At 43.4% G+C, this 288358-nt stretch overlaps 1 protein-coding gene and 1 non-coding gene across 13 annotated transcripts; one reads left to right on the top strand and one right to left on the bottom strand.

The window, feature by feature from the left end:
• Positions 1-13419: 13419 nt before the first annotated feature.
• On the top strand, positions 13420-212395 carry LOC137356372 (doublecortin domain-containing protein 2). 12 transcript variants are annotated; one of them, XM_068022287.1, is made up of 15 exons: positions 13420-13517; positions 17238-17357; positions 29322-29611; positions 32440-32488; positions 49020-49096; positions 62484-62615; positions 80837-80983; positions 132315-132369; positions 168859-168924; positions 171310-171493; positions 174866-174969; positions 181279-181746; positions 198060-198129; positions 198820-198882; positions 211613-212395. In XM_068022287.1, exons 2-14 carry the CDS (start codon positions 17343-17345, stop codon positions 198840-198842), a joined length of 1680 nt encoding a protein of 559 aa, XP_067878388.1. In that variant the 5' UTR covers positions 13420-13517; positions 17238-17342; the 3' UTR covers positions 198843-198882; positions 211613-212395. The 12 variants fall into 12 exon arrangements, 11 of the variants coding, with proteins under 11 accessions (XP_067878388.1, XP_067878364.1, XP_067878417.1 ...); XM_068022273.1 differs by lacking the exon at positions 13420-13517 and adding an exon at positions 13804-14214; XM_068022266.1 differs by lacking the exon at positions 13420-13517 and adding an exon at positions 14558-15118.
• Positions 212396-233941: 21546 nt separating this feature from the next.
• On the bottom strand, positions 233942-234046 carry LOC137368122 (U6 spliceosomal RNA). Its single transcript, XR_010974351.1, has one exon. It is a non-coding gene; the product is annotated as a U6 spliceosomal RNA (small nuclear RNA).
• Between the last annotated feature and the right edge of the window lie 54312 nt (positions 234047-288358).

Genomic DNA, 288358 nt, shown 5'->3' on the forward strand with positions numbered 1-288358 from the left:
TTGCCTCAAACTTTTCCACTTTATATTTCTTCTGCTCTTTTCTGTCTCTATTTGCATGTATCATGTATGCATGCTAGCACGGGCACGTTGTGTATCCATAGGCATCAGCCAAATTACAGTTTAAGTTCAAGTTTAATAAATTTCAACTTTTCTTCTTTAAACCTAAGAAAACCTGTTTGTGCTGGTTTCTTTGCCTTATAATTGGAAAGCAGTGAACAAGGATTCACCAAGGGGGAGATAAAAACACGGCGTGTTTAAAATTAAACTCTATATGGTAAGACCAGGTGAAAGCTGAAAGGGAACCCTGGACCTCTTTCTAACCTGGTTGTAACACCATGTATCTCATTGCTTTTTGTGTGACCTTGCCGAGTGTAAATGGGTGGATCATGCATGGCAACCTTTACCTATTTTACCCCCCTCCTCCAACCCTAGACCCCTTTCTCACCTGGTCGTAACAGAAATTTGGCTGCTAGCGTCCGGAATTGACCCACAGACAAACAAGAGAAATTGGAAGTGGGAAGCCAAATCGTTCCCAAGCAAAAAAAAGCATGTTTTCAATACAGGTTTTCTTGTGGTTGTGTGTGATTGAATACTAACATGTCTGCAACTGAAGTGAGCGGCTCTCCAAGCCAGGATGAAGTAACTTGGGATAAGTTAAAAGCACTGTCTATGGAGGAGTTGAGGAGAATGGATGAGCAGTGTGGGATCACTGTGCGTGGCAAGGCTAGGAAGTCTGAACTCCTGAGGCTAGTGGCCAACCATTTTTCCTTGAATCTGAAGAAGCAGAAACATGGTTAAAAGCAGACTCTGACAGGGTATTGTTAGCAAAGATACAATTGGATCAGAGGAAACTTGAATTTGAGGAACGGAAGAAGGAGAAAGAGAAAGAGACAGCCATCCAGAAGGACCGTGAAGAGAAAGAAAGAGCCCTCCAGAAGGAATGTGAAGAAAAAGAGAGGAGAAAGAGAAAGAAAAACAGGAGAAGGAATAACAGAAAGGAGAGAGAGAGAGAAAAAGAATATTCCAGAAAGAAAGTGAAGTGGCTTGAGTTTACTCGGGCATGGCAGAGTAATCCGAGTGAAAGCATGGCCAATATGGAGGAGCGTAATTCAGGGCTGGGTACAAAATTGTTCAAACTAGCTCAACTTATTCCAAAATTCAATGAGGAAGAAGTGGAGTCATTTTTTGTGTCCTTTGAGAAACTGGCAAGGCAGCTAAAATGGCCAGCTGAGACCTAGCCTTTTTTTATTACAAAGCAAGCTAACTGGAAAAGCCCATGAGGTTTATTCCCTGTTGCCAGATGAGAGTTCATCAATTTATGAACTGACCAAAAATGCTATCCTTGGGGCATATGAATTAGTACCTGAAGCCTATCGTCAAAAGTTTAGAACCCTCAAGAAGCAAGCTAATCAAACTTATCTGGAGTTTGAAAGAAGTAAACATCTGGCTTTTGACCAGTGGCTGAGGGGTCTTAAAGTACAGCTCAGCTACGAGAATCTCAGAGAAGTAATTCTGTTAGAGGAATTTAAACACTCTCTCCCACTCTCCATAAAGACCCATGTAGAGGAGCAGTGGGTCCAGAGAATCTGGCAAGTGGCCGTTCTGGCCGATGAGTTTTCTTTAATTTATAAGTCGGTTTCCCAGGGGAGAACCTTTCTTAATCACCCCCACAAATCCGAAAAGGACAAAGGGTGGGAAGGTAATAGAAGCCCATGCAGTCCTGGGAGAGAAAGAAAAGCAGGAGACACAGGGGGCCCTCCTCTAGCCAAAAAGGATGGTGCTGTGAGCAAGAGTGAGACCCGGAGACCTGTGTGCTTCCATTGTAATAAAGCAGGGAATTTAAAAGCTGACTGCTGGAAACTAAAGGGAAAACCTATAGGGTTAATCAGGGCACACCCACTCAGTGAAGACAGGACCCTGATGGAAAGCACAGCAGAACAAGCTGTGGCTTTAACTGCAGTAAGAGTGAGACCCAGGAAGCTTATGGCTGCAAGTGCAGGAAAATTTAATAGGATTCCTGAGGGTTATTAAGGTTTTGTGTCTGAAGGGAAAGTAACCCCATATCCCTTGACTGGGCCAAGCAAGCCCATAGTGATTCTCAGGGACACAGGGGCCACTAGATCCCTACTGGGAAAAGGCCTGACCTTTCCCCCAGGGAGTGCAATAAACACAAGAATGGTGGTGAATGGGATTGGAGGGCAGTGTATGCCTGTACCTGTACACCAAGTGCAGCTAGAGTGCAACCTAGTTTTGGGACCGGTGACCATAGGGATTGTCTCTAGTTTGCCTGTGGATGGGGTTGACCTGCTCCTAGGTAATGATCTGGTGGGGGTGAAAGTGGTAGCCCCCCCAGTAGTGAAAGAAAGACCGCAGGAGGTCAGAGAGACAGAGCAGTGGCGGGAGACGGCCCCCTGAATGTGTAGTGGGTCAGGCCATGATCAAACCAGCTCCCCCCAGAGGAGACTGAATTGACACTGCAAGCAGATGACCATGAGCTCTGCCTGTCCGAGACTTTCTTTGAAAAGTTAGGACGCCCAGGGAATGAATTAAATGGATTTCCCTAGCTGAGGCTCAGCAAGCCGACCCAGTATTGCAAGAGTTTGCACAGGCTGCCCAGTCTGAAAATGAAGCAGAGGGAGTCCTTGATTGCTACTATTTAAATAATGAGGTACTGATGAGGAAATGGAGTTCTCCTCACAGACCTGAGAGCAAGGAGTGGACAGTGGTTCACCAGTTAGTGGTGCCGCAGAGGTACCAGAGAGAAATATTAAGAAGGGCCAATGAGACTACAGTGGCTGTACATGCCGGTATACGAAAGACCAAAGCCTGCATAAGGCAACAGTTTGATTAACCAAAACTCCACAAAGATTTGGTGGAGTACTGCAAGAGTTGCCACATATGCCAGGTTGTGGGAAACCCCAACCTACAGTGAAACCTGCACCCCTAAGTCCTGTACCGGTGTTAGGAGGACTCTCTACCAGAGGGCTGATGAACTGTGAGGGACCCCCACCAAGAACAAAAGGGGACAGGCAGGTACACGGCTGGCAAAAGGTTAGACAGGGAAGGGGAAAAAGTGACCAAGAGGGCAGGTTAAAGGAAGTCCGGGAGGAATCCCGGATGCAAACCCCTACTGTCCGGTCAGCTAACCCTGAAAAATTTGAAACGTTAGACCCCACATCATCCTACGTAAATGCAGACTCCAGAAACAAACCACCAGAGTTGCCATCAGCATTTACAGGAACTTGCAGAGACAAAGAAAGACCTCTAGGGGGCAGAGAAACTGGGAGGATGGTGCCTCACCTAGTCGAAGGGCCGCAGGGGAGTGCAGTAGAGTCTGCAGGCAGCAGTGTCCCAGAGAACAATGGGGAGATCAGCAAAGAATCCTCCGCCACAGTCAAAGAAAAAGGGAAGCACCCATCCCCTGAAGTCAAAAAGCCTTTGCATGACTCAGCAATGCACTGAAAGAGAGCTCAGGATAGACCCACCCACTACTGATTCTCTTGTCAAAAATTCCAATTTAGGGCTAATTAAATCTAACACCTTGGCAGACCTCAACAGGAACAAAGACCCTAGGCAGTCATGGCAATGGGTAAACTGAAGAAAAATGTCCTCAAAGAAGCGCATGTTTACTGGAATACCAAAAAGGGGGCAATTAAAGCAGCACTGCCACCAAGAAAAGACAGGCAATTTTAAAAGCTTTAGGATTATGAATGAATGGAAATGGATGAGAGAAATGCATGATTTTTTCTGTATCTTTTATATTTTCTCTTGACCCTTTTAATGAAATGAGCTTTTCTCAAATCGCATTTCTTTCCCCTGGATTTCAAGGTGTCATGCAGGCTCCCACCTGCCAAGAATGAGGCACATTAATTTTGCCATATGGACATTAAATCTCAAATTGTTGCTGGGAAGAAAAGAAGGCCTGTTACAAGGCGTTGCCAGGCCCCTGGCTGGAAAGACATTTTTGCATAATCACAGATAGTGCTTGGAACAAAGAAACTATCCCTTGCTCCAATACAATCCACAAACAGACATGGTCAAACCAGTTAGTCACATGACTAACCTGCTTGGGAGTCTGGGTTTTTTTCTGAATTGTACAGTTTGAACTCAGAGGCTGCAGAAAGCTGTTTGCTCCTGGATTGAAAATACCTCTCCTGGATGGCTTGCCACAGCCTCTCCTGTCTGCTCCCATCTCTTTCTCACAGAACTCCAAAACCCATTGAAGACACATGAACCCCAAGAGAGAAAAGTCTCCTACAGTGAACAAGGTTTAAGAAGAATACTGGGTCTCAATGAAAAGCAAGATCTACCTACAATCAAGGACTCTACAGCGAGCTCATAGAACCGTAACAAAAACTCTTCAGATATTGCCTCAAACTTTTCCACTTTATTTTCCTTCTGCTCTTTTCTGTCTCTATTTGCATGTGCTTTTCGCATATGCATGCTAGCATGGGCACATCGTGTATCCGTAGGCGTGAACCGAATTAGAGTTTAAGTTCAAGTTTAATAAATTTCAACTTTTCTTCTTTAAACCTAAGAAAACTTGTTTGTGCTGGCTTCTTTGCCTTATAATTGGAATGCGGTGAACAAGGAAATGCTTTGGGACATCCTGAGGTAACAAAAGGTGCAATAGAAATGTAAGTTCTTTTGTCTTACGCATTTAAATTATAGGTCATTAAGTTATAAACTATGCAAGAGAGCTTGTGGAGAAGATCAAGGGTAACCTAATAGTTTGTTCTGGGAGAAATTTGCTAGTGTTTACTATGTCTTAATTATTTACATGATGCAAGATATATACTACAGCTCTTCAAGACATTGGCGACCAACTCTGTGAATTCAAATGATAGACTGTTTAAGATTAAATGTTGCACACAGACTATTTGAATTCAGTGAGGGAATTTGAAGCACTCACTATGAGGACTGCATTATTGTAGTTCGTTATGCTTACCTAGAATACAACTGGATTAGCATTCATTACATTCAAAACACTCACATACCAAAGATTCTGAGAGACTTTTTCTTGTTTGCAAACCTATTAGTAAACTTGCATGCTTAACTCTTTTTGTGTAACAAGAGATATTAAGGCCAGTTGGTGATGTGCATATGCGTATATAACTATGCTTTCCTACATAGCTCACTGCCTATCACCGGAGTGAGTTTCAAACCCTTATATGTAGTAGTCGGTGGACAACATCACACATTGGGGGAAATTTTATGCTCTCCCCCACGTCAGGTTTGGAGGCCAGTAGGTCATATTATCAGGTGGGTGGGGGAGACCCTGTCACCTTCCCGCCTCCACCCAAATTAAGTCCAGGGCGGGAAGGCCTGTGAATGGCCTTCCCACCCCACTGCCTATTGAGGCCCTTAAGTGAGCAATTAATGCCCAATTAAGGGCCTCATCCTGCCACTGCCGGAATTAACCCAGTGGCGAGCGGATATGTCGCTGCACAGGGAGCACGCTGAGCAAACCTGCACGTGTTGCTTGCCAGCTCTGGGGGTCTGGGGGTGGAGGTCCCTCATTAAAAGGCACAGTGCCTGAATGAGGGACCCGGCATTGGGAAGGGGGGGTGCCCACTGAGAACCACTCCCCTGACCTTGCTGCCAACCTCCTTACACCCCACTCCCCAGTGACTCCCATCCTGCAAAACCCCCCCACTTGACTTACCTGTGGCCTGAATCCAGGGCCTCGGGTGAGCCCAGTGCCAGCAGCAGCCACTTCCACGGCGTTGGCGTGGCTCAGTTAAAGAGCTTCTGGCCTCTGATTGGCCGGCAGCTCTTGAAAAGGCGGGACTGCCGTCGCCAGGGTCCTTGATCTTGGGGAAGGCCCACTGCTGTCCACTTAATTGCCTAATTGGCATTTGATTTGGCGGGCCTTCCCCAGTGCAGGTGACACGGGGTTCTCGTGATGTTTTTCCTCGGGTCAAGACCCCTACTGCTAAGACAAAGTCCCGGCCCTAATCTTTATTACGATTGGTCAATGAACTGTCCAATTTGCAATTTGTTGATTGCCACTTGTCCTTCAGATTGGAAATTTATCTCTGCTTGGAAAAAATGGTTGTCACAGAAAACAGCATCACATTTAGCAACACTCAGCAGGTCATTCGGAACAGAGTTAGGCTGTTCAGCATGTTGATCCTCTTCTGCCATTCAATTAGGTCATGGCTGATCTGTATATTAACTCCCTTTATTCGCCATGATTCCATAACTCTTATTACCCTTGCCTAACAAAAATCTATCAATCACAGTTTGAACTATACAATATACCTATATACAATCAACATTGAGTTCAACAATTTTAGATTATAAGCTTTGTCCCCATTTTGTTTCATGTTTCTTTGCTGTTTTTTAAAAATCTTGTTTCTTTCTGATTTCCTTTACTTTGCATTCAGATGGTAGCTATCCTGCCATTCACGCCTCCGCTAGACACATCTTTTGTTTCTTTACTTGTCCCATTACCACTCCCTTTGGCTTTGCACCATGAAACCTATTGTCATTTAATCTCTCCTGTCCTGCATCCTAGCACAGATCTTTCCTTTTGTTCTTCTTTCCACCCTCCCCCCTTTTACTTGCTCAAAACCTATTACATTTCTAACTTTCCCCAGTTCTGATGAAAGGTCACCAACCTGAAACATTAGCTCTGTTTGTCTCTCCACAGATGCTGCCTTACCTGCTGAGGATTTCCAGCATTCTCTGTTTTTATTTTCGATTTCCAGCAGTATTTTGCTATTGTATTATAGCACAATGCTTGCACTTCTGACATGGTTGTGTAATGAATATGTATAGTCTATGGGAAATCTGTTGTCATCTGATATCCCAGTGTAACTTCTGTTATGATCAAGGTTGGAGGAGTGCACTGCTTATTCTAGTTCCACTTCTCCACAGGTCACAACATAGATTTAAATATTTTCCCACTTACCGATACGACCAATCATAGACTCTATTTTTATCCCAGAATAAAAGGTTTCTTTAATAAACAACAAAATTATCAGTTTATTATAAAACAAATCTTAACCAGTAATGAAGTGAAGCATAAACACACAGATTGAAATATTAAAGTTCCCTTTTTACCTTAGCCCCTCAAACACGCATACACACATACATACATCGATTAACTGGAAAAATAAAAGGGATTTTGGTTTTAGAGCCCTCTTACAAAAAAAAAAGACAAAAAAATCCTTAGGCTGAATACTTGCTCATTCTTGAAGAAAAAAAGAGAAGATATAGAAAGATGTCCTTTGTTTTGGTTTGATGTCCCAAATGTTTATAGACGGCTGTCACTGCGATTTTCCTAGAACAGTTTTTTCCAGGCGACCTTGAAGATCAGTTTGGGTAGGCTTTCCAAGAGATGCAGCTACAGAGGCTTCAGATAGGCTTTACAGCAGAAATATGGCAACGGGGGTTTTATTTCCCATACATTTGATACACAGGGTTTCTTCAAATACAGGAAGAAAGAGGAGACTGACACACTAGATATGCAAGGTTTCTTTCCAACAGAGAAAGAAAGAGAGAGAAAAAGAGATGAGCTGGGATTTATCTTGGCAGGCAAAAAACAACTGTCTTTTGTAACAATTCAAAGTGAAACCAAAAACATTCCAGAAGTCAAGCCTCCTGACTTCTATAAATCTTGACCTGTCACTTCTTTGTAACCATCCCCCCAAGTCAAAACAATAAGCTCCCTGCTGGTATTTTATCTGAAAACAGGTGCCTTCCAGTAAGGGCATGCTTACACGCCAAGGCCAGGAATCTTCTGGTGACTTTGTAAAAAAACACAAAGTTGAGCATCTCTTCAAAAGAGGTGGGGGAGTGGCATTGCTAATCAGGGATAGTATCACAGCTGCAGAAAGGGAGGTCATCGAGGAGGGTTTGTCTACTGAGTCATTATGGGTGGAAGTCAGAAACAGGAAAGGAGCAGTCACTTTATTGGGAGTTTTCTATAGACCCCCCAATAGCAACAGAGACACGGAGGAACAGATTGGGAGGCAGATTTTGGAAAGGTGCAGAAGTAACAGGGTAGTTGTCATGGGTGACTTCAACTTCCCTAATATTGATTGGTACCTCCTTAGTGCAAATCGTTTGGATGGAGCAGTTTTTGTCAGGTGTGTCCAGGAAGGTTTCCTGACTCAATATGTAGATAGGCCGACTAGGGGGGAGGCTATTTTGGATTTGGTGCTTGGCAACGAACCAGGCCAGGTGGCAGATCTCTCGGTGGGAGAGCATTTCGGTGATAGTGATCACAACTCCCTGACCTTTACTATAGTCATGGAGAGGGACAGGAGCAGACGGGATGGGAAAATATTTAATTGGGGGAGGGGAAATTACAATTCTATTAGGCAGGAACTGGGGAGCATAAATTGGGAACAGATGTTCTCAGGGAAATGCACGACAGAAATGTGGAGGTTGTTTAGGGCGCACTTTCTGCGACTGCTGGATAGGTTTGTCCCAATGAGGCAAGGAAGGGATGGTAGGGTGAAGGAACCTTGGATGACAAGAGATGTGGAACAGCTAGTCAAGAGGAAGAAGGAAGCTTACTTAAGGTTGAGGAAGCAAGGATCAGACAGGGCTCTAGAGGGTTACAAGGTAGCCAGGAAGGAACTGAAGAATGGACTTCGGAGAGCTAGAAGGGGACATGAAAAAGTCTTGGTGGGTAGGATTAAGGAAAATCCCAAGGCGTTCCACACTTCTGTGAGGAACAAGAGGATGGCCAGAGCGAGGGTAGGGCCGATCAGGGATAGTGGAGGAAACTTGTGCCTGGAGTCGGAGGAGGTAGGGGAGGTCCTAAATGAATACTTTGCTTCAGTATTCACTAATGAGAGGGACCTGGTTGTTTGTGAGGACAGCGTGAAACAGGCTGATATGCTCGAACAGGTTGATGTTAAGAGGGAGGATGTGCTGGAAATTTTGAAAGACATGAGGACAGATAAGTCCCCGGGGCCAGACGGGATATACCCAAGGATATTATGGGAAGCGAGGGAAGAGATTGCCCCGCCTTTGGCGATGATCTTTGCGTCCTCACTGTCCACTGGAGTAGTACCGGATGATTGGAGGGTGGCAAATGTTGTTCCCTTGTTCAAGAAAGAGAATAGGGATAACTCTGGGAATTATAGACCAGTCAGTCTTACGTCGGTAGTGGGCAAATTATTGGAGAGGATTCTGAGAGACAGGATTTATGATTATTTGGAAAAGCATAGTTTGATTAGAGACAGTGAGCATGGCTTTGTGAGGGGCAGGTCATGCCTCACAAGCCTTATTGAATTCTTTGAAGATGTGACAAAACACGTTGATGAAGGAAGAGCAGTGGATGTGGTGTATATGGATTTTAGCAAGGCGTTTGATAAGGTTCCCCATGGTAGGCTCATTCAGAAAGTAAGGAGGCATGGGATACAGGGAAAGTTGGCTGTCTGGATACAGAATTGGCTGGCCCATAGAAGACAGAGGGTGGTAGTAGATGGAAAGTATTCAGCCTGGAGCTCGGTGACCAGTGGCGTTCCGCAGGGATCTGTTCTGGGACCTCTGCTCTTTGTGATTTTTATAAATGACTTGGATGAGGAAGTGGAAGGCTAGGTTAGCAAGTTTGCCGATGACACAAAGGTTGCTGGAGTTGTGGATAGTGTGGAAGGCTGTTGTAGGTTGCAACGGGACATTGACAGGATGCAGAGCTGGGCTGAGAAGTGGCAGATGGAGTTCAACCCGGAAAAGTGTGAAGTGATTCATTTTGGAAGGTCGAATTTGAATGCAGAATACAGGCTTAAAGACAGGATTCTTGGTAGTGTGGAGGAACAGAGGGATCTTGGGGACCATGTCCATAGATCGCTCAAAGTTGCCACCCAAGTTGATAGGGTTGTTAAGAAGGCGTATGGGGTGTTGGCTTTCATTAACAGAGGGATTGAGTTTAAGAGCCACGAGGTTATGCTGCAGCTCTATAAAGCCCTGGTTTGACCACACTTAGAATATTGTGTTCAGTTCTGGTCGCCCCATTATAGGAAGGATGTGGAAGCTTTAGAGAGGGTGCAGAGGAGATTTACCAGGATGCTGCCTGGACTGGAGGGCATGTCTTACGAAGAAAGGTTGAGGGAGCTAGGGCTTTTCTCATTGGAGCGAAGAAGGATGAGAGGTGACTTGATAGAGGGGTACAAGATGATGAGAGGCATAGATAGAGTGGATAGTTAGAGACTTTTTCCCAGGGTGGAAAGGGCTATCACCAGGGGGCATAATTTTAAGGTGTTTGGAGGAAGGTTTCGGGGGGATGTCAGAGGTAGGTTCTTTACACAGAGAGTGGTGGGTGCGTGGAATGCACTGCCAGCGGTGGTAGTAGAAGCAGATACATTAGGGACATTAAAGCGACTCTTGGATAGGTACATGGATGATAGTAGTATGAAGGGTATGTAGGTAGTTTGATCCTAGAGTAGGTTAAAGGTTCGGCACAACATCGTGGGCCGAAGGGTCTGTACTGTGCTGTACTGTTCTATGTTCTATGTTCTAAGTGTCCAGATGAATCAATGTCCATAATTCAACTATTTTACAAAAAATAGAAGCACTCTCGTAACACTTCTCCAAGTCTTTTTTTGATTCCAAAAAGTATGAGGTTCAATTTTGTAAGATGCTTGTCCTTGGTTACAGTTTTCTCTAGCTGAATACAGTTAAGTCCCCCCAATATGGAAATGGTGAAAAATTGCTTTCTATATAAAATGAAGCACACATTTCCTATATTACATCTTTCCCCCCCAAAAAAACCTAGTAAATACATTTTTAGCAAATTCCTGTGTGCAATATTTTAAAAAAGCTATTAAATTTGTTTATTTTAAACTGCCTTGTTAAAATAGAGCACACATGAATTTGACATCAATCAATTAATTATTGGGCTAAAATTGCTTACACGGGAATTTCAAGTCTGTAGTGAGTTCTTGATTTCAGCTAAGTTGTCAAAAGAAAGTAGCAAGCAGAGGTAAAGCACTTCTTCAAAGATCAATAATTGAGCTATCCAGGGAAAGTTCAGTGCATCACTTACTAATTGGTTATGGAATTTGTGTCTGAGGTTGAGATTAAGAAGCATTGTTGGAGTGGTCTAAAGTCAGTTTTACCCTTCATCTAACTAGTATTATATCTGTTCTGAGTGTTGATACAAAGTGCAAAAATGCCAATGTATCCAATTCCACAAAAGTTCATAATCACTACATCCGCATTAAAGTGAACAACGAAAAGGCAAAGAAAACGTGAGAGTCTGTAAGAAAGACAGGGAATGAAAACACTCAGAATGCACGTGTGTGTGTTTGTCTATCACTACTGAGAACTCAACAAGGTGGTTCATAATCTTTACTGACATCTATCCCAACATGTCACCTGCCAGCACAAGCATTACATCTGAATAATTAAATTCTTTCAATCAGGATCTCTAGGTGTGAAATGAAGCATCGGATACAGTTGCATGTGTGATGAGCCCTTTCACGAGGCTTCTGAAAATATCTTGTATCTTGTTCAACAGCAGAATTACGTATTGCAAAAGGTTGGCTACTAATCTTTGTAATGGAACAACTGTAATTTTTTCCTGATCAGTCATGTAACTGTGTGGGTAGAAGTTCTGGAATATTAATGATTATTTTCTGGTGGTTTGAAAACAACTTTTTCCCAGAGGTGACTACACCACTTATTCAAGGACAGATCAAATATTTCTTTCACCCTAGTGGGAGTGTTTAACTGTTGGTGCCGAGCAACAATCAGTCAGGTAGAATAGGTTGATAACTCTTGAGTTCCAGTTGTAATTTTTTAAATGTGTCTGGATCCCCTAGGTACAGACGCTGTGGAAACTATATATATAAATAACAACAGTAAACATGAATCATTTTAGCAGGAGTTAGTGCAATTGGAAATAATAAAAGTGGGCATGATTTTATTTCAAAAGAAAATAAGCGAAAAGACTACAATTTTATGTTACTTTATTTCTTCTAGTGCACCGCAATCCTAAGCTGAGAAGGGAGTCAAGCAATATCTCTTATGTTTCCTGACTGTCATTCATATTTATTTTTTATGAGTGTGTTTGGGAGACTCTTTGAACATCTCACTCATACTTCCACAGGATGCAAGAGAAAGCCGGTCACTCGATACATGACTCACTTCTCACCTCTAGTCTCCCCTCACAGCTTTCCTTGTGCCTATGTATCAATATTGCTGTGGTCAGTGCCCTTCTGATTTCTATTCTCTCTTGCTTCTTCTTTGCTATTCTACACACTTCTTTCCTCCCTGTTTCCTGGCTGTGTTGTAATTGAGACTGACTGCACTGGATGATGCCAGGGATGTGAAACTTACAGTTCTGAGGAGATTCTTGAGATTTAAAATAATAAAGTGTTTTGATTGAGTGTATCAGAAAACAATTTCTTCCAGTTGGAGAATCATTGTTTTGAGGGTCATCAATTGAAAACTGTTGCTGGCACTGAGCAGCGAGATTATGGCAGATGGAGTTCAATGTTCCTACTGGAAGAAATTCCTTTATGCATGAGTTGAAGCAGGGAATAGTTGAGACAGAATATTGCACTCTTTAAGGGGAAATTGGATAAATATTTGAAGCAGAGGAAGCCATAAGACTATTGGGAGCGCATGGGAGGGAATGCAATCAGTTTTGGATTGTTCCAGCAAAGATGTGGCACAGACATGATGAGCCAAATGGCTATGTTCTATGCTGTAAACTTCTATGGTTCTCTTATTGTAACTCATTCTTTTCCAGGGCTCCAAAATTGTGAAGCACTTTACTTTCCTCAGCCATTTGTTGTTTGTACAATATATAGACTTTTCTATATTCCTACAACCTGATTGACCTGTTCTTTCCTATGCTTTTTAACTTTGGTGATATTTTGCACTATGGGACTTGTCCTTTAATGCAGTTTCTCATTAAAAATGGCCTCTGGCACTCACACTCTAACGTCAGAATATATTGAACGAGAAAAGGCCATTCAGTCCATCACACACACTGCTTCTGCAGACCCTGGATAATCTACTCCAATATGGACTCTACTCCAATTGAATACCCGTAGGAAAAGTTCTGAAAATTTTTTCCTGACTCCCAAAGGTAAACAAGCAAAACTCTAGGATATCAGAGCATTTCCACATCTCTCGTAACTGTGAGATGTTAAAGGAACAATTCTTTTGTGAAGGTTAAAAGACTGCACTCTCAGATATCAGAAAACTCATTAAAAGTTATAAAATATTTACAAATTAATATAAAAAAAACCAGAATCTCTTACCTTCCTTGTTTAAAACATTATCCTTCCTGCCACCATTCCAAAAATAGAATTATGCATAAACTTGAGACAGTGTATGAGTTACTAAGCAACAATGGCTAATGGTTTAGAAATTCATGCTGCACATTTCTTCTTTGACAGTGTCCCCTCCAAAACATGTCTCAGTGATTTCAGACCTTCTGATATCAGTGAATCGATACCTTGGTCTGTCAGACGTGACGTAATGATAAGAAACCTGTGTACTGTATCCAAGATTAACAGCAACATTCGTGGCCTTGAGCATGTGAAGTAGGTATTATTCATTTAAGAGCTTCTGAATAGAGCTTTTGCAGTGAAGATGGCCTGTTCTCTGACTGTACAGATGTGGACCAAACCGTTCTTTATTTATAATTGTTATCTGCTTCAGGAGAGTCTTTTTCAAACAGGTTTCAGTGGCAAAAATGTGGTGACTAAATTTGATAAAAAGCAAGATTAATGATTTGCCAATTATGCCCATGTAAGGCATGTAGTAGACTTTGTAACATGTCTTGCAAGATAGTTAAAGGCGCCTGCAGTACTCTGCTCACACTAGCTTTGTAGCTCTCACAAGCCATTTATGTTTAAAGCAGTTCATTTGTAGTTAAATCATGTCAATGTTGCATTCTTATAATGTTGGTTCTCTCCTTCAAAGAACAGGAGTTGAGAATAAAATGTTGTACTAGTATTACATTGCTCTAAAGGTGGTCATACTTTTGAAGTGGAGATTAATTTCAACAATGCTTTGTGCAATGATGTTCCTGGCCTTTGGTCTTTGCTCCTGACTTTCCAGTCAACCACAGAACCAGAAGCCTAGGCTGAACAGTGAATATTGAAAGCAAGCATTTCTGACAGAAAGTGCTGGAAATACTCAGAAGATCTCAGCATTTCTAAAATTGACCACTATTTTGAAAACCTGAAATCTTCCTCTGAGATGGTGCTAGGAAGAACTATTTCGGGGACAGAGTGGGTAAGAATTTTGTTTTATTAATTTTCAGGATGTGGGCATTGCTGGTAAGGCTGGCATTTATTGTCCATCTTGTCCCCTTGAGAAGGTGGTGATGGGCTGCCTCCATGAACTGCTGCAGTCTGATTGTTAAAGGTGCTCCCACAGTTCTGTTAGGTCGGGAATTCCAGGATTTTGACCCCGCAAAGATGAAGTGACCTGCATTCCCATGCACCTGTTACCCTTATCGTTCTAGGTGGTAAGGTCGCAGATTTTGGACGTTATGTCACCAACGTGTATTACAAGGGTTCCACTGATGGTACTATTCAAAGTGCTAACCCAATATTTTCTTGGGTTAATTCCTGAAAAGTGTTTTGAAGAGTCTCAAATCATTTTGGGGACAGGGAGTGAATAAGGTGAGCAAGTGACAAGGGAATAATAACAGAAAGACAAACTGAGTCTGAGTGAGAGTGAATAATGGAAAGGGAAACCAGAGAGGAAGAATGAGAGGAGACAGGGAGTTGAGAGCTGGAGACAAGGACTGAAAGACTGAGAGAGGCAGGGAAAGGGAGAGTGCTTATAGGAATGAGGGTGAGAGCAAAAACTATTGGAAAGAATGCAACGGTGAGAAAAATCCAGTGACTTTAAGATGAGTGAGATCTCATTAGACAATCCATTGAAACGGTTTAGTTTTGCCTTTGTCTGTGGGAAACATTTTAAAACAGCCAATGGTAGGAAGGAAAGTCGGAGCCTTTGCATTGATTGCCCAAGGCCAGTACTTCGTGTGGGCCGAAATCAATCAACAGGGGAATGGATGCTGGTGACAGCAACTGACTTTCAACACTGAGCGGCTGCAACAGTCGAGAGTGGTGCTAAGGACAGCGAGAGAAGCGGTTCACAGACATTCACTGCCCTTCAGACGGCTAGAGTAAGTGAACTCAGCAGTACCCTTTGCTTCATTACTTTCCCACCTCTTATGTCACATCTCTCCCCCTCTCTTTTACTCTCACTTCTGTTGTTCAAAGGGTAGGACCTTGTGTCAATGAAACCTGAATTCCCCATACTTTCCGCATTTGTATTCGCCCGTGTTTCAACAAACCTACAGACACTCTGTTACCCACCACTCATTTCAGCGTGTGCTGAGAAGAAAACCCCATCGTATGGAACGGCAATTAAAAGCCATCCTCAAGGTACAGGATTATATATTTTTCAAAGCTGATCTAACCCATCAGAATGTGTGAAGCACTGTTAAATCTACGGCAGTTCCTGAATACCACCAAATTTCCCGTAAGTACAAGGAAGTCCCAATTGGTGTAACGTTTGCCCAGAGCCAGTACTTCGTGTGGGCCGAATGTATGTTTAACACCTGCTGAGGTCAAAAGTGAAACTGAGCATCTTGAAGTTATTTTAAGCAGAAGAAAACGATGGAACGCTACCTTGTGATGTAATTTTACGGTGAGGTTACACAGGTGAATCTGTAGAGGAAATTGGATGCTGCACTATGCCTAACAATTAGTGCAGTTACTAATCTTGGTTATTATCTCATGATTCTAAGGTTAGCAATTAATTCTCATTTTGTTGTTACTTAATTCAACTAATTGGACAATTCATTTTTTACCAGAAAAATTAACTTCAAAAATTAGGGGGGAAATAAGAAGACTTGTTTCATGCAACAAATTATTATGATCTGGAATGAACTGCCTAAAAAAGTGGTGGAAGCAGATTCAATATTAACTTTCAAATGGGAGTTGGAAAGGAGAAATTTGCATGGCTGTGGGCAAGGAGCCGGGCAGCGGGAATAATTGGTTAGCTCTTTCAAAGAACTGGTTCAGACATGATGGGCTGAATGGCCCCCTTTGTGTCCTATATGATTCTAGTAAATTATCAGGAGTAAACTGTAATCCAATTAAGGAATTGGGATAATGTCATAAAATACATGAACACATGATTTATGTATAAACAACAGAAGCCTTAAAACCCAGACTAGATCCAAGATAGGTTTAAAGGATAATTTAATATATATATTTCAGACAAATAAAGCTCACGGTCTGTTTAATGCACTGTTGTCTTTATCAAAGTAATGCCACATGATGTAAAACCTTTGGGATGTCGAACTCACAAAATGGAGCAGAGTTGGGGGTAATTTTCGCTGCACACAAGTGAATTGCTTCACTTTAAACTCTTGTTTGTGCTCTTTTAATTCTGTTATTCATCAGTTTCTTGCATTAATGGCTGTGTTAAAATTGTGCAGACAAGACTATAACGTCAAGATGGATAGAAAACATTGAACTTCCAACTTAATTAATTCATTCATTATACAACATTAAATATCTGCTACAGATATTAATTTTTATTTCAACTGGTATATCTCCAAGTTTATAACAAGGATAGTTTGAATCATAAAATCTTATTGCAGAGAAGGAGGCCATCCAGTTGTTGGATAGATTATCCAGTAATGAAGTCCAACTAAATAATGCCTCAGTGATGAAGTTCTGTATACAGGTAAAATATCATGTTCAGCAGAGTAAATATCACTACAAGCAATACTGAGCAGATAATTCATTAAGGATGAGGCCATCCAGGAGTGGCCAAGTTCAGTTTCATGAGCCTTTATTGTATATTTTCAGTGGAATAGAAAAATAAATTAGTTGGGTGGACTTCTTTTGCCTTATGGCAGGTTTCTTGACCTGTAGTGAGGGATGGTTTGTGTGTATGATGGAATAATTTGTATTGAGTGCTGTTGTAACTTGAGATTTGAGTGACAGTGACCATTGGTTTCTATTTCACTTCTTGCTGTTATCATCAATAGGTAAAAAATTGCTTACCTTTAATGCAATAGTTTGAGGTTCAAAATTATAATCCCTAATAACGTTCCCTCTGGTTTCAGTTGAGACTTTTAGTTCTCCAATCAAGTTCAGTGGGAAATAAAACAAATATTTAAATGATTAGCGACTCAGTGTGTGACCTACAACAAGTAAATCTTTGAATAAACCAAACATTACAATTTTTTTAAAAGGTTTTTTTTTTCTTTTTTTTCCCTCTTGTAGGTGTCTCCCTGTTCAAAACAGCTTACTGTGGCTGAGGGCTATCAGAGAGGATCAGCTTCTGAGTCATTGCCAATTTTGTTCTGAAATTGGTCATCCCCCAGGTGTATGAGAGTAACTCAGGTAGGTCTGTCCTAGATCTTCTCTGCCTCCCCATGCAGATACAGCTCAGACTAGAACCTTGTTCCAGCACTCCATGCCATATCAACAAGCAATTTCTATGTCGGTTTCGAAAAGTAAGAATGCAGTTCCATGGTCATAATGATAGCACAGTGCATTGAGATCCCATGTACAGCATTGAATGGTAGGATGTGACTTAGTACCCATGATTCATTGTGTGGTGGTCCTTTTGTGGGGAATTGCTAAGCAGAGGTCAGGTGCTTTCCCACAAAAATGAAAACAAAATCAGGATTAGCAGAAACAAAGTAACATTGGTAAGAAAAATAGGATTTTTGATTGAACTGTTTCCACACCAAACATGTGGTTCCGACAGTAATCCACATTCCACAGGCAGGAGTCCACACATCTCTTTATACCCTATGCGAGTCCTGCCATTGCAGGGTAAATGCCCTAAATTCCCTATTGCTTGAAACTGGAGCAGTAATCACCTGGTTTAGTCTTATGCACTTCTTAGCACTCTTAATGGAGTGCCATTAGCAGAGGTCTGGGAATAGGTGTAAGGCCTCTCCTCTCGCTTAAGGAAGATGTACAATGTGGGGAGACTTTAGGTGAAAAGAAAATCAAAAATAACTTAAATATTAAAATAAACTGAGCAGAAAGTAATCATGCAGTCAAATTGTTTTGCTGTTGCATCATAAATTTAATTTGTAAAACAATGTGAAAAAAACTCTAATCATGAAATGATTTTAGCATCCAGCTAATCCATACACTGCTGTCCGTTTTGCCTGCTCCTAACCCACACCAAGTCCTGTTCACCCTTCGCCTCTCTGCTCACTGATCTACATCGGCTCCCGGTCCAGCAACGTCTCAGATTTAAAATTCGTACCCTTGTTTCAAAGTTCATGGCTTCACCCTTCCTATCTCTGTAACCTCCTCTAGCACATAATCCTTTGAGAACTCTGTGTTCCTCCAATTCTGGTCTCTTGTACATCCCCAATTGTCCTTACCTCACGTGGCAGCTGCACGTTCAGCTATCTAGGTCCTAAGCTATGGAAATTCCTAAAACTCTCTGCTTCTCTATCTCAGACCTGTCCTTAATGACTGCAAAATTATTAGAACGAAAAGTTGACAAGTCTCCGGGTCCTGATGGACTTCATCCTAGGGTCTGCAAAGAACTGGCTGCTGAGACAGTAAATGCATTGGTTTTAATTTTCCAAAATTCCCTCTATTCAAGAAAGGAGGGAAACAGGAAGCAGGAAACTACAGGCCAATTAGCTTAACATTTGTACAGGGAAAATGTTGGAATCTTATTATTAAGGAGGTTATAGTGGGGCACTTAGAAAATCTCAATGTAATAAGGCAGAGTCACCATGGTTTTAAAAGAGGGAAATTATGTTTGACTAATTTATTGGAGTTCTTTGAGGAAGTAATAAACAATGTGGATAAAGGGGAACCTGTGATCTGCTATAATTAGATTTCCAAAAGGCATTTGACAAGGTGCCACATCAAAGGTTACTAAGCAAAATAAGAGCTCCTGGCATTGGGGTAACATATTAACATGGATAGAGGATTGGTTAGCTAAAAGGAAACAGAGAGTAGGCATAAATGGGTCATTTTCAGGTTGGCAAGATGTGACGAGTGGAATGCCACAGAGATCAGTGTTGGGATTTCAACAATTTACAATTTGTATCAATGACGGTGGCCACTCTGCGCCATTGTTTGTTTGTGTGAGTGAAGAAGCAATGTCATTCCAGTCACCCTTTGGGCTGAATTTACACCCCCCCCCCCCCCAGCGGTTCTGATGGTGGTATGGGGGCGGCGTAAAATTGAGCGGGAGGCTCTGGGAGGCCTTCCCGCCCTGCTTCGCCCACTTAATGGCCACTTAAGGGCCTTTGCCCTCCTCCACAGGTATTTTACCTGTGGCAAGCGGGCATGCTGGGGCCGTGAAAGGCAGCCCAGCGATTGTTGCCGGCCTTTCTGTGCGCCGGGGGATGCCATGGCAGTCGGGCACAGGGTGCCCGATTGAGGGCCGCCCCCACCTCCCAACCCACCCCCAGGACCCAAGACATCCCCCCCCCCCAAATGACTACCCTTGCCTTGCCACCATGACCGATCACCCCCCTGGTAAGGCAAGCCCAACCTACCTGGTCTCCTGGCTCCATGTTGTCGGCTGGGCTGCAGTCCCAGCAGTGGCTACCGCTCCTGGTGGTGCTGCTGGAACTAAGAGCTGCTGGCCCACTGATTGGCTGGCAGCTCACTGAGGCGGGACCTCCTCCCTCAAGTAGGTGGAAGTCCCGCCTTGGGACAATGCGGCGCAGTGGCGCAGTGGTTAGCACCGCAGCCTCACAGCTCCAGGGACCCGGGTTCGATTCCGGGTACTGCCTGTGTGGAGTTTGCAAGTTCTCCCTGTGTCTGCGTGGGTTTTCTCCGGGTGCTCCGGTTTCCTCCCACAAGCCAAAAGACTTGCAGATTGATAGGTAAATTGGCCATTATAAATTGTCACTAGTATAGGTAGGTGGTAGGGAAATGTAGAGACAGGTGGGGATGTTTGGTAGGAAGATGGGATTAGTGTAGAATTAGTATAAATGGGTGGTTGATGTTCGGCACAGACTCGGTGGGCCGAAGGGCCTGTTTCAGTGCTGTATCTCTAATCTAATCTAATCTAATTAAAGCCCAGGGACCCGTAAAATGTGGGTCGGATCCCTGGGCTAGGCAGAAGTGGGTTTACCACCGACTTTTACATCGGCGGTGAAGTCCTCTCCACCCACAGTATGATCCAGCCCTTTGTGTGGGAAGGGTGCCAGAAACAGTAGGCATGTAAAGGTTATCTGGCTGGTGGGGTAATTGATGCAGCTGTTAGAATCTTGATGTGGTCATGCTGTGCCACTCTCAGTGGGAGCTAAGACATGTAATGCCATGCCACGCCACGCCACATAGTTGATGCATGAAAGCACCTGATGTACCAGTCAATATCAATGGCTGCCTTGTTAGGAACCTTTGAAGAAGTGAAGGAACCAAGTTTAATTGTAACTTGGAGATGGGTATGGTTCATCCAATATTATTTGATCCACTTCTAGTGAGGATCCATATGCACCACAGGTGAAACCAGCAGACAGGTGCAGCCCACACAGAAGCCCCTGGTCGTGAGCAGCAGCTGCCCCCAAGGACAGCTCGCCACTACAGATCTCTGCACATCTACAGGTCCTACATGACATACTTGCAGATGTCTGAGTGCCAGTGTCAGAGGCGACTGCAGATGGCGGGAGAGGCGGTGACACATCTCTGTGCCCTGCTCAATGATGACCTGCAGTCCATGGGCTTCGGGGGACATCCTATGCCTGTGGCCCTCAAAGTCACAGCGGCTTTTTACCTTTATGCCTCTGCATCATTTCAGGGGCCTATCGGAGACCTTTGTGGCGTCATTCAGTCAACAGTGCACCGCTGCACCAGGGAGGTCACCAATGCCCTGTATTGGAGAACCGTGACTATGTCCACTTCAGGATGGACCCTGATAACCAGGCCTAGAGAGCCATCAGTTTTGGCTCCATCGTGGGATTTCCAAAGGTGCAAGGGGTCATAGACTGCACCTGTGTGGCCATCAAGGCTCCTGCTGGGTGACCAGCTGCGTAAGTAAACCGTAAGGGCTTCCACTCGCTTGACGTACAGTTAGTATGCGATCACCATAAACGCTTTATGCAAATCTGTGCCCGCTTTCCAGGCAACTGTCATGATGCCTTCATATGGTGCCAGTTCTAGCTGGTGCTGCTACACACTGAACTGACTCAGATGGAGGGCTGCCTTCTTGGAGACAAGGGCTATCCCTTGCAGACTGATGCAGAGAGATACAATGCCTACCACGGAGCTACAACAGCCACCATTGAGCAGGCGATCGGCATGCTGAAAATGCACTTCCACTGCCTGTAAGATCAGGTGGTGCCCTGCAGTATGAGCCGGAAAGGGTAACTTGTTTCGTTGCTGTCTGCTGTGCTCTGCACAAATATGCACTCAGCAGGGGGGAGGTCTTGTAAGATGAGGACAGATGGAAGCAGGACGCCTCCTCGGATGATGTGAATGCTGAGGACTTACAGCAGAAAAGGCACATGGGAGGACAGAAAGCATCCAGGCGCCGCATGCAATGCCTTATTGATTAAAGGTTCTCCACACCATAGGAACCACCATGGGCTCTGCACACCCTTGTTCATCTGTTGTCCAGCAGTCCGCATCTGCAACATCTTTGCGTCCACCATTACTGGCAAGAGCATACTGAGCCATTGTTCTTCTTACTGCATCTGTGGAGTAATACTGACATGGCAATGATGTTATTCCAAATATTGGCACTTCTGATAGGCCTTTGAGGTAATGGGAGATACATGCTGGCACACTTCATTCACATGGTCAAAGCAACACACGTTAGTGAAGAAGATTTAATGATTGAACTTTTCACAGTGTTGTGTCACCCGTGCAGACTAATTTGTGTCAAGGTGGCTTTTAGAAATGCTTGTGGGTGCTCCTTCGCGGTGCCACTTCTGTGCTAGCAGCCTGACAGGAAGGAGGCTGTTGATCAGATTGCCCTTTGGCTCTTGATGACTTTGGTGGTCGTCCTCTGTGCCATCCCCCTTCCACCTCCCTTCAATTATGCAGAGATGTGCCCCCAGTAATACCATCTCCTCTCCCACCTCCCTTTAAGTCTGCAGAGATGTGCCCCAGAAATCCCATCCCCCCTCCCACCTCCCTTCAAGTATGCAGAGTGGAGACCCTGGTATACAGAGACTTACCTGCACTGTCTACAATTGCTCCCTCTTCTGCTGTCCCACCAGCTTCTCTCACTCGTGAACAGCTGCCCGTTCAGCGAAAAATGCAGAACTGAGGAACGACGAGCAGTGGGGATGCATAACCAGGCAAGGTAAGTAGCGCTTAGCATATTTAAATTGGGATGCCACCACCGAGCGGCGGGGGGGGGGGGGTGGTGGGGGGGGAGCGCGGGTACACCGAGGTCTCGTTGCCGCCGGAAAAGTGGGGTGGGATATACCCAGCATCGAGGGTCGTGGTAGACCTCACCCGCTGGAATATTCCTGCCCCTCCCGCCACGACCCTCGATGTCGGAGGGCTGGCAAAATTCAGCCCATGGGCAAAAATTTGGCAAATGGAGTATAATATGGGAAAATGTGAACTTATCCACTTTGGCAGGAAGAATAGTAAAGCAGAATATTATTTGAATGGAGAGAGATTACAGACTTCTGAGATACAAAGGGATCTGGGTGTCTTGGTACATAATCACAAAAGGTTGGTATGCAGATACAGCAAATGATTAGGAAGGCAAATGGAATGTTGTTGTTTATTGCAAGGGGAATGAAATATAAAATTGGGATGTTTTGCTACAGCTGTGTAGGGTATTGGTGAGACCACATCTGGAGTACTGAGTACAGTTTAGGTCTCCTTATTTAAGAATGGATATAAATGAATTAGAGGCAATTCAGAGAAGGTTCACTCAACTGATACCTGGGATGGGGGGATTATCTTATGAAGAAAGATTGGACAAGTTGGGTCTGTATCAATTGGAGTTTAGAAGAATGAGAGCTGATCTTATTGAAACATATAAGATCGTGAGGGGACTTGATAGGGTGGATGCTGAAAGAATGTTTGCCCTTGTGAGAAAGATTAGAATCAGGGGACATAGTTTCAAAATAAGGGGTTACCCATTGAGGATGGAGATGAGGAGAATTTTTTTCTCTCCGAGGGCTGTGAGTCTTTGGAACTCTCTTTCCCACAGAGCAGTAGAGGCAGGGTCATTGAATATTTTTAAAGCTGTGGCAGATAAATTCTTGATTAACAAGGCAGTCAAAGGGTATTGGGGGTAGGCGGGAAAGTGGAGTTGAGGCGACGATCAGATCAGCCATGATCTTATTAAATGGCGGAGCAGGCTTGAAGGTGTCGAATGGCCGACTCCTGCTCCTAATTCATATGTCCATATGCTCGTACAAAAAATAATTGTAGCAATAATTGTATGGTTACAGAATTGTATAAATATAAAATTCCCCAGAGCAATTGTTAACACAAACTGGAATGATCCTGCCTGACATTGAGATTAATTACTCTGTGTCTGTGTGGTAGGCTGTACCCTCCCATGGTCATTTATTGCTGTCAGCAAGTTAAATCAATGAATTAATATGTTTTCAATAATGTTAAACAGCTTAACCAGTTGGAAATTGACCCTTGTAAGTTACTCCATAGCAGTAGCATGCAATAACATTGTGCATAATGGTATATATGACTGAGATAACAAGGAAGTCATATTTTGTAGAGCAGAAGGTCAGACATACTATGGAGCTGATGAGGAGGCAGGCCTCAATATTTGGAATCACCAATGAATTGATCAAACCTCAAAGCCTGTAGATATTGGAAAAGATGTGGTAAAGCAGTTCAGTGAAGCCTGGTAAACTACTAAAGGTAAGATTGCATTGAACATGAAGCTTGCAGAGGCTGAGGTGATGGACTTCAGAACTTGAGACACTCAATTCCTGTCAAAGAGATAGCTTTAGAACTTACTTCCATGGAGCGCTTATTGGGAGGAGATGCAGATGGTGGTGATTCCATTAAGTGATTTTTTGTTTGAGGCCATCAAGGTGAGGAATGTTAGATTTGTAGAATGGATCTCTTTTGGAACACATTCTCATCAATCATTCGGTTATATAGAATACAGATCATGTGCTCTGGCCAACAATGTGTCTTAGATCTGGTGTGGCACACTCTGCTCTACCAATGTAAACTCTTTTTCAATTCCCTCACCAGTGATTCTCTGGCTTATCTGTATGAGATATCAATTTAATGTTAATTATTGCTGAATTTGGGTCTGTGGGTCTACTACCTTGAAGGACAAGGGCAGCAGATGCATGGGAACATCAACAATGGCAAGTTACCCTCCAAGCCACACACCATCCTAACTTGGAACTGTATCACCGTTCCTTCACTGTCGCTGGGTCAAAATCCTGGAACTCCCTTCCTAACAGCACTGTGGGTGTACCTGCCCCACATGGACTGCAGCGGTTCAAGAAGGTAGCTCACAACCACCTTCTTAAGGGCAATTAGGGATAGGCAATAAATGCTGGCCTAGCTGAGGTAAAATAGCAAGTAACTAATTCACTGCACCATCTAGTTCACCCAGGTAAGTTATTTTCTGACTATGTCGTGTTTCATTCATCGTTTAGGATGTCAACCACATGCAATTTATTTATACTAAATATAATATCTTTTCTGGCATTTCCCCTAAATTAGTGTAAGCCTCAGGTGAAGCAGAGTCAGAAGGTCGGGATAACTGGACCAGTGAACAAATGCCAGTCTCTTTTTTATGGTTATACATTCTGTCCATATTTTGATTATAATATTTACATTTTATGTTATTATGTATATACAACAAAGCTTATAGCAATTTGGGAAGCAGAGAAGGAGAGTTGATTTTGAGCATGTGTACATTTTTGGAGTGCAGGCTGAGAAACTGAAAGATGCAAAAACCAAGGTGCTACAATGTTGCCACCAGTTACAGGGATAATTATAGAGCAATATATTTACATAGACAGTTGTCATTATAAATGTAGACACAGGCGATTATAATGGTGAGTACAAGAAGTACTCAGAAACATATATAACATTATAAATAAATGGCAGTAACACATTATATACAAGGTCTGAATTTACAAAGTCACTTGCCCAACCAGGGCTCTCACATATTGAGATGATGATTTTGTAAATTTCTCCAACAGTAACAGCTCAGAATTTGCAGTAAAGTAACAGGGAGGCCATCAGTGTTCACTAGTACTAAAGAGTAAGTTGGACAGCAATTTTCAGTGTCGAGTTAAATGCGGAAATCAGGAAGTTGCTGTGTGAGTTACCCTGCTGTTCCAGAAACTTTGTTATCATTGTATCTCGCCAAGAGATTCATCATTGAAATACATGGAATGGCATGTAGTTGCTGTTACTTACATGATAGATAATCATTAAACACACCAGTGATTTTTAGTGGTGTGCTATGTCTCAATAACTGCCAAACAACCTCTTAGCACTGAAAATTAACTTTTACAAGTGTGGAGTCTCATTTCTTCAGATTTTAATTATCGTTGGAGATTTTTAAACAATATGAAAATTAAACATTTAAAATGCTTTTTTTCTGTCTTTTTTATATTATCTTTTAATCCTTCTCTTTATTTCACTTTCTGTACATGTTTTTTTTTAAAATTACCTATTCCAGCTTACACTTTCTGGTTCATCCTCTATGGCCTTGATAATAACAGGAAGATGGGGACAGAGTAGAGATGGGGGAGGCAGAGTGCTGGTTGGGAAACCCGGAAGAATGGGTTTCCCTCAGGTCCAACAGAATTTAATGGCATGGCCTGATTATCATATTTTGGGCTGATTTTGTGGCTCTGGCAGGGCTCCCAGCATCAGGCCGAAAGGGCGGGGACAACCCCACCTCGGCCTTTCTGAGTGCTCATGATGCGATCTTGCGTTGTTCTGGCACTTAAGTGGCTGGCGCCAGGATCCCTGTCTCTTTAAAGATGGGGATCCCGCCTCCAAGAGCTGTCGGCCAATCACAGGGCCATCGGCTCGGCAGTATCGGCAGTGTTGGCCACTGCTGCTACTATACAGACCTTGGACCCAGGCCCAGCAATGGAACTCCAGACCTTAGGTAAGTGAGGTGGGGTCGCGAGGCTAGTGCAGAAGTCTCTGGCGAGGGGGGTGGGAGGATGGGTGTGTAGTGCAGGGGGAGGGGGATCCAGGGAGGTGGAGTTTTTCCTGGCGGGGGTCCTCCATGGGCCACAGATTGTCCACAGAGGAGGAAGCCCCCTTCCCCAAGCCTGCAGGGAGGGCACCTTGTATTACTGGGTGACCGCGCCATGTGGCGGATGCCCCCCTCCACCCAGCCACTGGTTAAATCCCAGTGGCAGGGGGAAGAGGCTGTTAATAGGCCACTTAAGGGCCTCAATTGGCCTTTGGGTGGTAAGGTCATCATTGGTCTATCCCACCCTCCAAAAAATTGCTTGGCGATGAGGAGGTGATGGGCCCTCTGTCCCCGGCCACCTGTTACAATTCTATAGGTCCCCGCCTCCGACCCCGCCTTGGGGGGGGGCCATAAAATCTCTGTTTCCTGGCCATGGTCAGCCAGATTGAGAGGCTGATCGGCTGTCAGGTGAGTTGGTAAGTGGAGATCAGGGTTGGGGGAGACATCGATGGGGGGCAGGGTTTTGGAGAGATCAGGGAGGAGGGGAGAAGATCACGGGGGGCCATGGAGGATATCAGGAAGGCATCAGATCACAGGGAGCATGGGAGATTCTATTGCTGGAGAAGTTGACAGGTTTGCTTGGGCGTTGGTGGGAAGCACTCCTATTCCTCCTGGCCCAGATGCAGGGCTGGAAAAGCACTTATCTGCTCCATGCAGTAGTTCACACCTTCGTTTAATTGCCAGATTTCCTGAGGCCTAGAATACCCGGCCAGCCAAAATTACAGCTGGAAGAGAGAAAAAATCTGAGGCATGCAGTCTCATTAAAATATTTAAATGAACAATCACCTTCTGAGAGCAGGTTGGTTGCCTACGCTCACCCCCCCACCACCCCCCCCTGCACCTCCCCTCCCACCCACCACTGTCATGCCTCTGTTAAAACTGGAAGTGGGTGGGTTTGAGGCAGGTTGGTTTCGGATTTGAGATTTTTTAACATTTTTGCTTCCCATCTGACCCAAACCCACCTGTTTTAGCGGGTTAAAATTTCACTCTCCACGTGTCTTGGTAAGGATTCTTCAATCTGATTGATTAAAGAGACACACATCTGTTCACACAGGTCCTCAATCCCCTGTAGAGAATGTCACATTGTTTTGTCTTGCTAAAAGCCAGAAGCTCCAGTGCCAAAGCCCATAGAAAGACAGTGAGCTAGTGTAAGTGTAATGAAAGGTGAGAACTATTCATTCGCTGCTGACAAGAAACTCTGGCCCATTACCTTTCCTCTTTTATCTTCATTTCATAGTTTATTTGTGAGTAAATATAATGTAACTCAGCAGCCCTTTTATAAAAAATACCCTTGAGATGATCTTGAGTCCAGAATCGTATATTCAGAAATGTCATATTCATATATCTACAGAGATGATTCATTCATAACCCAAACCTTGGCTGAAGTTTCAGGAGGAGATGCCATTGTCTTGTCTGATTTGACGAAGACAAAAGACGAAGAAATTTTGAGATGGATACACTGAGACTGTAAATCCTTTTCAACAGACAAGGGGTATATATATTGGACAGCAAAGAGAAAGCCAAGAGAATATCACCTGTTCCACATCGTTCACAAGATCACCTTATAAAAGAAGTCAGGCACTTGAAAAATCATGCTCATTAGGGTTCGGGTCAGAAGTTGCTTTCCATCATTACGTAGGGATGTCACATTCTTATAGTTCAAATTGGCTGAGAAAAGTTATCTCAGCAGGTGGACTGTCTCCTCAAACTGCTGAGCACATTGCCCACCACTGGCCTCTCTCCAACACACAGTCCAGGTATGTTGTCAGCCAGAAATCCTTAGTATCCTTGAATGGCCAGCTTAGGAAGATAAAAATAGACAGTAATGTGTTTAAACATGATATCAGCTCGTGATTTTCAAATTTATGGCATCATCTAAACCCTTTGATGTATTCCATCCATTCTTGAATTGTTGCAGCCTTGTAACATGCTCCTAATTATCTATTAGCCTATATGTTAATTAAGAATGATATTATTCCAGCAGCTCATACTTCAGATTGAATTTTTGGAGTGAAGGAATTCTTTGTTCATATATACTGGAGCTTCAGCTGATGATTATTTTATGTTGCAGCTTGATTAACTAATTCCATATCTGAAAAAGAAACCTTATATAGATTTCATTAGGCCATCTATTTATATGGAAATGTGTGGTTTTAAATGTATAATTTTCAAAACTTACCTACATATTTTGTCACAATACAGTCACATTTCTATCACTTCAAATTCAACTTCTACAATTCTCTCTGGCCTTTCTAGTTCTTTTCCTGTATAATATCTAATTCTTCCAAAGATCTGCTGTTTGCACCTGAACCCATCCATAGCACTACTCCCCTTATACATCTACCCTCACTGAACTCCAGGGCTTCCCACTCTCCAATCCTTTGTTTATAAATCCTCCTATGACCCTACCTTACTTTACCTCCATGACCTTCTCCAGCCCTATGGGCCAGTATGTGTCCTCTATTCTTTTGACTCTAATCTCCTGTACATCCCTGCTCTACACATACCCCTACCATCGGACCTTGACCCGACAATCTGGAACTCTCTGCTTAAAATCCTCTGTCATGCTACCTTTATCTCAACCTGTAGAGCTCTCCTCAAAAATAACCTTTTCCACTATGCCCTCAGCCACTTCCTTCGGCTGTCTTACAGTGTTCGCTATGTTAAAGACACTATACAGATGCAAGTTGTTGTAATGTGATAGCTATATTACTAATGCACATGTGTGCAAACAACTAACTAAAATATGCAGAGTATGTGGAGATTGTGTTTATTAGCATTTCTGGAAAGTGGTTTTACTTGCTCATTATGGCATTTTATATTTAGTACTACAGTAACCATTCAAGTGCATTAGTTTGAATTGATATCTGATGTACAAACATTAACCTGATCTAATGTGGCCTGGAACTTTTTCTTAAGCTAAGGTGTTTGGTGTTGTCGTATTCCAAGGTTATAAATTTTCCTCCCAAGTCAGAAAAACTAATCTTTTTGGTTCAGTGACTGCTGCCTTCAGTTGTCATAGTGAGGTTAAAACTAAGGTAGCAGACAAGCAAGCTGACTGGCTCCATGTTTCACACAACTTGACTGTGGGACTTTATGGAGAAGAAAAAGTCCATACTAAACTCAGTGACTGTAAATGAAAGTGACTGCAGACATTTCTAGCATAATTGTTATGATTGTTATTATTATTAAAGGGCATGGCCACATCATCAAGAGGAGTTCCCCCGCAGCCACCAGCAGCTAAGAGTGTAATAGTTTACCGAAATGGAGATCCGTTCTTCACTGGCAGAAGGTTTCTCATCAACAAACAAGTCTCCACCTTTGACACTTTCCTTAACCAGGTAACCAAAGGCATTAACGCACCTTTTGGGGCTGTCAGGAACATCTACACCCCTAAGGAGGGACACAGAGTCTTTGACCTGGATGAACTGGAGAATGGAGCCAGCTATGTAGCGGCAGGAGTGGAAAAGTTTAAAACCTTGGAGTGAGTACTATCTTGTAACATTGATAATGTTGTGGTGTAGTGAGCTACATAGCAGTGACAAGCTTAATTAGTATAAGCTTGATAGTCCTAATTCCATTATATCATTGTGTTTGACAAACTTATCATTGGCAAGGATGTTGAACAGTTTCTGTGCACTTTTTAAACCAATTTCTATCCTTTTTTGATGCAATAACGGAGATTATTTGCTAATGTACTGACATTCTGTAGACTACCTGTTGGGTAATGTAATAAGTTCATTGAGAAAGAACCAATATATGCTCAAATAAGAACTTATTCCTAAGTTCATAAACAAATATATTAATAAATTCTGTTGGTATGTATGAGGGTGGCAATTTGTTAACCACAAATATCTCTAAATTTACATTTTTAATATTAACAACAAATACCACCCCTGCATTATCAGGATTATAAAGACAGCACAAATGACCATTTCATAAACAGCAGGGTAAGCTTCAATTATAACCCTGCTCTCCCTGTGAGCATAGTGAATCTGGCAGATTAAAATGGTGGTTAGGCGTTACCCACTACATTCCTGACACGTTCGCATTTACAGACACTTTACCGCTGCTGATTCAGGATTGTGGAGATGGCGCTGCTGAAAGCCAGCTGATGCTTCATCTATATTTAAATATTGGGATACGATAATGTGACTTGGTCCCCGACAGGATTTTAACTCTGAATCGTCACTGCAATGTTCAGTGCTGGAGCTGCCAGTGAAATATCCAATGCCTGTGCAACTGATCAGACCATGAACGGTGCACACTCTGACCAGTTTCAATCTAAAATAATGATAGGTGCCCTACAACTCTTTGCATATGAAAGGGGGCTTACCATCTGAAACAGGCAGGCTTAGTGTTCAGCCTCTTTCAAAATTGTGCTGGCCGCTTAGGGCTACCAATGCCATTTTGAGGCTGTTACTGACTTGTTAATGTCAAACGCAACAAGTTAAGATCATCTCTATGTAGTTTGATGGTACACTTTAGGTTTTAAATTGGATTTGCCTTAGGTCTCTACCAGTTGATAGGTGCAATGACAGACTGGTAGCATTGCAATTTGCTAACAACATTTTAAGAACATAAGAACATAATAACTAGGAGCAGGAGTAGGCTATACAGCCCTTTAAGCCTGTTTACCATTCAATAAGACCATGCTGAACTTCTACAGCAACTCCACTGTCCCACCCTAGCTGTTGAAACATTAATTTTATCAGAATATAAGCTGCAAATATCTCCCTTTCCCAATAACACAAATTCAGTGTTTAAAACCACCTCCAATGATGAGAATTATTAAACCCTTTCACCGAAGACATCAGGGAAGGGATTTCTGAACTTTTATGATACCAGTTCTTTTCATTCCAATTAACCTATAGATCAAAGTGCTTTAGAAATATTTGACATTTACAAACTTAAGCAAGTTAGTAAAAGAATAATTATGACACAGAGGTGTTTGTGACTGACTGAGCAAACAGCGTTGTATTTTCTCTGTTCAATACTTACGTCAGAGATGCCTATGGAAGATCATTTATGTTTACTCTCCTGACCTTGTATATCCAAATACACATTATGGGGTAATCTGCTTTGAGCACAATTGGTGGTCTGGCTGCAATTTGCATTCAAAATTATGTTAGTTTTCTGAATTCACTTTTTGCTCAAGATTCTGCTCAAACTCATTTACATATCCCGAAATGTAAAATCTTCCATGAACCAGTGCAATTGGGCTGTGTCTTAGAATGTATTTTTTAAAAATTGCATTAAAAATATTCTTTGATATACTTAAGAGGAAACTTGGTGCAGTTTCATTAATACTGCTGAAAATGGGTTCATCACAAAATATAATATTTTTAATCCTTGTCTAGTCCACTACCTGTGAGTAGCCCGATGTTAAATAACTGAAAATGACTTTGAAAACGATAGAAAATTATCTATCTGTTTCATTAATGAATAGTAGTTAGTTTTGTTGGTAAATTAAATATTTTTTATAAAAATGGCTTAATTTTAAGAGTCCCCTCGGAATGCCTGCAAACGGGCACAATTAGCGGAAACACCCAATGGTGATTAATTCGATCTGGGGACTTGGCCAGCTTTGTGGGAGGGTTCAGCTTCCAATGCAATGTTTTTTAAACAAGCATAAATTATCAATTTGCTTTGTAAGTATTTGCTCTTGAAATTCCTCAATCTTTTGCGCTGGTTCGGTTGATTTTGGGCGAATTGTGCTGGAAATACCAGTGCAATCTAATGAAAACTCCACTCTTATATCTTATTATCAGGTAAATTGCATTCTGCAAAGTACTGAAATATTGCTTTCTTTCACCAGCTTTAAAACAAATACATTCATAACTCTATTTTACCAATACAATTCTTACTAAGGTCGGTCGCCTGCTAAAATACACTATCTTTTTCGAGAGAAGAGCTTTTATGGTGGTTGGGTTTGGGCAGGAGATTTAAGGGAAATACACTACCCCTTGTTTTGTTTGTCAAAATAGAATGTATTTGAGTGCTTGTGTTGGATGGGGTTCTTTGGAAATACATTGTGACATGGGTCTGGTAATGTGAATGTAAATAGCATAATAAAAAGGGACAAAACTGAGGTCATTGGGAAAATGAAATAATGATCATTTACCTGTTTAGGGGCAGAAATGCTATAAGCAAAAATTCCAAGTAAATATTATCGAAAGGATAATGTCTCTTTCCACAATAATGCTTAAAAATAACCAATATTTGTAAAATTGGTTCAGAACTGCTTTTGGTTTAAAACTTGATATAATCTGCCATGCTGTTTAATCTTAACAAAATATTATTTTTCCTCAGTTATTTGCAAATTACAACAAAGAAGCCACAAAAAAAGATAAATGAAATGGTGAGTTTCTGCATGTGTGGTGTTTATTTGTTACAGCATTTTCAGCTTTGGTTTCAGCTTATATCATTTACTATCTTTGTTTCCATTGCAGTAATTGAAAGCCTTTTATTAAACAATATGCCACCTTGGTACTAACTGTACAGGCAAAGGCCAGTTGCATGACACATTTAGTGTTGATGCAAAATGGCCTTGGCTTCACATTGATTAAAAACTGCATAGTGTAGTGTGGTTGTGAACTTGTTGAATTAGATAAATATTGGCAGTGTGTGAGGACACCTCCAGGAGTTAGAATCACACTGTTTCAACTTGACACTCACAGCAATAGAACCATTATTGATTTAAAAGGGTAGATCTGCATCTTTACTGCCTGGTCGCAAAGCATTGCCTGGATCGTATGCACAGATGAAAAATGGGCAGGAAGGAATGCGTGCCTATAGCAGAATCCATCCAGTTTTCTTCCGTTTAAGATGAAAATCTACCACAAAAATGATTTGAAAACTTCATTTTTAATCTTCTGTCTCTGAGCTTTAATTGATTGTCCTGCTGTCTCTATTCTAACTTTAACATTTTAAAACAAGAAAGATTTGCACTTATATAGTGCCTTTCATAAAGTCTGGACATTCCAAAGTGCTTTATAGTGAGTTACGTACTTTTTTGAAGTGTGGTCACTGTAGTAATGTAAGAAAAGTGGCAGCCAATTTGCGCACAGCAAACTCCCACAAGCAGTAATGTGATAATGGCCAGATAATCTTTTAGTGATGTTGGTTGATGGATAAATATTGTTCAGGTCACTGGAGAGAACTCCCCTTCTCTTCTTCAAACTAGTGCTGAAACATGTTTGACGACCACCTGTGAGGACCTGCGTGTCCTTAGTTTAATATCGCATTCGAAAGGTGGCACCTCTGACAGTGCAGCACTCCCTCAGTACTGCAATGGAGTATCAGCCTTTTTTGTTTGTGCTGAAGTCTCTGGGGTGGGACCTGATTCTCAACCTCTGATTCAGAGGTCAGAGTGCTACCACTGACTCACACCTGACACTCATTTGGATGCTGGTGAATAGAGGTCTGAAAATGTGTGTTACTCTCACCCACTCTGGTCGCTCGCCATGGTTCAGTTCCTATCTTGTCCTCCTCATGTCCAAGAGGCAGATTTGAATGTATATGGTGTACAACTGATTTTGCCATTCATGCCCACATCTGGCTGGACCACATCAAGCACTATTGGGTCCTGCTCTTCTCTGTCAAAGCTGTTCATTATTCCAGCATCATCCTGGAATGCAAAGATAACTCCTGGCTTCTTTTCTTCACTGTCAACCATCTCCTTATACCCCTCTTTCTTGCCCGCCATCCTTACTTCCAACAACTTGTGCGAGGAGCTTGTGGATTTCTTTGTCAATAGGATTGAGTCCATCCATTCATCTGCCTCTACCGCATCCCCATTTCCCCTTGCCAATCTGGCCCAACATACCCTGCGGTTCCTCCCTGCCCTATCTCTAAACCCATACCTTTCTCCAGTTCCTCTCCAATCTCCGCTCATGCCGTCTTTGAGTTCACCTTGTCCATGAGATCCATCTCCTGCTTTCTCGAATTTATTCCCACTAAACTGCTGACAACGCAACTTCCCTTCCTGCCCCCTGGCTGATGTTATAAATGGTTCCATCTTCTTATGTACTATCCCCACTTACTTTCAAAGCTGCCATCATCACCCTCTCCTCAAAAGATCCACCCTCAATCCTCTACCCTTTCCAACTGATGTCCCATCTCCTATCTCCTTTTCCACTCCAAAGTCCTTGAATGTATTGTCTCCTCCCTAATTATTGTCCGTCTTCTCCGCAATTCCATATTTCAACGTTTAAGTCAGGTTTCTGCCCTTGCAACTACATTGATCACACAGCTCTAACCAATATTACAAATGGCATCCTTTGTGCCCTATGGCCACAGTGCACTATCCCTTCTCATCTTTCTCAATTCTCTGCAGCCTTTGGCACAACCAACCACATCATCCTCCTTCAATACCTCTGCTCCACTGCCCACCTATCTGCTTAATGGTAGCCAGAGAATCTCCTGCAGTGGCTTCTCTCTCTGCCCCATTCCATTTCCTCAGGAGTCCTCCAAGGATTTATCTTTGGCTCCTTCCTCTTTCTCATCTGCAATGTTGTACATCAGTAATATCATCCAAAGACATGGCATCAGGTTCCACATATATGCTGGTGGCACTCAGCTCAACATCTCCACCATCTTTCTTGACCCCTCCAATGACTTTGTGTTGTCAGACTGCTTTTCTGACATTCAATCCTGAATAAGTCACAATTCCCTCCAATTAAACATTGGGAAGACTGAAGCTGTTTGGGTAGAAATTGCCTGAAACTCATTTATCTCTGCAGTATTTTGCCACTGATTCCATCCCCCTCATCACCAGCCTTAGTCCAAACCCAACTGCAAACTTGACCAAGAGTTGAACTTCCAACATAATATCCTGGTACCACCAAGACCACCGACTTTCAACTCTGTAACTTTCCCCACCTCCACCTCGCCCCAGTCCAGCTGCTGTTAAAACCCTCATCCGTACTTTTGCAAGCTCTTGACCTGACTATTCCAGTGCTCTCTTGGCCAGCCTCCATCCTCCATAAACTTGAGCTCATTCAAAACGCTGCTGCCCATATCCTAAACTGGAACAAGTCCCATGTATCCATCACCCTTGTGTTTGTTCATTTACATTGGCTCCTTCTGAACCAACACTTCAAAATTGAAATTCTGATGCTCATATTCAAATCTCTTCATGGCCTTACCCCTCTCTATCTCTGTAACCTCCTCCAGCTTTACAAAAATCTGAGAACACTGCATTCCTCCAACTCTGGTCTCTTACACAATCCCTTCACCTCACCATTGGCAGATGTATCTTCAACTATCTAGGCCCTAAGCTCTGGAATTTACTACCTAAATCTTTCCATCTCTTCACCTCTCTCTCTACTTTTAGGTGCCTCCTTAATACCTACCTCTTTGGTCAAGTTTTAAATTACCCCTCCTAATATCTCCTTCTTTGGCTCAGTGTCAAATCTTTTGTATGATTATGCTACTGTGAATTGCCTTGGGCTGTTTTCCTAAATTGAGTGCTAAATAAATGCAAATTGTTGTTGTGTAAGTCAATTTAGGCTTGCCAGCTCCATGTGGCTTCAAGCAGGTAATGAATAGTCTGAAACTGGTACTTGCAGTAGAACAAACATCATTTATAATAAACAAGTGATTTGTTATCATTCAAATGTGCTCAGAAACTGATGTTATCTCTGCCTCCAGGCCTTTTATGTAAATTTGTGGTCCTTCAGCAGAAAATCATTTTACGAGTATCAGAATCATAGAATGATGCAGCAGAGGAGGCCATTCGGCCCATTGTGTCTATGTTAGTTCTTTGAAAGAGCTACTCAATTAGTCCCACTCCCCTGCTCATTCTCCATAGCCCTGCAATTTTTTTCTTTTCCAAGTATTTATCCAATTGCCTTTTGAAATTTACTAATGAATCTGTTTCCACTACCCTTTCAGGCAGTGCATTCTAGATTATAACAACTCACTGAGTTTCAAAAAAAAGTCTCCTCTTCACCTCCCTGGTTCTTTTACCAATTACTTTCAAATATGAGACCTCTTCTTACCAACCCTCCTGCCAGTAGAAATGGTTTCTCACTAATTACTCTATCAAAGCCCCACATCTCTGGTAAATGTCCCCTTAACCCTGGGATTTCATGCTTTATCAAATCATTTGCTCTACCAATAAACCACCAGAACTTTGGAAAAGTCTCCAGTTTCACAACTCTCGAGTGTGTTAAACTCCACCAGTATAGATGTGGGGGCCTGGTGAATCTCTGATCTTGGCTGAATTGTCATTAGGGGGTCCTGACTGGCTATTAACCACTTTTCCAAAGGAATATTGGGTGCCAAGTCATATTAGAAGGGGCTTGGGAGTAGATTACTTATCCATGTTTTTGATTGGAAAATGATATTTAATTTGGGAGAGATATTTTAATAAGAGACTCAATAAAGCGATATACTACAGTGGGAGTAGGAAACAATTTTGATGGGATAAAGAAGGTTTCAAGAAAGCCCAGGAGAAAGTCAATTTGAGGTCCATAGATGTTATCACAATAGTGGGCTGGATTTTACGTCGGGTGGACGGGAGCTGGCCACTGACGTAAATGTTGGTGGCGACCCCACCCGCCTAGCCTGGGGATCCGTCCCACATTTTATGGGTCCCCGGGCTTTAATTGTTCCGTGGTGGGACTTCCACCCGCTTGAGGGAAGAAGACCCGCCTCATTGAGCTGTCGGCCAATCATCGGGCTGGCAGTTCTTAGTCTCAGCATTGCCACCGGGAGTGGTGGCCACTGCTGGGACTGCAGCCCAGCTGAGGGCATGGAGCCAGGACTGCAGGTAAGTTAGGGTTGCCTCGCTGGGGATAATTGGTCGCGCCCTGGCGAGTCATGGGTGGTCGTTTTGGGGGAATGGAGGCATCCGGGTCCTGGGGGTGGTTGAGGAAGCGGGGGCAGCACTCAATAGGGCACCCTGTGCCCGATTGTCAGGCCCCACCCCCCCCCACCCCTCTTCCCACCCCGGTGCGCTGAGAGGCCGCCAGGTTTCACTGGCCGGCCTTTCACGTCTCCCGGACGCCCGCCTGCCGCAGGTAAAATCCCCGTGGAGGCGGGTGAAGGCCCTTAACTGGCCATTAAGTGGCCACTTAAGGGCCTTGATTGGCCTGGGATGGGTGGCCCGTTCCTGGCCCACGTAAAGTGGGGCGGGAGCGGGACGGGAAGGCCTCCCGGAGTCTTCCGCTCAATTTTACGCCACCCACCACCCCCTCCTCCACCCCCCGGCAACCATCCGGCTTGCTGGGGTGGCATAAAATTCCTGTCAATGTGTCAGTGCCTAATAATGAGCTATTTAAACAGAAAGCCATGGGCAGCCTATAAATTGAAGTTTTTTTTCAAAAGAAATTCATGGTGATTGCCAATGCTGGAGGCAGTGTGAAGTAAACAGAAGGTGAAAATGTGAAACAAATTATCAAAGTGTCCTTGATCCTTTTGACCCCTTTTGGCACTTGTGCAACCCTGCTTTGGGAAACATATACTCAGACAAGAGAGATGGGGCCCCAACTTCATTGGGGGCTTTACATGCCGCTTGTAATTTTGGTGGGAGATCGACTCAGATCCCATGTAATTGGCTTAAAGTTCCATTTTTCCCCAAGTTTTGCTGGGAGTTCTACTTACTGGAGTTACGGTGGGACAGCTACCCTTTGGAATTTCAGAGTCATGGTGCCTTTCAAGTCAGTCACACTAAACATTTCTTGTTAATGTGATTTTGGCTTGCAAATGGTATGGAATAATTGGGTATGAGCTCATTTTAAACTTCCCCCGACTCCGCTCTCCAACATTCCCCCTTTTTATTTAACTGGACTCATATGCTTCTAGTCCCTGTTGGAGGACCTAAAGAAAGAGGTGTTTGGTTTCTGTTTCTCTGAACTCTGTTCTGGGGACCCACAAGAGGTTAAGTCCTTGGTGCTGTGAAAGGTATAGAGGTCAACCCATTTATATTACCTCCTGTGCTCGATAATGGGACTATTGTTCACATTGCCACCAATGGGAGACTATCAATATACAAAAGCCTTTCTATAATGTCTGTAAAGACTTGGAGGTCAGGATATTGGCCCGATATATATATACTTCCAATGCATGGTCTATAGCATACCTGTGTAAATCAGCTTGTTTCCTTTTCAAAATTTTTTTTTCTGTTCTGACCATATCCATTTACAATCAACAATTGCACTGTCTAGAAATGGATTAATGTTTAGGTTCAGTTTCCATCACTGTTTCAAAGTTTAGATTATTATTCACTTTGCAGTAACCCTTCAGCCCAGAGAGGTGAGCTGTGCTTAACTGCACAATTATATTGATAAAATGTGCTGAGTAACAGCACAGCACAGACTGAATAGTCATTATAGTATAGTCTTGATTATTTCCCCAGATTTAGAGAATAATCCAACAATAAATTCAAATACTGCAACCCCATATGGTATGTGTTATCGTTCTTGGTGAGCGAATTCATTTAATTTAATTCATTCTGTCGCAGCTCGTTACATGTTATCTTTTATTTTAATCTTTTGCTGCAAATGGAAACATTAATAATTGATTCTGCTCCCTGCTATCTCATTTAATCACTTTCATACCTAAAAGATACCATGTATTGATTGCAGTGTAATGATTAACTGGCACTGGCCAGAGAATAACAGGCACAATTGTTCAGGCCTTTTCAGTGGCTAGTTTTGAAAGTGGTAGCACATTGCTGTAAAAGCGGCTTCTCCTCACGTCTATTTTGCATAATTATTTTTAATAAGGCACTTCCTCTGTGCTTTGATATTGGTGACCTTTCACTGATAGTTTAATTACATTGTGAGCTTAGTTCAGTGTCATTGTAGAAAAGCTATGGATTACAATGGCAATTGGCTTCAGAGACTTCCAGAATTGGGGAAAATATGGCTGAAGATGCTATTATTGAAGGTGAAGGGAGAGTGGGAGAGAATGCAAGGGAAACCAGAATAAGATGAGCAAAGGTGACATGTTGGCACATTGGGTTAGAGGACATTGCTGACAAGGAAGGGGTGAGACCCACGACAGGATTTTGTATATGAGGACATGGATTTAGAATTCAAAGCATTGGGCATTGGAGATTGGCGAGGACAAAGGTGACAAGTGGAGTGGTTCTTAGTGTCAGACAAGATGTGGGTAGCAGAACTTGGAACAAACTGGACGTTGTATAGGATCAAACTTGAAGTTGGTGGGGGAAGAATTGGAGAAGTTAAGAGGACAAGAAATAAGACGGACAAGAAAGAGTGGCATGCCATGGTTACAGCCACAAATTAAAGTGAACCATATTTCTTGATAACTCATTAGTAAATGGGTGCTCATTGGTGAGAGTTCTTTTTTCAGAAGAATGCTGTCATAAAAAAGCATGAGTAACAGTGTTTTTTTTTCTGTGTTTACCAAACATTAAAAAATTATGCAATTGTTATTGAACCACATTGTGCTGGAGATACATTACTGGCAATGAAATATGGTTCTCCTGGTAGATCTCATTATATGGTGATCTGACAGCACCTGCTGTGCCTCCACAGGCAGTGCTTCCATTTTAAATAGAATAGAATTGCATTCAATATAAATTTGGGTGCTGCTCCTCTAGCTAGACACATCCAGGTAGGTAACATAATGCTATGTGTAGCAGGGCTAAACCTGCTTCTATGTAACAGTTGTAGCTGATGTGGCTCACCAGAAATCCATGGTAATCACAATGTCCCGATGTCATGATGCATATCAAAGCCAAAAAAGGTACTTTTTTTAGTTGTTCATTGGATGTGGGCATTGCTGGCAAAACCAGCATTTATTGCACATCCCTAATTACCGTTGAGAAGGAAGTGTTGAGCAGTCATCTTGAACCACTGCAGTCCATGTGGTGTAGGTACACCCACAGTACTGTTAGGGAGCGAGTTCCAGGATTTTGACCTCGCAACAGTGAAGGAACGGTGATATAGTTCCACATCAGGATGGTGTGTGTCTTAGAGGGGAACTTGCAGGTGATGGTGTTCTCATGCATTTGCTGCCCTTGTCCTTCTAGGTAGTAGAGGTCGTGGGTATGGCAGGTACTGTCGAAGGAGCCTTAGTGCGTTGCTTCAGTACATCGTGTATATGGTACACACTGCTGCCGCTGTACGTCGTTGGTGGAGGGAGTGAATGTTTGTGGATGGGGTGACAATCAAGCGGGCTGCTTTGCCCTGGCTGGTGTCGAGCTTCTTGAGTGTTGTTGGAGCTGCACCCATCCAGGCAAGTGGAGAGAATTCCTTGTGCCTTGTAGATGGTGGGCAGGCATTGGAGAGTCTGGAGGTAATTTACTTGCTGCAGGATTCCCAGCTTCTAACCTGCTGTTGTAGTCACAGTATTTATGGGCAGAATTTTGCCAGTGAGCTGGAGGCAGGTTCAGAGCAGACGTGCTGGTGATTTTACACAGGAGGATGTCATGCCGGTCGTCCAACGTGTTGCTGCCTCTGCACAATTTTTCTGGAGATGTCTTCTCAGGGAGGATGGCCACCCACCTGGTAGCAGCAGGCAGGCAATTAAGGCCATTAAGCGGCATCAGAGCGATCTTGTGAGACAGCTTTACAATTTTGTCAGGGGCTCATGGGTTCCACGCTGTGTCAGCATCTTGTTCAAGCAGATGAGGCGGCAGCACAGCGGGAAGCCTTTGACTAAAGTGGCAGACATTAAATCCTCTGCATAAAAGGGGGAATCAGCAAACAGAGCTCATGCATAGCCACTGACTTGCCGTAATGGAAGCAGAGCTCTAGGATTGGGGGTGTTGAATGGGAGGATGGGTCTTGGAGAGCAGCTCATTCTGGGTCACTGCAAGGTGCAAGGGAAATTTGGCAACTAAGGTCCTAATGTTTGAGGCTGTATCTGACATGGGGGCCACCTGCTCAGAGGGGAGGAGCAGAGGCACTAGCAACACAAGCAGCCACCTGATGCACAGGGACACTGGGGTGCTGGTCAAGGGGCAGGAGGGGCAAGAAGGCGATACGAGGCATCAACTGTACCGACAAAGGTTCAGCTTCCTTAACATGTCTGAGCAGCAGTGCTGCTGACTTCTGTGCCTCTTGAGGCGGGTTGTGGCTGATCTGTGCACTCTACTGGATGAGGACCTTAGGCCACAAGGAATGGGTGAACACCCACTGCCCCAGCTGTCAAGGTACAGTCGCCTTGAATTTTATCGTGTCTCACCCATTTTCAGGGGTTGGCTATGGACCTGTGGGGGATTTTGCATGGGGTCATGCACAGCAGCAACACTCAGATGATGGATGCCTTGTATGAGAGGGCATTGGACTTCATTATCTTTGCCACAGATGCGGCCAGTCAGGCACAGAAAGCTGTGGGATTTGTCTCCATGGCAGTATTCCCTCAGGTGCAAGGCGTGATTGACTGTATCCAGTTGGCCTTTGAGGCCTCTGTGGTGCAGCCCAGTGTTTTTATCAATAGGAGATAAATAAGCTTGCTGGGCTACAGGGATCCAGTGGGTGATTGGGACTGTAGAGAGCCAGCATGGACTCGATGGGCCAAATGGCCTCCTTCTGTGCCGTAAATGACTCTATGGTTCCACTCATTCCATGTTCAGCTGGTGTGCGACTATTGTATTGTATATCCTTCAGATATGCACTAGGTTTCCTCGAAACTGTCATGATTCATTTGTCCTCAGGTAGCTGCAGTTGGCCCAGCAATTCACGCCACCAAACAGCCTCCTTGGATGGCTTCTGGCTGACAAGAGATATCCTTTGAATTGATGGCTGATGATACCTGTGTGTAACCCCAAAATGGAGGGGCATGAGCAATACAACCACTGCCATCTCAGCATAAGGGCCACCACTGAGCAGGTCATCAGCCCCCTGAAGATATGGATCTGCTGCCTTGATCGGTTGGGGGGGGGTGGCACCATCCAGTATGCTCTAAAAGGGTGTCACCCATTGTGGTGATCTGTTGTGCTCTGCACAACATGGCCCTGCAGAGTGGGTGGCATTTGAGGAGGACCATGTGGAAGAGCGCTCTGGAGGAGGAGGAGATTTATGGAACCATAAGGTTGCACTGCAAGGCCATCCAGAGTCATGTGGAGGCGGCAACACACTGACCAGGATGGCAGGGAAGCCTGCAAAACCCTGATCCAGGGAATGCTTCCCCTGAGCTGGCAGATTGTGCATTGGACTCTTCCCATGCATACAGCTATCCCATCATTTGCACCCACAATTAATATTTCAAAGCCACAGTCTTCTCCTAGTGTCCAGTAGTCATTAAGCAGTTCTTCTCCAATGGCCACCTGGTGGCCCCATCCACTCACAGTTTTCTCGCTCGGGCACCACCTTATGCTGCTGTTGCTATGTCCCAATAATAATGAAATGACACATATAAGGGTCCAAAACTACCTGTTTCATTCCACAGACATACGTGTATTGACATAAGCATTACGATTTGCACTCTAGCGAACCCCAAAGTAATGCTAATGCCACATCTCTGCCCTCTTATGAGAGGCCCTATGGTGTGCTCCCCTTGTGACTGAAGCAGATGTGGAGGCAGGCTGCTCGAGTGTGCATACCAGTGGCTGAGATGCCTGTGGTACTGCTCCTCGGGCACTGCCACAGGCTGCATTTGTGCAGGGGCGGTGTCAGTCATGGGAGCTTGAGACATCACATGTGTCTCTGTCAGACAGACTGAGGGGGTGGCATCAGAAGATGGGGTCCCTTTAGGAATGGCACCATTGACATCAGCCCTGTCTCCCTCAGCCCTTTTATCGCCTATCTGCACTTCTGCACTGACCAGGAGCGGGAGAGCAACTGGCTGCCCTTTCATGCAGTCAATGCTGCAGAATGTTTCATACATTATGTTCATGCCAGTCCACTGCTCCTGCGCTGAACCCGTGTCCCGCTCACCATACTGTGGCTGCTGACCTCTCACGCAACCTCCAGACACGCCTACTAAATCTGGTTGGCAGGGCTCCTGCTGCTCTTAAGAAATAAAACGTTCCTACGGGTTCTCCCCTCCTCTATCAGAACCTCCAGGCATGCGTTGCTGGATCGTGGAACTGCCCTTCCACAACTGCCTGCCAATTTGCTGCTCTCTACTCTTGTACACTCTGGGCTGAACTTAATGGGCCCCCCAGAGACTGCTTCTGAGGCAGAGAGGGGCCCATGGAATTGTAGCGGGAGCAGGGGCTTGAGGGCCCACTGCTTTCCCGTCACACTGGAATTTAGTCAAGGACAGGATAAGCCAATGATGGCCTTTGCACTCAGAAGCCAGTTGAGGCCCTTAAGTGGCCTATTACCAGCTACTTGAGGGCCTCTTCCTGCTGTTGCTGGGATTTAACCAGGGGTGGTGGGGAGGGGAAACCTCCGCCATGTGGGGAGGTCGCCCAGTGAAATGAAGCGGCCTCCCTGCAGGCTTGGGGTGGGGACCCTCCTCTGTGGGCAATCTATGGCCCACAGAGGGGCCCCTGTCAGGAAACACTCCACCTACATGAACATCCCTCCCACTGCACTAAACGCCCACCGTCTGCCACCCCTCGCTGAGGCCTGCTGGTCAGCAACCCTGCCTCACTTACCTTGGGTCTGGGGCTTCAATGCTGGGCCTGGTCCAAGGCATCGTAGTACCGGCGGTGGCCACCACTCCTGGTATCGCAGCTGATACTACTGAGCTGCCGGCCCACTGATAGGCTGGCAGCTCTTGGAGGCAGGATGGGTCTTTAAAGGGATGGGGATCCCGGCGCCAGGCAAATAAGTGCCCGAGTGGCGTTAAATCACGATGAAAGGGCTCCGAAAAGCCAAGACAGGATTTTGTAATGATACAGTCTGCCTGCAGCTGCACTGGTGGCTGACAGGTGACCTTTAAATGTGGCCTTCCACCTCTAGCTCCTGCCTCCTGAGCGCATCTGACATCCCTAAATGATAAAATGCTGACTGATGCATGCAGCAACCTCAAGCAGGGTCGGGACCCGGAAATGGTCCCGATGTCAGGTTCACAACACTGCCTGTAAAGTCCAGCCCCATTGGTCAATGGTGACCCCATCATAATGATGTTGATGGTGGCGTATGGTAATCCCATTGAATGTCAAGGTGAGGTGGTTAGGAAAGCAAAATATTGTAGATGCTGGAAATCAGAAATAAAAACTGAAAATGCTGGAAATACTCAGCAGGTCTGGCAGCATCTGTGGAGAGAGAAACAGTTAACGTTTCAGGTCAATGACCTTTCATCGGAGGTGTTTAAACTCTCTCTTGTTGGAAATGGTCATTGCTTGGCACTTGTGTGACATGAATGTTACTTGCCACTTATCAGTCCAAGTCTGAAATAAAAACAGAAAATGCTGGAAATACTCAGCAGATCTGGCAGCATCTGTGGAGAGAGATACAGAGTTAACTTTTCAGGTCTGTGACCTTCAGATCTGCTGAGTACTTACAGCACCTTCTCTTTTTATTTCAGATTTCCAGCATCTGCAGTATTTTATCTTTATTTCAGCCCAAGCTTGGTTGTTGTCCAGCTGTTGCTCCATATGGGCAAGTACTGCTTCAGTATCTGAGGAGTTGCGAGTGGAACTAACACTGTGCAATCATCAGTGAGCATCCTCTTATGAAGGAGGGAAGGTCATTGATAAAGCAGCTGAAGATGGCTGGACCTGGGATACTACCCTGAGGAATTCCTACAGATTCTGCAGACTCCTGCAGACAATCTTTATGGATCTGGGTCCATCCTCTTTACTACTTATCAACACTAGTAGAATAAACCTTTGTGGCTCGGTGAAGATGGCCACACTCACAGAGTGATCCAATTCAGAGTCCTACTAGACACATGCAATGTATTGCAAAATATAATGCTGTGTGCAAAGGCCTGGATAATGGCCTCTAGGAACTATATCCTGCATGGTATGACTGAGGTGACATTGCTTAATGACATTGCTTAATACATCCCTCATATATAACAATAACATAAGAGCTTGTTGTTGTGTATCAATTGTTCCACTGCTCCCATTGTCGGATGGATCAAGAACCAGAGGACACCGATTTCAGGTGGTTGGGACAAAAAGCAAAGGCGACATGAGGAGAAATGTTTTTATGCAGTGAGTGATTAGAATCTGGAATACACTGCCTGAGAGTGTGGTGGAAACAGGTCCAATTGAGGCATTCAAAAGAAAATTGGATAATTATATGAAGAGAAAAAATTTGCAGGGCTATGGGGAAAAGGCAGGGGAATGGGACTAGGTGAGTTGCTCTTGCAGAGAGCCAGCAGGGACATGATGGGCTGAATGGCCTCTTTCTGCGCTGTAATCATTCTATGAATTTAGAAAAATGTCATGCCCCCTTTGGATAATACAAAAGAAATCTTTGTCATTCCTTAAAGTTGCTGGAGGTATTAATTTTACTACATCAGCTCTTGCCTAACCCTACCTAATTCATGTGCCAGTATGTCCACCATTTAAAGTTGGTGGGATGAATTCCTGTTAGCATCTAATTCACCATCTACCAGAAGGTTTGTGCTCATTTTACAAACTCTAGGAACCCTAATTAGATCCACTGTGAGAAAGGAATAATGAACAAAGCAGTGAATGAATCATCGTTCCAGTACTACCCTCGAATATACTGAGAACAACTCGGGATGGTGAAGTCTTTGTACTGCTGTGTAATATTTTCTTTTTGGAAAAATCACAGAAGAACTTGTCCAACCAGTTTCTAATGGCGCTCTAATGAACTCAGTACATGACACATCACTTGTTCAATATTTTAGATGGCATTATTAATTTTGACCGTTTCTGCTCATACACTGCAACATTGATGAAATATAGAGCTACTCTCCTGGGCCAAAACATTTCTTTTTGTCATTTTAAAACCTTATCTACTAGCAGATTAAGCTCTGCTGCTGCTAAAAAAAAATGCTTTCCTTTTCCTGGCTATTCTAGCAATAATTACAACTGGGGACAATCTTATATATATTTGTTAAGGCAAACCAAGTTTAAGAAGAAGAATAGTAGATCGATAAACCTTTGTAAGGAATATTAAATTAAAAGATACTGGACAGATCTTCAATCTCTTCATCTTAAATCCTCTTCAAAGGACCCTCTGCCAATTCAAGGTCCATGCCTAGAAATGATCAAATGCTGACAGCTTGGCTTGCTTACATGGTCGTATAAACATTAAACTAAGGCCTTGTCTGCCCTTTTAGGTGGACATTAAAGATCCCATGGCACATTTTTGAAGAAGAGCAAGGAAGTTTTTCCCAGTGTCCTGGCCAACATTTATCCCTCAGCCAACATCACGAAAGCATATTACCTGCCTGTTATTTCATTGATATTTGTGGGAGCTTGCTATGTGCAAATTGGCTGATGTGTTTCCTACATTCCAATAGTGACTACACTTCAAAAGTACCTCAATGGCTATAAGGCAGTTTGGAGCTTCCTGAGATTGTGAAAGACGCTATATAAATGCAAATTCTTTGTTTCTTTCTTTTTGCAGTACAGCTTGCTGTTTAGGCATGTGCTATAATACTGAGAGGTGCTCATCTCTTGTTGAATCGTCAAAGAGAAACTCAGACAACAAGATCACAAAATAACATTTCTTTATTAACACATTTATGATAAGTAAATTAACATAATTTTAATACAGCATTAATGTACATACAACAACTTATATTTATTTAGCATATTTAAAATGATAAAATGTCTCAAGGTGCTTTACAGGAGGATTATAAAACGAGGTACGACACCGAGCCACAAAAGGAAATATTAGGTCAGATGACCAAAAGCTTGGTCAAAGAGGTAGGTTTTAAGGAATGTCTTAAAGGAGGAAAGTGAGGTGGAGCGGCAGAGGGGTGTAGGGAGGGTATGAGGGTATTCCAAAGCTTGGGGCCTAGACAAATGAAGGCACAGCCATCAATGGTAGAGCGATTAAAATCAGAGATGCACAAGAGGCCAGAATTAGAGGAGCGCAGATATCTTGGAGGGTTGTGGGGCTGGAGGAGATTACAGAGATATAGGGAGGGGTGAAGCGATGAAAGGATTTGAAAACAAGAATGAGAATTTTAAAATCAATATGTTGCTTGACTGGGATCCAATGTAGGTCAGTGAGCACAGGGGAATGGGACTTGGTGCGAGTTAAGAAATGGACAGCACAGTTTTGGATGCCCTCAAGTTTATGCAGAGTAGAATGTGGGAGGCCAGCCAGGAGTGCATTGGGATAGTCAAGTCCAGAGGTTAGAAAGGCATGAATGAGGGTTTCAGCAGCAGATGAGCTGAGACAGGGGCAAAGTTGGGCGACGTTACGGAGGTGGAAATAGGCAGTCTTAGTGATGGCGCCAATATGAGGTTGGAAGCTCATCTCAGGGTCAAATGTGACACTAAGGTAGCAAACTGACTGGCTTCATCTCAGAATGTTGCCAGGAAGAGGGATGGAGTGGGTAGCTAGGGAATGGAGTTTGGAGCGGGGACCAAAAATAATGGCTTCAGTCTTCCCAATATTTAATTGGGAAGCAAGGTAATTAAACCGATATGATGAACTGTTAGAATTAATAACCCTAAAGCATGGATATGCTATTGTCCCTAAGGCGTGGATTTGCTGTTCTTCCTGAACACTGAGGAACCTCTTTCCACATTCAGTACACTATATAGCTTCACTTGATTTATTCGTTGTTGCTGACAGGACTAATGAGGCCCTAGAGTTACACACCACCTTACTAAACAGCACAGTTTTGGAAAGTGTGAATTACAGTTCAGCTATGGAGAATGTTCAGTCTCAGTATCAGAGCCTATTTGCAAGGAATGCAATCAGTTTCAATCAGTCAGGCATACATCTGTTGTAAGCTGAAGGATCTATCTCGACCACTGTGCAGCTCCTGCCCTTAAATGCTCTGGATTTTGTCAATATTCTGGAATCACCCAGGTAGCTTTGTGCCAAAGATTAAACCCATAGGAACAAACTCCAAGCCTTGTACCAGGCTGTTAACATTCTGCCTAGTGGATCCATGGTTATATGTGGCATTGTATGTTCTAACCTCAATTTTGTATCAGGCAAACAAGCAATCATAATACTTATTAAGTAGATCAGTGGTAATAATTAACTGTTTAGTTTTGGTGCAAGCATGAATTCAGATGGTGGATACAATATCAAGATGCTTTTCTGTTTATATCCTGGTAATGTTGAGATACCTGAGCTAATTGTAAGATCAGCAAGAATATTTAATGCATTTGTCTGTCCTACAATGGAGATACCCTGTTTGTCATTTCTGGAGCTCTTTTATTATGGTGGACAACCTATAACCTGGTAGAGTATCCTAGACTTGTTGAAGATGCATCTGCTGTGTTAGTGTCACTTCTGACATGCTACAAGACTCTCTATTTGTGTGTTTTGTTTTATGTTGCTGCCGCAAATTCTACAGTACCACAAGTCAAATCTTTGACAGCTCATTTTTAAATCATTAAGGGAACAAACCTATCAGATTTCCAATTGGGTCTAATTTAATGGTTATATTTAGTGCCTTGGCAGTAAAATCTTCTAATTTACCATCAAAAACAGTAGTGAGGTAAGATGGCAAATTTCAAAATTTAGAGCACGAACATTTGGGTGGCAAATGAACAGACTTCCAGAAAAAAAATCCTTAATGCCCGCACATCAGGATATTCAGCTGCCTTAGTTTTGTTAACACACAGTGACTGCTGGCTTTGTCATGAACATTGCTTTATAAGATAAGAGGATTTTTTAAACAAGACCGAAGATTTACAGGAGATCATGTCTTTTTGTGTGACAGGGAGAGATGGAAATGAATACATTCTCTTTTACTGTAATCTTGTATCTGTAGTATTTTGGAGGCACTGGCATAAATTTGAAGAAAATTAGACTAACTGCTGGAGCTCAAGTTAACATATTAATACAGTTTTCTCTAGTAGGACACTATAAAGCGTGTTAGCCTTGTGCTTTTTTTTCCAGATTCGACCAGTTGTTCACAGCCGAATTATTGTTTCTGCACGATGGAGAAAGTACAACTATGAACCATGTACCATCAAGTCAGTATGTTTTTATTTTAGAATACTTACCCTTTTCTATACAAAGTAAAGGGTTCTTGGTGAGGCTCAGGTAACTTAAGTGGGTTTTTTCTCAGCTTACAGATTTGACACACACTCTGTGTTGGAATACTTCAGTGAGAGAAAACACTGCTTTTTAAAAAGATTCACCTTTTGATCAAAAGGCGAGATGACAGATGTGGTGTGGAGCATCTTAGGCCTGGAAATCCAACACAGTTGTCAATACTCAGTCGTGTGAATTCATAAATATTTTAATGATGCAACATCAAAGAAAAACGGCAGCTGTGTTTTACTGAAACAAGTGATTTCCTGTTTACAAAGCTGCTTAATGGATCAATTTATTTTAATTTGTGTTCTGCCTGCAGTTTCTTTTGTTTTGTTTGACTGATTTAAAAAAAAGATGGATATATATCCCCTAGGTGTAAACCAAATTAATTGTGAAATCTATTTTATCATAGATACGTTAGACATGAACTGCTATAACATATGATTAAATCTCCAGCGTCCTGTGTACCTTATAATGCACAAGTCACACCATATCTTATGTTACCTCAATCTAGAGTCAGTGGGCAAGCTTGTGAATGTAGATAAACTTTAATTATAAATGTGTGCAGTAGTTACAAAAACATCAGGTAATTCTGTTTTAGGGTGATAGTGTAAAACAGACAATATTGGATCACTTGGCTGTTATACATCTATCCCAACTTTCCGAATGAAAATCAGGAGAGATGTATACTGGGCGGCTGATCTAATATTGGTCCTTTTACAATATCGACCAAAGACAGAATTACCCCTACTGTGTGCAGATGCACAGTCCATTTGTTTACTCAGTTGAACAGTGGACAGAACATATGGTGGGCATAACAGAGTCAAAGCAATCATTGGAAATGGTTAATGATTAATGGGGTTGGCAAAGAGGTTAGCTATGAGCCTGCTCCTGTTAATATTGGGATGGCTAAATCTGGTAGTAGCACCTATGGCTGGTTTGGTTAAAATCAGCATAAATTCTGCATGTGCAACTTGGCTGATGTTTAGGTTAAATAGAGATTAGATTCTGGCCCATTTTGGCTTCCATTTGAACTTGCTTTAATAACATGAACAGGAAAATTGAAGCTAATTACAACCTGTGTGGACTTTCATTACAACAATCTCTTTGGAGGGTATATGAAAAAAAAAGCTTATAAAGGAAATCTGAATCCATGTGGCTCCCTGGGTGGCAGGTGCTGATTGGAAAATTGGGCATCCAACCTCATGTATTGATTTGCCAATGTGCGATGTTGGAGGGTTTAAATGAGGTGGTGCTACAGGTACATGCAAGCTCCATTTAAATGATTCACTGAGGCAAATGAGGACTTCACAATGTTTGGCAAGGCTTTTGCCCCAGCATGCACTTCAACCAGTATAAATTGGGCACAAGTTAGCTAAATAGGCCTGGATTGCTTTGGCTTGCATCTGCCAGCAAGACAGTGGTGTTTGCTTCAGTTAATGTTGTAGTTTAGCTTTCTGGCTGTCAGAATTTCTCTACTGTATTGAACATTTTGTATACTTTTATTTGCTTCCATACATCAGCCTATTTGCTGCAATCTTCAGTTTACGAAGCCCCACTTTTGTGAACTCTTGTCAATTATTACTACAGTACAAGTTGAATCTTACAGAACTGAGCTGTAGCCATAGTACTGCTTGAATTAGATGAGTAAGACCAAATTGTGAGGGGGACAACATTTTCAGGCAGTATGTTCACTGCTGTTGATACCTAAAGACTCATATTTACAGACCATGCTACTTCAACCTGGGGTATGTGAGAGGAAAGATCTATCTTCACCACCTCCAGTTCACTATGGATGCACTGGACAAGCAATACCACCTGCTGTTAATTTATTAACGACAACCTTAAGGATTCGAACAGTCCTCCTTAATGCTAGGCAATAATGTTAGTTTCTGCTTGTTAAGACTTTGCAAAGGCCATTAGTCAAGGACAATTAAAAGGCAGGTATGATCAGCCGTTAATGAGCTAAACACTCAAACCACCCTATGGCATAGTGAGATCATACAATGCATTCCACAGTACTAGCACACCACCCTAAGCTTCTATGCAATAGGATCCTTGTAGACCACACAGGGACATCTGTCAGATAAGGCAGTTTACAGTCTATACCTGTATAAAGCAAATGATTAATGCTGTTTTTGCTGGGTGAAACACCTTTGTCACTTTCCCAATGGAAAGGAGGTGATTGGCGAGGGGACATAACCTTTACCACTTGGCAGGCTTTGCAAGAATTCAGGGCAGTATTGGATGAAACTCACGTGGGCACCAGCGCTCCACATGTCAAGTCAAATTCATACACAAATAGGAAGGTGTAACCACTCCAAAAATGAACAGGTTGTTTCCGATGGTAGAAATCTGACCCTGCACCTTTATGTCTATTGTATGAGGAACAGTTATGATGTTTTAATTCTGCAGACTTTTATGGTGCTTGCACCATCTGAAGGTCACAAGAGAGTAAATGGATTGATGTTGGAAGACAACAGTTACCCTTTGAAGCCAGGGCTAGTGACTCCGATTAAGATCTCTCCATTCAGCAGGCTGACTTTTGTGCCCTCAGCGGGGCTTCTGGTGCCGGGCCAAAAAGGAGGGGGGATTCCTGCCTCGGCCAGCTGGAGCGCCTTCCCCCCCACCCCCTACCCCCTACCCCCTGGCCTCTGGAGTGATTCTACACCACCAGGCCTATTAACAACCCGGGCCAGGATCCATGTCCTTTTAAACATGGGGATCCTGCCTCCAGGACTCAGTAGTATCAGCAGCACCACTGGCAGTGGTGGTCACTGGCGGTAGTGCAAGAGACTATGGACGCAGGCCCAGTGCGGAAGCCCTGGACCCAAGGTAGGTGAGGCGGGGTCGCTGGGACCAGACTGGCAGGCCCCAGCGAGCAGTGGGGTGGTGGGGAAGGGGGGGTGCAGGGAAAGTGGCTATTTAGTGCAGGGGGAGGGGGTTAACAAATGTGGTGTTTTTCCCAGCGGGGGCCCTCTGTGAGTAATCTGTGGCCCATGGAGAGGGCTCCCCTCCAGTCCGCAGGGAAGTCGCCTCATTTTACAAGGTAGACATCCTGTGTGGCGGTGGCCTTCCCGCATGGCAGAGGCCACCTCCCCCGCCCCCCCACTCCAGTGGCAGGAAGAGCCCCTTAAGTGTCCATTAATAGGTCACTTCAGGGCCTCAATTTACCTCTGGTAGGAAAGCCATCTTTGGCCTGTCCCGCCCTGACAAAATTGAGCTGTGACTAGGAGACGTTGGGCCCTTGGCCCCCGCCATCACAATTCTATGAGCACCCCATCTCCTAATCCACCTCGTGGGGCCCATAAAATTTAGCCCAACAGACAGTACAGATACAATAAGACCCATTTGACCAGTCATAGTACTGTCAGACACACTATAGGGATGCTAAAACGATAATTCAGTTATTCAGACTGTTCAAATACGGTGCTGCTCTACATCCAGTCAAATCGTCATTTGCTGTATACTGCATAATTCCCCAATACAATGAGGAATGACCATGAAACAGGATGAGGAGGAATTACATTGGACTGCAGGTCCACAGGAGGAGGAAGAGGAGGACACCAGCATGGAGGGAGATGATGTAAAGCAGAAATATTGGTACAGAATTCTGTAATTGAGCACTACTTCCAGTAATTGGTACATTCTGCCACTGACTTACTAACAGACTCCTTCTCCAAATTTAGTACACCTTTCAGGATTTCCATTCTTTCAAAAAATAGTGTATTCATGAAAGGTTAGGAATAAGGCTTACTTTTATCTGTTAAGGCTTTGCTAAAGACATTGTTGGATGATAAATGAGAAACAAACATTTTAATGTAGTAAGAACTCCAGTTAGTGAGGTTTACATTCATACCACTATATGACACAGTACTATCACAGCACCCCATGGTACAATACTATCATACCAGGACTACAGTCAGAGGCCTTGATTAATAATCCAGAGAATAAGAGTTCAACTCCCAGTATGGCAGCTTGAGAATTTGAATTCTCAAAGCTGGCTTACTGATATCTTTAGGGAAGGAAACCTGCTGTCCTTACCTGGTCTGGGGTATATCAATGTGGTTGACTCTCAATTGTGCTTTGAAGTAGCCTAACGAACCACTCAATTGTATCAAGTTGCTACAATGCAGCAGTTTGAGACGATAACTACAATAGCAGCTAGGGTTGACCATTAAATAGCAGCCTTGCCAGCAATGCTCATATCTGACAAATGAATACCATCATATATGGTATATATGATGTGGAAGCTGAGAGCGAGAACAAACAGAGTTGTTATCTCTGGGTTGTTGCCCGTGCCACGTGATAGTGAAGCGAGGAATAGGGAGAGAGAGGAGTTGAACACGTGGCTGCAGGGATGGTGCAGGAGGGAGGGTTTTGGTTTCCTGGATAATTGGGGCTCTTTCTGGGGTAGGTGGGACCTCTACAAACAGGATGGTCTTCACCTGAACCAGAGGGGTACCAATATCCTGGGGGGGAGATTTGCTAGTGCTCTTCGGGGGGGTTTAAACTAATTCAGCAGGGGAATGGGAACCTAAAATGTAGTGCCAGTGTACAGGATGTTGAGAGTAGTGAGGTCAGGGATAAGGTTACAAGGACGCAAGAGGGCACTGGCAAGCAAGAACCTGGTTTAAAGTGTGTCTACTTCAACGCCAGGAACATCCGGAATAAGGTGGGTGAGCTTGCAGCATGGGTTGGTACCTGGGATCTCTATGTCGTAGCCATTTCGGAGACATGGGTAGAGCAGGGGCAGGAATGGATGTTGCAGGTTCCGGGATTTAGATGTTTCAGTAAGAACAGAGAAGATGGTAAAAGAGGGTGGGGGTGTGGCATTGTTAATCAAGGAGAGTATTACAGCGACAGAAAGGACGTTTGAGGACTCGTCTACTGAGGTAGTATGGGCCGAGGTTAGAAACAGGAGAGGTGAGGTCACCCTGTTGGGAGTCTTTTATAGACCTCCGAATAGTTCCAGAGATGTAGAGGAAAGGATAGCGAAGATGATTCTCGACAGGGGCGAGAGTAACAGGGTAGTTGTTATGGGGGACTTTAACTTTCCAAATATCGACTGGAAATACTATAGTTTGAGTACTTTAGATGGGTCAGTTTTTGTCCAGTGTGTGCAGGAGGGTTTTCTGACACAGTATGTAGACAGGCCAACCAAGGGCGATGCCACATTGGATTTGGTACTGGGTAATGAACCCGGCCAGGTGTTAGATTTAGATGTAGGTGAGCACTTTGGTGATAGTGATCACAATTCGGTTAGGTTTACCTTAGCGATGGGCAGGGACAGGCATATAACTCAGGGTAAAAATTATAGCTGGGGGAAAGGAAATTATGATGCGATTAGGCAAGATTTAGGATGCGTAGGATGGGGAAGGAAACTGCAGGGGATGGGAACAATCGAAATGTGGAGCTTATTCAAGGAGCAGCTACTGCATGTCCTTGATAAGTATGTACCTGTCAGGCAGGGAGGAAGTTGTCGAGCGAGGGAGCCGTGGTTTACGAAAGAAGTTGAAGCGCTTGTCAAGAGAAAGAAGAAGGCTTATGTTAGGATGAGACGTGAAGGCTCAGTTAGGGCGCTTGAGAGTTACAAGCTAGCCAGGAAGGATCTAAAGGGAGAGCTAAGAAGAGCAAGGAGAGGACACGAGAAGTCATTGGCGGATAGGATCAGGGAAAACCCTAAGGCTTTCTATAGGTATATCAGGAATAAAAGAATGACTAGAGTTAGATTAGGGCCAATCAAGGATAGTAGTGGGAAGTTGTGTGTGGAATCAGAGGAGGTAGGGGAAGTGTTAAATGAATATTTTGCGTCAGTATTTACAGTAGAGAAAGAAAATGTTGTCGAGGAGAATACTGAGATTCAGGCTACTAGGCTAGATGGGATTGAGGTTCACAAGGAGGAGGTGTTATCAATTTTGGAAAGTGTGAAAATAGATAAGTCCCCTGGGCCAGATGGGATTTATCCTAGGATTCTCTGGGAAGCTAGGGAGGAGATTGCAGAGCCTTTGTCCTTGATCTTTATGTCGTCATTGTCGACAGGAATAGTGCCGGAAGACTGGAGGATAGCAAATGTTGTCCCCTTGTTCAAGAAGGGGAGTAGAGACAGCCCTGGTAATTATAGACCTGTGAGCCTTACTTCGGTTGTGGGTAAAATGTTGGAAAAGGTTATAAGAAACAGGATTTATAATCATCTTGAAAAGAATAAGTTCATTATCGATAGTCAGCACGGTTTTGTGACGGGTAGGTCGTGCCTCACAAACCTTATTGAGTTTTTCGAGAAGGTGACCAAACAGGTGGATGAGGGTAAAGCAGTGGATGTGGTGTATATGGATTTCAGTAAGATGTTTGATAAGGTTCCCCATGGTAGGCTATTGCAGAAAATACGGAAGTATGGAGTTGAAGGTGATTTAGAGCTTTGGATCAGAAATTGGCTAGCTGAAAGAAGACAGAGGGTGGTGGTTGATGGCAAATGTTCATCCTGGAGTTTAGTTACTAGTGGTGTACCGCAAGGATCTGTTTTGGGGCCACTGCTGTTTGTCATTTTTATAAATTACCTGGAAGAGGGTGCAGAAGGGTGGGTTAGTAAATTTGCGGATGACACTAAGGTCGGTGGAGTTGTGGATAGTGCCGAAGGATGTTGTAGGGTTCAGAGGGACATAGATAGGCTGCAGAGCTGGGCTGAGAGATGGCAAATGGAGTTTAATGCGGAAAAGTGCGAGGTGATTCACTTTGGAAGGAGTAACAGGAATGCAGAGTACTGGGATAATGGGAAGATTCTTGGTAGTGTAGATGAACAGAGAGATTTTGGTGTCCAGGTGCATAAATCCCTGAAGGTTGCTACCCAGGTTAATAGGGCTGTTAAGAAGGCATATGGTGTGTTAGCTTTTATTAGTAGGGGGATCGAGTTTCGGAGCCACGAGGTCATGCTGCAGCTGTACAAAACTCTGGTGAGACCGCACCTGGAGTATTGCGTGCAGTTCTGGTCACCGCATTACAGGAAGGATGTGGAAGCTATGGAAAGGGTGCAGAGGAGATTTACTAGGATGTTGCCTGGTATGGAGGGAAGGTCTTACGAGGAAAGGCTGAGGGACTTGAGGTTGTTTTCGTTGGAGAGAAGGAGGAGGAGAGGTGACTTAATAGAGACATATAAGATAATCAGAGGGTTAGATAGGGTGGATAGTGAGAGTCTTTTTCCTCGGATGGTGATGGCAAACACGAGGGGACATAGCTTTAAGTTGAGGGGTGAAAGATATAGGACAGATGTCAGAGGTAGTTTCTTTACTCAGAGAGTCGTAGGGGCGTGGAACGCCCTGCCTGCAACAGTAGTAGACTCGCCAACTTTAAGGGCATTTAAGTGGTCATTGGATCGACATATGGATGAAAATGGAATAGTGTAGGTCAGATGGTTTCACAGGTCGGCGCAACATCGAGGGCTGAAAGGCCTGTACTGCGCTGTAATGTTCTAATTCTAATATCGATCATACAACCTGTGGCATTGAACAATCATGCTAATCAATGATACAATACTATCATAAAGCACAGTACTATCGTATCACAATTACCACAGTACTATCATACATACCAAGGGGATCATGCTATCATATTACACTATGGTACAATACTATCATACAAACCATGGTGTAGTGCTATCATATCACCCAATGGTATCAAATAACTCTCCATCACCTCCTTATCATTCAGATATGTACCATTGTAGCTATGAGCTCAGAACCCTGATATTACTAAGAAATATCACAGATTTTAATATTTTGGTATGAAAACGTGCTATGCTGAATGATGATTTTTAATTCATCGGTTGGAAACCTAAATTAAATTTTTAAAAAGAAAGCTGCAAACCTCAATTCAACCTTTAAAAAGAAAGCAGCTAAGATGGCCACTGCAATTTGCATTGAAATTCCTCACATTCCAGGGAATCGAAGTGGAGATGCATGTCTGAATATCCCTCATCCAGAACAATGGCTTGAGCAGTTGAGAGCTACCTTGTATTGCCTATGTTAGCAAGACATTCAAAGCCATCTTGGAACATTAACAAAAGTGGAGATGAACCTCAAGGGGGTCATCATTGAAACAATAAGACCTTGAGAGAGATTGGAATTCTTAGACTCGGATCTCATTGCAGTACAAAAGAGAATACATTGGGATAATCATGTGACAGTCTCTCCATCTCTGTGAAAGTTTGGAGTTTCTTTTGGACACATCAGACAAGCATCTGAGCTAACCAGTGCAGGAACCCAGTGGGGCTGTCTCTCTCTTTCTCCAGGTAACACTGTAAGTTCGAACCCTGTCTGTGGGCTGCAAAACATCCAAGTCTCTCATTGCTGCAGACAGAGACTCTGGGGAGAAAGCTCAGTGATGTCTCTGTCTGCAAGAAAACCCTGAACCAGGTGATAACCTCTACCAGCCAGAAACTTCAGGACTACGAATTCCGCCAGAAGACAACTGAATTACCAGACACCACAGATTGTGCATTCTTTTATTTGTGTGTGTGTGTGTGTGATTCTCATATGCGTGTGTGTATGTGTATGTGTGAAAGTTTCAGCGGAGTTTATTGTTTTTACTTAGATCAGGTTTTGATTTTAAGTACAATAAATTAACCTCTTGTTTAAACTCAAGAAAACCTGTCCGATTGGTTCTTTTATGTTCAGAGGACCCAGAAGGGTTAAACACTTACTGAATTGGTAAGCACATTCACTGTTTAAAAGAAATAAACCCTGTTGTGGTCAAATAAGTAGAGGAATAAGAGGGGAGCCTTTTGACCCTTCCTCACTTGGTCATAACAATTTTGATAAAAGAAATTGAGGGATGAAAGGTTTTCATTTCCCAAATGTGTTTTATAGGTTTTAAGTGATTGAGTTGTGGTACCGATGTCTTGATAGTTATCAAATGGACCTGAGTGAAACGTTATTACTGACTGGTGATAAAGAAATTAGTCCTGCTGATTGTGTGTCAGATTACAAATGTGTTGCTAAATGTTATATGTATGGCAAATTATGTCTGGCAATATTCTTGTTTGCTCAAATAATGCTAGGCTTTTGTTACAGAGAGAGTATCAACATTTAGCATAGATTTAACTCTTTGAGGGCTGAGGAATTTATTTACTTAATTTTTCTCTCCTCTACTGAATGCCCCTGGAATACAATTCCAAACGTTGTAGGAAATAACCTTTCTTATGTTTAGACTTAGTGAAAGGAATGCAATACAGCTTAGCCTGAGCATGTCTTCATCTTATATCCACATATAAGCATTTTTCTAGCAGGGATTACTGGATAGTGATCTGGCCTTCCCCCACCCACCACCCCCTCCCCCCTCCCCACACTGCTACCTTCCCCCTACGGCCAATTGTAATATGCGCAATGCTACCTTGGCTGACATCAGCTAACTAAGTGCAGGCCAGAGATAAATCTGGCACATCCTTGATCTGTGTGGCTATTGCACATGTGTTTATCCACTCAGCTATTAAACAGAAGGTTTTTTTTAGTCTTTGAGAATATCTGTATAAAATAATTTAAATCATGTGAGTTTTAAAAAAAAATACACAATGATAGTAACAAGATCCCTGTCTATTTATAAGCCATAAGGCTTTGTTTCACAAGAATATTCCACTGGGTGGTGCCAGCGATCTGCTTATTGTGAGGTTTAAAATGAAACGAAGGGGCAGAACCTGAACAAAGATGTCCTGCAATGTCCTCTTGCCCTGCCAGTGGGATCTGAAAGATATGTACAGGCATGCACAGTGTATTGGAGTCCTGGACACACCTTGGTACCAGATTGGTTTCCTCAGATGAACCATTGAACCCAGCTTCCATTTTCTGGTGCTTCAGGTGGACATTAAAGATCTGGTGGCACTATTTGGAGAAAAGCAGGGAGTACTCCTGGTGTCCTGAATAGTTGTCTCAATTGAATTTGCAAATTGTGGAAAAGCATTTCATGATCTATTAACCACGTGTGTATAAAAACTGCTACCTCATTCTTCTAGTGATAAGTCCAAACCTATGCCCCTTGTTTTTGATCAACCACTGGAAACACTCCTTCACTTTCCCTCTCAAAATCTTAATTTTGAAAACCTACAGTAGATTCCCCATTAGCCTTCTCCTTTCCAATGAGGAAGTCCCTTTTTTCGGAAAATCTTACATTCCTGGTATCATTCTGTACCCTTTCCATGGCTCTAATATTATTATTATGATGCACACAATACTCCAGCTATGGCCTAACTGATTACTTGCCTGAATTCAACATAATTTCCTTTCTTTTAGATCCTATGCTTAAAACCCAGAACCAAGTGTTTGAATCCTGACTGTAAGCCACTGCTTTAAGCAGTACTTACACGGTAGTAGACTTTGCGTCATGTTGTGCCTGAGTGACTCACTGTGTGAGAGTGAGTGCGTATGAGTACTGGGAGAAAGAATAAAAGATAAGAATGGTACTAGCCCTGAACTGGGGCAAGGGCTTCATTTTCAACCTGCCCTGACTTCCTGTGGCCTACCCTGTGATTTGGAAAGTGCTCTCTTCAAGGGCTTGAAATAGCTTTCCTCCCATTTGGGTTTTTTCACCCCATATTATGTGCTACCTTGTGTTGCAGGGTAATGTTAAGATACTGAAAATTTGAAGAGCATATTCAGTGAGACCCAAATGCCCATCCTGCATGTGTATGTTTAGGTGTAAATGAACGTACAATGCATTGTGCACCTAGTTATTTTTGGCAGGATGTTTTCTGGCCTACATTTAAAGATACAAGTGTGACAATGGTTCTAATATGAAGTTGTATATAGAAAGTGTGCGTGCTGTAGCATGGGCTTTGGAAGAGCTGTAAGGCTGCCAGCGTGCTGAGCATGTGGCTGCAATTAAGATGGTGCAGATTGAGAGGAAATACTTTTTCCATCTACTTGGTATAGGGAAATGGTGCGTAGTCTTACCCTGGCAGATTTTATCTGATGAACTTCCATCTGATGCCCACTTGGGATCTCTACGTGTCGGACACAAGTTATGCCACCGCCTCCCACACTGTCTGCACTGCTGTTTTTTTGGGGAGAATATCCCAGAGTTCAAAATATTTTTCTTAATCAACACTTCCTTGAAGCTACACAAGTTGCATCCATAAAATGTGGGGTTGCCACTTGCCACTGTTTCATTGCTGGAGGAAATTTTCAAACTTTTACTGGCTGTTGCAGGTTCTTTTAAGAGCTGTAACAGCACCAGAAATTCTACTTCTCCTCCATACTCCCCCACCCACCACCCCCCCTGTCCCTCACCAAGGAAGCTCCCAGCAGGAGGGCCAATCCAGAATGGGAACTCACCATGAACACTAAATTAGGGCTGATCTTGAATTATCCAGTGAGCTCAGGCCACACATGTCCACAGGTTATTGTCATTTTTTTTTTAAATGACAGCAATGGAATGGTTAACCTATTGATACTTAAGTGCAATGTCAAAATCTTGATAATCAAACAGCAATATCAGTACAGACTAGGAGAAATAAGCTTTGCAGCAACAAAGCAGTAAATCAATAGAACTCTGAAATTACACCACCAGATGTCACTAGATTCTGGAATATAATGTAAAAATGATAACCCAATTTGTAACTTAGATTTTGGGATATTATCACAAATAATGCTGCTACTTGTGCTATTAAAGCACCTCACATGAATAAATGCTTCAAAAAAGCTCAGTTCAGTTACATGACAACAGCTTATCTTCAAAAGAAAATTTATCTTACACTTTTAACAGACCCCATAGCAAAACTCAATTCTGATGAAGTCCAATATACAAAGTCAGTGAGAGGCCCTGTGTCTGGTTCCACGTTATGGTTGTTTCCATTAATGAGTTCCCTCAGCAGGGTGCAATCCTCAGACTGGCAGTAGGTGCACATTTCAATGAGTGTGTTATGAAGTTTCCTTGTGAGTCAGACTGTGTAAAATAATTAGGATATGTGAATAAACAAAGTGGGAAAATAAGCCAATTAGACCCTACTGCAACATTCCCAAGCTAAAGTGCTGGAGGTCCAGTTTCGACCCAACTCCAGGGTCCGATGAAGGGCAGTGCACCTTGTGAACAGGATAAATGCAAACTCGGGAGCACTGAAGGGTCACCCTGCTTCTTGCTGGATGCTCAAAAAAGGCATGATCAGTCATGTAAAGGCCATGAAATTCTAAGGATTATAGGACTGGAAAAAGCTTTTAGCTAGATTCAGGCAGTAAATTGGACTGCACTGAGATACCTGCTAAAATCGGCTGGAGATTCGCAGCAGCTGTTTTCATCTGTCACAGCATTTGTCAGAAAGTTAGAGGTAATTGGAAACCCATTTTATCCTGGATTCCATTGAAAGATGTCAATGAAAATTGATTGTTGACCTGGTATTGCAGATTGCATTGAAAGTACTCTCTCAATAGTAATGTTCCTCTTTAATAGGAAAGAGTCTGTTTATGAAGAAGTTTGGCAAACCATTTTTTTCTGTGTTTGCCAAACTGTGCTGGATTAGTGCCTATATAACAACAATCACTACACTTCAAAGTAGTTAATTGGATGTGAAGCCCCTTGAAGAGTTTCTGTGAGACATGATAAAGTGCTACATAAATTCATGCCTTTCTTTCTTTGGAGCATGCTGAAATAAGTCACATGTGATATCATTGTAAACAAAACAAATGGTAGTTGTTCATCTGCTTTTCATACCCAAACTTCTAGGATGGGTGTCTAGAACTTTTGTGTTTTTTTTGGGGGGGCAGAAGATGTGTGGAGCCTCAGGGCTTGAACGTGGAATGGGAACCATCTCTACTGGGGTTGGACACCTTGACTGTAAATCAAGTAATAGTGAGTTGGCAGCCCATTATACATCACTCCTGATTTTTATTTCTATTTCCATTGATCTATCCCCTTGAAAGCTGCCATGTGTCTCAAATGTATCTTTCATTTCTTTGCTTTTTCTCATTATGCCTCCTTTTGTCTCCTGCTAATATCACTGCAGTTTAATCATCTCTTCCAGCCAAGCACTTCCGAGGTCTTTCATTTTTCCTTTCTTGTAATTTTCTCTTTTTCTCCCCCCCGCCCCTCCACCTTTCCCTTGTGCTGTTCCTTTTTAAAATTTTGTTCACCTGTAATATCTTCTGGTCCTGAGGAAAGGTCTGAAATGTTGACCAACTCTTCTTTTTCCAATGATGCCACCTGACTATATGTCCCTCCTTCTGATATTCTCCTCACTTGTAATGAGTTTTTTTTTTGGATGTAAGATTTACTTTTAAAATGTGGGAAAAATTAATTCATGGACTAACGAGAGCTTACATCTAATTTTATATCCCTCCCCATCAGCATCTTTACCAATGGAGACCTGCTGGTCCCCCCAGTGAGATTACTTCTACCAAAATATACCATTCAAGACTGGAATCGTGTCCTCGCCTTGATCACAGAGAAAGTTCACTTGCGCACTGGAGCTGTTCAAAGGTAGACTTTTACTTTCATTAATTAGTCAAGCTATGAGAATGTTATATACCACTGTTTTTCTCATGTCGCTAGTGTTCTATGCCATTGCTGGAGATTCTAAAAGTTACAGTGGGTAAAAAATACAGATGTAGTTGCCATGTCATTTCATACAGTTCACCAGCTATGTAGCGTTATTTGGGAATATGGTCACACAAATCAAAATTAACTAAACTAGTGTGAGGAAAGTATGATGGCAAAAATGAGAAGGACTGGATGTTAGCTAAAATTATTTTATTTTCAACTAAACTAAACTTAGGACTTGATTTCTTGTAAAGCTTAAAACCAAAATAAGACTCAAATAGGATTAAGAGATAAAACTAAGGTTAAAATTATTTGTAGTACTTGGATCTGTAATTTTCAGGTCAGATTCTGGAAATTGAAATAAGCGAATAAAATCATTCAAGACCTGCTTTATTATTTCTCAACATTATTTCTGGCCTTGTGAGCTGTGTGAGAAGTGAAAATTATGATTTTTTGGAAACATAAATTCCAGGGAGCAGAACATGAAAAGACTGGAATGAAAGTGCAGAAAGCAAGTGCTGAACCTTTGACTAACATTTCTTCTAAGATTAAAACTGTCATGATGAAAATTTGGGAAGAATAGCAGTAGACTAAAATTAGAAGCAAATTTCTTCAAAAAAGACTAAATGAAAGAAGACTAAAGAGGAGACTAAAATGAACTTTTCATCTTGAAGGAAAACAACATTGTGTGAGACTAAAACAAGAAGTGCTGGAAAGACTCAACAGGTCTGGCAGCATCTGTGGAATCAGTTAACATTTCAGGTCTGTGACCTTTCATCAGAACTGAGAAAAGTTAGTAATGTAACTAGTTTTGAGAGTGAGAAAGGGGGGGGGGGGGGCAAGGTGGGAAGAAGAACAAAAGGGAAGGTATGTGATAGGGTGGAGGGCAGGAAAGATTAAATGATAAAAGGTTTCATGGTGCGAGGCCAAAGGGAGTGGTAATGGGACAAGTACAGAAACAAAAGATGTGTCTAGAGGAAATGTGAATGGCAGGATCCTGAATAGCTGCTGTCCAAAAGCAGAGTCAAGGATAGTAGAGAAATGAGAGGAAAAAAAAAGCAAAGAAAAACAAAACAAAATGGGGGCACAATGTTTTTTTTTCACCCTCTCGTTTCTCTCTTATCCTTGACTCTGATTTAAGCTAGACACTTCAGTAAATTTGCCATTTAAATTGAATGTGTTAAAGGGCTATGTTTCCTTGTATTTTGCCTCCACAGGCATTTTCCAAAAGCCTTTATTGTTTTGTGGACAAACTATCTCCTCCAGCTCCAATTGGGATCACTGGGTTACCAATGAGATCAGTAACTCTTCCTAGTTTAATTTTATTAGCATTACCGCTTTAAACCGGCCATCACGTATTGTGGGCAAATCGTGCTCGTAAGACTGCCCTGGTGTTACTGGGGGGAATTGTGTCTCTGATGCCAATTGAGCCACTGAGCCTTTCCAGCACTTGCTGCTTTCAAGCATTCAGTTTTATTCCCTTTTAGGCAGTTAATATATAGTCTTCCATCTATGATTGTGAATACGACTGAAGGTTGTTAATTGGAATGCCATAGTAAAAATTATATTGTCTCTTTTATCACACTGCTCCCATTAAGTAAAATCTTCCTACTGAGCTAAATACACTGTAATTAGGAAGTTGAGAAAATCCCTCTGTCTCTTTTCCAGCACAATCTCATTAACTATCATTGACAATCCACTTTGGCAGACTATAAAAGTTAAAAGGCAAAATGCTCATTTGAATGGACCTCGTTTGCTGACCTCCATTGAAATCTGTTACTAAGTCAATCTACACGTTTACTCATCCACTAACAATATATTTTTTAGGATTGTCCTAGCTTCACACCCGAGATCAGACACCCAATTTTACCCTGTGATGTCCTGATTTATCTCTGTATATAATAGGATCATAGAATTTTACAACACTGAATGGAGCCTTTCAGCCCATCACATCTGTACCATGGCCAGAATTTTACGCCCTTCCCGGGTGCGGGCTGGAGGCTGAGGTTGGGTGTAAAATCGAGTGGGAGGCGGGGAGTGCTGTTCCTGTTGCCATTTTACCAGCAGCAGGGGAGTTGACAAATGGCTTGCTCACCCCAGGCCAAATGCAGGCCCTTAAGTGGCAATTAATTGCCACTTATGGGCTTCCTCGCATCACCACTGGTATTTTCGGGGCCGTCATCCATGCTGTGCCTTACCCTGGGTGCAGTTCCAGCAGTGGCCACAGCCCCTGCTGGCACTGCTGGGACTAAAGAGCTGCTGGCCCACTGATTGGCCGGCAGCTCTTGGAGGCGGGACCTCCTGCCTCAGAGGGGTGGAAGTCCCACCCGAGGCCAATTAAAGGCCTGGACCAGGTAAAATCATGGCATGGCTTCCAGGCATAGCAGAGCCGGGCTCACCACCGACTTTTTCTGCCAGTGGGCGGGGCCTCCGGCTTGATGTAAAATTCCAGCCCACTTGTCTGAAAGGGCCTTCTAATTAGTCTCATTCTCCTGCCCTTTCCCATAGCCTTATATTTTTTATTTTTTTAAAAGAGGAACAAATGCCTCTGAGTCAAATTATGGAAGTAATTGAGGCTCCACTCTCTCATGGTGTTTCTAAATGAATGGAGCTTCACTTTAGTGATCTGTGGCATTGTGAGCATGTGTCCGCGTGCCTTGTAATTAATGGGCAGCCATCCGTTGTCCTCTGTGTATTCAACTCCCATCACCTAACAATTACCTGCGTGCAATCTGCAATATCCTCACGTAAAATGTCAGCAGACAATCCTGGAAAAGACAGGTTTGAATTTCAGATGGACCCTTCATCAGAACTGATACTTCAGGACCGACCTTTTTATGGTACCAGGAAAAACAAAGAGCAAGTGGGAAAACCACAGTAGTGGTCAAGGATACAGAACTGTTAACTAACAATTTAAGCTATCCTTCGATTGCAGTACTGAGTTACATTGTCAGAGCTAACTTCTTTCAGCTGGGATGTAAACAGGATGTAGGAATTATTTGCGGGAACAAGAAAAGCTATTAACTTGTCTGATACTTTACCATGGAGCACTGTGTTCTCCTCATACCCCTCAATCCTTTCTATTTCCTGAAGCAGATCATAACAGTGGCCCAAAGTGTTTTTGTGGAGCCAAGAGGAACATTCCTTTTCATTCTGGCTCCACCAAAATAAAATGTGGGAAAAGTATTGAGTGAAGTATTGAGTGAGCAGCACCAAGCCACATAGCAGACTGTGTGCTCTGCATGCTGAGTGGTGTGCGCTCCATCCATGTGTCTCTTAACATTGCATTTGGGGTCCAACTTACATCATGGAACTCCAATTTGCATAATAAAGAAGCTGATCACATGAAACAGGCGGGCACTCTGGTCATTTGTGAGATGGCTCCTTTAAAAATTGTGGCCAGAACATCCGTAAGTCGACCAATCCCATTTTGAGGCAATTATCGCTAACACCGATTTTGGTTAATTAAAATCGGCTCCCACAATTCAGTAATTTTATTTTTTGTGAAGTTTCTTTAAAATTGTTAGATCATCCATCTGCTGTTAGAGTAAGATACTGCACTAATAGGAATTGAAGAGGGAGTGTGATTCTCAAGTTTCAGGAAGTTTGGTCCATTTTTCCACTGAAAGGATTTCGAAAAAGTTATTTATAATGTTGTAATTTAAATGGATAGTGTATTATTGCCAGTAAAAGAAAAGTGACGGTGTTTAAGTTGCTATTGAGCTAGTCTAGGTGCTGTTTACTCATAGATCATTATAAATAATAGCAATTTGGTGGCTTGTCACATGCAACCATTCTAACTGTTAAAAGTCAGGAAATAAAGAATGTTGGATTCCTAAGAAGCAGTCTCGCTGTGGCTGAGGCAGAAAGGCCTCAGAAGAGGCAGGCTCAAAAAATTAGAATACAGTGAAGATTAGGTTAAGTAAGATGGTCCACTGAAGTAGGATAGGATGATTGTTAGATAATTTCACAAGGATGCGTTTTACTGGTTGAATCTGATCATAGCTGTAACTCTGTACACTTTACTGTGGAATAAAACAGCTTAACAATTTGAAAGAAGGCTAGTCTCTCTTGGTGTTAACTTGGTCTTTGAGGCAATAAACAAGTAAGAAATATGGACATCTGGTTATTTCACAAGGGGTTAGAATTGTTACTCCCCTGTGACCTGCTATTGTACCTGTTTATATAGGGCACCGTGAGCCAATACCATAAAAGGAAGATGCTCAAAGCACTTATGGGACACACTGAAAATATCCACAGCAGGCTCGAATTTTTGACACTGTCCATTATTGAAAATGTCTTAATATTGATGTTTAATTAATACTAGCTGATCTTATTGGCTCTGTATCCATTCGAGTTTAGAAGAATGAGAGGTGATCTTATTCAAACATATAAGATCCTGAGGGGTCTTAACAGGGTAGATGCTGAAAGGAAGTTTCCCCTTGTGGGAGAGACTAGAACTAGGTGACACAGTTTAAAAATAAGAGGTCACCCATTTAAAATGGAGATGAGGAGAAATTTTTTCTGTCAGAGGGCTGTGAGTCTTTGGAACTCTCTTCCCCAGAGAGTTGTGGAGGCAGGGTCATTGAATATTTTTAAGGCAGTGGCAGATAACTTCTTGGCTAACAAGGGAGTAAAAGGGTATCGGGGGTAGGCAGGAAAGTGGAGTTGAGGCCACAATCAGATCAGCCATGATCTAATTAAATGGTGGAACAGGCTTGAAGGGGCTGAGTGGCCAACTCCTGCTCCTAATTCGTATGTTTGTATGTTTTATTCCATTCATCACTTGACTGACTTACTCAATTATTATCTTTGCCTTTTTTAATAAGTCTGAACTAAATGTGGGAGACAAAGTTTGTAATTGGGAAGATTGATACACCCTGTGAATGGCCAGTCTAGCTGCCTATCATAAATAGTCCCACTCCAAAATGTATTGTTTGACTTAAACGCAGTTGGTGGTGTTTATAATAGGATAAAAATTAGTGGTGCCTATACTAGGATACTTTTACATTTTATTCCTGTTTGTAAGTCTGATCCCTGTATAATTTGAACAGAAGGTGGCTGCAGTCAAGGAATTGTGGTTCACCAGTATGTTCTGGGAATTGTAGTGCAGCTAGCAATGATCCTGACTGGTAGCTGTAGTCTTGCCATTAGCTTGAGCTTCCCTGTTTACTGAGCCTGAGCAGGGAAATATTATTGTGCAGATTTCAAGCACATAAAAGGTAGTTCTGTGAATGAGTTTATTGATTTTGTTGTGAATTATTTAACTTTTTATTTGTTTATTATGTTAGGCTACTGAGAAACCAAGATGGTGACTGAAACCTCTTGTAAGACCTCACTCCTGGAGTCAACAGGTTTATGATTCTTTTACTTGAGATTTATGAGAAAGTATACCAAACACACAAATTCTATCTCTAAGATTTTACTGTGTCTTCAAATCACCTCTTCCAGGCTGCAGCAATGAGGTTCCTTTAACAACCACTTTTTATACCTTTTTTTCAGTAGCAGACAGGATGTTACACACACAGGACCTCACTCTCCAGTAAAAGTCTTTTGTAGTATAAACAATCCAATGGAGCATCATGTTCTTTGTTTGAACCATGGAGTTAAAGCCTTCCCTGATTTGTCCATCCTCCACGAGCATCTAGAGTTTTCACACATACCTTCTGTATTTGATCAACCAAGCTTTTACATTATCTTTTCCTTATCTTATCCGAGGCTGTTTACCACAACTCGCTCGGATGATCTCCCCCAATTTGAAAACTAACTTACCGAGCTTCCTTTTCTGTATTGCTTGCTTTGAGCATAAGTGGTAACAGAGGAATGTCTCCTGATATGATCAGACTATTGAAACCAGACTAAGGTTCTACACACTAATTAACTGTGCATTCAATTGATGAAGAAAGGGCAGTGGATGTTATCTATATGGACTTCAGTAAAGCCTTTGACAAGGTCCCTCATGGCAGACTGATACAAAAGGTGAAGTCACACAGGATCAGAGGTGAGCTGGCAAGATGGATAGAGAACTGGCTCGGTCATAGAAGACAGAGGGTAGCAGTGGAAGGGTGCTTTTCTGAATGGAGGGCTGTGACTAGTGATGTTCCACAGGGATCAGTGCTGGGACCTTTGCTGTTTGGAGTATATATAAATGATTTGGAGGAAAATGTAGCTGGTCTGATTAGTAAGTTTGCGGACGACACAAAGGTTGGTGGAGTTGTGGATAGTGATGAGGATTGTCAGAGGATGCAGCAGGATATAGATCAGTTGGAGACTTGGGCAGAGAAATGGCAGATGGAGTTTAATCCAGACAAATGTGAGGTAATGCATTTTGGAAGATCTAATGCAGGTGGGACGTATACAGTAAATGGCAGAACCCTGAGGAGTATTGACAGGCAGAGAGATCTGGGCGTACAGGTCCACAGGTCCCTGAAAGTGGCAAAGTAGGTGGATAAGGTAGTCAAGAAGGCATACGGCATGCTTGCCTTCATTGGTCGGGGCATAGAGTATAAAAATTGGCAAGTCATACTGCAGCTGTACAGAACTTTAGTTAGGCCACACTTGGAATATTGCGTGCAATTCTGGTTGCCACACTACCAGAAGGACTTGGAGGCTTTGGTGAGGGTACAGAAGAGGTTTACCAGGATGTTGCCTGGTCTGGAGGGCATTAGCTATGAGGAGAGGTTGGATAAACTCGGATCGTTTTCACTGGAATGACAGAGGTGGCGGGGCGACATGATAGACTTTTACAAAGTTATGAGCGGCATGGACAGAGTGGATAGTCAGAAGCTTTTTCCCAGGGTGGAAGAGTCAGTTACTAGGGGACATAGGTTTAAGGTGCGAGGGGCAAAGTTTAGAGGGGATGTGCGAGGCAAGTTCTATACACAGAGGGTGGTGAGTGCCTGGAACTTGCTGCCGGGGGAGGTGGTGGAAGCAGGTACGATAGCGACGTTTAAGAGGCATCTTGACAAATACATGAATAGGATGGGAATAGAGGGATATGGACCCCGGAAGTGCAGAAGGTGTTAGTTGAGGCAGGCATCAAGATCGGCGCAGGCTTGGAGGGCCGAATGGCCTGTTCCTGTGCTGTACAGTTCTTAGTTCTTTGTTCTTTTTTGTTCCACCAAGCTTAATGAGGGAATATAGCTTTGAAGTATGTTTGTCTCTCGTGTTTAGCTCTCTTTTACTACAGTGGGCTTTGAAAGCGGTGTTTCCAGTCACAGTCCAGTGGTTCTTGTTTATCTGTGAAAAAGCAGGCTGCAGCTTTCAGCAGGTTATTTCAAAATGTCTCTATTGGCCTTGCAAAACATGCTGGTTAAATTTGGTTAGTTTTTAAGTTTTTGATCGAATTGCGGTAAGCCTGTATTCTTACACTCTTTAAAACAACATTTTGAACAGTTTTATTGGTTGTTATTCTTCTGCTTACTGGACAATTTAGATACTTTACATTGCTGGCTTTCTTGCTTGTGATATTTGCTACCTACTGCTGGTTCATTGTCATCTTAGCAATAATAGATGTTTTAATGTTTTGGTTAATAATCAGTTGGTATGGTTTGTTGCTTTTTCATGACTATTGTACTTGAGCCAACTGGGATATCAAGTGTTTCACTTTTGAAGTGATGGGCACTTTTATAGAATCATAGAAATTTACGACACAGAAGAAGGCATTTGGCCCATCGTGTCTATGCTGGTCAAATAAGAGCTTTCTGGTTTAATCCCACTTCCAGCTCTTTGTCTGTAGCTTTGTAGGTTACAGCAGTTCATGTGCATATCCAAGTACTTTTTAAATGCGATGAGGGTTTTTTTGCCTCTATCATCCTTTCAGTCAGTGGGTTCCAGACCCTCACCACCCTCTGGGCAGAAAATCCTTTCCTATTTCTCATGCTATTTAAAGCTAGTCTAATGATGGCCATGAAACCATTGTCGATTGTTGTAAAATCCCATCTGGTTCACTAATGTCCTTTAGGGAAGGAAATCTGCCGTCCTTACCTGGTCTGGCCTATATGTGACTCCAGATCCACAGCAATGTGGTTGACTCTTACATGCCCTCGAAATGGCCTAGCAAGCCACTCAGTTCAAGGGCAATTAGGGATGGGCAATAAATGCTGGCTTGCCCTGCGACGCCCACATCCCATGAAAGAATAAAAAAAAGTTAGATTTTTTAATTATATAGGTTTGTGGATCCTTTATTTTCTAAATGAATCAAAGGTGGAAATTCAAACAAGCCTTCTGACAATCCACTAAAATATTTTTACCATTGTGCACACAGAGGGCTGGATTTTATGGGCCCCCCTGAGGCGGGGTCAGAGGCGGGGGGGGTCCCATAGAATCACGACAGTTGGGGGCGGCGGGTGGCGAAGGGCCCGTCACCGCTCCGTCACCAAGCAATTTTGCTGGGGGAGGGATAGGTCAACGATAGCCTTCTCGTTCAGCGGCCAGTTGAGGCCCTTGTAACCTATTAACAGCCACTTAAGGGCCTCTTCCTGCCACTGCTGGGATCTTACCAGTGGCAGGGGGTGCCTCTGCATGCGGGGAGGGAGCCTTGTAAAACAAGACACACTCCCTGCAGGCTTGGGGGGTAGTCCCTCCTCCGTGGGCTACCTGTGGCCCACGGAGGACCCCCACCAGAAAAACCAACACTTCCATGGACCACCCTCTCCCTGGACTTCATGCCCACCCTCTCACCAACCCCTTCACTGGAACCTTCTAGACTGGCCCCGGCGACCCCGCCTCACTTACCTGAGGTCTGGGGTTCCAGCGCTGGGCCTGGGTCTGAGGCCTCTGGTAGTATTGGCAGTAGCCACCGCACCCGGTGGTGCTGCTGTTGCTGCTGAGCTGCCGGCCCTCTGATTGGCCGGCAGCTCTTGGAGGTGGGATCCCTGTCTTTAAAGGGACAGAGATCACGGCGTTGGAAACTTTACCTCTGGAACAATGGAGGATCGCGCTGGTGGGGGAGAGGGGCATGAAAAGGCTGAGGCAGGGTTCCCCCTGCCTTTTCAGCCCGACGCTAGGAGCCCCGCGGCCTACACAGAATCTCGGCAAGGAGGTGCAGAGATTAAAGGACTGTCTAGTGATAAAGTCTACAGTCTCCACATCCTCTGATTACCTCTGGTGTTCCCCAAGGATGTATCCTTGGCCCCCTCCTATTTCCCATCTACTTGCTACCCCTTGGCAACATCATCCGAAAACTTAGGGTTTGTTTTCACATGTACACTGACGACCCTCAGCTCTACCTCACCACCACTTCTCGCGACTCCTTTACTGTTGCTAAATTATCAGACTGCTTATTGGACATCCAGTACTAGATAAGCATAAATTTCCTCCAATTAAACTCGACCCCTCTTCCTGGCAACAGTCTGAGATTAAGCCAGTCTGTTTGCAACTTTGGTGTCACATTTGATCCTGAGATGAGCTTCTGACCTCATATTTGTGCCATCATTAAGACCACCTATTTCCACCTCTATAGCATGGCCTGACTTCGCCCCTGCCTCAGCTCATGTGCTGCTGAAACCTTCGTTACCTCCAGACTTGACTATTCCACTGCAGTCTGGGCTGGTCTCCCACATTCTACCCTCCATAAACTTGAGGTCATCCAAAACTCTGCTGCCCATATCTTAACTCGCACCAAGTCCTGTTCTCCTATCACCCCTGTGCTCGCTGACCTACATTGGCTCCCAGTCAAGCTACGTCTTGATTTTAAAATTCTCATCCTTGTTTTCAAATCCCTCTATGGTCTTGCCCCTCCTTATCTCTGTAATTTCCTCCAGCCCCACAATCTTCTAAGATATCTGCATTCCTCTAATTCTGGCCTCATGCGTATCCCTGATTTTAATCACTCTACCATTGGTGGCCATGCCTTCAGTTGCCTAGGCCCCAAGCTCTGGAATACCCTCCCCACACCTTTCTGCCTCTCCACCTTGCTTTCGTCCTTTAAGACTTTCCTTAAAACCTACCTCTATGACCAAGCTTTTTAGTCATCAGATCCAATATCTTCTTTTGTGGCTCAGTGTTGTACTTTGTTTTGTAATGCTCCTGTGAAGCGCCTTGGGACATTTTATTACGTTAAAGGTGCACTATAAATATAAGTTATTATCTTAAATAAATTATTCAAATATAGGAAATTGGGGAACAGCCTAAATGAATCAAATACATTGAACTTACACATTATGATAAACTCTATAGCTGTACTATATACATTTTCCATAACGTTTGGGGTTGAAATCACATTGAATGAGACTAATAACAAATATGTTAATATACTTATAAGAAAACTCTCTATGCACTATTTTAACAAGTCATCAACCTTTTAAAAAAAGTAAACACATGAGAAAAGCAAAAAAGGAATTTCACATCAATGGGTAAATGTTTACTAATAGTGTTATACAGTAGTAATTCAATTTAATTTCTGAAGGCATAATATATATTTGGTTGATTTATGATTTAAAATACATAAACACAAGTTGGCATACTGAATGAAAACTTCCTGTAATTCAATACACATCGAATCATAGAAGGCTTGCAGCACTGAAAGAAGCCTTTCCGCCCATCGTGTCCCTGCCAGCTCACTGCAAGAGTAACGCAGTTAGTCACATGCCCTTGCCCTTTCCCTGTGGCCTGCAATTTTTTTTTTCTCTTGAGGTGCTTATCCAATTACCTTTTGAAAGGTATAACTGAATTTGCCTCCATGACACTACCAAGCAATGCATTACAGATCCTAACTAGTCGCTGCATAAGAAAGTTTTTCCTCATGTCACCATTGTGTTTTTTGCCAATCACCTTAAATTGGTGTCCTCTGGTTATCGACCCTTCCACCAATGGGAACAGCTTCTCCCTATCTACTCTGTCCAGACCCCTCATGATTCTGAACACCTCTATCAAATCTCCTCTCAACCTTCTCTTCTCTAAGAAGAACAACCCCAGCTTCTACAATAATAAATGAAAACAAGAAATGCTGGAACCACTCAGCTGGTCTGGCAGCATCTGTGGAAACAGAAGCAGAGTTAACGTTTCGGGTCAGTGACCCTTCATCCAGCTTCTACAATCTACCCACGTAACTGAAATCCCTTATCCCTGGAACTGTTCTCGTAAATCTTTTCAGCACCCTCTTTAAAGCCTTCACATCTGGAGCCCAGAATTGGACAAAATACTCTAGTTTAGGCTGAACCAGTGTTTTTGAAAGATTTATCACAATTTTCTTGCTTGTGTACTCTATGCCTTTATTTATAAAGCCCTGGATCCTGTATGCATTTTTAACCACTTTCTCAACCTACCCTGCCACTTCAACAGTTTGTGCAGATATACCCCTGGTCTCTCTGTTCCCGCACCCCTTTTAGGCTTGTACCCTTTATTTTATATTGCCTCTCCTTGTTTTTCCTACCAAAATGTATCACTTCACACTTCTGTGCATTAAATTTCATCTGCCACGTGAACGCCCATTGTGCCAGCCTGTCTATGTCCTCTTGAAGTCTTTCACTACCCTCCTCACAGTTCACAATATTTCCAGGTTTTTTGTCATCTGCAAATTTTGAAATTGTGTCCTGTCTAATATATAATATATATTAATGACCCAAGTCTAGGTCATTAATGTATATCGAGAAAAGCAGTGGTCCTAACACAGACCCCTGGGGAACCTCACTATACACCTTCCTCCCATCTGATGAACAACTCTCTGATATCTGTCACTCAGCCAATTTCGTATCCATGCTGCTATGGTCCCTTTTATTCCCTGGGCTTTAACTTTGCTGACAAGCCTGTTATATAGGGCTTTATAAAATGCCTTTTGGAAGTCCATGTACGCCACATCAACTGCATTACCCTCATCAGCCCTCTCTGTTATCTCATCAAAAAACTCAAGCAAGTTAGTTAAACATAATTTGCCCTTAACAAATCCATGCTGGCTTTCCTTAATTAATCACATTTGTCCAATTGACTGTTAATTTCGTCCTGGATTATCGTTTCTGAAAGCTTCCCCACCACTGAGGCTAAACTGAGTGGCCTGTAGTTGTTGGGTTTATCCTTACAGCCTTTTTTGAACAAGGATGCACCATTTGCAATTCTGCAGTCCTCTGGCACCACCCTCATATCTAAGGAGAATAGATAGATTTGGCCAGGACCTCCGCAATTTCCAACCTAACTTCCTTCAACATCATCGTATGCATGTCATCCAGTCCTGGTGATTTATCAACTTTAAGTATAATCAACCTTTCTAATATCGCTTTATCAATTTCTAGCCCATCCAGTGTCTCAGCTACCTCCTCGTTCAGTATAACTTGGGCAGCATTTTCCTTGATAAAGACAGATGGAAAGCATTCATTTAGTACCCCAGCCATGCCTTTTGCCTCCATGCGTAAATCCCCTTTTTGGTCCCTAATCAGCACCATCCCTCCTCTTACCAGCCTACAGAAAACTTTTGGATTCCCTTTTATGTTAGCTGCAATTCTCTTTTCATGCCCTCTCTTTGCCTCTTTTTATGACCAGGTGAGAAAGGTGTCCAGGGGTCTGTTACTATCTTCACCTGGTCTTATTGTAACAAGATTTGATTTTAAACACACTGTGCTTTGAGCTCCCCCTTTGTGAATCCTTGTTCACAGTTTTCCAATTATAAGGCAAAGAAATTAGCACAAACAGGCCTTCTTCGGTTTAAAGAAGAAAAGTGAAATTTATTAAACTTACTTAAACTCCAATACAGTTGATACCTACGGATATATGACGCGCCCACGCTAGCATGCACACGTGATGCACACAAGTAAATAGAGACAGAAAAGAGAAGAAAGATAAAATGGAGAGGTGTGAAGCAATTTTAGAAGAGTTTCTTGTTTACTGTGCTGTGTTTCCAACTCACTGTAGAGTCCTTGATTGTAGACAACTCTTATTTTTTGTTGGGGCCCAGTATTCTTCTTAAACCTTGTTCACTGTAGGAGACTTTTCTTTCTTAGTGTTCATATGTCTTCAATGGTTTCTGAAGCTGGTGAGAGCTAGATGAGAGCAGTCAGGAGAGGGGTGTTCTCCATCCAGGAGCTAGCAGCCTTCTGATTTTCAAACACTCTGTGGCAAGTTCAAAATTCAAACAACACCAACAGTCAGCCAACCACGTGATCAAACTGGTTCAACCACATCTGTTTGTGTATTCGGCCATCTTAGCAATTTACCTGGAATGCTAGCCTTTCCACCTTCAACATCTGGTAATCAAAAGTCCATTGTGGATTAAATTGGAGCAGGGAATAGCCCCTTTGTTCTTTGAAGTACTGTCTGTGGATATGCTAATGTCTTTCTCCAGCCAAAGTTTCCAATTGTGTTTTGAAAGCAAGTTCTTTCTTCACCATCAGCAGTTTAAAAATCAATGTTCATGTGGCAAGATGAATTTTCCTTATTCTTGGCAGGTGGGGTAGCTGCAATACTCTTTTCATGCTCTCTCTTTGCCTCCCTTATTTCCTTTTACACTTCCCCTCTGAATTTTCTATATTTAGCCTGGTTCTCACTCCTATTATCAACCTGACATCTGTCATACACACCCTTTTTCTGCTTCATCTTACTCTTTATCTCTTTCATTATCCAGGGAGCTCTGGCTTTGCATGCTGTATATTTTCCCCTCTTGGGAATGTGCCTCAACTGTACATTCCAAACCATCTCCTCTTTAAAGGCAACCCATTGTACCAGTTTCCTGCCAATCTTTGATTGCAATTTACCTGGGCCAGATCTATTATCAACCCACTGAAATTAGTCCTTGCTCCAATTAAATATTTTTACTCTCGATTGCTCCTTGTCCTTTTCCATAGCTAATCTGAACCTTATGATACTATGATAACTGTTCCCGAAATGATCCCCGTACTGACACTTGATCCACTTGACCCACCTCATTCACCACAACCAGAACCAGCAATGCCTCCTTCTTCATTTGTCTTGAAACATCCTGATCCAGAAAATTCTCCTGAACACTTCAGAACCTCTTCTCCCTCTCTGCCTTTTACACTGTTACTATCCCAGTTTATATTCGGATAATTAAAGTTCCCCATTATCACTATCCTATAATTTTTGCACCTCTCTGTAATCTCCCAACAAATTTGTTCCTCTATATCTTTTCCACTAGTTGGTGACCAAGAGAATATACTCAATAGTGTAATGGTACCTCTATTATTTCTTAACTAACCAAATAGATTCTGTCCTTGATCCCTCTTGGATATCCTCACTCTCCAGCACCGTAATCCACTCCTTAATCCATACTGCCACCTCTCCTTTCTTTCCCTATTGTCATGCCAGGCTCCCACCTGCCAAGAATGAGGCACACTAATTTTGTCAGAAAACATTGATTTTAAACTGTTACTGGAGTGAAGAAGACTTGTTAAACAAATCAGCCGTCACTGGAAAAGATATTTGCATATTAACAGACAGTGTTTGGAAGGACAAAGCAGCCATTCCCTGACATTCAACCCACAATGGACTTTAGATCACCGGACGTTGAAGGTGGGGGAGCTTGCATTCCAGGTTGACTGCTAAGATGGCCGAATATACAAACGGATATGATCAAACCAGCTAGTCATATGAGTAACCTGCTGGGCAACTTGAGTTTTTTGAATTTGTACAAACAGTTTGGGCAGAGAAAGCCGTTTGCTCCGGGACTGAGAAGATCTCTCCTGTCTGCTCCTATCTCTTTCTCACAAGCCTCTGAATCCACTGAAGACACATGAACCCCAAAAGAGAAAAGTCTCCTACAGTGAACAAGGATTAAGAGGAATACTGAGCCCCAACCCAAAGCAAGATCTACCTCCAATCAAGGACTCTACAGTGAGCTCGAAGAACCGTAACAACAACTCTTCAGATATTGCTTCAAACCTTTCCACTTTATTTTTTTTCTGCCCTTTTCTATCTCTGTTTCCATGTTTGTATTGCGTATGCATGCTGGTTTGGGGCGTGGTGTGTATCTGTAGGCGTTAACCGAATTAGAGTTTAAGTTTAATGAATTTCAACTTTTCTTCTTTAAACCTGAGAAAGCCTGTTTGTCCTGGTTTCTTTGCCTTATAATTGGAAAGCGGTGAACAAAGATTCACCAAGGGGGAGCTAAAAACATGGTGTGTTTAAAATTAAACCCTGTTATGGTAAGACCAGGTGAATGCTGAGAGGGAACCCTAGAAACCTTTCTCACCTGGTCGTAACACTATCTATCCTTCAAACCTTGTATGCAGGAATATTTAGTACCTAGTGCTGTCCTTTTTTTTTGTGCCAAGTCTCTATTATCACCATGACATCATATTCCTATGTGGCTATCTGCGCCTGCTGCTCACCAACCTTATTTACCATGCATCGTGCCTTTACATACATGCACTGCAAACTTAATTTAGACCTTAATGCATTCCTTCTTGCTTTGATCCCACTCAATGCCTTACTATTTCTTACTGTAGTGCTACCTGTCTTTTCCAATTCTTTGCACACCTTGTTTATCCTTCCGAATGCCATATCCTGGTTCCCACCCACCTTCTAAGTTAGTTTAAACCATTCCCAAAAGCACTAGAAAACCACCCTGTGAGGACATTTGTCCTGGTTCTGTTCAAAGGAGAAGAACTGACGTCTTCTGATGATGAATAAATGTTTTTATATGCTAGATTGGTCAACACAGTAACACATAATAGGTATTTATTTCTGAGTAAACTGTTCAAGTTTACAAACACTTCTTCCAAACTATATGGAATGGTTTATCGATGCAGACTGTGCTACCTGTGTGTTGTGAGATAGGAACAGAAAATGGTGGAAGTCAGAACTCATTAAGTCAGGCAGCATTTTTTATTCATTCATGGGATGTGGGCGTTGCTGGCTAGGCCAGCATTTATTGCCCATCCCTAATTGCCCTCGAGAAGGTGGGGGTGAGCTGCTGCCTTGAATCGCTGCAGTCCATGAGCAGTCCAGCATCTGTGGAGAGAGCACACCTGATGCCTGACCTGTTGAGTATTTCCAGAAATTTTCCTGCTTCTATTTCAAATTTCCAGCACCCACAGTTTCTTTGCTTTGTTTCTGTGTTTTGTGCAATCTTTTATTCAGACACTGACATGTGGAATAATGAGTAAATGAGTTTTAATGATGCCAAGACAAGGGGATTTAGTTCCCCCACGCGGTCCACTCAAACGGAGCCGCCGCGATATTCAGCGTGACAACTCATTTAAATGGTCGGGGTGAACCGTGCCCCCCCCCCCCAATGACATGGAGGGGGCGGGAGGTCCGTCCCCAGCAACGGTGTCAGGCGCCACTGTGCAGGCGCTGAGGCCATTTTTAAAGGGCTTTGAGCCCTACAATACAATTTCAATTTTTAAAGGTATATGCATTTAAAATTTATTTAGAAAAATTAAATAAATGTTTCTAGCCCCCTCCCACCCCCAATAACCACACAGTTCATTCTTTGCCCTCTCCCGCTCCCCACAAATACTTACCTTGTGTACCTGACCTTCCCCTCCTGAAGGTCCTAGACTTCTAACTTCAACACCTTCCCACCATCCCCTCCACCAATCATATTAGTTTTATGCCGCTCCCCCCCACCCCCTAACACTGAAATACTTGCCTGCTCCCCCCTCCCCACCAGAGTCCTGCATCAGATCTCTGAATGGAGATCCGAAGGCACTGAAGTGCGAGCCGCTGCCACCAATATGACGCTGGAACAGGCAGCTGGAGCGGGTGCGTATTTAATTCATTAATTTGCATTTTTTTGATTATGTAAATACTGTACCTGTCGCCAAACAGTGGGTGGGCCACCATGAGGCCTTGCCGCCGCTGTCGGGGCTGTGACGGGCATCTCCCGGAGACATTTTCCTGCACCCCCCGCCCCCTGTTACGACCCCCGACATCAGTGGATGGCTGTAAAATCCAGCCCAAGATCATTACACCCCCCCTGTGCAGTACCAAGCTTGTCTGCTCCGAACCCCTTGCTATTTGGCAGAGGCAGCCACTCTGCTTTCAAGGGAATCTGAATTAACCCCAATGGATTCGCTTGAAAGAATAACATTACAATCCAACAGTGGATGAGGGGCCGGGGCAAGAGACTTTCCATGATCTGTCAATAATTAGGAAATTTTTTTTTTCTATCTGCTAATAATGTTGCTTTGTTGGGAAATAATTTTAATGTTTCAGTGTTCATGAAGGCGAGCAGTACAATGCCAGCCAATTCCCAGAGGAGTGAGCCTGACAAGTTCCTTATTTGAGCTTTGCCCCTTTTGGGTTGTCCTGTTAGTTTATGGAGAATGTAGTACAGAAATGAGAAATACACAGCAGGTTAATTAGCACCTGAAGCAGCAAGGTAAGTTAATACTTCGGCTGTAATCCTTCATCATAAACTACTAAAGGAGTCTGCTGATGGGTCCCATCAGATTTATTAACCTGTCTATTTCTCTTTCAGATGCTTATGACCTGCTAAGCAATTTTTCTTTAGCATTTTTTATTTCAATTTCTAGTGTTTTCTTTTACCTCACTAGATAATGCATTGAAACTGCCCAAGTGCTTTTCACATGGGGCCTTTGCAACCCATCAACATCTCTGAAGAACGAAAGTAAAAATGTAGAATATGATTGGTGTTATAGGAAATGGAATTATAACAATGGTACAGTCAGAGGTGGTGTGCAAAAACTGCATTATTGGATCAATTGGGCCAAATTCCTGGTTGGATTTCACATGGAGAATGCTCAATTCTGGGTGCAAAGGAAAGGAAATTGGGACGGAGACCCACAATACTGGGTCTCCGCCTCCTTTATGTTGTACTGGAACTTTCAGGGTTTGTCTTGAAGGGAATGGAAAATCAGGTGAGCTCTGCCTGAATGGTGCCCAGGTCCCAGGAGGGCAACAGGATCTTTGACCACAAGATAACTTGCATCTATTCTATTCTGTTTGATTTAAGAGTACTTGATCATGAGAATAGGTACAAATTCCTGGAGTTTATACTGGGGTGGTGTGTGTTGGGGGGTGGGGGGGGGGGGGTTCCAGCAGAACCTTGAAAAAACAGCATAAAGTTCTAAACAGGTTACAACAACTGGGTGAATCACAGCAATTTTCTGCCAATTTTTTTTACATTCTCCATCTCCTTGACTTAATACCTTTCCTCGATGTACAAAAAGTTAATCATTCAATAATAGTAACTTTAAAAATGTGGTTGAAATAAAGACAGTAAAACTCTACTTTTTATATATATTCAGACTCTGCACACTGGATGGAAGACTCTTGTTAGGTGCTGCGGAATTAGACAATAACCAGTATTATGTGGCCGTGGGATCAGAGAAATTCAAGAAGCTGCCCTATTATCAAGCCCTATCGAAGAAAATTACAGGTCGAGAGACTCAAGGGTAAGTTCTAAATATTGGAGCATTAGTTCTGTGATGTCTGAGCATATAAATTTGTATTTAAAATTTTGCTAAGTGAGTAGTGTTATTAATTTCTCTTATTCGTTCCCGGGATGTGGGCGTCACTGGCTATGCCAGCATTTATTGCCCATCCCTAATTGCCCTTGAGAAGGTGGTGGTGAGCTGCCTTCTTGAACTGCTGCAGTCCATGTGGGGTAGGTACACCCACAGCGCTGTTAGGGAGGGAGTTCCAGGATTTTGACCCAGCGACAGTGAAGGAACAGCAATATAGTTCCAAGTCAGATGGTGTGTGACTTGGAAGGGAACTTGCAGGTGGTGTTCCCATGCATCTGCTGCCCTTGTCCTTCGAGGTGGTAATGCGCAAATTGTATTGTTCAAAGTGAAATTACCTGTTGCTCATAGGTTGGGTGTAAGATTCTTCAGGAGTGAGATATTGGATTTTAATATTTTTAAAGTAAATGCCAGATCTCTAAGATCATATCTGTTGACTAGAACTGCTGAGCATGCCCTGAAAAGAATATTTTTATCACTTATTTTTTACTGCAGGCAGTATATCAACATCTCAGTGTGATAAAGTTGTGATATTGTTGTAACTGCAGTGTGTTGGACTGTAATCTCTTGGTATAAGGCAGACTGTGAGATTTACGTGAGGTAGGGGGCATTCATGCTGTGGGCTCAATTTTACCAGCCCGGGTAGTGGGTGCAGAGGCGTGGGGGACTGGTAAAATGCTGGGGAGCTGCATTGCGATGACTTCCCGATGCAGTCCCGCCGCTGGGGAAGTTTCCCAGCGACAGGAATGGCAGCGGCTTGGCCGCTTGCCGAATGGAGGTGGGCATCCAATTTGAATGATTAATGGCCCAATTAGAGGCGATTTCCCTGGGCGGCTGGAATTTTGTTAGTAGCAGAGTGTCCCCCCCTCCCCCTGCCAGATGGGAGAGACCGCCAATGGCATGGAGGCGGCCATCCAGTGCCTTCCCAGGGGGGTGGTATCATCAGAGCTGGAGGCTGCATGGCACAGAAAGGGGGCTGGTGGCAGCAAATAATGACCCCATGGCCCCAATGCTGCCGCTGGAGTTGTTTCTTCTCTGTTCTGCAGGCCCTGCCTGCTTGGCCCACATAAAAATATTTTTAATGCTCACCCTTCCGAAGGTGCCTCAACATGTGGCGCCCTCACGTTCTCCTGGCTGCCTCAGCCACAATCACCTTTCTCAGTGGCACTGCCAAGGCTCCAGAGCTGCCGGATCTCTGATTGGGCCGGCAGTGCGGAATGCCGCCCTCCGTCCTTAATTGGCTGCCTTCCCCGCCTATCGGCTCTTAATTGCCTCCTCCTGGCAATATCATGGGAGAAGTCCTGCCTCCCGCCCGAGAGTGCCAGCCATCCGAAAACCTTCCGGATGACAGGATCCCCACACTGCTTCAGCAAAATCTTGTCTTATTGAGCTATCTTACACTTACTTCACCTGGCATTAATGGGGTGTTCATGACCTCAAAATGTGGCTAATAGCCATACTGCCAATTAGAGTCAGAGAGTCATAGAGTCATTTACAGCACAGGAGGCGGCCATTCGGCCCATCGAGCCCATGCCGGTTCTCCATGGAGCTATTCAGTCAGTCCCGCTCTCCCGCTTGATCCTGGTAGCCCTGCAAGCTTATTTCCTTCAAGATCCCATCCAATTTCCTTTGGAAGTCATCGATTGCCTCCGCCTCCACGGCCCTCATGGGCAGTGAGTTCCAGGTTCTTACCACCCGCTGTGTAAAAAGGTACCTTTTCATAGTCTCCCTGCAGCTCTTGCCCTAGTCCTTGTACCGTTAGTTAATGGGAACAGTTTTTCATTATCTAAGCCTGTCATAATCTTGTACATTTCTATTAAATCTCCCCTCAATCTCCTTTGTTCTAAGGAGAACAAACCCAGCTTTTCCAAACTAAACTCGTAACTAAAATCCCCCATCCCTGGAATCATTCTGACACTGACAATGTGACCCGTTCTCTACACTTAGTTATGCCCATATGACCCTGGTGTATTTTCTCCAAGATGCCTACTCTGAGTGACTCTGGAATCACCAATCCCTGGTCATATACCGTTTTGCCAGAGGTTTAACACCATCCTAAGTGTCTGCCTGTTTCAGGCAGTAGAGCCTTTTATTATGTAAATCGGGGTCCCATGACGTAAATAGGACTCTGATTGCCATTTTAAATGATAACTGGTCAGAGCTGGAATCTCTAATCCATGGGCAATGGAGCCCAAATGGCCGAGAAAAGGTAAGCTTGGCACTTATTTTTGTGGAGCCAGGGAGAGTCGGAATGCTGTTCTGAGCACTGCAAAAATAATCTGGACTGCTGTTGCCCTGAAAGATGCTCCCACCCGCTCTGTGATCACAATGCTCCCTCTGCATCGAACTTCCCTCTGATGGCTGCCGGGGCAGTTTTGTTATTGGTAGTCGTCAAACTGGTGGGGCTGCATCGAGACACCAGTTTGTTGCCAGCAGCTTGCCTGCCTAAATGAAGTGGAGGCGTCTGTGCTTCAAGTGCAGGTGGCTGGCTGGTCAACTGCCTAAAGGTCAAAATCAACCCCAATAATGTAGCGGCAGTGTAAATGCAGCAGATTCAAGCCTGAGGTAGGCTGTCCTGCTTGCCCTCTGGACATCAACAGGTTCTTGTCTTATCTCAGCATATGTCACAGCAGAAAATGCTCAACTTCAAACTTTGATACTGTTATGAGTAGGTGAGAAAGGTATCTAGGGGTCTGTTACTATCTTCACCTGGTCTTATTGTAACAGGGTTTAATTTTGAACACACTGTTTTTTGAGCTCCCCCCTTTTTGTGAATCCTTGTTCACAATTACAAGACAAAGAAACCAATTCACAAGGTCTTCTGAGGTTTAAAGAACAACGATGAAATTTTATTAAAACTTAAACTCTAATATGGTTCACGTCTACGGATATACGACGCGCCCACGCTAGCATGCACACATGATAAATGCATGCAAATAGGGACAGAAAGCAGGAGAGCAAAATATAGTAGAGAGGGGTTGGAGGCACTATCAGAAGAGTTTCTTGTTTACTGTGCTTCGAGCTCACTTGATTGTAGGTAGTCTTGCTGTTTGTTGGGGCCCAGTATTGTTCTTAAACCTTGTTCACGTAGGATACTTTTCTCTCGTTGAGGTTCACGAGTTTTCATAAGATTCAGTTCCGTGGGAAAGAGATGGAGGCCGGCAGGACTGGAGAGGAAGTTCCGTTCCAATCGGGAGCACACAGCTTTCTGATTTCAAATTCCCTGTTGGAAGTTCAAACTCAAAACCTCCAACAGTCAGTCAGTCAGTCATGTGACAAAAATTGGTCTGGCCACTTCTTCTGTGCATTGGGGAAGCAACGACTGGGTTTCCATTGTTCCAACACTGTTGGTTACTATGCAAATGTCTTTCCAGTCAGCGGCTTGCAGTTTTAAGTTTTAATGTTCGTGTGGCGAAATCATGTGTGCCTCAATCTTGGCAGGTGGGGAGTTTGCCTGACAATGCCAATAGGAAATGCAGGTTATCACTTTAAGCAGCTACACCAGTATGTTTCTGCTCCTGCCCAGAAAATTCTGGCCCCTGCACTAGTAGTGACTGACCTAAATAATGCTGGGAGTGCAGCACTGTTTTTATATGAGGGAACAGTGGAAAACCCAGGAGCTCCCTCTGTATGGCAGGAGTCCAAAATGTGCCAGGCAAAACGTATCGGTTCGCCACTAATCTCAGAGAAGAATTTCAGCCTCTCAGTTCCTTCAACCATGTGGCAGGGCATTGTGAATGGAAGCAGGAAATGGGAATGGGGGCAAGTTGTAAGATGGGATTCCTTAGTCTCTGAACAAGCACCTGCAGGTTGAGTAGGAGAAGAGACATGGACACACATTAGGTGTGCCTGAACACTTAGATTGAGAACTTGATGCTGTTTGGGTCCCAGTCAATTCTTGACAAATAGTGCTGGCCATTTATCCTGCAGACCACATGTGGGCCTTATTCCAAGGTGGGCTAGCTGGTTGGCACAGACCTGAAACGTCAACTCTGTTTCTCTCTCCATAGATGCTGCCAGACCTACTGAGTATTTTCAGCATTATCTGTTTTTATTTCAGATTTCCAGCATCCACAGTATTTTGCTTTTATATATTAGGTAGTTGGCATCCCAGTCTCTACATTAAATTAAAAGCCTGTGAACTGCCATTTATATCCGTATGTATACAAATAGACGGAATAAGCTTTAAACAGTGCTAGGGTGAGTAGTTGCACTGGATAACTTGTTTCTTCAAGGCTGTCTATAGTCTGACCCCAGCTCCTAGTGAAGCTACATTGTGTCTTCTACGGGTGTGACTTCTCCTTTTAATATAAACATGAGAGAACAAGTTGGTGTGTATGTCTCCATTAATGCTAATCTAGAATCAGTGACAAGCAGACATGCAAAAAGCCCTGGAGTGGCTTTCCCTCTGCTTTTCCGTCAGAACCTCCTCATAGGATGGCAGAGATTGAGTACTCAGAAGAGGAGAATGGGTGGGGTCAGGGGTGAATGGGGGAGGTGGGAGAGAGAGAGAAACAGTTTCAGGTTGTGCACTCGCACTGCACCATCCCTTGTAGATTTCTGATATTTTCTGAATGAGACACAAATGCCTCTCTTGCAAAGATGATACTGTTAAGTTTACAGGTTTTGTGTCATTTGATCTCCTGCCACTTTTGAAATGATTCCATTTCTCAGCCTAGGGCTTGCTTAATCTCATATCTCTCCCTGAGGAAAAGAAAAAAAGTGATATTACCCTTCCTTTCACGATCACAGTAGTATTTCCTGTCTGTCCTGGAATGACATTAGGGCTAGTTATGGCAAGCCTGTGGTCTGGATGCCTCACTCTGATGGCTGAGGTAAAAGAAGATGATGGGCTGAATTTTACTGACTCCCTTGTCGTTGGGGGTTGTGGTGGGAGAGCGCCATGAAAATGCCTCCGGGAGAGGCCCGCCTCTTTCTGCCCTCATCCTCACTACCCCTTTCATTCTCATCTGTCCCTATTATCTGACATACCTGTACTAGCTTATCCTCCTCCCTGTCATAGTATTGCTTTAACATATTGATATGACACAGCCGATTCTTTTTCTGGCGATCTGGGGTGACGATCAAAAAATTTATCTTGCCAACCCTTTTGTCCTGCTAAAGGAATGTCATGCGCTAACCTTAATAATTCCCAGCGATATTTAGGTGCTCTATGAGGTGGTCTCCATTTCCTCATCAGAACCCTGTCTTCAACATAATAACCTTCTGGAACTCCTTTTGCCTCAGCTTCTATCACAGCCAACTGTGCTATTCTATGTAACTCTGGATCAGCTTGTTGTGCTTTGATTAAAGAAGATTTGTTAAACATCTCATTTGGATTATCTAAATCCCCAAGGAGAGTTTGAGATACTTGGCTATCTGTCTGTGTTGCCAATTTTACCTCCGACAATGGAACCTGTTTAGCCATTGCTTGGGTTACTACCCACGCAGGAAACAATCCTGGAATTTGTTCCTGTAATTGTTCTGTTTCTTTAACTTCACGGTTTCTCTGTGACTACAGGAGAAACTGATACTTCTGCTCCGACCAAATCATTCACTAGGGGTAGGTCAATTCCCTCTACCAGCAAACTTTGGACAACTCCGATGGTTACCATCCCAGACATTAGGTCACACTCTAGGTGCAGTCTATACAAAGGTAAAGGTATATACTCCCTGCCAATACCATTCACTAAAACTTTATTATTATACCTTTCCCTAGCAAAAGAATTTGGGTTGCTCCTGTATCCCTAAACATAATGTTGCCTGCCTCACTTGAGGGATATGGAGTTGCTTTTCCTTTTGACAATAATCCTCTATAACTATCAGCTATATTATTCTCAACCCCTATACTCACTTTGGTTTTTGTATCTGGTTTTACAGCTACCATCAACACTACAGTATGGTCTGCAGTACACTCAGTCAGAGCCCCTTTCTCTGCATTAGCTTTATCTACCCCAACAAGTCCCAGGGGTTTACCTCGCAACTTCCAGCATTCTGAACAAAGATGTCCCATCTTGTGGCAATGATAACACTTCAGCCTGTGGACCTCACTTCTACCCTCAGAACCTTCCTCTCTGGCCTGAGGAGGGGATCCTGGGCTGTTCCCAGCTGTTCCTTCTTGTCCCCAGCTACTTGCTTTCCTTTCAATTTCCCACCTTCTATCTTTCTCTGGTTTGTGGGGGTGACAGACAAACGGTTTTGGCTTATGCACAAGCTCAAAATCATCAGCTTTTTCTGCTGCTTGCCTGGCTTTTGAAACCTTCTGGTTCTCTACATGAGTTCTCACTACTGGAGGGATTGAAGTTTTTAAACTCTTCCCAGAGAATCAATTCTCTAAGGTTCTCATATATGGCTTCCATCTTTACTGCCCGTATTCAATAATCAAAATTAATTTGCTTTACCCTCTAAAATTCTACTTAAGTCTGCCCAGCCAATCTCCGGAGGTTCTGAAACGTTTGTTGGTAAGCTTCAGGGATTAACTCATATGCAGTGAGAATAGCCTTTTTTGCCATCTCATAATCTGCAGAAGCCTCTTCAGAAAGCATGGCATAAACTTCATGAGCTCTGCCCATCAACCTGCTTTGCATAAGCAGTGTCCAGCTTTCCTTTGGCCATTTCATTTGTGTTACAACCAGGTGAGAAAGGGGGTCTAGGGTTCCCTCTCAGCCTTCACCTGGTCTTACTGTAACAGGATTTAATTTTAAACGCACCATTTTTTTAAACTCCCCCTTAGTAACTCCTTGTTCAATCACTTCCAATTATAAGGCAAAGAAACCAGCCAAACAGGTTTTCTTAGGTTTAAAGAAAAAGGTTGAACTTTATTAAACTTAACGTCAATTCGGTTAATGCCTAAGGATACGTGGTATGCCCACGCTAGCATACATATGCAATACACACTTGCAGATAGAGACAGGAAAGAGCAGAAGACATAAAGTGGAAAAGTTTGAGGCAATATCTGAAGATGTTACTTCTGAAGAGGCTACTGTTCTTCGAACTCGCTGTAAAGTCTTTGATTGTAGATAGGTCTTGCTTTTCATTGAGGCCCAGTATTCTTCTTAAACCTTGTTTGATGTAGGAGACTTTTCTCTCTTGAAGTTCATGTGTCCTCAGTGAGTCCAGAGGCTTGTGAGAAAGAGATGGGAGCATACAGGAAAGGTCTTCTCACTCCAGTTGCAAACAGTCTTTCTGAGTTCAAAAACTCTGTGGCTTGTTCAAAAAACCCTGGACCAGCCAGTTAGTCATGTGACCATCTGGTTTAACCAGTCCTGGCTTTTGTGGATTATATCATCTTAGCAGTCGCTGGAATGCTCTTCCTTACACCTTCAATGTCTGGTGATCAAAATCCATTGTGGGTTGCATGTGTCAGGGAATGGTCCTTTGTCTCCACAAGCACCGTCGGTCAGTAGGCAAATGTTTTTCAGCTAAGTGTCTGGCAGCCCTAGTAACAGGCCTTCTCTTCTTCCCAGCAACAGTTTAAAATCAATGTTTATATGACAAAATTAATATGACACATTCTTGACAGGTGGGGGTCTGCATGACATTTGTTTGGACATTTTTTCAAAGGAAATGAAAAATGCCTCTATGTCCCTTTCCTCAAACATAGGGAGAGCTTGCATAAATGTAAACAGCTTTTTGCTGGGCCCAGGACTGGATTCAGTTTCTTCCTGACCAGAACTTTCCCTGGAGTCAAAACTACCCTTGTGTCTTAGTTCCATCTCTCTTAATTTGAATTCCATTTCTTCTCTTTCTTTCTGAAATGCTCTCTCCTTCTCCCTTCCCTCTTTTTCCATTTCAAGTTTTTTCAATTCTTTTTCAGTCTCAAGTTGTTTCATTTGTAACTGAAGTTTAGCTAATTCTACTGCATCACTCTCTCACTTACTATCTTCTTCTTCCATTTTCAGATGTTGGGCTATTACATCAATTATTTCTGCTTTTGAGCACCTGATTTCAATTCTAACCCCAATTGTGCTGCCAAATCTTTAGTTTAACTTGGTTAAAGTTTTCAAGTCACTGAGGGACACATTCTCCTTTCCCAGAAAAGCTGCAGCAACTGTTAATGCCATACCAGTGTTGTAGACTTTACCCTATTACACAAGAAACTCGGTTCCTTTATTTTTTCTCTTTCAATTATTACTCCCCTCACAATTAACATTATTAGCATTGTATTTTGATGCTGCAAGAGCCCCCAATTAATATGTTACTACCAAAGTGGGAGAAATGCACTGTTAATTCAGTTCCACTACTCCATATGTCATAGCATATCAAATAAAGTTCCCACCTACTGAATTAGACACACTATTTGTACCCCAAAATAAAGAACACCAAACCAGGTTTCTTTAAACAACAATATTAACTATTTATTTAGAAAAGAAATAATAAGTCTTAACTACTAATGAGACAAACCTCTGTATATGCAAAGCTCCGTAGTTCCTCTGCCCTCATGCAAACACGCATACATTGAAAAAATTACAGTTAACAGGGGAAAAAGGATTTTGGTTTCCAGCTGTTTCTTGGGAATAGAAAGATTAATAAAAATAAATCAGTTCATCACTTTCTGGTAGGAATCTTCGGTTGAGTGAGGTGTCCCAGAGTCAAATATTCAGATGCCACTCAAAGTCTTTCCAGGCGAGCCTGATGAATAGTCTTTGATGGGTAGGTGTTCAAGGCAATTTGATTACAGGAGGCATCACTAGGTCTTTCAGCAGGGGTGCAGCAACTGGTCTGCTCAGGACTCACAGCAGCAACACAGCAGTAGAAGCTTTCAGTAGGTTCCAGGATTTCCCAAAACACAGGAGACAACAGGTATCACACTGGATGCAGGAATTCTTCAGAGACAGGAGGCAATAGGAATCTGCCACCTTTCAAATGCAAGATTTCTTTTCAAGAGATGCAAGTTTCCTTTACAAAGAGAGGTCTTTTTCTTTAGTGTCCAGGCAGGTTAGGTCTAAGTTCTTTGTCCAACTCACTGGTTTTTAAAAGTCCAAAGTGAAAGCAAAAAGCCTTCCTGAGCTGATCACATGACCAGACAGAGTGTCTCCCCTGTCATTCAAAGTGCTGCTCTTATGAGGTCAAAACCCCTTGCTGTTTCCTTGAAATTGCTTGCTTATCCTATTCTTGCATGCAAAGTCAACAACAGATAATTCCAGCTATTTGCAGGTGTCCAAATCCACTGAAAATCCATTTTCAGTTTTTAAAACACACAGAAGTCTAAGCTTTTAATACAAAAATAAAACCTCTTGTAACACTATTGTTTTAAAAATTTAAATTAAATGTAAGGACTGGAAACCCTTTAAAAATGGCACTGGTGCCTGCACAGTGGCACCAGACGCCGTTGCCGGGGACGAAGCGTCCGCCCCTTCCACGTCATCTGGGGCGGGGGAGGGGGGTTGCAGGCTATCCCAGCCATGTAAATGAGCCACTGTGTTTAATATTGCGGTGGCTCTATGGAGTAAAGCCTGCGCATGCAGGCCACCATTTTTTTATGGCAACATAAAATTCGGGCCGATGTCTCATGCTGTACTACAAATCAATTAGACTGAACATGCTGATAAAGAGATGTAATCTATCTTATCTTATGTTATCATAATGAATTTCTGTCAGTCTACCTCTGGTCTCCTGTTATAGCTTTGGTGTAAGCCTGGTGGAAACCCCAGAGAAGCATTGTAAACAGCTGCAAATGGCCATTCTCTGGGGTTTCCGCTCTCTCTTGTCAAAGTTGCAGCAGGAGACTGGTTGTAGTCTTGTGCAGTTTCATGGCTGGTATGCCTAGTATATATTTCATAGTTACATGGAATTACATCGTGTCCAAAGCACAGAAACAGGCCATTTGACATAACTGATCTATGTCAGCATTTATCCTGCACACAAGCTTCCTCTCCCCACCCCCACTCTTCATATAACCTAGGGTTGTCCACCTTTTTGCATGGGGGGGTGGGCACATTACAACTTTTCTCTTTCCTAGGGGGCCAGCGAGACAATTTCGGAAAGATAAAGGCATTAAAAATTTATCTTACTATTAATCAAAACAACAACAAATGTGCATTTTTGTGAAGAAGCTTTAAATGAGAAGATAAATTTATTGACTTACTTTCTCGTCACTATGTTGGCTATTGATTTAGAGAGATACCTGGCAATTTTTGCTTGCACAAGTAGTCAATGTTTGCCTGCACACTTCTTGTAGCGATGCGGAGTATTACGGATAGATGTCCATCTGTCAGGAATGATCTTGATCACTGTCTCTCCCTGTCTGTCTCGCTCTCTCCCTGTGTCCCCCCTTTCTGTGTCCCCCATGTCATCTTTGCTCTCTGTGTTGCCCCCTCTCTCTGTGCCCCTCGTCCCCCCTCTTTCTCACCCTGTCCCCCTCTCTCTCTCTGCCCCCTTCTCTTTGTCTGTCCCCATCCCCTCTCTCTTTGTACCCCCCTCTCTTTCACCCCACCTTCTCTCCTCTCTCCCCTCACCCCCCCCTCTGTCCCCTCTCTCTCTGTCTCTCTCTGTCTCTCTCCCTTCTCTCTCTCTGTCTCTCTCCCTTCTCTCTCTCTGTCTCTCTCCCTTCTCTCTCTCTGTCTCTCTCTCTCTCTCTCTCCCCCTGCCTCTCTCTCTCTCTCTCTCCCCCTGCCTCTCTCTCTCTCTCTCTCCCCCTGCCTCTCTCTCTCTCTCTCCCCCTGCCTCTCTCTCTCTCTCTCCCCCTGCCTCTCTCTCTCTCTGACAGTTGCGGAGAGCAGGAACACTCAGCAGAGCGGCTTTGTGGTTGCTCAGATTTTTTAAAAATCGCAAGTCAGTTTCATAGCTGACAGGTGCTGACAGTGGTAACAGCGGTTTCTGAACTTTGGACAGCTTCGGGGTTTTCTGGCAGGCTTTTAAATCAGAATCGGAATCCACCGGAAAACCCCGAATCTGTCTGAATTTCAGAAACCGCAGTTCCCACTCGCAGTATCTGTCAGCTGTGAAACTGACTTGCAATGTTTTGAAAAGCCAGTTTGGGAGAAGAAATCTCTGAAATTATCAGTTACAGACCCCTGGTGAGGATAAGGAATGGCCCAACACAGTTTACCTCCGCGGGCCAGATTGAAACATTTGGCGGGCTGGATCCTGGCCCGAGGGCCATATGTTGGACAACCCTGATGTAACCCTAGTAATTTGAGCTCTGATAAACGATGCATCTTGGAGCCAGCATTCAAATATCTTGTATATTAACTTTGGCATGTGGCTATATGTTCCATTGAAAACTTTAATGTAAATAATGCTGTTATAGTAAAACTCCATGATAGTACCTGCAGTCCTGATGCCAGTAGATGGTATTGTGGTAGGAATTTTTATTTGCTTTTCACAGATTTGCCCAGCCTGGTGTTTCACGTGGCAGCTGATATTAAGATATATATGTAGAGTTGCCAGTTCTGGTTGGATTTATACCAGGAGGTTTCATCACATGAATTACCCCCTCTGACTGCCCAGCCCAGTCATACTTCCAATTTTTCATCTTCAGTATTTATATCACTACTAAATAAAAGTGTTCAAGAAAATAAGAAGTCCCTATGATTTTTCTCCCACATTGCTTACAGCAGTGTCCAGATATTAATCTTTAATTCCTGAAGACTACAGATGGTTAACAACTGTGGCAAATTTATGGTTAGTTTCTGTTAGTTTTCTGGAAATGTTATTTTTACAGGTTTTGTGATCTTTAATTTTAAATTGGTAAGAACTAGTAAGGTTTTCTTTCACAGTTAAAAAATCGTTTTGTAGGAGTATGACTGGTTCTTGTTGCTTAGAGCACAGATGTTGGAACAACACTGACATTCAACACTCTCGGGTGTAATAGTCTCAACATAGATCTTCACAAGTGCCTTCATGACAAAAATACAGTATTTACTCTTATTCAATGCCCGGTATGAATGCTGGACCAAATATCTAGGACTGTTCCTTGAAGAACTTTTTGCTGTCATGCACATCAGGCTTGATGGTATCGTGGCCAGCCTTCCAGTCAGCAGGGCAAATTCCTCCAAGTTTGTCAGTGAATAGGTGAACCTTCACGAGCCTGAGAGTGTCGTCTAGAGAATGGGCAAGCGGAACACCATTGATTATTGTTGTGGTATTGAAGCCTGGCTACCCAACCTGAACCCGACTAGACCCGACGACATGTGTAGGGTTCGGGTCGGGTCTATATTCCGAGTCCAGCTTTCGGGCTCGGGTTGGCTCGGGCAGGACGGTGCTGCTTCCGGGAAGTCACGGGATCAGGCTTACCCATGATTCCCCACAACTCCATCTGCAGGAACAGTCTGCTGCCGGAACGGATGAAGGATATTTGTGTCAGGTTGGGCGCGAAAAATAAATTAAACGAACTGGGCCTGGGTCGGGTTCGGGTTGGCTGTAGTCGGGTCGGGCCTGGGTCGGGTTTTAATTTTATACCCGAGCCAGGCTTTATGTGGTATTGCTTTAAGTGTTGCAGTATTGCTTTAAGGGGTATCTGAAATGGTCGATCATCAGCAGACAGGATTTATTTTCTTCGTTGATGGGATGTGGCGTCGCTGGCTAGGCCAGCGTTTATTGCCCATCCCGAATTGTCCTTGAGAAGGGTGTGATGTATAGACCTATGTGAGCCCTAAGTACTTGCTGGAAGCAGTCACAGGAATAAGACATGAGAAATCACCTTCCCAGTATTGCTGTAAATAAGTTGGTATCTTCAATAAAAGAACCCACCGTTTAGATTCACCGATCTCGTGTCCATGTGATTCACAAAATGTAACAGTTATAATATTATGCGTGATGCCTTTATAATGTTTATTTATTTATTTCTCTATAATTTTATTACATTAAACAAAACTTACCATTCTCCTCTCAATGGGTTGGATTTTACCAAGTCCACGATGTTGGGCCCTGTAGCAGGATGGGCCAGAATATGGGTCTGGCAGCGGCCCGCGACGGAAGCTGAGCCCAGGAAGGCCCAGCTCGATTTTCCCTGCGGCGGCAAGGCTCTGTGGCGCCCCCTGGCTGCTGGGCGACGGGAACAGCATTTCAATACTTAAATGAATAACATGAATAAATTTAAATAAACTTACCTGAAATCTTACGGGCTCGCTGCGATCTTTGGCGTGGCAGCCGGCAATCTCGCGCTTTCAATTCCCCATGTGGGGGAAGCCGGTGTGCCACTGGTGGGGAGGAGCGAGGAATTAAGATTTTCAGTGCAAGGGGCACAGGGTCAAATAAACGTAATAGATCTAGGGGATGTTGGAAAGAGGTGAACTTTCAACTTTGTGCAGTTTGCTGGGGAAAGGTCAGGTTTTAAAGGTAAGTGTCTTGGTGGGGAAGGGCAAATAGTTCATGCCATTGTTATTGGGGGTGGGAAAGGGGCATTAGAAATTTATTGGATAAATTTTAGGGGGATACTGCTTTAAAAATTCAAATTGACCGGCAGGGTTAGCTGCCCTTTAAAAATGGTGCCAGCACCTGTGCACAGGTTGCTGGCACCATTGACGGGGACGGACAGACCGCTCCTTCCATGTAATTTGAGGGGGGCCGGCCATCCCGGCTATTTAAATGAGCCGCTGCACGGGAGATTGTGGCAGCTCTTTGACATGTGACTCGCGCGTGCCTGCTGCCATTTTTTCTGCTCGCCGCCAATCAAAATCCAGCCCAATTTGTGTGGCTTCAATTTTTAAGAAGCTTTTCTAGCTCTTCAATTCTGTATTTTTGTGGAAATCCGATATTTTTTAAGTATTTATTTGCAGCTAAAAATATTCAGATTCATCAATAATAAACCTTTTTTATTTTTACATTTTTTTGTGGCAAGAATTGCAGCGGATGCTAGTATGCATTTCTGATGGGTAGAAGTTGGCAGGAAAAAAGACTGAGGCGCAAGGGGAGAGCCAACTGTGTAACAGCCCCGACAAACAAATTTCTCTGCAGCACCTGTGGAAGAGCCTGTCACTCTAGAATTGGCCTTTATAGCCACTCCAGGCGCTGCTTCACAAACCACTGACCACCTCCAGGCGCTTACCCATTGTCTCTCGAGATATGGAGGCCAACGAAGAAGACTAGATAAATGAAAACTAAAGTTAGTACAAACATATTAATATTTCCACAACTGCCCTTTTTGGGGGGAAATTATTTTGCATTCATTTTATGGCTATTATTGCAGACTGTTCACTTTTTAAAATTTAGTCTTATTATCAATGTTTTTAAACATTTTTGTTTGATGTCCAGAGCTCATTATAATGAGCTTCTAAGGTGAGAAATTCATCTTGGTAGATTTTTTCCAATATTTAAAGTCTAATGTTGTGAAATCCCAATGTGCTTTCAGTGGCTGGGCAGATCCCATTGTGTTTGCAATTGTTGGGCAGATCCCACTGTGTTTGCAGTGGCTGGTGTCACGCCCATGCAATCCGAACTTATGAACTATAAAATGAACTAATGAAGTAAACCTGAAATGGACACCTTTCATATAAACAAAATGAAGTAAGAGGTCAGATGACCTTTCCTTTCCTGCCAATACACATAGAACTACAAGAATCCTGAGCTATTTTTCATGTTTGGACGTCTTGGATGAGTCATTAAAATACAAATGACCTTTCTGGAAGCATCACTGAGAAATCATTAAAATGCAAATGAACCTTTCTGTGGTCATGACTGCTTCTTTCCAACTGATTGGGTTAACAATACTGTCGTTGACTTTTGACTCCAAACTCAAATTCCAAAGAATGGATGTGACAAGCCCTACTTTATCACAGTGAGATGAGGATGAATGACACCTGGACTCCATTGTCTAACAATTTCCTCAGCGTCAGAAACCATTAAAAGGACAATGGAAAGAGAATCTATGGTCACATAACAGAAACTAGGGGCTGAATTTTACGAGTGTGTGTGGTTCGTGGAGGTGCACTCTAAAAACGGTGAGCATCTCGCGCAGATGCACCATCCCTGAGACCCCGCGATACGTGCAATGGCTCATTTAAATGGAGGGGGCGGAGCAGCCGCCCCAGATGACATAAGGGGGCAGCTGCCGCTTCCCCGGCAACAGCGTCCGGTGCCACCGTGCAGGTGCCGCCACCATTTTTAAAGGGCTGTGAGCCCTTCAGTAGCCTTTTAATATTTAAAGGTCCCCAGTTCCGGGATGTAACCATACAATGTCATGTCAGATTGAAATCACTTCTCCCACCACCCCCAATGGGTAAATTAAACATTAATAACACTCTTCCCTCATAAGAAACCTTTAATAGTATTTTAAACTTTCCCCCCCCCAAAATGAGTTCCCTTTGACCCTCAACTCTTTCGCACCATTCCATTAGCCAGTAAAGATGGTTTTCCCCACTCCTTCACCCCTCCCGCCCTGAAGGTTCTATTGCTCTCCCCTCCCCACTAAGTTCTTGCCCGGAACTCCGTGTGGAGTCCCGAAGACACACGGAGCACGAACGGCGGCCGTAATATCAGCATGGGATGGCCACCGCCTGCAGGTAAGTTTATTTACAACTCATTTGGTATGGTTTGCTTATGTATAAGAAGGGCCTGCCGTCTGGCAGCAGGGGGTCCGCAACAAGGGCCCCCCATCGCCGATAATGTGTCGAGCCCTTCTTGACGTCGCGTGTCAAGGCGGGCCTCTCCCTGCAGGATTTTACCAGCCCTGCGCCGCGTCCTGCAGCATTGAGGGGCCGGTAAATTTCAGCCCTAGGTTTCTGATGATGAATTTTTATAAAGGTATATTCTGGGCAGCCAAAGGAGATCCATCTATGCCATGAAAGAGAAAGGACCCTGCCTAAGATTACCAGTTTTGAATTACATGTAGGCAGAGATGGGAATTGGCCTTGATCTCCCTACCTAAGAAATCGTAGTAGGACTTTGACATTGAGCTTTGGCTGGGCGATAACAAGTATAGTCTGCAACAGCGCATCCGTCTTTCTGCACATCCCAAGTCGTTCTTCAGTGTACAAGGGAAAAGATTACAGGCCGGTACCGTTTCAAATCTTCACCCTGGGGAAAAGCAAGTTTAACAGAGAACTCTTTATAAATCATCAGACCTAATGCATGTTGTCTTTATAATTGCTATCTTTTCTGGAGTGCGTGTATCTGTCTGAGTGTGCGAGTGGGTGTTGCATACATTTTTAGTGTTGTATAATAAACATTTATCTTTTTAAACTTAGAAGAAAGCTTGTCATTTGTTTGTTCTTGATAATGAAAGCACTCAGGGGTAAAAAAAACTTTAAAAAACCCACTGTTATCAGTCAGTCGAGAGGTAAAAACAGGGGGAACCATCCCTGTCATCTCTCACCTGTCAGTAACACTGGGCAGATCCCATTCTGTTTGCATTTGCATTTGCTGAGCAGAGTGCATTGTGCTACCAGTTGTTGAGCAGATCCCATTGTGCTTGCAGTTGCTGAGCAGAAATAATCATGTTTGTATTTGATGAGCAGATCTAATCATTTTTGAAGTAGCTGGGCAGATCCCATTGTGTTTGAAGTAGCTGGGCAGATCCCATTGTGTTTGAAGTGGCTGGGCAGCTCCCATTGTTTTTGCAGTGGCTGGGCAGATCCCATTCTGTTTGCATTTGCTGAGCAGATCCCATTGTGTTGCCAGTTGTTTGGCAGATCCCATTGTGATTACAGTTGCTGAGCAGGTTCCATCATGTTTGCACACTGGGAGCTTGCACTAATTATCTAATTGGGAACTGACTTTAGACAATTTGTCAGTGCTGGCCTTGTATAGCTCAGGTGAGTGCAAAACCTGAACATAATGTTCCAGTTGCCTCCATAGACAGCATGGAGCATCTATCTATTGCTAGTTTATACATTTTTGGTTCCTCCAAACCTTTTCTCAATGGAGCAAATATTTTGTTTAACAAAAGGGTTATTCACTAAAATAAAGAGAGAAATTACATTTATATAGTGTCTTATTATGTAGTCCAGGATGTTCATACAATGAATAATATTTGCAGTACTCTTATTGTTGCTAAGTCGGTGAACATTGCAGCCATTTTGTGAACAGCAAGATGACACAAACAGAATTAAGATAACTAAATGATCTATATATTTTTTGGTGGTATTATTTGAGGGCAGAATGAGCAGGACATTGAAAGAATTCTCTGCTCATCTTCAAAAAGAGTCTTTAAGAATCACCTTACTGGTAAACACAACCTTGACTTAACCTCTTATCCACAGGACAAGTTTCCAACATTGCAGCACTCCCTCAGTACTGCACTGACATGTCAGCCTATATTATCTGTTCAAATGGAGCTTGAACTTACAATCATTTGTCTCAGAAATGGAAGTTCCACCAACTGAGCTAAGCTGACAAAGCAGAACATAAATGGGACACTGACACTGTGCCATCTTGAGTGCATAAACGATATTTAACTATGTCTTAAAGACTTTTTTGTTGAAGGTAGTGTAATCACTTGCGACTCAAGGCACCCAACGTTAGCATCATTCCAGGTTAAGTAGAAAGTTAGAATTAAACTAAAGCTCTCTTTACTCTCTACCAATAATATACCTCAGCCCAACCTTCAAAGAGTTCAACCTACTTTACTGCATCATTGTGATGTAGATAGCAAGATCTGTAACTCACAGGCAGAGAATGATCCAAATGACTTATAGGAAGGCTGAATTAAGTTGTGGTAACTTACTCATTTTTGTTGCTAATTTACATTTCAAGCTATTAAATGATTATGCAATTTAAATCAATAAAACATTTGTGAGGAATTGTGTGTTAATACAATCATCATTAAGATGGGAAAATTCTTAAGCATGTATTACATTGCATTATTGACTGCATTGTCATGTGTTATAAAGACACTTGGATGTGAATTGCAATTATCAAAGAGACAGTGACTAATGATATAATTAATACAACATTAATAGGCGTTCCTAAATAGAAACAATTATAATGTTCTTTAGCAAAATATGTGGACATGTTTATATATTTCAGATAAATGTAAACTCACTAGGCTACATTATGTTTGTTCTGTTGGAAGTGGTTTTTATTCAAATTGAAACAGAGAAGAACAATCCTACAGTTTTGTGCCTCTACTTTGATTGTTGTGAATCTATCTGATGCAATATCCAGTGCAAATTTATTAGAAACAAAACTTACACAACTGTTCTGCTTGCTATAATCATCCCATGTCTCTTCAGTGGAAAAGCTAAGGAAACCCCCGGTATTATAACCATCTCTAACAATATTAACAATGGTACACCTTACTAGTTGAAAGCAGTTGTCCTTCAGAAATCTGGCCAGTGTCACCCTTCACCAGCAGCTCATCCTATACATGTGCTTCATTTTTCTTACCCACCAATCTGTCAGTGTCAGCTTGATTTGGTTGATGGCACTCTTAGAGGTTTACAGATTCAAGTTTCATTCCAGGATTTGAGCACATTATCTATTCTGCTACTCCAGTGAAGTACTGGGAAGTGATGCATTGTCAGCTATGCCATCCCTTCAGAAGAGTCATTTAATCCATGCAGCACCAGCCTGTTCCTTTAGTTCGTATTGGATGTTTATGATGCTATCCTACTGTTCACAGAAATGGAGTCAGTCCTGTTGGTATCCTGCAAACATTCCACCCTCAATCAGCATCAACAAGAAAATCATCACTTGTTAATTATGCCATTGCTATTTGTGGGATGGTGCTGTGTGCAAAGTGTTTAACTACATTATCGTCACTCCATTTCAAAGTAATTCATAAACACATAAGAATGCATAGGACTTTCTGGTCTGTTTCTGGTCCTTAAAATCCAAGGCTGTTCTAGCAGACACTTGCCATATCTTTGGATCTTTGGCAGGAGTCTGCCTGAAATTAAGCTGGGAATTGGATTGGCCAGGTTGTCGTCTTGGGCCCAGATTTTCAGATGGTCTTGGGTGGGAGGAGCATCTGCCCAACTCTTACAAGGCCATCATCCTAAAGGGGGCAGGCACTTTCAACATGGAGTTCTGGGGCAGGAGTGCTTGGTCAGACCAGGAAAATGGGTTGACTAACTGACAGCTGTGGGTCCCACCTGGGCATGGACTCCTGAACATATGGCAACAATTTAAACCCCCTTTTTTTTTTAAAGTGTTCTGATTACTATGCATGCTATGCGAGTTTTTGAGGGCCAACATCTTTTTTGACCTGAGCAGCTATGTGACATTCTTTCTAATTTCATTCACATATGCCTTAGTTGTGTGCCTAGTAGAATGGACCTCCACCACTTTCAAGCTAATTAGGGAACCTTCTGGGACCAGCAATGGAAGTACCTGTGGGCACGATCCTGGTGTAGGTGCTGGTAGTGCTGGCTTGTAGATTTTGGAACACTGGTGGCGAGTAATTTGATCCATTTGCAGCACTTTGGAACCTTTCTGAGAGATTTCTTTTTCTTTCCTTAACCTGATTAAGGCTGGCAAATTCTCTTGCCAAATGAGTTTTGCTGAACACAAAAAGCTGTGAAAGATTATGTTTGCAAAGCATACTATTTAGACTGCTCTTCAATAACCCAGAAATCTGAGTGACAAATAATATTGGGTTACTGAGGGGCTACCATGTCTCTTAGACCTTTCGATGCTCAACTTGAAGACTTGGGTTATTCAACTACGTTAACACTTCCACCTTCCTTTGGGAATATTTATCAGCTCCAGTTGATTGAGGATAGCAGGTAAATATGGCTAGACTTATATTGTTTCTACTGAGCAAACCTCTTAGCTGTGAGCTATAGACAATCACTGACAGCATTGTGGCATTGTCAGCTGGTTAGATTATCCTATAGTATGAAAGGGGGAGGGGGAACATTGAAAAAAAAACAATGTCCCGCAGTCCAAGCAGTCTAATAAACTGTTTCAATATATGGATTACGAGTTCAAGGACCAGAGTTTTGCGTAACTCTAACTCATCTATCTCAGTTAGGTGAGCACAATCTTAACCATTTACCGTCACTGATGCTCAGAGAACTGTGTTATTGTCTGGTGTTAGCATTCCCAGCTTCCTTTTGGAGAGCTTATCAACTTCAGCTGATTCAGGATGCTATGTATATGTGGCTAGATTTCAATTGTTTCTACAAAACAAATGTTCTATCTGGTGGGACCAGATACACATTTGTGGCCTGACTGAGAATAAGCAAAAATCACAGCTGACAAATCAGGTTCAGGCTTTTATTTATTGGGTTGTGGGGGGTGGGTGGCGGGTGGGGGTGTGGGGAGAGGGGAAATCATTGACAAATGAGAAGGTTTCCTGACAGGAGAGAAGCCAGTACTACTGATATATGATCAGACCTCTTGACACAGTTGGAGCTAGGGTCATTAATACAACAAGATTCCTGCCAAGAGCAGATTCAGGAACCTTAATACATTACTGTTTCTTGCCAGAAGAACTGAGGCACAACAAGGTTTTTTTTTTATCCAGAGCAGTGATACAAGTCCTCTTGACAGGAATGCAGCCAGAGCATGATCTATTACTAGCTCATGTGCCAGGAGCACCAATATATGATGTGGTCACTGAGCAGGAATGCAGCCAAGTGCATGGGTTCATTGTAAGGTCTGTTGCCAGGACTGGAGTGAGCCAGTGGCACTGATACCTGATGAACTCTTGTGAGAAGTGATGCCAAGAGTACTGATACATGACAAGGCCTTCTGTTCAGATGAGAACCAGGAGCACTGATGCATAAATAGGCCTCTTGCCAGGATGGAATCAGAAGCACTGACATATGACAAGACTTTTTGCTGTGAATGGATTGAGCCAGAGCATCGATACATAATAAGGCCTCCTTGCCAGGAGTAGATTGAGTCAGGAGCACAGATACATCATTAGGCCTCCTGTCAGGATTGGAGCCAGGAGTGAAAGAGTGTGACGGTCTTTTGTCAGAAACAGATTGAATCTCATGCACTTGTACGTGACAATGCCTTTTGCCAGGATGGGATTGTGCTGGAGGGAGTGATACATGATGATCCCAACAGATGTACGACAAGGACCACTGATGCATGAAGGCCAGAAAACTGGTAAATGAAAAGGCCTCCAAACAGGAACAGTTTCAGAGCATTGATAGACAAATTTGAGATAACAACAGGAAGAATTAAAGGGGAGGTTAGAAAAAGTTTCTGTATATGGCAGGTGATTAGAATGTGGAATTCTCTGCCACAAAATGTTGTTGAAGTAGAGTTCATAACTACTTTAATAGGATAAAAGCAAAATACTGCAGTTACAGGAAGTCTGAGATGAAAACAGAAAACGCTGGAAATACTCAGCAGGACAGGAGGCGTACATGGAGAGAGAAACAGAGTTAACCTCTCAGGTTGATGATCTTTCTTCAAAATTGTATTAAGTTAGAGAAGTAACAGGTTTAATGCAAATAAGGGGAAAGGGAAGATCTGTGATAGGATGGAGACAGGAGAGATTAAATGGCAAAAGAAATGATAGTGCAATGCAAAAGGAGATGGTAATGAGACAAGTAAAGAACCAAAAGATGATCTAAAGGAAGTGTAAATGGGAATAGCAGAATCCTTATCACCAGCAGCCAAAATAATGTGAGCAATGATTAGGATCTGAAATTGTTGAAATCAATGTTGAGTCCTTGCAATCTCACCCAGTGCCATGTTTTCACTCTGGCTTCTGACCTTCCTCTCTCTGCTCCTGAGCAATCAGTCCTCAGCAAAGGCCTCAGCTTTTATTCCCTTATGCTCCCACCTCAATGAATTTCAAGCTTGGCAAGACACTGAGACTTTCCATCGCCTACGCCTCTGCGCCCACTTCATTGGCCAGGAGTCTTCCCCCGCACAGTGGATCCTTTCTCACATCTTTAGAGTTCTTGTTCCACCTGGATTCCTTGCTCTGCCCTCTTACCATCTCCAGATCTTGTTATTGGGACCTGCTGGCGTGACATCTGCTGTATCAATTTTTCCACTCTGCTCAGTCACTCTAACTTACCTCCCTCTGAACTTGCAGCTTACTGTTCTCTTAGGTTCAACCCTAACATTGTCATTAAACTTGCTGACAAGGGTGTGCTGTTGTTGTTTGGTGAACTCATCTCTACCTTGTGGAATGGCAAATCTCTGGCATCTCCTCCTACCTCCACTGGACCGTGATCCCACCACTGAATATTGTTACGACCGACCGCTCCAGTCAAAGCCCCCAATCAAAATATACAATTCTGATTGTGATGGGAGAAACACACTGATAATTCAATTCCGTCACTCCACAGATCGTCTAACATATAATTTAAAACTTTTCAAATTAAAGAAAGGCCCAGCCAAATTGTACTATCTATTAATCCCCGAATGAGGCTAACCGAGCCAGGTGTCTTTAAATCAACAAATTAACTCTTTAATTAGAAGAACTAAATTCTTAAACACTATGACGATATAACCAACATTTAAAATAGAAAAAAATAGAGTCCTTGAAAATTTATAGTCCAATGTTGCTTGAAGTTCTCACAGCCGTCCAATGGGGAAATAATAGAACAGTCTGTAGTCTAATTCTAGCAGTAAGTGATGCTTTCCTTCCTTCAGCGAATTTCAACAAGTAACGACTTGTAAACACTTTTTAAATGAATAAATCTGACTCTAGAGCTTTTGAGGGATAAAAGATTGTCACAGTCTAACTTCCCTTTCTTCAGTTTAAATTACCAGAGATCTCTGTTTTTGCTTGACTTTTTTTAGAATTTTGAAAGATAATAATTAAACAGACTAAAATCCTATTCCTTCAGTTTAAATGGCTGAGAGCCCTTTTTTCAGGTGCTAAACATCACAGCTGTCTGTCTCTGTGTTTCCTCTGTTATAACAAACTGTCTTCGACTAAAAAGCCAGTTCAAAATTGAATTGTAAAAATGTATCACATGGTGCTCACACCCAGTGGCTGTATCTATGGTAACGAGAATGCACCTTCCTATAACTCCTGAGGCTTGCTGGTTCTTAAAGCAATACTGATTCTTTGCAAGCCTTAAAGGCAACCTGCATATTCCCAGAGGAAAGTAACTACACAACCATGACAATATCAACCCATCTTTTCCTAGATTGTCATTGACCTAATTTCCTCTGGAGATCTTCTGTCCACAGCCTCCATCCTTATAGTCCACCAACGCTGCACAGCCAATTTATACCTCCTTCCACAAACAGGACTGCCCTGCTATAGCCGTCGTTTCAGACTATTATTAACTCTATCTTGACTCTATTTTTTCTCCTTTTGTCCAGTCTCTTCCCACCTACATCCATGACTGTTCAGATGCCCTCTGCTACTTTAACAATTTCTAGTTTCTTGTTCCTAACCATCTCCTTTTCATCATGGATGCCCAATTTCTCTATGTCTCCATTCCTGACCAGGACCATCGGAAGAGAAAAAAAATTCCAGGGCTATGGCGAAAGAGCGGAGGAGTAGGACTAGTTGAGTTGATCTTGTAAGAGCTGGCATGGACACAATGGGCTGAATGGCCTCCTTCTGTCCTGTAACCATTCTATGATTCTATGTAGGAAAATGCCTTTTCAATAAAATGCGAGAAGCAGTATATAAGAGATTTGATAAAAGTTCAAGCCTGAGAACTGAAGCAGTGAAATTATGACATTTTGACAAAATGTTCATGTTTTTTATTAATAAATTGATCAAAAATGTAATTGAAACTGGAACCTTAAAGATCAATATGGTTCAGGACCAGAGCGCTTGGTGTTTTTGGCCATCACACCAGTGAGAGCTGAGACTTTCAATCTTATTAATACCTATATCTCAATTTTAGCTGGCCAATCTAATTGGTGAATGTACTATGGTTAGCAATAAACTGTACCTCAAATAGATCCCAGGTTTGATTCCTGACCTGTGCTTAGTTAATTGATTCAAGGAAGGGCATATTAGTGGTGTTACCATTTGTTAAATTTCTTCTGGGTTTTCTCTCTCTCACTTTCTCTGTGGCTTTTCCACTATGGAGGTTGGTGATTAATGTACTCCACACTTTCTAGTCTCTTCACAAGCTGATTGAAGCACTGCTTTGGCAATCTACCCAAGTAAACACATTTTCCCAGTTGCTGTTTGACAATGTTGTTCATTCTAATGTCAATTTTTGGGATGCCTTTTTTGTGATTACTGCTGACTTGTGTAAGGGCACTTACCTTTTCCCCAAAGTTGGCCGCGCCTCCCTTGAGCTACCTGGGATAGCTGGTTGGCCAGGGTTAAACTTTAAAACAGGTTACATGTGACGCTCTTAGCCTCTTTATAATATTTAAATGGCCAACCCATCTCCTGGGAGTAGGTTAACGGCTTGATCCGTGCCCGCCTCCATTAAACATGGAAGTGGGTCCGTTGGAGGCAAGTTGGGGTTGTATTTGAAATTTAAAAGTACTTTACACCTGAACCGAATCCACCTGTTTTTGGGGGTTAAAATTACCCCCGATGATATAGACAAATTACAACAGAGCACAGAATGCTATCCAATATATGGAACTGTTTGAGATTCTGTTATTTTCCAACTCCTTCCAACAAACCCTTGAAGTGAGACAGTCTTTTCCTGGAATACTTACAGACTTCTACACCACCCAAATATATATCAGTCAAATTCCAAAATTGCCAACTGAGGGATTCTTGTGTTATAAGGATACTTTACCATTAGAAATTAAAGCAGTTTTTTTTTTAAAGCTATCTTTAACAGCAAACATACATAGTAATGAACTAAAATTGACAGAAATGACGATGTGGTTGGCTGTAGCAACAATAATGTGAGGGAAGTCAAGCACTCGGCTATGTTTTTGGGAGCTTGGTGTCATTGGATACAACAGTTGTAAACAACATTCAAATCTTACCAAGCTTTCTTAAGCTGCTGGCTATGACAGGATGAAGACTTTCACACTGATGAGTGCAATTTGTTAATTTTCAAACAGAAATGATTGCTATTAATTAGAGTATATTGTTGTATGTTTGGTTTGTCCGCTGCCACCTTAATATACTTAGTTAGTCTAGTTTAGAGAGATTACTGAGTTTTCAGTACTTTGAACATTAACTCTTTACAACGTTCTATGTTCAGCTTCACACCAGTCTGTGTGACTTCTCTGAAGCCACTCTGCATCTTCCTCCAGTCTCTCTCACATTTGATCTCTTACATCATCATGGTGGGAAGTATTCCTTACTCTGTCTCATTAATTAACCCTTTCAGACCCTTAGACTCTTTGATGTGTGAGAGGTCTGTCTGCCTAATGCTGCTGGTGTATTAAAATCAACCATGCAGATCTCCCAGCTTGTGACACGATGGAGTTGATAATGTGATATTTGCCACTTTCAGTGCTGCTTTCTTTGGGTACAGGCCATCTGTCATATCAGGTGTTGAAACCTGTTAAGCGCTGTTGTGGGATGACTCAATCACCACTCGAGGAGACTCGGGTACAGGTTTTGGTCATTTATTCAAGCATATGCAAGGAGAGACCACCCCGGGCAGTCCGAGATAGTGCTCTGATTTCACACACTAAGATACAAACTTGTATACTGTTCTTGTCACACAATATGGTCAAACAATGGATGATTGATCATGCACTCTAATGAATACACCATTCTAGTCTTATCAGTCTTATCAGCCTGAGTCCATTATCGCTTTGTTTCACATTAGTCAAGCATTCCATAGTTTGTTGATTGTGCGGCCTGGACCGATCCCAGCTCCAACCTTCACTCCCTAATCCTGCCTTTTGCTCCAGCAGCATGTCTGTTTCTTTTCTCATCCTGACTTAATTATATTCTGCTGAGTTGCCTTTCTAATACATTGCTTATTTCTACTTAACCCCTTCATGCGCCCACTATGCTTAGTGTGGTGCAATGGTGACACACCTATGCTGTCGAGTGCCTGTGTATCAGTTGTGTATTAGGTTCATTAAGACCATAAAAAAAATGCCAATGATATCCTTATTCTATAATTCAGTTTCAATACCCATTGATGCTCAGTGGCAATATAAGAGGGGCATTGAATATTCGGCCCCTTCAGCCATGTTAGTACCTGTTCCTTAAAGAGGGGATTGCTCGATAATTGTGTCATATTGACCTAGGTTGATGCAACAATTTCATTAATTAATTCAGAGTGTCATTGGATTTTATGACCAGAGTTGATCACAACCTCCTAAAATCGCACTTCTTTTGACATCTGTGGTTGTTAGCCAAGGGAACTGTAACTGAGCTTTGCCTGATAGGAACATAGGAGCAAGAGTAGGCCATTCAGCCCATCAAGCCTGCTCCACCATTCAATACGATCACGGCTGATCATCCACTTCAATGTCTTTTTCCCACACTATCCCCATATCGTTTTATGTCACTGGTATTTAGAAATCTGTCAATCTCTACATTAAACATACTCAATGACTGAGCTTCAACAGCCCTCTGGGGTAGAGAATTCCAAAGATTCACAACCCTCTGAGTAAAGAAATTTCTCCTCATCTCTGTCCTTAGTGGCTTCCCCCTTATTTTGAAATTGTGTCCCCTGGTTCTAGACTCCACAACCAGAGGAAACATCTTACCTGCATCTGCCCAGTCTATCCCTTTAAGTATTTTGTAGGTTTCAATGAGATCACCTCTCATTCTTCGAAACTCTAGAGAATACAGGCCCAGTTTCCCCAATCTCTTCATAGGACCGTCCTGCCATCACGGAAACAAGTCTGGTGAACCTTTGTTGCACTCTCTCCATGGCAATAATATCCTTCATAAGGTCAGGGGACCAAAACTGCACACAGTACTCCAGGTGCGGTCTAACCAAGGTTCTATACAATTGAAGCAAGACTTCACTACTCCTGTACTCAAATCCTCTTGTGATAAAGGCTAACATACCATTAGTCTTCCTATTTGCTTGCTGCACCTGCATGTTAGCTTTCAGTGACTTATTGATGAGGACTCCCAGGACCCTTTGCACATCTACACTTTCTAATCTTTTACCATTTAAGGAATACGCTGCACATCTATTCCTTCAACCAAAGTGGATAACTTCACATTTTTCCACATTATATTCCATCTGCCATGTTCTTGCCCACTCACTAAGTCTTTCCAAATCCCCTTGAAGCTGCTTTGTATCTTCTTCACAACACACATTCCCACCTAGTTTTGTGTCATCCGCGAACTTGGAAATAGTACATTTGGTCCCTACGTCCAAATCATTGATATATATTGTGAACAGCTGGGGCCCAAGTCCTGATCCTGTGGTACCCCACTAGTCACAGCCTGCCAATGCGAGAATGATCCGTTTATTCCTACTCTCTGTTTTCGGCCTGTTAACCAATTCTTAATCCATGCCAGTATATTACCTCCTATTCCATGTGCTATTTATAGGTCCAAATATTCTGAGCTTTTCCCACCCATTTTCATTAATTTCTGTGTGTGGAAAACATAGTGATGAGCTACTGTGCTGGACTCCTGGCCTTTGTGTCCACTTTTGGATTTCCCCTTTGAAGTGATGGCAAGTACATTCAAATTAACTGTTTATGGTAGGTTGATGCCTTAGCAGAGTGAATGACTGCACTGATTGGGCCATTTAAATGGAAAAAAATGTCCAAAAAACATTTTCTCCCTTAATTCAGCATCACGAGAGTCACGGTGACTTTCCTTCCCGCATAAACGCAAGGCAGAGCAAACATCTGCACACCTCTCCAATACCCTTGACAAATAAAACATTACTTGCATTGTTTCCAGCTGTACATCAAAATCCAGCAATACAACTGAATTTCTTCTCAACAACATTAAGTTACCTTATACAAAAATAACTGTCAGGGCAGATTACAGTTATTTTGACTTTTATAACCTTTATAGTGTTGTGCACATGTGTTTGCTTCTTTTTAAAGAGAGTGTATGTTGTGATTATTCTTTGTAACTGCATTGCTTGTTTTAAGTGTTTCCCCATTGGGAGGAGAATGTAAGGTGAATGGCTGTTGACTATCACTGTCTTTCTGTATGGAGGGAGACAGTGCACCACTCCTTGTGCAGGGTATTGATGTAGTGGTTATATGGGCCTATGTGTTGTATACCACATCCAGGGTGGCTGGATGCAGCAAATGTGGCTTTTCTTGCAAAGGCAACAGTATCCACCCATGTAACATCCAGCCATCCCCTGCTGCTGGGCATTCTCTCAGCATGACCAGAGATCTGTACGAGTGTAGACCTCTGAACAGCTAGGAGGATCCCTAATATAATGACTGCAGAGAAGACCCCAGGTCTCTGATGCCTTAATCATAGCACTTGTCAAGGAAGCTATAGATGAGTTAGTACCTCAACCAAGAAGGGGCAGGGGTTCGCTGTGCTTCAGATAAACACACTCGCTATGGTGGTCTGCAGCTTGGACACACCCCTTAATGACTGCATAAACTGATGATGCTGAGCTGTCAAACTGCATTTGTAAGCAAGTCCTGTGAGTCTTGATTTCAGCAGCTACTGAAGTTCTTGGGTAAAGCCTCCAGTCAGAAGACTGTTGCAACTCAAATTCCACTTGTATTTGTTCTTTCTCCCTTGTGCTTTATGCTTCCCTTCGACTACTGTCTAAATGACTCCTCTCCTGGATGGTACTTGCCACCGTAGGAGTTAGTAATGAGAAGAGAGTGCTGAACAAAATATGTGACAGCCATTCGCTGGTTCATTCCTCAGGGCAATGCCTTGACCAATCAGTCAAGCTGTCTGATTTAAATTTCAAACAAAGCTTGGCAGTTAACTGTCAGTCACCTTAAACTGCTGCATTCTCCATGGCAATGCCTCTACCAATCAGAGTTCACTTGCCAACAGATCAGCACTCTCTTGTTATGCAGTGTAAGTTGTTGTTTTCCCTTACATTGGTTATTCTTGTGGATTGTCCTGATGAGTGCAAGACGAAAAGCTTCAACAACATGTCTCTATTTTCAACAATACTCAAGTTTTGTACTACTGAATATATATATATATATATATATATATATATATATATTTTTTTTTCTTTGTACGTGGGTGATGCTGGCAAGGCCAATTTATTGCCTATCCCTCATTGCCCTGTCAAGGTGAAAATAAATATACAGGGCATGGTGTTGGTGCTGTTGTTGTTTATACTTCCTAGAACTGACTCCCCCCTGCAAGCTTGGGTGGAGTCAATGACGGACACCTGGGTCTGGCACTTCTTGGCCCTTACACTGAGTTGTGCCACCCTGTGGATTTTTGGCATCTTTGAAAGGCTCTCCTGTTAGACACAGGATGCGGTTGTGATGTGGAATTGGTGGGGAGCTGGGTGGAGGGACACCGTTTCAAGTTAAAGGTGTCAAAGGAAAATAGCAAAATTTGCCGACATTTTTTTAACAAGAGGGTGCTAGAATTATGGTCCAGATTGCCAGCAGAGGTGTTGGAATGGAACGCTACAGGCAAAACAGGCCTTGAATTCCTATTAGGAAAAAGAATAGAAGGTTATTATTGCCTGTAGTGTTGTTGTGTTTTGAAATTGCAATTGCATTGTGCATTGTGTACTCTAGAGGCTGCTGTAGAACACACATGCCAGCAAAGAGAAAATGAAACTAAACACAGAATAAAAAAGAAGCCTTTAAGTTCAGTAGTCTGCAGTCTTTGTCGCTCTGTCTTGGCCTCATATCCTATACTAAACTCAGCTAAACCAAACTCCAGTCCTGAGGACATCACAATGGTGACAAAATAAAAAGGAAAGGATGAAAAAAAATGGAAATTGCTTTCAAGTATGAAAATTTTGGAAGGTTTTTGTCTACCTTTACAGACATCATTTTAACTTGGAGTCTGTGTTAGTGACACACAGGAAGCTTGTACAGTGTATATTCATACACTGATCTCTCCAAAATAACCATCCAATCAAGAAATGAATATCAGATCATTGCAGAGGAGTTTCCTCTGAAAGGAGCACAATCCCGGATCCTTTATCACTGCATTGCTGATCAATATGGCGTTGTCTATGCCCAACCTATCACCATTTGATGTGCATTCTGAGCCATCATCCATATTGCCACACTGGTAAAAGTGGATGTGACATCTTGAAGGCGCAATGGCCTAAATGCATGTCTATAATGTCTCAGAGAATGTAACCTCACCTTGAACAGAGACAAGTGCTTGTTCAATGAAAGCAGAATTGAATTCTTCAGTCATGTGTTCAGTGGTGAAGGAATATCACCAGATCCAAGGAGAATTGAAGCCATTGCAAATGCTGCAGATCCTACAAATGTGCAAGAAGTCCGGAGTCTGCTAGGACTTGTCACATACTGTAATAATTTCATTCCTGACCTCGCCACACTATCTGTCCCTCTACGCGATCTGACAAAAAAAACACCATTTGGGAATGGACCAAATCACACACAAACAGGGGGTACACGAGATCAGACGACATCTGTCAGCAAGTTGCACAAATGCCTATTTCGACCTTGAGAAAACCACCCAGCTAGTCATGGATGCAAGCCTAGTTGGCTTTGGTGCAGTTCTCATACCGAAAGACAAGACAGGTAACCCAACTATCATTGTGATGGCAAGCAGTTTGCTAAAACCCATAGAGCAATGCTATTCGCAAACAGAGAAAGAAGTGCCCTCAATCACATGGGGTATCTTACACTTTCATCTCTACCTATATGGAAGCGAATTTAAAGTAATAACAGATAACAATCCACATAGCGAACCACCCACTCGAATAGAACGTTGGATACTCAAACTACAAGAGTGCAAGTTCCAGGTTGAGTATTAGCCAGGCAAACTCAACCCAGCGGATTACCTTTCATGACATCTGTTGCCGATAGTGGGTCCTACTAGTCGTGAGGAAAAGGTTGCTGAACAACATCTCAACTACATAAGCATAAATGCAGTGCCAAAGCCACTAAAACTAGCTGACATCAAAATAGCAACAAAACAAGATGAGGCTTTGCAATTATGTATGGAGGCTATAGAATCACAAAACTGGAAAGACGTGATTGAGAAAGCGTCAATAAACAAAATCGCTCACACGCTACAAGGTCTTTACAATGTTCAAAATGAGCTCACTGTAACAACCACATCTGATCTTGTATTATGCAACAAATGTATTGCCATTCCACACTCATTGGGGGAATGTGCTGTCGATATAGCACATGAAGGACACCAGGGAATAGTCAAGACCAAACAACTTCTTAGGGAAAAGGTATGGTTCCCAGGAATTGACCACATGGTAGAGCACAAAATCAATCAGTGTTTGCCATGTCAAGCAACCACAATGTCAAATCTGGATTGAAGTTAGCGTTGACTTCACAGATTTTCCCACAGGTGAACACCTGCTTGTTGTCACTGATGACTACAGCAGATTCCCAATCATTCAATTAGTTATGTCAACTTCAACAAAAGCACTCATCCCAAAGCTTGACCAGATTTTTGCATTGTTTGGAATCCCTCAAACGGTAAGAAGTGCCAATGGACCCCCATTCAACAGCGATGAGTTCAATAAATTCACGAACTACCTAGGGTTCACTCATAGGAAAATCATACCCCATTAGCCAAGAGCTAATGGAGAAGTCGAAAGATTTATGACAACCTTGAAAAAAGCGATACGTCCAGCTACAGCTGAGAACAAGTCGTGGAAGCAAGAGCTATATCAGTTTCTTCATAATTATAGAGCAACTCCTCACTCGACTATTGGAAAACCTCCAGCTACACTTAACTTTGCATATCACACGTGCACATGTTTACCTGAGCTACGCTGCGGAGCTGATGATCAACATGTATGCGAACGCAATCGAGAACAGAAGGATCGAATGAAAGTAAATGCAGAGCAAGATATGAAATTAAGAGCCAAGTCCCTTAAGCCAGGAGCTAAAGTACTTGTGAAATGTGATGGTTATATTGGAAAACAAACAACCTCCTATGACATCCAACCATTTGTTGTGACCAACACAAAAGGATCAATGATCACTGCTAAGCGCAATTCACAAGTCATCACAAGAAATGCATCATTCTTCAAAGCACTGAAAACACCACTCAAAAGCATTAAATCCAACTCCCACATTGACACCTCAGATGAAGAACATGAGTTAAATGAGACTACATCTGATGTCAGACGATATTCTACTCATGAGAGAAAATGCCTGTAGTATAAGGGTCTGAAAGGGTTAATGTTTGTGTCAGTGAGAGTAACCCCGACCACTGTAGTTTTGACGATGTAATAGTCACATGGACAGTAGGCTTGGAAGGAGCTAGAAGCACCATGAAAAGTACTAGCTAGAGATCCTAACGGAAACTGTAAATAGAATGTAAACATAAAGAGTTGATGTTCAGCCAGCCAAAGACTCCAAGACCTTTGTGAAGAACACTATAACCACGCTACCAACAACATACAGCATAGTGACAGTGGTATGCAACATGGTGAACAGTGGTGGGTGCCATACAACATGGTGAACAGCGGTGGGTGCCGTACAACATGGTATACAGTAATTACATACATTGCAATGGTGAACACACCCAGAAGATTTGAGAAGCCTAATCTGGCACAGTAGCACTGAAAGACTGTAGATCTCGTGGAGAGGCTGTGCAGAGCTCCAAAGCTGCTCCGTAGACGACAAAAAGACGGAGAGTCAGTGAGTCAGCCACACAGGCATTCAGACTGCACCACAGAAGCATGGTGGCCTGTGAGAACAAACTGGGTCCAGCGATGGGGCTGTGAGTCATAATACCGAGCAACGGTTGGGGATCGGGGGAAAAATCTTTTAGAAAAAGTGCATATTATAAGATCATAAGAACTAGGAGCAGGAGTAGGCCGTCCGGCCCCTCGAGCCTGCTCCGCCATTCAATAAGATCATGGCTGATCTTTTCGTGGACTCAGATCCACTTACCCGCGCTCTCACCGTATCCCTTAATTCCTTTATTGTTCAAAAAGATATCTACCTTAGCTTTAAAAACGTTTACTGAAGAAGCGTCAGCTACTTCACTGGGCAAGGAATTCCATAGATTAACAACCCTCTGGGTGAAGAAGTTCCTTCTTAATTCAGTCCTAAATCTGCTCCCTCTAATCTTGAGGCTATGCCCTCTTGTCCTAGCTTCACCTGCCAGTGGAAACATCCTCTCTACTTGTATCTTATCTATTCCCTTCATAATTTTATATGTTTCTATAAGATCCCCCCTCATTCTTCTGAATTCCAATGAATATAATCCCAATCTACTCAGTCTCTCCTCATAAGCCAACCCCCTCAACTCCGGAATCAACCTAGTGAACCTCCTCTGCACCCTCTCCAGTGCCAGTATATCCTTTCTCAAGTAAGGAGACCAAAACTGCACACAGTACTCCAGGTGCGGCCTCACCAGTACCTTATACAGCTGCAACATAACCTCTCTGCTTTTAAACTCAATCCCTTTAGCAATGAAGGACAAAATTCCATTTGCCTTCCTAATTACTTGCTGTACCTGCAGACCAACCTTCTGCGATTCATGCACAAGGACACCCAGGTCCCTCTGCATAGCAGCATGCTGCAACTTTTTACCATTCAAGTAATAATCCTTTTTACTGTTACTCCTACCGAGATGAATGACTTCACATTTATTAACATTGTATTCCATCTGCCAGACCTTTGCCCACTCACTCAATGTATTTATGTTCCTCTGCAAAGTTTCACAGTCATCTGCACACTTTGCTCTGCCACTCATCTTAGTGTCATCTGCAAACTTTGACAACCTACACGTGGTCCCCATCTCCAAATCATCTATATAAATTGTAAATAATTGCAGTCCCAACACCGATCCCTGAGGCATACCACTAGTGACTGATTTCCAACCAGAATAGCACTCATTTATCCCCACTCTCTGCTTCCTGTTAGTCAACCAATCCTCTAACCATGCTAATACTTTACCCCTAACGCCATGCATCCTTATCTTATGCAGCAGCCTCTTGTGTGGCACCTTGTCGAAGGCCTTTTGGAAATCTAGGTACACCACATCCACTGGCTCCCCATTGTCCACCTTGCTCGTAATGACAAATCTTTTGGAATTCTATGATGACAAGCATGACCTGCCCTTCATGAACCCATGCTGCATCTGCCCAACGGGACAATTTCTATCGAGATGCCCTGCTATTTCTTCCTTGATAATAGACTCAAGCATCTTCCCCACTACAGAGGTTAAGCTAACCGGTCTATAATTCCCCATCTTTTGTCTACCTCCCTTTTTAAACAGTGGCGTCACATCTGCTGTTTTCCAATCTGCTGGGCCTACCCCAGAGTCCAGTGAATTTTGGAAAATTACCACCAGTGCACCTGCTATTTCTCCCGCCATCTCTTTTAGTACCCTGGGATGCATTCCATCAGGGCCAGGAGACTTATCAATCCTTAGCTCCATTAGCTTGCCCAACACTATCTCTTCCGTAATAATGATTGTTTCCAGGTCCTCACCTACGTTCGTCTCTTTGTCAATTGCTGGCATGTTATTAATGTCCTCCACTGTGAAGACCGATACAAAATACCTGTTCAATGCCTCGGCCATTTCATCATATCCCATAACTAAATTCCCCTTCTCATCCTCTAAAGGACCAACGTTTACTTTAGCCACTCTTTTTCGTTTTATATATTTATAGAAACTTTTGCTATCTGTCTTTATATTCTGTGCTAGTTTTTTCTCATGTTCTATCTTACTTTTCTTTATAGCTCTTTTTGTGGCTTTCTGTTGACCTTTAAAGTTTTCCCAATCTTCTAGTTTCATGCTGTTTTTGGCCACTTTGTATGCCTTCTCTTTCAATTTGATAGCCTCCCTTATTTCCTTAGACACCCATGGCAGATTACCCCTTTTCTTCCACTCCTTCCTTTTCACTGGAATATACTTTTGCTGAGCACTTTGAAAAATTGCTTTGAAAGTCCTCCACTGCTCGTCAACTGTCCCATCATTAAATCTTTGTTTCCAGTCTACTTTAGCCAAGTCCTCCCTCATTCTATTGTAGTCCCCCTTGTTCAAGCGCAGGACCCTGGTATTGGATTTTATCTTCACACTCTCCATCTGTATTCTAAATTCAACCATACTGTGATCACTCCTTCCAAGAGGATCCCTAACTATGAGGTCATTAATTATTCCTGTCTCATTACACAGGACTAGATCTAGGATAGCTTGCTCCCTCGTCGGTTCCATTACATACTGTTCAAGAAAACTATCACGGATACACTCAACGAACTCCTCCTCAAGGCTACCCTGACTGAGCTGGTTCGACCAATCTACATGTAGATTAAAATCCCCCATGATATTATTTAACGCTGCACTGGGCAGGTGAGACGGGAAGATGGAAAAAAAAGAGTCGATCCCTTGTGAAGGCAAGTCCGGAATCGGCGGCCATTATTAGAGCGCACAGCAGCAGGAAAGCACAGGAACACCCAAAAATAGTAGGAAACCTCAGGAAAGCACAGAAACACCCAAAAAGAGCAGGAAACCTCCAAGAACAGCAGGAACACCTCCATTAAGGCAACTATTTTTTTTTAAAATAAGAAAGGGATACCCAAAAGTGTTTAGCACACGATGGATTCAAAATATACAATATTAAAAGCTTCCAGAATTCAGAAGGGCCTAATCAGATACACAATTGGTCAATCTGGACAAAAAGATTTTTAAGATTTTAAATAGCTTAACAGTAACATACCAAATCTGAAACAGAGCAAGTAAGTGCTTTGCTGCTTCCATGGGTGAAATAGCTGATGCTGCGATTGCAAGATAAAGCATCAATGAAGCTTCAGATAAATTTGATGAGGTATTACAAGCTTTTGATAAATATTTTCAGTGAAGAAGCAATAAGATCCTAGAAAGGGCAAAGTTTGATAAAAAGGATCCACAAGATAGGTGAATCTGTAGATGCTTTCATTAATGGTTTGTTCAGATTGGCTGAGGGCTGTGAGTACAGAGAATTGAAGTCTGAGTTGATCAGGAAGCGTATAGTAGTTGAATAGCTGTTGAGTCCTTATCAGACCTCTTGCAGTCCAAAGATGACCTCACACTCGAGAAAGCGATTCTGAAGGTGCGCCAGGCAGAAGATCAAAGACAAAACAGAGCCATTCTGTGGCCGGAAGAGAAGCCTTGTATCGGGGAAAAATCCGGTGACATCTAGTTCCTGAAGCCCAGGATGGTAAAGCAATTCCCAGATAAGAAGGTACACACAGGTGAGAGGGTGCAAGACAGGAAACTGTGCCAGCGCTGTGGAGCCAAAAAGACCCACAGACGTGATCAGTGTGCTGCTGGTAAAGCAGAATGCTTTAATTGCAAAAAGACAGGCCATTTTGGAAAGATGTGCCAGAGTAAGACCTCTTCCCTCAACTATATTAAGGGCGGCACAGTGGTGCAGTGGTTAGCACCGCAGCCTCACAGCTCCAGCGACCCGGGTTCAATTCTGGGTACTGCCTGTGTGGAGTTTGCAAGTTCTCCCTGTGTCTGCGTGGATTTCCTCCGGGTGCTCCGGTTTCCTGCCACATGCCAAAGACTTGCAGGTTAATAGGTAAATTGGCCAGTAGCAATTGCCCCTCATATAGGTAGGTGGTAGGGAAATATAGGGACAGGTGGGGATGTGGTAGGAATATGGAATTAGTGTAGGATTAGTATAAATGGGTGGTTGATGGTCGGCACAGACTCGGTGGGCCGAAGGGCCTGTTTCAGTGCTGTATCTCTAAACTAAACTAAACTAAACTATACAAAACAAAAAACCTTCACTCATAGAGCAGTGAATGAGGTGGAACAACTTCCAGTCGGAGATAAACCAGGAGACTTCCTAGGGGAAATTAAGGACCCTAATCAAGGACTCTGAACGGCAGACATCAATGTCAATGGACATATTACTCATTTCAAATTGAACACAGGTGCAAATGTCACAGTTCTGTCAGACCAAGCACCATTGTAGACGCGATATTGCTTACAACCAGCAGATACAGAGTTGTATAGTCCAGGAGGGATCCAACTGAAGGTGACGGGAAATCTTCAAGCAACTCTCCAATATAAAGGAAGACACATTATGGAAACTTGATACGTTTTGAAAAAACAAGAATTTTCCTTGTTCAGGAGAAAAGCTTGCTTAGACCTACATTTACTCAAAAAGGAGGATGAAGTCAAACAACCAGAGCCAAGCAGTCGCTTTCAAGCAGACTGGTAGACGCGGGCACGATAGCGTCTTTTAAGATGTATCTAGACAGATACATGAATGGGCAGGAAGTAAAGAGATACAGACCCTTAGAAAATAGGCGACAGGTTTAGATAGAGGATTTGGATCGGCGTAGGCTTGGAGGGCCGAAGGGCCTGTTCCTGTGCTGTAATTTTCTTTGTTCTTTGTTCTTTGCTTTCGGGTCTAGGAAGGCTGAAGACGAAGTATAGAATTACGCTAAAAGATGACACTGGTATGTACCTTTACACCCAGAAAGATACCACATCAGTTGATGAACCAAGTACAAAATCGGCTGGAAGAGATGACTAGAATGGGAGTCACTTCTCCTGTCACAAAACCAACAGAGTGGCATTCGCCTATGGTTCCAGTTCCAAAACCAAGTGACACTCTTTTTGTAGCTGTGTGCATTTAACGCAGCTTAACAAAGCCGTGAAAAGGGGAATTCATCCTAAGTTGTCGGTAGATGACAGCATGGCAAAGCTATCCAGAAGCATAATGCTCACTAAACTCAATGCGAACAGTGGCTTTTGGCAGGTTCCTTTGGAACAGCAGTCAAGATTACTCACAACATTTGTGACTCCATTCGGACAATTTTGCTTCAATCGTTTACCATTCGGTATAATATCCGCACCTGAAATGTTCAAAGGACCATGTCCAATATTCTGCAAGGCCTAAAAGGGAGGATTTGTCACATGGGTGACATCCTGGTCCATGGGGAATCGGCGAAGAACATGACCAGAGAGTAAAGGAGTTCTACATTTTCTTCAAGAAGAAGCGCTGACATTTAATGATAAGTGTGAATTCTCGAAAATGTTTATTTGTTTCTTGGGTCATATTCTGAGTAGCAAAGGTGTAATGGCTCCTGCAAAAGATGAGAGCCATTAGTGAATTTCCACCCCCAACTTCAGTCCAGCATCTCCAAAGACTCCAAGGAATGGTGAATCAGTTGGCAAATTTTTTACCCAAAACAGAATCATTAAGACAACTCTTGAAGAAAGATCAAGCCTGATGTTGGAACAAACATCAAGAGCAGGTATTTTGAAAAGTTAAGGAGATGCTAGTTTCACCAGAGATATTGGCACAATACGACCCTTCATTACCAAATATAATTGCAGCAGACGCCTCATCTACAGGGTTGGGGGCAGTCCTCTTTCAAGAACAGCCTATTGGATGTTGAAGACCAATCTATCATGCATCAAGAGTTTTGTCCGAGACAGAGACAAGGTATGCTGTCATTGAAACAGAAGCACTCACAGTCACGTGGGCTTGTGAGAAGTTTTCAGATTACATTATTGGCCTGAAAGTGGTTTTTGAAACCAAATCCTTGGTTTTCTTACTGGAGGAGAAGAAAATTGCAAGGATGCTTCGAAGAATTCAGAGATTCCAATTGAGGTTGATGAGATATACTTATGCGATGATATGTTCAGGGGAAGATGCAAACGTCTGCTGATGCATTATTGAGAGCAACTGTTGACGATCCTACACAACAGGATGTTAACTTTGCTAAAGAGATAGAATCATATTCACAGTGCACAGCGCCGCAATGGCCAGCGAGTACACAGAAACTTCAAGAAATTCGGCATGTTTAAAAGTGGGATGAGGAATGTATTTGGTTACACCAGTATTGTACAAAAGGTTAGCCACAGGGACATCTTAGTGGGAAAGTAATGAAAATTTTCTTAATATTCAGGAGACACTTCACAATAGTAGACGATTTGCTGGTGTATAATGACAAACTGATTATTTTGATTTCTCTTCGATCGGATAGCTTGGCAAGAATTCATCAAGGCCACCTGGGAATTACAAAATGCAGAGCACGAGCTCAATCATTTGTTTGGTGGCCAGGAATCTTTGAAGACATCGAGGCTATGATCTTGAATTGCCAGAGATGTGCAATACACAGACCAGACCAGAGGGAACCTCTGATAACTACACAATTTTCAAGTACTGAACAACAACAGAATCTGTTATTAGAGCTTCACAGGAGATGCATGGCATTCCTGATGAGGCTCTGTCAGACAACGGACCACTGTTTGCAAATGAATACTTCACACAATTTGAGAGGAAGTGGGGATTTGAACATCTCACAAGTTCCCCTTCTTTACCCTCAATCGAATAGTGAAACGGAGAGAGAAGTACGAACTATTAAATCGTTGTCGAAGAAGAACGATTATCTTCCAACTACACTATTGAATTATTGATCTACTCCATTGTTATGTGGACTTTCACCTTTCAGAGCTGTTGATGGGCAGGAAGCTAAAGACTCAACTTCCTATTCTACCCAGAAGACTACTTCCGGGGCTGGACGCACAAGACTACGAAAAAGTTCAGGACAGAGAGAAGTCTTACAGGAACCAACAAGATCACAATTATAATAAGCAGTTTTGTACCAGAAACCTACCAAGTTTAAAGGAGGGTGAGTAGGTATGGATAGGAGATCTCGGATATAAAGGTAGAGTCATCCAGAGAGATGAAGTTTATCTGCGATCTTAAGTAGTACACACTTCCGAGGGTACCATACGCCGAAATAGGAGAAACCTTATCCCTATTCCTCAAACACAACAACCAGTCATATATCTGGAGGAACCAGATGATGATCAAGAGACCCAGAGACAACAGGATACTATACATATTGGTAAAGGCCAGCCAAGTTGCCAAGAAAGACTTTCAATAATATCATAGTCATTTACGGCACAGAAGTCTGACAAGAATACGATCAGGGAGAGTTGTGAAGCCTTCTGAACGATTGAACCTGTGACTTGGGGGAGATGGGGTAGTATGGAAAGCCAAAATGAATGTAGATATAAATAAAAATATATAAAGATGATGGTCACAGTGGCAGTAGGCTTGGAAGAAGGTAGAAGCACCATGAGAAGTGCTAGCTAGGGATCCTCATGGAGAGTGCGAATAGAATGTAAATATTAGTAAAGAGTTGATGTTCAGCCAAAGACTCTGAGACCTTTGTGAAGAGCACTATAACTACGCTAACAACATACAAAATAGTGACTGCGATATTCAACAACTTCAGCGACTATGTTATTGAAGTGAATTAATTATGTTTAAATTTATCGTTTACATTTTTAGAAATAAACCACTGCAACATGCTATGTCTCTCATTTACTGAGAAGAGAAGGGATGTAGTTTTGTAATGTTTTGAAATTGCACTTGCATTGTGTACTCTGAAGGCTGCTGTAGAACACACATCCCAGCAAAGGGAAAGTGAAACTAAACACAGAATAAAGAAGAAGCCTTTATATTCAGCAGCCTGCAGTCTTTGTCTCTCTGTCTTTGCTTCATATCCTATACTAAACTCGGTTAAACCTCACTCCAGTCCTGAGGACATCACAACCCTAAATCATAATTAAGAAACTGAAGGGAGGTTTGAAATGTTTGGTGAAATAGACTGATAACATTTTGCCCGCCCAATACATTGTCATGTTTAGGACAGCACAGTGGCGCAGTGGTTAGCACTGCAGCCTCACAGCTCCAGGGACCCGGGTTCGATTCTGGGTACTGCCTGTGTGGAGTTTGCAAGTTCTCCCTGTGTCTGCGTGGGTTTTCTCCGGGTGCTCCGGTTTCCTCCCACAAGCCAAAAGACTTGCAGGTTGATAGGTAAATTGGCCATTATAAATTGTCACTAGCATAGGTAGGTGGTAGGGAAATATAGGGACAGGTGGGGATGTTTGGTAGGAATATGGGATTAGTGTAGGATTAGTATAAATGGGTGGTTGATGGTCGGCACAGACTCGGTGGGCCGAAGGGCCTGTTTCAGTGCTGTATCTCTAATCTAATCTAATCTAATCTTACTACGAGTGGGTTGTCAGTCTGCTGTATATGCTCCTTTTGTGATAATGCTTCCGACTTAAACTGAAGTGTTGTTCAGGTGCTTTGTCAGGCAGCACTATAAAATCAAGCAGACCGTGAACAGAACTTATGTTGGAAATCTTTGCAGTCAGGACTGCATCACTGGTGTATCTTAGGTTGGTTATCAGTTTCCCTTCACCTTGATCGGGGAGCTCCACATCACCTGGAGTCTCTCTAAAAGTGAATTCAGAATAAATGTTTAAGAGATTGAGTTGGAGGCGGAGGGGTGGAGAAATAGGCCGTAACGTGTACAATCCCTGCTGTAAAGTATTCATTTATGAAGACAGCATCAAGCTTTGCCCCTCAACGGTTGATTAACCTCCCAACATTCATTCCCTCGGGTCACACAGGAACAACAATTACTTAGGAAAGGTAGCTGAGTGATGTTGATACAAGTGAGACTATATACATTCATGTGTGGCCACTTGCACTCAGTGGTGGCTCAGTGGCACTTTTGATACGGAGTCAGAGGTTGTGGGTTTAAGCCCCAATCCAGAGACTTGTTCATAAAATCTAAGCTGACACAAAGAGACTGCTGCACTGTTGGATGTGCTGTCTTTTGGATGCGACATTAGACCAAAGCCCCGTCTGCCCTCTCAGGTGGACATACACAGTCCCATGGCATGATTTTAAAGAAGATCAACATCACTCAGCTATCTCTCCTAAGTCATTGTTAGTCTGTGACCCTAGGTAATGAATGTTGGGAGGTTAATCAACCCCTTCTTCTTTGGCCTCCTTGTCTCAAGAGACAATGGGTAAGCGCCTGGAGGTGGTCAGTGGTTTGTGGAGCAGCGCCTGGAGTGGCTATAAAGGCCAATTCTAGAGTGACAGACTCTTCCACAGGTGCTGCAGAAAAATTTGTTTGTCGGGGCTGTTACACAGTTGGCTCTCCCCTTGCGCTTCTGTCTTTTTTCCTGCCAACTGCTAAGTCTCTTCGACTCGCCACACTTTAGCCCCGCCTTTATGGCTGCCCGCCAGCTCTGGCGATCGCTGGCAACTGTCTCCCACGACTTGTGATCAATGTCACAGGACTTCATGTCGCATTTGCAGACATCTTTAAAGCGGAGACATGGACGGCCGGTGGGTCTGATACCAGTGGCGAGCTCGCTGTACAATGTGTCCTTGGGGATCCTGCCATCTTCCATGCGGCTCACATGGCCAAGCCATCTCAATCGCCGCTGACTCAGTAGTGTGTATAAGCTGGGGATGTTGGCCGCCTCGAGGACTTCTGTGTTGGAGATACGGTCCTGCCATCTGATGCCAAGTATTCTCCGGAGGCAGTGAAGATGGAATGAATTGAGACGTCGCTCTTGGCTGACATACGTTGTCCAGGCCTCGCTGCCATAGAGCAAGGTACTGAGGACACAGGCTTGATACACTCGGACTTTTATGTTCCGTGTCAGTGCACCATTTTCCCACACTCTCTTGGCCAGTCTGGACATAGCAGTGGAAGCCTTTCCCATGCGCTTGTTGATTTCTGCATCTAGAGACAGGTTACTGGTGATAGTTGAGCCTAGGTAGGTGAACTCTTGAACCACTTCCAGAGCATGGTCGCCGATATTGAGGGATGGAGCATTTCTGACGTCCTGTCCCATGATGTTCGTTTTCTTGAGGCTGATGATAAGGCCAAATTCATTGCAGGCAGCCGCAAACCTGTCGATGAGACGCTGCAGACACTCTTCAGTGTAAGATGTTAAAACAGCATCATCAGCAAAGAGGAGTTCCCTGATGAGGACTTTCCATACTTGGTCTTCGCTCTTAGACGGGCAAGGTTGAACAACCTGCCCCCTGATCTTGTGTAGAGGAAAATTCCTTCTTCTGAAGACTTGAATGCTTGTGAGAGCAGCAGGGAGAAGAAAATCCCAAACAGTGTGGGTACGAGAACACAGCCCTGTTTCACATCACTCAGGACAGGAAAGGGGTCTGATGAGGCACCGCTATGCTGAATTGTGCCTTTCATATTGTCATGGAATGAGGTGATGATACTTAGTAGCTTTGGTGGACATCCGATCTTTTCTAGTAGGCTGAAGAGACCACGTCTGCTGACGAGGTCAAAGGCTTTGGTGAGATCAATGAAAGCAATGTAGAGGGGCATCTGTTGTTCGCGGCATTTCTCCTGTATCTGACAAAGGGAGAACAGCATGTCAACGGCCGATCTCTCTGCACGAAAGCCTCACTGTGCCTCAGGGTAGATGCGCTCGTCCAGCTTCTGGAGCCTGTTTAAAGTGACTCGAGCAAAGACTTTCCCCACTCTGCTGAGCAGGGAGATTCCACGGTAGTTGTTGCAGTCACCGCGGTCACCTTTGTTTTTATAGAGGGTGATGATATTGGCATCGCGTATGTCTTGAGGTACTGCTCCCTCTTCCCAGCACAGGCAAAGCAGTTCATGTAGTGCTGAGAGCATAGCAGGCTTGGCAGTCTTGATTATTGCAGGGGTAATGCCGTCCTTCCCAGGGGCTTTTCCGCTGGCTAGAGAGTCAATGGCATCACTGAGTTCCGATTTTGTTGGCTATACGTCCAGCTCATCCATGACTGGTAGAGGCTGGGCTGCATTGAGGGCAGTCTCAGTGACAGCTTTCTCCCTGGAGTACAGTTCTAGGTAGTGCTCAACCCAGCGGTCCATTTGCTTGCATTAGTCAGTGATTGTGTCCCCTGATTTAGATTTGAGGGGGGCGATCTTCTTGATCGTTGGCCCAAAAGCTCTCTTAATACCATCATACATTCCTCTGATGTTTCTGGTGTCTGAGGCCAGCTGAATATGACTGCATAGGTGTTGCCATTAGTCATTTGCGCAGCGCCTGGCTGTTCTTTGTGCAGTGCTTCTGGCTGCTTTAAGTGCTACGGATGTTAACTCGCTGGGGGCTTTCTTGTAGTTCAACAGTGCAATGTGCTTAGCGGCTATGACAGGTTCCAGCTCCTCAAAATGAGATTGAAACCAGTCTGCATTCCTCTTCACATGTTTGCCATAGGTGGTCAAAGCTGACTCATAGATGGCGTCTCTGATGTGGGCCCACTTGGTCTCAGCATCCCCTGTGGGAGTGTTTTAAAGGGCTTTTACAAGTGAATTTAGAAATTTTTGTAACAGCTGTGGATGAGAAATTCTGCTCGTGTTGATGCGCGGGTGGCCCTTCTGCTTGGAGTGATGCAGCTTCTTTGGTTTGAGTCTAACCTTGCTACACACCAGGGAGTGGTTGGTGTCGCAGTCCGCACTGTGGAAGCTGCGTGTGATATGAACACTGTTTAAGGAGGCTCGCCTTGTGATGAGGTCCAGCTGGTGCCAATGAAGCGATCTTGGGTGCCTCTATGAAACCTGGTGACAGGGTTTAGTGTGAAAGAACAAGTTGGTGATGCAGAGGTTATGATAGGTACACAACTCAAGCAGTCTCTGCCCATTCTCATTCATCCTTCCAACACCATAGCGCCCAAGGCAGGAGGGCCATGAGTCATGGTCAGCCCCAACCCTGGCATTAAAGTCCCCCAGCAGCAACAGGTGTTCGGTGTTGGGGATGCTACTAATGATATTATGGAGTTCCTCGTCGAACTGGTCTTTAGCTTCAGGTGGGGAGCAGAGTGTTGGAGCATAGATGCTGAGTTGGTGTACTGGACCAGAGGCGGTGAGCAGTCGGATGGACAGTATGCGTTCCGAGCCATTTGAGGGAGGCTCTATCATGCTGAGCAAGGAGTTTCTGATGGCGAAGCCCACTCCATGCTGTCTTGGTTCTTCAGGATACCTACCCTGCCAGAAGAAGGTGTAGTCTTGCTCTGTTAGAGATCCACTCGCAGGGAGGCGTGTCTCCTGAAGGGCTGCAATGTCTACATTGAGTCTACTGAGCTAGTTGTTAATGATGGTGGTCTTCCGAGAATCGTTGATTTGTGTAAGGTCTTCCGACAGGCCAGGACACATAGTTCTGACATTCCATCTTGCAAAACGAAGGGCTGGTACCTTCTTTCCTTTTTTCGTGTTGTTTGGTGCAGTGTTACAGTCCACTTTTCGAGCAATGGCCCTGAGCTCCAAGCACCCATTGAAGCAGGTGGACTGTGGCGGGACAGAACCTTATTGACCGGGGGCTGCCTGGTTTGAGGCGGGCGGTAGCTGTCCAGTGAGGTGCGATGACCTCTCCCACCGACAAAGGCAACCCGTGGCACCCAATCTCTACACCAATTGAGCTGGACTTATAAGCGTAACTACTGCCTTCCGTGTTGTTTCGGTCGCTGTGAGGCGACTATGGAGTGACCTCTCCATGGCGCATGCCTGGGCGAATGTATGGAGGTTGAGAGTTGCCCAAGCGTAAAAACCCCCCTCTCATCCTTTCTGGTGGGGTCCAAAGGAGTGCAGAGCACGACGTTTGGCACCGGTATGGCTGCAGGAACTGCCGGAAACATGCCAAAGGTGACACATGACCGCCTATGGGGTTCCGCTCCGGATTTTCTGTTAGGGTTTGCTCCCTTAGCCTTGGTCTCTCCCGAGACGCCCACAAGGCAGTGGGGTTGTTAGGGCCCCTACATAGGGGTAGGAGGATGCCGGTGGGAGGAGGGGGTGCGAGGGGGAGGGGTGGAGGGAAGGGGGTGTGAGGGGGAGCTGGGAAGGGGGCTGTAAGGGGGTAGGGGGGTGCAGGGGGAAGATGGTGCGAGGTGGGAGCTGGGAAGGGGTTGCTTGGGGGGAGGGGGGTGCGGCGGGGGGTGAGCTGGGAGAGTGGAGCTGGGAAGGGGAAGAGGGGGGAAGGAAAGGGGGTGCAGGTAATAAACCGTTTCATCAGTTCCCACCATCGATGCCAGAAAAGCTCACGCACGTCCTCCGGGAGGTGAGCGACAGCCTCGGGCGCCGGTACCAGCAGGAATTCGCCGACATTGCGCTGCAGATGCTCTCCGAGCCATCTCCCGCGGGCGCTTTGAAGTTGTGGCCGAGGAGCCATTCGTGGCTTTTTTCGTGTTTGGGGCACCTTTTTCTCAAGGCTTCCCCTCTGTGATAGTCTTATTACCCTAGGGTCCCGCTGCTCCTTCTTCTCTACAATGGACTTACCGCACGCTGTGGCCGCGGACACTCTGGACGTTTAATGGTTAATCAACCATTGAGGGGCAAAGCTTGATGCTGTCTTCATACATGAAAACTTTTCAGCAGGGCTAGTAGACACTACAGCCTATTTCTCCACCCCTCCCCCTGCAACGCAATTTCTTAAACATATATTCTGAATATATTCTCTCCAGTGTCTGGCCAATATTTATCCATCAACCAACATCACTAAATTAGATTATATAGTTATCACATTGCTGTTTGTGGGATCTTGCTGTGTGTTAAATTGCTGCATTTCCTGCACTACAACAGTAGCGAACAATTCAAGTATTCCATTGGCTGTAGGATGTCCTGAGGGTATGAAAGGCACTACATAAATCAAAATCTTTCTTTCAGGTGAGATGATGTGAAGGGTGCGCATTAAAAAGTGTAGATTTCATTCCATGTTGTTTTGAAAACTAAAGAAATGAATCTTTAATATCTTAGCCAATTATCTGTTTAAAGAAAAATCCTTATCAATTTTGTCCCATGAGTGTAAATGATAATTTCACTGTGAAATTATGTGATAATTCAGTGCAATTAATTATCACTTGAGAATTCAATTCCACTATCCACATTTATATACTGTTCAGTTTCATTTGATATGCTATATATAAAATTTGTATTCTGCCCTTTCTGCTGGCTGGCTCAGCAGTTATGGTCAGTGTTGGCAAATAGAGAGTGAAAATCAGAGAAGTTTAACATTTTTTTAGGAAGGCATAATTATTTGTAACCACAGTTAGATATATTTTAGTGCATTTTGTGAAGTGTGCTCGATTGAAATTATTAAAGTTAAAATGAATAATAGCAAACTGTCTTTAAGCTATATTCTCTTTCATCTTGTATGTAGGAAGAAAACTTGCTCATGTGGGAGAAAAAAATCAGTTCACCCTTTCTCGTGCAAAATTAACTATTGATTTTGTCCTCTAAGTGTGAATGACAATTTCACTGCCCAGTGATGTGATAATTTAACAAAGTTAATGATCAGTTAAGAGTTCAATTACACTGTGCATTTAAAATCCAAAAGTGAATCATCTGTGAAATAAATACTTGACTGAAAGATATGAAAGCATCTGTGCTGGTACATTGCTTTTATATGTCTGTGGCCTAATTCAGCTCAAAAGCTCAGTGCTATATAATGCGGCAAAATTAACTGACCTCACATTCAGTTTGAGTTAACAGTATCCCAAGTGGAGGAAGGGTAAGAGTTTTTCTCCGATTGCTGCATATTAGTGACTTTATGCGTCTGATTTTAAATCCGCATAAGTGGGTGGGTTTTGAATGAGTTAAATCTCACCATATTAGTTTGATAGGAAGATTTTGAGATGAATTTTCCTGCATCCACCCTCTGTACCAGCAACAGACGGATGCACTGTGCATGAAGTATGCTGGACCTGTCCAAATTCAGCTGTGGCCAACATTGGTGCTTCTGGCCATCAACATGGCCTAGTTGCATGTGCAGAATATGTCTACTCCCCATCAGGGTCTTGCGCTGGCCAATGGGGAAGGTTGAAGAAGCGCAGCTACAGGCCTGAGAGCTGTAGTCAGAAGGCGCCAAGGCCAAACATTTGATAGATACCAAAAGAAGCAAATTGCACTGAACTTTGGTGTCCTCTTTACTTGCTGCTGGGTCCCCTTAGACTCACGGATCCATTACCAGCTTCTTGGGGTGTTCCTACAGCTGCTTCTCTTCAGGTCACAATGTTGGAGAGAGACGATTTTCAACTGCTAGCTGCCCATTTCTCACCTGAGAAATGGGTGGCCAGCAATTGAAAAATTGAGAGCAATGGTGCACCTCAGCTGTCATTTTAATGCCTTATTCCCACAAGGTGCAACCTTTAGGCATGCCTGCAAATGGTGACCAGTTCATGTGCCTGAAACAGGTGGGAGGCTGCATAAAAAATGCAAATTAGGGTCCTAGGCTAGTTGAGGGGCTTTGATTGCAATTTTCAGGCACAAATGACTGGAGCATGCTTATATATACCAAGTGTTGAACGGCTTAACAGGTGGTTCATAAAGGGATCACTGGAAGCCCCTCAGATAATACCTCAGGAAACTTCTAATTTTTACTTAGGTGGGCCCAGGGGAACAGGAACACAGGAACAGGAGTAGGCCATTCAGCCTCTGGAGCCTGCCCCACCATTCAATATGTCATGGCTGATCATCCACTTCAATGCCTTTTTCCCACACTATCCCCATATCCTCTTATGTCATTTGTATTTAGAAATCTGTCAATCTCTGTTTTAAACATACTCAAGACTGAGCTTCCACAGCCCTCTGGGGTAGAGAATTCCAAAGATTCACAACCCTGTGAGTAAAGAAATTTCTCATCTCTGTCCTAAGTGGCTTACCCCTTATTTTGAAATTGTGCCCCCGAGTTCTAGACTCCCCAACCAGGGGAAACATCTTACCTGCATCTACCTGGTTTATTCCTTTAAGTATTTTGTAGGTTTCAATGAGGTCACCTCTCATTCTTCGAAACTCTAGAGAATACAAGCCCAGTTTCCCCAATCTCTCTTCATAGGACAGTCCCGCCATCCCAGGAACAAGTCTGGTGAACCTTTGTCGCACTCCCTCTATGGCAATAATATCCTTCCTAAGGTGAAGGGACCAAAACTGCACACAGTACTCCAGGTGCAGTCCAACCAAGGTTCTATAGAATTGAAGCAAGACTTCACTACTCCTGTACTCAAATCCTCTTGTGATAAAGGCTATTGACAAGGACACCCAGGTCCTTTTGCATTTCTACACTTTCTAATCTCTTACCATTTAAGAACTACTCTGCGCATCCTTTCCTCCTAACAAAGTGGATAACCTGACATTTTTCCACTTTATATTCCATCTGCCATGTTCTTGCCCACTCACTAAGTCTGTCCAAATCTCCTTGAAGCCACTTTGCATCTTCCTCACAACACACAGTCCACCTAGTTTTGTGTCATCTGCAAACTTGGAAATATTACATTTGGTCCCCACATCCAAATCATTGATGTATATTGTGAACAGTTGGGGCTCAAAGTCTGATCCCTGCGGCCCCACTAGTCACAGCCTGCCAACGCGAGGATGACCCATTTATTCCTACTGTCTGCTTTCTGCCTGTTAACCAATCCTTAATCCATGCCAATATGTTACCTCCTATCCCATGTGCTTGAATTTTGCTAACCAACCTCCTGTGGGGGACTTTATCAAAAGCCTTCTGAAAATTCAAGCATACCACGTCCACCAACTCCCCTTTATCAATTCTGTTAGTAACATCCTCAAAAAACTCCAGCAGGTTCGTCAAACATGATTTGTCATTTACGAATCCGTGTTGACAATGCCCAATCAGATCATTATTATCCAAATGTCCATTTATCACATCCTTTAGAATAGATTCTAGCATTTTCCCAACAACTGATGTTTTCTCTCTCCCTTCTTAAATAGTGGGGTGACATTTGCAACGTTCCAATCTGCAGGAACTACTCCAGAATCTATAGAATTTTGGAAGATGATCACTAATGCATCCACTAGCTCCATAGCCGCCCCTTTAAACACTCTGAGATGTAGAATATCAGGTCCTGGGGACTTATCAACCTTCAGCCCCATTAATTTCTCCAATGCAACCTTCTTACTAATACTAATTTCTTTCAATTTCTTATTCCCCCTAATCCCTTGGATCTCTAACTCTGGGAGATTTATTTCTTCCTCAGTGAAGACAGATTGTTCCTCTTGGACCCCCCCTAAACATTCAGCCCATTGCCGGCTTGTTTGAGATTCCACCAAATTTCCACCAAACTCGACCTGCCTCCCTCCCCCCCCCACCCCCCTACCCCATGCCCAAGGCCCAACCTGCCAGCCAGATCAGCATGTGAACCGAGCCTCAAAATAGGTTGGGCCTCACACTGGCATGAATGGACAATGGAGCAGCCATCTAGTCAGTTGTATGCCTGTTGGGTGTCTTCAAAACCACTCCTAGAAAATTGAGATGAGAGATTGTTCTCTCCTTCTTCATTGTACCACAAGGTGGGCCTCCACCTATCACAGTTGCATGCACCACTCCACCTCTTTGGGGAGCCTTGGAAATCTCAGAACAGCATAAAAGGGCAAAAGTATGTTAATTTGCATTCCTTTCCTCTTCTTTCCTGGCCTTTGTGCCTGGGAGTTAGATGTTTTCTGGAGCAAAAGTCAGGAAAATCCATCTGTTTGTTATTTTCAGGGTAACTATAGAAGTGTTCTAAAATAATCTGTTCATGATTTTCTATTGTGCTGAGCTTCTTGAGACATAGGAACCAGCAGAAACCTTCTCCCTTAGTCTGCAGTCAAGGCTGGTATTAGAACAGTAGCCACCCTAAAAGAAAGCATGCATGGGCTCGCTCTTAATGCTCCAGTAGAATTATGCATGCTTGTCCAGTGAAAATCCTGAATCAGCTGTGGGTATTTACTGCCCAAATTCATTAGCAATTGCTTCTGTCAGTCCAATTATCTTCATTTAATTTGTCAATTTTTTCTAAGCTTGAGGATCTCTAAATGTAGCAAGCTGATTTTGGAGTTATTATGGATTTAATGTCAAATTCCTTTAGAGATCCTCTTTAAAAAAAAGTTGTTCTCAGAATATGGGGATTGCTGGCAAGGCAAGAATTTATTGCCCGTCACTTGTTGCCCTAAGAACTTGATGGTGGACCTCCTTGTTAACCTGCTGCAGTCCAGGTAGTGAAGTGATCGAAATTCCTGGCTCTCATGGCAAGTGGAGAACACAACAACTTTCTTTGGTATAGCACCTTTAATTTAGAGAAATGTGTGAACATGCTTCACAGAGGAAGAAAGGAACAGAAGACGAGCCTTTGTGGGAGAGCTAGGAGAGGTGATTGAGAGCTTAGTCAAGGAGAAGTGCTCACACATAGTGACTCTGCAATCTACTAAAAAGAAAATGAGATAATACTTTGATCCAAACCAGGGTGGTTCCTCTTTTCTCTATGTAAACGATTAAAGCTACCTGGAAATCTGACATTGTTTGTTTAATTGTGGTGAAACACAGTTATTACTTGAGTACCTTTCTAGGCAAGTTCTTGTTAATTTATTTTATATTTTTACAACTGAATAAGGGACCTGTGTTCTTGCAAAGCATTTATAATGTTCGTTACATAAAGCTATCATTTTGCTAGTTCTCTTCAATTTATTTTGACCAGCATGGCATTTATATGTTGCTTGTTTGATATTTATCAAATGTAATGACTTTCAAAATGTTATAGAGCAAAGGGGAAGAATTTGAAATGGTTCCCAGATTAATAAATGAGCTAGCTACGGGATATGGGAATGAAATAAGTGGCAAGACAATGGAAGCTGACCTCAGGTTTATGATGGTGGTTACAGACATGTGTGCATTTTGTTACAGATTTCACTCCGATCTGCTTCCTCCAATCAGAAGAGGTCGAAAGGTCAGGGGAAAGGTATGGTTTTACATTTATTTCCCCTGTTCTTTTATAATTGAATTCATTATACTGTTATGCTGGAACTTGCTGCAATAACTCAATTGCATAAATCTCTATCATCTCTATAGCATTTTAAAGTGAGATAGGTCAGAAGAGTTAACACAGTCATACATCCTTCAAATATTTCACAATTGACAAAGCACTGATTCTTTGCGGATTTTTAAAAAACTCTCATGCATTAGCAAGATGTTGGTAATGTTTAACTTGTAAAAGAAGTAGTTTTGAAATTTAGTACAACTGTAAATGTAGACGGCCCCATAATATTATTTAGTGTGCTTCCTTTTAAGATATAACTGACCAACTCATCACTACTTGGGTTGGATGCTATTTGTTTAAAATGATCTCACTGAGTTGGGAAAATAAAACAAATTAAGTGCACTCCAGATTGAACTCTCCTCTAATTATGTATTGTCAAAGTAGTCCAGCTGGGGATTGTGAAAGAAAATAAATGAAGTATGTTCTAAACTGCGCCTTCGTTAAACTACTTGTTATGTAAGTGTGGTAAGATGTGAATCAGTCTGACCGAGAAGCATGACAAAAGCACACATCCGACTGTCTTTATTTTGCAGTTCTTTTGAATCATGGATTTTGCATGGCCCCTGATAGGCATGAATTGAATGGAATGTGTTGCATAGCCAGAAAATGCTCTCAATAAGTAATCAATTAACTGTAATCATAGATTTAATTGCAAATCTTATGTACTGAATACGTGTGCATTCTTGATATACCTTCAGAACTGTCTTTCAGATCTTTGGGACCTGGCCTAGCCTGTTCCCTTCAGAGTCTTCCACTGTGCCACTCAAGTCCCTAATGGCACCTCATACAGGATCAAAACTGATTTGTATATCAAAACTATGTACATTCTGGATGAGATCTCACTGGAGGCAATTTTGACTTTGGCTGATAAGTGTAAAATGGACAATGTTGAATCAGCTGTGCATTATATATCTCTCACAATTTTTATTTCTATTGACTTTCGAAATGCAAATCAGGAGAGATGTATAACGGGCGGCTGATCCAATACTGTCTAATTTAAACTATTGCACAAAGTCAAAATTATTCCCAGTGATGAATATAATTATTTAATTATATAGAGTTACATAGAATTTTAGAGCACAGAAATAGGCCATTTGGTCCAACATGTCTATGCCAGTGTTAATGCTCCAAATGAACCTTCTCCCACCTTAATTCATCTCACATTATCAACATGTCATTCTATTCCTTTCTCCCACATGCATTTATCTAACTTTCCCTGAAATGCATCTATGCTATTCAATTCAACCACTCCATGTGGTAGCAGATTCCACATTCTAATAGCTCTTTGAGCAAAGAAATTTATTCTGAATACTTAATGGATTTATTAGTGACTGTTTTATATTTATGGCCCCTAGTTTTGGAATCTCTTACAAGTGGAAACATCTTCTCTATGTCTACCCTTTTGAACTCCTTCATAAATGTTAAAGACCTCTATCAGGTCACCTCTCAGTCTTCTCATTTCTAGGGAAATAAGGCTCGGCCTGTTCAGTCTTTCCTGATACTTGTACCCTCTTAGTTCTTGTATCAACCTTGTATATCTTGTTTGCACTTTCCCCAGCCTTTTTGTAATATGGAGATTGAAAAAAAACCTACACACGAACAGGGCCAATACAAAGTATTCTTGCCTTTTCCTAACATCATGTACATGCATTTAATGAAGGATTAGGAACCTGCTTATTATATAGACGTGTGTTTTGCAATAAAACACAAAAATACAACACTCCCACCCAAATGAGCAGACCACCTCCAGTTTACAAATTAAGTAGAGTAATTGAATAGTTGAAAGAATATAGAAACAGTGCCAAAGCAATGAACCTCAGCAAATTAGCTGGCACATTAGCGGGCTATCATATCTATAATATGTAGAGATAATGAGGGTGGCTATCTGCAGGGCTTCTCTCTCTGTAATTTAAGAGGCAGAAATCATGGAAATATGGCATAAATGGTGTTTATGCTACTTTCACAACATTTCTGCGGCTCTTCTGCCAAAGTGGCGGCAATGAGATAGAAATTGAAAGTCGATGTGATACAAAGTATCTGTTTTATTCCCTTATGCTAATTACCTCTTTTTTTATGTCGATCTCAATTCTTTATTTAAACCAGCAGGTTCCCAACCAATAACACTGCAGCATTAAGTGCCTTCCAGGCCAACAGTCATAATGACTGCTGTGAGGTGAAGGGGCCCTGCCAGAGCTTTAGCTTATAGCGCCAACAATAACACCCCGCTAGCCATGACTTAGCTAGACATGAGGTGGCACCTTCGAAAGCTGCCAAACTGCCCACAGCTGAATTCAGTTTTTTTAACAAAGGCCCAACTGCTTTAAGGCTGCTTTCAGGTACAAGATTTAGCATTAGGTTGGGTGCTTGAAGCTGACTGGGCATGACTAGGATTACAGCATCTACTCTGACAGTAGTCTGTGGATTTAGTTATCTAAGTGAGTGACCGTCAGCAATACAGGTAAACAAGCACAATAAATGCAATGAGTAAAGCTAGGGAAATGTTAAGCATGGTAGGTATTGAGGTTAGGCAGGTGTATGGAGTGGACACAAATGGGTACATCTATTTCCCCTTGGGGTGACAAATTAACTATCAAAGTGCAACAGCTGATTTGCTTGTCTGCCTGCTGGGCGTCAACCTGTTGCATCATCATGGTGTGCCGTGCTGTGTGGTGGAAATTCTCGGTTTTGCCATAGTTTTTGACAGATCAGGAATACCTATCTGTGTAATTGGCAGTCCCTTCGCAGAGTGAGGCAGCAATGTCTGGTTGGAGTTGGACTTCAGACTGACAGTGAGATGCCTGTGAGAGAGTGGAGAGCAGGTTTGTAAATAAGGGGATGGAAACAAGGAGAGAGTGGGTCTATGATGGGAAGAGGGTGACTTTGTGAAGTGGGAAATTAATCTGAGGAGGGAGGTCTGTGTAATGTGATAGGAGCAAAGTGCATCTGAAAGGTGAGTCACTGAATACCTCTTGTCATTTATTTTTCCTCAGGGGGCTTTTTAACCCCATATGTCTGGCAGGAAATTTTGAGAGGGGAACCATTAAAATTGAGGGGGTACAGTTGCTCCATGTTTACCCGCCTCCCCTCCCCCATCTTATTGATAGGAATGGACAATAAATGCTGGCTTTGATAGCGATGCCCAGATCCCATGAACAAACAAAAAAATCCTGAAATCAGGCACGGGAAGGGCAGCTGTCACAGAATAGTAGAAACCAATTTGAATAGTGAAACCACATCCCAATGATATTGGGATGCGCATGGTATTTTCACTATGGACTTGACTAAGGGTCACATGGTTTCAAACCTGCAGTTACCAGGCCGGATGTGGCAAAGGTAAATTTTTTTTTACTTTTCAAAGTGGTCCATTTGACACAACAAGGAAACTCTGGAATAAAAACAAGAACTGCTGGAAGCACTCAGCAGGTCTGGCAGCATCTGTGGAAAGAGAAGCAGAGTTAACGTTTAGGGTCAGTGACCCTTCTTCAGAACTCAAGGAAACTCTGGTCTCCCCTGTCCCGGCTTTCCGCCACATTGCCTGATCAGGGAGTTTCCTGATTTCCTGCTCCATATTCATGAGTTGACTTGGTAGGGAACTGTTTCCGTGGGTTCCTACCAGCGACCTGAAACCCTGCCAATCTTGACTCCTGCCTGCCTCCCTCAAGTGACATGAGTCCCACAGCCTCGGGAGTCAGTTTCAAAACGTGCAGGTGAGGCTTGTGAGTTAATACCTCTTGGGACTCATGCTCCATAGGGTCTGAGGGTTCGCCGCCTGCTTTGAACCCAGCACACCAAATTCCTGTCCTGAGGTAAAATCAGGGCTTTATCATTTATTGCTGGATTAAAAATATATCATTTGTTAAATAAAAAGCATTGCAAAATTAACAATGTAAAATTTTAAAAATTCAGCATTTTATGAATGAGCATGTCCCCGGATGGCCTTCACAGGCCAATGCACACAAAAGGCACGGAAGCAACATTTAGCAAGATGGTGTGTGATTTTAAATGTTCTGCCTGCACTGCTAAGCAGTGACATTCATGAAGAATAAAAGAATATGTAACTTGCCCACCTATTCAAAAATATGAAGTTTATTTTTACCAGTAATCATAGGTTAGTAAATGGAAAAAAAGTGGAAAAAACTGGATCCTTTCCAGGTTATTGATGATTTAGAAATTTCCTTAGAATTAAATCAAAAGGTTTGCATGGATCAGTAACTTTAGTTGGCAGGTATGATATTTTAATGGGATTTCTGATAATCATTTTGTTCCTTTGGTGCTGTGCCAGTCTGGTGCATTGGTAGCACTCTTGCTTCTGACTCAGAAGGTTGTGGGGTCAAGTCCTGCTCAAGAAACTTGAGGTAGTGCTGCTTTGTTGGAGGTGCTGTCTTTTGGAATGTATGTTAAACTGAGGTTCCACCTAGGTGGATGTAAAAGATTACATGGCATTATTTGGAAAAGGAAAGGGAAATTCTTCTGGTGGCCTGGCCTACATTTATCCTCAATTGGCACTTCCACAAAACCGTTAAATTGGCCATTTGCCTCGTTGCAGATTGTGGAATTTTGCTGTGCACAGATTGGCTACCACGTTTGCCTACAAAATAACAGTTGCCACACTTTAAAAGCAACTTGTCAAATTGCTCAGGGACATCCTGCGGGTGTGAAAGGTGCTATATAAATGTATGTCCTTTCTTTCTACATACAGAGTAGTATAAAATGTTTTCACTCACTGGCAGGGATGGACAGGATATAGGAAATTAGAAGGTTCTGAATGGGGATGGGTAGTTGGATCATGAAGGTTGGGGAGTCAATGGGTGTGAGGGCTGAAGGGAAGCATGAATGGTTGAGTGAGGGGATTGGAAATGGACCACGGGGGGCTACATTTTCTCATAATACCTATTGAAATGCAGCCTGAAGATGTTGGTACTTCCTTTTCCTGCCACAACATTACATACAACTTACCATGCCCCATTGGAAAGCAAATATCTAATGAAGGAGAAGGACGCAACAGAAAAGAAGGTACACTGGAGGGAGGGGGTGGGGGTGTGGTGGGGAGTGCAAGACGCTATGAAACCCTGCCAGCACTGTGGCGCCAGAAAGACCCACAGGCGTGAACAGTGCCCTACAAACAAAACAGAATGCTTCCATTGTAATGGGCCATTTTGGAAAGATTTGCCAAAATAAAATCTCTACTCTCACAGGTTCAAAAGAAAAAGTCTTCAAGCACAGAGCTGTTAATGAGGTTGAACAATCTCTATCAGGAGAGAAATCAGAAAACTTCCTTGGTGAGATCGATGACCCTAATTAGGCATTCTGATCTGCAGATATATATGTCAACAGGCATATCACCAATTTTAAACTGGACACTGCAGCAAGTGTAACAGTTTTATCAGACAATGAACCATGGTTATCAACACATTACCTGCAACCAACAGAAACTCAGTTACATGGCCCAGGGATGTAATAGGTATTGTGAAGAATTTTTCTTTCGAACCTATGGGAGTAGAGATTTTACTTTGGCACATCTTCCCAAAATGGCCTACTTTCTTACAGTGGAAGCATTCTGCTTTGTTTACAGGACACTTTTCGCGCCTGCGGGTCTTTTTTTTGTCACACTGCGTTGGCAGGTTTTCATGGCCTCTTGCACTTCCCCTCACAGTGTATCTTCTTTTTTGGTGCTTCTTTTACAGCCCTTTGCTTAAGGGATTGAACTGAAAGTCAAGGGGAAGCTACAGGCAACGTTCCAGTACAAGGGAAAAGATATTGGAAGCACTGTATGTTCTACGGAATCAGGAATTTTCTCATTTAAGTAGTACCTTCATCTTATAAGAAAAGTGGAAGAAGTTAAGCAACAAGAATCCAGGAGACACTTCCAAAAAGACTTTCCAAAATTATTTATTGGTCTAGGAAGACTGAAGACTGAATACAGCATTATGTTGAGAAAAGACACTAAACCTGTATGTCTTTTCACGCCTAGAAAGATACCACACCCATTAATGAAACAAATCCAACATCAGCTAGAAGAGATGACCAGGATGGGAGTCATTTCTCCTGTCACTGAACCTACAGAGTGATGTTTGGGAATGGTTCCAGTTCCTAAACCTAACGGTACTCTTCACACTCAACTTAATAAGGCAGTGGCAAAAGAAATTCATCTGATGTCCTCAGTAGACGAAAGCTTGACAAAGTTATCTAAAAGTACCATGTTCACAAAGTTTGACATGATTAGTGGCTTTTGGCAAGTTCCGTTGGATAAGATGCCAAGGTTATTGACAACTCTCATTACTTTGTTGAGAAGATTTTGTTGTAATCAGTTACCATTCGGTATATCACTACCAGAAATATTCCAGAGAACTACGTCGTACATTCTAAAGGGCCTTAAAGGAGTAATATGCCATATGGATGACATCTTAGTCCACGGGGAATCCGTCGAAGAACGTGACCTGAGTGGGAGAGTGGTTTTGAATCACCTATCTGAAGAAGGCCTGACACTTAATAAAAAGTTTGAATTGTTGAAAACGTCTCTTCATTTCATAGGACACATTGTCAATTGCAACGGCATAATGGCAGACCCACAAAAGACGAGAGCCATTAGTGAATTCCCCCTTCCTACTTCTATCCAAGATCTTCAACGATTCCTTGGGATGGTTAATCAATTGGCAACATTTTTACCCAATCAGTCGCCAGTTACTGAAACAGGAGCAAGCATTTCAAAGGATCAAGGAGTTGCTGATTTCTCCAGATATCTTAGCACATTATAATCCTTCACTATCGACCACAATTGCAGCAGATGCCTAACCTACAGGGTTGGGGCAGTCCTTTTTCAAGAACAACCAGATGAAAGTCACAGACTGGTTTATTGTGTGTCACGAGCTATGGCTGAGACTTAGACAAGGTACGCCGTCATAGAGAAAAAAAGCTCTTGCAGTCACATGGGCTTGTGAGAAGTTCTCAGATTATATATTCTCGGTTTAAAGGTTTTCATAGAGACAGACCACAAACCCCTAGTTTCCTTACTTGATGAAAAGGAACTTTCTAAAATGCCTCAGAGAATGCAGAGATTCTGGTTGAGGCTAATGAGGTTCACATACGAAATGGTATATCTACAGGGTAAGCTGCAAATGACAGCAGATGCATTGTCCAGAGCTACTGTTGACCATCCTACACAACAGGATGTTAACTTTATTAATAACCTTGAGTCATATTCTCAGTTCACTGCATCACAATGGCCGGCAAGTTCAAAAAAGCTCCAAGAAGTTCATCGTGCTCAGATGTAAGATGAAAAATGCATGTACATCTGCCAATATTGCAAGCAAGGCTGGCTGCAGCAGTGTCCCAGTGGTAAGAGGATGAAAATCTTTTTCGAACACAGAAGGCACTTTATGATTGTGGATGATTTGCTGGTATCTGATGAGAAATTGGTGATTCCACACTCACTCTGGGTAGACATCTTGGCAAAAATACACCAGGGCCACATGGGTATAACAAAATACAGAGCACGGATTCAGTCATCCGTGAGTTGGCTGGGAATATCGACTAATTGCCAGGTATGCGCAGTGCACAGACAGGATCAGAGGGAACCCCTCATCTCGACCCAATTCCCAACCAGAACGTAGGAACGTCTGGGGTGGATCTATTCATGTTTAATGCAAAATCCTACCTGATTGTTATCAACTATTTTTGAAGGTGGATTGAAGTCAAATGTTTGTACACAATGACTACTGAGATATTCATTCGAGCTTTATCGGAGATCTTTGCAACACATGGTATACCTGACCAGATAGTTTCCAATAATGGACCATAATTTGCAAACAACTACTTTATGCACTTTATGGGAAACTGTGGATTTGTACATCTTACAAGTTCCCCTAAATATCCACAATCTAACGGAGAAGCTGAGCAAGGAGTCAGAACTATTAAAGCGCTGTTAAAGAAAAATGAACATTTTCAAACAGCACTCCTAAACTAAAAATCTATGTCATTGCTATGTGGATTAGCACCATCAGAACAGTTGATGGGAAGGAAGCTTAGAACACAACTTCCAATTCTACCCAAAAAATTACTTCCAAGGCTCGAAGTCCAGGATTATCAAAGAGATCAAGACAGAGAAAAGTCTTGCTGAATGCAGCAAGCTTATAATTATAATAGGAAATATTGTACCAGGCACCTACCTAAGTTGGGGGAAGGAGAAAAGGTATGAGTACGAGACCAAAGCCGGGAAGGAGTAATGATCCGGAGAGACATACCTCAGAAGGTATTATAAGAAGAAACAGGAGAAATCTTATTTCTATTCATCAAACATGTCAATCAGTCATACATTTGTATGAAACAGATGTTGAACCTAAAATTCAGAAAGTACCAGTTACTACAAACCTCAATGAAGGCCATCCAAGTCAAGAAACAAGAGTTCAGAGAAAGACTACTGATCTTCGGAGACTGACAACAACACGATCAGGGAGAGTTGTGATGCCTTCTGATACATTGCATTTGTGATGTCAGAGACTTGGGGGGGAAGACTGGGTAGTATGTAAAAATAAAAAAAAACACAATGTATAAATATATATATATATGGATAAAGACTTGGGGGGATATGCAGTATAAGGGTTTGAAAGGGTTAATTTTTGCGCCAGTGTGAGGAATGCCTCCCACCATGATAATGTAGGAGGGAGAAACATCGTGGCTTCAGAGAAGTCATAGAGGCTTATGTGAAGCTATGCATAATTTGTTATGACTGAGGCGGGAGGAGTGCACTATTTATTCTAGTCCCACTTCTCCACAGGCCACAACATATATTTACATTTTCCCATGTACCGATACAGTCAATCATATACTCCCAGAATAAAACACTCTAATAGGTTCCTTTAATGAGCAACAAAATTATCAGTTTATTATAAAACAAGTCTTAACCAGTGATGAAGTAAAGCATAACCACACAGATTGAAATTTTAAAGTTCCCTTTATTACCTTAGCCCCTCATACTCACATACACATACACCAGTTAGCCGGAAAAATAAAAGGGATTTTTGTTCAGAGCTCTGTTACAGACAAAAAATCATTTGGGCTGAACACTTGGTCATTCTTGAAGAAAACAGGAGATGAGATATGTTGTGTTCCAAAACTGGCATACAGTCTGGCCTCCAACTACATGTAGATGGGTCTTTTAGAACTGTTCTTTTCAGGCAGCATTGAGAATTAATTTAGCAGGCTTTTCTTTTTTTTTAGAGATACAGCACTGAAACAGGCCCTTCAGCCCACTGAGTCTGTGCTGACCAAGAACCACCCATTTATACTAACCCTACAGTAATCCCATATTCCCTACCACCTACCTACACTAGGGGCAATTTACAAAGGCCAATTTACTTATCACCTGCAAGTCTTTGGTGGTGGGAGGAAACAGGAGCATCCGGCGAAAACCCACGTGGTCACAGGGAGAACTTGCAAACTCCGCACAGGCAGTACCCAGAATTGAGCCCAGGTCCCTGGAGCTGTGAGGCTGCGGTGCTAACCACTGTGCCACTGTGCCGCCCTTCTTCAAAGACAGGAAACAAGATGAGTTGACACAGTGGAACTTTTCAAGGTCTTTTAGAGAGTTCCTGGAAAGTTGAGCTGTGTTGTCATCTTCTGTCCTTCCTTGAGAATTTTCTTCTTCTTCTGTAGGCTTTTTAAAGAGATCGAGCAGGCTGGGCTGAGCTGGGGTTCTGTCCTGTCAAGAGGCTCATGACTGACACTTCTCTGCACACATCTACCCCAGTTACCAGGGTTTCTGTCTATTTTTAATTTGAGTCATGTGACAACCAGTAAACATTGTTGCCAAACCAGTTCTTTCATTGTCCTCTTGATGACCCTCTTGAAAATAAAACTGGTCAAACATTTCTTCAGTTTGACTATGAGTTCCTCAAAAATTATTTTAACAAATACAGAATCACTTTCATAACAAGTTAACATGTAATAAATGAGTTAATGTTAAAATTACTGAAGATTCCGTAATCTCTCCTAGTTAGACTAACCAAATGTACAAACGGTGGCAGACTAACCAAATATGCAACACCCGTCTTCAAAGGGACGGGGATCCCGGCACGGGACACTTTGTCTTGAAAACACCGGAGGATTGCTCCGGGTAGAGGGTGGGGGTGGGGCGGGGGCACAGGTGCCATGAAAAGGCAGAGGCAGGCTTTCCCCTACCTTTTTGGCCCAGCGCCAGGTGCCTCACCTCCAACACAAAATCCAGCCCCAAGTGTCTGTGCAGGAGCACTTAGATAAGAGTGTTCATCATATCATAAGGTTTAGATCAGTAATGGAGAAGAGTAAGAAAAAAATCTAAAGTAGAGCTTCTAAATTGGAAGAGGGCTAACTTAATGGGATGAGAAGAGATCTAGCCAGGGTAAAATGGAACCAAAATTTGATGGGAAAATCTGTAATGGAATAATGGGTGATCTTTAAGGAAGAGATGTTTCAGATACAGGCTAGGTACATTCCAATGAGAGGAAAAGGAAATGGAACCAAAGCAAGGGCTCTTTGGATGACAAAGGGGATAGAGAATATGATGAAATGAAAAAAGAGAGTGTATGATGCATGTCAGGATAATTGTTCAAGCAAGAACCAGGTTAAATACAATAAGTAGAGAGGGGAAGTGAAGAGAAAAATAAGACTGGCAAAGAGAAAATATGAGAACAGTTAACATAAAAGAGAACCCAAAAGTCTACTGGCATGTAAATGGTAAACAGGTACCAAGAGGTGGGGTGGGAGCTGTTGGGGGCAAAGAGGGTGATATACGCTTCGAGGTACAGGGGAAGGCTAAAATACTTAACGAGTATTTGTACTGGTGTTTACTAAGGAAGGGGATGCTGACAAATTATCTGTAGAAACAGAGATCATAGAGGTAATGGATGGGGCAAAAATTGATAGGTAGGATGTACTGGACAGGCTGGCTATGCTTAGATTGGATAGGTCCCCTGGTCCAGATGGCTTGCATTCCAGGCTGCTAAAGGAAGTGGGGGTGAAGATAGTGGAAAGGCATGCCATAATTTTCCAATCTTCCCTTGATATGGGGGAGGTGCCAGTGGATTGGAAAGTGGCAAATGTGACAACCTTATTCAAGAAAAGGTGTAAGGACATTCCGAGGAACTAGAGGCAAGTCAATTTAACATCAGTCGTGGATAAGGTTTCAGAAACAGACCACGTGGGTTTTCGCCGGGTGCTCCGGTTTCCTCCCACAGCCAAAGACTTGCAGGTGATAGGTAAATTGGCTGTTGTAAATTGCACCTAGTGGTGGTAGGGAATATGGGATTACTGTAGGGTTAGTATAAATGGCTGGTTGTTGGTCAGCACAGACTTGGTGGGCCTGTTTCAGTGCTGTATCTCTAAATAAAATAAAATAATAGATTTTTTTGATGAAGTAACAGAGAAGGTTGATGAAGGGAATGTGGTGGATCTTGTCTGTATGGATTTTAAGAAAGCTTTTGACAAAGTAGCACATAAATGGCTGTTTAACAAAACTGAAGCTCATGGAATAAGACGGTCAGAGTCAGCTTGGATAAAGATTCGGCTGAAGGACAGAAAACAGTGAGTTGTGGTAAATGGTTATTTTTCAGATTGGAGGATGGTAGACAGTGGTGTTCCCCAAAGGACAGTGCTGGGATCACTACTTTTTTGATATATATAAATGGATATTGGAATGGACAATACAATTTAAAAATTTGCTGATGATACCAAACTTGGAATTGTGGCAATGGTATGAATCGCCTGCAACAAGACATAGATAGGCTAGCAGAATGTGCAGACAAGTGGCAGATGGAATTTAATACAGAGAAGTATGAGGTGATGCATTTTGACAGAAAGGATAGGGAGAGGCAATATACACTTAATGACACAGTTCTAAAGAGTGTACAGGGACAGGGGTATCTGGAGGTTCATGTGCATAGATCTTTGAAGGTGGCAGGACATATCAGGAAATTAGTTAGCAAAGCATATGTGATCTTGGGCTACATAAATAGACACTGTGAGTACAAAAGCAGGGAAGTTATGCTGAAACTTTATAAAGCTCTGGTTAGGGCACAACTACAGAATTGTGCCCAGTCACTACACTTTAGGAAGGATCTAAAGGTCCTTGAGAGGGTGTAGAGGAGATATATCAGAATCAAGAAATTTAGCCACAAGCTTAGTTGGAGAAGCTGGTGATAGAGGTGTTTTTGACAGATTTAGATAAGGTAGACAAAAAAAGCTGCTCCCATTAGCTGGTGGTACAAGGACTAGGGGACACAAATTGAAGGTTTTGGATAAGAGATGAAGGGGGGATGTGAGTAAGAACTTTATTATGTAATGAATGATAATGACCTGGAACACACTGCCTACGAGGACGGTGGAAGCAGAGACAATGATTTCAAAAGGAAATTAGATAGAAACTTGAGGGAAATAAACTTACAGGGCTACAGGGATGGAGCTGGGAAATGGGATGGACAGTATTGCTCTACAGAGAGTTGGCAACGACTCGATGGGCCGAATTCTGTGCTGTAATGTCTTGATGACTTTATGACTGTTCCAATTATCTCAGCTCTCTAAATCCCCTCCTCCACCTGAAGCCTACTTGATTCCTCCTATGCAACATCATCAGTGATTGATGAGTAATATATTCAACTTTTTCTGTTATAAATTTCTTTGTCCACATATATAATGGAAATTGCCTATGCAAGCTTGTTATGCTTTGAATATATGGCAGTGGACAGAGGAATTTATAATAAAAATGTTGACAGCAAGTATGTGCAGATTTATTATTTTTAATCTCAAATCAAATATTGCAGAAAAATACAGTCAGAATGTATGACATTAAATATGTCTGCATGTCCTACTACAATTATCTATGTCCTTTTGCTTTATTTCACCTGAAGACTAAACTTGGAATGAGCTCCCTATGTGCAGGAGATCAGCTGTATCCCTTTGTATTCTTCCTTTTTAAATTGGACTTCAATTCCATCTTAATCAACATTATCTGCCCTGAATTTCCTTGTTGTCTTCAGTGCTCAAACTATTATGCTGTTAGTATGCCAAAAGTATGGAGGAAATTTGCATATATGCCATTATTGCTGTAAATGTAAATTTCCTCGATTTCTTTTTTGACTGTGAGAGTCTGATGCCTGCCAAAACCCCTAATGCACTCAATTGCATTGCTGCACTGTTTAAGTACATGGAAGTTTCCTTCGTTTATGCCACTCTTGCAATAGGTGTGACTTTACACCACTGCCCCTCACCCCCCTCCCCCCAATCCCCCCAAAATAGCCTAATAGCTCTCTTGGTGTTTCAATTTAATGTAAATGAAGAGTTGGTGACTTGAAGAGGGGACCCGATTCATTTACAAATACTGGTTTCTTAACCCCTTCATTCACATTTTTAAAAATCACTGACACCTGCACTTCTTTTCAACGTAGTGCTTTCCTCTCTTCTGAGAAAAACATTTTGGAACCCGTGACTGTCCCCACGTGCAAACCCACAATCAGATCAATGTCACACATGGGATGGCCTTCCCCATGGACATATCACTGTTCCCTTATAATGTGGCAGGAATCACAGCAGTAGCATGCTGAGTTCAGCAGAAACTATCTGGGGATGCTGCTGCCAAGGATAGATAATAGTCACATCTGCTAATTATTGCAGATTTTCGGACAAGTACCCATGAATTCTGGGTCCCACAACTCTGTCGCCATTGTCTACTTTCTTCTTCATCTCCATGGGAAATATGGTGCATCCTCCCCATCTCCCACTCCTCTTGTTCCCCTGTGCTCCCCTGGTGGTAATTTCTCATTCATCATCTAAATCCCCTTGGGTGACAATTCCTGAGCTGGTATGAGAGAGGAAGCCAGTGTCATGGCTGGTAATCTGGGGGACTGCTCTGGGCCAGAGATGGACAGGTTGAGATGGCTTTGCTTTTGCTGTTGCCATGGTTTTTTGCCCACCTCCGCAGCACCCTATGGTGGATGTGCAGAAAAGCATGCCAATTTTGAGAAGGAATGAGCCTGAGCCCCTCGGGATGAAGGAAACCAAGGAATGGGTAATTATATGTATCTATATGTAGTCAGGGCTGGTAGGGTGACAAAGTAGATGCTGAGTTACCTGGCCCTAGTGACATGACCCTGACATCCGCTGCTTGCACCGTTGTGGCAGAGTGTGTCCCCATGAGGGTCATGGCCTTCTTCTCACAGGGTGGTGGTGGGGGTTGAGAGGATGCAGCATTGAGATGTTAGCCCCCTTTCTCCAGTGACCAGCTTCTATCGAGAGTTGTGCAGCAGTTTCTCCTGCTACGACATAAGTAAATAAAGGGAGAGCTGGCAATGGAGTAGTGTGCAGTGAGTGTGATGGGAGAGGTGAAATGAAAGATGTGCGGGTGTGAAGATGTCAGAGTGGAGGAAATTGTCTTGGAGGATGGGAGCAGTTTGTGTGTATTGTGTAGGCGTGTGGAATAGTGCAGGCTAGGGAGTTAGTCAAGGGCAGTCTGAAGGGTTAGTCGTGTGAGTTGTTTTAAGAGGGTGAAGAGTATGATGGTTCGGCAAGGAAGAAAGTAAAGCGACACTGAGTTCCTTACCTCGCCAGATCTGGTGATTTTCTTTTTCCCCCCTGCACTGCTCTACTCTCCTGGAACTGGCTAACAGGATCAGTGTCACCTCCCTCCAGGCAGCATGGCTTGCTGCTGTGCCAAGCTTGCACAAACATAATGCGAGGAGTCTGTGTTTCTTCTCCTTCACCTCTTGCAAGAGAACAACAAGGTCCTCTTCAGAAAAGTTCACCATTCTCCTTCCACCTCTTCTGTGTTGCTATCCACTGGGCACTGGTGCTGCCTGCAATGTCATGCCGCTGCCAACATCGAATAAAGATGCAAGTTAGAAATGCTGTGGAGAGATTTGAGCAGAACTGAGAACCCATTTGCTTTAATTATATCTGCCAGTCTCCTCGAGTTGAGCTGAAGACAGGAGTCTGCAGAGTGCTGTTAAACAGTTACATTACCATTGCACTCAAGTTTCCTGCAGGTTCAGCTACTTACATTCATTTTCTGAGTGTATTGACAATGTTCCCTATGCGATCATTTTTGGGCATGTTCTAATTTCTAGGCCATGGTGTCAGTTTCTACATGCTCATTAACAATATCGAGCTCTAGATTTTCACCACCTTTCTTGATCCCTCTACCACTTCTGTGCTGTCGGAGCTGCTTGTATGACATTCAGTTTTGGATGCGTCATAATTTTCTCCAGTTAAAGTTTGGGAAGCTCAAAGCCATTAGCTTCAGTTTCAGCCACAAACTCAGTATCATTGCTATTGATTTCATTCCTCTCCCTGGCCGCTGTCACAGTTTGGACCAGACTCTGCAACCTTGCTGCTCTACTTGACTCTGAGCTGAGTTTCCAGCCGTATATCCTCTTCATCAGAAAAATCACCTATTTCCACCTCTGCAACATTGCTCTCCTCCACCCCGAGAGCCCATTTGCTGTTGAAACCCTCATCCATGCTTTTGTCACCTTCAGATCCACTATTCCGATGTTCTCCTGGACAGCTTCCCATTGTCCACCCTCCACAAACTTCACCTTATACAAAACTCTGTATAATAATACAATACGAATATCCCATCTCACACCACATCCCGATCACTCACCACTCTTGGATTTGTTTGCCTACATTGGCTCCCAGTCCTCCAATTTAAAATTCTGATTCTCCTGTTTAAATTCCATCATGGCCTTCCCCCGCCCAATATCTGTAACCACCTGCAGCTCCATGAACTCTGCATTCCTCCAACTCTGGTCATTTGTACATCCTCTCTCTCTTCACCCCATCGTTGAGAGTTGGGCCTTCAAAAGTCTAGACCCTACACTCTGGAATTCCCTCCCTAAACCACTATGTCTCTCCACCTCCCTCTCCTCCTTTCAGCTTTTCCTTAATAACCTTTGACCAAGCTGTTGTTCACCCCTCCTAATAGTTCCTCCTTGGCTCAGTTTCTGTTTTGCTCTGATTACACTGCTGTGAAGGGCCTTGAGATGTTTTCAACAATAAAGATGTTTTATAAATGTAATTTGTTATTTTGTCTTCTTGCTGAGAAGACCACATTAATAATTGCTGAGAATGGCTGACTCTGGATGTTGCATCTTTACTAACTAAATATGATTGAAAAATATATTCTGCTAAAAAAAAAACACTAATGAGACATCATGGATAATTAAAGATACATGGGAAAAACTGAGGGTAAAGGAAGAGGTGTGCATTAAGTACATGGATAGCAGGGAAGAGCATGGCAAGGGAGAAAAAATTAAAAAAAGGAAGACAAAGAGGTATTATGAAATTACATTATCAAGAAACATAAAACAACATAGTAAAATATTCTACAGGTACATAAATGGAAAAGGAAAGTCAGGGTGGGAATAGGCCGACTAAGGGAGGGTCAAGATAAGATCATGGGTAGCGATAAATAGCAGAAATATTACATTTAAATATTAAAAATTAAACATTTACAACTGCATCATATTAATACCTTAGTTTACTAGATTGATACCTGGAATGAGTGGGTTGTTTTATGAGGAACGGTTGGACAGATTGGGCTTATTTTCACTGGAATTTAGAAGAGTGAGGGGAGACTTGATTGAAGTATTTAAGACCCTGAACAGTCTTGATAAGGTGGCTGTGGAAAGGATGTTTCCTCTTGTGGGGTGACTCCAGAACTAGGGGGCACTGTTTTAAAATTGGGAGTCACCCTTTTAGGACAGAAATGAGGAGAATTTTTTCTCTCAGAGGGTTGTGTGACTTTGGAACTCTCTGCCTCAGAAGGTGGTGGAGGCGGGGTCATTGAATATTTTTAAGGCAGAGGTAGATAGATTCTTGTTTGGCAAGGGAATCAAAGGTTATCGGGGGTAGATGGTAGTGTGGAATTCAAGACACAAACAGATCAGCCATGATCTTATTGAATGGTGGAGCAGGCTAGAGGGGCCGAATTGCCTACTTCTGCTCCTAATTCGTATGTTCATATTACATAATTATGTTGCAGGGAAATGGATTATGTGGACATGACATTTGAGATTCAAAATTATACAGCCACATTTCAAATAATGAGGAGAAATATTAAATAAACTAATCTAACTCAAAGGGATAATGCCCATGGTCCAGACAGATGATACAAATGCATTTTAAAAGAATCCTGGGAAGAGACAGTAGAGGCACTATAGCACATAGTTAATAATTCATTAGAAAAAGGTATACTGCCAGAGGACTAGTGGATGGCTAATATTATACCTATATGTAAGACGGGCGACAGAACATGTCCAGGGAAATATAGACCAATCAGCTTAACATTGATGTTGGCAAGATAATGGAATCCCGACTGAAGGAGAAAACGTTTGAACTTGGACTTTTGAAACCAAAAGTAAAACAATAGATGGTCAGGATGGATTTCAAAAGGGAGAGTCTTGCTTGATCAACCTCATTGAATTTTTTGAAGAGGTTACAGAGAAAGTAGACAACGGTAATACAGTGTATGTAAGATATCTAGATTTCCAAAAAGTCTTTGATAAGGTACCACACAATAGACTAATGAATAACCACAGAGCATGTGGAGTTAGGGGAGAGGTAGCAGAATGGATAGCTAGCTGGCTGCAAGACAGAGGGCAGGATATTTTCTGCCTTTGGAGATGGGCATGGAGTCGGAAGGCAAAAAAAATGGCAGGGGGTGTCATCCTGATTTTGCCCAGGCCCCCTGCCATTTTGTCTGGGGTGGGTAAGGCTGAGGATGGCCTTCCCACCCCAGGCCAATTGAGGCCCTCATGTGGTCAATTAATGGCCATTTAAGGGCCTCTTCTCGCCTCCACTTCAATTTTGTTGAAGACGGAGGGTCCGACTGCCACAGGGAGTCGCCGCCAGGTAAAGACTTGCGGCTTCCTAGTGGGGTCGGGGTGAGGATCCCTCCTACGGGGGCAATCCAGGGCTCCCAGAGTGCCCCCCGGCGGCGATGGCCGCCCCCCCATCCCCCAGAAGATAACCCCCATTCTCAATAACAACTACCCCCCCCTCCTCCAGCATGACTCCCCCTCCGCAACCTGTCTGAACAGCCCTGGCGACCCTGACCCCACTTATCTCTCCCTGGGTTTTCTCCAGTCCTTGGTACTTCCTGAGGTACTGACAGTGGCCACTGCTTTGGGTGGTACTGCTGGTACTGCTGAGCTGCTGGCCCTCAGGTTGACCAGCAGCTCTGGAGGCAGAAACTCGTCCCTTAAAGGGACATTGCCCCCAATGGTAGGCAGTTAATTGGCTGCCCGCTGTGAGATGGGTAAGAAAAATAAGGAGATAACATAGTACATAGAAAATAAGAATCTAATTCAGATCTGGGAGTACAAATACTCTAATCACTAAAAGTAGATGCAAGTTAATCAGGCCCTCAAAAAGCAAACCAAGCGCTAGGGTTTATTTCTGGAGGGATAGAATTGAAAAGTAGAGATGTTATGCTAAACTTGTATCAAATCTTAGTTAGACCACTCGGAGTACTGTGCATAGTTCTAGTCACCATATTATGAAAAGGATAAAGCGGCACTGAAGAGGGTGAAAAAAGATTTAAAAGGATGATATCAGAAATGCAACATTATAACGATCAGGAAAGGGTGAACAGACTGGTTTTCTTTACCCTTGAACAGAAAAGGCTGAGGGGTGACCTAATCGAGTTCTTTAACATTACGAAAGGGTTTTATAGAATAAATACTGAAAGAATGTTTCCACTTGTGAGGAAGAACAAAACTAGAGGTCATGAATGTAAGATAATCACCAAAAAATCAAATAGGGAATTCAAATAGAAACTTCTTTACTCGAAGTGTGGTGAGAATGTGGAACTTGTAACACCGGGAGTGGTTGAGGCGAGTAGTACTGATTCATTTAAGGGGAGGCTAGTACATAAGGGAAAAGGAAATAGAGGATTATCCTGAGAAAGTTCGATGAGCAAGGCTGGGAGGAGGCTCGATTGGAGCGTAAATGCCAGCATGAACCAGATGGCCGGTATCTGTGCTGCATATTCGATGTAATTCTATGTATTCACAGCTATATTATGTAAGTAAATACAAAGATGGTGGAAAAGTTCATATAAGAATGGATATCCTTAAAAAACTTGGGCTTTACTTGTCACTATCAGCAGCTTATGGGGTAGAAATTAGTTCGCTTAGTGCCACTCCTAGCCGCGCTACTCAGATTTACAGTGATTCACCGAGGTAGGCAGCATCACGGGCTGCGACCAATGTGGGCTGTGTGGGATTCTTCAATTACATCAAATGAAGAATGCTGTGCAGGCCACACAGATAGTGGCTCACAGTGCTGCCTACCTCCGGTGAATTGAGGTAAGTCTTCGTAGTGACGTGAACAAATTTCTCCTCCTTCGTGTTCTATGAAGTTTTCACTTCACTTGGTCAGTGATTGTGTCTCTTTGGCTTATTTTGCAAACTATGATTCATGTTCCTAGACTTCGGGACAGTAACTGCAAGTATGGTCAAATGTTAGGCTTTCAGGAAGCTTAAAGTTTTTTTTATTCGTTCGGGGGATGTGGGCCGGCATTTATTGCCCATCCCTAATTGCCCTTGAGAAGGTGGTGGTGAGCTGCCTTCTTGAACCACTGCAGTACTTGGGGTGTAGGTAAACCAACAGTGCTGTTAGGAAGGGAGTTCCAGGATCTTGATCCTGCGATCTAGTTCCAAGTCAGGATGGTGAGTGGCTTGGAAGGGAACTTGCAGGTGGTGGTGTTCCCATGCATCTGCTGCCCTTGTCCTTCTAGGTGGTAGAGGTCATGGGTTTGGATGGTGCTGTTGAAGGAGCCTTGGTGAGTTGCTGTAGTGCATCTTGTAGACGGTACACACTGATGCCACTGTGCGTCAGTGGTGGAGGGAGTGAATATTGAAGGTGGTGGATGGGATGCCAGTCAAGCGGGCTGCTTTGTCCTGGATGGTGTCGAGCTTCTTGAGTGTTGTTGGAGCTGCACCCATCCAGGCAAATGGAGAGTATTCCATCACACTCCTCACATGTGCCTTGTAGATGGTGGATAGACGTTGGGGAGACAGGACGTGAGTTACTCGCCGCAGAATTCCCTGCCTCTGACCTGCTCTTGTAGCCACAGCATTTATGTGGCTGGACCAGTTCAGTTTCGGGTCAATGGTGACCCCCAGGATGTTGATAGTGGGGGATTCAGCAATGACAATGCCATTGAATATTAAGGGGAGATGGTTAGATTCTCTCTTGTTTGAGATGGTCATTGCCTGGCACTTGTGTGGCACGAATGTTACTTGCCACTTATCAGCCCAAGCCTGGATGTTGTCCAGGTCTTGCTGCATATGGACATGAACCGCTTCAGTATCTGAGGAGTTGTGGATGGTGCTGAGCATTGTGCAATCATCAGCGAGCATCCCCACTTTGGACCTTTTGACGGAGGGAAGATCATTGATGAAGCAGCTGAAGATGGCTGGGCCGAGGACACTACCCTGAGGAACTCCTGCAGGGATGTCCTGGTATTCAGATGATTGACATCCAACAACCACAACCATCTTCCTTTGTGATAGGTATGACTCCAACCAACGGAGAGTTTTCCCCTTGATTCCCATTGACTCCAGTTTTGCTAGGGCTCCTTGATGCCATACTTGGTAAAATGCTGCCTTGATGTCAAGGGCAGTCATACTCACCGCACCGCTTGAGTTCAGCTCTTTTGTCCATGTTTGGACTAAGGCTGTAATGAGGTCAGGAGCTGAGTCCCTGGCGGAACCCAAGCTGAACATCAGTGAGCAGGTTATTGATGAGCAAGTGCCGTTTGATAGCACTGTTAATGATCCCTTCCAACACTTTGCTGACAATCGTGAGTAGACTGATAGGACGGTAATTTGCTGGGTTGGATTTGTCCTGCTTTTTGTGCACAGAACATACCTGGGCAATTTTCCACATTGCCGGGTAGATGCCAGTGTTGTAGCTGTACTGGAACAGCTTGGCTCGGGGTGCAGCAAGTTCTGGAGCATAAGTCTTCAGTACTGTTGCTGGAATGTTGTCAGGGCCCATAGCCTTTGCAGTATCCAGTGCCTTCAGCCTTTTCTTGATATCACATGGAGTGAATCAGATTGGCTGAAGACTGGCATCTCTAATGCTGGGGACCTCAGGAGGATGGATGGATCATCCACTCGGCAATTCTGGCTGAAGATGGATGCAAATGCTTCAGCCTAGTCTTTTGCACTGATGTGCTGGGCTCCCCCATTGTTGAGGATGGGGATATTTGTGGAGCCTCCTCCTTCTGTCAATTGGATGGGTTGTCTTATGAGGAAAGGTTGGACAGGCTAGGCTTGTATCCGCTGGAGTTCAGAAGAGTAAGAGGCAACTTGATTGAAACATATAAGATCCTGAAGGGTCTTGACAGGGTGGATGTGGAAAGAATGTTTCTCCTTGCAGGAAACTCTAGAACGAGGGTTCACTGTTTAAAAATAAGGGATTGCCCATTTAAGACAGAGATGAGGAGAAATTTTTCTCTGAGGGTCATGAGTCTTTGGAACTCTCTTCCTCAAAAGGCGGTGGAAGCAGAGTCTTTGAAAATTTTTAAGGAAGAGGTAGATAGATTCCTGGTAAGCAAGGGGGTGAAAGGTTATTGGGGGTAGGCGGGAATGTGGAGTAATCAGTTCAGACATGATCTTGTTGAATGATGGAACAGGCTCGAGGGGCCTACTCCTGCTTCTAGTTCGTATGTTCATATGTTCGTTTTGTAAGGTTGTTACTTTTCAGTAATTTATTGTATTATTTCTTTTACTGGTAATCTATCCAGTTTCATGAATTTTACTACGTTATCCTGCAAGTAAAAAGTGAATCAAACACAGAAGCAACCGAATGATGGACATGTCATGACATTTCATAATTGCCATTGCTCCCCACTAAACATAATTGATGCTGCAGATAGCCAATATTTCACAATCAATGCTAAAAAGTCATATCATCAATCAACAACAGCAAGAAATATGTCACAGTTTAAACATTATACCTTTCTTTCCACCTTAATAAATGATTAGATTCGACTTGTGCAGAATAATCAAGTGTATAATGTCTTTTAGGTGAGAATTGATCAGCTCAAAAATAAAGCCTGATCCCTTTGGGTGGCAATGGCCTTTTTTTTTTTAGCAAGGAGATGAATTGATTTTGGAGTAAACTTCTACAGTGTTCAATTCAATAACTATGTTTAGGTTGGTCACATACTTAGTGGAATCACTTAGAGTGAAATTAACTCCCCGACACTTTGCAATTTCACACGTGGCCTAATCCCTACTTCTCACTAACTATACAAATGTAACAGAAATCTAAAGACTAGTTGATGCAATTCATTGGTTCACTTTCACTTCTGAGATTTGGGCTTAAATTCAGTCTAGCATAATAGTCTCATCTATCTATTAGCAGTAAAGATATCATGGCACTTTCTGTTGATCTCCAAGAAAGCTGCTCACAAAGATCTAGCGATCTCTGTGGCGTGGATTTCCCCTTTCCCAACATCATTTTGATCTGGCCCCTAGCCAGGGGGATCTTCAGGTGTCCAGCAGCAGCAATGTCATCAAGTGGGGTAAGCAGGAAATCTCATTGAAGTATTCTCACAGACAGCAAACCAGAAAGTAAAATGCACTGATTATCCTTTACTTCTAATTAAATTTTACAAACAGCAAAATAAATGATTGAGGCATACTTATGGCATTAAGGTATAAGCTGAAATATCTTCAGCAAACTTTTTTTTAAATGATCATTATTTTAAAAGCATGCAAATTTTTTTTTATCACAAAGGAGAAATTTGACATTCTGCAAATAAAATGAGTTTTTCATGCCAGAGGCGTTTTTCAGAAGTAATTATGAAGTTAGTACACCCAGCTCATTCAACAAGGTATGACTTTGTCAACGGTTTTTACAGTGAGACTCATAGCGTAAAAGGGTAAGTTCTTGTCAGTTCAGTGATTTATAATTGATTCAGTCTGGGGGGAAATCACAGGACATATTATTTGAACTCAAACAAGAAATTGGTCAAATAAATATTTTGAGTTTGCCGTTGATATTTAACTACATGCACTTTGATGAGAAAGATAAACTTCAACAGCATCCTATGGAGAAGCAGAGAATCACTGACAGCAACTTCTGGATTTCCATGTTTAACTGCACGTTTTATTGAACTCCAGAAGTTGCTGTTCGTTTTCGAAGAGTAATGAGTACACATGCTGACAATTTCAAAGTCTGCAAAGTCTACTGCAAAACCCAGGCCTATATGAAATAGGTTTTAGAGTAGTTTTAACCCAGTCCATGGCATAAAAAATGCCTCTAGTGTTTGTACTGATTGACACCAAATAGTCAGTCTCACTCTGAGTGGTCACATGGTTAGCTTGTGTGGAAAATGTCACATTGGATCAGCATCGCGTGCTCTTCTGGTCCAAAGCGTATTATTGGTCACATTAACAAGAGCTTTCTTCTGTAGCTGCTGCCCTAATGCCAACAGTAGATGCTCAAAGTGGGAAATTTCTCTATTCCCACACATTACTAGCCCTCACCTTAATGAGCACTCCATTTAACAGTAGCATTCAAATAAGTTCCGACATTTTAAACTTTGAATAAGTAAAAATTAAACCAAAACCTCTCTGTCGCTAAGTGTGGGCATTAAAAGTTTCATGGAACTATTTGAAGAAGAGCAGGGAGTTCCTTTTAATGTCCCAGAGACCATTTGTCCCTCAGTCAACACCACCAAAAAATAACTGGCTGGTCATTCATCTCATTGCTGTTTGTGGGACATTGAAATGTGCAAAATCACTGCTATACTTGCTCACATAACACTGAATGCGTACCAATAAATTCATTGTATGTGGAAATCTTTGATCTTGAAGCTATGATGGGCAGGATTTTCCCTGTGGTCTTCGGGACCTCACTGTCAGGCTAAAATGGGGGTCAGAAACCTGCACAGGGGGGAGTTTTATGGAGGTGATGGGGGTCTAGGCTGCTAGTTGGAGGTGACAAGAGACCTGCGTTGCTTCCTTTGGGGAAGGCCTGCTGTATGACAAACAAATTGGGGGTGGAGATCCCTCCTGCTGAGAGCTGCCAGCCTCTGATTGACCGGCAGCTCTTTTGCTCAGCAGCAGCAGAACAACACCCACCAGTGGCCCAGGATTGCAGAACAACCCAGGCCAGAGGTGAGCGATGGCAGGATGGGTTTCACGGGGTGGAGGTCACAGGGGAGGGAGGTGTAGGGGGAGGTCAGCAGCAAGGGCAAGGGGTGGCCTTCAGCGGGCCCCTCCTTCCCACTACCAGGTGCCTTGATCAGGCACCGAGTGCTATTTCATGAGGGACACCCCCCGGGAGACCACAAACAACCTGTACAGACGCATGTCATGCTCCCTGTGCAGCAGGAAGAGGCCCTTAATTGGGCATTAATTGGGGGTGGGGTCTTCCCACTACGGACTTAATCGGGGTGGAGGCGGGAAGGTGTTGTGGTTCCCACCCGCCACCATCTCACCCAATTAAATGCCCTCCCCAGCTCCAAACTCAGCATGGGGGACAGCATAACTCATCTGTGATTTTCCTTGAATTGGCTAATTAATTACTAGAGGGCGGGCTCGCCATTTAATTGGAGGCTCTCCAGCTTAGAAGCAGCAGTAGGATGCCTTTGCAGGTAAGTAAGGGAGAAGGTGCCCCAAAATGGAGGCACCCTCTCTCCAACCTTTTTAGATGAACAAAAATGGCCTTAGCAGCCAGGCCACCATTGTAGGGGGTGCAGGGGGCAGTTGAATCCCCTCCACAGGGCGGCCTGCAGTTGTAGGTGAAGGTGGGCAGGCAGGGAGGGCCTCTAAGCTTGCCTGGAGTGCTGGTCTCCCTGGTCTGCTGCCAGGAAGCCACCTCCAGGCAGCTGTGTTGTTCCGCGACACCTCTGGGGACATGGAGGCTGACTGGAAAATTCAAAAGCGAGCTAGTCAAAGTGAAAGATAAACTTTCGAGAGAGAAGGGCACACAGACAGAAATAGAGAATGGGGAAAAAAATGCAGCAAGAGAGTGGAAAGAAAACTCCTGTTGGCTGATTGGTTTCAAAGCAGCATTTATAAAAAGCATGGTGATGGCTAGCCCAGACAGCACCAGGTGGTAGTGGTGTGAAATTTGGAGGCAGGAGTAGGAAATAATAAAGCAACAGTATTTTTATAAATGTTATCACCAGAGATCAAGATATGTTAATATTTTCATTATTTCCACGATACTTTAACTGATTCAGTATGAGTTTGTCTGTAAATGGAAATAAGTAAAACAAAACAGGATGAATGTGGAATAAAAATTGTAATACCGAGCATGCAGAAAACATCTGCTCATGATCTGGGAGAACTGTCAGTATCAGAGCAGTCATATAATATCAAGCCTGGTTATAAAAACAAAGAAGAAAATTTACACAGTTTTAGAAGTACGACCAAACATCTCAAATCTTTCAAATCTGAAACAATATTGAGATTGGGGAAACTGGGCCTATATTCTCTAGAGTTTCAAAGAATGAGAGATGATCGCATTGAAACCTACAAAATACTTAAAGGGATAGACAGGGTTGATGCAGGTAAGATGTTTCCCCTGGTTGGGGAGTCTAGAACCAGGGGGCAGAATTTTAAAATAAGGGGACCGAGATTAGGAGAAATTTCCTTGTTTAGAGGGTTGTGAATCGTTGGAATTCTCTACCCCAGATGGCTGTGGAAGATCAGTCATTGAGTATGTTTAAAGCAGAGATTGACAGATTTCGGAATTCCAATGACATAAAGGGATATGGGGATAATGTGGGAAAAAGCCATTGAAGTGGATTATCAGCCATGATCGTATTGAATTGCAGAGCAGGCTCGATGGGCTGAATGGCCTACTCCTGTTCCTATGTTCCTAAAATAATCGAGCATCTCAGCCTCTATTGCAATCTCAATATTATCCATGTGGAAAAAAGGAAAGTTATCTTTCCTATCTGACTCATCATCCTTTGTTTTTCCTTATAATTCCTTGTAACTCCTAATGCAACACTTGCAACATATTCTTATTAAATATAGTTTTTTTTTCTATTGTTCTGCCTTTTGAAAATTATTATAAGAAAATTATGTAATAATATTAAATCAAGCATTCCCATAATAGCGTCATTGTTAATGAGGATGGGCTGGTCTTAGCAGTTTAAGGGGAAGCGAACAGTGCAGACAAGCAGCCGGAGCATGCATTACAGAAGTGCATCAAGACAGTCAACCAAACTACATGAGAGATCTCCAGGCAATTTGGGAATAAAGTCTGACAGCAAAGTATTTTTTAACTGTTGAAGCAGTGGCAGATGATGATTATGCATAGCTTTGCCATGCTTAAATAGTCCATGGTGAAAACTGTCACTTTTTGCCACTTTGGGAAATTGTACTAATAGATCATTATTTGGTATTGTTCAATAGCACGAAGCCAACAGCAAAGATAAAACTGATTTCACAACATTAATTTTTGTAGATCCCAGTTAAAGGATTGGGGAGCTAAGCACTTGGAACCTGTTGTTAATATTTGAGTTAAATTTTACATGGATTAAAAGAGAGACTCTGGATCTGTTTCTACAATGGTGAAGTACAAATTGCCCAATAAACAGTTGTACCATGAAATGACTGAAGAATTATTGGCTTTTACTGTTTGTAGTTTAATAGATAAGAAGGTCCAAGACTTGGAAGATCGTAAATTAAACATCAATAACTTGCATTTATATAGCATATTTAAAATCGTAATATGTCCCAAGGTGCTTATATCTTTTGAAGGGAAGGGGTGAAACAAGGAGCTTTTTTTAAAGTTGAGCATTTTGAATGGACATTCCATACTCTGAAGGCATAGGCAATGAAAAATGATTTAAAAAGCAGGACAATATCCAACAAACAGAGATTAAGAAACCAGCTGAAGATGTAGACAAGAATTGGTGAATCAAACAAAATGTATTCAAATTGACTACTTTAGCTACAGTCACACAGTTTTAGGGATGAAGGAAAATTGTATTGCTTTAAATGATCCTTAGTTTTGACATGTTGAAAATGAAAAGGCATAAAAACTGACAGCTTTTGTGTAACATGCCCAGTGTATGACACTGTCTTGATTAATACAAAGAATGTTCAGTATTCAAGGAGCTACTAAAGGACCCTACTCAACTTTAAAAAACTTCTCTTTTCTCACTTACCTCCAGAAGATATATTATGGTATATGGTCCCAGGAGAGTAGAAACCATAATCTGGCTCTTTCACTGCCAAGCTGTTTTGACACAACTATAAAACACCTTTAACATATTGTTTGCCTTTGCAGCTATTCCGTGACCTTGTCCTTATCAACACCTCTTTTGTTATCTCTTGCCCCACCCCCGCTTTACTTGCTTAAAATCTTTTACATTTCTTATATCTGCCAGTTCTGAAGAAGGGTCACTGACCAGAAACGTTAACTCTGCTTCTCTCTCCACAGATCCTGCCAGACCTGCTGAGTATTTCCAGCGTTTCTTGTTTTTATTTCAGATTTCCAGCATCTGCAGTATTTTGCTTTTATAAAACAAACATATCAGGTTTCCAATGATTAAAAAAATGTATTAATATTGAAATATAGAGGACCTGAAGAACGCATCACAGTTCATCTGCCAATTCTAAAGGGTGATAGTGTATACACTATATATCTCCTACCCCCAATTTCCCCTCATGAAATTTCCATCCCCTCTGCCTCCAATGTCTTCCTGGGTGGTTGCTTCCACATATTCATTTCCCTCTGCATAAAGTCGTTGAATCTAAGCTATGTGGTTACATTCCCTTTACTGCCCTTAAGTTTGTACCCCCTTGTAAAATTTATGATTATGTTTAACATTTTATTAGAGTTCACTTTATCCATACCCCTTGGAGCCTTGAATCCTCAAGAAGATTTCCCTTGAGCCGTTTTACCAATATAAACATTTTGTGTCAGTAGCTTCTTTTCATGTGAGGAAAATGGAATCAGGAGCAAGGGAAGGGAGTTTCAATTGGGAGCCTAAAAGGATGACTTCAGTCTTGAGAAGGTAGAGAAAATTCTGCCTCACGCATAACTTGATATTGTTATGAACGATGGCAATATTTTTAAAAACTGTGATCTTTAATGCAATGACCTCAGAGCAAGTCTGCTCAGAAACAAGCCAGGGGTCTTGGTTACCATGACAACAAGGAACAAAGATCAAAGACCCTTTTGAAAGTAGAGTACAAATTTATCACACCTGACAGATAATAGGTTTTGCTCTCGCACTTAGATCGTAAACAGGGAGCCAGGGGCTCAAAATGCAAATTCAATTGCAAATATGAACACCTGGAAACAATGGAAAGCTCATGCTTATCATGTTTCTGAAGTGTCATCTGACTTCCAGCATTTAGATGTGAATTTCCTGTGTGTTTAAAATCCATATCTTTAATTACCATTTCCACTTAATGTTTTATTGGACTTTCTTTGCTGTTGAAGTTGTGAGCATTTATCTGGTCAAAATGTTTATAATTGTGTTTACGTAACCTCTCTTGTTCCTGTTAGTCCATTTTATTTATTGTTTCATTATCTATAATTGCCCTTTCCATGGCACCCCAAAGCAATCTCTGGGGCTGACCTATCTGCACAAATCAATTAAGTTTGTTGCTACCTCTTACTGACAGGATATTTCAATGTGATTGTTTATCTTCCAAGCCCCTGACAACAGAGACACAAATGGATTTCTTAACTTGTTTCTGGTTCATAACAGGGGACCTTGAAATTCTTTTACTCTACCTTCTTAAAGGGGAATGTCAGTGAGTTGTAAAAACTAACCATCCATTTCAATCTTTAACTCTAAAAGACATAATACACTAACTACTTCCAAATTCTACTTAATTAAGCCTATTCTTCCTATATTCCATCACATTGCCTGCTGGGCACCAATTAGGGACATTCAGCTGAGCATCTTTTTCCCTTCAGATAGGTCCTTAAAGAAAGTTTCAGCTAATCAGACCTCCAGCTCATCCAGCTGGGGCACTGGTTCCCTTTCAACTTAGCTGGCCTGTCTGGCTTGGGATCGAGTCACTACACAATCAGGGAAGATTCCTGGTACTTTTTTTTTGTAGTTGTTCTGTTTCCCTAGTTTCGCTGGGCTGGTCTAGGATTATAGGGGTTGCTATTAGCTTGCTACCAGCCAGATCATTTCCAAGTAGGAAGTCTATCCCTGCTACCGTAACTCTGGGACAATTCCTGTGGTCACGGGGCCTGAGATTAGGTCGCACTGTAGGTGGACTTGATGGAGGGGAACAGACAGGCAACTTCTTCCCACTCCACTGATCAGGGCCTTGGCTTTCATGTAGGTTTCAAGGGGAAGGCTTAGGCTGTTCTCTAACATTAAGGCCTGAGTCGCCCCTGTATCCCTGGGCAGTACAATGGACTTGCTCATCTCCTGGGAAGGGTAGGGGGAGAAGTTGCTTCTAGGATAAAGCTACAGTAACTCTCAGCAAATTTGTCCAGTCCAACAACACAGGGAAATACCCTCAGAGGGTCTAGGCCTCAATGAGGGCCTCTGCCAGTCTTGCTAAGTTCTAAGGGTATACTCCTTGGGACTGCCCTTGCAGAGACCGATTAGACCCACCGGCTTTCTGTTTAGCCTGCAACATTCTGACCTGGAGTAACCCACTTTTTTGCAGTGGGAGCACACTGGTCTCCGCAGTTACATCACCTTGCTTCAAAAACATCTTTGAATCAAAATGTGCCATTTTCTAATGTTAGAGTAAGAGGGTTTTGCTGCGGTCGGTTATTTGCCTTAGCAATCTTTTTGGCTACCAGATTTTCCCCTTGTGGCTTCAAATCAGTTTATTTTAATTTCTGATTCAGCTTGTTTCTTAAATTTGGTCTATTTCATGGGTTTATCGTGGACTTGAGCTCCCAATTTCTATGTTATGAACAAGTAATTAATCTTTTTTTTTACTCTGAACCAATTTCCCTGTTTTTCCAACCACCTGTCCATAAATAGATTAGTGATTGAATTTCTTTCCCTCCCTTAAACCCTGATGATAAATGACTGCAACAGCAACATGTTGTTAAAGTTAAAACAACGAAGTAGGGTTTATTAACACACTCCTTAAACTTGGGAAGGGGTTTAACTTTGTTACGCACACTTACAAACATTCAGGGAAATGTTAAAAGCATAAAAAAGGCAAGGACATTTACTAAATTGAAAGTTCCCAATTACGAGCTAATATGGATTTGAGTTAAAACTACAGTCCTTTTAAAAATATCAAAAAAAGGTCCAAAAATGGAGATCACTGACTGGAAGTGCTGAGTAGGGGAAGGAGTCACTGAGAATACCTCTTTTCTTATAATTTCTTCTTCTGGCATTCTCTGGCATAAATGGAGGCAGCTAAATTGCTTCTTTTAGATGCAGAGGAAACTGGCAGAAATCAGGCTTTTCTGCTGTTTTTACAGCTTGTCTTCTTGTTGATTTTTCTTGCTGTATTTTTCAAAATGTGGCTTCTTTTTAAATTTTCCTTGTTGAAAATGCCTTAGAGAGAAGTCAATCCAGCTTGAAGGCAGTTCTGCTTCTTGCAGGGAGGTCTCAGGGAGAAGTGTGCAGCTGTAGGCAGCTGGGCCAAATCTACCCCAAAGGCAGCTGTGGAATGAAAACAGGCTGTACCCTCAAACTGTTACAGTTTCAAGCCCAGGCAGGTTGGATAGGGGTTTCCTGGGTCCTTAAACTAGACGTTTTTCAAATTGCTGTCCCACCTGACCTCCCTCCTCTATTTTGACAATCGAAACATAGAAGTAAAAACTTAAACATGATGTACAAAGGTTGAGGTGAGGGAAGTGGGGGGGTGGTGGGTGGCGGTGTTGGGGTGGGATGTAAGAGGTTCATGGCAATGCTGCAGCTTGCATATCATGTCAGATAACAGGCTTAGGGTGAGCTGGGAGTTTAGAAGGGGCATAATGCAGGAACCTACCATCATCCTCGATGCTCTCAGCGATGCCAGAGGCCATGGGCTCTGTCGCAACCATCCCCGTGATGTGGAGAACCTTATCCTCTGGAGGCCTCAGAAGATGCAGATGTCCTTGTCCCCCGCTGGCTCTGTGTTGCTCTACTCCCTTCTGTTATGGGCTACCTTGTCCTGCGAGAAAGGGCAGAATGTCAGTGATTGTGTTGCTCTGTGTTTGGGTGAAGTGCTTGCCACACCTGAATACCAGGAGGAAAACCGTCTCCATGCTAATTAAGGGGGCATGTCGTTCAAAGTCCCAAAGAGTGACTGTTTTCCCTTGGGGGTGAGTTCAGGACACAGAAACAGTCCTGACTCCTGTTTCCAGCTGCCATGTGTTGCTGCTGCCAGATCCTTGGGTCCAGATGCCGGAAATTGACCTCCCTGGTCACCTGCTCCCACCCCCATCTGAGGGTTTTCCTTGAGGACCTCCTGCACCCTTGATCCTCGCAGAACCATGGTGTCTCTGCTCTTGTCCACCTCCATCACTAAGGCCTCCAGCTCTGCATCTGTGACCTTGGAGCCCCCTTTCTGCCCTGGTGTTCCATTTTCCTTGTTTCGAATTGCATCAATAGTAGTCAGTAGCAGCCTCCTGTAATTCAGTGCTGCTTCCCTTTAAGAGGGACAGATTGCCTTTAAGAACAGAAATCAGGCTGCAGCACAAGTTATCGTCACAATGCTGTTTGGCTCCCTACTGAGTGTGTAGGTAGTCAGTAGCATGGAACACAGGACTGTGTCCCCTGGTTCTAGACCTCCCAGCCAGGGGAAACGTCCTTCCCGCATCTACCCTATAGAGCCCTGTAAGAATTCTCTATGTTTCAATGAGGTCACTATAAGTCTTCAAAACTCTAGACAATATAGGCCCAGTCTCCTCAATCTCAGCCCTATGCTAAAAATGAGGCAGCAGCACCAAATTTATGTACTGTCTACCTCCACTGGAACTGGTGTGGGCAGGTCACATATCACAATCCCCTGCATCTGATTAATGGTGCAAACCAATTGTTAGCCCTGAATATGCCTCACGTGATCTTCTGTCCAGGCTGGAGCCAGAATTTGGTCATGCGCAAAAAAAGTGACCATTGCTTTATTTATGTATGCCATTCAAAGTACAAAACACAACGTGCAAAATACGTTTATAATTAGTATAAAAATGATGGATGAAAATCATGTGGGATGTGCTGATCTCTTCACCCACATTCTCAAACATTGCTCCCAGTGCATGCAGGTATACACCAGGTGTACTAATTCATAAAATCTACCCCACAATATATAAACACTTGGAAAATTCGCTGTTCACAATGGTGTATTTATTTGGCCCATTAATTGAGACTTATTCATGCTGCAGAATTAAATAGTTACCCGCTTTGGTATCGAGCACTCCCATACCAGGTATAAGATGGACTTGATGCATATTGAAGCTCTCTCTATTCTGTTTCAACTTTGTGTCTCAACTCTCAACCTCAGGAGAGAACTAGGGTGATATTTCCATTTCCCTTGTAATCCAGTGGCTTCTCTGAGCAAAACTGACATTTAGTTCCAATTAGTGTTGAAGCTTAGTCAGCTTTGTGTTGTGGACTTGCACCTACTTGCTCACTTAGTACTGTTACTGCTGACAGGCAATGGAGATTTTCATTCATTGTAGACCAGAGATTCCAAACTTAGTGCTCATTATTGCCCTGACAAAATTAAAAAGCATGATTCCTTAAAGGGATGAGTATATCTGTAGAATTTTCTAGGATAAAGAAAACTTTTAAAAGGTATGCTTATTAATAAAAAGTGGTGTTATTTAAGATTTTAACATTTGGCTATCACCAGCTGTGTTAAATGTTTCCATTTTTTGGTACAACTATTAATATTTACTGTCATGTGGTAAGGGAAGATCATCCTCAAAAGGAGAAAGGTAATTTAGGAGTTTTCTCTCTTAACTGTCTGGAAAGGTTTTATGTTTGTGTAAATGGGGTTTGGGGAGGGAATCTGCAATTGGATCAAACTGCTCTACACAAACATCAGTAGTGCAGTGTCAATCAATGGGTGGGAATCAGAAAGTTTCCCGATTATATCTGGAGTCAGACAGGGCTGTCCTCTCTCCCCTGTCTTGTTTGTATGCTGTATCGAACCTTTTGCTGAGTCCATTAGGACGGATGCGAGCATAAGAGGGGTGAAAATCCCAGGCAGCAGAGGCACTCAGGTAAAAGCCTCCCTGTACATGGACAACGTCACCGTCTTTTGCTCGGATCCGCTGTCTGTGCGCAGACTGATGAGCATCTGCGACCAGTTTGAGCTGGTCTCGGGAGCGAAAGTTAACCACGGCAAGAGTGAAGCCATGTTCTTTGGGAACTGGGTTGACCGATCCTTTGGCTCCTTCACCGTCAGGTCAGGCTACCTGAAGGTGCTGGGGATATGGTTCAGAAGGGCCGGGGCGTGCACCAAAACCTGTAATGAGTGAGTAGCCATGGTACACCATAAACTGAGCATGTGGGAGCAGCGATCTCTGTCCATTGTGGGTAATAACCTGGTCATCAGGTGCAAGGCTCACGTTGTTGCTGTATGTGGCGCAGGTCTGGCCCATACCCCACTCCTGCACCTTGGCGGTCACCCTAGCCATTTTTTGCTTTATCTGGAGATCCAAAATGGACCGGGTCTGGAGGGATACAGTGTTCCAACCTCTGGATAAGGGTGGGAAAAATGTATCCAACGTCACCCTCATCCTGATGACCACCTTCGTGTGCGGCTGCATCAAGCTGTGCGTAGAGCCCCAGTATGCAAACACCAAGTGTCACTACGTGCTGAGGTTCTATCTGTCCCGGTGTTGCAAAGGATGGGTCTGGTCACATTGCCGCGTAATGCTCCATCCAGTTGGACTGTGCCGTACCACCTATCCTTCGTGGGAAAGTTTCTGCGGAAAAACATCTTTGATCACCAATCCATCAGCAGTGGTCTGCACGGAATGTCCTCAAGGCCCTACGGGAAAAGGAGATGGTGGATCCTGTCAGATGGTTCCCCGAGCAGACTCCCAATGTCATTTGGCAGTCATCACGAGAACTTTCAAACAAGCACCAAGGCGTAGCTTGGCTGGTGGTGAAAAGGGCCCTCCCTGTCAGATCCATCCTGCACGCCTGGAGTCTCGCCCCCTCCGCACGCTGCCCTCGAGGCGGCTGTGGTGGGGAAGAGACAGTTGCCCACCTCCTTCTGGAATGTGTCTTTGCAAAGCAGGTGTGGAAAGAAATGCAGTGGTTTTTGTCAAGGTTCTTCCCAAGCAGCTCTAACACAGGAGTCTGTGCTCTGTGGGCTGTTCCCAGGGACGCACACCAAGCTGGAGGACCATCAATTCGGTGAAAGATTCTCTTTAGTCTGCCCGAAACTTGCTGGTCTTCCGGTCCACGACCGAGGGTGGTAGACTGGTACATTCCAAGGTCCAGGACTACGTGCTGAGGGACGCACTAAAGCTTGGGGCAGCCGCTGCAAAGGCTCAGTGGGGAAAGTTCATTGTGCAAGGTCCTCCCACCAAGGTGAACTGAGGGGCTGGACCCGTAGGAAACCCCTCGGGCTGTATACGCCAAATATGGGTTTGCTGTAAAATGTACATGACATGTAAAATGGAGTAGAAGGGTTGTGAGGGAACTCACTCCTGTATTGAAGAAAACTGATTTCCTTTGCACTTTTAGGAATGTCAACTCGGTGCTGTTTTGATCTGTTTTGTAATGTATTTTTTTTTTACAGATTTTTATGAATAAAGTATATTTTTGGGGAAAAAAAAGTTTGCGTATAGCCTTGTGCAAAAGGAGCACTGAATAATTTGTCTCACTGTCGATGAAGTCTGCTAAGTTCTGTCAGAGGCTGTACTTACTGCCAATTGACACAACTACAAATGACTTCATTCAGCAACACTGCCAGTCATGTTGTGAACAGCAACACCTAGCATGTGAAATGTAGCATGATGCTAAGTAGCTGCAGACAGATAATGAAATAAGTGATGTAGGATGTAGGAGATCCTGCTGTTTGGGCTAGGTGTAGGTGTAGCAGCAAGGTGGGATTTATGCCCACCTCTCTGACTATACCCGAATCCTACCCACTTTCCCTGAGCTGGAAGAGGGGTAGTGGGGGTGGGGTGGGTCATACAGGACAGCAGGCAGGGTTCCCACTGGCAAGATGGAGCTTGTTAGTGACTGTACACAAATTCCCCAGTGTTGCAGGATTGCCAGTGCGGCACCAGAAAAGCAACTGGGTATTTAAAGGTTTGGAGGATCCCCGAATTACAAGCTTCATGCAGCTTCCCTGAGGCTGTCCCAAGAAGCAACAGTTACTGGGGCAGTTGGGAGAGAAATGCACTGGGCACCTGGGCCCTCTGTTATTTGCATGTCATGTCTGTGGAATGGTGTGGGATGGTAGTCCCTTTGGGGCTGCAGGAAGGAGGAAAGTTCAGGTTGGGGTGGTGAGGTGATTGTGTGAGTCACTACATGATTTTTTCCTCATTCTTTACCACTATCCTACCCCATTCCAATGGGAATACAGAGGAGAATCCAACTCAATCTCTATGTGCATTTTTGCATATAAGGCCTTTAGTAACAACATGAAACTCACAAATTCACTGACAGATTTAGCTGAATGACATAAATAAAGCTCCTGTTTGAATACTAAAACTCTGAAGGGACTTACCTCTGTTTTTTGTGTGGATTGTATCTTCCATTGCAATAATATTCGTGGTCTGAATTTATATAGTCCTAAAAGGTAGTGTAACACATCCAACTTAAGCGCTCCAGAATATTTAGTTTTGGATCTTTTCATACAAGATAGCATTTTAAGAAAAATCCCTGGGTTCTTGATTCTTCTTTGATAGCAATTAATATTGATATATAGATTAGAAATGTAACTTGATCGTGGCTTAACAATAATAGCAAATATGTTTAATTTGACAGTGGGTAATTTAGCTTTCAGCAATCTTGACAGTGCAGCTCTCTAATATCTGGTCAAAAAAATCCTCATCACTTTGCAGGTCCCCTTAAAGATCTCCTGCCACTCTTTTTGACCTGTACTCTTAGGGATTATTTCACCAGTTATGCAAGGGGTAGTTTAAGTTGAATCTCTATTTCATATTTTGTCACTGTTTTGGGATGTAAAAGAATCTAGAAAACCACAAGTAATGACACTACACCAAATTTTCAAGATGCTAATAACTTTACTGTATTATGTATTCAAAAGAGGAACAGGACATTGCTAATGACTTCATAGGGGTATTATTGGGCCATTTAGTTCTTGCTTTTGAGTAGAAACCGAAGTATATCTATGAGTCTATGATAACCAGCAGTGCCCTTTTGCATAGTTTTGGAAACATTTGACTTTTCTGCTTTGGCTTTTTAGTACTTGTATGTTCCCTAGCCCAAAGTTTAGGTCTGTAACTCAGCTAAATTGCTATTAATCTGAATTTTTGTTTTCTCAGTTTGAGCTACTGCACCTATCCCATGGTGGATCAAGTGATTCTGGATTGTTGTCCTCTCCCCAACAGGTAAACTGGTTGTTGTTCACCAGTGTGTTAGTTTGGAAAACAACAGTCCCACTTTTAGTCCTTGCTATACAAGTGCGATACCGACAGAAGGTGCTGTGTGCTAGAATCTTGGGGGCTGAAATCAGTCTTTGCCAGTATTTTAAATTGGGCTAGTGGCGAATTGCCAGTGTCCAATTTCCTTTTCTAGTAATGTCAATGGTATAGACCAATTTTTCACTACCTTAATGTGTTCATTATCTTAATGACTCTCCCTAATCTGGCACACGCTAATTTTGATTATTGATTATTGTTTGGCATTGACTCATTGACATTACCTTCAAGAACAAGTTTGATATGATTATAATGTTGGCAATTACTAAGAAAAATTTTATTCTTTCTACGTTCCCTTGCAAATTCCTCTTAATGTTTTTGCTAACAAGAGGAGACTATGAATGCTTAATGTGTTTATGTGAAACTTCTTCCTCTGCTACGTTAGTGGAGACATTAATGGATTAACCCCTTCAAAATATCAGACAACAGAATTTCGCACAAAAAGTTAAGCATTTGCACACTAAAGTCACACAGCATGATTTTGTTCAATTTGATGCAGAACCAACAGTCCAGAATCAGTTGGGTAAAGATTCAAATTTGGGGACGAAATTGGTCTGCACCAGTAGCATGAAATGGGCTCATAGTGAGATGGCAGAGTCTGATTTTATTTTCTATTGATTTCAATGGAAGTGTGCATGGAAGAATGCCAATTTGCCATGAGTCAGTTTCGAGCTTCTAGCACCGACCGATTTCACCCCGAAAGAGACAAAGGTCTTTTGTAATCTTCATGTAAAATGTTGCCTTTGCAGTAATGGCGCTTTCCTTTTGTCAGTGATAGATCAAGTTGGTTTGACTTTGAAGAAGTACTAATTAAACCAGTTGTTTATGGTAAATTTGCTTAGGGACTAACTGCTAGATTGGCTTAGATTAGCATGGTTCTTTCTCCAGGGATCAGAGTTTGAATCCAGCTCAGACTGAAGGAGCAAATGTTATCTTTCTAGTATCTGTAATAGTCCCATTTAAGGTGAATTATGAAATTCTCAAATCCAGTTTTCTCATGATTGTGAGTTCACATTACCATATAGATATATTCAGCAATTTCTTTCAGAGAAACCATGCACTGGTGTGTGGAAAAATTTACATTAGTGCAGGACGAAGTACTCTTTTCACATTGGTGTTAGGATACATTGTGAGACTGTATGGAGACAGTTTTACTGTGCATCAGATCCATGTTATATCAAAGCTAAAATGTTTTGAGGTAACATTCAGTACTGTTTCAACCCTATAATACTGACATCTATCATTGTCTTTTTTTTTAATCCTTGAAGTTTGGCTTTAAAAAGTTCAATCAAGGCAAATGAACTGATGCATCCATTTTGTTAAATGGGGAATTAGTTCAGTTGGTCTCATCCCAGTTCCTGAGGGTCATGAGAATGGCAGGCATGGAATTATAAAACTGATACTGATGTAATTAGAGTGCTCTCTGGAGTCAAGTATAAGAGTTGTTACTGGGGTAGAAAGACACAACGTTTTCTCTTTTCTGATTACACCTTTGTGAAGCACCTTGGGACATTTTTCTACTTTAAACATGCTATATAAATGCAAATTATTGTTGTATTGTTTACCCTGCACTTGACTGATATAACAGATCTGGTCACTAATAGTGCCTAAAATGGAAAAGCACTCCATTTCATAGTGCTGACAGACCCTCATGTTGCTGAGCACAAGAAAAGGCTGAAAATAGCAAAACTTTTCTCAAGTGAATTGATGAGAGGAATTTATATTTTGAGAAGACGTATGCAACCTTTCTGAACCTTTTGACGTCCAGAGAAATAACTTTTTAAGAAGTCATAGGAAACTATTTCCAGGCAACACAAAACCCGACTCAAGGAATGTTATTGTTTTGAACTGGACTGTACTCCAAATCTGTACACCAGTCCTCACCTCCATCTCAGAGTCAGTTATAGTGACTATTTTGTATAAATGGGGGAAATGAAGAAATTAAATGGATCATTTTCAGCAAACTGCATTTTACAGCTTTGGTAATGCGGTACAACAGTCCCCTGTGCTCCCAAATTTACTGAGAGATTTTGCAAATGCTAAACTCCCATGATCAGTCAATAAATCACAAGGTTGTCCAACTCTATGATTGATAGACTGTTTGGTGAGACAGTACAGAATTAAAGGAAAATCAATGACTGACTGTTCCCGTGAGCTTTATGTATCATTAAAAAAGGATTAATGAAAGACGAATATGGAGTGCATATCAATTATGTAAGCTATTTTATCTGCTTTAGATAGAGAAATAAAAACAATTTTAAAAACATGGGAACTGTTTCTCTCCCTCATTCCTAGTCTGAAGGTGATAGCTCCCACTCTACAACAGATGGACAAGTGCTTGTGGGACCTTCACAAACAATCCAAGGGCAATCAAAAGATCTGGAAGCAAAGCCATCTAGGGAGAAAAACTCTATTTTCCGTGCGAAGCCCATGAAGGTTAAACACCACAAACATTCAACTGGTCCTTTGGCAGAATATGGTAAGTTACAACATGTCTCTTGAAAACAAATTTAAGCGCATTTTATTTCCTTCAAGTGTTTTGTTTCCTATAGCATTATTTCAGAACCCTCCCTGCTCTGTGATATAAGTTTATAAATGTATTTTCCGGATAGAAAGGCAGCTGTAACAATCGGAGTGCAACAAGCCAGGTTACTGGCATACTACTTTGCTTGTTTTCTATGGAGGCAGGGAGTGGTGAAGTTGGAACGCACAAGCAGTGTGGATTTTGGGTCTGGGGCATCATAATGTAAGTCCTTTTCTGCAGGGAGACTGTTGCTGATTGGCAGAGCCACTTTACTCTGTCCCTCTAATCAGGGGAAGTGAAGTTTTGCATATGTGCACTGATTACATGGTTTAAGCCTGTTCACTGGCCTCCAACTGCTGGTGACATAAGGTTAGAGAGAGGTGGTTATTCTGTCTGCTGTTTTGAAACTTTCAACTTTTATGTTAAAGGCAATTCAGTAGACAGGCTGAATTCTGTAGAGGTTTTAGGCTTCATTTTAACTCCCAGGCAGGAACGTGGCAAAGTGGGCAATGTGTTGGCCGGCTTGGCTGATTTTAGCAGCTGGGCCTCATTAGCATGCCTCTTGGCGACTTCCTGAGCATAATGGCTGGGAAGTTGGCCAGGAACTTAAAATCGGGAAGCGAATCAGTGGGACTTAGCTGGGGCCTTGTTGTCCAGGCAGGGAGAGGGGAAGCCTAGGGCAGGTGAGTCCCAAGACATCCTTGTGGAGATTGAAGAAGCACAAAGAACCAAATGAAATTTTAACATTTTAAAGTGCAAGTACAACCTCTGAATAATGACTATTGAAATGGAGGCAAGATTTGGTGGTCGTGATGCTTTCTGCAGTCAAATAATCATCCAATACTTGTTGTCAAGGTTTACACAAGAATAATGGCCAGTTGAGCGATGACAAACAATAACAACCCGTTGATTCGTACACCAGGCGGGAGTGAACATTGTCAGAAGAGGAGGGGAAAGTGGAGAAATAGGCAAAGATGGAGGCATGCTTTTGAAAGCAGCCTCCTCTACGACACTGTCAATGCCAATTTGATTACAGACTATCAGCAGGCATGGCTCAAACAGAGTGAGACAACAAATCGTCATTTGCTCTAGAGGTGCAATGGCACAGTGTTGGGTGGCTCTCTGACTTGAAACTTAGGATAGATTTGATTCAACTCGTCCATTTGATGCAGTGACCAGGAATCGTGGGGCTGATTCGAGACCGGTCCACTCTCTGGCACAGATGGGCCCTTCTACGCATGCCCGGCTGCTGCTGCTCATCTTGTGGAGCTTCACGAATGAAAACATGCCTGCACATTTGCATTCTAAAAGACGGTTGCATGAAGAAGACAATGGGAGTATTCCCTGATTCAATTAGCCAGATGGATTTTCGTCAATAGGAATGATCAAGAGACATTGAAGGTGTAAGAGCCAGCATTCCACCCACCACCCCGCACCCACCCCGCCCCGTCCCATTGAGAATGTCTAGTAAGCTGGGGGAATCCACAAACCTCACAGGAGAGGCTGTTCCAACTAAGGAGCTAGTCACATGACTAACCTGCTGGCCAACCTGGGGTTTGTTTGAATTGTGCCACACAAGAAAGAGACTGCAACTTGAAGACAAAAGAGAAGGAAGTCTCTTCCCCCCCACCCCATCTCTCTCTCTCTCTCTCTCTCTCTCTCTCTCTTTCTCTCTTTCTCTCTCTCTTTCTCTCTCTTTCTCTCTCTTTCTCTCTCTTTCTCTCTCTATCTCTTTCTCTCTCTCTCTCTCTCTCTCTCTCTCTTTCTCTCTTTCTCTCTTTCTCTCTCTTTCTCTCTTTCTCTCTTTCTCTCTAGCAAAATTCCAGGGATCCACAGAAGTAAGTTAAGTCTCAAGACAGAAGACCAGTGAAACAAGTTTGAAAGTGTGCACTGTGCCCCAATGAGTACTGCAAGACTTAACTTCAATCAAAGACTTTACGTACAATCCAAAACCAGTAACTGAACTCCAGCTATTACTTCAAACCTTTCCCCTTCTTTCTCCTCCTCTATCTCTATTTGCGTGCGTGTTTATCGCGTATGCATGCTAGCATGGTTGCATCGCGTATTCTTAGTAGTTTTAACTGAGTTATAGTTTTAAGGTTAATAAACTTACACCTTTCTTGTTTAAATCTGAGAAAACCTGTCTGGTTGATTTCTTTGCCATTACAATTAGAGAGCACTGAGCAAGGACTCACTGAGAGGGAAGCTAAAAAAATGGTGTTTTAAAAAATAAAACCCTGTTATGGCCAAACCAAAAAAAGGCTGAGAGAGGGGACCCCTAGACCCCTGCCTCCACCTGGTTGTAACATTCCCTCTCACTATTTGGGGGTCTATAGTATACTCTTAGTCATGTGGCTGGCCCTTTTGTATTTTTGAGCGCAACCCATATGGCCTCATTTGATGATTCATTTAGTATATCATCGCTCCTCACAGCTGTTATTGATTCCTTAACTAATAATGCTACACCCCCTCTTTTTTATCCCCATCTCTATCCCACCTGAAAACTCTATATATTCAGGGATTTCTGAACAGATGCTTCCAACACAATTCTCCATACCCCCATGCAACCATTCCCACTTCAAATAGCCACACAAAATTCTGCTCAACCTTTTGGAGTGAAACACCGATTTTCATCTGGTAGATCTGGCCCAGCCCTCATTAATGTATTTAAAATTGATGAACCTAAAGAAGCTGCCATGTTGAGCAAAGGTAAAAATCAGGTGCTTTGTAAAAAGTATGCACCCAAATTATGCTGGGGCGATGTGTGAGGAGGAAAAACAGGGCCAATATTTTTTTCTATTTTTGTAGTATGTTGGTTATAATTACATTGGCATCTAAAATATCTATAACCCCATGATTCAAAAAACAAAGGGGGAGAATTTCCCGTTCCTGCACCTGGGAATATTGGATCACATGGGCGCAGTGAATGCAGGAAAATAAAGTTGGAAGGAGTGCAAGCCCTTTAAGACGTCTACCCAATTTGTTATCCATTTAGATTAATAGATGGAAGCTGTGGTAGCCTCCATTAAGGATATTGGATCCTCCCTGCCTATTTTTCCGGTATTCACTGAGTAGAAGCAATCCGATATTGTCAATGATGTGGCCGGAAGAGTTGGTGCGAGTGTCGAAATGTTGACTTTTTTGGGAAAATTACTTCCAGAACATGCTTCATGGTCTACATTTAAAGGGACATTAATTTTCCTGGCTTATTTGACATTCACATAAAAAATGGTATACTTCTCTGAAAGCACAACTATTACATGCAAAGGCAGCATACTTATATCTGTGTATATGTAACAAGATAAATATTATGTTTATTTGCTGTAGAAGACAATGGTGTGTTTAAAGCTCAAGACACTCGGAAAGAAACCCAAGGTGCTGCTGAGGTGAGGGAAGATGCAGATATGAGGGTGGATCTACCTATTGATCAGGTTAGAATGTGTGCAACACTGTAGTTTTTTGCCATTCTTTGATATGTATAGAGGTCTTTATTTTTCTAGTCTGTCCATTTTGTAGATGCACAGTATGATTTTGCAAGATGGATAAAAAGCATACATAATTCCATATGTTTCACCAGATGGTGTTGATGACTATCAGGAAGCTATTTCAAAGCATTTAATTAATGTTTTAAATCTGCTTTCTCCAAACATTTATACATACATTTAACCTTTTTTCAGAATAGTCTGTTAGAGGAATCTACATCCTTGTTCCCTCATGATTTATTGTTTTTTCCTTCTGAAATGCCTGACAGTCCAATGGGGTTCTCTATCAGAATAGCCGAGTGGCTTAATGCGTTCTGAGCTTTTGTTCGCTAGTGCCCTAACAAGGCTCACTCACTTACCTCTGCTCTGATTAGTCCTTAAAATTGACTATCCTTTTTTTGGTGCGAGGGGAATGTTTGGATAAATGTCCAGTTAATTTAAAAGCTCATCCCAACCCTCTGCAAAATTAAAAATAACTTGGTCCATTTAACACAAAATAATTTGTATTTTTGTTTTGCTAGTGTGTAGAAATTACGTGTTAGTATAGGTTATTAAATACCATGACAGCATGACTGTTGTTTCCAAACAAGGACCTTCACCTCCCTTAACACTTAATAGCATTATCATCACCTAAATTCCTGCCAACAATATCTGGGGGTCACCATTAACCAGAAACTCAACTGGACCAATAAATGACACGGCTGCTAGTGAAAATCAGTGCCTTGGTACTCTGTAGTGACAGTCTCACCTGCTGACTCCCCAAATAATTTCCACCACCTACAAGGTACTAGTCAGGAGTGTGATGGAATACTCTCCACTTACCTGGATGGGTGCAACTGTAACAACACTCAAGAAGCTGAACAACATCGGAGCAAAGCAGTGGGTTTCTGTCAGGTGCTCCGGTTTCCTCCCACAGCCAAAGACTTGCAGGTTGATAGGTAAATTGGCCATTGTAAATTGCCCCTAGTGTAGGTAGTTGGTCGGAGAATGGTGGGGATGTGGTAGAGAATATAGGGTTAATGTAGAATTAGTGTAAATGGGTGGTTGTTGGTTGGCGCAGACTTGGTGGGCCGAAGGGCCTGTTTCAGTGCTGTATCTCTAAAATAAAATTTAAAAAAAATAAAAGTTTGTTTGATCAGCACCACGTCGACTAGCTTAAACATCTACTCCATCGCCACTGTACTGTGACTGCAATGTGTGCTATTCACAAAATGCATGACAGCAACTCACTAAGGCATCTTCAACAGCACCTCTCAAGCTCATAACCTCCACTACACAGAGGCAAAAGGGCTGCAGGCATATGGGACCACCAGGTCATGCCCAGTGAAGGTATGTCCTATTCATAAATTTAAACATGGATTGTATTCAGCATAGAATCTTCTGGATTCTTTTTAAATGAACCACAATGGACATTAAAATGCTGCATAAGATGGCTGCCGAGGGTCAGGTGACATTTGCAATTTCGGCCCAGACTTGGAAGTATCTCAAGCCTGCGGAAAGTTCCTAATTGAATGACCATGGGTGGCGTGCCTCCCTTGAATGGACATACCAAGACGAAACCCTTTGTGGAATTCACACCTCCTATTGTTCATGACCTGCTGAAAGTGCACCCCTTCGAGAAAATCCTGCAATGTATTTGCTATACGACTCTGGCTATCGAGTCCACATAACTGCACTTCAGGAGCGAAAAACACCACCTTCGCTAGGCCTGTAATGCATGCTATTTCCCCAAGACGAGCCAAATCACATGACTTGCAAACTATTCCTTCGTTTGTAATTTGTAAAAGTGTACTATCCTTGTTAACAGCTTTCTTTCTCATTTGTGTGAGTGGTGAGTGAGTGACAGCATCAGACTTTTAAAGTGAATGTGTGAATAAATGTAATCCTCTTTATTTCAACCCATGAAAAGCATGTTGCTGGTTATTCAAATTGGCCATACACTCACGAGTTAAGAAACATACCCATCTTCCTTTCAGAAAAGTACACACTGATTCTGGACAGTAAAGGGAAGAGAACTGTTTTCTCTCATCTCTGTCCATAATAACCATTACCTCCAATTTCCCTTCCAAGTCAGCAATCATCCCGACTTGGACATATATCGCCGTTACTTCATCATCACTTGGTCAGAATTATGGAACCATTTACCTGATAGCATTTTGGGAGTACCTTTACCACATAGACTGCAGCTGTTCTGGAAGAAGGTCCAAAACCATCCTCTCAAGGGCAACAAGGGATGAGCAATACAGTGGTAACAAGGGATGAGCCACATATATACTGGGACTACAGGAGCAGGTCAGAGGCTGGGAATTCTGCAGCAAGTAACTCACCTCCTGACTCCCCAGTGCCTGTTCACCATCTACAAGGCACAAGTTAGGAGTGTGATGGAATGTTATCCACTTGCCTGGATGACTGCAGTTCCCACAACACTGAAGTAGCTCAACACCATCCAGGACAAAGCAGCCTGTTTGATTGACACCCCATCCATCCCTTAAAGCATTCACTCTCTCCAAAACTGGCACACCAAGGCAGCAGTGTGTAACATCTACAAGCTGCACGGCAGCAACTTGCCAAAGCTTTGGTGACAGCACCTTCCAAACCCGCGACATGTACCACCTGGAAGGACAAGGGCAGCAGATGCATGGTAGCACCACTACCTGCAAGTTTCCCTCCAAGTCACACTCCATCCTAACTTGGAAATATATCACTGTTCTTTCATTGTCAAAATCCTGGAACTCCCTCCCTAACAGCACTGTGGGCGCACCTACAACACATAGACTGCGGCGGTTCAAGAAGACGGACTCAAATCCTTTGAACAAATAAGAAATAAATGGCCTTGCTAGTGATCCCCAGATTGCAATTATCAAATTCCTGATTATGAAAGGGTTTGCAGAATTGAAAATGCAATTTTAGTGCCTAGTTAGTCCCTGTTCATCCATCCCTGCAACTCTGAACATAGTTAAATAAATTACATAATCCTGACATTTCTCCAGCGTTCACACAATACCAGTTGCCCATTAGCCAATTCTCTTGTGTTTTGAATGAATTTCTGTTGTGTGAATGTGTGAGCTTTTCTTTTTCCAAAAATTCACACATATGTCACCCACAGTTGGGGTGGTGTAGATAGAGAATATGTTGCAGAGGTAGTGAATTATGATTTGACTTCCACAAGCAAGTTATGATCTGTGCCTTTAATGAGCATTAAAATTCATGTTTTATTGCATTCCACAGCACATGCTGATGATAATGGTTTTGTGTTTGTTTCTAGTTGACTCATTTTAATATATTTTATTGAGTAACACAACAGCAGATGATCTATTATGACATGTGAGCTGCTTCTCACTTCTCTGCAAGTGTGATCTAGCTGTAATTTCAAGTTTCCCCTTTAAAACTGGGAATTCTGCGGCAAGTAACTCACCTCCTGACTCCCTAGTGCTAATTTGAGGTGCTAACTTAGCCCCAATTTCATTAAGAAGATTGAAATTAATGTAAGTTTGGGATTTAATATACAGCAAAGTGCATATTTCCCAACTCATCAGCCAATGTACAGCAAGACACACACTCTAACTATTTCAGTAATATACGAAAGTCAGATCCTACTGTTGGAAAACATCTCAAGTGGATAGAACAATGTTCAAGTACATCTCCAATTCCTGGACACGCATCTGGTGGGGAAGTATTGCTAATATGTTGTCTCTTGCATGAAATGTGAAAATACAACTGATTATATTTTCATAGTTTCCAGGCAACAGAAGTGTCTGAAATACAACTGAAAGCATTTGTAAGGCCTCTATTTTTCATTTGATCCACACGTAAATTACTGGAAAATATTTATTTATTTTAGACCAGGACAAAATGTCCTTCAGTTTGCTGCATGTACAAAGTAATTTATCTGTCCTGTTCCTTTGATGAAGTAGTCGTGGTAACTGTGAATGTAAATGGTTTTCTGCACTCTATCATCTTACTCGGCATTGATGGATGTGAAACATATACCATAGTCTAATAATTAATTCACATTGAAGTCATGTGCAAATTTAATTGAATTTTTATGTGCACCAAATTGATACGGTAGTTGTTGGAAGTTATGTGTCTCTCAAGAGTTACATTATATCTTATGAAGCAATTTTTAAATTTTAAGGACAGCTCTAATTTAATTTAAGAAATACCATGTGAAAATACATTTTCCAGTTTAATTATTTCATAATGCCATATTTTGTTGATCGAAAAGATTATTCTGCAATGTATGATTTCACAAACAAGATATTTCAAACAATGTATAAAATTGCTGAAATCTGTACGCACTGTGGGTTCAAAGAAAATGCAGATTGGGTGGCATTGACTAAAGAGACTTTTTTCCATATTGCTTACAAATAGTGAACTGATTAGTTTGCTGAATGACTAAAAAGTCAATCCACAAATAAAGGCGTCTGGTAGTTTTTAAAGAAATTTAGTTGAACAGACTGGGCCCATAGTCCTGAACATTATAGGGTGGATTATCCTGGATTCTGTGTGCTTAGATGTTAAAAGGGTACAGTGCACCCAAAGTGCGCTACATGTGTCTAATGCCAGGTACACCTGGGTTTCCCATCTAGGTCATTTTAGCCCTCTGGCAGGAAATAAGGCTGGCAGGAATGCCAGGAGCTGCTGCAGTCTTCTCAGGCTTATAGTTGCCTGTAAGGCCTTGGAAATTGGTGATCAATTGGCAGATATGCATTCACCAAAATCAGGAAGCAGTAGACAGTCTGTGATCCACAACTGTTTTATGCTCGATCCACAATTCAATACAAATACCAGCTTCTACTCTTCCCTTCTGGACTAACTCCCTGTCCAGAAGTAACTTCACTGACTGGGGAAAAATCCAGCTCTCAAATAGAAGCTGCAATGAGCATCATCTGCTCTCTATTAACTCTGAAGTATGTCCTGGTTAATTAAAGGGACCAGGAACCTCACAGCTGCAGTGACCCAGGTTTGGTTCTGGGTGCTGTCTGTGCAGAGTTTGCAAGTTCTCCCTGTGACCATGTGGGTTTCCGCTGGGTGCTCTGGTTTTCTCCCACACCCAAAGACTTGCAGGTTGATAGGTAAATTGGCCATTGTAAATTGCCCCTAGTGTAGGTAGGTGGTAGAAGAATTGAGGGAAGGTAGGGATGTGGTAGGGAATATGGAATTAATGTAGAATTAGTGTAAATGGGTGGTTGATGGGTAGCACAGACCCGGTGGGCTGAAGGGCTTGTTTCAGTGCTGTATCTCTCTATGAGCATTTTCAACATTGTCAATTGGGACCAATGGAGATTGGCAGCTATGAGGCCACCAACTGACAATTAATATTCTTGGGAGAGAGGTTAAATATATCATGTAGCGCACACTCGTAGACCTTCAGCGAGCTCCTGGCCACCCTGAGGTGGTCGGGGGCATATGAGTGTGCCAGCTGTTTCTGGGCATTCCTGTACTAGGGCACCCCTGTGCATGGGCAGTGCCCAGCAAGGTCATATCCAGCAATGGAGTCAGAAGGTTGGGAACACACCTTCCCACCTCTTTAGTTTGTTTCTGTCTGGCCTGTGCCTCCTACAGGTGCAGGCCAGGCTCTGCTCCCATTGAAAAGTCCTGGCAATGAATGAGTTTTGAGTTTGAGACAGTGTGAAGTGCATTGACTTCAATATAGCAGGGATAATTCTGCAATCCTGCACTCCCAGCAGAGAATAGTGTTCATTGGGGTCAGAGTGTTGGCATTCTAATGCTGTAAACCTAACTCTGACAGCTGCTTCCTGTGAGCGCAGTTCCTCTTCGGTAGTGAGGGATCATGATATTATCAGCAGTGAGAATGCAGGAAGGAGGAAAGTGACACATTTAGGCCTTAGGAGGAACAAGAGAGAAAAGTTTAGTGAAGCCGTGACTATAGTACTAATAGTAAAAACAAGAAAGATTAGAATGGACAATAAGGTTTCAGAATAGAAGTGAAAGAGAGAGAGAGTGCCTGTTAGATTCTAAGCTTTTTCTTGTTTCCTTCACAATTGCAACCTGATAGACTCAATAGTGAACCTGAAGATTATTGAAAACTTACTTAGAAAATAGGCGACATGTTTAGAGAGAGGATCTGGATCGGCGCAGGCTTGGAGGGCCGAAGGGCCTGTTCCTGTGCTGTAATTATCTTTGTTCTTTGTTCTTTGTACTCAACTAAAATGCTATAAGGATCTCCATTTGGAGACTATGACAATGAAAATGCTATTTCTAGCCTAACAAAAGCAAATGTGTTGTATTTTACAGGTCCCTGCTGAAATTGTTCATGAGGAAGAAATACCACCTTATGACAATATTACATCTACAGCTAACCATGAAGAAGATTTCCATTATGGAGTGGACGACTATGAGACTAGAAGAGAGCAGTGGAATGACCCAAATGGATGGACAGGAGATGAGGATGGACTAGTTGAAAATGTACAAGAATACAATAAAACTAAAGAGGATAGCCAGTCCAATAATGTTGATGGTAATACTATAATACTAGGAAATTCAATTGCACTACCTTCGGTAACAGATGGACTTCACAGCAAACAGAAGGATCCAAGGAAAGAAGGTTCACGCCCAACCCATGATGGCTACTTTGCAGGTGCGGCTTCAGAACAAAAGAGCTTACAATCTGCTCAGAAAGATCCAGTCTCTCACAAATTGGAAACATGGCAGGAGCTGGCAGAGAAACAAGAGCACGTTGATGAAGTCTCAGAGTTAGAAAAGGTTAGCAATGAAAAGGAACTTAATGAGCTGCACTTCCACAAAAGTATGCAATGACTAATTGTTGTAGTAGAGTGTTCATTAAGAATATAGAATTGGCACTTTTTTTTAACTTGTTCATACAGTTGAGTCAGACAAATTTTGTTAAGCCTCAAGTACTGCAGCAATATTATATAACCCATTATAACTTTATGGGAATAAAAGAATACAATTTGGCAGGTTTATAACTTATTAGTCACTCATCTTGACTGAGAGAGGATTGTTTAGTAATGCAAACTTGAAGTATACTTCGAAGAGGTGCTCAAACCTTGAATTGAGGCCAAGAATTGGAATGTCAGAAGAGGCAAGTTTTAATTTATTATTCCTAGGTAAGGGATAGAATATTTCGTAAATAAATAGTAAACATTATAAACAGTACTGAACCAATTCTTACAATACAACTGGGTCTTTTTATTCTGTACATATCAAAATGATTGACTCATTTCATAATCACCACTTCTAAGGGGAGAAATTAGTTTGCAAAAGCTATGCAGACTATGTCTATTCCCTGAGGACAGACAGTGCTGCAGGCCACTACCTGTGAAGCCTACACGGCATTTTTCAATGATATCAATGAAGAACATCATATGGGCCACATCAGGTCATCAGAAGGGTCACTGACCTGAAATGTTAACTCTGCTTCTCTCTCACCAGATGCTGTTAGACCTGCTGAGTATTTCCAGCATTTCTTGTGTTTATTTCAGATTTACAGCATCTGCAGTATTTTGCTTTTATATTAATGAAACTGCCTGTCCCACTCAGTGCTGACAAATATCTTTTCTCCTCCCAGCTCCACATTCAGGGAAGTATTTTTGCATTTTTCTTGACTTTAAAGCTAACCTGTTTGATGGTGGCCTCTGGTGGTCCCTTTAAGGATCATTGGTTAGGTCAAACATACACTTTGTTGTTCTGAATGCAGCCCACCCTTACTTTCAGGCTGTTTCAGGCACAGGCCTTGAATGCCTCTACTTTAGCCTTTACGAATATTGATCCGTAGGAACTTGTTGTACACTTGTAAAACAACAACAACTTGCATTTACATGCCACCTTTAACTTAGTAAAATATCCAGAGGTGCTTCGCTGGAGCGTTATCAAACAAAATTTAACATACTATCTCCTTATGTGGTTTGGTGTTAAATTTTGTTTGATAATGCTCCCGTGAAGTGCCTTGGGATATTTTACTCAGAGGAAAGTTTTAAGGAGTGTCTTAAAGGAAGAAAGAGAGGTGGTAAGGTTTAAAGAGGGAATGCTGAGCTTTGGGGCCTAGGCATGGCCACCAATGGTAGAGCGATTAAATTTGGGAATGCGCAAGAGGTCGCAATTGAAGGAACGCAGATATCTCGGAGGGTTGCAGGGCTGGAGGAGGTTACAGAGATTGGGAGCGGAAAGGCCATGGAGGGATTTGGAAACAATAATGCGAATTTTAAAATGGGTGGGGCACCAATGAATTTCTAGGTCAAGTGTTTGAGAAAGAAGTTGAAACGTAACAGAAGAATATGGGATGGATTTTCTTCTGCAGCAGTTGAACCACTGGAAGTAGCTCAGGGTGGGACCTCTGCCCACTGTCCTGACTCAGTTTCCTGATTTGGGCCTTATTAAGTAGGGAGTGCTCCTGGCTCTGTCTTTGCTGTATAGAGAGAGCCTGTAACTGCTAGCTGGGGAGATGCAGTGGTGCTGAAATGGGGAATTCGTGAAGTTCCACATTGAGATTTACAGGCGACCAAAGCCCCTGAAGATTGTGCTGGAATTTTGTGAAATTGTTTTCAAGGAACCTGGAGGTGGGGGCAGGGATGGGGGATGCAGACCAGCGAGAGACGTGGGGATAATCTGCTTTTTTCCCTGTTTCCATCAGGAATCTTCCCATAACTGCTTCAGCAAGTACCATCACTTTTCTTCTGGTCTTACTAGGGGTTGGTGGTACAGTGGCAAGAAGGTTGGGAAATTGGCTGGTTTCCCCATCCCTGGCGCAGTGCCATCAATTGTATGTGACGAAGCTGTCCAGGGTTGAGTAGTTAGGATCCCTGCTGCAGGGAAGGGCAAAGGAAAATCTGATTCATCACATTCAGGGGTGGGGATCCACTATAGGCCTCCCTCATCCATTTTCTTTGTTCCATGACTCCTATAGTGCCTGATTTTGGGCAGTGTAGCTGGGGAAATTTTACCCTTTCATGCCTGTGTATACTGGGTCAATATCTTGCCTTCTTTAAAGTATTAGAGTGATTATGCCTGCCATGGTGATGTCTGGAAGAGTACTACCCTATAGTATCTGGTGGACTGAATAAAATTATGCAGGAACGCCAACAGACGCTGGCCTTTTCCAGATTGAAGATTTCTTTTTCCAGTTGGATCTCGCTGACTGACCCTGGGGAGCCAAGCTATTGAGTCCTTTCCTGGAAGAGTTGAATTGAAGATGGGGATGTTGCATAGTTGAGGGGAGGATGGGTTTGGAAAGGTATTGTGTACATTCCTATTGGGTGGCCTATATTTAATATAAAAACAAATCTTCCTTAATTTCTATATTTGTTTTTGCAAATGTTTTTTCGATATGCAGCTTGTACTTCCAGGCCAGTATACCATTGCCACGGGAATACCTAGAATATTTTCAGCTTGTTCTTTGTATGATGCAGCAGATATTCTTTTTGTTAATATTTAGCACTGTTGCCTGCCATGTTAAAAATGATAAAAATTATTAAATAAATGCATTCTTGCAGATGACATAAAACTTGCAAATGTAGTAACAGTGAGGAGGATAGTAGCAGACTTCAGGAGGACATAGACTGGTGAAATGGGCAGATGACACATGGCAGATGAAATTTAATGCAGACAAATATGAAGTGATACATTTTGATCATAAGAATGAGGAAGGGCAATATCAACAAAATTGTACAATTTTGAATGAGGTGAATGGACAGAGAGACCTGCAGTCATACATACACAAATCTCTGAAGGTGGAAGGACAAGTTGAGATGGCTGTTAAAAAAAGTCTATAAATATAGACATAGGATGCAAAAGGAATTAAGTTCTAATAAACCTTTATAAAACATTGGTTAGGCCTTAGCTAGAGTATAGTGTTCACCTCACGTCAGGAAGGATGTCAAGGCCTTACAAAGATTGTACTGGATATTTACCAGAATGGTACCAGGGAAGAGGATCTTCAGTTATACGGAGAGACTACAAAAGCTAGAGGGATTGTTTTCCTTCATGTAGAGAAGGTTAAGGGGAGATTTGATAGTGGCATTCAAAATTATGAGGGATTTTGAAGAAGTAGACAGGGAGAAGCTATTTCCACTGGCAGAAGGGTTGGCAACCAAAGAACACAAATTTAAGATGATTGCAAAAAAAATCAAGGGGCAAAAGAATTTTTTTTTTTACACTGCAAGTTCTTATGATCTGAAATGCACTGCCTGACAAGGTCATAGAGTCATTTACATCATAGAAGGAGGCAATTCGACCCATTGAGTCCATGCCGGCTCTCCGCAGAGCAGTCCAGTCAGTTCCACTCCCCTGCTCGATCCCTGTAATCTTGCAAGTTTATTTCCTTCAAATTCCCATCCAATTTCCTTCTGAAGTCATTGATTGTCTCCACTTTCACCACCCTTGTGGGCAGCAAGTTCCAGGTCATTACCACTCGCTATGTTAAAAAAGTTCTTCCTCACAGTCTGAAGTGATTTTTGACTTTAACCCCTTATAGGGACTAAACCAAATCAAGCATACATCCCTATAAGTCTCCCTTAATTAAGTTCAGACCAGACAGATTCCTGCAGACACTTGTTTGGGTCTGAAGAACTGAACTAATCTTAATTCAAAGAAAGAAAACTAACAGAGAATATTACTATCTTTCGGATAGCCTATTTTTAAATAATTATAGCTAAGTCATAAATATCCCAGATATTATAAAGGTCTGGGAAACTCTCTTCAATAAGTATCTCCCCACTGAAGGAGGCACAGAGAGGGGATTCTTTTAGTTGTATACAGAATGCTACATGAGACGATTTATTAACTTTTATATACTTATTAAAGAATTGAACATGTAATACACTTTAAGTGGTTAAGTATACTACTAAGTATACTATATTAAGAGATGTAAAACATAAATCTTAATTCTAAAATAGAATCCAAGAGTTCAGCCTTGACAATGTTACAGCAAAATATCTTAGAATATCCATCAAAATTTAAAGTAAACTTTTACCTTAATTTCCCCGAGTACCATAGGTTGAGAAGCATTGATGAGGAATTCAATACTTCTGTTTTTTTGATTCAAAAGTCTCATGTTTATATTTCTAATCTTTCATCTCATCTTTTGGAATGTAGGTTTTACCTTTCTGCATGTGTTCGTCCTGCTTTTGAGATCCATATATGGTAATATCATTAACTACCATCCCCACTTAATGCATTTGCTGGAGATCCCCTTCTCTTGAAGTTGTGAGCTTTTATCTGGTCAAAACGTTTATAATTGGGTTTAATTGACATCTGTTTTTGTAAATACCATTTCATGTGATAATTTCTCATCTGTAATTGTCTTTTTATGATACCTTGTACCATCCTTTTGAGTCAGTCTGTCCATATCACTAACACTATCAACTAATTAATTTTATAGCCATCAGTACTGACTTCACATAGGATGTTTCAATATGTGTCATGTTCTAATTCCATTGTAGCAGAGACATTGGAAGACCTTGGAATGGATTTTTTAACTCTACCCTTAAACGGGAATTTCAGTGAATCTTGAAAACTGACCATTTATTCAATCTTTATTTCTAAAAGGTATAATGTATCAATTATATCTAAATGCAACCTAATTAAGCCTATTATACTTATGTTTCATCACAAGCCCCCCAGCATCTCTTGCCCAAAACCTTCAAACTGTGTCCATACTCTTTGTACCATCAGTTAATGGAAACAGTTTTTCCTTGTCGAACTTATCCAAGCCTATCATAATCTTGCACACCTCTATCAAATCTCCCCTCAATCTCCTTTGTTTTAGCGAAAACAACACCAACTTTTCCAACCTAACCTTGTAACTAAATTCTCCTCTGCATCCTCTCAAGGGCCCTCACACCTTCCTTAAGTGTGGCGACCAGAACTGGATGCAGTACTCTAGTTGGGGCCTTACCAGAGCATTATAAAAGTTCAGCATAATTTCTCTGTTTTTGTACTCAATGGGCTTAATTTTGTTGGCATCCTGCATGCACGGGCCGCGCACCACCACGTTGCCGCGTTCTTGAGCGTGGCGGTTCATTTAAATATGCAGGGTGGCCGCCCCGTCAATCATGTGGCTAGGGCAGTCTCAGCGACGTTGTGAATGGCATTATGAGGAAAAATTACTACACTCAAAGGGTTGTGAATCTTTAGATTTCTCTACTCTAGAGGGTTGTGGATACTCCATCATTGAATACACATAAGGCTGGGATAAATAGATTTTCTGGTCTCACAGGGAATCAAGGGATATGGGGAGCTGGCAGGAAAGTGGAATTGAAGCCCAAGATCAGCCATGATCATATTAAATGGCGGACCGGACTCGATGGGCCATATGATCTACTCCTGCTCCTATTTCTTATGTTCTTATGTCAACTGTCTCTGTGCAGGCACTGGGCTATTTTAAAAATTCTGCCAGCTCTTCACAGAGAATGCAGGGTTGAACCACCCCCCTCCCCCCGTCCCCCACCCCGCCCCCGCCCCACTACACTAAAAATAAATGTTGGCTCCATTCCCCACCAGTACACTGAAATTGAAGAGTTGACCCCTTCTCCCCGCAACTGCAGAGTGCAGAGGTCACGCCTCTCACCCCACAATGAACAAAGTGCAGAGGTCACCCCTCTCCCCTCCACCCACAGATGCAGAGTTGACCCTGTCGCCCCTGCCCTGCCCACCCCAACTACACTAAAAATCCTGAGTTCCCTCCTTCCTCACCTCAGTGGCACCAGCTTTCTCTGGACAGGAAAGTGAAGGCACATGAGCGCCACCCGTCTCACGGAAGATCCGTATCCGATGGTAAGATCGTAGGTAATTCAATTTAAATGTATTTATAGAGTTTATTTAAATATTTAAAGTCAGGCCCCACCGCTGAGTGGTGGAGGGGCCGCCACAGTGCCATACCGCTGTCGGGAAGATCGGGCCCGACAATCCCGGTATTGGGCTCTGTGGCAGGCCGCTGCCATTCCGATCTTCCAGCACCCCCAGCCACAGAGCCCGAAATTGTGGGCTGAACAAAATTCAGCCCTATGCCTCTATTTATGAAGCCCAAGCTCCCATATGTTTTGCTAGCCACTCTCTCAAAGATCGATGCACATATATCCCCAGGTCCCTGTGTTTCTGTACACTCTTTAGAACTGCACCATTAAGTCTATATTGTCTCATCCTATCCCATCTGCCAAAATGCATCACCTCACACTTGTCTGCATTAAATTCCATCTGCCACTTGCCTGCCCATTCTGCTAGCTTATCTATGTCCTCTTGCAGGTAGCTTGTATCATCCTCACTGTTTGCCACATCTCCAAGTTTGGTGTCATCAGCAAATTTTGAAATTGTACTCTGTATTCCAAGATCCAAGTCATTTATGTGTAGCAAAAAAAGCAGTGGTCCTAGCACTGACCCTTGGGGGACACCACTGTTTACCATCCTCAGTCTGAAAAACAACCATTTATCATGTGTCGCTGTTTTCTGTCCTAAGCCAATTTTCTTTTATCCAATTGGACACTGACCCTCCTAATCCATGAGCTTCAATTTTGTTTACCAGCCTTTTACGTGGTACTTTATCAAACGCTTTCTTAAAATCTATATCGACAACATCCACTGCATTCCCTTCATCGACCTTCTCTGTTACTTCATCAAAAAATTCAATTAGATTAGTCAAGCCTGATCTGTCTTTTACAAATACATGCTGGCTATCCATAATTAACTCAAACCTTTACAAGTGCCTGCTGATTTTTTCCATGATGGAGCAAGATTCAATTGTAACTTTCAAATGGAAATTGGATAAATACTTGAAAAGGAAAACTTTGTAGAGCTATGCATAAAGAGCAGGGGAGTAGGACTAACTGGATAGCTCTTTCAAAGAGCCGACACAGACACGAAGGGCTGACTGGCCTCCTTCTGGGCCTGTATGATTCTTAACGTTGTAATGTGCTGGACACCCGTGTAATAGTTTGAACAGAATTGATAAACATATGGAAAAATCTTGCAGATTGTTTTAATTATTATACATTCTTGGGATGCGGGTGTCACTGGTAAGGCCAGCATTTATTGCCAATCTCTGATTGGCCTTGAATACAACTAAGTGACTTGCTCGGCCAATTTTGAGGACAGTTAAGAGTCTGTTACATTGCTGTGGGTCCAGAGTCCTATATATATGCCAGACCAGGTAAGGACGGAAGATTTCCTTCCCTAAAGGACATTAGTGAACCAGATGGTTTTTTACCACAATCCAGTAGTTTCATAGTTACCATTACTGATAATAGCTTTTTATTCCAGATTAATTTAATTAACTGAATTTAAATTCCCCAGCTGCCATGGTGGAATATGAACCCATATCTTTGATGTTATTTGGCCAGGCATCTGGATTACTAGTCCAGTAACATAGCCACTGTGCTAACCTGTCCCTGCAGTTTAGTGATTAGGATTAGGTATCCCCTAATTAGGTTAACCCCCTACCATCATTTGAAATTCACTCTGACTGTACTTTGCATTGGATATCTATAATTATTTCCTACAATTGTTCTTATGATAAGCAGAAAAATCAAGATCAACTGGAGCCAGTTTGGCTACAGAGTAGTTATGAATCTTCTTCTGTACTAAAGCCCTGCAGCAGCTCCCAGCTAATGAATATTTTGTTGGTTAGCAACATTCTGCTTTATGTTCATCATTTTAACCTTATTTACTATTGATCTATTATAGAGATTTTCATAATGGTGCATGATTGTGTATTTTCTTTTTGTTTTAATCAGTAGGCCCTAATGTGCTAGAGATCATTAACTTGTGTCATGATTATTGAGCAACCCTTTTCCTTAATCATACTTAGATTCTGGTTGCATTCCTCCATATTTACCCCCCCCCCCCCCCCCCCCTCTCACTGCCGCAACAGTCATTCTGAGTTATGGGACTATAATTTAATTATTTTTATTTAGAGATACAGCACTGAAACAGGCCCTTCGGCCCACCGAGTCTGTGCCGACCAACAACCACCCTTTTATACTAATCCTACATTAATCCCCTATTCCCTACCACATCCCCACCATTCTCCTCCACTAGGGGCAATTTACAATGGCCAATTTACCTATCAACCTGCAAGTCTTTGGCTGTGGGAGGAAACCGGAGCACCCGGCGGAAACCCACATGGTCACAGGGGGAGCTTGCAAACTCCGCACAGGCAGTACCCAAAACTGAACCCGGGTCGCTTGGAGCTGTGAGGCTGTGGTGCTAACCACTGTGCCGCCCTATTGAATTGATTGAATTTATTAATTGATTGAATTTTGAGAAGCTTGAATCTCTTAAAAAAAGGATCAATTGTGGAGCTCCATAATTGTAGGCTTAGAGCATTACTAAGACTTTAGGAATGAGAACAAGATTTGCAATTGGAAGAAGGCTTGGGTTAGACACCAAGCAGGTATTGGTGCACAAGAAGAAGTAAAGGGAAATGGATTGAATTAGCCATTGCAAGATGCCTAGTATTTTCTTCTATAAAATGTAGTTTTACTTTGAACAAGAAGTACTTTCCCTACATTTTCCTTCAATTTTCATAATGTTAAATTCAGTAATTAAAAGGGCAGAATTGCCTTCTTTCCACATATGCTTGATGATGATTCAGACTGAATGATATCTATAGAAGTTGATTTTAGAGCAGTAGCCCTTATTTTCCATACTCACATACAGTGCAAGGCGATTTCCTGTTCCGATTTTCCTGGTTAAGCTCTGGGCCTTTATTAGAATAGGGTTTGCGCATGTAAAAAATGTGCACTGTGAGTGAGGCCTTATTTTTGGTTGTCTGGATAATTGGGCTAGAAAGCAACTCTTAAAGGGTTGCAGCTATCCATTAAAGAGGAGATACTTTGGTTCAGTGCAGTACACCGGTTGGAACTGAGGAGAAGATCATGGGGAAGATGTTAGCATTCAGCTTTGGAGGAGATGATGTGGGAGATGTGGGAACGGACGGTTTCAATCTGCAGGGCAGGAGGTCAACACCTCACAAAAAAGCAAAGGTTGAAGTTGGGAGGAAGTTACCCAACAAGCGGTGGCTGTGTCTCAGGTCAGGCGAATCGGCAAACAAATACAGAAGAAGTTCAGTGGTGTCAGAAGAAGTGCCAAGGTAGGTGTATTCACTGGAATGTGCATGCATGCTCATTCATCATACAGGTACAGTCCCAGTGCAACCCCCGTGGGCTTGCAACTGTAAGGGTTCCACATTGTATTGTGCCCTTGGCACTACACACATTTATTCTGTAGAAGGTGCCACCACAAAAAGAGAACTGGCAGGAAAAGCAGCATGCAGATTACTGGGAGATGTTGGGCTGGGGAGGAAAGTGCTCAAGACAAAAGGGTCTCGCTTCTATTGGCCAGTCACAAACTAATGTGTTCATTATTATACTCTGTTTCCAGGTCTTGGCTACACACAACCTTATGAAGTGAATGAGAACAAGAGATGGGCCAGCCAACAAAAGCAGCTGACAGCTTTAGAATTGATGTGGCTCCACTCAGCAAGTACCCTCCATTTGATATGATCATTCATATTGTCACTGCCTTACCTAGTCCTCACAACAGGACTTACAAATGCTACTCAGTTGCATGAAGCACTCAATTATTCTTGCCTTACTTGGAACCCATTTTCTGGGGGATGCATTAAAAATTGTACAGCCGTTATTTCCCTGTAGCTTCTTCCCATGATGAGGAGGGAGTGATGCCCCCAGCACATGCACTAGGGTATTGCCACAAGCACTCCAGCTGCCGCTCACACCACACAGATATGAGAAGCCTGGAAAATATAATTAGTGAGTTGGATGGAGGGGCACTTGGTGAAATACAATGCACTGATCAGGAGGAGCAAGCAATGGGGGCAGAAAAGGAAGTTGACCTGTCTGACAGCCTTTACGATCTGTCAGCAACATGGGCAGGATTGATATCCCACAGATCCTGCTTTTAGAAGTTAATACAGGAGGAGAAGGCTTTCACAACATCCTTTGGGCACACTATCAGCAGCCTGCAGCACCTGTCAAAAAATGTACAGGAGTGCATCTCTGACATCACCATAGTTTTACAGGAGGGATTTATTGAAATGCATATTACTATGGAGCAAGTAGCATTTTCATGGCCATCTGTAAGGGAACCCCAAAGCAATAAGCATGGCACAGAGGTCTGTCAGTGCTGTGACTGAGACCTTGGGCACCCAGTCACAGGAGTCTGGCAATGCTGAATTTGACACATTACATCACTGTGCAGAATGAATGGCGTTGGCCTTCACCTGCATTGGAGACTTCTCTCTTGCAGATTGTGGGGCATCCAGCTCATGTCTCTGCTCCAGATGCATAGCCTTCCTTCTAAGGAGACCACAGAAGATCTATCTCCAGCTAGGCCTCTCAATAGATTGTGGTGCTATCAGGAAGCAAGCATGTTCTTGAAGCCATAGCATGAGTGCCAATAGCTTAAGCTGTTGCAGGGACATTGCATCATCCTGCACGCAGAGGATTTCAGCCATGACCAACCCAACAAAGTTACAGCTCCCACACCAACCTGCCACCAAATTTACTCTTCTCACTTGGGGAATACATCCTCAGAATCTAAAGTTAGGGAATTAGGCAAACATATTGCATGATAAAATGAAGGAGAAACATGGGTGTTGAGATGAGAGAACATAGAAGTATGTGGAGAGACAGAAATAAATTCACGTAATGTAATTTCCTATAGCATGTGGTGTTCTTTCTGGAGTGTGGGTTTGAAAAGTTCTTACTGATAGTCTGGTACAGTATGAGCAAAGATCAGCTTGAGTGCTTGGAATGTGTGCTCTCATTGTCAATGCCAAAAGTTGTCCTTCACTGAAAGTGGTTGGAACTCAGTGGATGTAGTTTTGACTTTGGGTGATAGTGTAAAACAGGCAATATCCGATCAGATTTTCAGAGAGATGTATTTATTGCAGGTGACTGGTTGGATATTGCCCATTTTACATTATTGCTCGAAGTCAAAATAACCTCCAGTGAGTTTCGGTCTACTTGCCTGTCTGAAATTAGGCTGAATTTTCCCTGCCCATTGGGATCGGGCTGGGAGGCGGGAGGGCTGGCAATATGGAGGGGGAAGACTTCAGGAGGGGAGACCAACATCTTCCCGCTGCCATGAAATATTGCCAGTGGCAGGAACATTGGCGGTATGGCTGCCCAACGGGTGTCCAATTGAGTCACTTAAGTGGCTAATTAGGTGTCACTTCCCACCCCCACAGGCATTTTGCATGCCTTGGAAGAGCCCACTACCCCATGGGGAGGTCGCCAGGTAAACCCTGACAGGCTCCTAGCAGGTTCTGGGGTGGGAGGTGGGGGGCTATTTGACCCAAAGAGGGCCCCCCTGTAGCAATGGCCACCCCAGTGGCAACAGTACCACTGGTGCACCATGACCAACACCCCCAAGCCTGCCTGCCTGGTCCCAGCTTCCCCTAACCAAACTCACCTCTTTTCGAGGGTGCCCTTCCATTGAGATGCCCTCTCCCTAGTGATGCAGCCTCAGCACTGGCCACTTCTGATGGGGCGGCAGCTCTTGTGGGTGGCCCGCCATCCTCAAATGGTCTAACTGTTGTTTCAGTGTGCTGAAATTTTAATCTACACTTACTGGTGATGGTATGAGCCTCAGGGACTGGCGGTCTTTGTGGAAAAGGTTGAATGGAGGAAAGCTGTCTTGTACATTTGTGGAGGCCCTTTAGAGAGATCCTCAGAAGACAGTGGCAAGAGATAGTGAAGGAAGTTAATGTCAGGAGTACAGCTCCAAGAACATAGTTGCAATGCATCAGGAAGTTCAATGATCTCACACAGTGAATGCATCTTCAAATGCCATATCTTAACAACTGCACCACCAACTTCAGCAACTGCCTAAATCAGCATACCACTATCACTTACCTACCAGCAATCTCTATCAATCACAACTCATAACTAACATTCATATGCTTTACCTTACCCTCACACACTTTGCACTACTGCAAGCCTCGCACTCACATTTCACAGCAAGCACACACTAGCTGCTATTCAACCATGACAGGTACATCACCCAAACAGATTACACAACACTCATTGATACACCTCCCTTTCTCTTGCAGGAGAAGGTGGCAGACAACCGGAGCTTGCAGGAATTAAAAGGAGAGGGAGAGGCCTACTGCATGTTCTAATCCTCACGGAGGACTTGGTGCTGGCCATTATGGGAAGGACCATTGCTGAAGCTGTGGCCACCTGTGCAGCTGAAGCCATTGAAGATGAGGGTATCTGCACATCTAATCCTTCTCTCATTCACCTTCTCCCTCATCCCACAATCTCTTCTGACTGAAGCTGCAGAGGGTGTAAATACATACTTTTTACTTTCTCCTCTCCCCTCACTACACCCTTACCCTTGTCCTTTTATCCATTCACATATCCAAGAAATACAGCCTGACCAGGCAGTGAAGGAAAAGCAAGAAGACAGTGAAGATGAAGGAACACCATCACTTGAGTTCACAGTTGCACCCACCAACTCAAACACTACATGTAATTTAGAGGATAAGATAGAGGCAGGCTCTGCACATGGTGAGAGACTGGGCACAAGTGTGCAGGAGCCAGGGAAGTGGGGAAAGAATAGTGCAGGTGCTAACTTGCTGGAGGGCGAGGTTCGAGGTTCTGCTGCAGAGGCCTCAGTTGAGGACTTTGGGCCAGGTCACAGGTGTACATATGCTAATGCTTGGTGCACGGGAAGCCACCAGAAAGACTGCCCTCAATGTCAAGGAGCATGGAGGAATCCAGCACCAATTTAGCATAGGTCTTGCTCCAGAGTTATGAGCCTATTCTTTCCATCAAGAAACAGGTGGCTACCTCCAGCAGCACACCTGTGGAATCAACCATGATAGAATGTCTGCTGGCCAATGTCTCAGCTTCCATTGCAGTACAGACAACATCCACCCAATGTCTGAGGGCTGCAGTTGAAGCTCAGACTGGTGCCATGCAATCTCATCTTGCTCTCATGGAAGCTTTAGACTGTTGCCATCATGGTTCTGGATACCAATGTGTAAAAGGGCTTCCAGGGCATCACAGCACTTTAGCAATCTACTCTCCAGCCGATCCAGCCCCCAAAGACCCTCTGCGAACAGGGCTTCCTGCCGACAGCCCATCTCCCCTCTCCCTTCTCCTCTTCAGTCTTTTAGCAGCTTGTTCTTCTCTGCATAGCCTCTACTCATTGTCCCTGTCAGGCTCAATGCTACTAGGCCACCCATGTCTGGGAGCAACTGGTTTGTGCACAAGCTTTTAAGTCACCAAAAAGTACTCCAGCACCTGCCAGACCACCCCTTGTATGCTATTGAAACTTTAACCAACAATCGAAAGCAGCCAAAACTCATAGAATTACAACAACAACCAGAACAAATAATCCAGCAACTAACGTAAACAGTTGATAATCCCTTTAAACAGTGCTGATGGAGTGGGGCCCTCGTGCTGTTTAATGTGTTCAGCTATGTGAGGTTAAGACAGAGCATTGGCTGGAGCATGGAGCTGCAAAATGGCAGCGCTGGCATCAAGTCAGCATTACGCGCTTACTGACATCATAATCTACTCGTTGTGCATCCTGCCGGCGGACATTAAGTGCACGCGCCGTAGCCCTTTACCAATATGGCGTCCAGTGCACTTCACATTAGAAGTATGCATTTGTGGTACAGCCACCATTTTGGAACTTTAAGGGACCTCATGGCACCCAAAAAAAACAGGTGCTACCTAGCCCAAGTGCGTATTTTGGAAGGAGGATGGAACTGAGGGATAAGGTATAAAACACTCTGGTGAGATTCAAAAGAATGCTGTGTTGGAGCAAGTTCCGGCTTATCCACAACATGATGTCAAATAGGCAGTCTAACAGGACAGCAAAAGTTCTGGATTCAAGGGTTGTTGTAGATCAATATACACATGGAAGCTGAAACTATCCTTGCAGATAATGTTGCCAAGAGTCAGCATGCATATGAAGAACAGCGTGAGCCCAGGGTAAAATGTTGAGCCGCATTGCACCGTGTCATGGAGAAGAGGATGGAATGATTGATGGTGTTGAAACCTGCTGTAAGATCCATGTATTGTTGTCTTGACGATCGTTCTGGTGGATGAATGGAAATCAGAATGAAGAGATTTAAACTTGGGGTGATGGGAAAAATTGATGCCAAATTAGATGGGAATGATGGGTTTGAGAAATTTTGTGAAAAATTGATGGTTAGTTGGAGAGGGTAGAGGGTTCTGGGGAGCCTTTTAAGGAGTGTGGGTGCAAGCAGCTTCTTTGAAAGGTGGAAGGACAATGCCAGAGGAAAAGGAAAAGTTTATAATGTCAGTGACTCTTCGACAAGGAGAGTTGGTTGAGAGGCTAGGAACTGAGCTGGGAAAGGGTCAAAAGAAAAATGTGATGGGTCTCATGGAGCTGAATCTGATGAGAGCAGCAAAGGGAGATGATGGAGAAGCTACAGAGTATTGTGGAGATGGAATCTAGGGCTGAGGAAGGAAGATGCAGACTGTGGTTATGAAGCATTGGAATAAGTGAAGGCTGGGACAGCTGAGCAGATAGTCTTAATTTTGTGAATAAGGAAAACCATGAACTCTGCATACTTGGCATCAGAGATAAGGATGAAGTTTGCTTGGGTGGGAGGATGAAGGAGGTTGCTTTCCACCCTTGCTCTGTTTAATTGTACAGAAATTTCAAAAAACAAGTGCATTTTGGTGACCCAAGGCCACTTATGACTCGCAGTTTTTGCAATTTGGTTCTAAGTCAACTTTTACTCACAGTTATTTGCAAATATGTGCATATTTTGCAAAATTAATTGCAGAATTGTGTTACAAGGCAAGAAATAGACTGAATTCCTCTAATTCCAAACACTTTTAAACATGTGGGATTATTCCCTTAGAAAGTCAATGACATTTGTGTGAGAACGATTCTCACAAAAAGTACTTGTAAGTGAACTAAAACAAGTTCCTGGTTGCTTTCTGCAGCAAATTCCCATCACAGGGGAGGCCCGGCAACAATTATTAAAACCTTTAGATTAATATTAGTCTGTAGTTCAAGATAGAGACTTGGTGATGGTAGAGTACTCCCAATGGAGTTAGGGTGGGGGGAAGCCAGAGAAATTGTCATTGGTCCAATCCTGTACTGTTGAGCTTGGTCTTACCTATTTCACCGTAACTGAAGGGTAGATGACAGCTTCATGTCTAAAGGAGAATGTGAGAAATCTGTAGTTGGCGTATTACAGGATAGAAATGACATAATTTTCAGTTGATAATCATGACAAATGCTAACTTAACATGCTAATGACCTTTCTTTCAATGCATGATCTTATCAAACAGCTATATTTTGCTCTTAAGGAGAAGGTAATCCTATGTCTAAGTACTGTGCATGTTATTTATCCCTATATGTAATCACATAATGCCCTTCCCCACTTAGAAGCTGTTAAAATGATGACAATTGGAAGGTTCTACTATGGAGTCATCTGTTTGCTGAGTAAATCAATGTACAAATTGCAATGATACAAGCCAAAGAGGAATCCCACTGTACATTTCCTGTTTACTTTTTTTAAATTCAATTTACTCATTTGTCTTCATTTATATTGGGCTGTAGATCCAATATTACTATCCAGGACCTTACCCAAGCCTTGTGTGATTCCTTACAGTGAAAGCTGGTCAGCAATTTAACCACAGGGGCATGAGAGCTAAACTTGATCCCACTCTCATCTGATTTCCACACAAGTAGCTTTGTGATATGTTTCCCCTTTTCACTGAAGCCAAAAACTGTATCTTAGTTGCTGTCTTACATACGAGGTACAAACTTAACCAAATATAAAAATCTTCAGGTTTCTCTTCTCCCAACTTTGATCTCCGAACAGTTTTACAAGCAGCAAAATGAAAAACGCTGCTGCTGGAGCTGGCTGCTAATTGACTGGCTTCGGAATGTTCCAGAGGTAACCCTATGAAGAGGGATAACACCTCAGTTTAGTTTTGCTTGGTAGAACATTCACATTCAGTGGTTGGGCCAATTAATATTAGATCTAGATGTACTATAGGCTAAGGAACTTCGAAGCGCTGGCTGAAAGACCATGGTTTACATTCCAGGCACCAAGGGGAAAGGAGAAATTCAGAAAACTGTTTGGATTTCATTTCAGGAGGTCAGCAAGGTCTAAGGGTAGGTCTTTCAGGTGCACAGAGCTGGTAAGATTTAGTAATTTATGAAAAAAAAAACAAGATGGCAGTTTGTTTAGATTTCATTAGAGATTCAGCAAATGAAATACAGACATGTAAAATTAACTTCGTATTCCGTAAAACCTGCCTTGGATTTGAATCAGTTTATAGACCTTAATGATACACATTCATCTGTTTAAATTGAACTCTCAATTTCCCATGAAATTAGTTGTAAATGAAAAAGTTGTATTTGAGTATTGATATACAAAGGCTGATTCAGTACATGGACAGGATTGAGAAGCTTGAAATTAAACAATATAATTCACATTGGGCAAGTGTGCCAGCTATTTACTGCTGCATTTCTGCTGTGCTCTATTAGATTTTATATGGTAATAAATGAGTAAATAACACAAAGTTTATAAAGTTCATTTATCCAGATTGAGTAAAATGATTCTTCTGTTAAACATCTGATCACCACAGTTTCTTCAGTAACTGCATCAGACTTTGGTCACCATTAATCACAGCAAATTGGACATTAGTGATAGTGTGTTTTTGCTGAATTAGAACTTCAGTGGATTAGGCTCTCACTAAAAAGAAATGAATTCACTAATTGTAAAATACATGTATTAATTCACATCATGCTTCTTCATGCATGTTTATTGAAATAACTTAGTGCTGTTATGTCTTTTTTAAGATGGCTATAAAGATAACAAATGAAGACAGTGTGCCATGTTCCAGACCCTAGATGAAGCATGTGGTAAGTCTAGATGTTCTCAGGATGATCTTCCATAACTTTAAATTAACAGCTCAGAAGTTACACAGGGTGCACTAATTATTTACATTTAGGATTGGCAGCAGAACAACATTCAGCTCATCATGTTTGACATGGTGCTGCTTATTGCTGGTGTGAGCAAAGCCAGCATTTGTGGAGGGAATGGGAAAATGAGGTGCTGCTTTGATGACATGGGTCATTTTGTGTGTGATGAATATGCTGAAATAATTGGCCAAATAACCTATATATTCCCCAGCAGTATGCAGGTAGGAGATGAAACACACTGAGGTTCGATTATTTCGCGAGCAAATGTAATTGAATAATGCACAAAAGAATTTGTTACTTGCTCATTGTGTTGTCAGATAAATATCATAAGAAATGTGACAATCCAACTTCTTCTAAATCCAGAAAACATAGGTGCAGGTTGGCAAAGCTCAGGTTTGAGGGCTCCCAAGTGTTGGCTAGAGTACTGCAGGATTTTAATTGCAATGCAATTCACTTATTGTGTTCGACTAAGTCTTTGACACACAGAATGCCTCTAAGCAGTAGACACACAGAGAAACAAACAAAATTACAATGTATTTCCTCTGGATAGTAAACGTTATTGATCCTTTCGATCTTGACTCTCTCTACAAATTGTGAAGGAACGATCAAGATCTTTATAGGCCTTTAGTCACACACACTTTCAGAGATGCCTCGTTATTTCCTGATAATAGTTGTTGCAAACAAGACCCCAGAACTGAGGTAGTTCCTACAAAATACCAGATATCAACTTGTTTATTATCTTGGCCCATTGTCAGTTTTCTTTTCTCAAGACTGTCTTGGCTATCTTGTTTCACAATGTGGTAACAAAGAGAAGTCAACAGGTAGAATCACATAGCCTGTAATTTCAGCAGTAACTGAACAGTCTTCTTCTTCTTTGGCCTCCTTGTCTCGAGAGACAATGGGTAAGCGCCTGGAGGTGGTCAGTGGTTTGTGAAGCAGTGCTTGGAGTGGCTATAAAGGCCAATTCTAGAGTGACAGGCTTTTCCACAGGTGCTACAGATAAAATTGGTTGATAGGGCTGTTACACAGTTGGCTCTCTCCTTGCGCTTCTGTCTTTTTTCCTGCCAACTGCTAAGTCTCTTCGACTCGCCACACTTTAGCCTCGCCTTTATGGCTGTCCACCAGCTCTGGCGATCACTGGCAACTGACTCCCACAACTTGTGGTCAATGTCACAGGACTTCATGTCGCATTTGCAGATGTCTTTAAAGCGGAGACATGGACGGCCGGTGGGTCTGATACCAGTGACGAGCTCGCTACACAATGTGTCCTTGGGGATCCTGCCATCTTCCATCCCGCTCACATGGCCAAGCCGTCTCAAGCGCCGCTGGCTCAGTAGGGTGTATATGCTGGGGATGTTGGCCGCCTCAAGAACTTCTGCATTGGAGATACGGTCCTGCCACCTGATGCCAAGGATTCTCCAGAGGCAGCAAAGATGGAATGAATTGAGACGTCGCTCTTGGCTGACATGCGTTGTCCAGGCCTCGCTGCCGTAGAGCAAGGTACTGAGGATACAGGCTTGATAAACTCGGACTTTTGTGTTCCGTGTCAGTGCGCCATTTTCCCACATGCTCTTGGCCAGTCTGGACATAGCAGTGGAAGCCTTTCCCATGCTCTTGTTGATTTCTGCATCGAGAGATAGGTTACTGGTGATAGTTGAGCCTAGGTAGGTGAACTCTTGAACCACTTCCAGAGCGTGGTCGCCGATATTGATGGATGGAGCATTTCTGACATCCTGTCCCATGATGTTCATCTTCTTGAGGCTGATGGTTAGGCCAAATTCATTACAGGCAGCCGCAGTCCTGTTGATGAGTCTCTGCAGACACTCTTCAGTGTGGGACGTAATGCAGCATCGTCAGCAAAGAGAAGTTCCCTGATGAGGACCGTCCGTACTTTGGTCTTCGCTCTTAGACTGGCAAGGTTGAACAACCTGCCACCTGATCTTGTGTGGAGGAAAATTCCTTCTTCTGTAGACTTGAACGCATGTGAGAGCAGCAGGGAGAAGAAGTTCCCAAACAGTGTAGGTGTGAGAACACAGCCCTGTTTCACACCACTCAGGATAGGAAAGGGGTCCGATGAGGAGCCGTGAGACTGAATTGTGCCTTTCATATTGTCATGGAATGAGGTGATGATACTTAGTAGCTTTGGTGGACATCCGATCTTTGCTAGTAGTCTGAAGAGACCTCGTCTGCTGACGAGGTCAAGGCTTTGGTGAGATCAATGAAAGCAACATAGAGGGGCATCTGATGTTTGCGGCATTTCTCCTGTAGCTGGCGAAGGGAGAGCAGCATGTCAATGGTGGATCTCTCTGCTCGAAAGCCATACTGTGCCTCAGGGTAGACGCGCTCAGCCAGCTTCTGGAGCCTGTTTAAAGCGACTCGAGCAAAGACTTTCCCCACTATACTGAGCAGGGAGATTTCACGGTAGTTGTTGCAGTAACGGTCACCCTTGTTCTTATAGCGGGTGATGATATTGGCATCGTGCATGTCCTGTGGTACTGCTCCCTCATCCCAGCACAGGCAAAGCAGTTCGTGGAGTGCTGAGAGTATAGCAGGCTTGGCACTCTTGATTATTTCAGGGGTAATGTCGTCCTTCCCAGGGGCTTTTCCACTGGCTAGAGAATCAATGGCATCACTGAGTTCCGATTTTGTTGGCTGTTCGTCCAGCTCATCCATGACTGGCAGAGATTGGGCTGCATTGAGGGCGGTCTCAGTGACAACATTTTCTCTGGAGTACAGTTCTAGGTAGTGCTCCACCCAGTGGTCCATTTGCTTGCGTTGGTCAGTGATCGTGTCCCCTGATTTAGATTTGAGGGGGGTGATCTTCCTGATGGTTGGCCCAAAAGTTCTCTTAATGCCATCATACATTCCTCTGATGTTTCTGGTGTCGGAGGCCTGCTGAATACGACTGCATAGGTGTTGCCAGTAGCCATTTGCGCAGCGCCTGGCTGTTCTTTGTGCAGCGCTTCTGGCTGCTTTAAGTGCTACGGATGTTAACTCGCTGGGGGCTTTCTTGTAGTTCAACAGCGCAATGCGCTTAGCAGCTATCACAGGTTCCAGCTCTTCAAAGTGAGATTGAAACCAGTCTGCATTCTGCTTCACACATTTGCCACAGGTGCTCATTGCTGAGTCATATAATGGCTTCACTTATGTGGGCCCACTTGATCTCTGCATCCCCTGTGGGAGTGTTTTGAAGGGCTTTTTCAAGTGAATTTAGAAACTTATGTAACAGCTGTGGGTAAGAAATTCTGTTAGTGTTGATGCGCGGACGGCCCTTCTGCTTGGAGTGATGCAGCTTCTTTGGTTTGAGTCTAACCTTGCTGCACAGCAGGGAGTGGTCGGTGTTGCAGTCTGCACTGTGGAAGCTGCGTGTGATTTGAACGCTGTTTAAAGAGGCTCGCCTTGTGACGATGAGGTCCAGCTGGTGCCAACGACGTGATCTTGGGTGCCTCCAAGAAACCTGGTAACAGGGTTTAGTGTGAAAGAACGAGTTGGTGATGCAGAGGTTATGATAGGTACACAACTCAAGCAGTCTCTGTCCATTCTCATTCATCCTTCCAATGCCATAGCGCCCAAGGCAGGAGGGCCATGAGTCATGGTCGGCCCCAACCCTGGCATTAAAGTCCCCCCAGCAGGAACAGATGTTTGGTATTGGGGATGCTGCTAATGATGTTATGGAGTTCCTTGTAGAACTGGTCTTTAGCTTCAGGTGGGGACCAGAGTGTTGGAGTATAGATGCTGAGTAGGTGTACTGGACCAGAGGAGGCGAATAGTCGGATGGAAAGTATGCATTCCGAGCCATTTGAAGGTTGCTCTATCATGCTGAGCAAGGAGTTTCTGATGGCGAAGCCCACTCCATGCTGTCTTGGTTCTTCCAGATCCCTACCCTGCCAGAAGAAGGTGTAGTCTTGCTCTCTTAGAGATCTGCTTGCAGGAAGGCGTGTCTCCTGAAGTGCTGCAATGTCCACATTGAGTCTACTGAGCTCGTTGTTAATGATGGCGATCTTCCGATAATCGTTGATTTTTGCAAGGTCTTCCGACAGGCCAGGACACAGTTCTGACGTTCCAGCTTGCAAAACGAAGAGCTGGTACTTTCTTTCCTTTTTTGTCGTGCTAAACAGTACAGTCAGCTAAATTGTACACTGACTCATTAAGCTTTCCAGCATCCTGGAAATAAGCAACTTAAACCATTTGATTATTTCTAGCTACAGTGCAAATCTGTAAGCTGTTTATGAGTAAACAGAAAGCAAAAAACTTTAATTTTATGATATTAACACAAATTCTAATCCTACATACATATGTATATGTGACTAGGGTATCTTAGAGTGGAAACAATCTTTTCATTATTTACCCACAATAAGGCCCCAAGATTTCCCTGAACCCTTTACAGTCTGCTGCTTTCTCAGTGCCACTCCTCTCACTGGGTTGAGTTTTGTGAGGCCCCCTGAGGGCGGAACGGAGGTGGGGGGGAGGGCTCAGAGTATTATTGACAGGTGGTGGGGTGGTGGTGGGTGGAGGGCCCATCGCCTCCCCACTGCCCAGCGATCTTCCCAGAGGCAGGACAGGCCAACGATGACCTTCCCACCCAGAGGTCAATTGAGGCCATTAAGTGACCTATTTAGGCTAATTAAGGGCCTCTTCCCACCGCTGCTGGCATCTAATCAACGGCAGGGGGAGCGGGGGGTGGGGGCTCCTCTGGGCTGGGCGGGGCTCCTGGTGCTGCGCCTTTTTGAGTCCCTCTGGAGCAATCTTCTGGTCTTTTTGATTCAAAATACGAGGAGGTGGGATCCCCATCCATTTAAAAGCTTTAAAGGGACAGGGATCCTGCCTCCTAGAGCTGCCGGCCAATCAGAGAGCCTGCAGCTCAGTCGTATTGGCAGCGCCACAGGGAGCGGTGGTCATTGCCGGTACTGTCGAGGTCTTGGACCCAGGCCCAGCACTGGAACCCGGGAACAGAGGTAGGTGAGGCGGGCTCTCTGGGGCCAGTCCGGAAGGCCATGGTAAGGGCTGGTGGGGTGGTGGGGGGGGTGGTCGTTCAGTCCGGGGGAGGGGTTCCCGGGGTAAAGTTGTTCCCGGTGCGGGTCCTCCATGGGCCACAAATTGCCCACAAAGGAGAGACACCCCCCAAGCCTGCTGGTAAGACCCCAGCAGCAGCAGGAAGAGAGGCCCTTAGTTGGTCATTACTAAGTCACTTAAGGGCCGCAATTGGCCTCTGGGCGGGAAGGTTGTCATCGGCCTATTCCGCCCCCAGGAAGGTCTCTGAGTGATGGGGAGGCGATGGGCCCTCCACCCCGCTGCTCCTCCGCCACCCATCGTGATACTCCGATCCCGCCGCAGGGGACTCACAAAATCCAGCCCTATGTTACTGCTGCTGTGCTGCTTCTGCAGGAAAGGCTGAGCCTCGTACCAACCCGTTGTTATTCCTCAGTGTCCCACACTTACCTACCTGAGCCACAATCTCTAAGTCTCTAAATCTCCCAATTCCCATTCTCTAGACTTCCATCCTCTCCTGAGCCCACAATCCCCAAACCCCATTTCCCAATCTCTGACTCATGAGTCATCTCCTGGACACTATTTGCTTTCACTCCTGTGCCCCATTCCCTAACCCCCCAGTTCTTATCCTCCTTTCCCAAATCTCCCTCTTTGTCTCCCTGGCCCAAGCCCCAATCTTCAAGAATGCATCTTCACATGGCATCTCCTACACATCACACCACCAGCCTCTCATGAAGCTCAATACACCACACCCCATCACTCACCCAGCAGCACTTCCTGGCACTCAGGACTCACGCCTAATATCCAGACACTCCACCTCACCCTCACACACCTACCAATACTGCCAGCCTCAAACCCACCTCTCACTGCCTCCACATACCTCCAGCTACTCAGCTATGGCAGGCACATCACTCAAACACAGTGCTACACAATCTGACATTCTACCCTCTCTCTTGTAGGTCAAGATGGCACATAATAGAAGGGAGCAGAGCAGAACTGGTGGGGACAAGGATGCCTACATCTCCTGAGCCCTGCACAGGAGATGATTCTCAGCATCATGGTGCTCATAGCATCCAACGTAACTGAGAACATTGAAGATGACGACATGTTCCTGCCTTATGCCCCTTCTCAACTCGCAGCACATCCTCATCCTGCTATCTGGCAGGATGAACAAGCTGTGATGGTGTGACCACGGACTTCCTGCTTCCGACCCCACCTCACTTCTCTCGCACCAACCTTCCCTTTCTGATTTCTTGCCTTCAGACACCCAAGAACTGCCACCTGCCCAGCTGCAGCAGCCTCAGGAGGAAGCTAGAGAGCAACAGCACAGCACAGATGAAGAGGCCCCATTACTTGATCCGATACTCGCAGCCACCATCTCAGATACTGGAACTACACTTATCGTGGATGTTAGTATAGAGGTGGGATCAGCACATGTTGAGCCATTTGGGAATGAGTAAGCTGTGGCCAGACCAGTGGTAAAGGATGTTTTGTTTGACAGCTCACCAGAGATGAGTTCTGCTGCAGTGGACTCAGATGAGGACTTTGATGAGGCTTCGTACAGGAGAGTGCTGATGGGCATGCACAATGAGATGCTGGGTTCATTGGCTAGCCTGCCAGACAGCTGTTGTCACTGTTGAACATGGAGGAGTCTGGTTCCACCTTGGTAGAGGGTATGGTGCAGAGCCTGCCCTCTCTGCAGCCTCTGCTCCATCTCCCTGTTGTTCTGCAGACCCAGAGGTATGGTCACTGCTGCTCCCATGCCTGTGGCGGCCTTTATGTGGACAGGTCATTTACTCCTCGGCCATCTCTGTGAGGATGCCACAACACTCTCCTGCGAAGGCACCAAAACACCTCCAAATACACTCCCGAGTACTTTCAGACAGATTACAGGGAAAAGTTCCATAAATTTTACTTACTTCGGATGCCTATTCCTTTAAATAACAATCATCTTGCTGCTTCACATTTCTTTGTTCAAGAGTGGACAAGCAGGCTTTGCCAGGACCTGCGTTGTCCACTTTTATTATCCTGGCATCATGCCGATCGATTGTGCTGTTTGACATCGGGATAGCACCTTTTCTATGTGTTTGGGTGCATGGAGGGGATGCAGTTACATGCACCCATATCATTGAAGAACACCTGGCGTTGGTGAATCGAGGTAAGTCTGCTGCGGCGCTACGTGAATTAATTTCTCACCTTATATGTTAATGGGAATTCAAAAGAGCATTTGGATGATATGTGGATGATTGAGATACACTGAAATTTGAACAAACTATTTAGTAGCCTTAATATAAAAATTGTATGTCACATTGGTGTGTGAAATATTGCTGTGATGCATATTGAACCTCCTGATTCAGAAAACCTGTCTGAAAGTGTAACTGGAAAACGGATTTCATAGTAGCACTTGTTTCATTTCTTAAAATTATATTTGCTTGTCTAAAAATCACAGAATACCCGTTTTTCAGGTACTAGATGTCCTCCTAAGCCTTCAATATGGTGGGCAGGAAGGGCATGATCAGTCCCAGCTGGAAGTGATCATGCTGCCTGCCGTATGCGAATAGGAGGTTAGAGCAGATGAATGTATGGTTGGGGAGATGGTGCAGGAGGGAGGCCTTTAGATTCTTGGATCACTGGGCCTGTTTCTGGTGAAGGTGGGATCTGTATAAGATAGATGGGTTGCACCTGAACCAGAACAGGACCAGCATCCTTGCTAGGAGGTTTGCTAGTGCTGTTGGGGGGGTGGTGGGGGGGTTAAACTAATTTGGCAGGGGGATGGGATACAGAGTGGAATACAGTAGGGGGTGTTGTACAATCAAATATAAATGTGAAGCTATGTCAGTCCGGAGGGCAGAGTAAATGTAGACCTGTTAAGGCTCAGGTAAATAATACAAGGCTGAATTGTATCTATTTTAATGCAAGGAGTCTTACGAGTAAGGCAGATGAATTGAGGGCATTATTTAACACATGGAAATATGATATTACTGCTATCACTAAGACATGGTTGAGGGAAGGGCAGGACTGGCAGCTCAATATCCCAGGGTGTAGAATCTTCAGACGTGATAGGGGAGGGGGTAAAAGAGGAGGTGGCATTGCACTGTTGACTAAGGAGTCCATTACTGCAGTAAGGAGGGATGATATCTTAGAAGGTTCTTCTAATGAGGCCATATGGGTAGAACTTAAAAACAAAAAGGGGGCAATCACTTAGCTGGGTGTGTACTACAGGCCTCCAAACAGTCAGGGAGAGATAGAGGAGCAGATATGTAGGCAAATCTCAAAGAGGTGCAAAAATAATTGGATAGTAATAGTAGGGGATTTCAACTTTCCCTATATTAGAGGGGATAGTATTAGTGCAAAAGGCTTAAAGGGGGCGGAATTCTTAAAGTGCATTCAGGAGAGCTTTTTGAGCTGGCACGTAGAGAGTCCTACAAGAGGAGGAGCGGTACTGGACTTAATCCTAGGGAATGAAGCCGGGCAAGTGGTAGAAGTGGCAGTGGGGGAGCATTTCGGGGATAGTGACCATAACTCTAAGATTTAAGGTAGTTATGGAAAAGGGCATAGAGGGACTGGAAATAAAAGTACTGAATTGGGGGAAGGCAAATTTTAAGATGATAAAATAGGATCTGGCCAAAGTGGACTGGGAGCAGCTTCTTGTAGGAAAGTCTACATCAGACCAGTGGGAGTCATTCAGAAAGGAAATAGTGAGGGTTCAGGTCCAACATATTCCCGTAAAGGTGAAGAGTAGGAGTAACAAGTCAAGGGAACCCTGGATGCCAAGGGATATAGAGGATTGGCTAAGGGAAAAAAATGGAGGCATATGGCAGATTCAGAGTGCTGAAAACAGCAGAGGCCCGAGAGGAGTATAGGAAGTGTGGGGGAGTACTTAACAAAGTAATTAGGAGAGCGAAGAGGGGGTATGAAAAATCACTGGCAGACAAGATAAAGGAAAATCCCAAGGCGTTTTATAAGTATGTTAGGGGCAAGAGGATAACCAGGGAAAAAGTGGGGCCCATTAGGGATCATAGAGGCAATCTGTGTGTGGAGCCAAAGGATTACTTTTCATCTGTGTTCACTATGGAGAGGGACAATGTAGGTGTAGTGATCAGGGAGGGAGATTGTGATATGTTTGATCAAATTAACATTGTAAAGGGATGAAGTATTGGCTGTATTAGCAGGCTTAAAGGTGGATAAATCCCCAGGCCCAGATGAGATGTATCCCAGGCTGCTATGTGAGGCAAGGGAGGAGATAGCGGGGGCTCTGACACAAATTTTCAGATCCTCTCTGGCCACAGGAGAGGTACCAGAGGATTGGAGGACAGCAAATGTGGTACCATTATTCAAGAAGGGTAGAAGGGATAAACCAGGTAATTACAGGTCGGTGAGTCTAACATCAGTAGTAGGGAAATTATTGGAAAAATTTCTGAGAGACAGGATTAATCTCCACTTGGAAAGGCAGGGATTAATCAGGGATAGTCAGCATGGCTTTGTCAGGGGGAGAGAATGTCTAACAAATTTGATTGAATTTTTCAAGGCGGTAACTAGATGTGCAGATGAGGGTAGACCAGTTGATGTAGTCTACATGGACTTCAGTAAGGTTTTTGATAGCATGGGAGATTGGTTAATAAAGTAAAAGCCCATGTGATCCAGGGCAATTTGGCAAATTGGATTCAAGATTGGCTTAGCGGAAGGAGGAAGAGGATGATGGTCAAGGGTTGTTTTTGTGAATGGAGGCCTGTGACCAGTGGGGTACCGCAGGGATCGGTGCTGGGACCCTTACTGTTCGCAGTGTACATTAATGATTTAGACGTGAATATAGGAAGCATGATCAGTAAAATCGCAGATGACACGAAGATTGGTGGTGTCGTAAATAGTGAGGAGGAAAACCTGAGATTACAGGACGATATTGATGGGCTGGTAAGATGGGTGGAGCAGTGGCAAATGGAGTTTAATCCTGAGAAATGTGAGGTGATGCACTATGGGAGGTCTAACAACGCAAGAGAATATACAATGGATGGTAGGACCCAAGGAAGTACAGAGGGACCTTGGGGTGCTTGTCCATAGATCACTGAAGGCAGCAGCACAGGTAGATAAGGTGGTTAGGAAGGCATACGGGATACTTGCCTTTATTAGCTGAGGCATAGAATACAAGAGCAGGGAAGTTATGAAGGAGCTGTATAAAAAGCTAGTTAGGCCACAGCTGGAGTACTGTGTACAGTTCTGGTCACAACAATATAGGAAGAATGTGATTGCAATGGAGAGGGTGCAGAGGAGATTCACCAGGATGTTGCCTGGGATGGAGCATTTCAGTTATGAAGACAAACTGGATAGTCTGGGTTATTTTTCCTTGGAGTGGAGAAGGCTGAGGGGGGACCTGATTGAGGTGTACAAAATTATGAGGGGCATTGATAGGATAGATAGGAAGAAACGTTTTCCCTTAGCGGAGAGTTCAATAACTAGGGGGCATAGATTTAAGGTAAGGGGCAGGAGGTTTAGAGGGAAGTTGAAGAGAAATTTTTTCACCCAGAGGGTGGTTGGAATCTGGAACACACTGCCTGAAGAGGTGGTAGAGGCAGGAACACTCACGACATTCAAGAAGTATTTAGATAAACACTTGATATGCCATAACATACAAGGCTACGGGCCAAGTGCAAGGAAATGGGATTAGTTAGGACGGGTGCTTGATGGTCGGTGCAGGCGTGTTGGGCCAAAGGGCTTGTTTCTGTGCTGTAAAACTCTATGACTCTCTGTGACTCTATATTGGTAAAGGGTGAAAAATCATGTTGCAGTGTCCATGCCTGAAACAGACATTAGGCACAGTGCATGTGTAAATAGGGGGCCTATCATGTGTTTGAAGCCCAGCTGCAAAATTGGTTTGTTCTGAGTCAGCTGGTGCCAGCCGACAGTCAAAGAACTTGTGCCACCATTCCCTCCCCACTCGGGTTCCCAACTCTGGTTGGAGGCATTCCTGGAGGTTTTATCACATGGCATTCTGAACACATGAGATTCGACCATGTGATGCCTGACTATACGACATTTGCAGATGTTATTGCATTTACCTTATAAATGTTGGGTCCCTTGTAGTTGAGTATTTTTGTTCGCAGTGTTGTGCCAGCAGCTATTGTATGATAATTTTCAAATCCCCAGAGCAGGCGAAGAGGGAAACCGAGGGGGGTGTGGGGAAACTGCGGGTGGGGGAAGAGGAGAAACAGAGGGTGGAAGAAGAGGGGAACTCGAAGGTGGGGGAAGAGGAGAAACAGTGGGTGGAGGAAAAGGGGAAGTCAGGGGTGGGGAGCTAAGGGAACCAAGGGCAGGGAAGTAGGGAAACAGAAGGGCAGGGAAAAGGGGAAATGTAGGGTGGCAAAGAGGGTAAACTGAGGAAAGGGAAGGGGGAAATGAAGGAAAGGGAAGAGGGAAACTGAGTGCGGGGGAGGAGGGGAAATTGAGGGAGAGGAATGGGGAAACTGAGGGCAGGAAGAGGGGAAACGGAGGGCAGGGAAGAGGGGATATGAGTTGATCATGTGAATTGTGCCGAGACACCCTGATTGCTGAGACGGGATTGCTGGTACTCATGATTCCCAAGTCCTCCTGATTCCTGACTCTCTGGCCCCCTCCGATTGCACTACACATGGTCCTGGCTCTCTGTCGGTGATGTTACACAGCGGGGGGGGGGGGGGCGCTCACTCACCCATTTTCGACATAACTCCACCCCTCATCCCTGAGTTTCCCCCACCTGCCAATTGTTGTCACTACCGCCCAATCCAGTGGCTACACCACCCCCTCCCCCGCTATTTGAACATTCCTCACATTCCTCAGTAACCTGAGGGTGTTGCAGTGACCTGGCCATCAATTGCACTTTACCTGCGAACTGCCTTGATATAAATGAGGTGAAAGGCCCAATATCGGGGACACTTCATGTCCCAGCATTCAGGGGCAGGGATGGATCCCTGAACCCCACCACCCCCCCACCCCCTGACCCTGCCCCTCATGTTCCCATAAATGGCATGCTCAAATTTATGGGCCATAGTTACAAGCCCTAGTTTCTAACTAATGGTGAATTTAAATGTTTGATTAAAAGACATACTCCACTGCACTTGCAAACATATATGGGGTATAATGTCGACTTTGTGCAGTAAGAAAAAACTGGCATGATTGGATCAGCTGCCTGTTATACATCTCTCTCAATTAAAGTCGCTGGAGAAGTTAATTGGACCTGCTGTGCAATGGGCGACTGATTTGATATCGTCCATTTTACATTATCGCACAAAATTAAAATTACACTCAAAGAGAATGCCAGCTGGGAATAGAGAAATGAGTTATGATCCCTGTAGACTAATGAGTTGCCTTTTCCGTTTTAAAGTGAGTAGATGTACATTTCAAAGTCTTCATTTTTCTACAATGGCAAGGCAGGAAATATTGCACTGATACAATAATATAATCACTGAGCATAAATATCATCTACTATGTATCCATGCTTGTCCGGTGACAATGTATGTGACACCAGGAACAGACACCATTACTGGAGCAGTCCCAGATACTATAGATCTAATTATTTTCACTGGCGAAAATTATTCAGCAACATGCTTGCGGTGTCACTTGTGTTGTATATACATTACCAGGCACAATCGCTGGTTCTAATGGTACATAACTAGATTCCCATAATGGTCCTTGCTTTGTTTACTTGTAGGACTAAACATTCTAAAAAGAAGTCTTTGAATGAAAAGCAAAATAACATCTTGAAGAGACATCTTCAGCACTGGTGGGCAATCATCCTGTAAATCCATCAATATGCATTTCGATGAAGCTGCAGCTTTCAGATGCTCATTAATATGATTATTTTGAATGTATTCACATTTTTTAAAAATCAAGCAGTTTGTGCACTCTTGAAGCATCTTGACTAATATATTTGTTAGTAACATTTCATTATTGTATAACAGATAAGGATATAATTTTCACTATGTATGGTGGTGATTAGTTCTTTTTTGTAATTTTCTGATTAATTATTTCTGGTTTTGCCTAATCAGCAGGCTAACTGTTAAATATAATTGCATTTGCAAAAAAATTACAGTCTCAGGAGATGAATTAGATTGATTACATTGAGAAGAATAAAGTAATAAATTTCAACTATCTAATCGGTGGAACATTCTTCTTTGTCACAGTTTAATGAACTTTATAAATGCTGAGAAGGATTTTGTTATATATTCCATTGTCTTAGGGGTTGCAAAGATGCAGATAAAACAAAGTATCTTAGCAATGAACACTTTCTTGCCAGCAATGCTTATGTCAGGACTGATCTGAGTTAGAGCCTTTAGATATGCTTAATTTTTGAATAGCATTATGTTAGTTATAAGTCATATGAATTTACAGATCAATTAAGTCTCACAAATCTTCCTGTGTTGGATTCTCTGTTGAATTAAATATGCAAAACTGTGTCCTTCACAACAAAGCAATAAATGAGATTTGGAAATTGTTTGGAATTTTTGTTATAGTTGCATGACGTTTGTTATTGCTGATCAACTGATGCGGCTTTAAGCCATCCAGTCTTTCTGTGGGAAAACCAAAAACCTACCTAGACTAAAGTCTGACAATATTGATTTACTATATTTACTGCTTACAGGTGACCTGTCCTCTGACCTAACTTCTTCTGTGTAACTCTCTCCTCCTCCTCCAAAAGTAACCAGAAGTAAATGGTTAAGGTCCATATTTGGGATGGAACAAGGTCTCCCAGCATTTTTAATTTGGAACAAGGTCTCCCAGCATTTTTAATTTGTGCATACAGCGAAAGACAAGTGCGTCAAAAATCTATGTTGGCTGCATTGTAAGTGTTGGGACATGCCCACCTGGGGACTACAGTGCTGACCTCGCCAACATTCACAGAATCAGGGGGCGGTCCCTACATTTACATGACCTAGGTATATACCCGCAATACTAGGGAGTGTCTCATGTGCTTGTCCAGCAGCCCAAGAATTTCAGCAGAAGTCTGTCTGCTTTTGGTGCCGTGGGGTGGGGGTGGAGCGTCAGGTATTGTGACCTCATAAAAAAATACTTTTACCAGCCCATCAGCCCCCTTTATAAAGAGACTAAAATAATCATAACTTTATTCAAAGGTTTTTCAGAATCCAAGCTACATCCCAGAACCATCAATTGGATTGCTGGAGGTCTGGTTTGACTCTGCATACTGACTATTTATTCTGTACTCAACAGATCTCAACCCTGGAAATGCCCGTACTATCCCCTTCAGTGTCGCTGGACTTGTTTGAGCACCTGGAAGCTGTACCCCTCACAAGGCCCTCCGGAATCCCTGATGGAGCAAATCACTATTCAAGCTAAAGGGGTGTGAATTTTCAGCCCTCGGCTTTCATTAGCAAACCTTGTTCCCTATAAATTGAGATCTCAACTCTGGACTATTATTTATACTTTAAATATATTATGATTCACAACTATGTGAGAGGCCAACTACATTTTTGTGTATCCTCTAAAAGGTGGTAAATACTACAACATTAGGACAAGTTACTGTGTTGGCTCCATTATTATGAGGCCTGAGGCCCAAAATCTGGGGCTCTTGGGTCACACCATTACAAGCTCAGGGTAAGTTCCCTGCACCACAATGCAAACAGTCTACCAGGACAGTTGATGGCAACTTTACCAAAGAGAGCCATGAGCAGAAAGTATGGTTGATTGAAGGTGAAGTTTCTGAAGAGAAAGATAACCATGACTTTTCCTATCAACCATCATTCTTGTAGTAACATTAGAAGGTGATTTCTTACAAAAACAGACACTAACAGGACATTGAGAAAAGGTGTTCAATGATGTCAAACAAAAAGCAAAGGGAATGATTACAATTAGACTTTTGGCTTTTGGAGGCACAAGAGGAGAGCCTCAGACACTTCAGGGACAATTTTAACCGAACCCACCCATCGGGAAACTGATCGGATTGGTGCAACACTAGTTTTACTTCCTGTCTGACTTTACTCTGCATTGAAGTCAGCGGAGATGAATATTGGACTGGGTATAAAATCAACATCCCACCTAATCCCATTGATTTCCTACTGGCAAGTTAGATTAAAATCACCCCCTTAAAAAAGGAAAGTGTGGCTGAAATTCTTACAGTGGAGTTTTAGAGGTAGTTTATGGTTTGAGATTGGTGAAGTCAGTACCGATCCTAATAACAAAAATACAATCTCAATATAACATATACAAAGTTCACTTCAAGGTGACGAGAACCTGTCACAGATCTGACAAATTTGCACCAGTTGGCTATTACCTAAAGTTAAATTTCTTCATTAGCAACAATCCATTGTTACATTTAAGAGAAAAGTAGTTTTAGGAATTCATCAATTCATTACAAGCACTGTGAATTCTTGTTTTCAATTTCTTAAACCTTCTTCTGTAAGAACAAATCTCACTTGCCACTTCTGCCACCATATGAATAGTGTTACAATCCTCTATGCCTGTCAGCTCTTGTAAGCATGGGAGATTACAATGCTTGGCATTATTTGCCATTATTAAATTTAGGACACATTTTAATGTTAAATTTAGATTTCAGTGGACAAAAAAAACAAAGAACAAAGAAAATTACAGCACAGGAACAGGCCCTTCGGCCCTCCAAGCCTACGCCGATCCAAATCCTCTATCTAAACCTGTCGCCTATTTTCTAAGGGTCTGTATCTCTTTACTTCCTGCCCATTCATGTATCTGTCCAGATACATCTTAAAAGACGCTATCGTGCCCGCGTCTACCACCTCCGCTGGCAAAGCGTTCCATGCACCCACCACCCTCTGCGTAAAGAAATTTCCACGCATATCCCCCCTAAACTTTTCCCCTTTCACTTTGAACTCGTGTCCCCTTGTAATTGAATCCCCCACTCTGGGAAAAAGCTTCTTGCTATCCACTCTGTCTATACCTCTCATGATTTTGTACACCTCAATCAGGTCCCCCCTCAACCTCCGTCTTTCTAATGAAAATAATCCTAATCTACTCAACCTCTCTTCATAGCTAGAGCCCTCCATACCAGGCAACATCCTGGTGAATCTCCTCTGCACCCTCTCCAAAGCATCCACATCCTTTTGGTAATGTGGGGACCAGAACTGCACGCAGTATTCCAAATGTGGCCGAACCAAAGTCCTATACAACTGTAACATGACCTGCCAACTCTTGTACTCAATACCCCGTCCGATGAAGGAAAGCATGCCGTATGCCTTCTTGACCACTCTATTGACCTGCGTTGCCACCTTCAGGGAACAATGGACCTGAACACCCAAATCTCTCTGTACATCAATTTTCCCCAGGACTTTTCCATTTACTGTGTAGTTCACTCTTGAATTGGATCTTCCAAAATGCATCACCTCGCATTTGCCCTGATTGAACTCCATCTGCCATTTTTCTGCCCAACTCTCCAATCTATCTATATTCTGCTGTATTCTCTGACAGTCCCCTTCAGTATCTGCTACTCCACCAATCTTAGTGTCGTCTGCAAACTTGCTAATCAGACCACCTATACTTTCCTCCAAATCATTTATGTATATCACAAACAACAGTGGTCCCAGCATGGATCCCTGTGGAACACCACTGGTCACACGTCTCCATTTTGAGAAACTCCCTTCCACTGCTACTCTCTGTCTCCTGTTGCCCAGCCAGTTCTTTATCCATCTAGCTAGTACACCTTGGACCCCATGCGCCTTCACTTTCTCCATTAGCCTACCATGGGGAACCTTATCAAACGCCTTACTGAAGTCCATGTATATGACCTCTACAGCCCTTCCCTCATCAATCAACTTTGTCACTTCCTCAAAGAATTCTATTAAGTTGGTAAGACATGACCTTCCCTGCACAAAACCATGTTGCCTATCACTGATAAGCCCATTTTCTTCCAGATGGGAATAGATCCTATCCCTCAGTATCTTCTCCAGCAGCTTCCCTACCACTGACGTCAGGCTCACCGGTCTATAATTACCTGGATTATCCCTGCTACCCTTCTTAAACAAGGGGACCACATTAGTAATTCTCCAGTCCTCCGGGACCTCACCCGTGTTTAAGGATGTTGCAAAGATATCTGTTAAGGCCCCAACTATTTCCTCTCTCGCTTCCCACAGTAACCTGGGATAGATTCCATCCGGACCTGGGGACTTGTCCACCTTAATGCCTTTTAGAATACCCAACACTTTCTCCCTCCTTATGCCGACTTGACCTAGAGTAATCAAACATCTGTCCCTAACCTCAACATCCGTCATGTCCCTCTCCTCGGTGAATGCCGATGCAAAGTACTCGTTTAGAATTCACCCATTTTCTCTGACTCCACGCATAACTTTCCTCCTTTGTCCTTGAGTGGGCCAATCCTTTCTCTAGTTACTCTCTTGCTCCTTATATATGAATAAAAGGCTTTGGGATTTTCCTTAACCCTGTTTGCTAAAGATATTTCATGACCCCTTTTAGCCCTCTTAATTCCTCGTTTCAGATTGTGCCTACAATCCCGATATTCTTTCAAAGCTTCGTCTTTCTGCAGCCGCCTAGACCTTATGAATGCTTCCTTTTTCCTCTTAGCTAGTCTCACAATTTCACCTGTCATCCATGGTTCCCTAATCTTGCCATTTCTACCCCTCATTTTCACAGGAACATGTTTCTCCTGCACGCTAATCAACCTCTCTTTAAAAGCCTCCCACATATCAAATGTGGATTTACCTTCAAACAGCTGCTCCCAATCTACATTCCCCAGCTCCTGCCGAATTTTGGTATAGTTGGCCTTCCCCCAATTTGTCACCCAAACAGTCTGCTACTTTTCCTTCGTAAACCTCTCAGAAGTTTCCAGGCTTCAACTTGATTCTGTTAATGAATGCTGTGAAAACTAATCAACACAAATGGATTGACCAGTTGGGAAACAGGCTCTCTATGACATCCCTCTCCCAGTGATTTCTACCATTCTTGCCTACAATCTTCCGCTCTTGCCCGCTGGCCAAGCGTTGTGGATGAAACCAATTAATGAATACTTCATTCTGGCAGCAGATTTTAAACATTTGACACAGTCAAATGGTTTGATAGCGACTGAAAGACAGGTCATATTGATAAGAAGAGTTAATTTGCCCTTTATGTTTAGATTCCCATTAAGTCATAAATTACAGCTGATTTAGAAGTGTGGACCTCAGTCAAATGCCTCTTATTCATCCATTATTGATCCATGTTAATCTCTGTAACATGGACACAGTATTTGAAAACACATGTATAGTCTAATAAGTCTACTTTGATATTAGCTAAAAGATCATTAACAACATTTAGCACATAAATTACACATGCCCTAATGATTCCTTCTATGTGCTGGTTTTAGCAAATCTATATTTGCTCACTGTGCAAGCTTGATGCCAAAATAGGGTGCATCAAAGCTATCCTGTGGGCTAATGGCTACCTTGCTTTGATCATTGCTCACTGTGTATCGCACATACTCAGGATTGGGCCTGAGGCCGCCACTTTCAGACCTGAAAAGTGCCCAATCTACCTCAAATTACCCTGAAATTATCTCAAAGATTTGAGGTCCAGGTGAAACTAGCCTTTTCACAATGCTACTATGCAGTAGCACCACAAGTGGTAATTTCCACTAACAGGTGCTGCTGTCAAGCCAAAAGGACGTTCTGCCTATCACACAAATGTGTAATGCGGTATATGAATTCCAGTGCCAGTGCGATGCCAGGTATGTAGGCCATACCTCACAACAACTGGAAGATTGTATCAAACAGCATGTCCCTTCAACTGTTTGCAGTAGGCAGAGTACTGACTGTACGCAACCAGCCTTACTTGCAAAAACAATGGGTTGAATTTTATACATCGACGTCGGGAATGGTGGCGGGGGGTGCATGAAGATTTCTCCAGATGAGGCCCGCCACCAACCTTGAAACTGGCAGGGCCCATCCCAATCTTGGCGATGGCGGTGAAGCCTCGTATCGGCACCCCACCCCCCCACACCGCTCGGTGATGGGACCTGCATTACAATATGCAGGTGGGCAGTTACCATTCATTAACATGCAGGCCATTGTGATTCAGACCGCAGGTTGAGATCTTCATCCTGAGGGCCGGCATCGACGCACCTTCGGATCCCTGTCTGGGGAAAACGAGGTGCGACTCCTGTGGGGAGGGGGGAGGAGGTACTTTTCTCAGTGCAGGAGTGGGGAGAGAAGGGTCAAATTCTTTGGATTGGTTGGGGGGATGGTGGGAAGGGGTTGAGGGTTAGAGTTTATGAAATTTGGGGGGGGTGGTGGAGGGAGGTCACGTAGTCAAGGTAAGTATTTTGGGGGTGAGTGGTCAAGGAAATTAAATGTAAGCCTATTGAGGGCGTGGGAGAGGGGATGGAAATATTTTAAAAATTATTTTTAAGACTTTTAAATGCAATTTGCTTTTAAGATTTGAAACTGTCATTTGGGGCTCTAAGCCCTTTAAAAATGGCTCCTGCGCAGTGGCGCCAGACGCCGTGCCAGGGACGGCTCATCTGGCCCCTCCCTGTCATTGGGGGTTTAGGGTGGGGAGCGAATGACCCGGGCATTCTAATGAGCCGTTGCGTTCAGGATCGTGGCGGCTCTGGGGCATGCGGCCCGAGTGTGCGGGTCACCATTTTTCTCGCCCGCTGACCTCTGCAGGCAAAAGGAACATGTCTAGACTTTGCACCTTTTTTGAATTAAATAAAATCATGGGAGACAATGGTTCCCTAGTATATGCTCCATGGCAATGCCTCGACCAATCAGAGCTGACTTGCAACCAATCAGCACCCTTTTCTCATAAATTGTATAAGTTGTTGTCCCGTTGAAATTTGGCATTCTTCTGTCTGTCCTGATGAGTGCAAGATGTAAAGCTTCAACAGCATGCCTCTTTTTTCAGCATATACTCAAGTTCTGTACCATCAAGCAACTAAATCTATAAATGTGTTCTCTGTAAGTGGGTGTATGGATTCAGTAAAACAAAATCATGGAATAAAATATTGGACACCGTACTTTAGGGTCAAGTTATTGTATATGATTAACCACTAGTATTCTAACTGGAGAAAATACACAACTTTATTAATTGGGAACATATTGATTTAGAACTTAATAGGGTGTTGGGAAAAAAGGTACTGAAGGTGCTTAAAATGTTGACCATTCCTTAAGGCCTACATATAGCAGCTCATGAAACATATTCTGTGAATACATTTAATTATAATTAGCTTAATATTAAGTAATATAAAAGACTGTTGTATGCTTGAGTTTCATTTCTTCCCACCATCCCATCATTTATGACCATTAGGCTTATGTAGGCATCCATCATCAAGCCAAGGAAAAGTGATAGCAGGCACAAGCACTCACAGTTATAAGACATCCAGAATTTATAATGTTTCACCCCCAGAGACAAATATGAGAAGACGGCTGGAGGAGATTTCTAAGATTGCTATTCACTAAGCAAACAGATGAATATTGGAAAATCACAGGGGCCCTATGTGCAAATTACATTACAGCTGATTCCCAATGCTCCAGGAAGAAATGACTTGGATTGCAGCAGTATGCCATTTTATTTTTATTTGCTCTCTGTCAATCTGTCTTTGACATCAGGTTACCAATTTTGTGGCACATGTTCCAGCTGACAACTCGACGTATGGATTAAGTGTGAAATCATGCAAACATGGATAACAAATCATTGGAAAGGTAGCAGTTTGCCTCCAGCCATCTCTGCTAGTTTCTCCAGAATAATTTCCTTAGAGATAACTGAATATAGATCCTCATCGAGATTGAAATACTTGAGATAGAAACTCTTATTTTCCAACCTGATGCTGTCCAAGTCCATATAATAATTATTAGTTGGTTTGAGGAGACAGAACAAAACTGTATTTGTCTCTGGGGGTGAAACATTATAAATTCTGGATGTCTTATTACTGTGAGTGCTTGTGCCTGCTGTCACTTTTCCTTGGCTTCATGATGGATGCCTACATAAGCCCAACGATCAGAAATGATGGAATGGGGAACTAAATGAACCTTAAGTATACAACAGTCTTTTAGACTCATAGAATCATAACAGCACAGAAGGAGACCATTCAGCTCATTGAGTCCATGCTGGCTGTCTGTAGAGCAATCCAATCAATCCCATTCCCTGGCTATATCCATGTAGCCCTGTAAGTTTATCTCCCTCAAGTGCGCATTTAATTTTCTTTGGAAATCTGAAACAAAAACAATAAATGCTGGAAATACTCAGCAGGTCAGGCAGCATCTGTGGTGAGAAAAACAGAGTTAACTCTTCCTTAGCAAACACTGATACAAAGTACTCATTACATATTCTAGCCTTGCCCTATGCCTCCAAGCATTTATCACCCTCTTTGTCTCTAACAGGCCCAACCAACCTCTGACTACCCCTTACTACTTACATGTCGGTAGAAGATTTTTGGGTTCCCTTTTATGTTAACTGCCATTCTATTCTCATATTCTCTCTTTGCCAGTCTTATTTTCCTCTTCACTTCCCCTCTCAACTTATTGTATTTAGCCTGTTTCTCACTTAAAGAATTCACCTGACATGTATCATGCATCCGTTTTTTTGTTTCATCATAATCTTTCTCTCCCTCGTCATCCAAGGATCCCTGGCTTTGGTTCTATTACCTTTCACCCTCGTTGGAATGTACCTCGCCTGTACTGGAAACATTTCCCCCTAAGTATCACCCATTGATCTGTTACAGTTTTTCCTGTCAATCTTTGGTTCAATTTTACTCTGGCTAGATCCCCTCTCATCCCATTGAAGTTAGCCCTCTTCCAATTTCAAAGTTCTACTTTAGATTGTTTTTTGCTTTTTTCCATTGGTAATCTGAATCTTAGGATACAATACGAACATATGAACTAGGAGCAGGAGTAGGCTCCTCGAGCCTGCTCCGCCATTCAATAAGTTCATGGCTGAACTGATTACTCCACATTTCCACCTACCCCCGAAAACCTTTCACCCCCTTGCTTATCAAGAATCTATCTACCTCTGCCTTAAAAATATTCAAAACTCTGCTTCCACTGCCCTTTGAGGAAGACTCACGACCCTCTGAGAGAAAACATTTCTCCTCATCTCTGTCTTAAATGGACGACCCCTTATTTTTAAACAGTGACCCTTAGTTCGAGTTCTCCCACAAGGGGAAACATCCTTTCCACATCCACCCTGTCAAGACCCCCTCAGAATCTTATATGTTTCAATCAAGTCGCCTCTTACTCTTCTGAACTCCAGCGGATTCAAGCCTAGCCTGTCCAATCTTTCCTCGTAAGACAGCCCACCCATTCCAGGTATTAGTCTAGTAAACCTTCTCCGTACTGCCTCCAACGCATTTACATCCTTCTTTAAATAAGGAGACCAGTACTGTACACAGTGACCATACTTACCCAAGTGCTCTCCCGCTGATGCCTTGTCCACTTTACCAGATCCAGCAATGCCTCTTTTGTAGTTGGACTGAGAACATACTGATCGAGGAAGTTATACTGAACACATTTCAGAAATTTCTCCCCCTCCTTTCCCTTTACTGTAACACTATGCCAATTGATATTCAGGTAATTGAAGTCCCCCAATATCACCACTCTATAGTTCTTGCACGTCTCTGTCATTTCCCTGCAGATTTGCTCCTTTATCTCTCTCTCACTATTTGGAGGCCTAAAGAATACCTCCAATAGAGTGATCATCTTTTTGCTTCTCAATTCTTACCAATTGGATTCTGTCCTTGCCCCTCAAAGACAATCCCTCTTTCCAACACCACAATGTCTTCCCTAATCAGTACAGCCACCCCACCTCCCTTTCTTCCTTCCCTATCCTTTCTTCAGCCTGCTAACATTGCTGCTTTTCTCAAGATGACCACTTTTGGGGTCCTGGGAAAGTTCCATCACCTCATCTCGAAGAGTCAATAGACAATGCTTCAACTCATTCCTCCTCTGCCTCTTCAGGACATTGCGTGTCCTTCGCCTCACCTCATCCTCCGCGTCTGAAGGCTTGGGGCTCAAGGCTGAGGACTTGTTGGGGGAAGAGTACTTGGTCTCATGGAGATACCTGTTGGTTCTGGCTCGTTGTGCTGCTGGCGGTTCCTGCGAGAGCAGAAGCGAAGGCACAGCATAGTTGTGATGTTGCTGGGTTTCCAGACTGCACTGTTTGATGCTGGTCAGAGTCTGTGAGCAGATTCCGGTCCTTGGAGATTTCTCCTTGGCAATGCTCTCATGGATAGTTATGATGTCCTTACACACTGGTAATCCTACCACTGCTGGTCCGCTCGTGTCTGCTAGGTAGAACGTTTGTGGTTTCCATGCTGACTTGCCATATCTGCATTGCATTGTTAATGTGCCACTGACAGGGATGGGTGACCTTTTGTATGCAGGTAACTTGGCAGTCGTCAGTTGTATCATTGATTTCCAATGTCTCTGGTACATATCTTTGAGGATTCGGACTGGTAAGATATTTGCACTAGCGCCGGTGTCAATCTTAACCTTGAGTGTATGTTTGCCAGCATTCTTTGGGCACGTTATGTTGATGGTGGTGAAAGCTTCCAGTTGTTTGATTTCATCGATGTGATGTGCCAGTTTCACAATGTGGAACGCTTGCTTGTCTTCTGACTGAGAACTACTCGTCTCTGAGTCTTAGCTCAAGTCTGTTTTGCTGTGAACTTTGTGTATCGGTTTGCATTTATACAGGTCTCTGGTGCTTTCCTTGCTGCTGTTGCAGTGCTGCTGTACCTGTCTTCTGTTGGCCCATGTCCTAGCGTGGCTTCTGGCTACGTCTTCGGAGTCAGAATTCCTGCTTAGGTGGGCCCAGTGACCTTTTACACTGCATGCCTTGCACAGGTCTTGAAATGCAGAGCACTTTCGCCTTGAGTAGGACCAACCACACTTACCATGCAACTTGTTTGCTTTTTTCAACCTGGTTATGGTGCCGATACTGTTGGCTGTACCTAGTACTTGCAGGTGTTGTCCAACTACAATGGCTTCATATTTTCTGCCATCTTCCAATAGTGCATCAATGCTGTGACCTTTCTTCTTCCCCAAGAGGTCTTTCTGAAATACTTCAGTGGGTGTTGAAAGAATCACCAGCTCCATTATTTGGCCTGGAAGCTCAGGTTCTGAGAAGCCACATTTGTTGCCCTTGTTACGGCATCTGCTTACGAACTGGTCTATTGATTCCTCTAGTTGTTGCCTGTAGGACATCAATTCCAGGCAGTGAAAATTCACTCTTAATCTGTGCTGATCTTCCAGCACTTTCCATAGTTTTGAAGGATTTTTCTGGTTCTCTTCAGATATGCCTGAGATATTGATTCTGTGCAATCCCTCATTTACAAACGCTATCATTATTTTTAGAGCTTGCTGCTCTGGTTCTACCGTCATTTAGTCTGTGAAGCATAACTGTATTCTCTGTTTGAACAGTTGGAACTCAGATAGGATATCCAAGGCTTTCCAGTTCATGCTGGGAAAATTGGTATCCATGTCTCTGTTTTGCTTTAAGAACTTGCTTTGTGACTCTGTACTGCTTTCCCCTTTAAGAAACTCTCTTGGCTGATTTGATTGACAGCAACAGCTTGTCTGTTTATCTAGTTTCCAGCACTAAGCCTATTTTGTAACACACCTGTGCAGCAGATATTTCAAGTGTTCTTTTCTAGCTACAGTTTGTTTATCCAGCTGTTCAAGAGGCAATTCTTCATGGCTGAGTGGTTTTATGAGTTTTTTTAAACTCAGGTTGAGTGAATGAAAGCTCTTCAGCATTTGAGTGATGTAATGAGGTTCCTATTTATAGCTTTAGCTGCGAGCTGCGTGAATGGAGGAGTCCTGCGCTTTTTGTGGTCGGGCGTCTCCTGTAATGGCGCAGACCTGATCAGCATGGAGGAGGAATTGGGTCTTCCCCGAATTTTTTATTCTCCCAGGGAGCCTTTGAGAGACAAAAAAATAAATTTTTTAATGATTTCAAGGCTCCTTTTTTTTTAAAACGGGGATTCCTCTACCAACGGCAGACTGGCTCACCCAATCACAGTGATTGATTTGCAGCCTGTCGTTCAGCTCTGTCTTCTACAGCTTGGGGTGAGTTCTTTTTTTCTTACTGTTTGAGCCAGTATTTTTCTTTGAACGCTCTCTCACCAGTAGCTGTAGGAAAGTCATTTTCAGAGCTGTTTCCCCTGTGGTCTTCAAACCTGGATTTTGTTCTTCTCACCACAACTGCCACCATGCAATGAGAAGCTTTTTTTATGTTGTCTGATGCAACATATATGAGCTGCTTGGAGTTCAGGTCATTTGAAGATCTCAGAACAGGTTTATTAAGCAGCTAACTTATATATACAGTACAGAGCTACTTATTTACAAAACTTACCTCTTGGTGTTATAGTAGCAGCGTGAGCCTGGCATGTAGTCACATGACTACGTCATGGTACTTGGCTCATTAGCATACTAAGATCTTAAAGGGACATCGCTCTTAAAGGCAATCACACAACAGTCATCTCCAAAGAAATTGTTCAGGAGACATTAAATATTTTGCTCTGGATGGAATGGATTGTATTTATTGGAACTGTTTCAGGTGCCTTTGAGATGGAATTTTGAATTATGGTGAGCTAGTATTTCCTGAAATATTGACCTTGGGGTTATCAGTGTTTATTGAACAGAAAAGAAAACAACATTGCAACAAAAGTAGATTGATGAGATGACTTGTGGATTTGTTTCTACAGTAGTGCCAATCCCAATCAGTCACAAATTTTCTCACCACTTTCTAGGCAGTATCCAGTTTTGTAAATAATATGTTCAGCATTATCATTCTTGCAAGAAAAAGTTGACAATATCTAGACTTGCACTGTAATAGAGTATTTATTTTCCAGATGTATAATTGCTGTATTAAAAAAAAATTTTCATACAATTTCTGTATTTAGACACATTGCTTCACGATACAAGAAAAATACTTTTGGATAAGGGGAGACTTTTATGTTGTGAAGAAAATGTGATGAACTGACGGGGTGTAAAATTCTTGTAATAGAACTACATTTTTGTGCTGATACCATCAGACTCTTGTCATAAATTGTAGATGTGACGTGCAGTCAGGCCAGAACTAACTGATATTGAGCTGTTTGAGCTCTGAGCCTTCTACTTTGTGTACAGTGTCACCTGAAGCAATAAAGTGGATGTTATTTTATACATCTGGACGTTAAGTATATTTACTGAGATAGCTGGCAGGAGTTCTCATCCTGGGCACATCATGTTGCACCTCAAGTGGAGGGTAGAGGTGAAGAGATATGGCTGTTAATATTCATGGCAGCTGCAGGACTCTGTAAGAGGCAGATGTGATCATTTTACAGTAATACAATGTGCTTTGGCAGTTAATACAACACAGGGACTGCTGGCCCCCAATCAAAAAAATGGTTATTTCACCAGTTGTTGTATATGCATTATTTATTTTCAAATACGGGTTTCAACTTAACTGCAAAATTATAACCAGTGTCTTGCGACAACTGATGAATTCAGGGAAAATATTAAAAAAGTGAAGTTCAGAGAAACTATTATCAAAATGTGGGACTATGGAGTATTACTAAAAATGCCTGAGGAGCACAGATTAGCAAACCTTTCAGCACTAGAGAGGAGAAGATACTTTCCCACTGTGGTGAAACCTCATCCAACCCATCACAACAACAAACTGCAATTATTCATCTTTAAAAGAGGAAAAGTATCCAGGTGTTTCACAGGAACATTAGAACGTATGGATACCAAAACAAAATATTAGTAAGCATTAGGAGGAGCAACACAGGTATTAAAGGAAGAGAGAGAGGTGGCGAAGTGAAGTATTTAGGGAAAAATCTCTAGAGCATGGGTTTTAGTTAGCTGAAGGGTGAAAAATGTACAAGAGGCTGGAGTCAAAGGAACAGAGGCCGCAAAATTGGGCTCCACAGTGTCCGTACCTTTGGTGTAAAGGGTGCCATTTTGATACCAAAATGGCGTCAGCACTGTGCATGTACAGTTCCAGCATAACTCGCATTGAGCCCTATCTTGGTGAGGGTGTTGGCACAGGCATTAGGAGCCTGCACTGGAAGTATGCAGAGTAGATAGATTGTGATGCCAGTCATTTGATGGTAGCGCTGCCATTTTCAATCTTGTCACTCCAATTAATGGCTTCACTTAAACATGCAGAACTGAACATGCATTTAGTAGCACGAAGGAACCACCACCAATTTAAAGGGATCATTAACCATTCTCAGGTTATCTGCTGATTAATCGCTTCTGGCTATGTTTGAGTTTGTAGAAGTGCTTGGTGCTTTGCAGAATTGTTTGAAATTACTGAAGTTGACATTGAATGGTGCTGCATGTGGAGAAGGCCTTGGCTCTGACTTGAAGAAGTCTGGTCAGACCACTTGCTCCCATCATGGATACTATAGTCACCATCCCCCTTGGGCTACAGTATGAGAAGGTGATGGTGCAGAGGCAGCAAAGAAGAGGACAAACTGCTCACAGAGGGAGGAAGAGGGGGAAGAAGTGCTCTCAGTAGGAGCCCTTATCCACCTAGGGCCTTCAGGGAGAATTTCTCTTACCTCCACCTAAGCCAGGAGCAGTGTGGGTGTCATCTGCATTTGCGAAGAAGATGCTCACAGCACTCTGGAAGCTTTGCAACCAGACCTGTAATCTCAGATTAGAGCAAAGATGATGCGTCCAGTGGCTGTGAAGGTGACCATGGCCCTGAATTTCTTGGTGTTGGGATTCTTCCAGGCTGGAGTAGGCAACATCTGTAACATCTCCCTGTTCGTTGTCCAGTGCTGCATAAGAGAGGTGACCAATGCTTTTTATGTCAGGAGGGACAACTTTATTGTGTTTACTATAGGCTGAGAGAAGCAGGTGGAGCATGCATGTAGCTTTGCATGATAGTGGGCTTCCCCACAGTAAATGGTGCCATCAACTACACACAATGTGGATTTGTGGGCACTGCATCTAACTCTTGAGATGTACCACAACCTCAATCTTTACCACTCGCTGAATGTGCAGTTGGTGTGTGACCATGCTGGTGAATGCCACTATCCTAGCAGCAGTCATGATGCTTGTATTCTGTGCCAGTCTACTGTTCTCTCAATATTGGATTCAACACATCAAACTGGAGGGGGCCACTGGGTGACAAGGGCTATATGTTTAACAGCTGGCTCACGTGGCCAGTATATGTACAATGAGAGTCAGGCAGCCACAATAGACATCATAGAGCAGACCATTGGGAAGCTGAAGCAATGGCTCTGTTGCCTGGACTGTTCTGGAGGAGAACTCCAGCACTCACTGGAGTGTAGGTCTGGATTTGTGGGGTCTCCACAATCTGGCCATCATGAGGGCAGTGCCCTTTTCACCAGGGATATGGCAAGAAGCTCAGGAGGAAGAAGAGGAGGAGCAGAAGGAAGAGAGGACACAATCAGCATAATCCCTTTTCTGGCTGGGCTGTCAATGATTATCTCATTCGACTACTGTTCCACTGAACAGAACCCCAAATCCCCATTCAACAACAATCTCATACCTTACCATCCCTCTGTTACAGACTATCATAGCATCCTCTCGGCCACAATGCTGAAATAAAAGCCACCACAAAACAACCATTCCAAATCAACTTAATCCAACAAACTATCCAATATTCCATACAAAGTCAACCTTAGTGCCTGTTTTGAAGGTGCCTTTTCCTGACCTAGTGCTCCTATGCAGTGCCACCCCAGAGGTTGGTGGTTTTTGGGAGACTGTAAATGGCCTTGGAGTGCCCTCTTGAGCAGCTCAGGCCCAAAAGGCACAGCTTCAGACTGCACCACCTTGACACTTACACCAGCAGACTGGGCTGGCTGGCTGACAGGCAACAGCAAGGGCACTGGTGGAGTAGCAGTGCTGGGTGGACAAATGCTGTCATCCTGAGAGATGACTGCAGGTTCGTGCACAATGGAGTCACTGCCACTCCCCTGGAATGGCACCTTAGCGATGCTAGTAAACAGTTGGAGCACAGATTGCTGGATTGCTGTGAGAGCCTATCGGCCTCTTTGATCACTGGTATCTGTAGCCATGCTGGTGCAGTCTTAGCCTGCATGACAACAAGATGGGATTTCATGATCTCAGTCTGAATTTCCACAGCAGCCCTCAGACATTGAGTGGCTTCTGCTTGTGCTGCAATGGAAGCTGAGGCATCGGCCATCAGACTCTGCATCATGGTTGGATCCACTGGTTTTGTCATGGAGTTATCACTGCTTCCATGTAGGAAAAAATGGGCTCCAAGCTCTGTGCAAAGCCCTGTGCCGTGTTGGAGCTGGACACCTCCATGCACCTTGACAGTGAAATTAGGCTATCTGGCAGACCTGAAAATGCACCAAGTATTTCCATGTGCATCCTCCAGCACTTTTCTGTATGCCACCCCTCTGAAGTCCTCATCTGAGTACTCTGCAGCAGAACCACCAGCACTACCCTTCCCCACTTCCCTGGCCTCTTGCGTCCGATGAATCGACATGTGCAGATCTTACCTCTATGCTACTCTCTAAACGTCGCGCAGTGCCAGCATCTGAGCTTGTGACTGAATGTGAGATTGAGTGACGACGTCTCTTCTTCATTTGTTCTGCTCCTCTTGGACTTCATGCTCCAGCAGCAATTCTTGTCCAGGTGGCAGTTCTTGGGTATCTGAAAGGATAGAGGCACAAGAGTAGAGTTGGGACGTAGAAATGGGGGTAATGCATATTTACATCACTGCAGCTTGTAACTCTGAACAGATTGTGGGATGAGGGGGGAGTGGGATGTGAGAAGGTGGATTAGGTAGGAACAAACCATCATCTGCTATGGTTTCGATCTCACCATTGACCATGATATCAGTCGTGGTTGCTCCAATGATGGAAAGCACTGTCTCCTCCATTGGTCTTAGGACATGCACCCCTGCTTATACCCTGCTTGTTAGGTGTTGCTGCCTCTGGTTATGGACCACCTTGTCCTGCAAGGGAGAGGGAAGCTTGTCAGTTAGTGTGGTGCAATGTGTTTGGGTGTTTTGCCTATTATAGCTGAAAAGCTAGCATTGTGTGCAGCTGAAGGATGTGGAGTTGAGACATACTGCAGTGCCAAGTGTGTGAGGGTGAGGTGACACTACGAATGTGAGGTATGTGTTGTGCTTGATAACGATTTTTTTTTTAGAGATACAGCACCGAAACAGGCCTTTCGGCCCACCGAGTCTGTGCTGACCATCAACCACCCATTTATACTAATCCTACACTAATCCCATATTCCTACAACATCCCCACCTGTCCCTATATTCCCCTACCACCTACCTCTACTAGGGGCAATTTATAATGGCCAATTTACCTATCAACTGCAAGTCTTTTGGTGGTGGGAGGAAACCGGAGCACCCGGCGAAAACCCACGCAGACACAGGGAGAACTTGCAAACTCCACACAGGCAGTACCCAGAATTGAACCCGGGTCGCTGGAGCTGTGAGGCTGCGGTGCTAACCACTGCGCCACTGTGCCGCCCTAAGTTGATTGTTGGTAGGCGAGCGAAGGGGCTGTGGTGAATGGAGCAGTGTGTGAGGTTAGTGGTGCAGTTGGTAGGATATGACATGTGAAGTTGCATTCACTGACCTTGACCACTCATGAGAAGTCATTATACTTCTTCCTGCACTGCATCCAGGTCCTCGGGGTAGCCGCTGCCATTGACTATGATGGCTACCTGTCCCACTGCCTTCTCAATGTCTTTCTGGAGGGTCTCCTGGCCCCCTGTGGGGAGAGGATTTCTCCCTTCCTGTTCACCTCCTGACCAAGGTCTCTAATGTTGCATTGGAGAACCTTGTAGCTGCTCTCTGGCCTGTGGGGCATCACTCTTCTTTCTTCTCATAGACTCTTCTGTAACCAGTTCCAGCCCCTGCTCCTTGCCTTTAAGAGGTGCAGGTTGACTTTAAATAGTGCAGGGCAGCTTTATGTGGTGTGAGCTTCACACAAACTTGGGTTCCCTGCTGAGGCATAATTAGAGCTGGGCTCCACTATCATTTAAATTAGCAGGCAGCACAAAGTTTGCACGCTGCCTGCAACAGTACAAATGGATGCAGGTTAATCACGCGTCTCAATCCCTGCGCCTGTTTTCTGGTCCAGTCCAATTTTTCCCCCAGAGAGTTCTTGGAGGGGTTATGGAGCTGGAGGAAATTACAGAGATAGTCAGGATGAGGCCATGGAATGACTTAAACATGAGGATGAGAATTTGGGGCACTGGGAGCCAAAGTAGGTTAGGGAGGATGGGTGGAGGTATGAACATGAGTATGTGGATTAAGCATCTCTGCCCCTCCCTGGAGGCCCAAACAAGTCTCTTCAGCTCTGCACAGTGAGGGACAGACTGATGCCAGACAGGAGATGAAAGAACACCACCACCCTCTCCCAGGTCCACAAACAGTGAAACAACCCATCCATGCCCTCAGGAAAGGCAAGATAGCCCTTGTTCACTCGCACCTGACAATCCATTACATTGTTGTGGCTGCATTGCCTCTGAAGCACTTATAGAAACCTAAACTATACTGCAAATGTGTTTAAAATATGCACTACAACTACATCAACACGCAAATCAGCATATGACCTTTCACTAAAGAATTTATGGAAAAAGCTTGCTGAAAGATTGAACATTCATTATTAAATGTTTGACAAATTCCTTGTTTGGATGTGTAAACATTTTCTTCATGAAATAAAGGGCTGAATTTTACAGACCCCTCGACGTTGTGGCGGGGAGCGGGGGACAGGAAAATGCCTCCGGGAGAGGGCCGCCACTTACCCCAACGCTGGGATGGCCCGGCCCAGTAGTGCCGGTGGCGTCGAGGCCTCATGCTGGCCCCCCACCACTCAGCGACAGGACCGCCATTTAAATATGTAAAGAGATACTTACCATGCCACATTATGCATCCCGCTACGAGTTATCAAACAGTTTAGAATATTGAGCTGAACAGGTGTCTCTCACGTGCCTTCCCATCCCCGACTGATAAGAGCTGGCGGAACAGGTGTTGCAGTGCTCGAAGCCTGTGAAGGTGAGTGCTGCAAGACGGGTCTTAACTCTACATTTGTGTACAGAGCTGGGTGGGGGATCGTATTACAGGGGGCACAACTCTGCATTCATCTACGGAGGTCGGCGGGGGAGGGCATTAAAGGGGGCACAACTCTGCATTCGTGTACAGAGGCACCGCATCCCCTCCCTCCGTAGAGGGGGCCCCTCTGCGCCCGTAAATATTTGGGGGAGTGAAGGAACAATGGCACTCCAGGAACCCTATGTGTGGGGGTGGGAGTCACAAATGGTAACCGATTAAAGTTAATGTTGCTGGTGGGCCAATCCATGCAACTACAACAATCTGAATGTGGTCATGCTGCCCCATTCTTCGTGAAAGCTAAGACGGGCAATGCCACGCCACACCATATAGTTGATGCATGAACGTGCCTGAAATACCAATGCACATCATTCTGTTCCCTGTTAGGTGCCTTTGAAGTACTGAAGGAACCGAGTTTAACTGCAACATTGAGATGGGGATGGTCCATCCTGTTTTCATTGATCCACGTTCCGCGAGGAGCCATATCTGCCGGAGGCAGAACAAAGAGGCAGGTACAGCCTACATGGAAGTCCACAGCTGTGAACAGTAGCAGCCCCCAAGACGAACTCGGCACTATAACTCTACAGATCCCACATGACATACCTGCAGATGTCTGAGCGCCAGTGTCAGAGGCGACTGTGGATATCGAGAGAGTCGGTGACACATCTCTGTGCCCTGCTCAACAATGACCTGCAGCCGATGGGCTTTGGTGGACATCCTGTACCTGTGGCCCTCATAGTGACAGTGGCTCCTAACTTTTAAGCTTCTGCATCATTTCAGGGGCCCACCGGCGACCCATGTGGGGTGACAGTCAGCAGTGCACCACTGCATCAGGGAGGTCACCGATGCCCTGTACCAGAGGGTCAGTGACTATGTTCGCTTCAAGACGGACCCTGAGAGTTAGGCCCAGACGTCTATTGGATTTGGCTCCATCGTGGGATTCCCACAGATGCAAGGTGTCATAGATTGCACCCACGTGGCCATCAAGGCTCCCGCTGGGTGACCAGCTACATACTCAAACTGAAAGGCCTTCCACTCACTCAACGTGCAGCTTGTATGTGATCATCGTAAGCGCTTTATGCAAGTCTGTACCCGCTTTCCAGGCAGCTGCCATGACGTCTTCATCCTGCGCCAGTCCCAAGGAGCCTTTGCTGTTCACTGAACTGGCTCAGATTGAGGGGTGAATTCTTGGAGACGAGGGCTACCCCTTGCAGACATGGCTCCTGACATCAGTGTGAAACCCCACCACTGATGCAGAGGAGAGATACAATGCCAGCCAAGGCGCGACAAGAGCCACCTTTGAGCAGGCAATTGGCATGCTGAAAATGCGCTTCCGCTGCCTGGATATATCAGATGGGGTGCTGCACTACACACCGGAAAGGGTAGCTCGTATAGTTGCTGTTTGCTGTGCTCTGCACAACTTTGTACTAAATAAGGGGGAGGCCTTGCAGGATGAGGAGAGATGTGAGCAGGGCTCCTCCTCAGACGATGAGGACGCAGAGCGCTTGCAGCAGGAAAGGCACATGGAAGGACAGACAGCATCCAGGCAGCGCATACAGGGCGACCAGCGAGCAAGGGATGCATGACAACACCTTATTGATCAACGTTTCTCCAGACTCTGAAGTGCACCATATGCTGTACATGCCACGCAGCACCCTCGTTCACCTGTTGTGCTGCAGTCCGCATCTGTAACATCTTTGTCTCTGCCATTACTGGCAGCAGCTGACTGAGCCATTGTCCATGTGACTGCATCCATGGAAAGGCACATGAGTAATACTTACATGGAAATGATGTTATTCCATACATTAGCAGTTCTGAAAGGCCAATGATGTAATAGGAGGAGACACGATCGGTACACGCTGGCATACTTGATTTATTTTTTTTTTATTTCCAAAATATACTTTATTCATAAAAATCTGTAAAAATTACATTGCCAAACAGTTTCCAAACAGCAACAAAAAATACAAACATTGCAAGGGAGATCAGTTTCCTTCAATACTGTCATGAGTTTCTTCCCAACCCTTCCGTTTCACAATTGTCATGTCAATTACAGTTTTACGTTTACAGCAATTGAGAATATTAACGATACAGTTCGAGGGGTTTCCCATGGATCCAGCCCCTCAGTCCAGCTTGGTGGGGGAACCTTACACTGTGGTCTTTCCCCATTGAGCCTTTGCTGCGGCTGCCCCAAGCTTTAGTGCGTCCCTCAGCACGTAGTCCTGGACCTTGGAATGTGCCAGTCTGCAACATTCGGTGGTGGACCACTCTTTGCGCTGGAAGACCAGCAAGTTTCGGGCAGACCAAAGGGCGTCTTTCACCGAATTGATCGTCCTCCAGCAGCAGTTGATGTTTGTCTCGGTGTGCGTCCCTGGGAACAGCCCGTAGAGCACAGACTCCTGTGTTACAGAGCTGCTTGGGATGAACCTTGACAAAAACCACTGCATCTCTTTCCACACCTGCTTTGCAAAGGCACATTCCAGGAGGAGGTGGGCGACCGTCTCTTCCCCACCACAGCCAACGCGGGGGCACTGTGCGGAGGGGGCGAGACTTCGGGTGTGCATGAAGGATCTGACGGGGAGGGCCCTTCTCACCACCAGCCAAGCTACGTCTTGGTGCTTGTTTGAAAGTTCTGGTGATGAGGCATTCCGCCAAATGACTTTGACGGTCTGCTCGGGGAACCATCCGACAGGATCCACCGTTTCCTTTTCCCGTAGGGCCTTGAGGACATTCCGTGCAGACCACTGCCTGATGGACCGGTGGTCAAAGGTGTTTTTCCGCAGAAACTGCTCCACGAAGGATAGGTGGTACGGCGCCGCCCAACTGCACGGTGCGTTCCGCGGCAATGTGACCAGGCCCATCCTTCGCAACACCGGGGACAGATAGAACCTCAGCACGTAGTGACACTTGGAGTTTGCGTACTGGGGATCTACACATAGCTTGATGCAGCCGCACACGAAGGTGGTCATCAGGATGAGGGCCACGTTGGGTACATTTTTCCCGCCCAAAAAATATGGAACGCTTCACGAATTTGCGTGTCATCCTTGCGCAGGGGCCATGCTAATCTTCTCTGTATCGTTCCAATTTTAGTATATGTGCTGCCGAAGCGAGCTGGCATACTTGATTCACACAGTAAAAATGATGCACATTAGTGAAGCACATTTAGTGAGAGTAAATTATACATTGGAGTGTCTCCCGTGCAGACCCATTTGTGTCACAGTGTTTTTTTTGAGACTTTGGGGGTGCTTCTTCACAGTGTCACTTTTGCGTTAGCAGCCTGATTGGAGGAAGGCTGCTGATCTGATTGCCCTTTGGTTTTGGATGACTTCGGCGGTTGTCCTCTGGGCTCACGAGGCCTGGAGGGCCCCGGCTGGCTGGGTGAATCCTGCGTCAGTACAGAACTCTCCTCAGACATCATGGCTGCTGGAGCTTGACTCACCGGCAGAGGGGCGGAGCGGCTGGTGTCCACATTGGAATTACCTTGAGGGGAGACCCCAGATATGGCACACAGGCTTGTCTCCTCCCTCTCAAGGCTCATATGAACCTCGCTGTTCTCCTGGGAAGGTCCAGGGACAGGGACAGTCTCCATGCTCCTTGTCCTTCTCTTGCCTTGCCGCTGCTGCAGCCAGCTCACAGCTGTGGCGAAGGCTTGCAGGTCAGTGCGGAGCATCAGAATCTGACTCTCCAAGAGGGCTGCCATCCTCTCCATGGATGAAGCCATGCACTCAGATGCCTAGGACATGGCAGCTGTCATGGCCTGAATGGACTCCCCCATCATCTGTTCAAGGCTGCGCATGGCCTGTGGCATCTCCACCAGATGTTGCCATGATTGCTGCAGCAGCCCCAGCATGCCCTGTGCTGTCGACACCAGAGTGTCATCAGTGGCCTTGGCTTCGGCATGGGCCTGTTCATCCACAGCCCTCTGACTGTCAGGGGCCTCATTGTCTCAGCCTCAGTCAGCTACTCAGGTGTATGTGCAGTGCTCTCACCAGATTGTGGCTCAGACTCTAAAGCCGACCGGATTCCCACTGAGGTGACTGTATCTGTGCTGGTGAAAGGTGCGGAAGTGTCATGGGACACAGACTGCATCCTCGGAGATTGTTTTTTCCTCAAAGGTGTGGGAGGACTCCAGGGCCTGCAGGTTGGAGTCGGAGCAACGACCTGCATGATATAATGTGAAGAGCACAGTGTCTGTCTTTATGGTACGCATGCAACGATTATGACAGCATTGTCTCAAACAATAAAATGTTTAAGTCATCATTGTGTATATCAAATGGCTGACTGTTCACCCAGGACCCCAAGCTCCACTTCTGCAATGGCACATTCTGCATGGATAGCTGCTAGTTCCAGGGCCTCCTTCTCGGCCTGTGTAAGAGGACGTATGTCAGGCATCCCTCCACCAGTCCTGGATGTTTCACGCACATTGTGGGCCCTCTTAACCTGGAGGAGCAAGGAGGCAGATATTGACTATTGCCAAACAACAACACGACACATGTCACAATAGGGGTGCTGGGCCCAACGGTGGGGAAGGTTGTGTCTGCACGACTGAGTGAGCCTGTCATGTAGGTGCCATGCTCTGAGCAGCAGACAAGGGTGAGTTCTTTCACACATGCAACCATTCATGTAGCATCATTCCTCCCTTCCTGACCTCGCCGTCTTTGGCATGGCAGCAGCATACATGTGCCACTCTGTGTGGGGACACCCAGGAGCCATGCACTTACTTTTGTGGAGCGCAAAAGATCGCTCACCCTCTTGCGGCACTGCACCCAGACCTGGCGGATCGCCCCACGGCTACTAACCTCCTCTGCTATCTCCACCCATGCTTGCTTAGACAGGCGGGAGGGCCTCTTCTTACTATCGCTGGAGAGAAAGATCTCCTGCCTTGCCCACACAGCTTGGAGGAGACTGAGCAGGGAGGCATCACTGAACCATGGGACCACCCTGCCTCGCACCTCTGCCATCTCGTTTGCCTTGCAGGGACCTTGGTTTAAAGAAGCGCCTGGACAGATTCTTCTGTGCTTAGCTCCAGCAAAGATGTTTAAATAGAGAATTCGAATGAATGCAGGGCTGGCTGCCGTTTAAATATGAAGCCAACACTTGCTGACCTCTCAGCTGACGCCGTTCAAGGCGGCATCAAGCCCGCCCCCTCCACGTCATTGGTGGGGTGGGGGGGGGGGGGACCCGGCCTGGACATGCTAATGAGCTGCCACGCTTAATATCATGGGTGGGCCGCCATTCTGGGAGTATAAATTTCAGCCCAAAATTTTAAACTAAAATAAAAGTGAAAATTGTCACTAAATTATATTGCTTCATACTCAAGGAGAAACATATCTCTGGGGCCAAATTGAATTTTTCATGTTCTGCAGAATTTTCAAAGTTCAAAATACATATGGGCTTGAAATTACCGTTAATGATTATAACAGACATTATTCTATAATGGAAGTATGAACTCATTAACAGCTCTGTTAAAATAGCAGACAGAGGAATATCATGTGAACATGTTAAATGTTTACCTGCAAATATTACCAAAGTAACTTTTGGCTTAACATCTGAAAAGTACCAAATAGAAACATCAAAAGTAATAAAGATATTGAATACATTTTAGTGCATATAATGGATAAATAACATTTTCTATTTGAAAGTTTTGGGACTGTAATACAAAATGTAAATGTATGAATTAAAAAATATGCATGATTACAGTGGGAAGATTTTCAATCCCCCCTCAAATTGTGACACTCTGAATCCAGCTTGTTAACAGTGCGATTTGAAAAATAAGCACAGAGTGCATCTGATTCATAGCACTCCTCATTTTCCACCCATTGATTTTAATCGCTAGGTGAGTTATGGTAAAATGATTCTAATGGATATATGATTTTTTCCAGATCTTGAACAAGATCTGATCCTCAAGAGAGAAGTGGCAGTAATCTTAATGATATCAATAGTTAGATGTGCTGTTCTGGATTTTTGAGGTACTGAAAGAAGAAATCAGTGTTACAGGACTGGCCCTTTCCATTCGATTGCGGGTGGCTTTCACCCTGAGAAGTCCATTGGTTGTAATTGTGAAAATACTCTCAGAAGAGTCAATATAAGCAGGCTCGGGAAATGTGGCAGCAGATTCACTAAAGGCTGCACAATTAACCTCCATAAAGGAGTTTGCAGCAACAGGTATTATAGCTTACTAGTTATAGTATTGGATTAGCAACTCAGAGATTACAGAGGGAGAACCTTATTTAAGCCTGCTTTTGGACATGAATTGTTTGGCGCTTTCGGAGTGCATGTCAGAAGGCAGGGGTCTGGGCAGGGGTCTAGACAATCTACAGGAGGTTGGTTAATTTACTCTGTTGTTTCTAATTTACTAGATATTTGATCTGAAAGAAATGTGAAGTTGCCACTATATATTTTTTGGCAGAGACTTTAATGGACAGACTGACTGCATCAGTTCTTAGTACATTGGACAGTGTTAATTTTGCTAAATGTACAAATTACATTCACACTCAAGTGCTAAACAAGTGAACTAGTTACAACACAACTTTCTCCAATTTCCCCATCCTGAAATGCATATCAATTAAAAATCATTATAAATCTATTTTTAACGTAACACTTCGAGAGTGAATTATATGGTCAGTTCTTGAGCAAATACTTCATGGAGTTGATACAAAAACCTTTTTATTTGCATTTGTGAAACTGTTAATAAATTTTTAGAATGGTGTATTCATGGATCTCAATCAACGATCCACTATATATCATTTCATTTTGAGTCACTGCCTTACATCAGAGAGATCATCTCTTACGCTCCATCAGGCATGGATGGTATTTTGTTGCAAAGCAGATGAATATCTCCTTGTCCCGAGGTGAGTATCAGTTTGAGTTTGTCTTCTGTCCCATTTTATGCATAATGATCTCCAGCAGAACTGTAAGCAATGTTGGACTTAGATATTTTGACAAGGTGAACAATAATTGCAAATGATCACAGTTGGACTGCATGATATATGTTGGAGCCATTAAGATTATGAGCCAACAACGACTTTTGTAAGCTGAATAGTCTGAAATCATAGAATAGAATTGCAAAATGATACAGCACAGGATGCCATTCAGCCCATCATGCCTATGCTGGTTCTTTGAAAGAGCTATCCAATTAGTTCCACCACCCTGGTCTTTCACCACAGCCCTAAAAAAAATTCCCCTTCAAGTATTTATCTTTTAAAAGTTATGATCGAATCTGCTTCCACCACCCTTTCAGCCAGTGCATTTCAGATTGTAACAACTCGCTGCGTAATTTATTTTCCTCATGTTGCTTCTGGTTCTTTTGCCAATTGCTTTAAGTTTGTGTCCTTCGGTTACTGCCCTTCTGCTGGTGGAAACAGTTTCTCCTTAGTTACTTCGATAGAACATGTCAATCAATGGTCCCCTTAACCTTTTCTGTTATAAGGTGAAAAATGCATTTGGATTGGATCAAACAAGAGGTGGCAGTTGGATGAGTCTTGCTGTACATGGCTCCATGAATGATGATGTCCCTCTGCTGTTTCTTTCAAGCAGCTATTCTTCAAGTGTAAATCTGTCAGTTAGTCTTTGTGGGATCATGTCAGCTGAGGCAGAACATTTCTTTATCTAGCATATGCATACTTTCAGCAAGGTATATGGTATATAATAAACAAGTGCAGGATCTCTGAAATAAAAACAGAAATGCTGGAAATACTCAGCAGGTCTGGCGGCATCTGTGGAGAGAGAAACAGAGTTAACGTTTCAGGTCTGTGACCTTTCATCAGAACTGGGAAAAGTTGGAAAGGTAATAGGTTTGAGCAATTAAATGCAGGGGGTGCAGGAAAAAGATAAAAGGAAAGATCTGTGATACGGTGGAGGGTAGGAGAGATTAAATGACAAAAGGTTTCATGGCGCAAGTCCAAAGGGAGCAGTAATGGGACAACTAAAGAAACAAAAGATGTGTCCAGAGGAGGTGCGAATGGCAGGATCCTGAATTACTGCTGTCTGAACATAAAGTAAAGGAAATAAGACAGAAACGAGAGAAAAAAAATAAACCTGCAACGAAACACGAAACAAAATGGGGACAGAGGATAAGATTTAAAATTGTTGACGTCAATATGGAGTCCAGAAGGCTATAAAATGGCCAGTTGAAAGAAGAGGTGCTGTTCCTCGAGCTTGCATTAAGTTTCATTGGCACACCGCAGCAAGTCAAGGACAGAGAGGTCAGTGTGGGAGTAAGGTGGAGAATTAAAGTGCAGGACCACTGCCTGATTTCAATCTTCTCTCATCTGGTCATTGCAATGCACTATTGGCACCCATTTTGAGATTGGTAACAACACTGACATCATTGGCTAATTTAGCACTGACATGTTGCCTAATTTATCACTCATAGGATTGTCTAATTTAGCACCCAGAAGATTGGTTAATTTAACACTGACTGGATTAGTGAATTTACACTGAGTGAACTGGTTACTTAGCACTGGCAGATGCCAGTTTTGGTTCAATGGCAATACTGCCACCTCTGAATCAGAAGATCATGGGTTCCCAAACCACACTCCATATTCTTGAATGCATAAGCTAAGCTGACACTTTTGTGTAATACTGAGGGAGTGTTGCATTGTTGGAGGTGCTGTCTTTCTGATGAGACATCTAATTGCCCCGACAAGTGGATGTAAAAGATTCCATGTGTACGGTATTTGTTTTAATCTCAACTCTTTAGACTAATCAGAGGTAAGAATCAATCAAGGTTTATTACTTTTCTTACTACTGGTTTTATTAACATTCAAATACAAGAAGTTTTACACAGATTGTTATATCATTTGAGTCAGTAGTACATCTTGAAACTCATGATTATCCTATTCTTGGTGCATTTTGGCTGAAGGAATAGGGTGAGGAAAAATAGATTTAATGGCACAGTTCTAAAGAGTGTGCAGGAACAGAGGGACCTGGGGGTTGTTATGAGTGCTTCTATATTTTTAAGTATTTATTTTTGAGGACTCATGTAGTTTAGAGCTATACATTGGCTTGGGGTAAAGGGGGGGGAGGGGCTCTTCATAGTGAAGAGCTGGAACCTGTCATAGCCGCTAAGCGCATTGCACTGTTGAACTACAAGAAAGGCCCCAGCGATTTAACATCCGCAGCACTTAAAGCAGCCAGAAGTACTGCACAAAGAACAGCTAGGCGTTGCGCAAACGACTACTGGCAACACCTATGCAGTCATATTCAGCGGGCCTCAGACACCGGAAACATCAGAGGAATGTATGATGGCATGAAGAGAGCTCTTGGGCCAACCATCAAGAAGATCGCCCCCCTCAAATCTAAATCGGGGGACATAATCACTGACCAACGCAAACAAATGGACCGCTGGGTTGAGCACTACCTAGAACTGTACTCCAGGGAGAATGCTGTCACTGAGACTGCCCTCAATGCAGCCCAGCCTCTACCAGTCATGGATGAGCTGGACATACAGCCAACCAAATCGGAACTCAGTGATGCCATTGATTCTCTAGCCAGAGGAAAAGCCCCTGGGAAGGACAGCATTACCCCTGAAATAATCAAGAGTGCCAAGCCTGCTATACTCTCAGCACTACATGAACTGCTATGCCTGTGCTGGGCCGAGGGAGCAGTACCCCAGGACATGCGCGATGCCAATATCATCACCCTCTATAAAAACAAAGGTGACCGCGGTGACTGCAACAACTACCGTGGAATCTCCCTGCTCAGCATAGTGGGGAAAGTTTTTGCTCGAGTCGCTCTGAACAGGCTCCAGAAGCTGGCCGAGCGCGTCTACCCTGAGGCACAGTGTGGCTTTCGTGCAGAGAGATCGACCATTGACATGCTGTTCTCCCTTCGTCAGATACAGGAGAAATGCCGGGAACAACAGATGCCCCTCTACATTGCTTTCATTGATCTCACCAAAGCCTTTGACCTCGTCAGCAGACGTGGTCTCTTCAGACTACTAGAAAAGATTGGATGTCCACCAAAGCTACTAAGTATCATCACCTCATTCCATGACAATATGAAAGGCACAATTCAACATGGTGGCTCCTCATCAGAGCCCTTTCCTATCCTGAGTGGTGTGAAACAGGGCTGTGTTCTCGCACCCACACTTTTTGGGATTTTCTTCTCCCTGCTGCTTTCACATGCGTTCAAATCCTCTGAAGAAGGAATTTTCCTCCACACAAGATCAGGGGGCAGGTTGTTCAACCTTGACCGTCTAAGAGCGAAGTCCAAAGTACGGAAAGTCCTCATCAGAGAACTCCTCTTTGCTGACGATGCTGCTTTAACATCTCACACGGAAGAGTGTCTGCAGAGTCTCATCGACAGGTTTGCGGCTGCCTGCAATGAATTTGGCCTAACCATCAGCCTCAAGAAAACGAACATCATGGGGCAGGACGTCAGAAATGCTCCATCCATCAATATTGGCGACCACGCTCTGGAAGTGGTTCAAGAGTTCACCTACCTAGGCTCAACTATCACCAGTAACCTGTCTCTAGATGCAGAAATCAACAAGCGCATGGGTAAAGCTTCCACTGCTATGTCCAGACTGGCCAAGAGAGTGTGGGAAAATGGCGCACTGACACGGAACACAAAAGTCCGAGTGTATCAGGCCTGTGTCCTCAGTACCTTGCTCTATGGCAGCGAGGCCTGGACAACGTATGCCAGCCAAGAGCGACGTCTCAATTCATTCCATCTTCGCTGCCTTCGGAGAATACTTGGCATCAGGTGGCAGGACTATATCTCCAACACAGAAGTCCTTGAAGCGGCCAACACCCCCAGCTTATACACACTACTGAGTCAGCGGCGCTTGAGATGGCTTGGCCATGTGAGCCGCATGGAAAATGGCAGGATCCCCAAAGACATGTTGTACAGCGAGCTCGCCACTGGTATCAGACCCACCGGCCGTCCATGTCTCCACTATAAAGACGTCTGCAAACGCGACATGAAATCGTGTGACATTGATCACAAGTCGTGGGAGTCAGTTGCCAGCATTCGCCAGAGCTGGCGGGCAGCCATAAAGACAGGGCTAAATTGTGGCGAGTCGAAGAGACTTAGTAGTTGGCAGGAAAAAAGACAGAGGCGCAAGGGGAGAGCCAACTGTGCAACAGCCCCGACAAACAAATTTCTCTGCAGCACCTGTGGAAGAGCCTGTCACTCCAGAATTGGCCTTTATAGCCACTCCAGGCGCTGCTTCACAAACCACTGACCACCTCCAGGCGCTTACCCATTGTCTCTCGAGATAAGGAGGCCCAAAAGAAAAGAAAGACATTGGCTTATTTTTGGAAAACTGAAAAGACTCCATGGATGGATTTTTACCAGGGCTTTGAAAACAAACAGTTACTGAAAGGCACCTGTTTTCAAATAATTACCCCACAAGGGTTGTTTTTGACTTGGTGGAGATTGACGTTTACAGAGAAGTGACAGGTCAAGATTTATAGGGGTCACAAGGCTTGTCTCTTGTGACATTGTTTATGGTTTCGCTTTGGACAGCCAGTTGAGATCTGGACAATGATTTGAAAAGACAGCTGGAGAAAACTTTACCAAGAAGAATAAATCAGCCCAACTCAGTCTGTTCCAGCAGTTTGGAAAAAAACTGCCAGTTTTCCATCTCTCAAGGAGCTGGAAAGCAAGTGTAAGAAGCAGACTGAAACTGTTGCTGCATTCCTCCTGTAAGGCCTGTCTCTGAAACCTCTGTTGCTGCATTTCTTCTGGAAAGCCTACCCAAACTGATCTTCGACGTCGCCTGAAAAGAACTATTCGAGGAAGATCCCGTTGACAGCCATCTATATGCATTTAGGATGGCAAACCAAAACAAAGGACATCTTTCCATATCTTCTCTTCCTCAAGAATGAGCAAGTATTTAATCCCAAGTGAACTCCAGAGGTGAGATGAGAGTGACTGCCCCTGATATCAAGGCAGCATTTGACCGAGTATGGCATCAGGGGGCTCTAGCAAAATTTAAGTCAACGAGCATAGGGGAAAACTCTCTATTGGTTGCAGTCATACCTAGCATAAAGGAAGATGGTTGTGGTTGTTGAAGGCCAAACATCTAAGCTCCAGGGCATCGCTGCAGGAGTTCCTCAGGGTAGTGTCCTAGGCCCAATCATCTTCAGCTGTTTCATCAATGACCTTCCCTGAATAATAAGGTCAAAAGTGGGGATGTTCACTGATGATTGCATAGTGTTCAGTACGATTCGTGTCTCCTCAGACACTAAAGGAGTCCATGCCTGCATACAGCAAAACCTGGACAACATTCAGGGCTTGGGCTGGTAAGTGACAAGTAACATTTATACCAAACAAGTGTTATGACCAGGTGAGAAAGGTGTCTAAGGGTCTTTTATTGGTCTTATTGTAACAGGGTTTAATTTTAAACACATGGGGCTGGATTTTACCTTAGGCAGACGGGATTTCTCCACCGACATAAAAGTCGGTGGCGAACCCGCTTCCACCTAACCCAGGGATCCGTCCCATATTTTATGGGTCCCCGGGCTTTAATTGTCCTGAGGCGGGACTTCCACCCACTTGAAGGAGGAAGTCCTGCTTTAGTGAGCTGCCGTCCAGTGAGCTCCCCCTTTGTGAATTCTTTCCCAATTATAAGACAAAGAAATGAGCATAAACAGACTTTCTTCGGTTTAAAGGAGAAAAATGAAATGTATTAATCCTTAAACTTAAACTCTGCTATGATTAAAGCCTATGGATATATGATGCACTCATGCTGGCATGCACATGTGATACACATGTGCAGATAGGGACAGAAAGTAGTAGAAGAAAAATAAACATTGTATGTTTTCAAGAAAGAGTTAGATATAGTTCTTGGGGTGAAAGGGATCAAAGGATATATGGGGAAAGCAGGACCAGGTTACTGAGTTGGATGATCAGTCATGATCATAATGAATAGTGGAGCAGGCTCGAAGGGCCGAATGGCCTACTCCTGCTCCTATTTCCTATGCTTCTATGTTTCTAAAATGGAGAGGTTTGAGGCAGTCTCTAAAAGGAGGGGGGGGTGGCGGTGGTTCTTGTTACTGTTTCTGTGTTTCCAGCTTGCCGTCGAGTCCTTGATTGTAGACAGCTCTTACTTTTCATTTGGGCCCAATATTTTTCTTATAACTTGTTCACTGTAGGAGACTTTTCTCTCTTGGGGTTCATGTGTCTTCACTGGTTTCTGAAGCTGGTGAGAGCGAGATGAGAGCAGAAAGGACAGAGGTCTTATTAGTCCAGGAGAAAATGCTTTCTGAATTCTTTCCCTGTTGGAAGTTCAAATTCAAAAGAAACTCCAACAGGCAGTCAGTCATGTGACTAAAACTGGTCTGGCCACTTCTTCTGTGTATTTGGGAAGCAAAAGACTGGGTCCCTTTGTTCCAACACTGTCGATTACTATGCAAATGTCTTTCCAATCAGGGGCTTGCAATTTTAAGTTTTAATGTTCATGTGGCAAAATCATATGTGCCTCAGTCTTGGCAGGTGGGGGATTTGCCTGACACAAGCAATGGCAAGCAATGATTCTCTCTCAAACAAGAGAGAATCTAACCATCTCCCCTTGAGATTAAACACCACTACCATTGCTGAATTCCTCAGCATCAACATCCTGGGGGTTACCATTGACCATATAAATACTGTGGCTATAAGAGCAGGTCAGAGCCTGGGAATTCTGCAGCAAGTAACTCACCTCCTGACTCCCCAATGCCTGTCCACCATCTACAAGGCACAAGTCAGGAGTGAGATGGAATACTCTCCACTTGCTTGGATGAGCGCAGCTCCAAAGAAACACAAAAAGCTCGACACTGTACAGGACAAAGCAGTCGCTTAATCAACACCTTATCCACCACATTCAACATTCCCTCCAGCACCAGTGCATAGTGGCAACAGTGTGTATCATCCACAAGATGCAGTGCAGCAATTCGCTAAGCCTCCTTCGACAGCATCTTCCAAACCCATGACCGCTACCACCTAGAAGGACAAGGGCAGCAGATGGAGAGGAACTTGCAGGTGGTGGTCTTCCCATACAAGTCACAAACCATCCTGAAGTGGAACGATATCGCCGTTCCTTCACTGTCGCGGGGTCAAAATCTCGGAACACTCTCCCTAACAGCACTGTGGTTGTACTTCCACCAGAAGGACTGCAGCGGTTCAAGAAGACTGCTCACCACCACCTTCTCGAGCAATTAGGGATGCTGGAATGCTGGACTTGCCAGTGACATTTGCATCCCATGAAAGAATAAAAAAAAGTTGCTTTTTCTTCTGAATGATAAACCTTACATCAGTGCCATTTAAGCGCATTTTACAAATACAGGAACAACAGTATGGCTGATCTGTATCTCAACCTAATTTACCCATCTTCAGTCTATATCCCTTGATGTATCTAACAAAAATTTCTTGACCTCAATCTTGAAAGTTTCAATTGAGTGAGCATAGTGGGAGTGAGAGTTCCAAATTTCTAGTATCCTTTGTGGGAAGGTCATTCACAAACTATCTCCTAACCCAAAAGTTACAATTTGCCTGTGATTTCTATGAAAATCATGCAGATACCTTTGAAATTCAATATAAATCTCAAAGATTTTTATAGAGATTTATCAGAAACACTTCAAGACTCCTAAGGGGTTTGAAAGGCATTCATACAAAATATGAACATTTTTTGTCCTCCCGTATCAAGCAACACTGTTTTCACGCTGCTTTACTTTAATAAAGCAAAATGTAAACAAACCACATCATTAACTAGTCACTACCTTATTAATTACAAAATAGGCTTTGAGTGAAAGGTTCAAATATTAGAGATTTTCTTTCATTGTTTTATTACTTGGAGAGAGTCCTGTCAGGCTGATGGATTTAAGTTGCAGCATGAGGTCAGAGATAAAGGTCATTACAGCAATAAAACATAGTCACATGATGGAGCACTGTCCCATTTGTGAACATTCAGTCACATCCCATCTATAACGAAAGTAGATTGCTCTCAGATGTTACATTATTGTCATTATTTCATCAGTTGTGCAGGGCTGTAAATCATATCACCAGCATAAAATAAAACATTATAGAGTGTAGGCTTTCCATTATGGCCACTCCTGGGGCAGAACGGTTTACAGTGGAGTGTCCGTCTGGTGTACTGTTCACAGCTTTTCCATTCTTCCATGCTCACTCCTGATTAACTCCTTATTGCGAATCCCCAGCACATCAGGCCACTTCCGTCCAAGTCACAGGCATGAATCCAGCATTTCAAACCATGCTGCAGTTAATTAAAACAAAGCACAGGCAGTTGAGGAGATTGTGGCAGCCAGGATCTGGGAAAGTTATGGAGCACACGAGCAAATAAGAACCCCAGACGTACAGATCTAACAATAGACCTGCCACAACGTGAGGTGAATGCAAGGAAGGATCCCAGGTTCACCTCTCCAAAGCACCCACCACAGGGGAGAACTGTAAGTATATCTGGGAGATGCTGGCAGCCAGAGTTACTGCTCTGTCCAATACCCAGGAGCTATAAGCAAATACATATGAAGTTGGCAGAGCTGAAGAACGTTGTCATAGTAAACATAACTGGTCGGTGGCCCAAGTATACATGCCACAGTGTTGTCCGTTGATCTGTTATACATTTGCAGCTTTCCTGAGCAAAGCACTCTGACAACCTTACAGTCCTTACAGTCCTTAGCTTGTTTGCCATACATGGATGCATTTGAAGCTGCAATTTACAACCAAAATTCTCATCACATTAACACCTTAAAAGGGATTCACACCAAAAATCCTTCCAAAACAACCTAGTTACATGATACATTTTCTCTCAGGCATGCTGAGACAGTCACTATATTTTGCTGTGGAAATTCTGACACCTCACCACTAAAGGGGTAAGTATAACCCCCAAAATAGGTGGGTTTGGGTAAGGTGGGAAATCAAAACTTTCACAATTTTGAACAGGAACCCAATTTGCCTTGAAGCTGTGCACTTCCATTTTTAATGGAGGAGGGACGGGCGACCAATCTGCTTTCAGGAGGCAGGTCGATCATTGAAACCTTTTCAGGAGGCTGTGTGTCTTCATTTTAACAAGGCTTGTATTTATTACTGTTCTCCTCCGGGTTTCCCAAGCCTTGAGAAACCCGCTATATAAAAGGAGGCGAGAAGTGCTGGATCCATGAGGTAAGTGCCTTTATAGCATAGCTTATGGACCAGGAGGAGCAGGCGTGTTTCCTCCAGGCCCAACATGCTTACCCTATAAATCCACCTCCATGATCTCTCCTGAATCCCCCATGATCTCTTCCTCTTCAATCACCCTCGACCCACTTAACCACGCCCGACAATCACTTGCCCCCCCCTCCCCCTCCCCCATCGCCATGAAATTTAACTGCTTTTGGGCTGTGGTCCTTTCCAGAACCTCTCTTCACCGAGTTGGAGCCAGGTCTGTTAATCAGTCTGGCTTTTGGATTGCAAATGAGGAAAAGAAAATCTCACATGCCGTGGAGTTAAAACTCCCCAGCTTTCGGGTTTCCTGACCATAATTCCTCACCGTTGCTCCAAAACAGGCAGTGAATATTGGAGGCCTAAGTTGGCATATAACAGGAAGGAACAAATGTGGACAGTAGAAGAAGCCCAAATTTTCAGGCCTTTGACAGGAACTGACAATGCCACACGGGACTTATGTACATTGAAAGCATAGAGGATTGGGGAAGCTGTCCCTCAAGCTGAAGGCTAGTACCATTCTTTCTTATTATGTTTTCCCACCACTAGTCACTCACTCATTCACTCATCCCACCCACCAATCCACTTAGACCTAAAGAGGTTCTGAGTGGGGTTCTCCAATATTGCACTTGGAGGCCTTTGGGTAGGCAATGGATAATGTGACGGAAATCACACTTGTCAAATGGAAACATATTTGTTTCATAATATGAGACGCTGCTTGAAATATTTTTACTGGACATTGCAAATAACTTGTTCAAAAAAGCAGAGCTGAGCGGCAGAAAACATAGTGGCACATTTGCATTCTGACAAGACAAGGGCTGGCTGAGAGACAGTTGTATAGAGAGAAAATGGGAGTGGTGACTGATTCAATTAGTCATCTGATGAAGGATCACTGACCTGAAACGTTAACTCTGCTTCTCTCTCCACAGATGCTGCCAGACCTGCTGAGTACTTCCAGCATTTCTTGTTTTTATTACCCCTCTTCAGCCTTCTGGTAACAAGAGAAGCAAGTCTCGAATTGTGCAGCAGGCCCCAGCGAGGTCTCCAAGACCTTCACTTCAATCAAAGACACTAAGATCAGTACCTATATCCCATTTATTACAAACTCTACTTCAATCACCCCCCCAAATTCTTTCTTCCCCTCTGTATCTATTTGTGTGTGTGTGTGCCTGTCGTAGGCACGTGAGTGTGGTTGCGTCACGTATTTTAGTAAATTTTAACCAGGTTAGAGTGATAAGGCTAATAAACTTACATCTTTCTTGTTTAAACCTAAGAAAACCTGTCTGATTGGTTCATTTGCAATTGTAATGAGAGTGCAATGAGCAAGGGCTCACTGAGGTGGTAAGCTAAAATCACTGTATTTTAAAAGATAAACCCTGTTATGGCCAAACCAGAGAAGGGGCAAGAGGGGAGTCTGAGACCCCTTCCTCACCTGGTCATAACAATAGGAAAACGGACGTCATCTTCTTGCAGCTAGTGGTTCTCTGTGGTTCCCGCTTGTCCTCCAGGCACAGTGGCGCAGTGGTTAGCACCGCAGCCTCACAGCTCCAGCAACCCGGGTTCAATTCTGGGTGCTGCCTGTGTGGAGTTTGCAAGTTCTCCCTGTGTCTGCGTGGGTTTCCTCCGGGTGCTCCGGTTTCCTCCCACAAGCCAAAGACTTGCAGGTTGATAGGTAAATTGGCCATTAGCAATTACCCCTAGTATAGGTAGGTGGTAGGGAAATATAGGGACAGCTGGGGATGTGGTAGGAATATGGAATTAGTGTAGGATTAGTTTAAATGGGTGGTTGATGGTCGGCACAGACTCGGTGGGCCGAAGGGCCTGTTTCAGTGCTGTATCTCTAAAACTAAAACTAACTGCACCCTTATGAGACCACGCATGCTTGCAGCCAAACTATTTCTGAGGCAAGAAATAACAGTGTAAGAGCAGCAAAATCCTTCCATGTGTAGACAAAATGAACTTTCCAGATTGATAAAACACACTAAATAAAAGTCCAAAACCTACCCAGCAGCCTGAAATGAGAAACGAGCAACTAACTTGTTTTTGCAGGAATTGCAGGATCACTGGTGAGGGTCTCTTCTTGCTGGTTAGTGGCACATTGTGCTGTGAGATGTCAGCACGTGGCGAATGAAATGAAATGATTGGAGATCAAGAATTAGTCCGACATGGGAGCTTAATTTAAACAAATTTTTCTGCACTTAAAACGCTCCAGATGTGCGCTCCTTATCCAATATTGCGAGCAGGGCACTTCCATCCGAAAATGTATGCACGCTTCCTGTCCACCACATTAACAGTCTTGTAGCACATTCAGCGCCTGACAAGTGAGTGTTGTGCAAATGAATTTTTAGGCCACAGTATTTTGCTATATAAGGACCCCTTGAAAATGTCTCTGACATCCAATATTATAACGCATGCATTTTCTTATTTTTGGAGGCTTTCCGCAAGAGCCAGTTAGCACTCCAAAGGATGCAGAACAAGCAGCACCTCATAACTGCAAGCACCAGCATAGCTACATACATCAGAGGATTCAAATAGTAAGCTTGTAGAGACCAGGCCAGATAAACCTTTGTTAAGGGACCAGTAGGATGCAAGAGGTGGCAGTGGAGTAGAGAGAACCTGCTGCATTGACCTCAGTGGGTCATTAATGTACACTTTCCTCTGACACAATTACTGAAGGCGGAGACATTAACACTGAGTGAGATCTCTAATCTATTAAGTGTTGTTTATTTATTTAGGAGAGGTGTATTTCTTGATATAAAGTGTTAAACCTCATTAATAGTTTATTCATTTCTGTGCAGTAAGATTATTATTGACAAAATATTTTTGAGAAAAAAAACCTGCTCGGAAGAACGCTAAATTTACATTGGATGGAATTTACTTTCTGTTTATACTCTCTCCAAAGTTGTCTTTTTATTTCTCCTCACCTGAAGTCAGTGGGCATTGTGAGGTAGCCCTCAGCTATTCCGCCCAAATTATGATCCAGGTCACTTCCTGATTTTCTTTCCCAGTTACCAGATGAGGGTGTAGCCGAAGAGGAGCGCATAGATAAGTGCTTTTTTTTTAGACCAGGAGAGAATGGAGCATTACCTTCCCACCCTCCCACTCCTAGAAACAGACCTCCTCCCAAACTCCTTTTAGCTAGGCCCAACTGCCCGATATCATGAGCCCCGTTATTGATTGGCTACCCCGGCATGTTCGTTTTCTGCCCCGCAGCCCTATGTTAATGAGTTCTTAGATCTTAAAATAGACCTGGGCTCCCGTTGGCACTAATGTGGGCCAACCAGCTGCCTGAAAACTGAACAGAGCGAAATCCAACCCGCTGGTTCTTGGTGACATTAACCAGCCTGTTTGCAAACATACAAACATACGACTATGGAGCAGGAGTAGGCCACTGGGCCCCTTGAGTCTGCTCCGGCATTTAATAAGATCATGGCTGATCTGATTGTAACCATGAATCTACATTCCTTTCTACCCCCAATAATCTTTCACCCCTTCGCTTATCAAGAATCTATCTACCTCTGCCTTACAAATATTCAAAGACTCTGCTTCCACTGCCTTTTGAAGAAGAGAATTCCAAAGACTCATGACCCTCCGAGAGAAATAATTTCTCCTCATCTCTGTCTGAAATGGGCGACCCCTTATTTTTAAACAGTGACCCCTAGTTTTAGATTCTCCCACAAGAGGAAACATCCTTTCCTCATCCACCTTGTCAAGACCCCTCAGGATCTTGTATGTTTCAATCAAGTTGCCTCTTACTCTTCTAAACTCCAGTGGATACAATCCTAGCCTGTCCAACTTTTCGACATAAGACAACCAGCCCATTCCAGGTATTAATCTAGTTAACCTTCTCTGAACTGCTTCCAACGCATTTACATCCTTCCTTAAATAAGGAAACCAATAGTGTACACAGTACTCCAGATGTGATCCCGCATCCCCTGTATAACTGAAGCATAACCTCCCTACCTTTGTATTCAATTCCTCTCGCAATAAAGGATAACATTCTATTAGCTTTCCTAATTACTTGCTGTACCTGCATACTAACTTTTTGTGATTCATGTGCTAGGATGCCCAGATCCCTCTGCATCTCAGAGCTCTGCAATCTCTCACCATTTAGATAATATGCTTCTTTCTTATTCTTCCTGCCAAAATGGACAATTTAACATTTTCCCACATTATACTCCATTTGCCAGACCTTTGCCTACTCATGTAACCCATCTATATCCCTTTGTAGCCTTCTTATGTGTTTACTTGACACTGTTTCACATTAGAGGAAGCAAAACATTTATTTATTTAGAGATACAGCACTGAAACAGGCCCTTCAGCCCACCGAGTCTGTGCCGACCAACAACCACCCATTTATACTAATCCTACATTAATCCCATATTCCCTACCACCTACCTACACTAGGGGCAATTTACAACGGCCAATTTACCTATCACCTGCAAGTCTTTGGCTGTGGGAGGAAACCAGAGCACCCGGCGAAAACCCACGCGATCACAGGGAGAACTTGCAAACTCCGCACAGGCAGTACCCAGAATAGAACCCAGGTCCCTGGAGCTGTGAGGCTGCAGTGCTAACCACTGCGCCATTGTGCCGCCCACAAATGTTCTGATGAAGGGCAATTGACCTGAAACGTTAACTCTGCTTCTCTCTCAACAGATGCTGCCAGACCTGCTGAGTATTTCTAGCATTTCCTGTTTTTTTCAGATTTCCAGCATCTGCAGAATTTTCCTTTTAAACATTTATGTCACAGGCTCACAAGATTCTGCATAGAGCTACATTGTGTTGTTTATGATTATTTGCTATTTCTGGTTTTGGACTTGATATTCACTGTACGAAATCCCAGATTGCTATTCCAATGATGGCTGACTATAGAGTGATGGTATTCTTTTCGCAGCCACTTCCAATCACCGAGAAATATACAAATTGTAACTAGTGAGGGATGTTAACAGGACTTCATCATAATGGAGACTCCATCTGAGTTGCATGAACTTTGTAAATATACTGCAGCAATAATTTACTTTTTCAATACAACGTATTCAATACAAAGCATTTATGAAAGCAAATAAAAATTGTGAACATGATGAGCTGGTTAAGAACATTTAGACACATTTTTTGTCAAATAAAAGTGAGCAAAACATGCACTCAATTTGTAGCAGTAATGCAGTGTGACCCAAGCAAATATTTTAGGAAAATAAAGGTATTAATCTGAGAGAAGGTTTTGCAGTCTGTTTAACTACAGTGCTTGCTACTGCTCTGGACAAATGATTCATCAGTTACAAATTGCATTTCTAAAACACTTACCATGTGCACGGAAATCTTTTGCAGTCAGGAAGAAATGAAACCATGGACACTGAGCAGGAGGGGAAAAGACAAAAAACAGAAGAAGGTTAAAGTGGGAGAACATGTGCATAAAATGGGCTCCAAAACATTTCTTGTAGGGAATACAACCTTCTCCATTTCAGGTAACCAGGGCTGAAATGTCAGTGCACTCCTGTTGTAAATCCGGTGGGTGTCTGGCAGAAGAGCTGCAAACTAGTCCAGGTGCTGGCGTATCCACTTCCCAGCCTCCTCTTGTATCACACAAGGTCAGCAGCATAAGGGGCCATGGCTAAAAGTGGAGAATCCTGTTGCGTGTTCCTTGAACCTCTGTGTTTGTATAGTCTGTACACAAAGACTGATCACTCAAGATGGGATCAGCAGTGCAATATTGTAGGTTCTTCATTGACTACTGAGAGAGCAGCAATTAAATTGAGATGGGAACTGTACAGGTGTATCTTCAAGACTGACTAACACTCAATCACATGGTATCTTACATCATAGCTCTTACGTGATGAACATAATCTTGTAGCCACACCTCTTAAAGGTGTACACACAAAACAACACCCTTTTTCCAGAAGAAAATGAAGAGGAACATATTTACAAATTTAACTTCGACTTGCCCTCAGGAGATGTTTAACTATATACATGTACAGAAACGTATCAGGCGATAATACCAAAAAGACAATAAGAATATGTAAGAAAATCAATCACAAAAACATAAAGGTGGTTTAATAACTCTGACAGATTTCAAAACAGGGTAGCAGTTCTCAGATACGGAACAGATGTTTGTGAATTGTATTTTGCAGAAGAAGAATGTGTAGACTCTGTCTGAGATCTTGTTGCAATGGAGTCTTCCATGGACTTGGAATGATGAACAGCTCTGATTTGAACTCAGTTACGACGCAATGTAGTGCTAGTAGGTTTAGTTACTTTGTGCTTCTGGTCTGATTTTTTTGGATACTGTTACAGAATTCCATGTACCAGTGATAGGATTTTGGATGGTAACTTGTTGACCAATGGATAATATGGAAAGTTAATTCCCAGTGTGATTGTCATGCATTTCTTTCATTTTCTTTCCTTGTTCTATAAGAACATCTCTAACTTCATACAATGGATAGAGTTTGCACTGGAGGTACTGTATGTCAGATGTAACAGGCTGTGCCTCATCCTCATTCTCACCATTAGGAATCTTGAAACCACAAGACACGCAAAAGTTGAAAAGAGCTTCTATCTTCTGAGCACAGTATGGGTAGAATTGAAAAATCATCGGAAAACCAGGGGAACCATGGCTCACATTGCACTCTGTTGTTTCAAGGCTCCTTCTAGTTACCGTCTGAGGACTGGAGGGAGATAGTGCTTGGCATCGCCCGATGCCGTGGATGTTAATCAAAGCGAGGTAACTGCATGTTCGCAGCCCAGCAATAGCAGGTCCATTTATTTGGATACCACAACTCTTCTAAGTTGTTCAATCAGAATGATAACAGCACTTAATCGTAATGGATCTGATACATGGGATTGGGGACCCATTGTAAGCAGTTAGCTGAGCATTGGTCGAAGCTATCTCGGAATGCCATTTACATTTACACATGCCATTTACCCGTACACATGCGGTTTAAGATGCGTTGGGGTAAAATGTTTGCTCAGGCACCCGTGTCCACTTTTGCCTGGAGCAAGTGTGTGCCCTCTTTTCCTGGACAGGAAATACGAATGGATGCAAATGCTTCTAATGGAGTAATTGAATCAATGTTGTTACAACCGAGGTTGGAGGAATGCACTGTCTCCCTCGAGTCCCACTACTCCACTGGTCGCAACATATATTTTAAAATATTTTAACCAGTTATGGATATGGGGAATTATATACTTTATCCATTTCAGAATACAAATCCACCAACCAGGTTTCTTTAATAAACAACAAAATTATTAATTTATTATAAAATGAGACTTACTCAATAAAGATGCAAAACTTAGTAACACACAGGTTGAAATAAGGAAGTATAAATATATTCTCTTCTAAATAACCCAACACACATGCACATACATGACACTGCGAGGACTGTAACATTCATGAGACTCCATTTAAAAAAAATCTGCATCCGACTATTAGATTAACAAAAATAAACAGTCGACAAGAGGGTTGATTTTAACCCACAGGAGGTTGTATGTGGGCAGTGGGTGAGTGAGTGCGAAATGCAGTCACTGGCCTAAATTTCAGACCCAGGGTATTTTAACCCCTGGCTCTTATTTAAATGAATAGGGTGCAGCACAACTGCTGACAGGTGAAAATTGGTCAACACTTAGCTGCCTGCTGGCTTGGAGGTTGATGGCAAGGAGGGGGTTTGGGGATGGTATTGTGGGGTGGTGGGGGCTGGGGGGGTGGGGCAATCTAGGACAGGAGAGGTTATGACATTGTGTGTGGCCTGGAGGAGCACCTCTCCTCCTCCTGGCCCCACCAAGGAAAGTTTTAGACCAGGCTTATCCAACCTTTTCATGTGAGGGGCCACATTACAATTTTTGTCTTACATAGGGGGCAATTTCGGAAAGATAAAGGCATAAAAAAATGTATCTTATTATTAATCAAAACAACAAATGTGCATTTTTGTGAAGAAGTTTTAAATAAGAAAACTAATTATTGACTTCCTTTCTTATCACTATGTTGGACACTGATTTAGTGAGATATCTGGCAATTTTTTGCTTGCACAAGAGATCAATCTTTGCCTGCACATCTGTGTAGTGATGCGGAGTATTCCGGATGATGTCCATTTGTCAGGAGCGATCTTGATCACTCTCTCTCCCTCTTTCTCTCCCTTTCTCTCTCTCTCTCTCTGTCTCTCTCTTTCTCTCTCTGTCTCTCTGTGTTCCCCCACTCTATGTTCACCCTTCTCTGTGTTCCCCCCTCTCTCTGTCCACCCTCACTCTCTCTCTGTCCCTCTCTCTTTCTGTCCCCCCTCTCTCTCTCCCCCCTCTCTCTGTCCTCCTCTCTCCCTCTCTCTGTCCCCTCCCCCACATCTCTCTGTCTTTCTCTCTCTCTGTCCCTCTCTCTCACTCTCTGATTTCCTCAGCCAATGCTCAGCAGAGCAGTTTTATGGTTGGTCAGTTTTTTTAAAAATCGCAAGTCAGTTTCACAGCTGACTGGTTCTGGGAGCGGGAACAGGCTTCTCGACTGCCTGCTTCATTCACTTGTTTGTCATTGTTTTCCTCAAGCATCCTGTTACCTAGATGATCCACACCTTTTCTATTAGAATAGCAACTGATGTACTGAATTGAAACGACAAGGAAAAGAAAGATTTAAAAGAAACTTGTAATGACTCGAAGAAATATAGAAGTAATTCCCATATCGAGTGCTCCCAGCGAGGAGAGGCACATGCTTTTTTTAATTCGTTCATGGGATGTGGGCGTCGCTAGCTAGGTAGGCAATTGTTACCCATCCCTAATTGCCCTTGAGAAGGTGGTGGTGAGCTGCCTTCTTGAACCGCTGCAGTCCATGTACGGTAGGTACACCCACAGTGCTGTTACCAGGATTTTGATACAGCGACAGTGAAGGAACGGCAATATAGTTCCAAGTCAGGATGGTGTGTGACTTGGAGGGGAACTTGTAGGTGGTGGCGTTCCCATACATTTGCTGTCCTTGTCTTTCTAGGTGGTAGAGGTTGCGGGATTGGAAGGTGCTGTCTAAGGAGCCTTGGTGAGTTGCTGCAGTGCATCTTGTAGATGGTACACACTGCTGCCACAGTGCATCAGTGGTGGAGGGAGTGAATGTTTATGGATGGGGTGTCAATCAAGTGGATTGCTTTGTCCTGGATGATGTTGAGCTTCTGGAGTGCTGTTGGAGTGGCACCCATCCAGGCAAGTGGAGAGTATTCCATCACACTCCTGACTTGTGCCTTGTTGATGGTGGACAGGCTTTGGGGAGTCAGGAGGTGAGTTACTATCCGCAGGATTCCTAGCCTCTGACCTGCTCTTGTAGCCACGGTATTTATATGGCTACTCCAGTTCAGTTTCTGGTCAATGATAACCCCAGGATGTTGATAGTGAGGGATTCAGCGATAGTAATGCCATTGAATGTCAAGGGGAGATGGTTAGATTCTCTCTTGTTTGAGATGGTCATTGCCTGACACTTGTGTGGCATGAATGTTACTTGTCACCTATCAGCCCAAGCCTGGATGTTGTCCAGGTCTTGCTGCATTTCCACAAGGACTGCTTCAGTATCTGAGGAGTCGCGAATGGTGCCGAACATTGTGCAATCATCAGCGAACATCCCCACTTCTGACCTTATGATTGAAGGAAGGTCATTGATGAAGCAGCTGAAGATGGTTGGGCCTAGGACACTATCCTGAGGAACTCCTGCAGTGATGTCCTGGAGCTGAAATGATTGACATCCAACAACCACAACCATCTTCCTTTGTGCTAGGTACGACTCCAACCAACGTAGTTTTCCCCCTGATTCCCATTGACTTCAGTTTTGCAAGGGCTCCTTGATGCCATACTCAGTCAAATGCTGCCTTGATATCAAGGGCAGTCACTCTCACCTCACCTCTGGAGCTCAGCTCTTTTGTCCATATTTGAACCAAGGCTATAATGAGTTCAGGAGCTGAGTGGCCCTGGCAGAACCCAAACTGAGCGCCACTGAGCAGGTTATTGCTAAGCAAGTGCACTTGATAGCACTGTCGACGACATCAACGACAACAGCGCTGTGGGTATACCTACCCCAAATGGATTGCAGCGGTTCAAGAAGGCAGCTCACCACCACCTTCTCAAGGGCAATTAGGGATGGGCAATAAATGCTGGCCTGGCCAGTGACACCTACATCCCATGAATGAATAAAAAAAAATCTTCCATTACTTTACTGATGATCGAGAGTAGACTGATGGGGCGATAATTGATGGGTTGGACTTGTCCTGCTTTTTCTGTACGGGGCATACCTGGACAATTTTCCACATTGCAGGGTAGATGCCAGTGTTGTAGCTGTACTGGAACAGCTTGGCTAGTGGCGCAGGAAATTCTGGAACACAGGTCTTCAGTACTATTGCCGGAATGTTGTCAGGGTCCATAGCCTTTGCAATACCCAGTGCCTTCAGTCATTTCTTGATATCACATGGAGTGAATCGAATTGGCTGAAGACTGGCATCTGTGATGCTGGAGACTTCAGGAGTAGGCCGAGATGGATCATCCACTCGGCTCTTCTGGCTGAAGATTGTTGCAAATGCTTCAGCCTTATCTTTTGCACTGATCTAATGCTCCCAGTGTTGTGTGATTGCCTTTAAGAGTGATGTCCCTTTAAGATCTTAATATGCTAATGAGCCAAGTGCCAGGATGCAGTCAAGTGACACTAAGCCAGCGTCACTCTGCAACTGTAATACCCAGAGTAAGGTTCTGTAAATAGTTATAAAATAAAAATAGAAAGTGCTGAAAATACTCAGCTGGTCTGGCAGCATCTGTGGATAGAGAAGCAGAGTTAACATTTTAGGTCTGTGACCTTTCATCAGAACTGGCAAAGGTTCGAAATATAATAGGTTTTAAGCAAGTAAAATGTAATAAGTGAAGCTGTCGGTGGGGGTGGGGGAGGCAGTGTGGTGCTGGGGGGATGGGGTGAAGAGAACAAAAGGGAATGTGTGTAATAGGACAGAAGGCAGGAGAGATGAACTGACAAGGAGGTCATGGGGCAAAGGCAAAGAGAGTGTGCTAATGGTGTGGTGAAAGACAAAGCATTAGTGCAGAGAGAGTGTTAATGACAGAATAATGAACAGCCCTAGCCAAAAGCACAAAGATGAAAAACCCAGTTTACGGCAGGCACATGGTAAAAAAAGGATATAAGAAAATAAAGTAAAATAATAAAAGAGGGCCAATCACGTTCTGAAATTATTGAACTCAGTGTTCAGTCCAGAAGGCTGTAGAATACCTAATTGGAAAATGAGGTGCTGTTCATTGAGCTCGCGTTGATGTTCACTGGAACTCTGCAGCAAGCCAAACATAGAAACATGGACATGAGAGCAGGGGTGTGTGTTGAAATGGCAAGGAATCGGAAACTCGGGGTCATGCTTTCTGACTGAGCGGAGGTGTTCCGCAAACCGGTTACCCAATCTGCGTTTGGTCTCTCCAGTGTAGAGAAGACCACTGTGAGCAGTGAATCCAGTATACTAAATTGAAGGAAGTACAAGTAAATTGCTGCTTCACATGAAAGGAGTGTTTGGGGCCTTGGATGGTGAGGAGAGAGGAGGTAAAAGGGCAGGTAATACACCTCCTGCGATTGCAGGGGAAGGTGCTGTGAGAAGGGGACCGCCTCCCCTTCACTATGGACATCAAATCTCTCTACACCTCCATCCCCCACCAGGACAGTCTGAGGGCTCTCCGCTTCTTCCTTGAATAGAGGCCTAACCAGTCTCCATCCACCACCCCCTCCTCTGCCTGGCTGAACTTGTTCTCACATTGAACAACGTCTTCTTCAACTCCACTCACTTCCTTCAAATAAAAGATGTTGCTGTGGGTACCCGCATGGGTCCTAGTTATGCCTGTCCTTTTGTGGGTTTCGTCGAACCATTCCTTGTTCCGGTCCTACTTAGGCCTCCTTCCCCAACTCTTTTCCCGGTACACTGATAACTGTATCGGTGCCATTTCCTGCTCCCGTCCTGAACTGATAAACTTTTATCAACTTTGCTTCTAATTTCCATCCTTCTCTCACTTTTTCATCGTTTATCTCTGACACTTCCGTTCCCTTCCTCGACTTTTCTGTCTCCATCTCTGGGGATAGACTGTCCACTAATATTCATTATAAGCCCACCGACTCCCACAGCTACCTCAACTACACTTCTTCACACCCTGCCTCCTGTAAGGATTCCATTCCATTCTCCCAATTTCTTGTCTCCGATGTATCTGCCCTGATGATGCAACCTTCCACAACAGTGCTTCTGATATGTCTTCCTTTTTTCTCAACTGAGGATTCCCTCCCACTGTGGTTAACAGGGCCCTCAACCGTATCCGGCCCATATCCCACACTTTCACCCTCACTCCTTCCTTTCCCTCCCAGAACAGCGACAGGGTTCCCCTTGTCCTCACTTTCCACCCCACCAGCCTCCAGATCCAAAGGATCATCCTTCATTTCCACCACCTCCAGCGTGATGCCACAACCAAACACCTCTCCTCCCCTCCCCTGTCAGCATTTCAAATGGATTGTTCCCTCCGTGACACCCTGGTCCACTCTTCCATTACTCCTGACACCTTGTCCCCTTCCCACGGCACCTTCCAAGGCAATTGCAGGAGGTGTAATACCTGCCCTTTTACCTCTTCTCTTCTCACTATCCAAGGCCCCAAACACTCAGGTGAAGCAACGATTTACTTGTACTTCCTTCAATTTAGTAAACTGTATTTGCTGCTCACAATGTGGTCCCCTTTCCATTGGGCAGACCAAATGCAGATTTGGTGACCGGTTTGCGGAACACCCCCGCTCAGTCCGAAAGCATGAGCCCGAGTTTCCAGTTCCTTGCCATTTCAACACACCCCCCTGCTCTCACGTCCACATTTCTGTGTTGGCCTGCTGCAGTGTTCCAGTGAAGATCAACACAAGCTCAAGGAACAGCACCTCATTTTCCAATTAGGCATTCTACAGCCTTCTGGACTGAACATTAAGTTCAATAATTTCAGAGCATTACTGGCCCTCTTTTATTATTTTACTTTATTTTCTTTTATCCATTTTTTTTACCATGTGCCTGCCATAAATGGGTTTTTCACCTGTGTGCTCTTGGCTAGGGCTGTTCATTATTCTGTCATTAACACTCTCTCTGAACTAATGCTTTGTCTTTCACCACACCATTAGCACAGTCTCTTTGCCTTTGCCCCATGACCTCCTTGTCAGTTCATTTCTCCTGCCTTCTGTCCTATCACACACCTTCCCTTTTGTTCTCTCCCGACCCCCCCCGCTTTACTTATTACATTTTACTTACTTCAAAGCTATTATATTTCTAACCTTTGCCAGTTCTGATGAAAGGTCACAGACCTGAAACGATAACTCTTCTCTCTCCACAGATGCTGCCAGGCCAGCTGAATATTTCCGGCGCTTTCTGCTTTTATTTCATAACTATTTACAGAACCATTCTCTAAGTGTTACATTTGCAGAGTGACTCTGGCTTTGAGTCACATGACTGCATCTGGTACTTGGCTCATTAGCATATTAAGATCTTAAAGGGACATTACTCTTAAAGGCAATCACACAACACTGGGCATTGGTTAAAATTACATCAGGATTCTACTGATGTAATTGTAGTATGATTTACATAAATATATGAGGCTCTTGACTGCTTTAGCTGCACACCTCAGCTGCCTGCAAAATCCTGTAACCTGCTTGTCTTTCACTGACCACCCGCCCAGTTATTTGCTGTGTGGGTAGGGTTAAATCACAATAAACCAGTAATATTATCAAACTATTGCTGAAAGATAATTGTTAGTTATAAGAATTGGAGTTTTCATAATAGTTAACAGTAGGTAGAATTACAACATAGCAAGGTGTCAAAGGAAGAATATTGTTTATTTCTAAGCTTATGACATTTTCCCTCCTGCTATTTTTACATTGAAGGGTTGATCGAGCACTCTCAGCCAGGAACAATGTTTAGTGGGTGTTCATGCGGAGTACTGGTCAGGAAAGTGTAGGCCACAGTTCTCTGATATCCTGTCCATTTAAATTAATAATCTGTATGCCTATAACTTCCTAACTAGAGCTCCCAGTATGTGCCACTCCTCATCGGGAACACACGATATGGGAATTAGCTTCTATATTTCTTTGGGTCATTTCAAGTTGCTTTTAAATCTTTCTTTTCCTTGTGGTTTCTATTCAGTACATCAGTTGTTATTCTGATAGAAAAGGGGTGGATCATCTAGGAAATAGGACACTTGAGGAAAAGAATGACAAACAAGTGAATGAAACAGTGGGTTGAGAAGCCTGCAGCGCCAAGAAATGGCAGTAACAGCCGACCCATAAGGTGGAAAAACAGAATGACTGCAACCACTGGTAGAGAGGCTTCTCAGTCCCTGACTCAGAGGGATCTCAAAGACCAAAGGAAAACAGATCACTTAAATCCTCAAATATTTACGGATTCTAGTGTAAGCAGAACCAGGGCAGGAAATCCCCATGTATTGATGTATTTGGTTCACAAGCACTGTAGCCAAAATGCACATTGATTTCATAAAATACGTGCATTAAAAGTCTTGAATTCAGTTTTAAAAAGTACAAAATAAAATATAGAAGAGACCAATTTGGTCTTTGATTATGTTACGACCAGGTGAGAAATGTATCTAGCGGTCTATTACTATCTTCACCTGGTCTTATTTAACAGGGTTTAATTTTAATCACACTGTGTTTTGACCGCCCCCTTGGTGAATTCTTGTTCACAGCGTTCCAATTATGAGGCAAAGAGATGAGCACAAACAGGCTTTCTTTGGTTTAAAGAAGAAAAGTGAAAGTTATTAAACTTACTTAAACTCTAAAATGGTTCACGCCTACGGATATATGCACCTATGCTTGCATACACATGCGATATACACTTGCAGATAGGGACAGAAAAGAGAAGAAAAAAAGATAAAGTGGAACAGTTTGAGGCAATAGCTTGTTACTGTGCTTCGGGGGCCCAGTTTTCTGCTTAAACCTTGTTCACGTCGGAAACTTTTCTCTCTTTGAGGTTCACGTGTCTTCACAAGATTCAGTTCCCTGAGAGATGAGCAGGCAGACAGGAGAGGAGGTAATTCTTGCTTCAGTTTCAGAAGCACATGGCATTCTGAGTTCAAATTCTGTTTTTCCAGTTTAAAACTCCCCTAGTTGGCCAGCAGGTGGTCACGTGACTGACTGGTTTGACCAGATCTCTTCTGTGTATTGGGGCGGGGACTGGTTCCTTTGTTTCAACACTGTCTGGTACTACACAGATGTCCCTCCAGTCAGGGGCTTGCAATTTTAAGTTTTAATGTTCATGTGGCAAAATCATGTGTGCCTCAGTCTTGGCAGGTGGGGGTGGGGGGTTTGCCTGACACCTCCACACCCAGGGGAATGAAATGCGATTTGAAGAAAAACGGCACTTTTCATGACAGAGTTTGAGAGAACTATAAGATACAGTAAGAAAACCATGCATTTATCACATTCATTTCCATTCATTCACCAATCTTAAAGCTTTTTAAAACAGGTCTGTTCTGGTGCCAGGGCTACTTTAATTTTCTCTTTTTTTCCCAGGATAGATAGTAGGGGGCGGGTCTATCCTGAACTCTGAGTCATGCAAAGAATTTTGGCTTCAGGGGATGGGTAGTTCCCTTTTCCTCGAGCTGTGGGGGAGGAGTCTTTGTTACTCTCCCCTTTGTTCTCTGGGACACTCCTACCTGCAAGTATTTGTGCAGACTTAACTGTATTCTCCTGTGACACATTGACTAGGTGAGGCATCACCCTCATGGTTTCTCTGCCCCCTAGAGCTCTCTCTGTTTCTGCAGGTTCCTGTAAATTCTGTTAGCAACTCTGGTGGGGTGCTTTTAGAGTCTACATTTACATAGGAGGATGTAGGGTCTAACTTTTCACATTTTTTGGGGTTGGTTGACCAGACAGTAGGGATTTTCTTTCGGGATTCTTCCCGGACTTTCTTTAACCTGCCCTCTTGGTGCCTTTTCCCCCTTCCCTTTCTAAACTTTTGCCAGCCGTGTACCCGCCTGTCCCCTTTTGTTCTCGTCGGCAGTCCCTTACAGTTCACCAGCCCTCTGCTGGAGGGTCCTCCTAACACCGGTACAGGACTTAGGGGTGTAGGTTTCACTGTAGGTTGGGGTTTCCCCTCAACCTGGCACACGTGGCAACTCCTGCAGAACTCCACCACATCTTTGTGGTGTTTTAGCCAATCAAACTGCTGTCTTATGTGGGCTTTGGTCTGTCATATATGGGCATGTACAGCTACTGTAGTCTTGTGGGCCCTTCTTAATATTTCTCCCCGCTACCTCTGTGGCACCACTAACTGGTGAACCACTGTCCACTCCTTGCTCTCAGGTCTGTGAGGAGAACTCCATTTCCTCATCAGTACCTCATTCTTTAAATAGTAGCCATCACGGACTCCCTCTGTTTCACTTTCAGACTGGGCAGCTTGTGCTAACTCTTGCAATACTTGCTTCGCTGAGCCTCAGATAGGGAAGATCCATTTAATTCATTCCCTGGATCTCCTAACTTTCCAAAGAAAGTCTCAGATAGGCAGACCTCATGGTCATTTACCTGCACTGCCAATGCAGTCTCCCCTGGGGGAGCTGGTTTGATCATGGCCTGATCCACTACACATTCAGGGACACTGCAGGCGATTGTCTCCTGGTTCCGCCCTGTCTCTCTGACCTCCTGTGGTCTTTCTTTCACTACTAGAGGGCTACCACCTTCACCCACGCCAGATCATTATCTAGGAGCAGGTCAACCCCATCCACAGGCAAACTAGGGACAATCTCTACAGTCACCGGTCCCGAAACTAGGTCACATTTCAGGTGTACAGGTACAGGCATACACTGCCCCCCAATACCATTCACCATCATTCTGGTGTTCACTGCACTCTGTGGGGGAAAGGTCAGGCCTTTTCACAGTAAAAGGATCTAGTTGCCCCTGTGTCCCTGAGAATCACTATGGGCTTGTTTGCCCCACTCGAGGGATATGGGGTTACTTTCCCTTCAAACACAAAACACTGATAACCTTCAGGAATCCTATTAAATTTTCCTGCACTGGCTGTAGTAAGCTTCCTGGGTTGCCACAGCTTGTTTTGTGTTTTCCATCAGAGTCCCATCTGCATTGAGTGGGTGTGCCCTCATTAACCCTACCAGTTTCCCCTTTAATTTCCAGCAATTAGCTTTTAATTGCCTTCTTTATTACAATGGAAGCACACAGGTCTCTGGGTCTCACTCTTGCTCACAGCAGCTTCCTTTTTGGCTGCAGGAGGGCTCCTTGTGTCTCCTGCTTTCCTTTCTCTTCCAGGACTGCTTGGGGTTCTATCACCTTCCCACCCTTCGTCCTTTTTGGATTTGTGGGGATGACTAGGAAAGGTTCTCCCCTGGGAAACCAACTTATAAATTAAAGCAAACTCATTGGTAAGAATGGCCGCTTGCTGGGCTCTCTGAACCCGCTGCTCCTCTACATAGGTTTTTATTGAGAATGGGAGAGTATTTTTAAATTCCTCTAACAGAATTACTTCTCTGAGAGTCTCATTGCTGAGCTGTATTTTTAAAGCCCTCAGCCACTGGTCAACAGCCAGCTGCTGACTCCTTTCAAACTCCAGATAAGTTTGATTAGCTTGCTTCTTGAGGGTTCTAAACTTTTGGCGATAGGCTTCAGGTATTAATTCATATGCCCTGAGGATGGCACTTTTTGCTCAGTTCATAATTTGATGAGCTCTCATCTGGCAACAAAGAATAAACTTCATGGGCTTTTTCAGTTAGTTTGCTTTGCAGTAAAAGAGACCAGGTCTCAGCTGGCCATTTTAGCTGCCTTGCCAGTTTCTTGAAGGGCACGATAAACACTTTCACATCTTCCTCATTGGAATTTGGAATTAATTGAACGAGTTTTATCAATCTTGTACCCAGCCCTTATTGGCCTTATCTCCTCCTTATTGGCCATGCTTTCACGAGGGTCACTCTGTTGCCGCCCTAGCTAACTCAAGCCGCTTCAGCTCTTGCTCTTCTGATTCTTTCTGGAATATTCTTTCTCTCTCTCTCTCTCCTGCCTTTCATTCTTTTCCCGTTCCCTTTGGAAACCTCTCTCTTTCTCCCTCTCCTGCCTCTCTCTTTTTTTCCTCTAATTCAAGTTTCCTTTGTTCCAATTGTATCTTTGCTAGCAGTACGCTGTCTGGGTCTGCTTCTAACACTGCTTCTGTATCTTCTGATTCAAGGGAAAAATGGTTGGCCATTAGTTTTAGGAGTTCAGACTTCCTAGCCTTGCCAGGTACAGTGATCCCACACTGTTCAGCCATTTTTCTCAACTCCTCCATAGACAGTGCTTTTCATTTATCCCAAGTTACCTCATCCTGGTTTGGAGAGCTACTGGCTTCAGTTGCAGAAATGTTAGTATTCAATCACACACAACCACAAGAAAACCTATATTGAAATTTGTACTTTTTGATTGGGAACAATTTGGCTTCCCACTTCCAATTTCACTCGTTCGTCTGTGGGTAAAATCCCGGATGCTAGCACCCAAATTTCTGTTACGACCAGGTGAGAAATATGACTAGGGGTCCGTTACTATCTTCTCCTGGTCTTATTGTTACAGGGTTTAATTTTAAACACACTGTGTTTTGAGTTCCCCCTTTGTGAATTCTTGTTCACAGCTTTCCAATTATGAGGCAAAGAAATGAGCACAAACAGGCTTTCTTTGGTTTAAAGAAGAAAAGTGAAATTAATTAAACTTATTTAAACTCTAATATGGTTCACACCTATGGTTCTATGATGCACCCACGCTAGCATGCACACACGATATACACATGCAGATAGGGACATAAAAGAGAAGAAAAGATAAAGTGGACCAGTTTGAGGCAATATCTTGTTACTGTGCTTCGCTCATGGTATCGTCCTTTTGTAGGTAACTCTTGTGTTTCATTGGGGCCCAGTTTTCTGCTTAAACCTTGTTCACGTCAAAAACTTTTCTCTCTTTGAGGGTCACGTGTCTTCACAAGATTCAGTTCCCTGAGAGATGAGCAGGCAGACAGGAGAGGAGGTAATTCTTGCTTCAGTTGCAGGAGCACATGGCGGTCTGAATTCAAATTCTGTTTTTCCAGTTTAAAACTCCCCTAGTTGGCCAGCAGGTGGTCACGTGATCGAGTGGTTTGACCAGGTCTCTTCTGTGTATTGGGGCGGGGCTTGGTTCCTTTGTTTCAATACTGTCTGGTACTATGCAAATGTCCTTCCAGCCAGGGGCTTGCAATTTTAAGTTTTAATGTTCAAGTGGCGAATTCATGTGTGCCTCAGTCTTGGCAGGTGGGGGGTTTGCCTGACAATTATTATTGCTGTCAGTGTTCACTCTCTAGAATCAATGATTATAAGTCCAATCAATGAATCACTATACTGCTCGCATGTGAATGGATTCATCAACGACAGCCTTAATCAGTCACTGATGAGATGAAGTGTTCTGATTGTTCGGGATTGTCAAAGTCATAACCAACTATGGGTGCAGCTTTCTGATACAAGACAACATTCAGCCACTGGAAGGATCCACTATTATTTCTAATCAAAAGAATTTACTGGCACATCTTAAAAAGACAATATCAAAAATTGTATCAGTTTAGATTTAATTGTTCACATTTCTAAATGAGAATAACTGTTAAAAACATTGTAACATGGCAGCCCTTGATTTCTGATCCTTCATTGGCCTCACCCCTCCCTATCTCTGTAATTTCCTCCAGCACGACAACCCTCCAAGATATCTGCCCTCCTCTAATTCTGGCCTCTTGTGCATCCTTGATTTTAATTGCTCCATCATTGATGGCCATACCTTCAGTTGTCTCAGCCCCAAGCTCTGGAATACCACCCCGCCCACACCTCTCTCCCTCTCCACCTTACTTTTTCCTTAAAGACACTCCTTAAAACCTACCTCTTTATTCAAGCTTTTGGTCATCTGACCTAATATTTCCTTTTGTGGCTCCGTCTCATAGTTTGCTTTATCTTGTTCCTATGAAGCGCCTTGCGACGTATTATTATGTTAAAGGCGCTATATAAATATAAGTTGTTGTTGCTTTAGCCTGGTACAATTGTGATGCTAGAAGATCAGATTTTTGGCAGGTTGGTGAAGTTCAAACCCATTCATCTTCAGCAAGTTACCATTTCTAAGTGAAGGAATGTCATAAAACAGTGTTAAACATTCATTCAGTATTCTAAGCAGCAGTAACTTATAGTCAGTTTAACTCATATTTAAGACTATTGGTCCATTGCAGAATCAGTTTTGAAAGCAATTCTGGAACTGTCATTACAGTTGGCTTAGGGGTAGGGAAATTCTGATGGTGTAATTTGGTACTCCGTAATTGGTTGCAAAAAGTTCATCTCATGAATGCATGATGATATTGCATATCAAGTTTCAATCAGATTCTACAAAGCTTATTTGTCATGTAAAATGCCAATATTTGGATGATGTTAAAGCAAAATTTCCACATCACTGAACCGCTAATATGTTCCACTTTTGTAATTTTATCATAGTTGAGCTTCATAATTGCTTGGTGAGCATTTCCATCAGAGAATGTTCCATCCAGAGAATGTTCCAGCTATCAATTTCCTCATGGCTCCACAGTGTGACTACTTCAAATCTTCTAAACTAATGACTGTCCCCAAGCTTTACCTCAATGTTTTAATTAAAAGGACGAGAATTTCCTAAAGGATTTGAAGAATGTTTTAAGTTATTATGTGTTCCCCAGCGAAATTCTGGAGGTCTGTGTTTTGGAATGAGGTTTTAAATATTCAATTTTACATTGCTGAATTTCAGAGCTGCTGCAGCATTTCATATGATCCTAGGGGCTTATGTTTCTCCTAAACCTGTAGGTTGCTGACTTTGTGGGTGTTGGATGTGTACTGTGGAATGACATAGGGGATGGTTATTCTGTTGGTATTTCTGAATGTGGGGAATGTTGCGATCCATCTCTTTTTGTAGACAGCCTAACAAGTAAACACTGAATGTAATGAAATAGCACAATACAACAGAAATGATCGATTCTGCTTAGTTCTGATTTAAAGTGAGTTGTGGGGAAATTGGAGAGCAGAATAATAGTTGGGTGCCTTCTAGCAGTGACTACAGGGTACATTTGAAAACACATGGTGCTCCCATCCTCTTGGCTGAAGAGGTGTCAGACAAGAAGAGGTTAAAAAAGGAGAGTAACTTACTCAAAAGATATCCCTCATAAAGAAAACGAAGCAATAAAAATCTAATTTTATTACAGAATAGTTCTATTTGGGAAATTTAAAACACCTAATTATTGCATAGAAATTTCATAGACTGGTATTCAATTTAATTAAACATTAATTCATAAGATGGTTGGAATATATAATTATGAACGATAGGTGGAATTTTCTCACTGTGCCTGACAAATTGGTACTCTCCAGACACAGTAAAGTGAGAAAAGGAAGGAGTCCTTTATGTGAGGAATTTCCTGGGGTGTCCCTAGTGGATGTCAAAGGGCCTACATCTAGACTAGACCAGTGTTGTCCCATATTGCTGACTAGCCACAGGTGATACTGTTTTTACCACATGCACTAATTTTTATGGACAATTACAAACACTATACAGGTATATGCACTTAACGTGTGTACTTACTTGGTGAATATTTAGCAACATTTATTAACCAAGCACTTGCATAGAAACATAGAAAATTGGAGCAGGAGTAGGCCATTCGGTCCTTCAAGCCTGCTCCACCATTCATTATGATCATGGCTGATCATCCAACTCAGTAACCCCTTCCCGCTTTCTCGCCATATCCTTTGATCCCTTATGCCCCAAGAGCTATATCTAACTCCTTCTTGAAAACGTACAATATTTTGGCCTCAACTGCTTTCTGTGGGAGCGAATTCCGCAGGCTCACCACTCTCTGGGTGAAGTAATTTGCAGTGATTGAGCAACACTTGCACACTTTACCTTTTGTCTGAGCATTTTACCAACAAGTTCACAGAACACTTTCAGTAATCTTGCATATGGTCTGTGAATAAGGGCATTGAGATAGCAAGTCTAACATAAGTCTATTACTTCTTATTTATTTTAGATCATAAATGCAATTAGGCACATCTGGATTCACAGTTAACTAGTGGCTGAAACATTGGACTAGACTAAGCCCAGCATTAGTATTTTAATAAGGTGAGAAGGGGTGCTCCTATTCTCTCATCTTATTTTCCAGCCATATTGACCATTGGAGCAACACCAGAAGAAACAAAGCCCTGTGCTGGGATTCCCATAGACTGGAGGGTCTGTGGGAATCCTGGAAAAAGCTGAATATGATAAAAGAGCCATCAAGAGTAACTTCACTGTTATTTTCCTTCACACCCAGGATGATAGTGCTTCAGTGCACACTGCCTGCTGCTCTCCAGCAGCAAGCTGTAGGAACTGATCCTGGCTGTTAGGAGTGTAAAAGAGGCCAGAGTTGGCGGAAGAGTTATCAGAGACTTATAGGACCAGAGGACGTTAGAGAGATAAAGGAGAGGCAAGGCCATGGAAGCATTTGAATACGAAGATGAAAATTTTAAATTGGAGGCTTTGGGGGAATAGCGAGCACAGGGGAGCAGGGCGAGTTAGGATATGGCCAGCAGAGTTTTGGATGAGTTGTCATTTACTGATGGGAGCCTGGCCGAAGAGCATTGGAATAGATGAGTCTGGATTTGATAAAGGAATAGCTTGAAGGTTTCGGCAGCAGATGGGCTGAGGTGAGACAGAGATGGGAGATATTATGGAGGTGTAAAGTCTTTGTGATGGAGAGGATATGGAGTCAGATGCTCAACTCCGGGTCAAATAGTATACTGAGGTTGTGAACAGTCTAGTGAAACCTGAGACAGTGGCCAGGAAGGGAAATCAAATTGATGACAAGGCTACAGAGTTTGTGGCAGGGACCAAAGACAATGGCTTCATTCTTCTTAAATGTTTACTGCAGGAAATTTTGGCTCTTCTAAGACTCAATGTCAGACAAGCAGTCTGACAACACAGAGGCAGTAGAGGGGGTCAGAGGTGGTAGAAATGGACATAATTGACGTACATGTGAAACCTGATGCCAGGCCTTCAGATGATGTCTCCAAGGGAACATCAGAGGTAAAGTTGGGGGGTTGGGGTGAAAAGTTATTACTGGAGATGCTCTGTTTTTGATTGTGTAGATAAGAGTGGAACCAGATGAGGGCACTCCCACTAAGCTGGACAATATAGGCTGGATGCCATTTTACTGATAGATTCTTCTATGTCATGCTTGCCTATGTGTTACAAGGTTTGTTTCCAATCTAAGAGCTAGAGCAGGGAGGGAGAAGAGTCTAAATTTAGTGGTCTTAAGGCTGTAGTTGAAGGAATTCTTTCCTCTCCCACTGCAAAAGATACATACAATAATCCTCCAACTCAATAGGCTTATCACTGTCAATTGGTTAGACAACGAGAGTGTGATGCAGAAAGGTGTCAACAGCGTACGTTCAATCCCCACACTGGCTGTGGTACTTGCTTTGCCCCACACTTGAGGAGTGGTGCCCCTTAAGCTATATATTACTGACTGTCTCTCTCTAATGGAGAGAGATTTCTTTGGGACTACAGCTAAAACAAACAAAAATCTTTTATTGTGTATAAATCTGATCTTTCAGTCGGACTATTATTTGTTTTACTGTGGTGATTCTATACCACATTTCCAATCTAGTACACTTGTTGCATGATTTGTGATTTTGCCTCTCTTCAATTGTGCAAACACTCTTTCAAAAAATCAGACTGACTTCCTGATGACCAGATGTCTTTATCAGCACCTCATAAATGTTGCACTTAATTCAATGCAAGCCTTTTACTGTGCTTTCAAACTTACAGAAAAATGCTGCCAATTTCAATACACTTGATTTCTGGTTCGATCTTAATTCTTCCTGATGACACCCCAAACTACTCTTATTCACAAATCTGTCACATAGGAAACTCCTGCAGAATATGTCTAGTCGTTCAAATTTTACTTTTTCTGGGCTGAATTTAGTGAGGCCATTTGCAGCAGGAAAGGAAGCATAGGGGGTCGGAGAATAGTGACGGACGCGTCTGCCTGGAAATCGGATGTTGTGATGTTGGTTTTAGATTTAGTCAGCGGCGGGACAGCACCAAGGCGATGTCGCTGCCCCAAAGTGATGGAAGTACAATTTAAATTTCTGAACTGATAGTTATAATACATTGGCATGCAATTGAAAGTGATTCCATGGGGGGCATGGAATTATGTGGAAGATGGATGGTCCTCATTTGCCTTCAGATCCCCGGCCATTGAAAGGTGGCAACATTGAGGTGAGAACTCAGTGCTGCAATGGGAAGGCAGCCATGACCAGCACTGGATAGCGGAAGAGGGGGACGTGGAGGACATTGTTGGCCCATAGCGCTCTGAACTCTGCACAGCTGGGCTTGGTCTCGGGTGCCAGTACCGGGTGGGCTTGGTCTCAGGTGGCAGTACCGGGTGGGCTTGGTCTCGGGCAGTCTGCATGGGTGGGCTTGGTCTTGGGTGGCAGTACCAGGTGGCTTGGTCTCAGATAGGAGTAATGGGTGGGCTTGGTCTCAGGTGACAGTACGGGTGCCAATAATATTGGATGGTTTTCACAAGTGGCCATACTGCTGGGTGAGAAGGATGGATGACCATACTATTAGGTGAGTGGGTTGCTTTCAGCAAGGGTGGGCACTGAGGGCTATTAGCATGTAAGACAAGAGTAGCAAAGGCAAAGATGCCAAGGCAACTTCATCTCTACAAGGACTGCGGTCTGATAGCCTTCTGATAAACTGCCATGGGTCTCATACACCCTCTCTTTGTGGACTCCCATGGCGTGATGCAGTGCCTCTGATGGAGGGAGGACCAAGAGACAGCTGCACCTGCCCGTGAAGCTCCACGATAAGAGCAGTAGCAGCCAGCCATACCGAGAAAAGCCCACCTACGCCAGACAGTGTACCTGATTCTAATCAGCTACCTCCAAATGTCCGAGCTGCATTGTCACTGAAGACTGCTGCTCCCCAGGGAGACCTTTCACTGACTAATGCCCCATGCTGCAGGATGAGTTGCGACCTATGGGATTCCAGGGTCACCCTATGCCAGTGGCCTTGAAGATCACAGTGGCACTTAACTTTTACGTGTCTGGATATTTCCAGGGATCCACCGGGGACACGTGGGGTCTTCCAGGCAGCAGTCCACTGCTGCATCAAGGAGGTGACCAATGCCCTGTTCAAGAGGGCCAGTGACTGTGCATTACTGGACCAACCCTAAGAGTCAGGTTGAGCGGGCCATCGGATTCGGAGCCATCGCTGGATTCCCTGGTGTAAGGTTTGATCGATTGTATGCATATGACCATCAAGGCTCCAATGGACCAGCCAGCCACCTTCATCAACAGGAAGGACTTCCATTCAATCAACATGCAACTGGTCTGCAAACACTGAAAGCATTTCCTGCAGGCGTGTGCACACTTCCTGGGAAGCAGCCATGACCTCTACATAATTTGACTGTCTCAGAAGCCACAGTATTTCTGACAACCCACTCGCCTTCAGGGATAGATGCTCGGGAACAAGACACTCATTGAAGATTTGGCTACTGACGCCTGTGAGGAACCTTCGCACTGCAGCGGAGGAAAGGTACAACATTTGCCATGGCTCCACCCAAGTAACCATCGAGCAGGCCATTGGGCTGCTGAAGATGAGAGTCCGATGCCTCGATCGATCCGGTAGAGCCCTGCAGTATGCTCCAGCGAGGGTCTCGCGTATGGTGGTAGTCTGCTGTCCTCTGCACAATGTAGCACTGCAGAGGGGGAGGCCTTGCATGAAGAGGACATGATTGATTGCCAGTCCACAACCGATGAAGAGGACGTGGGGGAGGCTAATGGGCAGGCAGCAGGATCTTGAACCCCTTGCACCGGAAGCCAGGCACATTGAGTGATGGGCCTGGGAGGCAAAAGACAATCTCATTCATACCCACTTACTGTCACCATGATGGCCTGTCAGAGTGAGCTCAATAAATGCTCACCTCAATGGGTCTGTCGTCTCCTTTCTATTTGGGTTCTATGCCCAGCACCCAGCTTAATCACGCACTCTAGCACATCTGAGACACTTAGCAAAGGACAGCTTTGCCTACACTGTCAGCACAATAAGGGAGAAGGATAAAATCAGCTTCTCACAATTGAGGCATGAAAGAATAAGCATTTTCCACAATGAATATTAATTTCAATAGCGATAAATCTTTATATCACAAAACAAATGGCAAATGTCAGACACCCGTGAAACCCCAAGTGTGTCCAGGTGGTTTTCCTTATATGTGGCGTGACTCCTGTGATAGCAGCTGGGCTGGAGGCAGACTGCTGATCATGCTGCACCTCGGCCTGGTATGACTTCGGCGGCTGTCCTCTGGCTGCCTGAGGCCTGGAGGGACTTTCCTCAAGTATCGCGGCTAATGGAGCTGGGGTCATTGGCGGAGGAGCTGAGGAGCCTCTGTCCATGCTCAGAGCACCCTAAGATCAGCCTCTCCTCCTCCCTTTCAAGGCTTACTTGAACCTCCCTGCTGACCAGAGAAGGACAAAGAGCTGGAGAAGACTCCAGGTGCCATGTCCTTCTCTCAGCTTGCCGCTGCTGCAGTGAGCTCATGGCCAAGGCCTGCATGCATTTGTGGGATCCGGCTCTCCATGAGGGTCGCCAACCTCTTGATGGAGGAAACCATGCACTCACATGCCTGAGACATGACAGCACTCATGGCATGGATAGATTCCTCCATCATCCACTCATGGCTGTGCATGGCCTCTGGCAGCTCAGCCAGATGTTGCCTTAACCCTCTCTGCAGCTCCAGTATGGCCTATGTTGTTGACACCAGAGGCTCGTCATCAGCCTGGGACTCAGTATAGGCCTGGCCACCCATAGTCCTCCTACTGTTAGAGAGCTCAGTTGTCTCAGCCTCAGCCAGTTGCTTTGGTGTCTGAGTGGTGCTCTCACCAGCTTGTGACCATGATTCTAAGACCGAGCCAAAACTCACCAAGATGAACGTATCTACGCTGGTGGAAGGTGCAGGAGAGTCATGTGATGGTGCAACCTCTGACTGCTGCTCCTCAAAGGTTTCTGTCCCCCTTCAGTTGGAGTCTCCTGCGGTTGCTGAAGTGCATGAGAAAACACAAACATGAGTGGTTTAGGCATTGCAGATCTTGTCATGCCAGTCATGCGTGTTGTGGATCTGCAGAATTGAGTTGGATGAAAACAATCCTCAATCTCTTGTGCGGAGCCTCCAGTCTCACCATCTGCTATTAAGCAGCCAGCTAGGGTCCCTTGGCAGAACGAAGGAGGTCGTTGACTCTCTTCCTGCACTGGACCGTTGCTCGGGGGTGACCCCACAGCTTCTGACCTCTTCTGCTATCTCCATCCAGGCTTGCTTGGTCAGGCGGGAGGACCTCTTCTTGCCATCCCTGAGGAAGAGGATCTCCCGCCTTTCCCTTGAAGCCTAGAGGAGAATCTCCATGGAGGCATCACTAAACAATGGGGCCACCCTGTGTCTTGCCTCTGCCATCCTGCGGGCTCCTTCTTTGGGTGGTGAGTAGTTCAGGAGTCAGTACTACACTGGGTTCAGCAGCGATCAATAAAGAGTAAATGACTCAAAGGTAGTAATGCAGCTAGGGCTGTCACGGCTTTAAATATGGCACCAGCACCAGCTCCGGAGTCATCCGACACATTGTCAGCACCTTGGAGCCCACCTCTGTCGCGTGATTGGATGGGCCCCGTGCCTCCATTATGTTAATTGGCCACTTGCCCTGTGATTGTGGTGGGAAGGCCGCACACATGACGAGCAGCGATGGCCCCCACATCCGGGTATGCCGCCCCTAACCATGATGGCCTAACTAAATTCAGCTCTCTGTGTGCAGTATATAAAGTCCCATAACGGATGAGCTACATGTGCACTCTGTGAATTGAAACTGCTAAGGATGAAGTTGAAAAAGGCCTAGAAATCTTAGTAGACTTGATACTTAACATGTCCAACCAATGTACAGTAGCAGTCAACAGAGTCAGTCGGATGTTGAACTATGTACTGAAAGCAATAGAATACAAAGCAGATGAAGCTATGATCAAACTATATAGTTCTCTTGTCAGACCACACCCTTTGTGTGGTCATAGCTAAGTATGTTTTGTTCCTCACTGATGTGAATAGAAGCCGAGTGGTCTAAATTGGACCGACTTTCGGAGTGAGAATCCCTCAAGATTCAATGTCACTTCAGTGAAATTGTAATTGAAAAGATTATAGATCAGGAGCATATGCCAAAAACCATTAATGGTGTGGTACATCCACGTGACTTCAGAATTTGCATAAAAGGTGTCACATATATCCCAGTTCCTATGTTCCTGAAAGTTTTGATCTCCAATCTACACTGGGTTAGATGATTGAGCTCGGCTGCGATGCTTTCCATGATGAATGTAAACATATGAAAATGATGGGCAGCAAAAGAACAACTGGTCCATCAAGCCTTCCCCACACTCATCACGCTGTAGCACCATGATCAGAAACTTCTTACCTATCCCGCACCAACCCCCTTCCTAGAAGTCATGTAGACTCCTGGGAGAGGCAAACAAAATAGCCAGTATTTATATAGGAAGAATGGCCATGAAGGTGAGGTGACAGGCAGCTGCTGATGGTTGTGAAAGTGGACTCCAGCATGGCTTAATGACTTTGAGAGGGGGTGGTGTGTTGGAATAACTGATTTTAAAAATACCTTCATGGATTTAAGGCACATTGGACAGCCCAGTTCTGCCTTTCTGCCCAGGCAGAAGAGTCCTCCCTGCTGGGAGCACCAGTCACAGATTTGAGCACAAGCTATCCAGAATTCTTCAATACCGTAATTCAAATGAATGTAAAACCACAGCTAATAGGTGCTCCAATTTCCGATGGGCATTTCAGATGTATGAAGCCCTTATAGCCAGATGCTGAGAAATAAATTCTGGGCTCAAGCGTAGCCTTTGGGAACTAATCAGCGGAATACGCCCACTGGTTGCCTGTTCCAGGGGTGAAAGTGCCTGCTTCAATTCTGAGGCCTGGGCCTCATTTGGACCTGACAGAGAGAGTTGCAGATGCCAAATAGAAATCCCCAGGTAGCTTTTGGTTTTGGCATGCCAGTTTTGGGCCACAGGAATGCCAGCTGGCTGGGAGGCGGGTAGTTGGTCTCGGGAGACTGGGTCTGAGGGCGAGGAGAAGGTGAGAGCGGACTGGTAGTAGTTTTAGTAGTCTAGGGGGTGCAGTGCCCAGAATTGAACCCAGAGCTCCAGATACAGTCTAACCAGTACTTTATACAACTGTATCATAACTTGCAGCCCTCTTGAGATAAAGGCTAACGTTCCATTAGCCATTTTAGTTATTATTTTGTACCCGTCCAGTAGCTTTTAGTGATTTCTATACTTGGACCCTTAAATCTCTTTGCTGCTCCACAGTTCCGAGCTTCTCACCATTTAGAAAATAAGCTGTTCTATCTTTTTGATCCAAAGTGCATGACCTCACACCATCCTCCACTGAATTCCATCGCCAAAGTTTTGCCCACTCATTGAATCTATCAAGGTCCCTTTGCAACTTTCTGCTCCCATCTTCACTGCTTACTGTGCCACCTATCTTAGTGTGATAACAAACTTGGATGTACAGCTCTCTATTTCTTCATCTAAGCCATTAATAAATATACTGAAAAGCTGCAGTCCCAGTACAGATCCCTGGGAGCACCAATTGGAATACATATCCATATCCCTCTTCTCTGTTTCCTGTCTCATAACCATTACCCTACCCATGCCAATACTTTGCCTCAAATTCCATGCATTTTCATTTTGCTAAGGAATGCTTAGGCCATTCAATGTCAGTACCCACAGGTGGATCATCCCTTAAAATTTCAAACAGGATCCTAACTACATTTGCATGGGTCAAAGGCATGTTTCAGGCAGGCACTGTGGTAGCCCAGGGATAGGCCCCTTGCAAAATGGTGATGGCCAGAACATTGCATTAATGTAAGTCAAGTGTTCCCATTTTTAGGCCCTTACCACTCTTAATGCTGCTTATGGTGAGTTCAATCAACCCCTGGAATCACTGAACCCATTACATTTAAACATAATTCATGATATTTTGAATGAATGTAATTAAATAAATATGGAGCACGACACTAGAAAACTGTATTGACTAGCTTTTCTTTTACGAATAATCATTTGGAACACTAATATTCCAACTTTATTCTTAGTTGCAGGAAACATTCATTTTATTTGTCTTTATAAGCAAGTACCAGAATATATTTAAAGGCCTATTATACAGTTGAAAATTCTGAATCATTTGAAATGGAGCCAAGGCAAGCTGGCAGAATAGATAGAGTACCTATTGTTTAAGTATCACGTCGCATGGCTGAAATGTTGCAAGGCTGAATTTTTTTTTAGGCTTGTGACACTTTCATTGCTTTCGAAAACATTTATACTACATTCTGCTTTTGAGATGTCATCACCATTTGATGGAATAGATTGCATAAAATCTCCATTTCAATGTGTTTGGTTCAAGCTCACCCATCAATAAAGTGCATGTCATTGGAAGGCAGGAATCAATGGTTGATTATTACTAAGGAATGAATATAAGCAGTCAAACAATATTCATTGTACAACCAAATCTCAAAAACTGACACTTCCACAATCTCAGTTTGTCACCGCTGTTAGAAGTTCTGTCAGGTTTAACTATTGGATTCTTAAATGATTTATAGTTTTAAAGAAAACCATCAGGGAGGAGTTTGGTAAATAATTAATAAATTATTAAAATGCAGAAGTGAGAAAATACATATCGTTATAGAGTAACCCCATTTTAGCCTTGCAAATTAACTTTCACCCAATTATAAATCCTGAGGTGACTTGCTTTGTTCAAAAATCACACAATTTATAATAGAATAATTCACCACTCATTGGAAGTGCAGTATATGTTTTCAGTTTGAATTCTAAGCATTGCCAGCTCTATATTGTGTACTGTCTTGATGCCGCGCTGTTAGACCCTATCCATTATTAGCACTGTTCAGTAGCTGTGGTGTCCTCTTCAAGGACCCCAGCAATTCTGCACCATTCTCAAACGGGATATTGAAGGGAGACTTTTTCATTTTATTCAGAGTATGGTCCATGTATTTAAGGTACCACCAGGGACAACCTTCACATGATGACACCACACTGTACTTCTTTGCCTCTACCAACAAAATCAAGGCTATATTTTCTGACTGCCTGTTTGACATCAAGTTGAAGTTTTCTCCAGCTCAATGCAACTAAGCCAAGGTTCCCACCAGCATCTATGATGGCGGGTGGTGCAGAGCACTATTGGAACTGAAAGTGCACTTACATTAATCAACTCTCTGATTTTTTTTCCTCAAACTAAAGTTGAAGGTGTGACACATCTGCGCCCTGTTTGATCCCAAGTCATGTTTCCTATCCCACATCCAGTCTGTTGCCAAGACCAGTTCCTCACACCTGGAATGTGGCTTGTATAGGCCTCTGCCTCTTCTTCATGATTGTCAAAACCCTAATCTAGGATGCTAAAGATTGAGACAAAAACTGAAAATACTGAAAATGTACAGTCAGTCAGGCAGCATCTGTGGAAAGAACAGACAGGTCAATATTTCAGGTATGGGTTCTTCGTCCAAAATGTTGACTTATTTTTTTCTCTCCATGAATACTGCTTGACCTACTGGGTGTTTCCGGAATTTTTTGTTTTTGTTTTAGACTTCAGGTAAGCTGTAATATTTTGTTTTTTTGTTGACTTAAATGCTCTTCCTACAAGGTTCCCAGCTCCATCCTGCATCACATGAAATGTTACACCTGCTCATCCCGATCCTTGATCAACTCTACTGACTTCCTGTACCCAAGCAAAGTGATTTCAAGATCCCTGATCTTGATTTAGAAACCCTGAACTACCTCAAGTCACTCAAAATGAGCAATATTCTCCAAATGAGTGTCCCTGCACATATCCTCATCTCCTCTGACACTGATTACTACTGGTTCCTTTTCCCTCCACTGTACTGACAAAGGCCAATCTTTAGCTTACCTGAAGGCAAACCCTGTCTCCCGTAATAAAAACAAGAAATGCTGGAATCACTCAGCAGGTCTGGCAGCATCTGTGGAAAGAGAAGCAGAGTTAACGTTTCGGGTCAGTGACCCTTCTTCGGAACCCCGTCTTCTGTAAACCTACTTTGTCTTGCCACTTGCTTCATTGCCATTAACCATCATCTTAAAAGCAACTCTTTGCACTTTCAGCCACTTCTCTCCAATTATTATCTTTCTTTTCTCATTAGGTGTCCTCTTTCTCTGCTTTCTAAAATGCAATGATAGGTTTTCTTTATGTGAGGAACAGGTTCGAAATGTTGTAGCATCCTGTGGAATTTGCTTCTTTTGAGTGATTTGGGGGCTGATGATATGGTTCCAGTGGTGTACTAGTGGGAAAATTGCTCTTTGGATGTCAACTGGAAGGTGGTGCTATTAACTGAGCTCACATTAAAATATAGGAAGAAATCCTCTGCAGCATTCCTGTTGCATCATGCATGAAGTAAAATAATGCTTTTATCTTGCTCTTAAAGGATTGCTGGTTACCTTAACACTGCTTTGCTTCTTGGGACCGCTCTACAGAGAGCCGACATGGACTCGATGGGCTGAATGGCCTCCTTCTGTGCCGTTGTGACTCTGAGAGGTGGAAATGGCTACAGCAAGAACAGGACTCTTCCAAGATATTGTTTTGGAAGCCCTTTTACATGAAGACTAATAGAACTTTTTTTTTGGAGGTGAGCATCCCTCTCTGAAGAGGAGCGAGAAAGAAACCTTGATGGAGGCAGCAGGAAGAGTGAACACTTTCACCCCAGATAAGATTCGAGTAGAAATTGAGGCACTGCTCACATTTTACCTAATTTTACAATGCTGCCTTAAATTGCACTTCATTGTCAGCTTGTTGGAGCTTCACAGAGAAAGAAGTGGGCAGCATTCTACTTTCCAAAGGCACAGGTATGCATATTGCTGTCATATCAATGTGTATTCCCCAAGGCCTCTGAAATGAGGGATCCTTTTCTTCCACCGGTTAAAGCAGGTTCACTTCTCCACCTATTCCATGGCAATGGATCTTTGCAGGACTAAGTTATGGAAGGCAATCATCTTGGATACCTAGGCTGCCTTGAGCTGTGTGCTTGCTCTGATCCTTCCTTCCCTTCTACAGGGTTTGTAGATAGAGCAGAATGGCAGACTTCACCCTATGGAACATGACTGGAAGGGCATTGAGCTCTCTTTGCTGTGTTCAGATGCTGAGATTACTTTATGGGGTAAGCAACCTCATTAACATTTTTCTGAAGCCTTGATGAGCTTAGCCATGAAGGCACTCTGGCAGCTTCACCACCATTCTATCCCATGATACCAGTAGCTGGGCTACACAGTAGGCTTCAGGTCTCAGCAGCCGATAATACAAGCCATCTGTGTCCGATCTACATCAATGCTAATGAACACCAAGCAACTCATTATCGATCTTATAATTTAAAAACAAAACAAAGGGGCAAAATTTAGAGAAACCAAAGCCTGGAAATTCCTTCTAGCTGCTCCTGTTCTGCTGTTTCATCAGAAATGTGCTGGAAACTCCATTGATGTGCCTAACTGAAAATATATATTGCACCAGCCCTGAGGCCTTTTACAACCTAAAAGTATTTGAAAGGTGTACAAATCAGATTTAAGTTGTTGAGCCCAATTTATAGCAGCTTCTCTTTGGGCTGAGCACCACCTTCCTTTTGTGAATGGCGTTTTAAGGTTCAGCTAGCACCTGAAAAGAATCACATTCAGCAAGGGCCCCTTTTTTATGTATTCTGAATGCACAACTGACAACAGATGTACAAGTATATCAGAAGCCTTTTAAAGAGCAGCATCACTAGAGGTGATAAAACAACACTTCCTCTGTGATGTGATGAAAACAACCTACAATGTGTTATGCTTTTTGTGTGGAATATTTCTGGAGGGCATATTGAGTGATATCAGCTTTTAATCCAGTTTATGTTTCCAATGATTTATTTTCTTGAAGATAAAGGATGGCTATCAGTGGCCTGTCCTTTTTGAAAATGTATATCTGTCTTGTCTCAGGTACTGATTTCACTGCCACTGATATAGTGGGTGGCTGTGTATCTGAGGTATTAGTTTTATTTTACATTCTAAAGAAACTATTCATGCCCTAGTTGGTTTGGAAATTGGTGAGCAATATGAAACATAGATTAGGGATAATGGACAGGTACTCTAATTGATAGAATGTGACTAGTGTGTCCTGCAATGATCTGTGTTGGAGCTTCAACTATTCATTTTTTAATTAAGGACTTGGATGATGGGATAGAAAGCCACTTATCTAAATTTGCCAATAATACAGATGGATGGTATTGTAAGCAGTGTAGATAGAAGCATAAAATTACAGAGGTATTGATAGATTAAGTGAATGGGCAAGACTGTGGTGAATGGATTTCAATGTAGGTAAATGTGAGGTCATCCACTTTGGACTTAAAATGGATAAAGCAAAGCTCTTACCACATGGGGAAAAGCTAGAAAGAGTGGTGGTCCAAAAGACTTGGAGGGGTGTGGGGTGTGGTGGTGGGGTCTGGGTACACAAATCATTAAAATGTCATGAACAAATAAATAATCAAAAAGGCAAATGGAACGTCGGCTTTTATATCTTGAGGATTAGAATATAAGCGATTAGAAGTCGTGCTATAGCTTTACAAAGCCCTGTATAAACCACACCTAGAGTACTGTGAGCAGTTCTGCGCACCACACCAAGGTTATATTGGCCTTGCAGGGAGTGCAGTGTCTCCTTACCTTATCAAGTTGGAAGTCATCTTGTTCCTTGTTTTGTGAACTATTGTAAGAGACACAGGATACCAAGTAATATCCAAAGAATATGTGGGTTTTTATAATAGCCTAACCAGAACATGTATTATTTTGTGTGTATATATAGGCACACACACAGAGCACACAGCTACTACAAGAGCACATCTACACTCACCTCACTCTGTTGGGTTACACCCTCAACTCTCTGTTCACGTGTGATGCAACATCACTTCCTCCGGTGACCTTCATTTACAGACTTTAAAGGTGGTCCCACAACATCCCCCTTTTTCCCAAAGATATAAAGGTATTTACAATATACAATGATGTTGTGGTTCAGACTAACTATATATGATTCAAACAAAACATTATTTACCTGTAAGCAAGTTTAACACTTTCTAAAATGTAGACGAGGCTTGCTATTTGTCCCGATCTTGTTATTGTAACCTCTTTTGAGAGCTAAGCTTATCTTGATGACTCCTCAGACTCTGAAGACTTGGAACTCTAGTTAGTATGTTATTCCTCTGTGCTTATAGCCTCTGTACATTCATCATCAAACTTTGTCTTCGAACACGTCTGCGATGCCCACAGGGTTGTCACATGTAGTGTTGTCGTACAGCTCTCTGAGTTGACTTTGGTTCTGTCTAAGAATCACACCATTGGATGTCTGGACCTCATATGATCTTGGCTAGCCATATATTGTAGCAACCTCTGCAGGATACCAAGTTCCTGACGCATGATTGAGGACTCTGACCTTCTATCCTACTCACAATTGAGCTAATTCTGGTCCTGCTTGCCTGTCATGCGATGCCTTCATCTTTCCTTGTTTAGAAAGAAATGTATCCTTTACTGTGGAAAACTTGAGAGATGATGACTGGCAACATCATCAATCACCAGCAATCTCACTGGCCTCTGGGTACTTTCTGCAATGAACTGAAGCCTCAAGAGAGACTCCCAGTCATATCACCTATTTGTGTCAAGACTCCCAGCATTGGTGTCCGTCCTTTTTGCGCTCCAACCAGATACACTTGACCTGGGTATTTTCTACCACCTTGGGTGCATTACTAACTTCATGTGTTGTGACAATTTGTAAATCTTGGAAGTCCTGCGGCAGCTGGTCCAATTGTATCTACAATATAAACATTTGTGGGAGCCATTCGGAGCTCCCATAGCTGCACTGCAAGTTTAACGTTCCAATAGATTTGATTGGAGAACCATTGTGGCAGTCAACCGAGCTGTGGTGAGTTGTACCATGGATTCCCATTTCTTTTAAGTACATGTCCTTCAGTATACGGATGGGCAGAATATTTGCACTTGTTCTGGTGTCAATTTTTCTCTGAGCTTATGCTTGCCACTCTTCTCCGGACATATAACCCAAATCATGGCAAATGCCTCAGATTGCGTGATAGCATTGTCACATTGACCCAAATTAATTATGTGAAATGCTGCTTGCACGAGTGCATTCTTCATCCATGTCCTCATGAAAATCTGTCTCCCTGATGACCTGATGTACCTGCTTGGCTTTTGTTGTGAGTTGGCATAATTTTTATTAAATTTGCCATCCTGTCTTTCAAGTTCTCTCTGCAAGTGATCTGCCACCATTCCTGTGCAGTATCTGAGTTTGGCCTTCTGCACTGCCTTGCCCAATGTCCTTGCATGCCACAAGCTTTGCACATATCCTGGTACGCAGGCCAACTGCAAATTAGGTGAATCAGGCCACATTTGCCTCAAGGCTTAGTAAGCCTCTGAGCCTTGGTTGCCATACTATTTGTTGTCGCCCCCAATTTTTTTATTTTATTTATTTAGAGATACAGCACTGAAACAGGCCCTTCGGCCCACCGAGTCTGTGTCGACCAACAACCACCCATTTATACAAACCCTACAGTAATCCCATAAGCTTGTAACTGTTGGCGACCAGCCACGCTGGCTTTAAATGTCCTTCTATCATTGAGTAGTGCATCTATGGTGTGTCCTTTCTTCTTTTCTGGCAGGTCTTTTTGAAAGGCCTCTAGTGGGGTAGATGCGATTACTAGTTCTCTAATCCCTTATAACAATTCAATATCTGCAAAGTCGCTTTCCTGAGCTTTATCTCGGCACCTTGCAATAAACTGGTCAATGGACTCATCGTGCCTTTTCTGGTAGGTCATAATCTCAAGCCTATGTACTTCCATATTGACCTTTACCTTGAGTTGATCTTCCAGTTGAACTTATGTAAGATATTAGTTTGGCCTCAGCTGGAGTATTGCATCTAGTTCTGGGCACCGCACTTTAGGAAAGATGTGAGGGCATTGGAGAGAGTACAGAAAAGATTCATGAGAATGTTTCCAGGGATGTAGAACTTCAGTTATGAAGATAGACTGAAGAAATTAGGACTGTTTTCCTCAGAGAAGAGAAGGCTGAAAGGTGATTTGATAGAGGTATTCAAAATCATGAGGGGTCTGGACACTGTTCCCACTCATGAAAGGATCAAGAACAAGAGGGCACAGATTTAAAGTAATCGGGCTGAGAAGCAAAAGGAAAAACTTCTTCATTCAGGGAGTGGTTAAGTTCTGGAATGCGCTGCCTGAGAGTACGGTGGCAGTAGGTTCAACTGAATCATTCAAAAGGGAATTAGACCGATATCTGAAAAAGGAGAACATGCAGGGTTACAGTGAGAAGGTGGGGGAATGGCACTAAGTGAATTGTTCTTTCAGAGAACTGGTTCAGACATGATGGGTTGAATGGCCTCTTTCTGCGCTGTAATGATTCTGTGATTTTAAAGCAGTTTAGGAGCGTGCATTAAATACAGACAGCACATGGACTTGAACATCACATGCAGTCAAATAGCACAACTACTTATCTACTGAATAAAATTCCATCACTTGAAATGTATCTTAGTCTGTCATGTGCAGAAGAAAAAAATGCATTGTTATAGTCCCTTTCAGGATCTCATGCCATCCTGAAGTGCCTTACAACCAATGAAGTAATTTTAAAGTGGAATCATTGTGACAGCAACAGCAAAGTTCCACAAACTGTAATGACATAATGAGCAGATCATCTGTTTTTGTGATGTTGGTTGAGGGATGAATATTGGCTAAGACACTGGGAAGTCCTTTCTTTCTTTGAAGTAGTGCCCTGGGATCTTTTACACTCACCTGAGAGGGCAGCCAGGAACTCAGTTCAACATCTCATCTGAAAGACCCAAAAAAATGCACTAGCGTGTCAGTATAGTTTACATACTCAAGTCCTTGGATTGGGATTGGAATCCAAAACCTTTGAACTCAGAGGTGAGAGTGCGACCATTGAGTCTAGGCTTAGGAGTTGTTAGACACAACTAAAAACAACTAGCTATTCCATAACTGTACATACAGTTCAATAGACTTTAAACTTTTGTATGGCATAGTGAAAGCTGTTTGTGATATCTGCCTCCGCCACATGTCTTCCTGGCTACAGTAGCTCATCTACTGCTGATCCCATGTGTAATGAGAAGCTTTTTATGTTGGATGATGCAACATAAATGAAATGCATGGAGTTCAGTTGTTTGAAGATCTCAAACAGGTTTATTGACAGCTAACAAGTATATACAGTGCAGAGCTATCTATTTACATGACTTTCCTCTAGGGTGTTACAGTTAGAGTGAGACTGGCATGTAGTCACATGATGACATCCTGGCACTTAGCTCATTAGCATACTAAGATCTTAAAGGGACATCACTCTTAAAGGTAATCACACAACATCCCCCTTCTTTCCAAAGATAAGTCTCATATGCTAAAAGTAAAAATACACAAAATTAGATAACATGAAAATTATTTACACAGGAATAGAGATTGTGACATTTACAAATATAGAGGCTTCGGACTCCATATATTGTTTCGGTGGTTTGACAACTCTTGCAGATCTGGTTATGATATAACCTTCTGGGGATGTGGATTTCACCCTTGGTTGTCCTGGGGTTGCTGTCTTGTTGCTCTGTCACAATCCCACCATTGGAGCATTCTCCCTCGAGTCCACCATTAATAATTGGAGTACTGCACACCTCTCTTAGTTGGCTTCGGTTCCTTCTCAACAGCGCTCCGCTAGATGTTGTAATCTCATAGGACCAAGGCTCACTGCACACTCCGGACACATCTGCAGGTAACCATATTTTCATTGTGGGGTGGATGACCCTGACCTTTTGTTCTACATGCAGTAGTTCCACCCTGCATGTCAGTCATGCACCATCTTCATTCTCCCCTGTTTTACGAGCAGTCCTGCAGCTCAGAGAATCTAGACAGATGATGGCTTGGCAGAGTCGTCCGCACTTGCCTGTCAAACATGATCTCTTCTGGTGATGGTAAACCCATATCCATAGGTGTAGCTCTGAAGTGGAGCATGACCACACGAAGATCTTGTTTCGTGGTTCTACACTTTAGGATAAGTGCTTTGACTGTGCGGACCATTCGCTCAGTGAGACCATTAGACCTCGGGTAAAGTAGTGAGGACGTCACGTGGGTTACGGCCCATTTGACGCACATATCCCTGAAAGATTTTCCCGTATACTGTGGCCCATTGCCAGAAAGAATTTCTTCAGGTGCACTGAATAGACTTGAATATAGCACTTAATGGGCTGCATTGTAACAGTCCGCCACCGAAGTAGGGGGCAGACATAAAAAAGTGCCCCGCCTGCATGGGCACTGCAACACGGAGACGTCGCGATCTCAAACACAGTAACTCATTTGCATAGGCACGGCACCCACCCCCTGCGATCACGTGGAGGGGGCGGGTGAGCCATCGCAGGCAACGGCGTCCAGCGCCAATGCGCAGGCGCCGGCGCCATTTTTTTAAGGGATTACAGCCCTTAATAGAGATTTTAAAATTAAAGGGCCAGGTCAGTTCAATGACCAAAAAAAAATTTAATTACAATTAAATTCATTCCCACTCCCCCCACCCTACCCATGGAATTTCTAAACATTCCTGCCCTTTCCCCCCCACCCCGGAATTTGTTTATTAAGAATTTGACCTTTACCCCAACAAAGCATGGCACCTTTGCCCTTTACCCCTTCCCATCAATCCCCCCGACCAGTCCACAGCGATGCCACCCCACTCCCCCCCTCCCACACATCGAGAAACAACTCCTCCCCCAACCCCACAGGTGTCTCACCACGTTTTCCCGAATGGGGATTGAAAAGGTGTGGCTTTGTCGGCCGCCCGAATGAATATTGGTGCAGTGACCAAGGAGGCGACGGGACCCTTATTAAATCAGGTATGTAAAGTAGTTTACATATTTAAATGGGGGTCCCGTTGCTGAGAAGTGGGGTGGCTGCCACGAGGCCTTGTTGCTGTTGCCGAGGTCGGCATGCGGCCTGTCGTTATTGGGGTTGGTGGAGGGCCTCCGCCGCACCGATCTTCACTGCCACCCCCCCACCCCCTCCCCGCCAACGTTCCCAACGGTGGAGGGGCTTTAAAATCCAGCCCAATGTGTCTGCGATGACCATGCTTGAAGTGTCTGTTACCTGTCTGACAATTGGAAACACACACCATGCAGCTGTGATGAAAGCTCTAGCATACTATTTCACTTAGATAAATGTTGTGGAGAACCCTTGGTATCTTGCCTTTCCTTCAGAGGTCTGAACATGAGTACATAGAACAGCAATTCTGAATACATTCTGTGCAGAATGGCTGTTAACAAGACCTTACAAGCTTCAATAAGAAACTTAAATCACCACAGTCATGGCAGAAGTGGATCCTGCTCAATTTGCCATGATATCTTTCATGACTGGCCAGTCCTAGTCAGGGTCTGTGAGCTGCCAAGATAACAATTAGACAATTTATTATCAGCTTCTATTGTCCACAGTAAAAAAAGAAAAAAAACCTTCTTAGATATGAAAAATTGCCTTTTATGTAATAATGAAAGATTCAGTAACACTCGCTTTTTTTAAACTGATATTGAAAAGTGAGTACCCCACTTTTTACTAAAAAATAGAAGATTAGCTAGCCCATGCGTAGGAAGGGAATATGATGTTTGGTGAAAAAGTGTATTTTATTGAGATTAAAATACTATCATCTATCCTTTCCTCTGGTTATCTAGGAACAATGACAATGCAACACACATGAGACAAATTATTATAGAATATAAAAACATAAAGATACTGGAACAATATCACTGAAACTTGGAATGCCTAGACTCCAGAGAACCTTGATTGTGGATTAGAATGAGGATGACACTGACCAAATAACATTTACAAATTGTACATACCCTCAGTATTGGCTATACATGAAATATATATGTTCCAGTTTTGCTGAAATAAAATTATCACTGAGAATATTTGAGTTTATTATTACTCTGATGTATTATTAAATAAGAATATCTCCTTTAATGATATATTCATGAGTCTACCTCCTCATTGAACTTCCGAAAATACCTGATAAAGACAATAGGTGAAAATAAATTGTAATCGACAATGTTAGAGTATAAGGAGCAACTGTATTTTAGGACCTTTACTATTTAGCCTGGAATGGATTTTGCTT

The sequence above is a fragment of the Heterodontus francisci genome, chromosome 3 (assembly GCF_036365525.1).
Source record: "Heterodontus francisci isolate sHetFra1 chromosome 3, sHetFra1.hap1, whole genome shotgun sequence".
Taxonomy (NCBI): Eukaryota; Metazoa; Chordata; class Chondrichthyes; order Heterodontiformes; family Heterodontidae; genus Heterodontus; species Heterodontus francisci.

Bases quoted from the DNA above. Each gene is read 5' to 3' on its own strand.
- LOC137356372 (XM_068022263.1), top strand. From the start codon at position 14,179: ATGGTGCTAGGAAGAACTATTTCGGGGACAGAGTGG. The intron at 80,984-132,314 runs GTAAGTTCTAAA...ATTTTGTTACAG, and splicing joins ACAGGTCGAGAGACTCAAGG to ATTTCACTCCGATCTGCTTC. The intron at 132,370-168,858 runs GTATGGTTTTAC...TTGTTTTCTCAG, and splicing joins GTCGAAAGGTCAGGGGAAAG to TTTGAGCTACTGCACCTATC.